This window comes from Mustela nivalis (genome assembly GCF_964662115.1).
Source record: "Mustela nivalis genome assembly, chromosome: 4".
Lineage (NCBI taxonomy): Eukaryota > Metazoa > Chordata > Mammalia > Carnivora > Mustelidae > Mustela > Mustela nivalis.
The window spans coordinates 136,730,526-137,014,111 of record NC_139023.1 but is presented as its reverse complement, the minus strand read 5'-3'; the positions used below and the strand labels follow the sequence as shown (position 1 = coordinate 137,014,111).

Below are 283,586 nucleotides of genomic sequence, written 5' to 3'. Positions count from 1 at the left end.
CTTTTGATGGCTGCATAGTATTCCATTGCGCATATATACCACATCTTCTTGATCCATTCATCTGTTGATGGACATCTAGGTTCTTTCCATAGTTTGGCTATTGTGGACATTGCTGCTATAAACATTCGGGTGCACGTGCCCCTTTGGATCACTACGTTTGTATCTTTAGGGTAAATACCCAATAGTGCAATTGCTGGGTCATAGGGCAGTTCTATTTTCAACATTCTGAGGAACCTCCATGCTGTTTTCCAGAGTGGCTGCACCAGCTTGCATTCCCACCAACAGTGTAGGAGGGTTCCCCTTTCTCCGCATCCTCACCAGCATCTGTCATTTCCTGACTTGTTGATTTTAGCCATTCTGACTGGTGTGAGGTGATATCTCATTGTGGTTTTGATTTGTATTTCCCTGATGCCAATATCCTTGATAAACACAGATGCGAAAATACTCAACAAAATACTAGCCAATAGGATTCAACAGTACATTAAAAGGATTATTCACCACAACCAAGTGGGATTTATTCCAGGGCTGCAAGGTTGGTTCAACATCCGCAAATCAATGTGATACAAGACATCAATAAAAGAAAGAACAAGAACCATATGATACTCTCAATAGATCCTGAAAAAGCATTTGACAAAGTACAGCATCCCTTCCTGATCAAAACTCTTCAAAGTGTAGGGATAGAGGGCACATACCTCAATATCATCAAAGTCATCTATGAAAAACCCACCGCAAATATCATTCTCAATGGAGAAAAACTGAAAGCTTTTCCGCTAAGGTCAGGAACACGGCAGGGATGTCCATTATCACCACTGCTATTCAACATAGTACTAGAGGTCCTAGCCTCAGCAATCAGACAACAAAAGGAAATTAAAGGCATCCAAATCGGCAAAGAAGAAGTCAAATTATCACTCTTCGCAGATGATATGATACTATACATGGAAAACCCAAAAGACTCCACTCCAAAACTGCTAGAACTTATACAGGAATTCAGTAAAGTGTCAGGATATAAAATCAATGCACAGAAATCAGTTGCATTTCTCTACACCAACAGCAAGACAGAAGAAAGAGACATTAAGGAGTCAATCCCATTTACAATTGCACCCAAAACCATAAGATACCTAGGAATAAACCTAACCAAAGAGGCACAGAATCTATACTCAGAAAACTATAAAGTACTCATGAAAGAAATTGAGGAAGACACAAAGAAATGGAAAAATGTTTCATGCTCCTGGATTGGAAGAATAAATATTGTGAAAATGTCTATGCTACCTAAAGCAATCTACACATTTAATGCAATTCCTATCAAAGTACCATCCATCTTTTTCAAAGAAATGGAACAAATAATTCTAAAATTTATATGGAACTAGAAAAGACCTTGAATAGCCAAAGGGATATTGAAAAAGAAAGCCAACGTTGGTGGCATCACAATTCCGGACTTCAAGCTCTATTACAAAGCTGTCATCATCAAGACAGCATGGTACTGGCACAAAAACAGACACAGAGATCAATGGAACAGAATAGAGAGCCCAGAAATAGACCCTCAACTCTACAGTCAACTAATCTTCGACAAAGCAGGAAAGAATGTCCAATGGAAAAAAGACAGCCTCTTCAATAAATGGTGTTGGGAAAATTGGACAGCCACATGCAGAAAAATGAAATTAGACCATTTCCTTACACCACACACAAAAATAGACTCAAAATGGATGAAGGACCTCAATATGTGAAAGGAATCCATCAAAATCCTTGAGGAGAACACAGGCAGCAACCTCTTCGACCTCAGCCGCAGCAACATCTTCCTAGGAACAACGCCAAAGGCAAGGGAAGCATTCATTTATTTTTTAACACATTCGTTTATTTACCCAAATAGTATTGAAAGCCCACCACATGGCAGGCACTAGGAATAAGCAGAAAGCAACAGACAAAAAACCCTGCCTTTATGGAATTTATGTTCTGCCAGGGGAGAGAGTCAAGAAACAAGATAAAAATAGGAAAACATGGAGATGTTGGTGGAAAGCAGGCAGAATGGATGGGAAAAAAATGAGTAGAGCATTCAAATATTAGACAGGGAAGCCAGCTAAGCCTACTGAGAAAGCATGAGTTGATTAAAGAAGTGGAGAAAGTGAGGAAGTAAGCTGTGTGAATAAATAGAGGAAGAGAATTCTAAAAATAGCAAGTACAAAGGTGCCAAAGTTGGACCATCTTTTTTTTTTTTAAAAGGTTGTGTAATTGTGAAGCATGGAGCTTCATTCTTATACTTTATTTTTGTTTTATTATTTATTTATTATTAATTATTTTTATTAACATATAATGTATTCTTTTCCCCAGGGGTACAGGTTTGTGAATTGTCAGACTTATACTTCACAGCACTCACCATAGCACATATCCTCCCCAGTGTCTATAACCCAACTACCCTCACTACACACCCCCTCTTCCCAGCAACCCTCAGTTTGTTTTGTGAGATAAGAGTCTTTTATGGTTTTTCTCCCTCCCGATCCCATCTTATTTCATTTTTTCCATCTCTACCTCCCAAAACCCCCATTCTGCCTCTCAAATTTCTTATATCAGGGAGATCATATGATAATTGTCTTTCTCTGGTTGACTTATTTTGCTCAGCATAATACCCTCTAGTTCCATCCACGTAATTGCAAATGGCAAGACTTCATTTCTTTTGGTGGCTGCATAGTATTCCATTGTGTAGATATACCACCTCTTCTTTATCCATTCATCTGTTTTTGGAGATCTAGATTCTTTCCATAGTTTGGCTATTGTGGACATTGCCGCTATACACATTCGGGTGCACATGCCCCTTTGGATCACTACATTTGTATTTTTATGGTAAATACCCCGTAGTGCAATTGCTGGGTCGTAGGGTAGCTCTGTTTTCAACTTTTGAGGAACCTGAATGCTGTTTTCCAGAGTAGCTGTACTAGCTCGCATTTCCACCAACAATGTAGGAGGGTTCCCCTTTCTCCACATCCTTGCCAACATCTGTTGGTTCCTGACTTGTTAATTTTAGCCATACTGACTGGCATGAGGTGGTATCTCATTGTGGTTTTGATTTGTATTTCCCTGATGCCGAGTGATGTTGGGCACTTTTTCATGTGTCTGTTGGCCATCAGGATATCTTCTTTGCAGAAATGTCTGTTCATGTCCTCTGCCCATTTCTTGATTGGATTATTTGTTCTTTGGGCATTGAGTTTGCTAAGTTCTTTATAGATTTTGGATACTAGCCCTTTATCTGATATGTCATTTGCAATTATCTTCTCCCATTCTGTCAGTTGTGTTTTGGTTCTATGGACTGTTTCCTTTGCTGTGCAAAAGCTTTTGATCTTGATGAAGTGCCAATAGTTCATTTTTGCCTTTGCTTCCCTTGCCTTTGGCAATGTTTCTAGGAAAATGTTGCTGCACCTGAGGCTGAAGAGGCTGCTGCCTGTGTTCTCCTCAAGGATTTCGGTAGATTCCTGTCTCACATTGAGGTCCTTCATCCATTTTGAGTCCATTTTTGTGTGTGGTGTAAGGAAATGGTCCAGTTTCATTTTACTGCATGTGCCTGTCCAATTTTCCCAATACCATTTGTTGAAGAGACTTTTTTCCATTGGACATTCTTTACTGCTTTGTCAAAGATTAGTTGACCATAGAGTTGAGGGTCTATTTCTGGGCTCTCTATTCTGTTCCACTGATCTCTGTGTCTGTTTTTGTGCCAGTACCATACTGTCTTGATGATAACAGCCTTGTAATAGAGCTTGAAGTCTGGAATTGTGATTTCACCAACTTTGACTTTCTTTTTCAACATTCTAAAATTTCAGGGTCTTTTCTGGTTCCATATAAATTTTAGGATTACTTGTTCCATTTATTTGAAAAAAGTGGATGGGATTTTGATAGGGATTGCATTCAATGTGTAGATTTTTTCAGGTAGCATATACATTTCACAATATTTGTTCTTCCAATCTGTGAGCATGGAACATTTTTCCTTTTCTTTGTGTCTTCCTCAATTTCTTTCATGTGTACTTTTTATAGTTTTCTGATTACATATTCTTTATCTCTTTGGTTAGGTATATTCCCAGGTATCTTGTGGTTTTGAGTGCAATTGTAAATGGGATTGATTCCTTAATTTCTCTTTCTTCTGTCTTGCTGTTGGGGTATAGAAATGTAACTGATTTCTGTGCATTGATTTTATATCCTGACACTTTACTGAATTCCTGTATGAGTTGTAGCAGTTTTGGAGTGGAGTCTTTGGGGTTTTCCACATAAAGTATCATATCATCTGCAAAGAGTGAGAGTTTGACTTCTTTGCTGGTGCAGCTGCCTTTTATTTCTTTTTGTTGTCTGATTGCTGAGGCTAGGACTTCTAGTACTATGTTGAATAGCAGTGGTGATAGTGGACAGCCCTGCCCTGTTCCTGACCTTGGGGTTAAAGCTTTTAGTTTTTCCTCATTGAGAATGATATTTGCTGTGGTATTTAATAGATGGTTTTGATGATATTGAGGTATGTATCCTCTATGCCTACACTGTGAAGAGTTTTGATCAAGAAAGGATGCTGTACTTTAGGAAATGCTTTTTCAGCATCTATTGAGAGTATCATATGGTTTTTGTTCTTTCTTTTTTAATGTTTTGTATCACACTGATTGATTTGTGGATGTTGAATCAACCTGGCAGCCCAGGAATAAATCCTACTTGGTAGTGATGAATAATCCTTTTAATGTACTGTTGGATCCTGTTGGCTAGTATTTTGGTGAGAATTTTCACATCTGTGTTCATCAAGGATATTGGTCTTTAATTTTCCTTTTTGGTGGGGTCTTTGTCTGGTTTGGGGATCAAGGTAATGCTGGTTGGTTTATGTGTCTCTAGGAATGCATCCATTTCCTCCAGATTGTCAAATTTGCTGGTGTATAGTTGCTCATAATATGTTCTTATAATTGTTTATATTTCTTTGATGTTGCTTATGATCTACCCTCTTTCATTCATGAGCTTATTTATTTTCTTTTTGATAAGTCTGGCTAGGGGTTCATCAATCTTATTAATTCTTTCAAAGAATCAGCTCCTAGTTTCATTGATCGACTATTCTTTTGGTTTCTATTTCATTGATTTCTGCTCTACTCTTTATTATGTCTCTTCTCCTGCTGGGTTTAGGCTTTCTTTGCTGTTCTTTCTCCAGCTTCTTTAGGTGTAGAGTTAGGTTGTGTACTTAAGACCTTTCTTGTTTCTTGAGAAAGGCTTGTGTCGCTATATACTTTCCTCTCAGGACTACCTTTGCTGTGTCCCACAGATTTTGGACAGTTGTGTTTTCATTTTCATTTGTTTCCATGAATTTTTAAAATTCTTCCTTAATTTCCTGGTTGACCCATTCATTCTTTAGTAGGATGATCCTTAGCCTCCATGTATTTGAGTTCTTTCCAACTTTTCTCTTGTGACTGATTTCTAGCTTCAGAGCATTGTGGTCTGAAAATATGCAGGGAAAAAAAAATGAAAATATGCAGGGAATGATCCCAATCTTTTGGTACTGGTTGAGACCTGAATTGTAACCCAGGATGTAATCTATTCTGGAGAATATTCCATGTGCACTAGAGAAGAATGTGTATTCTGTTGCTTTGGGATGGAATGTTCTGAATATATCTGTAATGTCCATCTGGTCCAGTGTATCATTTAAGGCCTTTATTTCTTTGTTGATCTTTTGCTTGGATGATCTGTCCATTTCAGTGAGGGGAATGTTAAAGTCCCCTAATATTATTGTTGATATGTTTCTTTGATTTTGTTATTAATTGGTTTATATAGTTGGCTGCTCCCATGTTGGGGGCATAGATATTTAATATTGTTAGTTCTTTTTGTTGGACAGATCCTTTGAGTATGATATAGTGTCCTTCCTCATCTCTTATTATAGTCTTTGGCTTAAAATCTAATTGATCTGATGTAAGGATTGCCATCCCAGCTTTCTTTTGATGTCCATTAGCATGGTAAATTGTTTTCCACCCCTTCACTTTAAATCTGGAAGTGTCTTAGGATCTAAAATGAGTTTCTTGTAGACAGTATATTGATGGGTTTTGGTTTTTTATCCATTCTGATACTCTGTATCTTTTGATTGGGCCATTTTGATTATCCTATTTACATTCAGGGTAACTATAGAAAATATGAATTGAGTGCCACTGTATTACCTTAAGGGGACTGTTACTGTATACTGTCTCTGTTCCTTTCTGGTCTATTACTTCTGGGCTCTGTCTTTACTTAGAGGACCCCTTTCAATATTTCCTATAGGGCTAGTTTGGTGTTTGCAAGTTCTTTTAATTTTTGTTTGTCCTGGAAGCTTTTTATCTCTCCTTCTATTTTCAGTGATAGCCTAGCTAGATATAGTATTCTTGGCTGTATATTTTTCTTATTTAGTGCTCTGAATATATCATGCCAGTTCCTTCTGGCCTGCGAGGTCTCTGTGGATAAGTCTGCTGCTAATCTAATATTTCTACCATTGCATGTTACAGATTCCTTGTCCCAAGCTGCTTTCAGGATTTTCTCTTTGTCACTAAGACTTGTAAGTTTTACTATTAGATGATGGGGTGTGGACCTATTTTTATTGATTTTGAGGGGGGGTCCTCTGTGCCTCCTGGATTTTGATGCTTGTTCCCTTTGCCATATTAGGGAAATTCTCTACTATAATTTGCTCCAGTAAACCCTCTGCCCCTACTATAATTTGCTCCCGTATACTTTCTGCCCCCCTCTCTTTTTCTTCTTCTTTTTCTGGAATCCCAATTATTCTAATACTGTTTCGTCTTATGGTATCACTTATCTCTCAAATTCTCCCTTCGTGGTCCAGTAGTTGTTTCTCTCTTTTGCTCAGCTTCTTTATTCTCTGTCATTTGCTCTTCTGTATCACTAATTCTCTCTTCTGCCTCATTTATCCTAGCAGTAAGAGCCTCCATTTTTTATTGCACCTCATTAATAGCTTTTTTATTCAACTTGGTTAGATTTTAGTTCTTTTATTTCTTCAGACAGGGTTTCTCTAATATCTTCCATGCCTTTCTCGAGCCCAGCTAGCACCTTGAGAATTATTGTTCTGAATTCTAGTTCTGACATATTTAATTTTTTTGTGGTGAATTTTTCTGCCTTGTCATTTTATCCAGAGAAGAATATATGAATGAGAGAATAACATACTAAAAGTGTGGCAAAGACCCAAGAAAAATATATGCTAACCAAATCAGAAGAGAGCCAAAACCAGGGGGAGAAGAAAGGGGGAAAAAAGAAATAAAAATTTAAAAAAATAACATATGCGTGTGTGTGTGTGTGTGTGTGTGTGTGTGTGTGTGTGTGTGTGTGTATTTATTTATTTATTCACCAGTCTAATATATATCAGACTGGTGAATAAAACAGAGCCACCCACTTGATATGGGGTATATTTTGGTCTCTTAGAAGAAACTATCTCCCAAAATTTTCAAGACAGAAAATTTATATACATACAAAACTAAGGGTAAACATGATGAAGGGATGGAATATGACTGTAAAGATGAACATTTAAAAAAAAAAATTCTAGGGCGCCTGGGTGGCTCAGTGATTTCTCTCTGTCAAATAAATAAATAAAATCTTTAAAAAAAAAAAATTCTAAAAAAGGAATTGGTAAGTTGGTTGGAAAGAGAAAAAAGAAACAAAAACAGAAGGGAATATGCTCAGGCTGGAGACTAAAACAAAGCCATGTGGTAGATTAGGATATATTTTGATCTATTAGAGGAAATTGTATCCCAAAATTTTTTAGAAAAAAAGAACTTATATGTATATAAAAAATAAGGTTAAATACAATGAGGGCATAAAATATGAGTATAACAATGAAGGTTTATAAAGATTTTTTTTTAGAAAGGTATTGTTAAGATAGACTAGTTAAAAATGTTAAAAGAGGAAAGAGGAAAAGTTAAAAAAATAGAATAAGAAAAAACATAAAATTAAAAAAATTTAACTTTGCAAGACTAAAGGATCATGGGGAAAAAGCCATGAATTCTATGTTTTGCTTTGCTCTAGCTCTGGAGTTCTGCTGTTCTCCTTGATCAGTGAGCTTGGTCTTGGCCAGATATTCTTGCTGATCTTCTGCAAGAGGGGCCTTTTGCAGTGATTCTCAAATGTCTTTGCCTGAGATGGAATTGCATCACCCTTGCCAGGGGCTGGACTAAGGAATCTGTTTGGGTTTGCTCTTGGAGCTTTTATTCCCTGAATGCTTTCCATACTGCTTTGAAGGATGGGGATGAAAATGGCTGCCTCCCAATCTCCAGCCCGAAGGAGCTGAGATCTTGGGGCCCCACTCCTCAGTGTGCCCTCAGAGATAAGTAGTCAATCACTCCTGTCTCCCTGGTCTCTGGCTGTACTCCAAGCTCACTCAGCCTGTGACCAAGTGTTTCTATCTCTGGTGCAGGGCCCTGTTTGGAGTCTCTAAACCCAGCAGATTCCTGCCATGCTGCTCCTCCCAGAGGAGGAATGTGAGTCTCCCCAGATCTGCTACTTATGCCATCCCTGCTCAAAGAGCAGTGGCCTGACTGTGCCTTGGATCACAGTTTAATGTAACCCTGATCTGAAAGCCCACCCTTCAACTCTGTCTCTATAGTCAGCTTCCCTGCTCTGATACCTGGCAGCTTTGCCATACTCAGACACCCCTGATCTTTCTGTGACCCTGCGGGACCTGAGACCACACTGTCCCTGCAAGGGCTTCAGCCCCACTTAGCCCCTGGAGCGAGGTACCTCAGTGGAGCAGACTTCCAAAAGTTCTGATTTTGTGTTCCACTGCTTGCTGGGAGCTGGCCCCTCCCCCCACAGTCTATCTTCTCGTCGCTTTGGATTCACTTCTCTGCACATCCTACCTTTCAGAAAGTGGTCGATTTTCTGTTCCTAGAATTGCTGCTCTTCTCTTCTATCTCCTGTTGAGTTTGTAGGTGTTTGAAATGGTTTCATACTTACCTAGCTGAAATCTTGGGGTCTATGTCATTTCAGTCTGCTACTCCTCTACCATCTTGCTTCTCAAAGTAGGACCATCTTAATATGAGTGAAAGGAGTGAGTGAGGAGGAGAGTAGGAAAACAGGTAGATAGGTAAGGGTGGTAAGGCAGATCAAGACCTTATGGGTTCTTTTTTTTTTTTTAAGATTTTATTTATTTGACAGCCAGATCACAAGTAGACAGAGAGGCAGGCAGAGAGAGAGGGAGGAAGCAGGCTCCCTGCTGAGCAGAGAGCCCAATGCAGGGCTCGATCCCAGGACCCTGAGATCATGACCTGAGCCAAAGGCAGAGGCTTAACCCACTGAGCCACCCAGGTGCCCTGAACTTGTGGGTTATTATGAGGACTTTGACTTTCATTAGTGTGACATGGAAAGCCAGATTGGAACAAAAAAGTGACTTTGTCAGACTTATATATATTTTTTAATTTATGTTTTTAAATTTTTTTTTATTAACATGTAATGTATTATTAGTCCCAGGGGTACAGGTCTGTGAATCGCCAGGTTTACACACTTCACAGCACTCACCATAGCACATACCTTCCCCAATGTCCTTAACCCCACCACCAGCTCCCTAACCCCCCTCCCCCTGGCAACCTTCAGTTTGTTTTGTGAGATTAAGTGTCTCCCTCCTGATCCCATCTTGTTTCATTTATTCTTTTCCTACCCCCCCCCCATGTTGCCTCTTAACTTTCTCATGTCAGGGAGATCATATGATAATTGTCTTTCTCTCATTGACTTATTTCGCTGAGCATAATAGCCTCTAGTTCCATCCACATCATCACAAATGGAAAGATTTCATTTCTTTTGATGGCTGCATAGTATTGTCAGACTTATATTTTAACAAGATCACTCTGACTTCTGTGCTAAGAATAGCATGAGGGAGGCTAGGAGAGAAGCTAGGAGAGCAGTTGGGAAGCTACTAGAAGAATTCAGCAAAGGATAACAGTGGTTTGGGTAAGAATGATGTGGGGAGAAGCAGTAAGCTTCTGGATATATTTTAAAGGCAGAACCAATAGCACTCATGATGGATTAGATATGCAGTATGGTAGAAGTAAACTGATTCCATTTTTGGGTGAGCTGCTGAAAGAATGGAATTGCTCTTTATTGAGGAGGAGAAGAGCCTGGGAGGAACGGGTTGGGGGAAATATTAGGACTTAAGCTTTCGATGGGTTGAGCTTGATTTAGAATGATATAAGAAGGAGGGTTCACTGAAAAGGAGTTAGTTCAATAAGGACTTGGAGGAAATGAGGAAAAGAAAACTTGGGAAGACTTAATAAGAGGATGTTTGCGAGAGTACCTGGCATAGTGCAGTATGAAGCAAGCTCAGGCCCCATTAGTTCCATTCTGTCATCTTGAAAGATATTCTTATGCTGCAGGGAGCATGACTGATGTTATTCATCATTACATTTTCTCTCTAGTGAGTAGACTGTACCTTGTCCACTGTAGTTGTTAAACAATATTCACTGAATGCATGAGAGAAGGAATAAACTGTAATCAGTAAAGGGACTATTCCAACTGTCTTCTCTTCCTCCTCCCCTTCCAAGGAAAAGATCCTGGCCAAGCTGTTTTGTGTTTGGGGGAGGGGAACTGGAGGTCCCTATTCTCTATGTTATGGTTAACACAGTGTGGTGGTTCTCCAAGTGTGGCGCCGCCTGCAGCAGAATCAGCAGAGACGGTGGTAAAATATGAATTTCTGGACTTTTTCCCAGACTTTCTCAATCTGAATTTCTAAGGGAGAAGCTGGGATCCCTCTGTTACAGACTCATCGAGTGTTTCTTCAGAAACTAAAATTTAAGAACTACTGACACTAAAGAAGATGACCGCTCATTGACATTTTTCCTTGGAGGCAGGTAATTTCTAGGCATGATGTGGTGAATTACAACCGCTCCGCAATTTTATGATAATGTGTGCTCATCACCTAATCAGACTGCTCCAGCTGAGTTAGAACCTGGCTGGCTCAGTTCCCCACTCGCATTGTCAGGTGATTGCTTCAGCAAAAGAGGCCTTTTGCCAAATAGTTCACAGTCGAACTTTGCAACTTAAGGAGACAAGTATGAGGGAACACATAAATGTCAAGTTTCTTATTATTCCAGGAGTTTTCAAACAATGAATATGATTCCATCCCACTTTCTCAAGAAATAGGGCAGCACATCTATTTCACTCTTAACTATAATGAAGTAGTTTCTTCATATAGCTCAGTGTGTCTCTGCCACATACTGACTTTTGGCATGTTTAGCAAGCTTTACGGGCCATCTTCTGCTGCTATTGAAATGAGGGCAAAGTCAGTATTGCTCATCGCTCCCTCTTCAGTGTTCCAAATAATGCCTGGCGCACAGTAGTCACTCAGTAAATATCTGTGGATGGATGAATAGATCTGTACCACTTCCTGAAGTGAAGAGGTAAATTTACATACATTTTTGTCTGTGGAGTATCCTTGTTTCCTATAGTTTACGTCCACAGACCTCCTCCCCCCAGTAAATATCCCCTATACAAATCTGTGCAGTTTGCACTTAAGATATAACTTTCTGGAGACTCCATAAAAAATTGGCAGAAATTCTCGGGAAGGATGATATTATAATTGGTCTTGTGAGGGATCCATGGAGGGATAAATTTCACATTATTCATGTTTCCAGATGGGCTTTAGTCCCCAGGGCAGTCATTCCAGAACCTTCTCTCAAACTTAAGTTTACTCCAAGAAACATAAATAGTGATTTACAGCTTGATTGCTCCCACAAAAGGCTCCCCTGTTTTTGGTACAGAGTGGGAAGTAGGCCAGAGGAGAAGGCAGCTGGGAAGCAGTATGAGGGACTGGTGCCCATAGTGAGGGCATTGTGTGTGAGTGAGATGTTGGTCTACAGTGTCTCTCTGGAGGACGAAGATTTGGGAGACAGGGAATGAGCAAGATATGGAATTGTCTGAAGTGCAAAGCAGTTGAGGAAGCTTTGAGCAGCAATAAGCCTTGGATGCTGGCATGCCAAGCTTAGTGTAGATGTAAATTCATTCTACCCTCCCCACAAAAACAATCTTCACTAGTTGGGGTGCTACACTACTAAGGTTTAATATGAGTGTTTCTTGGGGTTTTACTAAACTAATATATTAACTCTTTCAACAAATAGTTGTGTGTCAACCTCTGCTGGGTGCTAGGAATACAGCCATGAAAAAGAAGAGGAACTAAGGACCATTTTCATCAGTGAATTCCTGTTTCTTGGCCTCAGATTCAAGCCCGGGACAGATAGTTCTTGGATGTTTGTTATTTTTAACGGGATACATTCAGAGTATAGGTAGGTCAGAGTACATTCTTCAGAAGTTCTCAACTATGGGTTAGGGATCCCTAAAGTATAAGGATATGACCGTACAATGTACTATTGACACTGAGCATTTGATTCATGTAAGGCTCAACCAAAATTTCATATGAATGAGCCTGATAGGACAGATTGCCCATTTGTGAAGGACGATACCATAGCTTGCCTGGACTGCTGAAAAACCTCCTAACTGGAGTCCTTGCTTTCCCCTCTTGCTCTGTAGAGTCTATTTCCCACACAGCAGCCAAAGTATTTTATCATCACCTGGCTAAAAAACCTCAGTGGCTTCCTGTTGCAACTAGACTAAAATCTAGTCTCCTTATAAGGATCTCCTATCAAGGATCTGGCTCCTGCTTCGAGTCCTGCTCCATTCTGGCCTCAGACTTGACCTGAAACTCCTCATCTTACCTCTGCTTACCTGGTTCCTCATTATTCAGGTCTCTGTTCAAATATCTTCTAAGAGAGCTCCTTCCTGACCACACTGTCTTAAGTAGTTCCATCCCTCTTCCGCACATCACCCCTTTATTCCATTAGCGTATTTCTTATTCGTGGTAAGGACTTCAAGTGGTTAATCTTACTAACTTTTGGTTACATGTTATTACCCACTTCCCCCTACTAGAATGTAAGTTCCTTGAGAGTAGGAGAGTGGGTGGCACTCAATAAATGTTTAATGAATTAGTAGATATCCTATTTCCTAAACAACTGCAGGTTTTCTGGGGCTGTATCTGACTGTGACCAGACTGTGAGTGGTTTGACAGCATCTTTGAAATCATATTGGAAAACTTGATACGTAACTCAGAGCCCAGCCCTAGTATTAACCTAATGCTTAATGTTTTGTGTTAAATTGACTTGAACTAAATTAACAACAGGCCAGTGACTGGAAAAATGTATGTGACAAAAAAATCCCATTGATGGTACCAGACAGTGGCCCAAGAAGATGAGTTCATAATGGCTGATTGTTAAAAGAGTGGATGTCGGGTCACATTTTCTTTACTGAGAATGGGAGACAATGGCAGAGCCCAGGGAGCATGGTGCTACCCCAAAACAAATAGCCCATAACAGGGACAGGGCTGGTTGAAATCTGATGGAAGGATAATGGCGCAGAGGTGTGCCTGATGCCGAATTGAGACTGGATGTTGGTAGTATGGAGCCCTGCTGTAATAATGTTCAGTAGTTGCACGTGCTGAATTGACGGCCTCTCTGTTTAAAACTGACAAGGAGAAAATTAAAGTTTCCCTTGTATTTTGTGTCACACATGAATAACCAACTGCTTGACAACTAGTTAAAATTCATATTCCCCTTGTCACGTTTTTAGCAACTGTGAGAATTGGGTTAATGTTAGTCTCCCTACCTTTGCCCTCTTGGCTAACTAGCTAGCTATATTTGCATTTCTTTTTATATAAGTCTTTTTTTTCCCCTGTCCTTGCACAGTATCAGCAATTAATATTATCTTCACAGATGTTCCATGTTGGGAAGCATTTGCTCCTTATATAAATATAGAGACATGAAATGACATGTTGTATGTATCAAATCCCTTTAATGACTTAAGGTCAAAGACTGCTTTTTTCTCAGTGGGATGACCATCAACAAAAAAATACTTGTCAACTACTTGGAATTTGGGAGTTTTCTAATCCTTCTGGAATGGGAAATTCTAAACATTGTGAAATAGGCTTTTCCATCCAATGAGTTTCACTCGCAGATCCTACACCACACAGTTCTGTCACTGATTCGTGGAAAAGAAGCCTCACTTCAGCTTTCACAGGTTTTTTTACACCTGTGAAACACCTGGTCATGCTGTCCTTCTACTCCTTTCTTATCTCAGCTCAGTAGAATGATCAAATCTCAGAGCTATGGAAAATAGACAACCTTTGCTCTCACCCTCTCTTTGTTTCCATTCTTGATCCACAACTTACACAGAATTGTGGCTGAGAATTGCTTGCTGGCAGCTGTGGCCACAGATCTTCTCTCCACATCTCAGATAAATAACTGAATAGGGAATTGAGTTGCCTCTAGGTTTTACAAACAATGTCTCAGGAACACAGCTGGTCATCACCCTGCACGAGGGATGAGAACTGGAGAGAGGGGTATGAATTTTTCTCCCCCAAAGAAACCCAGGAGAGATACTCTCCTAAGGTTTGTAGGAAATTTGTTTCTGACCCAAGGGTCACAACACAGCTTACTATGAATTTTAATTGGCTGCCAAATCATTGCTAATTCATCTCTGACTTTGGCAGAAAAAAATTAAGTGTTAAAGAAATGAATTTAGAAGGGCGTTATGCTTTGTGTTTGTTTTGTGTTTGTTTTTTGTGTGTGTGTGTGTTTGTTTTTTTGTTTGTTTGTTTGTTTTTACACAAGCATGATACCACAGCTGCTGAAAGTCTTGCGGAGGAGATGGTAAATAAACATATGGAGTTAGGGTGTGTTCATTTTTGGAACTTCTGCCTGATGAGGGGTCTGGAAAACTGCAAGATTCATTTTGGATTATAAATCTTTTTTGCTGACAAGGGAGTTATCCTGCTACTGCCAAAACAGGCCAAACCAATTTTGTAATGCTGTGAGACAAGGCTGAAAGAACAAGACATAAAAGGGCCCATCATAAGGTACACATCAAATGATGGTAACACCAACTTGCCGTTGGCTTGAGAAGCTGAACTCCCAGGTCTCTGACCTAACTTCCTGTCCCTGTGGGTTTCAGAGGCTCTATCTTTTTTTGTCCCTGCTCCTTTTTCTCATTTTTCTCATTTCCCAGTTTTTTCCCCCTGACTTTATTCTCCTCAAACTCATAATTTTCCTCTATGACTTGATATCTATCACATACATACATTAAACTGTGTTTAAAGATACACAGTTGAATCCTCAAACATCCAAATATCTGTAATGAAATTGAGCTTTCTTCTGGCCATTTGTGCTCCTGGACAGATAATGTTGATCTGTTTATTCAGCGTGCATTTCCAGCCAGCCTTGCCCTTGTCTTTCCTTATTGTAGAGGCTAGAAAGAACAATTTTCAACTTTCCAGCTTCTCTTGCAGCTAGGTGGAACCAGAGATAGTACAGATCCTAGTTAAAAACCTATGTGTGATTTTCCAGGTCTGGCCATGGGAAGTTACAAAGGCTTTACCTGACATTCTTCCCAGGGGAGAACGGCCCTCCCGTCACCAGACTGGGCATGCAGCCAGTGCACTGCAGCCTCTAAGGGGAGCTATAGTCAAGGACCCAGTGGCTCAGTCAGTTAAGCATCAAGTCAAGAACTTGGCCAGCCATGTACCCATGTGTAGCTGCATTCCTAGCTCAGGTTCCTCTATTTGGAGGTCTTATTGGGGCACCTTGAAGATACTTTCTCTGCTCTGACTCAGTACTTTTCCACTCTTAACCCTTCTCTTTCGTGCTCCTTCCTCTACCTGGGGCCAGAAAAAGACAGGATCCTTTTTACCCAGTACTCGTTCAAAAGTAAAACAACCCTACTGGATCTGTGTTGATCCATCCTATCCTCCAGTGGTGGGGGCACATCATTTCATGGGGGGAAATGAAACAGGGGGGAGTAGGTGCTTTCTCAGTATAGCTTCTTGATTATACTATTTCATTAAGTGATCTTTTAACATGAGGCAGGAATCTGTCAAACTCCTAGAGGAGAACATAGGCAGTAACCTCTTCAACATCAGCCACAGCACCTTCTTTCAAGACATGTCCCCAAAGGCAAAGGACACAAAAGTGAAAATGAACTTTTGGGACTTCCTCAAGATCAAAAGCTTCTGTACAGCAAAGGAAACAGTCAACAAAACAAAGAGGCAACCCACAGAACAGGAGAAGATATTCGCAAATGACAATACAGACAAAGGGCTCATACCCAAGATCTATAAAGAACTCCTCAAACTCAACACAAACAAAACAGATAATCACGTAAAAAAAATAGGCAGAAGAAAAGAACAGACACTTCTCCAAAGAAGACATACAAATGGCTAACAGACACGTGAAAAAATGTTCATCATCATTAGCCATCAGGGAGATTCAAATCAAAACCACATTGAGATACCACCTTACACCGGTTAGAATGGCCAAAATTAACAAGATAGGAAACAAGTGTTGGAGAGGATGTGGAGAAAGGGGAAGCCTCTTATGCTGTTGGTGATTATACAAGTTGGTGCAGCCACTTTGGAAAACAGTGTGAAGATTCCTTAAGAAATTGTAAATAGAGCTACCCTATGACCCTGAAACTGCACTACTGGGTATTTACTTCAAAAATACAGATGTAGTGAAAAGAAGGGTCATCTGTATCCCAATGTTCATAGCAGCAGTGGCCACAGTCGCCAAACTGTGGAAGGAACCAAGATGCCCTTCAACAGATGAATGGATAAAGAATATATGGTCCATATATACAATGGAGTATTATGCCTCCATCAGAAAGGATGAATACCCAACTTCTGTATCAACATGGATGGGACTGGAGGAGATTATGCTGAGTGAAGTAAGTCAAGCAGAGAAAGCCAATTATCATATGGTTTCGCTTACTTGCGGAGCATAAGGAATAGTATGGAGGAAATGGAGAGATGGGGTGGAGAAATGAATTGGGGGAAATTGGAGGGGGAGACAAACCATGAGAGACCGTGGACGCTGAGAAACAAACTGAGTTTTGGAGGGGAGGATAATGGAGCATTGGGTGAATTCATGGAGCACTGGGTGTGGTGCATAAACAATGAATTCTGGAACACTGAAAAAATAAAATAAAATAAAGATTTTATTTATTTCATTTTTTAAAAGATTTTGTTTATTTATTTGAGAGAGAGAGATTGAGAGAACAAGTAGGAAAAGGGGCAGAGGGAGAAGCAGTCTCTCTGCAGAGCAAGGAGCCTGACACGGAACTTGATCCTAGGACCCTGGGATCATGACCTGAGCTGAAGGCAGATGCTCACCTGAGCCACCCAGGTGCCCTGCACTAAGTGATTAAAGACTTCACTCTTATTTTTATTTTGGCTCCTTATTGCTTTAATTGGCTACTCCAACACCAGACAGCTCAGGTCTCTCTTCCAGCTGAATGGAGTTCCTGACAGGCCCGTGTGACACAAGTCTGGGCAATGAAATCTAAGAGGAAGATGGCTGGCTTGTTTATGAGAAAGCTGTTACTTTCCTGCTTAGGCAGAAAAGGAGGAGGGGTGTGTGTGGAGGACAAATAACATTCTGCTTTCATCCTGTCTAGAATACAGATGTGATGTGGGGAGATGCAGCAGTCATTATATGGACAAAATATAAGCCAAGCCCTTAAAGGTGCTGAGAGGAAAGTTTGAAAGAGCCTGGAGTCTTGATAACAGTGTCACTATAATAGCCTTAGGATATCTATCTTTGTATTTCTTCTTGTGCAAAGAAAAGAAACTTCTTCTAGTGATTTAAAAATATATTCAGGGACGCCTGGGTGGCTCAGTTGGTTAAGCAGCTGCCTTCGGCTCAGGTCATGATCCCAGCGTCCTGGGATCGAGTCCCACATCGGGCTCCTTGCTCTGCAGGGAGCCTGCTTCTCCCTCTGACTCTGCCTGCCATTCTGTCTGCCTGTGCTCGCTCTCTGTCCCCCTCTCTCTCTGATAAATAAATAAAATCTTTAAAAATATATTCATAAATTTTTTGACCCTTTTCTTATCAGAAGGAAAAGTTGAATTCTCCTCCTCTTAATTATGGTCCAGCTTTAGTTTGTTGCTTCTAACAAATAGAATACAGCAAACATGAAGGTGAAGGTAAATCAAAAAAGGTGATTCAGCTCCTATTGCTCTTACCACAACACTTGGGAGCCTATAGCTAACACTAAGAAGTCCAGCTATACTGAAGTTGCCATTCTCCAGAGGCAACTTTTTTTTTTTTTTTTTTAAACATGAGAATGATCCTACAGTCTAACAAAGGGGTTGATACATAAACACAAGAGCTAGGGATAGATAGCTGGAATGTGAAGCATTAGGATTTGGATTACTGAGGAATTAGCATGAATCATTCTTGGGGGACTAAGGGGAAGAATAATGAACGCTACTAATTAGCCTGTTAAGTATTCTCTGTAACTGGAAGATATTTGGTTGCAACTAGAAAGCTGAGGTAATTATCTCTTCATTATGTATGAATCTATTTACATGAGCCACATGGGCATTCATGATTGGTTAGTTCAGATAAATGGATGTCCAGGTTCATGACAACACCATGAATTCATGCCCTGTAGCTTCTTTCTATTCCAGGACTATAGACTCCTTCCTTTGTAGTTCAAGGTGGCCACCATGTCTGGAAACACAAATAATACTATTTTATCATGTAATATTAATAAACCATTTATTATGTATTTTTCTCTGTTTCCAGAATTTAGTGGCCACCCTGGAGACACTTTTGGGAATATCTTTAACAAAACTCAACATTCCAGCTCTCAACCCATTCCTGAGAAGTGCCCCTGATCCACATAGGTGGTCTCCTAGAGACTGTAGCTTTTGTGTGGCTCAACCTGATGACCTCAGATGACTGAACAAGTGGTAGACACTTGATTCAAGAAGGGCCAATCAGATTCTCTCTTCCAGGAGTAAGAATGGAAAGACAGAGAGTTGGTCTCTTGTAATGACTGGAACAGTTACAGATAAAATCATTAGCTGTTTTACAGCCATATTTGGCCTTATGGAAAGGAAAGAAGGGAAATATGGACTCTGATGTTAGAGAATGACGCAGATGTGTAAGAAAAAGCAGAGTAGAGATGGTTTGAGAGTATATCTTGGGAGTATGGATGCTTTGCATTTCTTAATTACAACCCTTCCCAAGGCCTGACTGTACTCCTGCACTTATTTCTTTAGCACACTTCTGTATCCTTATGCCAAGTTCCATCTTTTTGCTTAAGGTGAATCCATTTAGTTTCTATTACTTGACCCCAGAATTCTACCTAACATAACTAACATAACTTTTTTTATTTTTCTATTTTTTAGAAGTTTTTACTTATTCACTTAGAGAAAGAGAGACAGAGTGCAAACAGGGGAAGTGGCAGAGAGAAAGGGAGAAGCAGACTCTCTACTGAGGTGGGAGCCTGACATGAGCTCGATCCCAGGGCTTGGTCCCAGGGCCTGGAAATTGTGATCTGAGCTCAAGGCAGATGCTCGACCATCTGAGCCACCCAGGTGCCCCAGTAACTAACATAACTTGAAACTGTAGGAGAGGAAAAAAATTTTCCTTCTATCCTTCCAAGTTCTTGGTTGAATCTCCTATAATAGAAGAGATTAACAAAAGAGAAACAGAACTTTATTCATATATTTGCCTCATGTACACATGGGAGATACCCAGAGAAAAATGAGTAGCTCCCCCAAGTGACTTGGAATTCAGGATTAAAATCCCATCTTAATAGGGAAAAGAGAGAGAAATATAGGCCTTTTAGGGAGGAGTAAATGATTTTTGTGAAAAATAAATGGGCCCTTAGAAGATAAGATGGAAGACATGATAGTTTGTGACAAAGTTTGTCTGGATGTGGTGTGAACTTCTGGTTTCCTCTCCTGCGACTAGAGTCAATTCTCCCTAGGTGATGAAAGTCCCATGGTGGGGATTTATGACAAATGGGTTCCTTTTAGAGGATCTGTTCTTTGGCAGGAAAGGGGAGTGCAGAGAAAGTCTCCCTGCATCTGCTGCTTTTCAAATGCCTGAAATTCAAAATAATCAAATATACCAAAGTGGCATGTTTGGGATGGCCTGTTCTGCTACCCTTTAAACCTTGACTGCCATCTTCCCAGAGACTACCATTGGTTATGAGGGTCAGGAAAGACTATGTGCATAAGTATGAATCTGTTGTCAATGAAGTGGAAATAATTGAAGAGCATCCTCTTCTAGAATGGCATCAACAGAATCAGCTTTGAGCACAAAGGGCAGTTGTGTCAGTCCTACAGAGCATGGAAACTCTCTTTCTGTTCTAAAATTGACTTTTTTTTTAATGGTGCCAATTTTAAGTACAGTTTGATTTAAGACATTGCATTTTTTGCTTAACAATACATTGCTTATAATTTGCTATGTTTATTTCCTTTCCCGGTGCACATATTCCATATTTAAGTAAAAAGAATGCCCAGTTTTTTGTTTTTTTTTTTTCTATAGCAGCTCACTGTTACAACTGCCATGGAATTTGCTACAAATTTGGGTACTTTGAATATTGTGTGTGGAACACTGCTAGACCTGTTTATTCTTAGGTTGCTTTAATCATCCTCTTCAGTGGTGGGCCCAGAGGAGGCACCACCAGAGGGAGGAGCTCCACCACCAGGGAAGTCTCCAGGCATTCTTCCTGGCATGCCCCCTGGACTCTGGTACAGCTTGGTGATGATGGGTTGCAGGCTTTCTCCAGCTCTTTCTGCTGGTGTTCAAATTGTTCCTTCTCTGCAGTCTGGTTCTTATCAAGCCAATTGATGATTTCATTGCACTTGGTCAAGAATCTTCTGTTTGTCTTCATCATTTATCTTGCCCTGAAGTTTTTCATCTTCAACAGTTGCTTTCATGTTGAATGCATAAGACTCAAGTGAATTCTTAGAAGACACCTTGTCCCGCTGTTGCTCATCTTCAGCTTTGTACTTCTTAGCTTCCTGGACCATGCACTCAATATCTTTCTTGTTCAAATGGTCCTTGTCATTAGTGATGGTAATCTTGTTCTCTTTTCCAGTGCCCTTATCCACGGCAGAGACATTGAGGATACCATTAGCATCAATACCAAAAGTGACCTCAATCTGAGGGACACCACAAGGGGCAGGAGGTATGCCTGTGAGTTCAAAATTTTCAAGTAGGTTGTTGTCCTTGTTCATGGCACACTCACCGTCATACACCTGAATAAGCACACTAAGCTGGTTGTTGGAGTAGGTAGTGAAGGTCTGTGTCTGTTTGGTGGGAATGGTAGTATTACGCTTGATGAGAACAGTCATGACTCCTCCAGCAGTTTCAATGCCAAGAGAAAGTGGAGTGACAACCAACAGCAGCAAATCTTGAACATTTTCAGATTTGTCTCCAGAAAGGATGGCTGCCTGGACAGCTACACCATAAGCAATAGCCTCATCAGGGGTGATGTTCTTATTCAGTTCTTTTCCATTGAAGAAATCTTGGAGAAGTTTCTGAATCTTGGGGATACGGGTAGAACCACCCACCAGGACAATATCATGGATCTGAGATCTAACTTGGCATCCCAAAGGGCTTTCTCTACAGGGTCCAGGGTGCCATGGAACAGGTCAGCATTTAATTCTTCAGACCGGACACAAGTGATAGTGGTATAGAAGTCAATTCCTTCATACAGAGAATCAGTCTCAGTACTGGCCTGCGTGCTGGAAGAAAGTGTACACTTAGCACATTCACAAGCAGTAGCAGTATGGTGACGACAAACTGCCTTCTTGTTTTCACTGATGTCTTTCTTATGTTTGCACTTGAACTCTGCAATAAAATGGTTGACCATTCGGTTGTCAAAGTCTTCTCCACTGAAGTGAGTGTCTCCAGCTGTGGACTTAAGCTCAAAGATCCCATCTTCAGTAGTAAGGATTGACATATCAAAAGTGCCACCTTGTAAGTCAAAGATCAGCACATTCCTTTCAGCTCCCATTTTTGTCTAACCCATAAGCAATAGCAGCAGCAGTTGGCTCATTGATGATTCAGAGTACATTGAGACCAGCAATAGCATCTTTGGTAGTCTGATGCTGAGAATCATTGAAGTACACAGGTACTGTGACAACTGCACTGGTAACTGTCTTCCCAAGATAAGCCTCTGTGATTTCTTTCATTTTCGTCAAAACCATAGAAGACACCTCCTCTAGATAGAAACTTTTTGTCTCTCCCTTGTATTCTATTTGGACCTTGGGCCTGCCAGCATCATTCACCACCATGAAAGGCCAATGCTTCATATCAGATTGGACAACAGTATCATCAAATCTCCATCCAATCAGGCACATGGTATCAAAAACTGTGTTGGTGGGGTTCATCGCAACTTGATTCTTTGCAGCATCACTGATCAATCGTTCAGTGTCTATGAAGGCGACATAACTTGGATGGTTCCATTTCTTTAATCATTGGCAATTATTTCCACTTTTCTGTGCTGGAAGACACCCACACAGGAGTAAGTGGTGCCAAGATCAACGCCAACTGCAGGCCCCTTAGACATGGTTGCTTCTGTGTGGGTCTGGCTTAGCTTGAGAAGAACACAGCAATCCAAAGATCTACCCCATGTTCAATGAGACCTAAAATTGATTTTTCTAACAGAAAAGAGTTTCCCTGAGCTACCAACAGAAGAATCTGCTCTTTGAAAAACAATTTCAAATCCTCAAACTCCAGTGGAATTTTGCTAAAATGAAAAGTTGTCGTCAGATATCATGGCTAAAATGTCCTCCTAAGTTTTTGCACCGTCCTTGGCTGAAATTATCTCTGGCAAGTAGGATAACCAAACAGAACTGCTTTCCCAGACTTGGTTCTATGTATAGTGTTCCCAGACTGCATTTTATCTGACCTCATTTCTGGGATTATGATATTGCCCATATGATCAGCAAATGGGCAAACGAGGTTTTTTATTCCAATATAATGCCTCTTCTCATTTATAGCTGGTAAATTTATAAGGCCGGGCAAAAAGAAAAAATATGGAGAAAAATGGCAAATGACTTTAAATATGAATGTGAAAGGCAAGAATGAAGGAAAGAAAAAAGCCAACTAAAATACCATAACAAAAAGGAGAGGTTCAGGAGTTCTGCAAGTGAGTTCCTTAAGGGCAGGGACTACTTGGTCCAGAGTCAAGTGCTTCACCTGGGGTAGAAGAGGAACTGAATGATGAGTGCAGGCTTAACTGATTGAATGAATGAATAAATGATTGAAAGGCTTGATAAAATGACGGCCAGAAAACTAGATTACCTTCTGCTAGTAGGACATGAGTTTGTTTCTGTTGAATTTCAAGTAGTAAATCTTCCTGAATTTGTCTACTGTAGTTAGAATCCGATGTGGCCTCCAGATACAAAAAGTAGAATTCTATAATCTTGTCAGGCTCCCACAGTCAATGCTGTTACACTCTTTCAAGTATAGATAGAAGTCACAACCCTGACCTCCTGCCATAGGTGTGAGTGGATGACATGAAGTCCTCTCTGCCTGACCAACTCAGTCTTCTTTTTTAACTTTTCTTTATTCTTTTTTTTTTTTTTTTTAGAGGTGGGGAGAGGCAGAGGGAGAGAGAATTCCAAGCAGGCTCCACACTCAACACAGAGCCTGACATGGGGCCTGATCCTACAACCCCAAGATCATGATATGAGCTAAAATCAAGAGTGTTGCTTAACCAACTGAGCCACACAGGTACCCCATGACCACCTCAGTATTCTAAGGTTTGGGCCAACTGATTCCACAGAGGACAAGAGTGGGAGGAAGTGTCTCTGACCTGGTGTCTCCAGTCTGGTGCCAGCCCTGTCATGGGGCCCTGGGAACCACTGCCACCCCTTTTAATTACAGTGTCTGAAAGAAGAGGCCGAACCCCCTCTGATTTGGAGAAAGGCTTGTTTCTTCATCTTATTAACAATAACATATCCCATTGCTCCAGTAATTACAGACCTATTGCTGAAGCAATCAAATTGCTTATTTGAAAGAAAGACTGTTTCCTTTCCCTAATGAATGTGAACAGTTCCCCAGAGCCCGAAGGTGATATGTATGAATGCCCCACTGTAACAATGAGAAGCGATTATAAATAAATGACACAGAGCTGCTCTGTTCTTAAAAATCACTGCATGATCAATTTTGAGAGACATGCATAGAGATGGGACTCAGGAGATTTCATTTTAATTATTCTGCCCAAAGGAAAAACGATACTTTCTTCTGTGTCAGCACCATCGTACATTGAAACTTGAAGAGACTTTGGAAACAAGATCCTGTTTGTCTTTCTCAAATCACTGGCAGATACAGTGGTGCAGTTACCATCATTTTATAGGAGGGGAAACTGAGGTCCAGATGTTTTTGTTCTTCACAGTATGTCTAAAGGTTCATATATTATCATCTCCAACAGATTTCTATGTCTTAATCAAAGCTTCTAATAATTGTTTGTATTTGAAAATCCATCAGAAAGGGAGAAATTAACAGAAGGGAATGACAAAAGGAGGTTGGGGCATGTGTGTGCATACACATACTGGGGCATGTTTTGATTTGGGGGTCAAGCAATAGTAAGAATGGAAAGATACCAGGAGTCAAGGCCATTCTATTTCAGCCCTTGACCCTGGAGCACCTGCCCTTCATAGAAAGCTGTAGCATGAGAGCTGAGGGTTGGGGCAGCGAGAGATTGGAGCTGGAAAGACACTGATGAAAAAGCATATAACTTACAGTTCTGTCGCATCAGGGAACACTTGGAATGAACTCTTTTTGAATTTATAGAGAAAACCTGGTTACTAGTTGTTACAGTCCAACTGCTGTCCAGAATGGTAGTTTATAGATAATTTTTCATTTAGGGATCATGCTGTAGGCCACCAAGGAGGCCCTCTGAGACCGTATTGAGAAATCAACTTGTCACCCTTGACAATTTCTAAAAAAATGAAAATTGGATCCATTTGGAATTCAGAGATGAGTCTGCAGAATTCCTAACAAGATAAACTAAAAATTCCTTAGGATCCAGGATATTTATATTTCTAGAGATTCTTGAGTGTGGAATTAAGTTATCAGAACTTCTTGGATGAGTTTCTTGATTCTGGGTGACATATATTATTGCATCACATTTTTGCACAACTCATAATCATATGACACTCATCAAGAGTTGGCAGAGATACCTCCTTCTCAAAAAGAATTAGAGGAGACTTAATTCTGCTTTTAAAGGAAGAGAATACAGAAATTACTTAGAAGAGTTTCTGGAATTTGGTTATCTACATGGTTTGATGGTTTTAAGGGAATCAACTAATAATATTGACCAATCACTAGCTATTTCGGTATTGTAATCAGCTTAACCAATTGTTCAGTTGATAAATCAATTAGGTGCATTTTAAAAAAAGGATTTTATTTATTTATTTATTTGACACAGAGAGACACAATGAGAAGGGGAACACAAGCAGGAGAAGAGGAGAAGGGAGAAGCAGACTCCCCACTGAGCAAGGAGCCTGATGCGGGGCTCGATCCCAGGACCCCAGGATCATGACCTGAGTTGAAGGCAGACGCTTAACTGACTGAGCCGTCCTGGCATCCCCTAATTAAGTACTTTTGTTTGATTGGATTTTTTTGTTTCTGTTTGTTTTGCCTTTTATATGCCTTTACGTGGCACAGCTTAAGCAAACCAGACAATCTTGTCAATGCTTATGGAATAGAAGTAGACAACATATTTAAAAATCTGAGAGTCCATATGGAAAACAGAGCCTCATTAAAGAATTAGATGGAATTAAATGGGTTAAACTCATCAGAAAAAAAAATAATAAAGGAAAAGGCTATTCTTGCCAGGGACTGAAGTGTCTGCAGAAATTGATTAGGTGGAGGGTCCCTCTGAGCCTTGGAACAATTAACTCTCAGAAAATTAGAGGACAGCCTTTGTGCTTCTGGGGATTCAGATTTGACAGGTGTCTCCTGTCCCTTAGGAAACCATTCAATCCTTCCAACCTCTCATTTTTTGGATGCCCCTGCAGGGTAAACCAAACCCTTGAGAGTTAAAGATTTTGAGACACAGAGAGTTGAATAATTGGATTCTTGCAAGACATTACTTTTGTGAGCCTCTGCCACAGATGTACTTCCTGGGGTGTTTTCTGTTAAAAAAAACAAAATAAAAAAGAATTCTTCTTTTGAAAAAATGTAAGAACTGAGATGCTATACTTCCTAAAGCGGGTGATGGAAAAGAGACTATTTTGTCCCTTGACTAACTTCGCTCTCAGTATCAAGAAAGCAATGGGAGAAGGTGACTAGGCCACAATCTTGCAGGTGTCTGAGAAGAGTGAACTGTGATCTTCGAGTGAGCCAAGGCAATGTTTTGAGGCGTTTGGATAAGTCAGGGGAGCTCACAGCGACGTGGCAAGGGAGAGCAATTTGCTCATTTTACCTGCTGAGAATGATTAGCTGTGTTTATGCCAGGGTGGGTGTTATTAACCTGCTGAGGACAATCTGACAGAAAGTTAATGAGGGATCTTGAGTGGAGGAGCCCAAGAAAGAGATATCTCCCTAACTGTGTGGGAGGAGGGCAGTGTGGGAAAGGTAAATCAGAGTGGGAGGGAAATACTTCTCCTGCACTGGGGAGTCAGCACATTCTTTCTTCAGGGTTAAAGACTTGACACATTTTGGAATGAGGTTTAGAATATTGTACATTTTTAGCAGCTGATATGAAAATTCCTCGTAGGAAGAAATGCACCCTTGGAAATATTACCCTTATAACCCCTCTGGGAGTCACTGAGTCTCCTGAGTTTGGCCAGGCCAAGACCCAGCTTTGAGAGGCCAGACAGCTTTGTCTAATAGAGAATGATGCCTGAGGGAGAGGACGGAGATGAAGGAAGGTCCCAGAAAGGCTTCAGAATAGGCTGCAACTGTCAAAGTGTGTGGTGGGAAGGGGTTTTTGTTTTGTTTTGTGTTGTTATGTTTTTGTTTTTGAAACCAATGAAGGTGGTCACTTAGCTGTGGAACAGATAAAAGATGTGTAGACGTGGGATCTGAAAGCAGAGGTGCCTTTAAAACTGGGAGTTTATGGTAGGGACCTTGATGTCTGAGTTCCCCCAGAGTAAAGCAGTTGGGCTTTCAGAGGATATATATTGTATTTTAATATGTGGCTGCAGACTCCTGGGTGTTTACCCCAAAGATACAAATGTCATGATCCAAAGAGGCACCTGCACCCCATTGTTTATAGCAGCAATGTCCACAATAGCCAAACATATGGAAAGAGCCCTGATGTTCATCCACAGATGAACAGATAAAGAAGATGTGGTGTATATATACAATGGAATATTACTCAGCCATCCAAAAACCCCCCTAAATCTTGCCATTTACATGTATGGAACTAAAGGGTATTATGCTAAGTGAAATAAGTCAATTGGAGAAAGACAATTATCATATGATCTTACTGATACGTGGAATTTAAGAAACAAAACAGAGGATCATAGGAGAAGGAAGGAAAAAAATAAAACAAGACAAATCAGAGAGGGAGACAAACCATAAGAGGGTCTTAATCATAGAAAACAAACTGAGGGTTGCTGGAGGGGTGATGGGTTGGGAGATGGGGTAAACTTAGTGTGATGGATATTAAGGAGGATGTGATATAATGAGTACTGGGTATTATATATATAAGACTGATGAATCACTGACCTTTATCTCTGGAATTAATACATTATATGTTAATTAATTGACTTTAATTGGCAATATATACATATATATATACATATATATACACATACATATATATAAATGAACATACAGCACATCCGACTTCCCCCAGAAGAAGAGAACCCCAGAACCACTTTGCAATATAGGAATCTACTCCCAGTGATGATTCTTACTGAAGTGTATACACCGACACACGTATTTTTGGAGGAAAATTGGATAGAATCTGTCAAAACTTAAAACAGGCATATCTTCTGCCTCAATAATTTCACTTCACAGAATCTGTCCTGTAGAAATTTACATGTACAAATAGGTAAGCTCTAGGAAGTTTTTTTTTTGGTGGGGGGGTGTTGCTTTTTAAAGATTTTATTTGTCAGAGAGAGAGAGAGGCACAAGCAGGGCTAGCAGCAGGCAGATTAGGGAGAGGGAGAAGCCAACTCCCTGCTGAGCAGGGAGCCCAATGTAGGACTCGATCCCGGACCCTGGGATCATGACCTGAGCTGAAGGCAGATTCTTAACCCACTGAGCCACCCAGGTATCCTTAGGAAGTTGTTTTGAAGCACAGCTTGTAATAACAAATCTAGGAAATAACCTGATTGTCTATAAATGGGGGGGCATGGTTATATTATTGTACAGTTACATGGAAAGATCCCAAGGTACTAAGAACCGATTCTTTTTTTGATTAATGTAAAATTCACACAACATAAAATTAATGATTAATCCTTTTAAACTGTACAATTCAGTGGCATTTATTACATACATAGTGTCAGACAACTATCACCTCTAATTCCAGAAATTTTCTTCTCTCCAAAAGGAGACCCCAGACCCATTAAGCAGTCACTCTCCATTACCGCAAGACATGATTTTTAAATGTCAGAATAGTATATACATTTTTATCTCATTTGTGTTTTTTAAAAACCTCCAAACTAGGTCCTGTGTACCCACATACAGATAGAAGCAGTGTAGAGTTCGTGGTTATACGTGGTGCCCTGGAGTCAGCCTGCCCATTTCAAATTCTGTCTTTAACACAGGTGGGCTGTGCACCACTGGGCAAGTACCTCAGCCTCTCTGTGCCTCCAGTTCCACAAAGGTAATTTGGGGATTGTAATAGCACACACAGAGCAGTTGTGAAGAGTGAACCAGTTAGGACAAGCCTGATACATCCACCATTTAGTCTAACTATTTTTGTGTTGTTTGAATTTTTTGTTGTTGTTAGTCAAAACCATGAGGATATAAACCTATTTCCAGCTTAGGGAGCAGGTGGGCTGAGTGTACATTCCCAGAATACCCCCCACTCGGGACACTCCAGAGGGCTGCTGCACCACACTGGTTGCCTCTTGCTTAAAGCAAAGGCTCCAGGGAGATGATGTGTGTTTTAGTGCAGGCAAAGAGCAGTCAGTCCTTTAAAGGTCCTCAAAAGCATAGCAAAGATGTGGGCTTGACACGTCAACAAATTTCCAACCAAACAGGCCCATCTGGAGTACCTAATCTGAATCACACCTAAATGAAGGGCCAGCAGGTAATTTGGAGGGCACGAGGTAAGAGATACCTAGAGGGGGAAGGCAGGTAAGCAGGGAGCGAAGAAAGAAAGAAAGAAGGAGGGAGGGAGAAAAGGACGATAAGAACAAAAGAAGAAACAAGAATAGGTTAGGATGAAGGAAAAGAAGGAAATGGTGAGGAGATTGCAGGCCTCAGCTGTAAGTGGTTCCGGTTAAAACAGAGAATGTGTCAAGCATTTCAACCAAAAAAGTAAAAAGGGAGAACTAAGAGAAGCATCTGTGATTTCTCTTTCTTTTCCTATGTAGTCATAATCTACATCAAGCTCAGAAATAATGGCAAAACAAAGCTGCTCTGCATAGAGAAACAAGCATGACCGTGGCCATATTTTAACACTACGTGGCTCTCTCTCTGCTTCCCCTCGGGGTGAAGACAATCACCCCAACCCCAGATCTGACCGTGGAAACCACCCCACCAACAATCTCTTGAGAAGCCTTTAGTTTTGTTTCTGAATCTGAACATAGCCCCATGAAACCTCTGGGGTGCTGGGCTGTTGTGGGCTTGAGATATTTAATGAGGCTTGGAGATGGTAAGCAGAAAGCTCAGGTCCAGTCAGTTTCGTTGTCAGGGCAAGGTAAAAATGCCAGTGGAATTGGCTGAGTCTTGCAGAATGAAGAAGGTGGTCCCCCTTAACCTCCGACAACCACTGACGGTCAGAAAGTCCATAGTAGCCTAAGGACAAGTCACAGTGCCTCTGTCATTCATCTCCCTTCGTCTCAAAATGTAGGCATTTTGTCATCACACATCACCACAAGAAGAACGGTGAGTGCAGTACGGTAAGATATTTTGAGAGAGGAACCACATTCACGTAACTTTTAGTACAGCGCACTTTTATGATTGTTCTACTTTATTATTAGTGTTAATCTCCTGTGCATACTTCAGAAACTAAACTTTATTATAGCTAAGTATGTATCAGGGAAATATAGTACAAGTAGGGGTCAGGTAATACCCGCAGTTTCAGGCACCACTGGGAGTCTTGGAATGTACCCCCCATGGATTGTGTGTGTGTGTGTTGGGGGGTAAAATGGTGTTAACAACTGTCTTTTTAAATAGAATATTTTAAATTTCAAATGCTTCAGAACCACCAAAAATGAGGTAGGTAGCATTTTGCTAGCGTTTCTTTTCAAATATTTAAAGAATGTTTTGTACACTTATATTGATTTAATAAAGTGATTCCAAAGGGTTAAGCGGGGGTTGGCATCTTCTATGGCGATTTTGCTTCTGATAACTTTCCAGAAAAATTTAATGTGTTGTGAAGGATAAATTACAGTTTGATGCAAGTTGTCTTGTTAAAATGTCATTCCTCTTCCCTAGCAACCTACTTCCCGTCTCATTAAGCCAGTCGACTGGATGTATCTAGACAATTATGATGGTGATTTACTACCTTAATGCTCAATTGTTACTGGGAGCTGAAGGGTGGGGGAAGGGAAATAACATTCTCATCTTCTGTGTCTCATGGAGAGACAATCAAGCCCTCAGCTGTAGCATTAAACACAGCAATAGAAAGCAGAGACACAATAAAGCATTTTCACTGCTGTTATGAGCTGAGATATAAAATGAGATTTATTTGCAACAATCTGATAGAGAAAATTGAGTCCTGGGAATTGATGTCCCAGGGAGCTCTTCAAGTCAGCCAGGAGTTACCATAGGACATGAATAACACAGCAAAATATGAGAGTGGGGGGAGGAAAAAAATGAGCTTTGACATTTTCTGCGGCCACTGTTAAAGATAAAGGAATTGACTAGTTTGTACAATGTGAATTATGGTCAGAATTACAGCCTTCTTCTGATCTAGTCTCTCATAACAGTTGAATATCTTGGACCCCTAAATTGGTGTTGTATCTCAGTCTTTTGCTTTTTTTTTAAAAAACATGGTTTTTTCACCTCTGTCATACCAATAAACAAAACCTTCAAATGGCGCTCTCCTTTTCCCAAAAGGTTTAATCCTAATAGATCATTTCAAATAATTGTGTTGGTTCTTCTAGGATTTCATTTCTTCTACCATTTTATTTCTTAAAATTTCTGAAAATTACCACTGAAATTTAAGTTGATGATATAGCAATCCCCAGTTGATACTTTTATTTTTATTTATTTTTTTAGGAATATTTATTTATGTATTTTGAGGGGGGGCAGAGAGACAGAGAGAGAGAGAATCTTCAAGTAGATTCCACACTGTTGAGGGAGCCCAGCTTGGGGCTGGATCCCATGACCCATGAGACAATGACCTGAGCCAAAACCAAGAGTTGGATGCCCAACAGACTGAACCACACAGATGCCCCCTCCCCCAGTTGATATTTTTGAATGAGAGTGGAAATTAGAAGTTTATTTTAAATTTCATTTGCTCAGGTATTCATTCTGCAGCCAATATTTGTCACATTTTTACTGTGTGTCTGACATTGCCAGACTGCGTTGAGAAAGATACATGTGATTTTTCAATTTATGTAATTTGGTTTCAGAGGGGGAAGTCCATACATGTTTGCAAGTCCATACAGGTTTGCAAACTACCAAAAGTCACAGGTAAAACTAAAAAAACGTGAAGTCTCATGAATATATACAGGGGCTTTGACAAAATCAGGGATGACCCCCTTCCCTGAAGGGCTAACTTCAGTTCTTTTTAATAAGCAAGGGATCTTTCGCTTCAGAACACCTGGCAATGGAAGCCGTTTTTCTGCTGGCTCCTCTGTGTTCTACCAAGATAATGCTACACAGCATTCACATGATACCCACACCTGTTTCAGCCCTTTGGGAGAGTAAGTTTTTCAAATGTTATAGCAATCTGGACTCCCCATTTTCCTTGATCTTGAGAGTTTTGTCCCTAATCTATAGCTACTACTTTTTTTTTTTTTAAGATGTATGTTTTTATTTGAGGAAGAGAGAGGGTGTGCACGCACATATGCACAGCAGTGAGAGGGTAAAGAGAGAGGGAAAAAGAGAATCCCAGGAAAACTCCACACTGAGCACAGAGCCTGACTGGAGGCTAGATGCAGGTCTTGATCCCTGGACTCTGAGATCATGACCGGCACCAAAACCAAGAGTTGGATGCTCAACTGACTGAGGCACCCAGCAGCTCCTATAGCTCCTTCTGTGAATGACCAGATAACTATTTCAAAAAGGGAAAAATTTTTGACACCTTTATTACCACCTCTAGACAGAAATAAGGATCACGGTAGCATTCAAGGATAACTAGTACATTCAATCACTTCCTCATTTGAGACAACAGGAGTTGGCCCAATGGGTGGTTTCTGTTTTCTCCTCAGAAAGTTGGTATAAGAACTTTCCAAGCATTTCTTATTTTACTAGTGAATATATGCAATTTGTTTTTCTGAGACAAGTACATAAAGCTTTTGTGTAACCTATTTAATGGTCACAGTTGGTTAATTTTACCTTTTTTCCCTAAGAGAGGTGGAAAAATAATTAGTTGTATGCTGAGTGACAGTGATTCTTTGGCCCATAAAAGATAACTGGATCAAAAGCTTCCCAGATCAGTATCATTGACTTAAACATTCACTCCTGCATTGTATTTGTATTTGTCTGATTTTTATTTATTTATTATTCATGCTTGACTAAGACTCTAAGTTCAATTTTCTAACTAAAAATGTTAAAGTATTTTATTTGATTACTATTCATCTCTAAGTTTAAAGGATATGTATTATTCCCTGCTTTCTTCCTCTCTACCCCAAACTTTTATCTCTCTTTCTATAGTTATGTCACATTCACTTTAATAAGGCAAAATATCTATCATGCTTAAAACTATATGCAAAATCTTAAAGAAAATGATTATAGATTCCATCCAGGAAAGATACTCTGGATAGCCAGTCTCTTTTACTATTGACTTTTCTTTTTTAAAGCTTTTTCTTTTGAAACAATCATAGACCTACAGAAAGTTGTGAGACTAATACCGAGACTAATACCGAGAGTTCTGTGTATTCTTTACTTATCTTCCCCTGAGGGTGACATCTTATATAACTGCAGTACAATATCAAAACCAGTAAACTATTAATTGGACTATAGACCATATTCCATTTTCACCAACTTCTATGTGCAGTCTTGAGCATGCACATATGTATATGCTTATAGTTCTGTATAGTTTGATCTCAGTTATGGGTCTGTGTAATGACCACCACAATTAAGGTACAGAGAATGGTTCCATCACCACAAAGGGACCTCTCTTGTTCTACCCCTTTATATTCACATCCTCCCTCCCTCTGCATCTTATCCCCACACTCCTGGGCAACCACTAACCTGTTCTCCATCTCTGTACTTTTGTCATTCCCAGGCTGTTATATAATGGGTATTACACAGTGTATTACCTTTAGAGATTGACTTTTTTCACTAAGCATCATGTCCTTGAGGTCCATCCAAATTGTTGCATGTATCAATAATTCATTCCCTTTTATTGCTGAGTAGTATTTCATTGTAGAGATGTTCCAGAGTCTGTTCAACAATTACTCTTTAAAAGGCATTGGGTTGTTTCTAGGTTTTTGCCTCTTCAAAGCTGCTATAAATATTCACATACAGTTGACCCTTGAACAACATGGTGGGTAGGGGAGCTGACCCTCCCACCCACAGTAGAAAATCCACATGTAACATTTGACTCCCCCAAAACTTAACTACTGATAGCCTACTGATTGCTAATAACATAGTCAATTGCCACATATTTATATATTATATGATGCATTCTTACAATAAATTAAGCTAGAGGGAAGAATGTTACTAAGAAAATCACAAGAAAGAGGGTGCCTGGGTGGCTCAGTTGGTTGGACGACTGCCTTCGGCTCAGGTCATGATCCTGGAGTCCCGGGATCGAGTCCCACATCGGGCTCCCAGCTCCACGGGGAGTCTGCTTCTCTTTCTGACCTTCTCATCCCTCATGATCTCTCTCACTGTCTCTCTCAAAAAAAAAAAAAAAATCTAAAAAAAAAAAATCACAAGGAAGAGAAAATACATTTCTAGTACTGTACTGTAAAAAATCCCTATGTAAGTGGACTGGTGCAGTTCAAACCCATGCTGTTCAAGGATCAACTGTACAAGTTTTTAGTTCTCTGGGATAAATACCCAAGGGTATGTAATTGCTATGTTATATGGAAAGTGCATGTTTAGTTTATAAAAAACTGTTGAACAGTTTTCCAGAGTGGCTATACCATTTTATATTTCCACCAGCAGTATAACAGGAGATCCATTTTTTTCCACATCCTTGCCAGCACAAATCTTTTTTAGATAGGTCAATGGGTATGAAAACATTGTAAGAAGTCACACAGAGGCCACATAGAGACTGAGCCAAGTGCATGGAAGGAGATACTTGGCTTGTATCTGAGCCTGAGGCCACTTTGTCAGGAGGGTTGCTAGCAACATTTGTTGTAATATAAATTCCACAGGCCTTATCAGCCTGTAGCCATGTATTAGTTAGCAATGGCTGCAAACCCGACTGTAGTCAGGTAAGCATATGGGGCTATTTTCCTCCCATAACAAGAAACCAGCAGTTGCAGAGATAATAATAATAATGGTAGCTCCTGCTTCAGTAATCATGACCACATTCCTTCGGGTGAAGAATGAAGGAGATAGGGCAGTATTTGTACCAGGAGGAAAGTATTTTCCCAAGAACATCGCTAAGGTTTTTTGTTTTGGTCACATGGCCTTGAACACTATCCTGAGCCCCACATGGCTGGAATGTAGCCGGAAGGGAGGTTGGAAAGGCTGGTAGGGTCAGGCATTTACCATTGCCTGCCACAGGGACAATCTACATTAATGGTCAACTTAGGCCAGCTGAGACTTTACCTGATAATGGATGGCCCATTCCCAAGTATTTCTGGGTGTTATTGCAGGAGTATCTCATTTATGCTTATAAGCAAAGTCCCATTCCCCACTCAGGATTACTGTGCTTTGGCAGGCCCCTCTGAGGTACAATGGTGTCTATAGGGCTCTGCCCTCCCCTAGACTCCTGCCATAGTTCTCTTGCTGTCACCGAAGAACGGAACCCTCAGAGAAGTTGTGAATGCTTTCTGTGCCAAAGTAGAGAAAGAACTCATTCTCCCTAGCATGACTAGAATTCATGCTCTCATGAAATGACCCCACCCAACTCTTTTGCACCTTCCACCATGTGAGGAACCTGGAAGAGGACATCATCCAACCTTACTATCACTTTGATTGTAAACTTCCAGCCTCCAGAACGGCAAGACATCAATTTATTTTCCTAGTAAGATATCCAGTGCATGGTATTTTGTTATAGCAGTATAAATAGACTGAGACCAAACTGTAAGACACCATTCATTCAGTTTGCCAGAGGTCATGTGAACAAAGGAATGAAACTTGTCCACCCTTGTGCATAGCTCACTAGCATCCACTAACCACCCATCTTTAGTCCTGAAGAGGAAGATTTACTTCTTTGGGTTTTCCCAGGCTATTTAATAATATATAATACACCACTAATCCAGAGGAAAGAAGGAAATCTATTCAATTAAAGACAAGTATAATTTTGCTCAATTAGTCATAGTCTTCTTAAGGGAAATAAAAATAATTTGTTTTTAGAAAGAAGGAACCTGGGCACCTGGGTGGCTCAGTGGGTTAAAGCCTCTGCTTTCAGCTCAGGTCATGATCCCAGGGTCCTGGGATTGAGCCCTGCATAGGGCTCTTTACTCAGCAGGGAACCTGCTTCCTCCTCTCTGCCTGCCTCTCTGCCTCCTTGTGATCTCTGCCTGTCAAATAAATAAATAAGGTCTTTAAAAAAAAAAAAAAGGAACCTAAAATTATTTGGTGAGAGAGGAAAAACCACTCATTAGTCTATCATGTTTACTTTGAATGTGGTGAAATAGAGTGCAGTTTTTGCTGTTAGTTTTAGGCATGAAAAATTATGTTAAGTTTTGTCATTTCTGGTTCTGATAATCCACTTTGATGACAGATTAGAAATGCAGTTTAGCTTTCCAGGACATAAATCTCAAATAACCAACGTGAGAGAACAGCACCAAACCCTCCAGAGAGGTTTCTAACACGAGATGATGACACTTGTTAATAAACTCAGGATTACTGATGTAACTTGTTACTGGTTCAGCCAGAAGACAGAGGGAAATATCCTGTTTGTTACAGTGACCACTCAGAAGTTGTGTTCTATAAATCTGGGAAATCAACCTCTGGAAATTCTCCCCTGGGATGATGATATATGATGTGTCAGCCATGCCTTATAGAAAACTTTTATTATGTTAGGTTGTTATTTAGGCATCAGACATTTTTTCTTGTGGGCAGAAGCAAGAATATTGTTCCTCATTTCTTGGTTCCCTAAATCTGAGGGACTGTCTAGGTCCTTCATTAGACTTTACAGACAGACACCTCTCTTAAAATACCCATTTCACGGTGATTCACAGACTACTTTCACATTTTTGTTCCATTTCCATCCACTATTTTACTTTTCACATCATTAATTGTTTTTCCAACTAGATAGTGTGTATCTTGAGAATTTCACTTCTCATACTTTGTTGCTCCTTTGACGTTCAGTAGATCTCCTTCCCTCTGTAGGATATGTTTATGAATTTTTGTGTCTTAGCTTTGCTTAAAACTGTGGTTATTAAGCATGTTCTTGGAGACATACTTATCACCATTATGAGATTGTGTGCAATTGTGCTTAATTATGGAATACAAAAGAATTTGGAACATAAAATAAAAGATCTGGATTTTATATCATTAGGAGATATTTTAACTAGGGGAATAAGTGCACATATATACAATAAAACAATATACAGAACTTTGGTTTATCTGCTGATATTTAGTAGAGTTCATTTAAAGCAGAATGTATCTGATAAAGGAAATAAAGCAATAAAGGAAAACTTGTTAATATCTCTGAATATTTGTTAAGTGGAAGAACATAGCATCAGGCATCCAAAACAAAGATTTGAGCCCCTAGTCAGCCTTCACCAATTGTTGGTTGAGTACCTGTAAGCAAGTTACTTTAACTACATTCAGCCTCATTTTCCCTATGCATAGAAAGAGCGTTAGATATCTTCCTCTTAAGAGTGTTGTGAGTATTTTTTTTAAAGATTTTATTTGTTTATTTGACAGAGATCACAAGTAGGCAGAGAGGCAGGCAGAGCGCGGGGCGGGGCGGGGGGTTGGTGGGGGTGGGGGGACAGGCTCCCTGCTGAGGAGAGAGCCCGACGTGGGGCTCCATCCCAGGACCCTGAGATCATGACCAGAGCCAAAGGCAGAGGCTTTAACCCACTGAGCCACCCAGGAGCCCAAGAGTGTTTTGAGTATTAAACAAATTCGCATATAAAGCACCCAGCACCCTACCCGGCAATGTCAGAGTTCTTGGGTTAGAAGCAACAGAAACCAACATTGCCAAATTGAACAGAGAAAAGCAGATCTATTAGAGTGATTCTGGATACCTCACAGAATCAAGGAAGAAATGAATGGCTCAGCTTCAGAACTGGGAGACTCTTGTCATCTCAGCAGCAGGAAGTTCTGACTATTTTCTGGGTACAGTCATTTTCAGGATGAATGGAATCATCTCCAACCAGTCTCAGTTCTGGTTAAGATTTAAATTCCCAGGAAAGAGATGTTTATTGTTCTAGATTAGGTCCCCTGATTTTTTGAAGTCTGAGGAGTTGAGTTAAGTCATTGCAGGCTCACCAGAACCATAAATAAACTGGGAATAACATTCTCTGTAGAAAATGGGAGATACTGTTACTGAAAGAAAAGATGGAAGGTATTTGGAGAAAACAAAACATAGATTTCCACTATATTAGCACATAGTACGTGTTCAGTTAATGTTCATTTCCTTTAGGTCATCCATTTTTTTTAAAAAAAACTTTTATCTATTTATTTATTTATTTATTTATTTGAGAGAGAGAGAGAGAGCTAGAGACAGAGGGCCCACCAAGGGTGGGGAAGAATAGGAGAGAGTGGAAAGAATCTCAAGCAGTTCTGCCCTGAGTGCGGAGCCCGATACAGGGCTCAATCTCCTGACCTGGAGATCATGACCTGAGCTGAAATCAAGAGTTGAATGCTTAACCCACTGAGCCACCCAGGTACCCTCATCATCCATTTAAATCCTTTCTGTTTATACTTTCATGTAAAACTTATAGAGAAGGTGTATGCATGTGTGTATTTTTAATATTACGGTTTCTAACAATTGGTATTTTTAATAGTGGGTAAGCTAAGACTATTGTATTCTTTTTTCCCTTTCCCATGATTGTCTTCTGTCTCATCCTTGACACTTGCCATTATTCAGTGAAGACTTTGGTAAGGGGCTCATGGTCTCCTTTTCTACTCCGAACCCTGTCATCAGCTTGGTTGAATTCCATATCCATATGGTCATACACTTCTCCAGTACTAGCCTCTTACTTTGTTAACTCTTCATTGTCAGTGACCTTATCCTCCATTTCAACCTCAGCCATTTATTTACAAAGTTGTCTAGAAAATCACCAATATATACATCATTTTTTTTTCTGATCACCAGCAACCTCCAAGCCTTCTAGCTTGTTTCTTAACTACTCTCAGTATACATGTTACTTTATATTAGCTCTTCCTATCATCTTCTTTATACAGCTTGCACATGGTGGTCCAATGTTCTAGTAATACTCCAGTCCATCACTGAATTGCTTGAATTGTTCATGTTTCACACTTGGCCTGAAATCAACATCTCTGGGTAAGCCTAGTAGCACCTGGCTACAGAGTACCTCAGGGGGAAATGACAGTCATCAGGCTCAAATGGTCCCTCAATATAGCCTAGTAATCCTACATGTCTCTCTCATCATTTCATATCTCCAGTCTCTATATTAAATTGTTCTGTTAAAATATTTTTTAAAAATCCATGTCATGTTGATTTGGTTCTGAATATCTCTTAAACCCACTGACTTTTCTCTATTCTCACTATAGTCACCCCAATCTAATCCACCATAATCTCATGCTTGGATTACTACAGTGGTGTCCTATTTGGTTCCCATACATCATCCTTTATTCCCTCTCAGTTCATCTTCCCTAGTGTATCCTATGTCATCTTCTAAGACTCTTCTCTGGCTTTCTCTTTTCTTTAAGATAAACTTCAAAATCTGCAATGTGTCCTATGAGGCCTAGTAAAATTTAGCCCACACTTTTTCTCTTTTCTTCCTTCATTCTTCCTCCCTCCCTCCCTGCCTTTCTTTCTTTCTTCTCTCTTTCCTTAAACACTTGTATTAATAGGTGCTTGCTCTTTGTTGAACTTTTTGTAAAAATCAAGTTGCAAACTTTGTTTCTGTAAAGATTTTATTTTTCAAGTAATCTCTACAGCCAATGTAGAGCCAACACACACAACCCTGAGATCAAGAGTCGCATGCTGAGCCAGCCAGGCACCCCCAAGTTATAAACGTTTATTACAAATAAAAACAAGATTTTTAAAAATCTGTTTTTTGTTTGTTTGCAGATTTCATTTATTTGAGAGAGTGAGAGAACATGAGCTAGATTAGGGGCCGAGGGAAAAGAGATTCTCCACTGAGAAGATGTGGGGCTCAATCATGGGACTCTGGGATCATGACCTGAGGTGAAGGCAAACAACCAACTGAGCCACCCAGGCATCTACAGTTCTTAAAAATCTTAAGGTGATCAGATATGAAATGATTTAAAAATCTTTTAGAGATGTATTGAGAAGAACCAGCCTTTTTTTTTTAAACCACATTTTTCATTACTAAGAAGAAATAACTTTAGGTAAAAATAATAAAAACTCCATGCTGCATAGGTAATGCAGATAGTTTTGTTTATCTGGTCAGTGGACAAAAAGCAAGCACTTAAAGTCTCCAGCTCCATCCTTTTGTGCATTTTTTACTGCTGGAATTTCATGTTCATTTCCTTTTTTTGGTTGAATAAACCAGATGGTAGTATAGAGATAGTATAGCTGGTGAGCCAGTAGTATTTACTCAGCTCTGCCCTGTTTAGCCTCAGGAGCAGATGGATTCTCAGCTGATAAATCAGCAGCTTTTGTCTCTTTGCCATCATGTGGCTTGGGGTTTTTTGGGTGTCCATGTGGGTAATTTAAGTTGGGATAGTACCGATGTTGAGATGGGTGTGACCCATCTCCCCTGTTTTCCTTACCTTCTTTTTTGCTGTCTTCTTTAGGCTGTCTTTGGCGAGGAGGACTGCTGTGGAATTGTGGTCGGTAATCCTGATATATTCTGTCTCACTGCACCTTGTTCTCCTGCACCCAGCTTGTCAGCTTCTTCTACATCTTGTTCTTGCACAAGAGGGTTGATGCCCATAGGGTCTCTGTGTGTACTAAGTTGGGAACCGATCCATGCATTCCTTCTTGCCCCACTCTCACTATTCTGGTACTTCTGTGGGTAATTGTGTGGAGGACCCCTGTGACGTGGATAACATGGTCCATTGTTACCATCTGCTGTGTATTTATAGCCTCACACTAGAGTTCCACCAGAGCCCTGTCACATTTCCCTTTCCTCTTTCAACAAGATCAAACTCCACAGTCTCTCCATCTCAAACACTGTGAAGGGACTTTCTGGGGTTGTTCTTGTTTATGGCAGTCTGGTGTACACATATATCTCCTTGGTGTCATTCATGTTGATGAAATCATACCAATTTCTTTTTTTTCCTCAAGCTTTTACTTAAATCCCAGTTAGTTAACATACAGTGTAATATTAGTTTCAGGTGTATCATACAGTGATTCAGCACTTCCATACTTCACCCTGTGCTCATCACAACAGGTGCCCTCCTTCATCCCCATCACCTGTTTCCCCCATTTCCCCACCCACATCCCCTCTGGGAACCATCAGTTTGTTCTCTGTAGTTGAGACTTTCTTTTTTTCCCTTTGCTTGATTCTTAAATTCTATGTATGATTGAAATCATATGGTGTTTGTACTTCTTTGACTTCCTTTGTTTAGCATTATCATCTCCAGGTCCATCCATGTCATTGCAAATAGCAAGACAGCATTCTTTTTAATGGCTGAATAATATTCCATTGTAGATATATTTCACCTCTTCTTTTCATTTTATTTATTTATTTTTTAAAATTTCTTTTCATCATAACAGTATTCATTGTTTTTGCACCACACCCAGTGCTCCATGCAATACGTGCCCTCTCTAATACCTACCACCTGGTTCCCCCAACCTCTCACCCCCCGCCCCTTCAAAACCCTCAGATTGCTTTTCAGAGTCCATAGTCTCTCATGGTTCACCTCCCCTTCCAATTTCCCTCAACTCCCTTCTCCTCTCCATCTCCCCTTGTCTTCCATGCTATTTGTTATACTCCACAATTAAGTGAAACCATGTGATAATTGACTCTCTCTGCTTGACTTATTTCATTCAGCATAATCTCTTCCAGTCCCGTCCATGTTGCTACAAAAATTGGGTATGGAGGCATAATACTCCATCGTGTATATAGACCACATCTTCCTTATCCATTCATCTGTTGAAGGGCATCTTGGTTCTTTCCACAGTTTGGCGACCGTGGCCATTGCTGCTATAAACATTGGGGCACAGATGGCCCTTCTTTTCACTACATCTGTATCTTTGGGGTAAATACCCAGGAGTGCAATGGCAGGGTCATAGGGAAGCTCTATTTTTAATTTCTCGAGGAATCTCCACACTGTTCTCCAAAGAGGTTGCACCAACTTGCATTCCCACCAACAGTCCAACAGTGGAAGAAGGTTCCCCTTTCTCCACATCCTCTCCAACACATGTTGTTTCCTGTCTTGCTAATTTTGGCCATTCTAACTGGTGTAAGGTGATATCTCAATGTGGTTTTAATTTGAATCTCCATGATGGCTAGTGATGATGAACATTTTTTCATGTGTCTGTTAGCCATTTGTATGTCTTCATTGGAGAAGGGTCTGTTCATATCTTCTGCCCTTTTTATATGATTGTCTGTTTTGTGTGTGTTGAGTTTGAGGAGTTCTTTATAGATCTGGATATCAACCTTTTGTCTGTGTTGTCATTTGCAAATATCTTCTCCCATTCCGTGGGCTGCTTCTTTGTTTTGTTGACTGTTTCCTTTGCTTTGTTTCCTTTCAAAAGAAGCTTTTGATTTTGATGAAGTCCCAAAAGTTCATTTTTGCTTTGTTTCCTTTGCCTTTGGAGACATATCTTGAAAGAAGTTGCTGTGGCTGATACTGAAGAGGTTACTGCCTAGGTTCTCCTCTAGGATTCTGATGGATTCTTGTCTCACGTTGAGGTCTTTTATCCATTTGGAGTTTATCTTTGTGTACGGTGTAAGAGAATGGTCGAGTTTCACTCTTCTACATATAGCTGTCCAGTTTCCCCAGCACCATTTATTGAAGAGACTTTCTTTTTTCCACTGTATATTTTTTCCTGTTTTGTCGAAGATTAATTGACCATAGAGTTGAGGGTCAATATCTGGACTCTCTACTCTGTTTCACTGGTCTATGTGTCTGCTTTTATGCCAGTACCATGCTGTCTTGGTGATCACAGCTTTGTAGTAAAGCTTGAAATCAGGTAACGTGATGCCCCCAGTTTTATTTTTGTTTTTTCAACATTTCCTTAGCAATTTGGGGTCTCTTCTTATTCCATACAAATTTTTGGATTATTTGCTCCAGCTCTTTGAAAAATACCGGTGGAATTTTGATCAGAATGGCATTAAAAGTATAGACTGCTCTAGGCAGTATAGACATTTTAACAATGCTTATTCTTCTGATCCAAGAGCATGGAATGGTCTTCCATCTTTTTGTGTCTTCTTCAATTTCTTTTATGAGTGTTCTGTAGTTCCTCGAGTACAGTTCCTTTACCTCTTTGGGTAGGTTTATTCCCAGGTATCTTATGGTTCTTGGTGCTATAGTAAATCGAATCGATTCTCTAATTTCCCTTTCTGTATTTTTGTTGTTAGTGTATAAGAAAGCCACTGATTTCTGTACATTGACTTTGTATTGTGCCACATTGTTGAATTGCTGTATGAGTTCTAGTAGTTTGGGGGTGGAGTCTTTTGGGTTTTCCATATAAAGAATGATGTCATCTGCGAAGAGAGAGAGTTTGACTTCTTCATTGCCAATTTGGTTACCTTTATTTCTCTTTGTTGTCTGATTGCTGTTGCTAGGACTTTTAATACTATGTTGAACAAGAGTGGTGAGATGGGCATCCTTGTCATGTTCCTGATCTCAGCGGGAAGGCTGCAAGCTTTTTCCCATTGAGGATGATATTTGCTGTGGGTCTTTCATAGATAGATTTTATGAAGTTCAGGAATGTTCCCTCTATCTCTATACTTTGAAGTGTTTTAATTGGGAACAGATGCTAGATTTTGCCAAATGTTTTTTCTGCATCAATTGAGAGGACCGTGTGGTTCTTCTCTCTTCTCTTATTAATTTGTTCTATCATATTGATTGATTTGTGAATGTTGAACCATCCTTGTAGCCCAGGGATGAATCCCACCTTGTCATGGTGGATAATCTTTTTACACCTCTTCTTTATCCATGTCTTACACCGAACTATTCCCCAAACATTTTGTTACAATGACCTTGTGCCCAAGAGCAGGCACCATGGATGTGAGGTCACTTGGGCCAACTCCCTGTGCCCCTGCCTCTTCTAGTGGTGCTGGTGGTGCCAGGCTTGGTGTTGATAGTGTTGAAGGTGGGTGGCTCCTGGGTCCTGGCCTTGCCTGTCATGGTTGCTGTCATGGTAACTGGGGCAGCTGGGGCAACTGGTGCTCCTTTCAGGGAATGATGATAATAGGCCTATGGTGGCTCATGCTTACTCTTTTTTGTCATTTTGTTTTACTGTTTCCCCCCCTCTCAAGCTTCTATATATTGGCCCAATGCTCAACCTCTAGAATAGTTTCCATCTCAGATGGTTACATAGGTGCTTAGACCTCTCTTCTCCACACTAAACCGAGCCCTACTGCCTTCACTTTATTGGCTCTTTCTCACTTTTTCCCACTTTCTCTCACCAAGACCTAGTTGAAATGTTACTTCCTTAAAGAATTTCTCTTGATTGCTCAGGCTAGGTTACCCTAACTGTCCATTTCTATGGCCCTTCCACTTGCACTTTTGTTTCATAACCTTTGTCACAACTGTAAACATTTGTTCCAGTGTCTATAAATTCTTCTGATCCAAGAGCATGGAACTATAAGTTTATAAGAGCAATAATTGTTGTTCACCACTATTTCCCGATGCCCTGACACAGTGAAAGGAATGCAATGATGGAATTTCTTCCACCTGTGTCTTTGTGGGCATGGGCCTCCAGAGGTCTTTCCCTAATGCTTAGAAAATATTATGTAAATAAATAGATTTTTCTCAATTTTACTTTTTCTGCAATTATTATTTTAAAACTTTAGCTCAAATCCTCAGAAATACCTAGGTCATCCCCCAAATTAACAAACAAGTACCACCCAAAGAGTAATAGAAAACGTGTAAGTAGCTAATCATACATAGTTTTAGAGTTAGCTTTCCCCTCACTTATGTGGACCTGTGTTTATGATATATTTTTTAAAATATTAATTTATATAACATGTGATATATATTTTCTGCTACTAAGAAAATTCTGAGATTATTTAATGCAATCAAATATATTGCTATTTTGTGATGCTCCACAAAAATTCCATGTCTTTCAGGTACTATTTATACTATTGCTGGGAGGCTGGTTTGTGTTAACACTTCTACTTTGCAGATGAGATGTGGATGAGACATCCCTGCGGTGATTCAGTATCTGATACAGACTGCTTTAAGCATCTATCTATTTCTGTTTGGTTTCCCCCACTTTATCAATAGCTTTACAACAGCTCCCAAAATTGTATGTTATGCCAAAAAAGGAAAAGGAGGAGATGATAGATGCTAACGGGGAAGCACACTTTATCACGTATTTCAGTAGCATTCTGAGGACTGGATTAGAAACGTATTTGAGGATAATCCTTTACAAATAAAATATTGTGTCTGAGTTGAACCCTCAGGTAACAAACATATTTTTTAATTCATTGGCTTGAAAGGAATGAAAAGGTTGGAATTTCAAAACCAGAAATGTAATTGATATTTTGGTAAAATACAAGAGATACTAGATATCAGAAGAAGAAAAAAAGCTGAAGAAAAGAATGCTTTTTAGACTGAGAAACCAGGAGGATAGTGTCAAATGAGACTCTGAGTGGTGAGGACTGAGTGATGGTTCTCAGTGCATATGCTCAGAGAGCCCACTGAAAGAAAGCACTAGTAATTATTAGTAATTATAAAGAGACAGCATTGTTCTATATGCTTTATGTAGGATGGGCTCTTCTCATGCTTTTGAATCACCTCATGTGTATGTTATCTCTCCCCTTTTTCTAATAAATTAACCTGGAGAGTTTAATAACTTACTCAAGATCACTCAGTTATTGGTACAGCCAGAATAGTCTAACTGTAGTTAAACATGATGCTAGATTGCCAAGCTCATACTTATTTTTAGAATCTTGCCTAAAATAGCAGACTAAGTCTTAACTTGGAAAAATATTCATGTTTTAGTTTGTCACCCCCAAGCAAATTTTTTTCAACTGATTTACTTTATCTCTGTTCTACAGAAGAAAAAAGATACTTTCTATAGTTTTGATTAAGGATCATCTACTTTATACTCATTTATTTTATTTTATTTGTAAATGAATATAGTCTAGGGGTTAGTCTAATACATTAACCAGATAAATTAATATGTCAGTCTTAAAAATAAGAAGATGAATTCTGGCCTACTTGTTTTCCACTCATAGGTTATGTTGGGACCTGTAAATATTTGTTCCTTAATGCCTTAACTTAAGCAAATTGTGAGTACTGCTTCCCCATGGGAACGGATTATTATTCCTTATACTGTTGGCATCTGTTTCACTTTTTAAAATAATTCATATATCTCACCTCAGATATTGTCACATCCTTTTCCATTTCTCTACGTATGATATGCTACATGCTGTTCTGAGATTCACCACTGCTTACTTGGAACAACATATTTATAGATTTCATGGCACATTGGGTTCAGCTACTTCAAAAAGAGAATAACAGTAGTCTGCGGTCTTTTTTTTTTTTTTTTTTTTTTTGCTTTTTTTGTTTTTTGGTTTTTGTCTGTGTTTTTTTAAGGAGACTAAATGATGTACATTTTGCATTTAAAACAAGTGATTATTTTTTCCCTAAGATCAGGAACAAGATAAAGATGCTCACTCTTGCCACTTTTATTCAACATAATATTGGAAGTCCTGGCCAGAGCAATTAAGGACAAAAAATAAATGAAAGGCATCCAGGTTGGAAAGAAGTATTTGTAGTTGGAAAGAAGTCACTATTTGTAGATGATGTGATATATATCTCTCTATCTATATATCTATATATCTCTCTAAAGATGGCACACACACACAAAAAAATCCCCATTAGAATGAATAAATGAATTCAGTAAAATTGCAGGATACAAAACCAATACATAAAAATATTGTATTTCTAAACATTAATGACAAATTGTAAGGAAGAGAAATATCTTTTGCGGTTCCTTTATGCTTTTTAAAATTTTTTAATTCAATTAATTAACATATATTATTAGTTTCAGAGATAGAGATCAGTGATTCATCAGTCTTACATAATATCCAGTGCTCATTACATCACGTGCTCTCCTTAATGCCCAACACCCAGTTCCCCATCCCCCACCCTCACCCCTCCAGCAGCCCTCAGTTTGTTTTCTATGATTAAGAGTCTCTTATAGTTTGTCTTCCTCTCTGATTTCATTTTATTTTCCCTCCCTTCCTCTATGATCTTCTGTTTTGTTTATTAAATTCCACATATGAGTGCGATCATATGATAATTATCTTTCTCTGACTTATTTCATTTGGGGTAATACCCTCTAGTTCCATCTGTGTTGTTGTAAATAGCAAGATTTTGGGTTTTTTGATGGCTGAGTAGTATTCTATTGTATATGCATACCACATAATCTTTATCCATTTGTCTGTCAATGGACATCTGGTCTCTATAAGAAAGAGAAATTAAGAAAACAGTCCTGTTTACCATTGCATTAGAAAGAATAACATTCCCAAGAGTAAATTAGACCAAGACCTGTATCCTGAAAACTATGACATTAATGAAAGAAATTGAGGAAGAAACAAATAAATGGAAAGATACTCCATGCTCACAGACTGCAAGAATTAATACTGTTAAAAAGTCCACACTACCCAAAGCAATCTACAAATTCACTGCAATCCATATTTTTAAAAAGATTTTATTTATTTATTTGAGAGAGATCACAAGCAGGCAGAGAGGCAGGCAGAGAGAGAGAAGAGAGGTAGGCAGAGGCAGGCAGAGAGAGAGAACGCGGGGCTTGATCCCAGGACCCTGAGATCATGACCCAAGCCGAAGGCAGAGGCTTTAACCCACTAAGACACCCAGGCGCCCCTGAAATCCATATTGAAATACCAATGACATTTTCAAAGAAATAGCACAAACATTTCTAAAATTTGTATGGGATTATGGAAGACTTAAACAGCCCAAGTAATCTTGAAGAAAAGGAACAAATGTGGAAGCAGCGTGCTCCCTGATTTCAAATTATATTTCAAAGCTGAGAAAATCAAAACAGTATGGTATCAGCAGAAAAACAGAGACATAGTTCAATGAAATAGAATCAAGACCCCAGAAATAAACCCATGCATATTTGGTTAATTAATTTATGACAAAGGACCCAGGAATACAAAATGAGCAAAGGACAGTCTTTTCAATAAGTGGTACTGGGAAAACTGGACAGCCAAATGCAAAAGAATGAACCTGGACCCCTAGCTTAAACTATACATATAACGAGCTCAGAATGGTTTAAGAACTTAAACATGAGACCTGAAACCATAAAACATTTAGAAGAAAACATATAAGCTCTTTGGCATTGGTCTCAGTGATGATTGTTCAGATTTGACACTAAAGGCAAAGGCAACCAAACTATGGAAAGAACCTAGATGTCCAACAACAGATGAATGGGAAAAGAAAATGTGATTATATTTTATACACACACACACACACACACACACACACATACATACATACAATGGAATACTATGCAGCCATCATACTGCCATTTGCAACAACATGGATGGAACTAGAGGGTATTATGCTGAGCAAAATAAGTCAATCAGAAAAAGACAACTATCATATGTTCTCTCTGATGTGAGGAATTTGAGAGTCAGGGCAGGGGGTTGTGGGGGTAGCGAAGGAAAAAATGAAACAAGATGGGATCAGGAGGGAGAAAAACCATAAAAGACTCTTAATCTCACAAAACGAACAGGGTTGCTGGGGGGCAGCGGGGGTGGGTAGGGATAGGGTGGTTGGGTTATGGACATTGGGGAGGGTACGTAATATGTTGAGTGCTATGAGAAGTGTAGGCCTGATGATTCACAGACCTATACCCCTAGGGCAAATTAAAAAAAAAAATTTTTTTTTTAAAAGCAAAGGCAACCAAAGGAAAAACACATGTGTGGGACCACATCAAACTAAAAAGCTTCTGCATAGCAAAGGAAACGATCAACAAAATGAAAAGGCAGCTTACTGCATGGGAGAAAATACTAGCAAATCATGGATGTGATACAGAGCTAATATCTAAAATATGTAAAGAACTCATACAACTCAATAGCAAGAAGAAAACACACATACACACAAAAATTCTGATTCAAACCTGGACAGAAGGGGCACGTGGGTGGCTCAGTGGGTTAAGCCTCTGCCTTTGGCTCAGGTCATGATCTCAGGGTCCTGGGATAGAGCCCTGCATTGGCCTATCTGTTCAGCAGGGAGCCTGCTTCCTTGCCACTCTACCTACTTTTGATCTCTCTCTCTGTCAAATAAATAAATAAAGTCTTAAAAAAAAACCTGGGCAGAAGACCTGAACAGAGATTTTTCCAAAGAAGTAATACAGATGGCCAATAGGTATATGAAAAGATGCTCTACCTTAGTAATCATCAGGGGATTATAAACCCAAACCACAATGAGGTATCACCTTACATCTGTTAAACTATCTATTATCAAAAAGACTTGACATAACAAGTGTTGGTGAGAATGTGGAGAAAAGGGAACTTTTGGACACTGCTGGTGGGAATGGAAATTGATGTAGCCACTATGGAAGAAAGTATCAAAAAAATAAAAAATAGAGCTGCCATATGATCCAGCAATCCCACTTCTTTGTATTTATCTGAAGAAAAAAAAAAAAACAGTAACTAAAAAAGATATGCACCCCCAAGAACATGAGGCAGCATTATTTATAATAGCCAAGATATGGAAGCAACCTACATGTCCACTGATAGATAAATGGATAAAGAAATTGTAGCATACACACACACATATGCATGCACTCATGTGCACACACAGTGGAATAATATTCAGCTCTAAAAAAGAATGAAATCTTGCCATTTGAAAACACAGATGGACCTTGAGGGTATTATGCTAAGTGAAATAAGACAGAGAAAGAGAAGCATTGTATGATCTCACTTATATGTGGAATCTAAAAGTATATACATACGTAAAACTAAGGCACAGAGAACAGATTGGTGGTTGCCAGGGTTGGGGTTAGGAGATATTGGTGAACTATTTTTGGTTTTGTTTTTAGTTAGTTTGTTTATTTATTTATTTTATTTGAGAGACAGACAGACAGCAAATGCATTCACGCACGTGGTTGGGGAAGGGACCCATTGAGAGGAAGAAGACTCCCCACTGAGTAGAGAGCACGACTTGACTAGGCTTGATCCCAGGACCTGGAGATCACAATCTGAGGCAAAGGCAGACAGTTGTATGAGTCACTCAGGTTCCCCTGTTTTTGTTTTTAGTTTAAGTAAGTTGAGTATTTTTAAAAAGTGCTTAATTTTAGTCAGGATCACCTAGGAGGAGGATGTTTGTATGCGTCTGTCTGGCCTGTAGTGGAGTACTGCCCATCCTGTCTGCTTTAATAACAGCCTTCCACTCTGAGCCCCTGTGGCAGGGGGTTTGGCTAAGGTTGTGCCTTAAGTCTCTGAGCACCCCACTCACATAGCACCACTTTTAATCTGTGACCTGGCTAATGACCAGTCAAATTTCCTGTCTTCAACAAAGTGAGACAGATTTTGGCCACTTGAACTGAAAAGTGCTATTGGGCTGAAACGGACCATTTCAATTCTGGGCATGGAGAAAGTTGGTCTGCAGGAAGAAGTGGAGATTTAGAACAGGGAGAGCTAAGAAGGGAGATCTTGTGACCACAGAGAGCAGGGAGGTGGCAGAGAGAAGAGGTGCGATGGTCCCTGAGGACTCCCGGTGACCAGGTCCTGTTCCCATGGGGCCCCACCTTGCTTCCTTCTGACAGAATGTCCCATACCAGGACGCCTGGGTGGCTCAGTTGGTTGGACGACTGCCTTTGGCTCAGGTCATGATCCTGGAGTCCCGGGATCGAGTCCCGCATCGGACTCCCAGCTCCATGGGGAGTCTGCTTCTCTCTCTGACCTTCTCGTTCATGTTCTTTCTCACTGTCTCTCTCTCAAGTAAATAAATAAAAAATCTTAAAAAAAAAAAAAAAAGAATGACCCATACTCCCTGGGTATTTGAATTGCTTTGGTAGGTTTCTCTTTCCTGCAACAAAAAATCTTGAATACAATTACGACTACCTAAAGACTTCCCAGATTTGGCATTATGTGCCTGTGGTAGATTTTCAGGGCTCCTGGGAGGATCAGGCAGAGACACTGAAACATAGCAGCTGGGAGGGCAGGCTCTCTAGCTATCTTGCTTGGGTAGAAATCCCAGTTCTGCGGCTTACTGGTTGTGTGATCTTGGACACTTTAACCTCTGCATGTTTCAGTTTCCTTGTTTGTTTGCAAACACAAGGATGATATTTTTCTACACCACAGTTTGTTGTGAGGATGAAACACATGAAGACAGTGTACTTGACACATAGTATTTAAGTATCCAATGAGCATTAGCTGTTCTTTTAGTGAGGCCTTGATTTTACACACGCATACTCATACATAGGCATGTATATGTACATATATACAAACACAATAATGTGTACATGCCTATAATATAAATAAACCTATAGTAAAATGCAGCTTATATGTACCTGTGTGTATATATGTACATATATAAAGAGATGTACACACACACATCCATTATCCAGCTCAAGTCTGAAGCTTTGTGCTCCTACAACACTTTGTCTATAGTTCTATTATGATCTTCAACACCCTGCATTATAGCCTACTTATGTATCATTTTTCTCAATACCTATGAGTCTCACAATTTAGGCAATTACCTTCTTTTTTAAAAATTATTTTTAATTTTATTTTTTCATTCATTTGATCATTTATGCATCACACCCAGTACTCCATCCAGTACCTGCCCTCCTTAATACACACCACCAGGCTCACCCAACCCCGCATCCTCCTCCCCTCCAAAACCCTCAGATTGTTTCTCAGAGTCCACAGTCTCTCATGGTTCGTCTCACCTCCGAATTCCCCCAACTCCCTTCTCTTCTTCACCCAGTGTCCTCTGTGCTATTCCTTATGCTCCACAATTAAGTGAAACCATATGATAACTGACTCTCTCTGCTTGACTTGAATTTCACTCAGCATAATCTCTTCCAGTCCCGTCCATGTTGATACAGAAGTTGAGTATTCATCCTTTCTGATGGAAGCATAATACTCCATTGTATATATGAACCATATTTTCTTTTTTTTTTTTTTTTAGATTTTATTTGTTTATTTGACAGACAGAGATTACAAGTAGACAGAGAGGCAGGCAGAGAGAGAGGGAAGCAGGTTCCCTGCCGAGCAGAGAGCCCCATGTGGGACTCAATCCCAGGACCCTGGGATCATGACCTGAGCCGAAGGCAGTGGCTTAACCCACTGAGCCACCCAGGCGCCCCTGAACCATATTTTCTTTATCCATTCGTCCGTTGAAGGGCATCTTGGTTCCTTCCACAGTTTGGCGACTGTGGCCATTGCTGCTATGAACATTGGGATACAGATGACCCTTCTTTTCACTACATCTGTATTTTTTTGTTTGTTTTTTTGTTTTTTTTTTTAATTTTTTTATTTTTTATAAACATATATTTTTATCCCCAGGGGTACAGGTCTGTGAATCACCAGGTTTACACACTTCACAGCACTACATCTGTATTTTTGAAGTAAATACCCAGTAGTGCAGTTGCAGGGTCATAGGGTAGCTCTATTTTCAATTTCTTAAGGAATCTTCACACTGTTTTCCAAAGTGGCTGCACCAACTTGTATACCCACCAAGAGTGCAAGAGGCTTCGCCTTTCTCCACATCCTCTCCAACACTTGTTTCCTGTCTTGTTAATTTTGGCCTTTCTAACCGGTATAAGGTGGTATCTCAATGTGGTTTTGATTTGAATCTCCCTGATGGCTAATGATGATGAACATTTTTTCATGTGTCTGTTAGCCATTTGTATGTCTTCTTTGGAGAAGAAGACATTTTTTTACGTGATTATCTGTTTTGTTTGTGTTGAGTTTGAGGAGTTCTTTATAGATCTTGGGTATGAGCTCTTTGTCTGTATTGTCATTGCGAATATCTTCTCCTGTTCTGTGGGTTGCCTCTTTGTTTTGTTTTGTTGACTGTTTCCTTTGCTGTACAGAAAGAAGCTTTTGATCTTGAGGAAGTCCCAAAAGTTCATTTTCACTTTTGTGTCCTTTGCCTTTGGGGACATGTCTTGAAAGAAGGCTGATGTTGAAGAGGTTACTGCCTATGTTCTCCTCTAGGAGTTTGATAGAGTCCTGCCTCACATTGAGGTCTTTTATCCATTTCAAGTTTATCTTTGTGTATGGTGTAAGAGAATGGTCAAATTTCATTCTTCTATACATAGCGGTCCAATTTTCCCAGCACCATTTATTGAAAAGACTGTTTTTTTTTCCCACTGGATATTTTCTCCTGCTTTGTTGAAGATTAATTGACCATAGAGTTGTGGGCCCATATCTGGACTCTCTACTCTATTCCACTGGTCTATGTGTCTGTTTCTGTGCCAGTACCATGCTGTCTTGGTGATGACAGCTTTGTAGTAAAGCTTAAAATCAGGTAACATAATGCCCCCAGTTTTTCTTTTTCAACATTTCCTTAACAATTTGGGGTCTCTTCTGGTTCCATACAAATTTTAGGATTGTTTGTTCCAGCACTTTGAAAAATTCCAGTAGAATTTTGGTTGGGATGGCATTAGAAGTATAGATTGCTCTGAGTAGTATAGACATTTTAACAATGTTTATTCTTCTGATCCATGAGCATGGAATGTTTTTCCATCTTTTTGTGTCTTCAGTTTCTTTCATGAGTGTTCTGTAGTTCCTCGAGTTCAGATACTTTACCTCTTTGGTTAGGTTTATTCCCAGGTATCTTAGGGTTCTTGGTGCTATGGTAAATGGGATCGATTCTCTAATTTCCCTTTCTGTATTTTCATTGTTCGTGTATAAGAAAGCCACTGATTTCTGCACATTGGCTTTGTATCTTGCCACATTGTTGAATTGCTGTATGAGTTCTAGTAGTTTGGGGGTGGAGTCTTTTGGGTTTTCCATATGAAGAAACATGTCATCTGTGAAGAGAGAGAGTTTGACGTTTTTGTTGCCAATTTGGATACCTTTTATTTCTCTTTGTTGTCTGATTGCTGTTGCTAGGACTTCTAATACTATGTTGAACAAGAGTGGTGAGAGTGGACATCCTTGTCATGTCCCTGATCTCAACAGGAAGACTGTGAGCTTTTTCCCATTGAGGATGATATTTGCTGTGGGTCTTTCATAGATCGATTTTATGAAGTTCAGGAATGTTCCCTCTATCCCTATACCTGAAGCGTTTTAATCAGGAACGGATGCTGGATTTTGTCAAATGCTTTTTCTGCATCAATTGAGAGGACCATGTGGTTCTTCTCTCTTCTCTTGTTTTTTTTTTTTAAATTAATTTATTTATTTTCAGAAAAACAGTATTCATTATTTTTTCACCACACCCAGTGCTCCATGCAATCCATGCCCTCTATAATACCCACCACCTGGTACCCCAACCTCCCACCCCCCTGCCACTTCAAACCCCTCAGATTCTTTTTCAGAGTCCATAGTCTTTCATGATTCACCTCCCCTTCCAATTTACCCCAACTCCCTTCTCCTAACACCCCTTGTCTTTCATGATATTTGTTATGCTCCACAAATAAGTGAAACCATATGATAATTGACTCTCTCTGCTTGACTTATTTCACTCAGCATAATCTCTTCCAGTCCTGTCCATGTTGCTACAGAAGTTGGGTATTCGTCCTTTCTGATGGAGGCATAATACTCCATAGTGTATATGGACCACATCTTCCTTATCCATTCATCCGTTGAAGGGCATCTTGGTTCTTTCCATAGTTTGGCGACCATGGCCATTGCTGCTATAAACATTGGGGTACAGATGGCCCTTCTTTTCACCCCATCTGTATCTTTGGGGTAAATAACCAGGAGTGCAATGGCAGGGTCATAGGGAAGTTCTATTTTTAATTTCTTTTTTTAAAAATTAATTCATTTATTTTCAGAAAAACAGTATTCATTATTTTTTCACCACACCCAGCAAATAATCCAAAAATTTGTATGGAATCAGAAGAGACCCCAAATTGCTAAGGAAATGTTGAAAAACAAAAATAAAGCTGGGGGCATCATGTTACCTGATTTCAAGCTTTATTACAAAGCTGTGATCACCAAGACAGCATGGTACTGGCATAAAAACAGACACATAGTCCAGTGGAACAGAGTAGAGAGTCCAGATATGGACCCTCAACTCCATGGTCAATTAATCTTCGACAAAACAGGAAAAAATATACAGTGGAAAAAAGACAGTCTCTTCAATAAATGGTGCTGGGAAAACTGGACAGCTATATGTAGAAGAGTGAAACTCGACCATTCTCTTACACTGTACACAAAGATAAACTCCAAATGGATAAAAGACCTCAACGTGAGACAGGAATCCATCAGAATCCTACAGGAGAACATAGGCAGTAATCTTTTCGATATCAGCCACAGCAACTTCTTTCAAGATATGTCTCCAAAGGCAAAGGAAACTAAAGTGAAAATAAACTTTTGGGACTTCATCAAAATCAAAAGCTTCTGCACAGCAAAGGAAACAGTCAAAAAAACAAAGAGGCAACCCACGGAATGGGAAAAGATATTTGCAAATGACAGTACAGACAAAAGATATCCAGGATCTATAATGAACTCCTCAAACTCAACACACAGGAAACAGGCAAACATATCAAACAGTGGGCAGTAGATATGAACAGACACTTCTCCAATCAAGACATACAAATGGCTATCAGACACATGAAAAAATGTTCATCATCACTAGCCATCAGGGAGATTCAAATTAAAACTACATTGAGATATCACCTTACACCAGTTAGAATGGCCAAAATTAGCAAGACAGGAAACAACATGTGTTGGAGAGGATGTGGAGAAAGGGGAACCTTCTTCCACTGTTGGTGGGAATGCAAGTTGGTGCAGCCTCTTTGGAGAACAGTGTGGAGATTCCTCAAGAAATTAAAAGTAGAACTTCCCTATGACCCTGCCATTGCACTCCTGGGTATTTACCCCAACAATACAAAGGTAGTGAAAAGAAGGGCCATCTGTGCCCCGATGTTTATAGCAGCAATGGCCACGGTCGCCAAACTATGGAAAGAACCAAGATGCACTTCAACGGATGAATGGATGTGGAAGATGTGGTTATTATGCCTCCATCAGAAAGGATGAATACCCAACTTTTGTAGCAACATGGACAGGACTGGAAGAGATTATGCTGAGTGAAATAAGTCAAGCAGAGAGAGTCAATTACCATATGGTTTCACTTATTTGTGGAGCATAACAAATATCATGGAGGACAAGGAGTGTTAGAGAGGAGAATGGAGTTGGGGTAAATTGAAAGGGGAGGTGAATCATGAAAGACTATGGACTCTGAAAAAGAATCTGAGGGGTTTGAAGTGGCGGGAGGAGTGGGAGGTTGGGGTACCAGGTGGTGGGTATTATAGAGGGCACGGATTGCATGGAGCACTGGGTGTGGTGAAAAAATAATGAATACTGTTTTTCTTCTTTTATTGATTTGTTCTATTACATTAATTGATTTGTGAATGTTGAGCCACCCTTGTAACCGAGAGATAAATCCCACCTGTTCATGGTAGATAATCTTTTTAATGTACCATAAGATCCTACTAGCTAGAATCTTGTTGAGAATCTTGGCATCCATATTCATTAGAGATATTGGTCTGAGATTCTCCTTTTTGATGGTGTCTTTGCCTGGTTTGGGGATTAGTGTAATGCTAGCTTCATAGAAAGAGTCTGAAGATTTTCCTTCTGTTCCTATTTTTTGAAATGGCTTCAGGAGAATAGGTATTATTTCTTCTTTGAATGTTTGATAGAATTTCCCAGGGAATCCGTCAGGTTCTGGGTTCTTGTTGGGAGGTTTTTGATCACTGCTTCAATCTCATTACTAGATATTGGTCTATTCAGGTTGTCAGTTTCTTCCTGATTCAGTGTTGGAAGTTTACAGGTTTCCAGGAATGCATCCATTTCTTCTAGGTTGCTTAACTTATTGGCATATAACTGTTGATAATAATTTATGATGATTGTTTCTTTTTTTTTTAATTTTTTATTTTTTATAAACATATATTTTTATCCCCAGGGGTACAGGTCTGTGAATCACCAGGTTTACACACTTCACAGCACTCACCAAATCACATACCCTCCCCAATGTCCATAATCCCACCCCCTTCTCCCAAATCCCCTCCCCCCAGCAACCCTCAGTTTGTTTTGTGAGATTAAGAGTCACTTATGGTTTGTTTCCCTCCCAATCCCATCTTGTTTCATTGATTCTTCTCGTACCCACTTAAGCCCCCATGTTGCATCACCACTTCCTCATATCAGGGAGATCATAGGATAGTTGTCTTTTTCTGCTTGACTTATTTCACTAAGCATGATACGCTCTAGTTCCATCCATGTTGTCGCAAATGGCAAGATTTCATTTCTTTTGAGGGCTGCATAGTATTCCATTGTGTATATATACCACATCTTCTTGATCCATTCATCTGTTGATGGACATCTAGGTTCTTTCCATAGTTTGGCTATTGTGGACATTGCTGCTATAAACATTCGGGTGCACGTGCCCCTTTGGATCACTACGTTTGTATCTTTAGGGTAAATACCCAATAGTGCAATTGCTGGGTCATAGGGCAGTTCTATTTTCAACATTTTGAGGAAACTCCATGCTGTTTTCCAGAGTGGCTGCACCAGCTTGCATTCCCACCAACAGTGTAGGAGGGTTCCCCTTTCTCCGCATCCTCGCCAGCATATGATGATTGTTTCTATTTCCTTGGTGTTAGTTGTGATCTCTCCCCTTTCATTCATAATTTTATTAATTTGGGTTCTCTCTCTTTTCTTTTGGATTAGTTTGGGCAGTGGTTTATAGATCTCATTCATTCTTTCAAAGAATCAGCTTCTAGTTTGTGTTCTACTATATCTCTAGTTTCTATCTCGCTGATCTCTGCTCTAATCCTGATTATTTCCCTCCTTGTGCATAGGTTTGGCTTAATTTGTTGTTGGTTTTCCAGTTCTTTAAGGTGTAAAGAGAGCTGGTATATTTGGGATTTTTTGATTTTTTTGAGTGAGGCTTGGATGGCTATGTATTTCCCCCTTAAGACCACCTTTGCTGTATCCCATAGGTTTTGGACTGATGTGTCTTCATTCTCATTGGTTTCAATGAATTGTTTAAGTTCTTTTGTGATTTCCTGGTTGATCCAAACATTCTTGAGCAGCTTGGTCTTTAGCTTCCAAGTGTTTGAATTCCTTCCAAACTCTTTCCTGTGGTTGAGTTCCAGTTTTAAAGTATTGTTGTCTGAGAATATGCAGGGAGTAATCTTAATCTTTTGGTATTGGTTGATCCCTGATTTGTGACCCAATATGTCGTCTACTCTGGAGAAAGTTCCATGTGCACTTGAGAAGAATGAGTATTCTGTTGTTTTTGGGTAGAATGTTCTTTGTTTATCTATGAGTTCCATCTGGTCCAATGTGTCATTCAAAGCTCTTGTTTCTTTATTGATTTTCTGCTTGGATGATCTGTCTATTACTAAGAGTGGCGTGTTAAGATCCCTACAATTAACGTATTCATATTAATATGACTCTTTATTTTTATTAACAGTTGGCTTATGTAATTGGCTGCTCCCATATTGGGGGCATAAATATTTACTGTTGTTAGATCTTCTTGGTGGATAGACTCTTTAAGAATGATATGGTATCCTTCTTTATCTCTGACTATAGTCTTCAGTTTAACATCTAATTTATCTGATATGAGAATTGCTACCCCAGCTTTCTTTTGAGGCCTGTTGGCATGAAAGATGTTTCTCCATCCCTTCACTTTCAGTCTGTATGTTTCTTTAGGTTCCAAATGTGTCTCTTGTAGATAGCCTATGGACAGGTCCTGTCATTTTATCTAATCTGCAACCCTGTGATGTTTTATGGGAGCATTTAGGCCTTTCACATTGAGAGTGATTATTGAAAGATATGTTTTTATTGACATCATGTTGCCTGTGAAGTCCTTGTTTCTATGGATTGCCTCTGTACATTTCTCTTTCTTTTTTTTTAATTTTTAATTTCTTATAAGCATATAATGTATTTTTATCCCCAGGGGTACAGGTCTGTGAATCGCCAGGTTTACACATTTTACAGCACTCACCATAGCACATACCCTTCGCAATGTCTACCACCCCACCCCCCTTTCCCGACCCCTCTCCCCCCTGCAACCCTCAGTTTGTTTTGTGAGATTAAGAGTCTCTTATGGTTTTTCTCCCTCCTGCTCCCATCTTGTTTCATTTATTCTTTTCCTACCCCCCAAACCCCAGATATTACATCTCTACCTCCTCGTATCAGGGAGATCATATGATAGTTGTCTTTCTCCAATTGACTTATTTCACTAAGCATGGTACCCTCTAGTTCCATCCATGTCATCGCAAATGGCAAGATTTCATTTCTTTTGATGGCTGCATAGTATTCCATTGTGTATATATGCCACATCTTCTTTATCCGTTCATCTGTTGATAGGCATCTAGGTTCTTTCCATAGTTTGGCTATTGTAGACATAGCTGCTATAAACATTCGGGTGCACGTGCCCCTCCAGATCACTACGTTTGTATCTTTAGGGAAAATACCCAGTAGTGCAATCTCTGGGTCATAGAGTAGTTCTATTTTCAACTTTTTGAAGAACCTCCATGCTGTTTTCCAGAGTGGTTGCACTAGCTTGCATTCCCACCAACAGTGTAGGAGGGTTCCCCTTTTTCCACATCCTTGCCAGCATCTGTCATTTCTGGACTTGTTAATTTTAGCCATTCTGACTGGTGTGAGGTGTTAGCTCATTGTGGTTTTGACTTGTATTTCCCTGATGCCGTGTCTCTGTAAATTTCTGATCTATGTCACTCTTTGGTTCTTTCTTCTTTTATAGAACCCCTTGTAATATTTCTTGTAGTGCTGGCTTGGTGGTCATATACTCTTTTAAACCTTGCCAGTCTTGGAAGCTCTTTATCTCTCCATCCATTTTGAATGTCAGCCTTGCTGGATAAGGTATTCTTGAGTGCATGTTCTCATTTAGTGCCCTGAATATGTCTTGCCAGCTCTTTCTTGCTTGCCAGGTTTCTTTGCCAGGTCTGACGTTATTCTGATGGACCTGCCCCTATTTGTAAGGAATCTCTTACCCCTAGCTGTCCTCAGAAGCTCTTGTCTAAAATTATGATTCATGAGTTTCATAATTAAATGCCTCGTGGACTTTCTAGATTTGTTGATGTCAGTGGATGTTCTTTCTGCCTCTAGGATACAAATGCTTGATCCATTCCCCAGATTGGGAAAATTTTCATCCAGAATTTGTCAAGTATATATTCTGGTCTTCTCTCTTTCTCCACCCCTTCAGGGATCCCAATAACTCTGATGTTGGAACCTTTCATGGCATCATTTATTTCCCTAATTCTGTTTTCATGACTTCTAAGCTGTTTGTTCTGTGCCTCCTCCTGATCCTTTTTCTCTATCAGTTTGTCCTCTAGATCACTAATTCTATCTTCTGCTTCAGTTACCCTAGCTGTTAGAGTATTTAGATTAGACTGGATCTCATTGATAGCATTTTTAACTTCTGCCAGGTTGGCTCTCACTTCCGCTCTTAGATATTCTATGTTGTCATGAATGGTTTTCTCCCACTAGCCATCACCTAGATAATTGTTACTCTGAATTTCCTTTCTGAAATACTGTTCATGTCCATATCCAATAGTTCTGATGGAGAGAGCACAGTCTCTGAATTTTTCTTCTGTTGAGTGTTCCTCCTTTTAGTTATTTTGGTGAGAGGCAGTTGAGGGGATGTATAGCTGAATATATCAACCATGATCCAGGCAAGGGGAACCCTGCAACATTTCAGAGAAATTGGAAATCACCACCAAAAAGGAAAAAAGAAAAGGAGAGAAAGAGAGAGAGAAAGAGGAAAAAGAAACCCAAAAGTATGATTTATACAGTATATAAGCAAAAACAGACAAACAAAAAACCGACAAAATTAAATGACAAGAACAAAAAAATAACCCAGTCAAATGAACCCCGAGGATAATATTTATGTAATACCAGAAAGAAAGCAAATACACAAACACTGACAGAAGAAAAAGATGGGAGGGTCGTTATAAATCCTCAGTGTGGGCAAAGAAGGTTATTTTGATTCTTCCTGGGTATATCTTGATATCTTTGTTAAAGGACTCAACTTTCCAGAGATAAAAAGAGAGATTAAAACTGGTTTATACATAGGGATAGTATAGCTTAGGGAAAGAAGATTACCTTGAAGCTTATATCTATATGTATATTTAAAAAATAGAAAAGATAAAGCACAGGTATATGTATTAAAAAAGTTCAAATTAAAACGTTATTATGGAATATGTTGTATTAAGCCTCTAGTTATAATGGTAGGTAGGTTAAAAATATTAAAGACAGCAGGAGTCATGAGAACGAACTTTAAAAAAAAAAGTTGTATCTATGAAACATACAGGTTTTAGGGCAATACCGGCAGCTTAATATATTTTTTCCCTTGATGTTGGGGTTTTCCAGTTTTATGGGGACCCTATGGTGGTTGTCCTCTCATTCTTTTGGCTAGCTTTCTGGGGGAGGGGCCTGCTGCATTGTTTTTCAGTCATTCTTTCTTGGGTTGAGTCCTCCTGCCACCTATCAAGGGGCTGGGCTCTGTGAAAACCAGTGTTTCAAGGCCTTTGTTCTCTGGAGGTTTTTGTTCTTTGGCAGCTTTTTTCAGCTTTTTGGAGGTTTAGTGGAAAGCAGATTACACCCAGACCTCTGTCTCAGAGAGAAGCCTCAGTCTGCTCCCCTCTGGATGATCCAGAACACAGAGACTTCCCCTCTGCAAACTCTGCTGAGCTGTGCAACCTCCCACAGGCAGTGTGTGCCCCCAGCCACCATCTCAGTGGTTGCCTGAGGCACCTGTTTGTCTCTGCACCCCTGTGTCACTAAAACCAAGAGTGATATTGTTCCTGGGAGCCCACTTCCAGTGGCTGCCTTTGGCAGGACTGCTGTCGGGTCCAGACTTCACCATTGCACAGGTTGCAGAAGGCTGTCTCCACCGAGGGATCCCGACCAGAGATCGTACTAGGTTCTCTCAGGCAAGGGCTAGAGCATCCAGACCCTTAGCCAGTGGCAGGAGGCTGGAGTCCTAAGGAGCGCCAGGTGGCACCCACCCCAGATTTTCCCATGCGCAGGTGGGAGTGTGCCTAGCCCAGTGGTGGTGCAAGCAGCCAAAAGCTATGTGCTCAGGGACCACAGAGGTTCTGCCACACTCTCTTTGGCATGGGTGATCACTGGTGGTGGTTGTCCTGGGTCCATGGGCTTGGGCCTGTGCCCGTGACTGCCCAATTATACCAGTTACCCCTTAAGCTCTTTTGCTCTTTATGAGTGCCTTCAACCAGACTCCAAGTTAATGCTGGTCCCCAACCACAGGGTGCTCTCATACTGGGTATTCCTTTCCAATGGGTCACTTCTGGTGGCTCCCTCCCCTTTCTGTTTATCCTCCGATATCAGTCTGAGCATTCCCACTCTGCTTTACTTCTTCACTGGTGTCTTCTGCCCCCACAGAGATCCAGAAGTGTATAATCCTACATCTCAGGCTGATTTCATGGGTGTTCAGAGTATTCTGGTAGATATTTAGCTCACTATAGGGGACTGGTTGAAACAGGGTTGCCTACATCTCTGCCATCTTGCCCCTCCTCCCCGGCAAATTACCTTCTTTGTTCTCTTATCCCCTAGAGCTTTATGCTTGGTACTGAGAATGTTCCTGGGCTCACAACAGATTTATGCTGTTGGATAGGTAGATGCTAGATGATACTTCACTATTAGATTATCATCCCTTTAGCTCAACACTTAGCTATCTGTTAAATTCACATGTCCCTGTGTGATTTAACACTTCATGCTGTTGTATTATTTACCACTTAGAGGAAATGAATTTCAAAGTCCTTGCCGAAAGTGGGCTTTGGCAAAAGTGTAGGAGAGAGATTTAAAGAGTCTAGATGTCTGTGAGTGATGGGCAAGTGAAGCATGTGAGATTTGTGTTCTTCATTCTTTTGTTCTGGAACAGTTCTCATAGTAATGCTTCTCTTTCCAGCTCAACTTATGTGATCAGCAGTGGCTGTGTGGTATTATCCATCAGTGCTTTCAGCTTGGTTGTAGCAAAGAAGGAAGTGAACGATCACATTTCATTAGTTTGTGGGGCTACGATAACAAAATTCCCCAGTCTTAGTGGCTTACACAACATCATGGTATTTTCTCATGGTACTGGAGGCTAGAAGCTTAAGATCAAGATGCCTCTCTTGGTGAGGCCTCTTTCTGGGTTGCAGTGTTGCCTTCCTGCTGTGCCCTTACATGACTTTTCCTTTGTGCACACACAGAGGGAGAGAGAAAAAGGAAAAGAGAAGTCTCTTGTGTCTCTTCCTCTTCTTAAAAGGATACCAGTGCTATCGGAATAGGGTCTCACCTTTGCTACAGACTGAATGTCTGTGGCTTCCAAATTTCATGTGTTGAAATCATAACCCCCAGTGTGATGGTATTAGGAGGTAGGGTCTTTGAGAGGTGATCAGGTTTTGAGGACAGAGCTCTTATGGATGTGATTTGTGTTCTTATAAAAAAGACTGCAGAGAGCTCCCTTGCCTCTACTGATGTGTGAAGTTATGGAGAGACCACCTATGAAATGGGAGGAGGGTTGTCACTGTTGGGTCCATGGTCAAAGGAGCGAGACTGATACAAAGCAAAGGTCAAGCAAAGCTTTATTTCGCGCCAAGCATCGAGAATCAAACTGATGGCCAGGGCCGTCTCTTGCAAAGAGGAGACCTCTCTCTGCCTTACAGACTAGCTTTTAAGGGCAAAGGCCATGTGGTTGGTCCTGGCCATGCACAGGAGGCCAATGAGACTGTAACACACAGAGAAAGCTACACAGTCATGCTAGGTCACACATAAGTGACCACTTGAATCAATTGAATTACAATTTACCCTATAGTAGATATTTGAACTAGCCTATCACCTTGGTCAGAATTGGTGCCCAAATGATGCCCAAAGGGTGGGGCCCATACTCCTTGGTAGCTAGGAAGACAGTATGTGCCCCCACTGATTGGATACCTCCACCTGGCCTGACCCACCCTTGTATTTGGGCTTTGTTACCTGGGACTGATTTCAGGGACTTGTTTTTAAGTAAGTCCCCTGCGGGGGAGAGGGGGCAGGGACAGTTTAAGTTTTACTACATAAACAACAAAACCACTGTTTAACTGGATGGCATCACTCTGGCTAAATAGGCTCTTACAGTCACAAGACACTGAATCTGCCACTGCCTTGATCTTGGACTTCCCAGTCCCCAGAACTGTGAGAAATAAATTTTGTTGTTTATAAGCTACTCAGTCTGTGAAATATTGTTATAGCAGTTTTCCTGACCTTGTCTAACCTTAATTACCTCTTTAAAAACCTATTCCATTGGGAGTTAGAGCTTCAACATATGAACCTTGGTGGGGGGAAAATGCATTTCAATCCCTAACACATGTTAATCCCAACCGGAAACCCATTTTAATTAAGAGTTTGAGTGTGTGTTTCTGAGAGGCCCACATTTTATATTCTGCATCCCTCTATAATCAAAATCAAAGCTGAGGGTGGGTCTCTCTAGCCTATAGGTGAGTAACAGAAAGAAGTGATCATTAAAATGAGATCCTTGCAGTCTCATAGGTATAGTTTGGAAATGCAGAAGCCAATACACTGTAGGTCAGCCTCAAGTGGGAAAACCACACAATGTAGATTCATGTTTTCCCATGTGAACTTGGACAAGTCTGAATGTGCTGAGTCCAACTCCAGGGAGGGCTGCTAGACGGAGTCCGTGGAGGAGGTGGGATGTCCCAGAGTTGTGCCAGGGCCTCTGATACAGATCTATGAGCCTGAGCAGCAGCAGGGCTCACTTCGGCCTGGGAAACAACAGGGGAGCTGAGAGGCAAGTGAGACTCTCCAGCGGGAAAGGCTGAGCAGGGAATGTGCTAAAGAAGCAGAGATGGAAATGGCATGATAGGACGATGGGGTCCGGGGGCTGAGGTCAGCCTCAGAACTAGTTTTGTGAACACTGAGTTCTCCTCTTATGTGCGGCTTGGCAGACAGGCTGCATTGGGGGCTTGGTCCTAAGTATCTAGAGCTGGCCTTACACCATTAGAAAAATTTTGGCAGATAAAGAAAAGCAGTTTCATTATGTTTCAGGCATTATACCCTTCCATGGTACTTTCTGGTCAAATGTCCAAGCTAAGTGATATCATCCAGGAGTATTACTAACCCTATTCTGACTAACAATCTCTTTCATTATGAAAAGTGAATTTTTTAATTAGGATTTTTATTTATGTGTAAATTATGCTACCTTGTAATATACTAGTGGATAGTAACTCTAGTTATCATTCTTTGTAATATTTCTTCATTATTCCTTTAATTTATGAACACTATATCCTCAAAGCAGCCTTCTCTGACCTCGGACCCCCATATGGGATCAAAGCCCTCAGTTAAGCCCTTTCTCAGCAGCCAGTACTTCTCCTTTATAGACCTTCACACTATTGCAATTAAATCGTAATTGCATGATTATTTAATGTCTATCTTCCTTGCTAGATTATTTTCCCAATGAAAGCAGGAACCAGGTCTATTTTAATCATGGCTATATCCAACACTGGTTCTTGCCCATAACAATAAATTCTTTTAAAGTGAGTTATTTCATTCACTCATTTATTCATCCATTAGCTTATGTATTGAGTTTTCACAAGCCCAAGGATCTGTGCTACAAAACAGGGAGGGAAACAGAAGTTCATGTGATAGTGTCTACATGCAAAGAGTTCATAATTTGGTACAGAAAGGTCTAAACCATTGTAGGGAAAACTTCTTCTTGAGAACCTGATGAAAAAAGTTGTCCCTCTGCCCAGAAACTACACGTTTAAAATGTACTTTGTATTTATCTTGCTGTATTCACAGATTCCTGGGAGTCTCTTCGCTGTCCTCCTAAAATTCCCTGAATTCCAAAGTCAGGATCTCTCCAACAAACAGACTTAAAGACACAGACAAGGTAAGGAGAAGAATTAAAGAGGATACCAGCTTGTCCTTCTATGGATCAGGAAAGGTTTTCATTGGAAGAGATGCTGAAGCCATGTCTCGCATGATAATATGATTTTACTGGGAAAAGTGAGAGTGTTAGAGGTTGCAAAGATGGAAAATCGTGGAAGTGGGAAGGAAGGCACCATTTCAGGGAATTGCAAGTACCTTGCATAGATGAGAATGTGTGACTGGGAAGAAGTTTGGTGGGTGAGGGGCGAGGAGGGTGGGAGAAGAGGGCACTGAATCTGAGGACATTGGATCTGAGAGGACTTTGCTCTATCTTGTGCTTGATGGGGAGGGATTGCAAGGTTTATTCAGGGAGTGATAGGAGCAAATTTGTAGTTTAGAAGGAGCCCTCTGGTGGTGATGTTGAGGGCAGATCAAAGTCTGAGGTCCTTGAGGCTGGTGGATAAACTATGCTTGTCATTCGGGCAATGGGGTTGGTGAGAGGGGTGCAGGTGGAGTGATACTTAGGAATGAGAATCAGCAGGATTTTGTGACTGATTAGATGGGACTGTGGGAGAGAAGGTAGGAATAAACTCTTAAGTTTTTGCCTTAATTGAGTGCATGATAGGCAACCTTGGCAGTCATGAATGCCACTTCAACAAAATAAAAGTGCTCACAGAACACTTTTTTTTCCCCATTCAAAATGAAATAGGCCTTTGTAAATGATAAAAAGTACATTCCTTACAACTTAGATTACCTAAATAGATTGGATAGAAGAATGTCAGGAGAAAACTAACCCCGCTTTTTAATCACAAAAGTTCTATCTGTGGAGCCACACTAAGGCAGCTTTCTTATCTTTCTTCTTGAGAGAAGAGCAAGAGCTGTGTGAAGCCAGGTTGGCCCCAGGCAAGTTAGGCTGCCTGAAAACTTCTGGGAGGAAAGGTGACTGTTCATTCATGGACCCACTAAATGGGAGGCACTTTGCCCAGTGTGTGGTATAAAAAGGATTCCTATAAAATTGAAATTTTACTAAAAAAAAAAAAAGGATTACTGCAAATATTAAATCATAACTCTGAATTATAAATTTTTTTTATGAATTTGGAATCTCGAGTATTATAAATCTTGACCTATAGTAAAAATACCTGTGAAAGTTATAATCCACTTGCAATTAGCTGCAGTTTCAAACTTTGTATGTGGTTGACCTTTGAACAACACGGGTTTGAACTGCATGGGCCCGTTGATATGCAGGTTTTTTTCCACTAAATACAGTATAGTACTGTACATGTATTTTCTTTACGAGTTTTTAAATAACATTTTCTTTTCTCTAGTTTATTATGAGAAGAGAGTATATAATGCATACAACATACAAAATATGTGTTGATTGACCATTTATGTTTTTGGAAATGCTTACTGGCCAAGCTACTAGTAAAGTTGTGGGTGAACAAAAGTTATATGTGGATTTTTGACTGCATGGGTCAGTGTCCCTAACCCCTGCATTGCTCAAGGAGCCACTGTAGTAGGACAATGAGCTTTCAATTAACTTTTTTAAAAAAGATTTTTATTTATTTATATGATAGAGACAGAAAGAGAAAGGGAGAGAGCACATGCAGGATGAGTGATAGGCAGAGGGAGAAGTAGGCTCCCTGCTCAGCAGAAAGCATGGCATGGGGTTTGAACACAGATCCTGGGATCATGAACTGAGCCAGAGGCAGACACTTAACCAACTGAGCCACCCAGGCGTCCCCAATGAGCTTTTTTTTTTTTTTTTAAAGATTTTATTTTTATTTACTTATTTGAGAGTGTGTGCCCAAGTCAGGGAGGGGCAGAGGGAGAGGAAGGGAGAATCTGAAGCAGACTCAGAACTAAGTCCTAAGCCCCATGCAGGGCTCCATCTCATGCCTACAATATCATGACCTGAGTGAAAACCAAGACTTGGGCACTTACTCAATTTGGACACCCAAGTGCCTCTCAATTAACTTTTTAAAATATGGCTCTGTTGAGATATACCATATAAATCTCCCATTAAATGTGAACAATACTTCCAATTACTTTCAAAAATACTGTTTTTTAGAAATTATTTTTGCAATGGAGTGGTATTCCTTTCATAACAAGAAGAAAGAATACAAAGTATGTGTACTTAAAATTTGTGTAACAGTCTTTACACATAAGGAATTTTCTCAGCTGCTTCCAATATTGGAGTCAAGAGAAAATATATTCTCATGGGGGTTTAAGTGAAAGAAAGGTGTAAGATGTGGTCAATATATTATTGTAAAAGTGACACATGTAGTGAGAAGAAAAGACTAAAGGCAGACTGTCCTAGTGGCTTTCTTTAGTGTCCTGCTTGGAAGAGGAGACCGTTAATTTACAGACTCTCAGTTCACTATCAAGGGATTAGGGAGAGACTTTTGCCAATAACCAACCTGATAATGGCTATGTTGTAAGAAGTGTTTTCTCACCCAGGATAGTAGTGGTATTTACATTAAGAGAGGAGAAAGCTAATGATAGTTTTGGGGTTTAAACAGAAGTAAATGCAAAAGAAAAACTCCACCTATTACCATATATGCTCAGTGGAGAAAAATTGGAAGGTTTTGAGAACTTGGAATGTCAATTCCCATTGTGTGTTAACAATCTTTGACAATGATGGAATAGATCTAAAAACATGCTTTTTGCTGAAATAACAATGTGTAGAAAAAATATAAGCCTTTTCCTGCGAAATTGACAGGACTCTCCACAAACGCTGAACCTCTGTAGACTGCTCTACGATGCTGAATGCCAAGAATACAGCTGGCATTTGGGCTGATCCACATATTGATAATTTGCCTTAAGAAATTTGTCCTTTCCAAGATTGCATATGATGAGTGTGTAATGAAAGAGGGGCTTAGTCAGATCAAACAACCCATCCTGGTATCATTGCTAGAGTATTTGTTTTTTAAGTGCAGCTTTTATTTTGTGACTTCTGCTTAAAGTGATTATTTAATGCCCGCACCTGGCTTTAAATCCTGCTATAATCCAGCATCATCCCAATTTTCTGGTAATCAGGATTATTTCCTTATTGTTTCAGATACACAAAGACTTATTCTTGTGTCTTTGAATGTTTGCTTATGTCATTTAACTTCCGGTAGTATTCACTTTCTTAAAATTCTGCTTGGTGTTTTGTCCTCTGTTTACAACAGTAGATACTATAAAAATGGCCTTACTGTATACATATACACACACACATATACGAACTTATCATATACTATATTTACCATATGCTTAATACACACACATACACACACACACACCATAATCCCCATAATGGTGGACTATACAGCTGTGAAAAGGAACAAGGAGGATCTCAGTACACAGCAATGGAATGATCTCCAAGATGTACTATTCTTCTTCTTCTTTTTTTAAAGATTGTATTTATTTATTTGACAGACAGAGATTACAGGTAGGCGGAGAGGCAGGCAGAGAGAGAGGAAGGGAAGCAGGCTCCCCACTGAGCAGATAGTCTGATGCGGGGCTCGATCCAGGACCCTGGGATCATGACCTAATCAGAAGGCAGAGGCTTTAACCCACTGAGCCACCCAGCTGCTCCGATGTGCTATTATTCTGAAACAAAACCAAAAACAAACCAAGGTGTAGAATAGTATTTGAAATAGGAAAGATATGTGTGTTTTCGAGAGAGAGAGAGAGAGAGAGAGAGTGTGTGTATACACACACACACACACACACATATATGTATATTTATATATAGTGACAAAGTCCACTATAATGCTTAAGGTGCCCTTTATGTGGATCTATGAGGAGGAAATTTCACTTTGGAAAATTACTACTTGTAACTAATCATGTTTCCTTAGTTGCTTTAACCACTAGGAAACTCAGAATCACATATACAACTTTTCTTTAGTACTGAATAGATTCTTAGTTCTGAATACAAATGACTTTATTTGTATAGCTTTTCAACTGACTTCATGTTACTGTTCCGGCATTGGGGGGATGAGGGTGGTCCTCTATCTTTTAAAATTATTTACTCTCCAAAATATAAAATTAAAAACAATAAAATCATTTACTCATGTATTGCTTTTTAAAAAGACAACACATATTAATCCGACATTTTCCATGAGTCAGGAGTCTGAGTACCATGTAGCTAGAGCGTCTGCTCAGACTTGATGTCAAGGCTTGGGCCGCAGTACTCAGCTAGGGCTTGGGGTTCTTCCAGCTCACTGATTGTTGGCAGAATTCACTTCGTTGCACCTCTGGGACTGAGGTCCTTTTATTCTACCGGTTCTTAACTGTGGATTGCTCTCAGGCTCTAGAAGCTCTCCTTCCCCACCAGCAGTTCTCAGTGTGGCTATTTGCCTTCTATCTGAGGCCAGCAGCAAGGCCTCTCATGCCCTGAATCCCCCTCACATTTCAGGTGTTTTGGATTTTCTTCTGCCATCAGCAGGAAAAAAATGCTGTGCTTTTAATGGTTTCACCTGATGAGATCAGGCTCACCTGGATAATTTACGTATTTAAAGGCTAATTGAATTGGGATTTAATTACATTTTCAAATTCCTTTCTCAGTGGTTTCTAGATTAGTGGGTGGGAGGGGGAGGACCTTAGGAGAGATCAATCAATCACAATTACTATAATGGTGGACTATGCAGCTGTGAAAAGGAACTAGGAGGATCTCATACACAACTCTGGAATAACCACCAAGATATACCATTATTCCAAAAAAACCCCCAACAAACCCAAAACCCAAGGTATGGAACAATATTTATAGTGTATAACCTTTTGTTAAGAAAGAGAGTGAAATAGGAAAGATATAGGCATTTTCTAATATTTTTGAAAATAAAGAATGGGAGGATACATAAAAAGTTAACCAAAAAATGTCAGTTTACAGGGGTGCTTGGTGGCTCAGTTGGGCTCAGTTGGTTAAGCATCTGCCTTTGGCTCAAATTATGATCTCAGGGCCCTAGGATTGAGCCCCACGTTAGGCTCCCTGCTCAGCTAAGAGTCTGCTTCTCCCTCTTCCTCTGCTCTCCAACCCACCCCCCATGTACTCTCTCTCTCCCAGATGAATAAATAAAATCTTCTACAAAAATATCAGTTTATAGGGGTAGGAAGGAAACAGGGACAAGGATGAAAGTTAGACTTCTCTAAAGTACCTGTTTTGTGGTTTACACTTAAGACCCATGTAAATGTTTTATATAATTAAAAGACAAAGTTATATAAAAATGATAAAAATAAAACCATTTCTAAAAATTGTAAACAATTTGGTATAACTCTTCAGAGAAGAACTGTTTAAAGAGCTCTTAAATCACAGTATTTTGACAATATTGCTGTAGACTTTAGGGACGAACTCCATTAAGAAATCTTAAATTGCATTCAGTTTTCTTGTTGTCAGTGTTAATATTTGTATTGCTGAGGTTTTTTTGAAATTGCAGTAAAATACACACAACATATCTTAACCATTTTAACTGTATAGCTCACTACTATTAAGCACAGCGGTATTGTGCAACCATCACCACCATTCCCCTCAGGGACTTTTCATTTTACAAAACTGAAACATTCTACCCTTTAAATAATAATTCTCAGACTCAGCTCCCCCAGCTTCTGGCAGTCACCATTTGGCTTTTGTCTCTATGATTCTAACTTCCTCATATAAGTGAAATTATACAATATTTGTTTTTTGTAGCTTATTTCATTTAGCATAACATCCTCAAGTTTCATCTATGTTATAGCATATTGCAGAATTTCTGTCCTTATTGAGGCTTATCTACCATTTGTTGAAGGTCCTTTGGGTTGCTTCACCTTTTAGCTATTGTTAATAACGCTGCTATGAACCTGGGTATACAAATATCACTTGATATCCTGCTTCTGCCTTCAGTCTTTTGAGTATATGCCCTGAAAAGGAATTACTGTATTATACAGTCATTCTATTTTTAATTTTTTTGAGGAAGCACCATTCTGTTTTGCGAAGCTACTATACCATTTTACATTCCCACCAACAGTGCAGAAGGGTGCCAATTTTTCCATGTTCTCATTGATACTTGTTATTGTCTTTCTTTTTGTTGTTGTTGTTGATAGGACCCATCCTAAAGAGCGTGAGGTTTTACTGTGTATCTTTGCCAGCCATTTCAAATCCCTTCTGGATCTAGGTGAAATAAAAATAATATTTAGGGGCACCTGGGTGGCTCAGTGGGTTAAAGCCTCTGCCTTTGGCTCAGGTCATGATCCCAGGGTCCTGGGATCGAGCCCCACATCGGGCTCTCTGCTCAGCCGGGAGCCTGCTTCCCTCTCTCTCTCTGCCTGCCTCTCTGTCTGCTTGTGATCTCCGTCTGTCAAATAAAAAAATAAAAAAAAATATTTAAAAAATAATAGCCAACTTGCTTAGATTTCCTTTTCCCTCCCTCCCCCTTTCTTTCTTTGGTCTTTTCCATTTATTTAAACTGCATTCAGTCCTCCAATCCAGCTTTTTCATGCACTCCTGTATTTGTTTTGTTGGCCTCCCTCTCTTATTTCTGAGCTCTTATGTTAATATCATTTTTCACTTTAGGGTTTCCAACTATTTGCTGGTGATTGTGTGTGTTGGTCCTGTTGTCCCAGGTTGTCTATTTTTTATTAGCAAGACCCATGAAACTTGTACTTTTTTGAATCCTCTAATGCAATGATACTCTATCAAGAAATGCTTCCTTTTGGGGCACCTGGATAGCTCAGTGGGCTGAGCCTCTTCCTTCTGCTCAGGTCATGATCTCAGGGTCCTGGTAATTGGGTTCAGCATCGGGCTCTCTACTCCGTGGGGAGCCTGCTTCCCTGCCTCTCTTTGCCTGCCTTTCTGCCTACTTGTGATCTCTATCAAAGTGAATAAATAAAATCTTACAAAAAAAAAAAAAGGAATGCTTCCTTTTAATAGTATCCTTGTTAACAAATGCTCAAGTTTTAGCTTATTAACTCTAAACACTCAGCACGTCCTCTTTCGAATTGTAGGAACCTGTTTTTCTTTGCAGCAGACATGCTTGTTTCATCAGTCTGCAAGACTATTCAGCCACTTAGCGTTTCTTGAGTTCCTGCTATATATGGTGTTCTTGATAGGCATCTGCCTTTGCAACACCCTTTGAGATGAATGGTAATATTCAGGTGGGGTTAGATCTATTTCCGTTGCAACTTGGATTAGGTACAGGTAGGATAGGTTTTGCGTGAGTCTGATACTTGGGGGTCACTTCTTCAATAGGCAGAGCATTTAGTCTCTAGCAAAAAACAATTCCTGAATGAAAAGCAAGACAGTGGAACTCTGAATAATATATATCCTGGGTTTTAACTAACATCAATTTATCTGAGTTGACGGGACTGTTACGATTTTAAAACGTTAAGTCCAGCGTTTTAACCCCATTAGTACCAGGCAAACTGGAATGGTAGTTCATCTGAACTCTAATTCTGACTCTCATGTCCCAACAGGTATGGAGGTCAGCCGGACTCCCCTTCACTGCCTTGAGTACATTTCCCACTGAGCAGTGAACCCATGCCTCTTCCGCTCCTTCGTGAAGACTACAAGTCCCAGCATGCAGCGCAGCCCTTCCCGGCCTGTCCCAGGCCCCCCCTGGGCTCTTCCACGCTTGCGTCTCCCATAGGGCTCCGGGACTGGTAGCCTGTGCGCGCTGACGTCGATGCGTATGCGGCGTACTCTCCGCGCCTCTTGCCCCGCCTACTGGGTTACCGAAGTCCAGCGGCGGGAGGTGGAAAGTGATGTTAACTTTTATTTTTCTTTGGCGGCAGTTTGGCCTTTTAAGAATCATCTGTGGTTTAAAAAGCCAGGAGAATCTGGAAAGGGGCCGTCACTCCTAGCCCTCTTTTCCTCCGAGTTTGCGACTCTGTGGGCCAAGATGGACAAAGTTTGTGCTGTCTTCGGAGGCTCTAGAGGCATTGGGAGGGCAGTGGCCCAGTTAATGGCCCAAAAAGGCTACCGACTGGCCATCATCGCCAGAAATCTGGAAGTGGCCAAAGCCGCCGCCGGTGAGCTCGGCGGTAGGTACCGAAATGGTGTTGCCCAGGTTGTGTGGCTGCAGTCCGAGAGCCTAAAGTTCCCTTGTTTGTAAAACGAGAGGGTCTGGCGTTTACGGCTCTGCGGGTTAGCAGTTTAGTTGCCCACGTCTAGGAGCACTCCGTCTTGAGTGTGGACACCTGTTTGGGCAGAGAACCCTCAACACCCGGTTTCCCGCAGTGTTTCCTCCCACACCGCCTGTCGCCAGGGGCTGAACACTTAGCTGTCCTTTGAGGCCCTACTAATTAAGCACCCACCCCCCTGAGGCTAGGGCTAACCGTGCTGCGTTGTGGTGTCTGGAAGGAGGGGGACGCACAATAGTTAATTTTTTATGGAGGGTAAAGGGTACCTTAGTGCCACGAAGTCCCGGGCGCCGCCGGAGACAAGGCTGGACGGAAAGTAGTTGAGACAGGAAGGGTAGGCATGACAAGCCTGAAAGCCTCGCTGTAGTTCTTGCAGCGCTGTAGTCTTGCTGCGGGCTGTGGTTTTGTTTTGTTCGGTTCGGTTTTGTTTTGTTCTGTTTTTCTTTTAGGCTGCGGGCTGTATTTTATAGACAAACTCTTTTGAGTAAGTAGCCGGTTTTTTTTTTTTTTTTAAAGATTTTGTTTATTTATTTGACAGACACAGAGATTACAAGCAGGAAGAGAGGAAGGCAGAGAGAGAGGGTGGGGGGAAGAAGCAGGCTTCTGGCTGAGCAGAGAGCCCGATGCGGGACTCGATCCCAGGACACTGGGATCATGACCTGAGCCGAAGGCAGCGGCTTAACGGACTGAGCCACCCAGGCGCCCCAAGTACTAGCGGGTTTTGAGATATACTTTTTTTTGGCTCTCCTGCATCCATAGCCACTTAATAGGTTATTACATTGTTTTGGTGGCTTTTACAAATGGAAAATTGATTCAGATTCCTTTTTATTGCATTTAAAATCCAATCTTTTGTTTATTAATAATGGATTAGTAATTGTTTTGCATTATTTTGCAACTATAAGGGAGAATTAGGATGAAGGAAAGAGGCCAGGATGCTGTAATTTAGTAGGAGGCACGAATGCACTTCGTTCACTATCTGGGAGGCACTGGGAAGAGGCCTGGGGATGAATCTGGAGGCTGTTACTTTAACGTTACTATTGGTTACTATTGGTTTACTCTAATTGTGCACTTGGGTTGGGAAAATATTAGATTCTTTTTAGAGAGGGGGAAAACCCCGCAAGTTACAGAACAGGGAGAATTTCAGTGAATGCTTCTTGCTACTCATATTTACTGTGTCACAAAGGAGTGAGAAAGTGATTTTCCTGATGGTGTCATCCCAAGCCATTAGTGTTTGCTGGAATAGATTGAAACTGTTGGTTGAGCTTCCAATGGTTATTGTGAACCCAACAAGTTTTCAGATGAAAGCCAACTGTGGGTTACAGAGGATGCCTTTGGGCGTTTTACTTTGAATTTGTGTTCCATAAGTGATTGGTTTTCACCTACAAGGTGTGACTTCCCAGAAAACTTACTGCTTCCAAAGACCTGAGGGTGTAATTTTAGTGTTGACCACTACTAGGCGAGGTCAGCCAGAAAATAAGCAATTGTTTAGTTTTTTAAAAACTCCATTTTAGAGTATTACAATTATGTATTATTGAATGGAAAATGCTTTCTTTGATATGTATTCTTTTGGTATTTAAACATCTTCAAAATGTGGGCATTTAAAAAAGGGGAAGTAACAGTTGTTTTTGGTAAAAAGTTTGTGTGTTTGTGTGTGTTTTAGTTTTGACATTTTTTTATAGCTTCCTCCTTTGTAGTGATCAGACTTGAATAATAGTTACTGTAATATATGTGCCATAGTTAAAAAAAAAAAAAAAGTGGAAGACCCCTAGGTTTTATTCTCAGGACCAGGGAACCCATTTAACAAAAATGTAACGGAATTAGACACAAGTTTCAAAAAAGAAATACAAAAACCAAACACTGTTGAATTGGATAGCATGGGGTTGCCATCAAAGCCAGAAATATTATATGAATTTTACAAAGCCTTATGAATACAAAAAGGCCCTCCTTCCATTTTTTTCCTGATTAAAAAAACATTTTTAGGATTTAATTCTTTACTTCCCCTTGTTTCCCATCCACCCCCATCCCAGTTTTATTGGAATGAACTCCTTGAGAGGAGGAATCCATGACATAATCATCTTTTATCTCTAGATTCTAATCATAGGCTTAGGTCATAGTGGATACTTAACAAATGTGTATTGAATAATTTTTAAATTGAAATTATAATCTATAAGTAATGCTAATTTAACTTTGTTCTAGGAGATCATTTAGCATTTAGCTGTGATGTTGCCAAAGAACGTGATGTTCAAAATACATTTGAAGAAATGGAAAAAAATTTAGGTCGAGTTAATTTCTTGGTAAACGCAGCTGGAATTAACAGGTTGGTCCCAAATTTAAGTACATTTCCTGTATGGTTTTTTATTTTTTTTTCCTAGTATGTGTTTGGTTGGTATGAGTAAATATATTAACTTGCTTTACTTGTAACTGGAAGAAAATATGTATTTTTTATACATTCTTTTCTTTTATGTTGAGAGACCAATAAGGGTATAGTTTGATCAATTTTAACATTACAGTCACACCCATATTGAACTATAGAACTTTTCCAGCACTCTAGAAGGCTCCCTTCAGTTTCTTCCCAGCTAATACTATGTTACAGGTAACCACAATTATGACTTCTGTCACCATTGTATAAGTTCATGAACTTAATGGTATTAGAGTAGATATTTTCTTTTTAAAGGTGAATTTAGGATAGTATTTAGAATAGTATATTTTCTTGCTAAACAGAGCTTACTATAAAGGCAGTTGCTTAGTTCATTCAAGCTATTTTGGTTATATGGCATTACTTTTAGTAGTTAGAAATATTTGCTTCTGAACCCTACTGCTAGCTCTATCTTTTCTCATTTATCAGTTGTTACGTTAATTCCCTTCAAATATAGATTAAAATGGGACTCTGTAGATATTCTAGCTCACATATATTCCTAATACTCTACTTTCAGTTAAAATGTTATACAATTTTTACTTTTTAAATTGGTTTTATCCCATTTTAAATTTATATGCTACTGTTTTTTAAATTTTATTTATTTGTTTTTTGTAGGGATAGCCTTTTAGTAAGAACAAAAACTGAAGATATGATATCTCAGCTTCATACTAACCTCTTGGGTTCCATGCTGACGTGTAAAGTTGCCTTGAAGACTATGATTCAACAGCAGAGAGGGTCTATTGTTAATGTAGGTGAGTCTTAACCTGTGAAATTAGACTTATCTCATAGTACCATAAAAATATTTAATTGACTAATTTGGAGTTTCTTCATGTGTGAAACTTGGATGAAATGGGTCTTTTTACCATTTATGGAAAGAAGGACTTGATTAACCAATTAGTGGGTAAATTAGGAACCACAAGTTCATTCTTGTAGTGCTGAAGCAGATGTGAATTGAGTGTCACCACCAGGTATTTGAAAATATGATATATGACAAAAGATGCCCAGCTTCATTGTCCAGAAGCCATGTCAAGTGGCAGCCACTGTTTAGATCCAGTTGATTATTCCTACACACAGATCTGGTCTCAGTTTTGCCAGCCATTTGACTTTTTAAGAGAAAGTGATTTTCATGTAAAACCTGATTTTTAAAATATGGATAAAGAATTGAAAAATTTTGGGTAGTGGGGACTAAAAAAATGATCTCTACAGCAGTTGCATGTGTCACTAATAAATCTAGTACAGAGGTTTAGGAGGAAGTTTTCTTAAGGGAATAAGCTTTTCGGTTTTTTAGAATGAATGTAAGTAACCCCTAGTCTTCAGTTCATCTGACCCATGGGGCAGGCAGACCATGTAGTATGTGCTGGTAGACCTTAAAATGCAAAATGACTTACAGTTCTATTCCAGTTTGGTAATTTGAAAATAGCGGCATATCATCTGCCTTTTAATTTTAAGTGGTAATATCTTAAAAAGCTGCATAAGGGGAATCCTGCTCTGTTAAAGTAAATGACCCTATTTTTAATATAGTAAATGGCTTTCCAAGCCAAAATATATGATTTTTCTCTTTTGAAAATGAGAAAAGAATACTGTGCTAACGAGAATTAGAACATTTTTGACATTTACCCTTAAAAGTGTAAGGAATGAATTTTCTTAAAAAAGATCAGTAAATGATTAAAAAGTAAAAGATGAGTCGACCTTTGCCTCCTAACACAACCAGGTAATGGTTTTGGGTTCTCAGACGCTGGTGTACTGGCCTCTATACACCACCTGATGTAGGTGTATTTAACTCTAAAATATCCCTTTTTGGATACATTTAAATAATCTAGATCAGTCCTTTGGGTACTTATATAACTTTTAGAATTGTGCTAAAAGTAAATAAAAATAATTAAAAATCAGAGAATCTTTTTACTGAAAGGACTACTTTAAACTGCTAGTAAGTTCATTGATTAGTTCAGAAGTTTAACAGTTATTGACTAGATGGACAATAGTGTGCGGTATAAAACAAAGCTTCCTATTTGGCCTTTCTCCCATGCCAATATTTTTCTTTCTTTTTTGTTTCTCTGGATTTCTCTCTCTCCTGGATACCCCTTTTTCTCTCTATCTGTGTTTCCTCTGTCTGATGTTTCTCTCTCTGTGCTTCACAATTCTCTTTCTTTGTCATTCCCTGGCATTGAATATATAAGGCAGATGTTTTAATTTTGAGCTTGTTGATTATAATATATATAAAAGTGTTTGGGGTGTTTTTTTTCCTAAAATAAAATTACTTTTTCAAAGATTTTGTGAAGGTCTTGATTAATTTTTATATCATAAGTACAGGTCACTGGTGCAGAAAATCACTTCCCCATTTCTGTTTTGCAAGAATAAATATTTGCATTCAGTTGATAGTTGAATTATAAATTATTTCATATTCATATAAATGAGACCACCCAAGAATCTTTAGTAGTCAGTACAAGTTACTATTACATCATTGAAGGTAACTAAATTACAGTTTTACAAAAAGTTTGTAATTGAACCTTTGTTATTTTAGATTGATGGTAGTTCAGATTTAGTGAGATTTATCTTCAGATGAATTATTTTTTAGGTGGAAATGAATACCTCCTCATCTTTGTGTTGTAGAACCATAAAATTAATCAGCCTTTATCTGATTTTTTGTGGTTCTAACCTTTTCCTACTGGCAGCTTTTATAAATACTATAGGACTTCACCATGTCTGATCTACTCACAGATGAGAGTGGGTTTCTTTCACTTGATGGATCAGTTCTCAAGCCCCTTCCTGACATTTGAGGTTTTACATAAGCTTCTTTCAGAACCGGTTTTCTGTTTGTATCTGGAGAAGACTTAAACCCTGAGTTTTACTACTCAAATGACAGTAGTTCCTAATTTTCTCAAAGGGCAAGGTAAACTGGTTTGTACCTTTTTTGTTTACTCTATATTATCTAAATATTGAAATAACCCATTAATTGGTTTGAATTTGCTTTTATTTTTTTCTAGGAAGTATTATTGGTTTAAAAGGCAATTCTGGCCAGTCTGTGTACAGTGCAGGTAAAGGAGGACTAGTTGGATTTTCACGCGCTCTTGCTAAAGAAGTAGCAAGAAAGAAAATTAGAGTGAATGTAGTTGCACCAGGTCAGTGAAAACGTTTTTCTTTTTTTAAAATTTGAAGTATAGTTGACATACAGTATTATGTTGTTTCAGGTATATAATATAGTGATTCAAAAAGTTACATATATTATAAAATGTTTACCATGAGAGAGGTAACTACCATCTGTCACTATACAAAGTTATTATAATATTACTATGTCCCCTGTGCTGTACTTTCCGTCCCTGTGACTTATTTATTTTATAATTGGAAACTTGTACCTTTTAATTCTCTTCTCCTATTTTGCTTGTCCCTCCAAGCGTCTCCCCTCTGGCAAACACCAATTCTCTGTATTTATGAGTCTATTTCTGTTTTTTTTTGGGGGGGGGGTTCGTTTTGTTTTTAAGATTCCACGTATAAGTCGTATCATGTTATTTGTCTTTTTCTCCCTCTTACTCACTTAGCATAATATCCTCTAGATTCATCTCTGTTATTGTCAATGGCAAGATTTCATTCTCTTTTATGGTTGAGTAATATTCCATTGTGTGTATATATCACATCTCTTCATCCATTCATGTATCATGGATGTTCATTTAGCTTGTTTCCATTTCTTGGCTATTATAAATAATACTGTATTAAACATGGGGGGCATATATACAATGAATTAGTATTTTTCTCTGTAGATACCTAGAAGAATTACTGGGTTGTATGATATTTCTATTTTTAATTTATGGAGGATCCTCTGTACTGTTTTCTGTAGTGGCTGTGCCAGGTTGTCCCACCAGTGATGCCCAAGGGTTTCCTTTTCTTCAGATTCATGCCAACCCTTGTTATATTTTGTCTTTTTGATACTGGTCCTTCTGACAGGTGTAAGGGGCTATTTCATTGTTGTTTTAATTTGCACTTCCTTGATGATTATTGATGTTGAGTATCTTTTTACGTGTCTGTTGGCTATCTCTATGTCTTTGTTGGAAAAATGATGATTCAGGTCTTCTGCCCATTTTTTAATGGAATTATTTGGGTTTTTTTGGTGTTGAGTTATATACGTTCTTTTATACTTTGGATATGAACTCCTTATTGGAGTTCATTTGTAAATATCTTCTCCCATTCAATAAATTGCCTTTGGTTTTGTTGATCCCCCCCCCCCAACCTCCCTGCTGGGCAAAAGCTTTTTTTTTTTTTTTTTAAGATTTTTATTTATTTATTTGACAGAGAGAGATCACAAGCAGGCAGAGAGAGAGAGAAGGAAGCAGGCTCCCTGCTGAGCAGAGAGCCCGATGCGGGGCTTGATCCCAGGACCCTGAGATCATGACCTGAGCCGAAGGCAGCGGCTTAACCCACTGAGCCACCCAGGTGCCCCAGGGACAAAGCTTTTTAATTTGATGTAATCCGAATAGTTTATTTTTGCTTTTGTTTTCCTTGCCTGAGGAAATAGATCCAGAAAAATATTTCTAAGACTAATGTCCAGGGTATTGCTGCCTATGTTTTCTTTTAGGAGTTTTATGGTTTCAGATATCACATGTACATCTTTAATCTATTTTTAGTTTATTTTTATGTATGATGTAAGAAAATGGACCAGTTTCATTCTTTGGCTGCTCGGTTTCTTTAAACACCACTTATTGAAGAGACTGTCTTTTCTTCATTGTATATTCTTGTCACCTTTGTCATAGATTAATTGACCATGTAAGAGTGGGTTTATTTCCGGGCTCTTCATTCTGTTCCATTGATATGTGTGTCTGTTTTTGTGCCAGTACCATACTGCTTTGATTACTGTAGCTTTATAATGTGACATCTAGGATTTTGATGCTTCCAGCTTTGTTGTTGTTCTTCAAGATTTTCTTGGCTAGGGGTGCCTGGCTGGCTCAGTTGGTAGAGTATGTGACTCTTGATCATGGGGTCATGAGTTCAGGCTCCACACTGGGTGCGGAGATTACTTAAATAATAAATAAATAAATAGATTGTTTTGGCTATTGGGGTCTTTTGTGAGTCCATATAAATTTTAGGATTCTTTGTTCTAGTTCTGTGAAAAATTACTATGAATATTTTTATAGGGATTACTGAGGTAGTGTAGGTATTTTAACAATTCTTCTAATCCACAAGCATGGAGTATCTTTCCATTTTTTTGTGTCATTTTCAGTTTCCTCATCAGTGTCTTACAGGGTTCAGAGTATATGTCTTTCATCTCCTTGGTGAAGTTTATTCCTTAGGATTTTATCCTTTTTGGTGTAAGTTTAAATGAGATTTAAAAAAAAAAAAGATTTTGTTTATTTAACAGAGAGAGGCATCGAGAGAGGGAACATAAGCAGGGGGAATGGGAGAGGGAAGAAGCAGGCTTCCCACTGAGCAGGGAGCCCAGTACAGGGCTTGATCCCAGGATCCTGGGACCATGACCTGAGCCAAAAGCAGACATTAACAACTGAGCCACCCAGGAACTCCTAGGATTGTTTTTTTTTTAATTTCTCTTTTCTTCTAGTTCTTTATTAGTGTATAGAAATGCAACAGGTTTCTGTATTGCTTTTGTATCCTACAATATTACTGAATTCATTTATTACTTCTAGTAGGGTTTTGGTGGACTTTTTAGGGTGGTGTGTCTGTGTAGGGGTAATGTCATTTGCAAATAGTGATAGTTTTACTTTTTTCTTCTTAAATAGAATTTATGTACACTGTGGCTTTGTACAATAATAGCAGAGATTATTCCTGTGTTTGTAAGTACATCAGCATCATCAGGTACGTCTGAGTATCAGAGTAGGAACATGGAATCTTCATGGTTACTAAATTCTTGAGTAGTGAAATGTGTGATGGCATGACTATGTCTTGACAGGGCTTAAGTGGCTACACTTGCCTGTATTGCCAGTCTCTGCACTACCCTCAAGGAGGAGGCCAAGGCTGTTTTGTTTGTGTAAACCACATTGCCTTTTTTTTTTTTTTTTTTTAATTTTACAGAGAGGGGGAGTGAGGGAGAGAGAGAATCTTAAGTAGGCTTCATGCCCAATGGAGCCTGATGTGGGGCTTGATCTCATGACCCTGAGATCATGACCTGTGCCGAAATCAAGTTAACCAACTAAGCCACCCAGGGGCCCCCAGTCCCCACATTGCATTTTCTAGTAAATGACTACCCTTAAACTGAAACCACAAGAGAAACTTCTCATTTAAAAATTCGTTATAGGGCGCCTGGGTGGCTCAGTGGGTTAAGCCGCTGCCTTCGGCTCAGGTCATGATCTCAGGGTCCTGGGATCGAGTCCCGCATCGGGCTCTCTGCTCCGTGGGAGCCTGCTTCCTCCTCTCTCTCTGCCTGCCTCTCTGCCTACTTGTGATCTCCGTCTGTCAAATAAATAAAATCTTAAAAAAAAAAAAATTCGTTATAAATTAAGAACTCTTAAGGGTTGAACGTGAGAATTTTAAGTTGGGACGGTGGGTATTGGTAATGTATCCACTAGTAGAATTCCAAATTGTATACTTTGGAGAACTATTTCCATTTTAAGTGTTCTTCTCTCCTCTTGGAATGTTCCACTGACTTATTGCTGACTGGGATAAATTTGCTAATTAATTTAGACTTTGTCAGTGTCAAAGCAGAGCTTTCCAAGTATTAATGTGTATATTACCTAAATATATTTCTTCAGTTTATCTTATAGAAATAATACTTCTCTATATTTAAAATATTTGAATAGGTCTATAATCCAGTATGCTATTAATAACAGAATAGACCAGAGGGAATTATCAAATTATCATATGTGATGTCATTTGCAAATTTCACCAAGCAGTCATGTACAATAACTGACATACTGATTTTTCCAGGAATTTGGTATTTAGGGGTCACGAAGTGTTTGTTTTCAAAGTAATGTCTTTCACTGGACCTTATTGTACCCTAGAGAGCTATCCAGGATTCGTGTTAGAATTTCAGTACAGAAAAATTTGAAGGATAAAAAGATATTTACATACACTCAGGAGGAAGAAACACTGTTTTAGAAATCAGCCTATGAAGTAGCAAGATTATTATTTTCTTTTAAAGATTTTATTTATTTATTTGACAGAGAGAGATCACAAGTAGATGGAGAGGCAGGCAGAGAGAGAGAGAGAGAGAGAGAGAGAGAGAGAAGCAGGCTCCCTGCTGAGCAGAGAGCCCGATGCGGGACTCGATCCCAGGACCCTGAGATACTGACCTGAGCTGAAGGCAGCAGCTTAACCCACTGAGCCACCAGGAGCCCTGAAGTAGCAAGATTTTAACAGTGATTTTATCTGTAGTTTTCTCTTTAACAAATGGATAAGGGCTCTGAGGCTCATTGTTGATGGCATGGGAGGAACAAAGTGGTAGGACATGATAACAAGAGATGAGACTGAATACTCTGACATCAAAAAATACTATTACATATGACCAAGGCACTGCTTAGAGAAACAAAGGTTTCTAAAACCAGACATATGTTGGAGTGGCCAAGAATGAAGATGACTGTTTAATAGATGTGGCTGTTTAATAATTTTCAAAATAGAAGTTACAATGGGAAGCTTATAGTAGAGCTAGTCTCCTAGAGGAAATCTATGAGGAACGCTTATCTTCTTGTTAATGATGTAGGAAGAACCAAGCCAGCAGAGATGCAATTCACTTGTAATACAAAGCAAGTTTGATTTGGGCTAAGAGCACAGAAATCAGAGACTTCTCAAGAAGACAAGTAGAGGGGTGCTTGGGTGGCTCAGTGGGTTGGGCTTCTGCCTTCGGCTCACGTCATGATCCCAGGGTCCTGGGATCGAGCCCTGCAGAGGGAAGCCTCCTTCCCTCTCTCTCTGCTTGCCTCTCTGCCTACTTGTAAACTATGTCTTTCAAATGAATAAATAAAATCTTAAAAAAAAAAAAAAAGACAAGTAGAACATTATTTTGTACCTGTGGCTTTTATTGTGCTTACTTTGGGCATTTCTCATGGCTTGAAAATACTGATGGATTAAATGGGATGCAAAGCCAGTTAACTCGATCTGTCAGTTACAGGTAATTGGAAAATACTAAAACAATGATTGGAATTATAGTGTAGCTTGCCAAAGTCTAAAGAAATTTTTTATTTCTGGGTGCCTCTGTGGCTCAGTTGGTTAAGCATCTGCCTTCTGCTCAGATCATGATCCCAGGGTCCTGAGATCAAGTCCCATATCGGGCTCCCTGTTCAGTGAGGAGTCTGCTACTGCCTCTCCGCACCACCTCCCCTCCCCGGCTCATGCTCTCTCTCTCATAGTCTCTTTCTCTGTCTCTCAAATGAAATGCTTCAGAAAAATTTTCCAATTCTTACGCTAAGTCTTTTATGTTTTTTTTTTTAAAGATTTTATTTATTTATTTGATAGAGATGACAAGTAGGCAGAGAGGCAGGCAGAGAGACAGGAGGAAGCAGGCTCTCCAAGGAGCAGAGAGCCCGATGCGGGGCTTGATCCCAGGACCCTGGGATCATGACCTGAGCCGAAGGCAGAGGCTTTAACCCTCTGAGCCACCCAGGCGCCCCTACGCTAAGTCTTTTAAAATAAATTCAGATATGCAGCTTACAGCTGGTTTGTTGGGCTTCAAATTAATTGTCTTAAATTTTAAACAAGTTCTGTTCCACTCAGTAGCCTTCTGTACTCATGAACACAGAGCATTCTACAAGTCACTTAAATCCCATTTTAGAATTTCCACCTTCACCTTAAATTTTCACAGTGTTGTAAGTAATCTGAAAGACAGAAAGAGGGATGAAGTGTGAGCGTGTTGATATAATCTTCAAGACAGAGTTATAAAACCAATTTCCACTTAAACCGAAATAAGAACTCAGAATTATAAGGAAAGACTTTTGCCAAAGCTCATCTTGAAAAGGTTAAGTTGCTCAGTTTGAGAAAGGGGCCATATTTCATTTTTTATTTTAAAAAATTTTTTGAGATTTATTTGTTTATATGGAGAGAGTGAGCATGTGCAGAGGGAGAAGGAGTGGGAGAGGGAGAGAATCGACTCCCTGCTGAGCGTGGAGTCCAGCACAGGGCTCAATCCCATGACCCTGAGATGACGACCTGAGCCAAAAATCAGGAGTTGGATGCTTGACCGACTGAGCCCCCTGGGTGAGAAAGGGACCATGTTTTAGATGGTGATCTCTGTTATGATCTACATACATTATGGGACCTTCCAGAAGTGACTGAAACAATGTAGCATATAGACATCTATCAGAAGACTCAGTGCTATGCAGTTTGTTTAGTTCACAGAATAATAGAAGCAGTTGAAATTTCCTTAAAATGCCTATATAAAAACTATTAAGTTTTCCAAAACATGAAATGCAAAATGTTTGCAACTGTACATCATTCTTCAGCCAAAATAGGTCCAGAAATGTTGAATATGCAAGTATTAATTGTGATGACTTTAAGATTAGTCAGAAACCTTAACTAAGTGACATTCCAAAGTATACAGATCAGTTAAACATGTATAAAGTTAGTATTAAGCCAGTTAGAAATACAAAATGAAAATTATGGATGTTGCCTCAAGTATCTGGGATTTCACAGATTATAAGCAGACCATGTAACAAAGTAACTCTAGTTTTGAGAATACCTTATATTTCAGTATTTCAAAGATTTCAAGAAGTCCCACAATAACATCAAAAATCATTTATCTGGAAATTAGAGTTCTTTGTGATTCATCAGCTCAGCAGAATGCAGGTAATATAAACAAAAGTTTAACTTACCAAAGACATTAGACCATGCCATTATAAAAAGAATAAACTGTCCTTGGACCAAATGGATATTTTAAAAAACCCAAAACATATACACAAATTACCTGGATTAGTGAAGAGGGTGATAAAAAGGTGCTAAAACTCCAATCTATACTATGATTTTTTGGTGTGATAAAAATTTGGGTTAGGTATTAACGCAACTTCTGAATGAAATGATTGTTTTCGTATACCTCAGCCAGTTTGCCATGGAATGTTTTTGCTAGTTTACTGTAGGTATTGAAGAATTGATTATCTATACAGAAAAGACCTTTTGGTTCATTGCTTGGTTGTAAGAGAGTAGGCTGATATAGACCTTTGACACCTTTCCATTTTGGGTCACTAATGGTTCCAGCTTGTGTGCTGGATTGGTTTGTTTGTTTGTTTGCTTATTTATTTATTTGAAAGAGAGTGCAAGAGAGAGGACAAGCAGGGGGAGAGGCAAATGGATAGGGAGAGGAGATTCTCCCCTGAGCAAGGAGCCTGATGCCAGACTGGATCACGGGACCTTGGGATCATGACCTGAGCTGCAGGCAGATGCTTAATCATCTGAGCCAACCAGGAACCCCTGGGATTGGTGTTTTATTTGGCAGTGATGCTAAACTAGCAGGGTTTAGGGAAGTGTCAAATTGTCCTGATAATCTTTGTGCTTTGTTATGTGCCTTCAGCTCAGTTCATTGTTCAGTCACAGAGACTACCTAAATTCAAGCATTCCAAATCCATGAACATTTGATAAATGACTCTAGTTTATATACAACCATTTTAGAGGAAAAAAAAACAAAGAAAAAAATAATCCAAAACTTGTACTGTCATTTTGACACTGCTTTCTGTTTGTGTATGCTTATGCAACCTGATTGATTTTAGTGTTAGCCTAGGTTAGTCATATATGGAATAGATTATTTGTGATTTGGGGCCGCATGTATTTGGTTTACTCTGTTAAGGGATTGCCATAGTGTGGGTGAGGAAGAATTAATTCTAGTTCATGATCATTTAAAAACTGGATGATTTAAGGATGATGCACGTGTTTATAATTCATAATAACTCAGTAAACTTTCTCGAGTTTTTTCTATATGCAAGGGTTCCAAAATTATAAAAAATGAATAAGGTATTTCTGCTATGAGGAGCTAAGTACTGTGAGAAAGACAGACATATAAACAAATAATTAAAAAGCTGAATGACAGATGTAAAGTAGAGGAACATATATGATGCTATGGAAACATTGAAGAAGGAATGCTTAATTTTGTTAAAGTGAATCAGTTGTCAAGGCAACAGGCTAAATAATGGGGAATCCAGTTTGTATACAAAGAGAAGTTTTAGGAGTGTTGTAGAAGTGTGTTTGTATAGCCTTTCTGAAAGATCTTATTTTCCAGTATAATTTGTAGTACAGGAAAATACCTGTCAATAAAATTGTTACCATTTCATAGGGTGACCTTTATTATTGGCCATATATACTTAGCAGGATTCATAGTATGAATATGCTTTATTGATTAGAGGCAAAGTGCAGGTCGAAATAGAAGAATTAAATTGGTTGTATGGATTATTTATTTATTTTAGGTAGTAATTTCAGACAGATTCATCACCAGATCTTCTAATAGAACTGACAGGCCTCAGAATTAACAAATATGTTTCTTCTTATGTCAGTTTTCCTGGTTACCTACCTTCAAATGGAGTTTCCAGTTAAGGAAAACAGTTAAGAAGCAAATCAAAACAGGAAAACCAAGAAGCAGGGAAAGTAATAAATTAGGCCCTTATTCACGGCCTAATGTTATTGACTTCTTAAAGATCAGTTAGTTACTAAGATTTGGTATTCAAATATAAAGTAGATCTGATTAGAAAATATTCAATATTTTCTAATATTGAATATTTTCTGGATAATTCTAACCGATTAGAAAATATTGAATATGAGCAACAGAATATTTGATAAATTGAAACTATACGGGTGCCTCAGTGACTCAGTTGGTTAAGCATCTGCCTTCAGGTTGGGTCTGATCCCAGAGTCCTGGGATTGAGCCTCTTTCAGGCTCTCTGCTTAGCAGAGTGTCTGCTTTTCTCTCTTCCTCAGCCTCTACCCTGCTTTTTCTCTCTCTCACTCTCACTTACTCAAATAAATAAATAAAAATTAAAAATTAACCTTAAAAAATTGAAATTATAATGGATATATTATTTTTAAAAAATGTGTTCTCAATAGATACTACAAACATGGTACAAAATTCAGGACTACAAAAAGGCATAGATTAAAAAGTGAGTCTTCTTTCCCCTAATCATTTAGTTTCCTTCTTCAAAAGTAATTCCTGTTAACTAGTGTCTTTGGTATTTCATATACAAGTCAATAAAATATATGTGTGTGTATATACCAATAATATATAGGTATATGTCTGTATTTATTTATATGAATATATAACTATATATGTAAAAAGAAAACAAATTGTATCATACTCTCCAGTATTCTGTATCTTGCTTTATTCATAGCACAATATATCTTGGAATTGATTCCATAATATTCCATATAGAACTGCTTTACTTTTTAAAATAACAGCTTTATGGCAATACTTCACAGATCATATAATTCACTCATTTATACTGTACAACTCATTGGTTTTAGTATAGTTTCAGAATTTTAGAATACATTTTAGAACATTTTCATCATCCCCCCAAAAACCTATAGCCTTTAGCATTCACTCCTCATTTGCCTCCAGTCTCCCCAGCTTCTGGCAACCACTAATCCACTTTGTGTCTCTGTAGATTTCCCTATTCTGGGACAGTTAATGTAAACCAAATCATAAAATATGCAGTCTTATGTGACTGTTTAATGGCTGAATTAAAAGACGGTAATGTCTGTCTTATGGGTGTATCATAATGGATTTATCCTATTGCCTCTTAATGGACAGTTAGATTGCTTCTGATCTTTTGTCATTACAATTAATAATGCAGTGACAATACTTGTATGTAATTTATATGTGTATGAGTATAATGAGAATAATTCTGGGAACAAAACTGCCAGGACTCAAAGGGTATATGCATTTTAAAATCTGACAAATAGTACAGCATTGCATTTATTTCTGTAGGATACCTTAAATGTCCAGCCCTCCCTTTAAGTTGAAGAGCATTTTTTTTAAAAGATTTTATTTATTTATTTGATAGAGATCACAAGTAGGCAGAGAGAGAGGGGGAAGCAGGCTCCCCCGCTGAGCAGAGAGCCTGATGTGGGGCTTGATCCCAGGACCCTGAGATCATGACCCGAGCCGAAGGCAGAGGGCCTGAGCTACCAGGCGCCCCAGTTGAAGGGCTTTTATGTTTACTGCTTGGAGAAAATCTTGTTGACAGATGTTTGCGTAAGCTTGGCAGCTGCCCAAAACAGGTATTATTCTAGGTTTTCTTATGTGCTGTTTGGTTATGGAATTGATTTTTCACACTGTTTCCCTGTACATTTCTGCTAACATAGTATTAAGATACCTGAATTTGGTCAGGTTAAAATTTTGGTCTAGTTTTTGGCGACAGCCTTGTTTGTTTTCCTTTGAGAAAAAAAGTGTCTGGGGTTATTTTAATTCTTTCTATATACCAGAGAATCAAAACCTGAGCCAGTAGATGTATATATCAAATAGTATATATCCTATGATTATTAATATTGGTGATAGCCTAAAATTCTGGCATCTTATTTAAATATATGGTCTGTGTTGTATATAAAAGCTTTCTAAACTAACATAGTGATCAACTAATATGGAAATGAGATGCTACTTATTTATATAACTAACCAAAAAAAAATGGATAAAAGAAACACATTTTCTTTATAACTTACCAAATATAAATTCTCACTGGACAAGAACCGTGTACTTGCTTTTATATGGAAGAGTATATCGGTACCTTTTAATTTATTTTTATTATTATTATTTTTTTTTAAGAGGGGGAAAGTAGGGGATGGGGCAGCAGGAAAGGGAGAGAGAGAGAGAATCTTAAGCAGGCTCCACACCCAGCACGGAGCCCAAATAGGGCTTGATCTCACAACACTGAGATCATGACCTGAGCCAAAATCAAGAGTCTAAAGCTTAACTGACTATGCCACCCAGGTGCTCCTATCTGTACCTTTTTAAAAAAGATACACTGAGTGTGTTGTCATGTATGTGGAACTAAAGTGGAAGTATCCTTATTCTAAGTGGAGGGTGTGTCATTTCAGTTATTTATTTGTGGGCTTAAGGAGTGATAACTTTGTTTCCAGCTGGAAACCTCTAATTGTCCAAGTGATCAATAATAACATCATTTGTTGGACAGTGGCACCTATGGGTAATTTAATATTCTCATAACCCAGCTTGAAAGGCATTGTAAATACATACATAGTAAAGTGAGTAGGAGAACAAAATTTCCAGAACTTTATAAATAAAGTGACAGAATGTTATGGACGAGAGTCCTATCGGGTCAAGGAGAAAGCACAAACTGGAGAGCAGTACAAGCACAAAAATGAGTATATGAAATGTTTAAAGACTGCTGATATCTCTGCTGAGGTCCTGTGATATATGATAGAGAAGCCAATAGGCTGTTTATATGCAGTGACCTGGGTTGTCAATATATTTATAAGTGAGGATCACATGGTTTATGAGCTATAGCATAAAATGACATCGAAATTTAGTTGAGCCTGGAATCTTTCGAAATGAGCTTCACATTTTTTTAATCTGATTTCTAATAAGTTTGGTAAAGATTTAAATTTTTTTTTAAAGCTGCAGATTTTTAGGGCAGTAAATTTATTCTGTATGATACTATAATGGTGGATATGTTATGTTACATGTTTGTAAAAACATAGAACTATATGCCATCCAAAGGGTGAATGCTAATGTAAACTATGGACTTTACTTAATAATGTATCAATATTGGACCATCAAATGTACCACCCTAAGGCATGCTATAAATAATTGGGGAAAATAGGACTAATGTGATAAGGAAATATATGGGAACCCCTTCTACTTTATGTTCAGTTTTTCTGTAAACCTAAAACTGCTCTAAAAAAAGTCTATTAATTTAAAAAAAAAGCTGCTGATAATGATGAGAGAAAGGCTCTTGGGTCTTTGGATATTCTTGGTCTCCATATCAGACATCAGAATCAAAGAGGAAAAGCCAATATTGGTGAATTAATCCCTTTCTTTCAGCTTGGCCTCTGATGCCCACTTTATTTTAGTCTTTGTCTAGCATTCAGGGTTGGCTAGCAGCTGTCCCACAAGGATTGTCATTATAACTATCCATTCATAGACCTGGGGAGAATCTGTGGCAGACTTTCCCTTGTGAAATAACACCCTTATGTTCCAGGCTTGAGCAGTGGAGGGATAATATTCATGTGAGGTGGGTGTTTGAACATCATGATTCCATTTCTGGACTTCTTGCAATCATTGTTGGACTCAGATGATACCTCTCCTTCTCAAATTTGACCAAACGTGGACACAGACTCTGGTAGGGTTGAATCTAGGCTGTAATGTTGAACAAGAACTTATCAAAAACTTCAAGATATTAGCCTTTATCTATTTCATGTATCTGGCTTATTTGATTGTTTTTTGGAATATAATCTGTTGTCATGGCCTGTATGTATGAGGCATAAGACTTCTTTCTATCTCACTGAAATTCTTAAACTTATCTCACTGTCTGGATCTCTCTTCCTATCCAAGGTTTGCCTTTCTGTACTAAATGCTCTGTTCTATATCTGCCTTTTTTTCCAAGATGGAAATGCCTTCAGATGGCCTCTCACAGATTGTGTGGCCTTACTTTTTGTTTCAAAAGGGACAAGCATATAAGGCCTGACGTTGACCCAAATCTGTTTCTTTCTGCCCAGCATGAATAAAAACCTAGATTAGCATCAGTGCTTCCTGATTTAGAGCTATTCTAATTATCCACCCAGCTACCAACGTAGGAACCGAGGGTTCTTTTAGGGGAGCTCACTTTCCTAATCTTCCAGTACAGTTGTCATTAATGAGGCATACTTTTCATCCTCGAATCATAGTTTTGTAGAGCTAAAAGATATCTCAAGCATCCATCATTTTCAATCTACTTCACTTATTTTATGATGCAGAAACAGTCATACAGTTTTAGGTACCACATGACTTTGCTTGGGTCCTAGCTTTGATAGTAGTAGCAGAGCAGGGAACCAGAATCTAATTTAATATGTCCTAATCAAGTGGTCTTTTTAATCACAAAGTGCTGCTTTTGAGAAAAAGTCCCCAGAACCAGAAAAAGCTCACTAGACGTTGAGCCTGGAATTTGCTAACTCATCATTACAGGGTCTTCCTTGCAAAAACATTTTTACTATAGTTTTTATGAATTTAAAAAAAAAAGATTTATTTACTCTTGAGAGAGATAGAGAGAAAGAGCTGGGGGAAGGGCAGAGGGAGAGAGAATCTCAAGAAGACTCCCTGCTGAGTGAGGAGCCTAATGCAGGGCTCGACCCCATGACTCCAAGATCATGACCTGAACTGAAATGAAGTCAGACACTCAACTGACTGAGCCATACTGGCACCCCAAGTTTTTTCTTTTATTTAAGATTAAAATACATTATTGATTTTCTGCTGAGGGTGTTGAGAGTTAGTGGGGAAATATTTTATGCCAGTTTTGCTAGAATTCAAAACAACCTTTGAATAAAGTAGGTAAATCATGAACTCCTTGTGAAGATAATGTAATCTTTAAATGTTACATTCATAATTTTAATTCATTCAGCATTTTGAATGTGTGAGGTGAGGGTTTTTTTTTTTCCTAATACACTCTGAGGTGTTTTTGGAAATAAATGTGTTCAAAGATGTAAAACTTTGGATAACAGGAAGTCCCATGATAGTGCTTTTTAAGGTAATTGGATTGCCTATTAATTATTATGACTCTTCACTGTAGATGAAGTTTCATTTACTGTTCACTTGAAATTCTGCTTGTCCAGTGTTCTTATTATCTCTGTCAGCTACTTCTCTTTATTCTTGCATTCCATCTGGCCATCTCATTGTTCTTTCTTTCTTTCTTTTTTTTTTTTTTTCATCTCATTGTCCTTAAAGAAGAAAGGGATTGAAGTAAATGGGGTGGACTTTTTAAAAAATGTGGTAAGATTTGGGCGCCTGGGTGACTTAGTGGGTTAAAGCCTCTGCCTTCAGCTCAGGTCATGATCTCAGGGTTCTGGGATCAAGTCCTGCATCGGGCTCTCTGCTCAGCAGAGAGCCTGCCTCCCTCCCTCCCTCTGCCTGCCTCTGCCTGCTTGTGATTTCTGTCTGTCAAATAAATAAATAAAATCTTTTTTTTTTTTTAATAAAATCTTAAAAAAGAATAAAAATAAAAAATGTAGTAAGATTTAATGGCAGATAAGGTTGTATTTCACAATGTAGTCTCACAATGAAACACATAAATAGTATAACATTTTTTTATTCCAGGTCCTCATTTCAGAGAATCTGAAGTTAATACTGTGCATCTTTTTCAATAACTTTTTATTTGAATACAAAGATAGTATACATTGTAGACAATTTGGAAAGTATAGACAAATCCAGAGAAGAAAGTAAAAATCATCACTTGTAATTCTAGTATTTAGTGATAATCACTGTTAATATTTGGTGGTTGTTTTAGTCATTAGTATATACATATTTTGTTTTCTTTTTAATGGGGTTATAATGCATTTGTAACCTCATTTTTAATAGGCAAATACTATTTTCCTCTTTAAAAGTCCTTCGTAGATTCATTTTTAATAGATGCATATTATTCTACAGTATGGCTGTACCAGGATTTCTTTAAACCGCTTCTTTTTGAAAGATACTCAGCTTGTTTCTAGTTCTTCCATAAGAAAGCTGTCACTGTTGCAGGCTTCATGTTAGGAAAATCTGTGATTGTTTCTTATTAGACTTTTAAGGAAATTTTAAAAATTTGTAAGTGAAACCTAAGGCAAAGAAAAATTAAATAAGAACATAGTATTACATAATAAACCAGTGACCTTATGTTAATTCTTAGTACAGTGTTTAGTTCACATTTATCCTCATACTTCAAATGGCAGCGTATTTAGATTAATTTACAGTTTGAATTAAAATGATTTAATTTTAACACAAGCCAGTCTGAAAACTGTTTTTTTTTCTTTTGAAAACTTTTTGAGGTTGCACATTGAACTACACTTCACATGTCTGACTTTTAGTCGATGTATTTTTCGTGACCTTAAAATTAAAAAAATATCTTTTTTTATTAATTTCATGAGGATTAATTATTTGTTCTCTTCTTTAAAAGTTTTAAATGAGTTGTGTACAGTATACTGATTTTTTTAAGTTGAGTATTGGTAATATGTGTTCATCTCAGACTGATCTCACAAGATTTTCTTAATAAATTTATAGTTCTGGCATAGATCTATGATATGAATCATTTAGAATTGGTTGTCTAATATATTATGTGGTACTTTATACCACAGAACCATATACTTTAGAAAACCAATGCCATGTAAAAGTTTGAATTTTCAGTATATACTTGCATCACAATAGGATCATGCCATAAGATTTTTTTCTTATATGAATATTGGAAATACTGGTCTTTCTCATCATCAGCTATCTTAGCTATAGCAAACAAAACTAATTTTTGTCAGAAGTGCCTCATCAGTTTATGTGACCGCTTTTTTCCCTCTAACCCTATTACCCCTCTACTCCCAATCAAGTGAAAATTCCTTCTTTGTGGTACTTTATGTATAAGGGTATTCACCAGATGACCTTTTATTATATTTAGGGATACAGGTGTGTGTTTCTTCATAAACTACAGGTTCCCCAAGGAATGAATTTTCATGTTTGTATCTACCCACTTATATTGTGCTAGGAGTTGGGCCAGTTATTTGGGAGTCACATGTGTTGGTGTTCAGTAAATTTTCATTGAGTTAAATTGAATAAAAATGTAGACTTGGTTGCTTGATTGCTAGCAGAACTCTGTATTTCCAAAACAAGTTTGTTAATAATCTCAAAATTATCAGGAGCAAATTTATTTTTGTTTAAAATTGAGCAGACGGCTTGGTGCCTACTCTTTTCAACTAAATAAACATTTCTCTTTTAGGATTTGTTCACACAGATATGACGAAAGACTTGAAAGAAGAACATTTAAAGAAAAGTATCCCTCTTGGGAGGTTTGGAGAACCTATTGATGTGGCACATGCGGTTGTGTTTCTTTTAGAATCACCATATATTACAGGGCATGTTCTGGTAGTGGATGGGGGATTACAACTCATGATATGATTTACAGATTATTCAGTTACAATAGTGATTATAATCAAGGGTACAGTTTGGCTATTGACAGTCATACCTGTGCGGGTGACATTTGCTAATTAGAGCTATTGATGATACAAGTATTGATTTTCATCTTTATATGAATGTATCTGAAAAGAGCACTGTCTAACCATTTGTGTTTTCTAAGTGTTATGTACCTTATATAGGCTCTAGCAATTTTAGTATATAGACATTTGCAAATGATATAAATGGACACTAATTTGTATTTTTGGTCTCAAAAGTGCAAAAATTATATAATCTAATTGGGCATGAATTATTTTATTGTATCAGTCAAAATTCTCTAGAAGTTAACATTTGGGCCATTGCTAAGATAGGAGTATTTATAGGATATTATTTAGTTGTCAGTACTTTAGCAGTCCTGCCAGTTACACATTATATTCCTTTTCCATATACCTTAGAAGAACAGTATTTATACGGGTTGAAAAAAAATGATCAGTTTGGCATGAATTTAGAGCCTGGTTTCTTTGAGTGCATTATTCCTGATGAAGCGGCTAGACAAAATAATTCACAAATACAAATTCACAAATACAGATGCGGTATAGTTGACTGATTCTTTAGAAATTCTCAAAGATGATAAAGATTAACCCTTAAGGTTTTAAGATCTGGTATAGGAATGAGCTGAGTTCTTATCAACTTAGGAAATAGAAGTAGTTTTTTTGTGTAACACTCAGTTTAGCAAACTACTTAAAAATAGTATAACAAATAATGACATTTAAAAAATCAAGAGTATTTTGGGGTGCCTGGGTGGCTCAGTGGGTTAAAGCCTCTGCCTTCGGCTCAGGTCATGATCCCAGGGTTCTGGGATCGAGCCCTGAGTCGGGCTTTCTGCTCAGCAGGGAGCCTGCTTCCCCTTCTCTCTCTGCCTGCCTCTCTGCCTACTTGTGACCTCTATCTGTCAAATAAATAAATAAAATCTTAAAAAAAAAAATCAAGAGTATTTTGTATGATTGAATATAATACGATTTTTTTACCCTTAAACTTCAGAAATGCTTAATTACAGAAATATGTAATTAATTACAGTAATAATTAATTACTACTGAGTCATCAAAAAATGATAAATAAATATGCAGTAGCAATGAATAAGATGTATTCATAAGGAACAGTTAAAGCATTACTTTTAAGAGAAAATATCTGCCTGAGAATAGAAGTAAAGACACAAACTGAATGTAAAATATCAGGCAATATTTGTTTTGCATTGAACTCTCATATTGAATTCTTTTGTGGGGAATAATATGATATTTTAAATAATGTGGAGGATAATGTCACTGTTTTCATGTTGATTTTTATTATTTATCATTTCAAAATATGTTTTAAATATTTACTGCATTTTAAAAAGTAATCTTTTAGAGTTTTATTAGCACGGAACATTATTTTATTTAAACAGATTTAATTTTATATTGCAAGTCAGTGCAAAGGTGTGAGGAGGTTGTACTAAATAAATGCAATGTGATAAAGATAATAAAAATAAATAAAGTAAAAGGTAATAAAAGATCTAAATTCTACATCAAGCTTCCTGACTCAAAAATTATTTTAAATTTATCTTCAAAATAATTTTTACTTAGAGAGTAAAAAGAGTGAGGAAGTTATTAATTTATTAAGTGTGAGTAAAATGAGTATTATTAATCAAACTGTTTACTAAATGCAAGCATGGTAATATGTAGGATTTATCAAGCATTAACGGTTCTAGGCACATAAAAGAAATGGAGCAGTGAGGATGGTTTCAAACGCTGTAGCTGATGCTTTTAAGGTAGGAGAGTCTGTGGAGACAAAGTAGGCCATTTTTCTAATGCTGCCTCACTGGCACACCTTTAGCTACCTGCATTTCTTCACATAACATCCTCCTCAGGTTAGAATTTCCTTCTCCGGATACTTCATCTTTGAAATCATCAGTGAGGGTGATCTGACTGGTGATGAGGAAGAAACCAATATATTTCATTCAATTAGTGACATTAAGCTACAGATAGGTTTAACCTTTAAGAGTGTATATTTAAACCTTTTTAACTGATACATCTCCCTCACACAGGCCATATCAAAGTAGTATAATATGGGAAGAGATTTTGAAATAGGCAAAATAAGCCTTCACTTTTTCACTCCAGGTGAATTCACTTACTTTCATGGACCTGGTAGAACTTGTAATTTAATACTTGTGTCCTGTTGCTCAAATCAGTTGGCAGCTGTTGTGTATGTTCAGCCATTCAAGAACTTCTGTGATTTCTTAACAACTTGATATACATACAGTTGACCTTTGAACAACATGGTTTTGCGCTGTGTGGGTCCACTTAAATGGGCATATTTTATAGTACACTATTGTAAATGTATTTTATGATTTTAATATTTTCTCTAGCTTTATTATGAGAATCAGAATATATACATCTTACAAAAAATGTGTTCACTATTTACGTTATTGGGAAGGCTTCCAGTCAACAGTAGGCTATTAATGATTATGTTCTTGGGCATCAGTTATAGGTGAATTTTAGATTGTGCGGGTGATCAGTGCCCCAACCTTCTGCATTGTTCAAGGGTAAACTGTATACAAATTATTTAATAATTAAAGTTCTTTTATATTTGTTTTATCTTTCTACTACATTGTAAGCTCCTGAGGGTAGAGACCATACTGTGTTTTCATTTATTTAGCTACTGAACTCAAATATTGGTTGAATACCTGCTAAATATCTGGAACTTCTTTTGATACCCCCACTTTGCCTAGTCATCCCTGAGTACACTGGATATGCTCCATAAATAACTGATAAACCACTATGATTTTTTGATTCAAGATCCATTCAGGAGTCCATTACTCTGTGCTATAGTTGGTGATAGTCACTGAGATACATTTGTTCTCTCAGTATGCATCCTGGAATACTATTTTTTTTTTTTTTATCAAATCCCTGTGACTTAATCTTTTTTGATAATTTATCTTTTTTGGTAATTTATCTCTGATTTTGATGTGTACTTTCCATTTAAAATTGAATTTGCGATCTTAAGTCAATCAATTGTTTTGTGTTAGGCAGGATACCTTAGTTCAAGTAATTACCAGGAATTTGGCTTAGAATTCTTGGGCTAATAACCCAAACGGGGGTGGTTATCCGTATTACCTGTAGAACTTTTTTTTAATTGAAAAAAAATAGTTCTTTTAGTTGAAGTGTGGTTAACACACAGTATTGGATTAGTTTCAGTAATTCAATAACTTTATATGTTATGTTCTGCTCACCAAAACTGCAGCTACCGTCTGTTACCATATAACACTATTATAATACCATTGACTGTATTCCCTTATATTGTACCTTTCATTCCTGTGATTTATTCATTTGGTTATTGAAAGCCGGTACCTCCCATTCCTCTTCACTCATTTTGCCTACCTCCCCCCATTGATATGACCTCTGTATTTAGGGCATGTTTTTTGCTTTGTGTGTGTGTGTGTGTGTGTGTGTGTGTTTTGATTCCACATATAAGTGAACTCCTATATTATTTGTCTTTCTCTGACTTATCTCACTTAGGATAATACCCTCTAGATCCATTCATGGTGTCACCAGTGGCAAGATACCATTCTTTTTGTGGCTGAATAATATTCCATTGTGTATATATACACCACATTTTATTTTTCTATTCCTCTTTGATGGGCATTTGGGTTGCTTTCATATTTTGGCTGTTGCAAATAATGCTGCAGTAAGCATAGGGCACATATATCTTTTTCAATTAATGTTCTCATTTTCTCTGGGTAAATACCTAGTAGTGGAATTACTGGATAATACGGTATTTCAGTTTTTAGTTTTTTGAGGAACCTCCATACTGTTATTAGCAGTGGCTGCACCAATTTACAACCCACCAACAGTGTACAAGGGTTTCTTTTTCTCTACATCCTTGTCAGCTCTTGTTTTTTCTTGTCATTTTGATTTTAGCCATTCTGACAGGTGTAAGTTGCTATCTCATTGTAGCTTTGATTTACATTTTCCTGATAATTAGTGATGTTGAGCATCTTTTCATATGTCTCTTGACCATCTGTATGTCTTCTTTGAAAAAATGTTCATTCAGGTCATCTGCCCATTTTTAAAGGGATTATTTGGGGGTATTTTTGGTGTTGAGTTATGTAAGTTCCTTATACATATTGGATATTAATCCTGTATTGGATATATCATTTGCATATATTTTATCCCACTCAGTAAGTTGCCTTTGGTTTTGTTGATTTTTAAATTTTTCCTGTGCAAAAGCTTTTTAGTTTGATGTCCTAATAGTTTATTTTTGCTTTTGTTTTCTTTGCCTGAGAAGACTTATCTAGAAAAATATTGCTAAGACTGATGTCCAGGGTATTAATTACTGCCTGTGTTTTCTTTTTTTTTTTTTTTTAAGATTTTATTTATTTATTTGACAGATGGAGATTATGAGTAGGCAGAGAGGCAGGCAGAGAGAGAGGGGGAAGCAGACTCCCTACCTAGCAGAGAGCCCGATGCGGGGCTGGATCCCAGGACCCTGAGATCATGACCTGAGCTGAAGGCAGAGACTTTAACCTACTGAGCCATCCAGGCGCCCACTGCCTGTGTTTTCTTTTAGGAGTTTTATGGTTTCAGATCTCCCATGTAGGCCTTTATGTCATTTTGAGTTTATGTATTGTGTAAGAAAGTGGTTGAGCCCCATGTTGAGTTCTGCTCAGGAGGGAGTCTGCTTGAGGTTTCTCTCACTCTACCCTTTCCCTCCCCCTATTCACGTGCTCACTTTCTCTCTCTGAGATAATAAATTTTTAGAAGGTGGTCCAGTTTTATTCTTTTCAGTGTAGCTGTTGAGTTTTCCCAACATCTTTTATTGAGGACTGTCTTTTCTTCATTGTATACTTTTATCATCTTTGCCATAGATTAATTGATCGAATAAGTGCGGGTTTTTTCCTGAGTTCTCTATTCTGTTCTCTTGATCTGTGCGTCTTTTGCTAGTGCCATTCTGTTTTGATTACCGTAGCTTTGTAATATAGTGTGAAATCTGGGATTGTGATACCTCCAACTTTTTTCTTTCTTAAGATTATTTTGGCTGTTTGGCATCTTCTGTGGTTCCATCCAAATTTTAGTATTTTTTTTTTCTAGTTCTGTGAAAAACACTCTTGGTATTTTGATAGGTTGCACTGAATCAGTAACATGGACAATTTTAACAATATTAGTTTTGCCAGCCCATTAACATGGACTCGCTTTCCATTTATTTGGCATCTTTAGTTTCTTTCATGAGTGTTTTATAGTTGTCACAGAATAGGTCTTTCGCATCCGTGTTAAGTTTATTCTTATGTATTTTCTTTTTGGTGCAAATGGAAATGTTTTCTTATTTCCTCTTTCTGCGACTTCAGTGTTAGTGTATAGAAATGTGACAGATTTCTTTATATTAATTTTGTTGCCTACAACTTTACTGAATTCATTTATCAGTTCTGTAGTTTTTTAGTGGATCTTCAGGATTTTCCATATATTACATTTGCAGATATTGACAGCTTAACTCTTTCCTTTCAGTGTGGATTTTTTGTTTCTTGTCTGATTGCTGTTGCTGGGACTTTAAGTATTGTGTAGAATAAATGGGGTGAGAAAGGATATCCTTGTCTTACTCTCAATCTTAGAACTTTTTCATCCTTAATTTTTCACCATTGAATATATTAGCTGTGGGTTTTTCATACATGGCCTTTCTTATGTTCTCTCTAAACCCACTTTGTTCAGGGTGGATTATGAATGAGGATTGAATTTTGTCAGGTACTTTTTCTGCACCCGTTGAGATGATATGATTTTTTAAAAAGTTTTAATTTTAATAATCTGGTGCTCATCACAAGTGTATTCCTTAATCCCCATCACCTATTTCACCCATTCTTTCATCCAACTCCCCTCTGATAATCATTAGTTTTTCTCTGTAGTTAAGAGTGTGTTTCTTGGTTTGCTTCTCTTTTTTTCACCTTTGCTCGTTTGTTTTGTTTCTTAAATTCCACATACGAGTGAAATCATATGGTATTTGTCTTTCTTTGACTAACTTATTTCACTTAGTAGTATACTCTCTAGCTCTATCCATGTCATTGCAAATGGCAAGATTTCTTTATTTTTTATGGCTATATAATATTCCATTGTAGATATATTTATATCTGTATACCTATATTTACATGTATTTATCTGTCTATCTCATCTTCTTTATCCATTCATCAGTGGACTTGTGGGCTGCTTCCATATCCAGGCAATTTGAAATAATGCTGCTTTAAACATAGAGGTGCATGTCCCTTTGAATTAGTGTTTTGTATTTTGGGGTAAATAGCTGGAGTGCAGTTGCTGGATCTTAGGTTAATTCTGTTTTTAACTTTTTGAGGAACTTCCATACTGTTTTTCAGAGTGGCCGCACCAATTTGTGCCACCCAAGCGTCTTTTTGAGTTTATTTTTATATGGTGTAAGAAAGTGGTCCAGTTTCATTCCTCTGCATGCGGCTGTCCAATTTTCCCAATACTGATTGTTGAAGGGACTGTCTTTTTTCCACTGGATATTCTTTCCTTGTTTGTCTAAGATTAGTTGACAGTAGAGTTGAGGATCCATTTTTAGGTTCTATTCTGTTCCATTGGTCGATGTGTCTGTTTTTGTGCCAGTACCATACTGTCCTAATAATTACAGCTTTGTAATACAGCCTAAAGTCTGAAATTGTGAAGCCTCCAGCTTTGTTTTTCTTCTTCAACATTCCTTTGGCTACTCGAGGTCTTTTTTGGTTCCATATAATTTTTAGGATTATTTATTCCAGCTGTGTAAAAAATCCTGGTTGTATTTTGATAGGGATTGCATTGAATGTATAGATTGCTCTAAGTAGCCTAGCCACTTTACCAGTATTTTTTCTTCAGTGCATGAGCATGGAACATTTTCCATTTCTTTTTGTCTTCCTCAGCTTCTTACATAAATGCTCTCTAGTTTTCAGAGTACAGATCCTTTATCTCTTTGTTTGAGTTTATTCCTAGATATCTTATGGTTTTTGATGCAGTTGTAAATGGGATCGATTCCTTGATTTCTCTCTCTTCTGCTTCATTATTAGTGCATAGAAATGCAGCTAATTTCTGGACATTGATTTTATATCCTGCTACTTTACTGAATTTATTAGTTCTTTCAGTTTTTTGGTATAATCTTTCGAGTTTTCTATGTATAGCTTCATAGTTGCAAAGAGTGAAAACTTTACTTTTTCCTTACTAATTTGGATGTCTTTTATTTCTTTTTGTTGTCTGATTGCTGTGGCTAGGACTTCCAGTACTATGTTGAATAAAAGTGGCGAGAGTAGACATCTTTGTCGTGTTTCTGACCTTAGGGGAAAATCTTTCAGTTTTCCCCTCCCAATAGTTTATTTTTTACTTTTGTTTCCCTTGCCTCAGGGAACATATCTAGAAAATAGTTTTTATGGCCAGGGTCAGAGAAATTACTGCTTGTACTCTCCTCTAGGAGTTTTTATGGTTTTAGGTCTTGCATTTAGGTTTTTAATCCATTTTGAATTTATTTTTGTGTGTGGTGTAAAAAAGTGTTTCAGTTTCATTCTTTTGCATGTAGCTGTCCAGTTTTCCCAACACCATTTGTTGAAGAGACTCTCTTTCCCATTGAATATTCTTTCCTGCTTTGTCAAAGATTAATTTATCATATAATTTTGTGTTTACTTCTGTATTTTTTGTTTTGTTCTGTTGACCTACGTGTCTGTTTTTTGTGCCGGTACCATACTGTTTTGATTACTACCGCTTTGTAATACAGCCTGAAATCCAGAACCGTGATGCCTCCAGCTTCGCTTTTCTTTTTCAAGATTGTTTTGGCTATTCAGGTTCTTTAGTGGTTCCATACAAATTTTAGGATTGTTCTAGTTCTGTGAAAAATGCTGGTCGTATTTTGATAGGGATTGCATTAAATGTGTAGATTGCTTGTGTAGTATAAACATTTTAACAGTATTTGTTCTTTTAATCCATGAGTATGGAATGTCTTTGCATTTCTCTCTATTGTTTTCAATTTCTTTCATCTCTGTTTTGTAGTTTTCAGAAGATGGGTCTTTCACCTCTTTGGTTAGGTTTATTCCTAAGGTATCTTATTATTTTTGGTATAGTTGTACATGGGATTATTTTCTTAATTTGTTTTTCTGTTGTTTCATTACTGGTATATAGAAATGCAACAGATTTCTGTTATACTAATTTTGTAATCTGCTACTTTACTGAATTTGTTCTTGTGGTTTACTGAATTTAGTTCTCGTGGTTTGTGGTAGACTCTTTAAGGTCATCTGCAAAAAGTGAGAATTTTACTTTTTCCTTACCAATTTGGATGCCTTTTATTCTTTTTGTTTTCTGATTGCTGTGGTTAGGACTTCCAGTACTATGTTGAGTAAAAATGGTGAGAGTTCCCAGATGTCCATCAACAGATGAATGGGTTAAGTTATGGTATATAACTACAATGGAATATTATGCAGCCATAAAAATTTGAAATCTTGCCATTTGCAATGACGTGAATGGAACTAGAGGGTTCTTAAGCTAAGCAAAGTAAGTTAGTCAGAGAAAGACAATTATCATATGATCTCACTGTTATGTGGGATTTAAGAAACAAGGCAGAAGATCATAGGGAAAGATAGGAAAAAATGAAACAAGATGAAACCAGAGAGGGAGACAAACTATAAGAGACTCTTAATCTTAGGAAATAAACTGAGGGCTGCTGGAGGGGAGGAGGGTGCGGGGTTAGGGTAACTGGTGATGGACATTGAGGAGAGTGTATGTCATAATGAGCACTAGGTATTATATAAGACTGATTAATCACAGACCTGTACCCCCTGAAACAAATAATACATTATATGTTAATTGATTAAATTAAGAAAAGTGATGAGAGTGAACATCTTTGTCTTGTTCCTGACCTTAGGGGAAAGACTTTCAGTTTTTCCCCATTGAGGATGATATCATTTGTGGGTTTATCATATATGGCCTTTATTATTTTGAGGTGTGTTCCCTTTAAACCTACTTTGTTGTGGGTTTTTATTATGTATGGATGTTGTACTTTGTGAAATGCTTTTTAATGCATATAGGGAAATGATCATATGGTTCTTATCCTTTCTCTTATTCATGTGATTTGTCAGATTGATTGATTTGCAAATAGTGAACCCTTGCAGCCCAGGAGTAAATCCCACTTGGTTGTGGTAAATGATTTTTTAATATATTGTTGGACTTGGTTTGCTAGTGTTTTATTGAGGATTTTTATGTTCATGTTCGTTGGAGATACTGGCCTGTAGTTCTCTTTTTTGTGTGTGGTTTCTTTATCTGGTTTTGGTATCAGGGTAATTGCTGGCCTCATAGAATGAATTTGGAAGTTTTCCTTCCTTTTCTATTTTTTGGAATTATTTGAGAATAATGGAATAAGTATTAAATTTTCTTTAAATTTTGGTAGAATTCATCTGCTATTGGACTTTTGTTTGTTGGGAGTTTTTTGATTACTGACTCAATTCTTTTTCTGGTAACCAGTCTGTTCAAATTTTCTATTTCGTCCTGTTTCAGTTTCGGTAGGTTTTATTTCTAGGAATTTATGCATTTCTTCTAGGCATATAATATTTCACAGTATTTTCTTGTAATTGTATTAGTGTGGTATTATTTCCCTTCTCTCATTTGTGATTTTATTTATTTGGGTCTTTTCTCCTTTTTTCTTAATGACTCTGGCTACAATTTATCAGTTTTATTTTATGTTTTTTCCCCCCACAGAACCCAAATCCTGGTTTCATAAATCTTTTTTAAGCTTTTGTATCATTTATTTCTGCTCTAATCTTAATTATTTTCTTCTTTCTGCTGGTTTTATATTTTTTTTTTCCTAGCTCCTTTAGATGAAAGGTTAGGTTGTTCAAGATTTTTCTTGCTTCTCGAGGTAGACCTGTATTGGTATAAACTTCCCTCTTAGGATTGCTTCTGCTGCATCCCAAAGGTTTTTAACCTTTGAGTTTTCTAAAGATTTTATTTACTTACTTATTTATCAGAGAGAGAGAAAGAGCAAGTGAGTGAGCATGAAAGCAGGGGGAGTGACAGGCAGGGGCAGAGGGAGAAGCAGGCTCCCCACTGAGCAAGGAGCCCAATGCAGGACTAGATCCCAGAACCCTGAGATCATGCATGACCTGAGTCAAAGGCAGACACTTAACCAACTGAGCTACCTGGGCGTCTGAACCTTTGTGTTTTAATTTTTATTTGTACTTTTTTATTTCTTATTTCTGTTTGATCCATTCGTTGTTTAGTAGCATGTTACTTAACCTTCATGTATTTGTGTTCTTTTTTTTTTTTAAGATTTTTATTTATTTATTTGACAGAGAGAGATCACAAGTAGGCAGAGAGGCAGGCAGAGAGAGAGAGAGGAGGAAGCAGGCTCCCTGCTGAGCAGAGAGCCGGATGCGGGACTCGATCCCAGGACCCTGAGATTATGACCTGAGCCGAAGGCAGCGGCTTAACCCACTGAGCCACCCAGGCGCCCCATGTATTTGTGTTCTTTTCAGGTTTTTTCTTGTGATCGACTTCTAGTTTCATTGTGGTCAGAAAAAATGCATGGTATGACTTTGATCTTCTTTAATTTGTTGAGGCTTGTTTTGTTGCCTAATATGTGATCTATTCTGAAAAATGTTCCATGTGCACTTGAAAAAGAATGTGTTTTCTGCTGTTTTAGGATGGAATGTTCTGTATATGTCTGTTAAATCCGTATGTTCCAGTGTGTTCTTCAAAACCATTTTTTCAATGTTGATTTTCTGTTTAGATGATCTGTCCATCAATGTAAGTGGGGTGTTAATGTCCCTTACTATTTTATTATTGCCCGTTAGTTCCTTTATATTTGTTGTTAACTGTTTTATTTTTTTTGGGTTCTCCCACATTGGGTGGACAAATATTTATAGTTGTTATATCTTCTTGTTAGATTATTCTCTTTATTATTATATAGTGTCCTTTGTCTCTTGTTAAAGTCTTTGTTTTAAGGTTTCCTTTTGTCTCATATAAGTATTCCTACTTTGTCTTTCTTTTGATATCCATTTGCATGATAGATGTTTCTCCATCCCCTCACTTTTAATCAACAAGTGTCTTTAGGTCTGAAACAGATCACTGTTTTTTTTAATGCTGTACATTCACAGGCTGTTTGCCCTGCTTTTCTCCAGGAGCAGCCCCAGTGCCTGTAAGTTCTCCCATAGCCAAGCATGGTGACGTTTAAAACTCTTGGCTTTTGGGACGCCTGGGTGGCTCAGTGGTTAAGCAGCTGCCTTCGGCTCAGGTCATGATCCCAGCGTCCTGGGATCGAGTCCCGCATCGGGCTCCTTGCTCCGCAGGGAGCCTGCTTCTCCCTCTGACTCTGCCTTCCACTCTGTCTGCCTGCGCTCGCTCTCGCTCGCTCTCTCTCTCTGACAAATAAATAAATAAAATCTTTAAAAAAAAAAAAAAAAAACTCTTGGCTTTAAGCCCTGTTGGTTGCAAGAACTCATGGAATTTGGGCTCTCTCAAGTTCTAAGCCAATTGCTCTTGGGATTTGTCTTCCCTTTGCACTCTGTCTTCTGCCTTCCTCTGTGTATGTAGTAGTCTGTCTCTTGCCTTCCTCTGTGACCACAATTCCCTCCCCACCTCTGTGGCTGCTATCTTTATCTCTCCCATTCAGCATCACTGCACTCCTGGCCTCTTTGATGTGGCTTCTCTGTCTTTAGTTGTGGGGTTTGTTCTTCTGGTCTTCAGGTCAATTTCTGGGGAATTTTGGATGATTTGATAACATCTACTTGTATTCATGGTATGAGGTGAGCCTAGGGTCCTCATACTCAGCCACCCACCATCTTCTACTTCATGGAGCTACTTGAGATGGTCATGATTTTTATCCTTCATTTGGTTAATGCAGTATATTACATTAATTGATATATGAATATTGAACCAGCCTTGCATCCCTGGAGTAAATCCCACTTGATCATGGTGATTGATCCTATAATGTATTTTTGAATGCAATTTGCTAATATTTTGTTGAGGATGTTTGCATGTATGTTCATCAGCGATATTGGCCTGTAGTTTTCTTTTTTGCAGTGTTCTTGTCTGGTTTTGGCATCAGGAGAATGCTGGCCTCATAGAATACATTTGGAAACCTCCTTTTCTGCTTTTTAGAATAGTTTAAGAATAGGTATTAACTGTATTTTCTTTTAAAGGTTTGTTTTATTTATTTGTTTTAGGGAAGGAGAGCTCAAGCAAGGGGAGGGGCAAGGGAGAGGGAGAGAGAGAATCCTCAGACAGACTCCCTGCTGAGCACACAGGATCCCAATCCCCAATCCTCAATCTCAGGATCCCAAGATAATGACCTGAGCCAAAATGAAGAGTTGACCACTTAACTGACTCAGCCACCCAGGTCCCCTTCCCCCCAACTCTTTTTTAATTGTTTAATAATATTAACCTGTGAATCCATCTTGCCATGGACTCTTGTTTTTTGGGAGTTTTTGGCTTACTGGTTCATTTTTGTTCCTAGTAATTTGAATGTTCAGATTTTCTATCTCTTTCTGATTTTGTTTTAGAATATTCTAGGAATTTATCCATTTCTTCTCCATTATCCACTTTGTTGGCATATAATTTTTTATAGTAGTCTCTTATAATTCCTGTATTTCTGTGGTGTTGGTAGTTATTTCTTTTCTTTCCTTTTTAATTATATGTATTCAGGTTCTCTCTTTTTTCCCTTTATTGGCTTAAGGTTTATCAATTTTCTTTATCTTTTCAAAGCAGCAGCTCTTGGTTTCATTGATATTTTTTGGGTTTTTATTTGTTTTTGTCTCTGTTTCATTCATTTCTTCTCTGAGCTTTATTTTTCTTTCCTTCTACTAAATTTGAGCTTTGTTTCTCTTTTTCTAATTCATTTGGTGTAAGGCTAGATTGTTTAAGATTTTTCTTATTTCTTGAGGTAGGCCTCTATCACTATAAATTTACTGTTGGAACTGCTTTTGCTGCATCCCAAAGATTTTAGACCATAATATTTCTATTTTAATTTGTCTATGTGTATTTTTTTATTTCATCTTTGATTTGTTGTCTGATTCATTCATTGTTTTGTAGCATGTTATTTAGCTTCTGCATGTTAGTGCTTTTCTATTTTTTTTTTTTCCTTGTGATTGATTTCTAGTTTCATACCATTGTGGTTAGAAAAGATGCATGATATGACTTTAGTCTTTTTAAATTTATTAAGCTTTGTTACTTAACATGTGATTCTGGAGAATTCCATGTGCATTTGAAGAGAACGTGTTTTCTATTGTTTTTGAATTGAAGGTTGGTTATATTAAGTTCATGTGGTCTAATGTGTTGTTCAAAGACACTTTTTCTATATTGATTTTCTGCCTGGATGATCTGTTCACTTATGTAAATGGAATGTTAAAGTCCTCTACTATTACTGTATTTCTTTTAGTTTTTCTCTTTATAGTCTGTTAATATTTGCTTTATGTATTTAGGTACTCCGATGTTGGTTTCATAGATATTTTCAATCGTAATATTCTCCTGTTGGACTGATTCCTTTATCATTTTAGGGGCATGGGACATTTCTTTGTCTCATGTTATAGTCTTTGGTTTAAATTCTATTTTGTTGGTAACAAGTCCTGCTACCCTGGCTTTTTTTTTTCTTCTTCCCTTTGAATGCACTATCTTTTCTGTCCTCTTAACTTTCAATTTGTGTCTTTAGACCTGATGTCTCTTGTAGGCAGCATATATGTGGTTCCTATTTTTCCCCCCTTCAATCTGCCTTCCTTTGTCTTTTGATTGGACTGTTTAGACCATACACATATAAAGAAATTATCTGTAGGTATGTACTTATTAAGTTTTGTTAATTTTTTTATTTTTGTGGTTCTCTGTTTGTTCTTTTCTTACCCTCTTTCCATGTGATTGATGGTTTTCTTTAGTGCTATGCTTTCTTTTTTGTGTGTGTATCTATTACAGACTTTGCATTTGTGGTTACCATGAGGTTTGTATTATAACATCCTAAATATATATAGTAGTCTATAGTAAGTTGATAGTCACTTACTATTGTAAGTTGATACTATAGTAGTCTATAGTAAGTTTGATAGTTCAAACACATTCTAAAAGAAATTTTTTTTATTTCCTCTGTATTTTATGTATGTGTTATCATATTTGACATTAACAATTTTCTTACTTTGAATTATGGCCTTCTCTTTTTCACTTAAAGAAGTGCCTTTAACATTTCTTATAAGGCTGGGTTGGTGGTGATGAATTCCTTTAACTTCTGTTTTTCTGGGAAACCCTGTATCTGTCCTTCAGTTCTGAATGATAATCTTGCTGGATAGAATATTCTTGGTTGTAGGTTTTTTCTTTTTATCACTTTGTGTATATCATGGCACTCCCTTCTGGCTGCAGGGTTTTTGGTGAAACATCAGCTTAAAGCCTTATTTGATTTCCATTGTTCATAACTATATGTTTCTCTCTTGCTGCTTTTAAAATTCCCTCTTTTAAAAAATAAATAAATAAATAAAATTCCCTCTTTAATCTCGGACATTTTAATTATGATGTGTCATGGTGTGGCTCTCCTTGGGTTCAGCTTGTTTGAAACTCTGTGCTTCCTGAATCTGGGTGTGTGTTTCCTTCCAGGTTAGGGAAGTTTTCAGCTATTATTTCTTCAAATAATTTTTCTGCTCCTTTGTCTCTCTCTCTTTCTCTCCTTATTCTGGCACCCCTATAATATGAAGGTTTTTTTTTGCTTGATGTTATCTAAGAGATCTCTTATTCTCTTTGCTTTGTTTTGCTTTTCTTTGCTTTGTTTTGCTGTTTAGTTTGGGTGCTTTACATTACCCAGTCTGCCAGATAGCTGATCTGTTCTTCTGCATATTTTAGTGTTGATTCCCCCTAGTATATTTTTTATTTTACTTACATTCTTCAATTCTGATTGTAAAAAATATTTTCTTTGTCTGTGTTGATATTATAAGTGAGTTCATCCACTCTTCTGTCTAGTCTGGTGAGGATCTTTATGATCATTTCTTTAAAGTCTTTATTAGGTGTATTTCTTAACTTTTTTTTATTTAGTTTTTTTTTTTTTTTTTTTTTTACTTTTTTGTCTTGTTCTGTCATTTGGAACATATTCCTCTGTCTCCTTATATTGCTTGACTTTCTGTGTTTGTTTCTGTGAATTAGGCAGAATAGCTATTTTTCCTAATGTTTAAGGAATGGTCTTATGTATATCATCCTTTATGTAGACTGTGTATACTTGGTGACTTAGGTTGGTTGGCATGGCATGGACTGGGTCTGCCCTGCTGAGATGGCAGGAGCTGAAGTTGATGTGAGCCAGGGTGGTCCCAGTGCTCTCTGTGCAGAGGATGCTGTAGCAGAAAAGCTGAAACCGAAGTTAGTATTAAGCCAGGGAGTCCTGGGGCACTTTGATAGGTGAAGCTGAAGTGGGTGTCCTGGAGTCCTCTGTGCAGGGGCACCCAGACAAGGTGTCTAGAACCAAGACAAAGTGCACGTTGGTTCCAGGGCACTTGTTTTATATGACACCCTGGTGAGGCAGCTGGAGCTGAATTGGGCATGGGTTGGGGAGTTCTGGGGCACTCTGGATAGGGCATGATCTGGCAGGGTGGCTGGTTATGAGGCGGGGCATGGATGGGTAAGGTCCTAAGGTGCTCTGCATAAGGGTGTCCCTGTAGGACATCTGTAGCTGAAATGGTTGTGGGCCATGATGCTCTGGGACAGCTGGAGCCAATGCAGGTAGTGCTGTGTGCCACGGTTGCCTGTGCAGGTTGTCTGGAGCCAAAGTGGTGCAGGCCTGGAATGTTCTAGGGTGCTTTGGCCTGTGTCTTCTAGGTGAGATGGCTGGAGCTGTGGTGTGTGCTGGCCAGTAGTGTCCTGATGTGCACGTTGCTGAGGCCACCTTAGTGGGATGGCCAGAGGCTCAGAGCTTGCTGAGGTAGTAGGCTGCCTAAGGTGCGTAGACTCTTGTTCATGTCCATGTTATTGAGGTGGAGGGGAAAGTAAACTGTAGTGCTTGCTAGGCCTTCTGTCCTGGAGAGAGATGCAGTAGTTCTGCTGCCACTTGGCAGGGTTCCAGGGAAGTTCTTCCATACTCTAGTTGTCCTTTTAAACCACAGCTTCCCCACCCCTCCTCCTCCCCACCCCCTCTGCCTCTGTGCCCCAGGTTATCTTGGACTGGTATGGTTTTTGTGCCTAGGGCTTGCTCAGGCAGCAGGCCACCTGTGACATCTGGACCTTGTGCTATAAGGTGGGTGGGTGGGGAGGAATGTAAACTGGGGCACCTGCCAGCCCCTTCTGTCCAGAGAGAGTTCCAGCAACTCCCCTGCCATTTGGCAGGGTTCTAGGCCTAGTTTTTTATATTCTACTTGCCCTTTTAAACTGTGGCCTTTTTTCTATGACCTAGGGCAGATGAGTCTGTTCACAGTTCCTTAATATTATAACCCTGGCCCAAACTGGAGTTTGCAGTGTTGGAGGGGGTGATTACTTTATTAGTTAATTACTGTGTCCTGTGTCTCCTCTTGCCATTCTGTGTGGTCTCTATCTTTTGTTATGCAGAAGTTGTTCAGTCAGCCCTCAGTTCTTCAGGAGGAATTGCTCTGTATATTGGTATAGATTTGTTGTACCCATGGAGGAGGTGAGTTCTGGTGAGTTCCTGCATTGCCATCTTGGACCAGAAAAAGCCCCCTCCCCCGCAAATTTTAAACATATGTCAGGAAACCCATTTCTGGAAATTCTGCTATGTGTATAATAGAGTCAAGAAAATGTGGAAATACTTTAGAAAGAAAAGTTTTCAGTGATTCAGTGTTCATTACTTCATTAAGTAATGAAGTATTACTTCCTTGAGTATGTACCAGATCCTATTAGTCATGGGAGGTACAATGGTGAGAAAAACAGAAATAAATGAATCCTGGTTTCTTGGAGCTCACAGACTAATGGGGTTAGGGTGGAGGGCAAGCACACCTTAAACAATCACACACATACAATATTGCAACCGAGAGGAGCACTGCAAGAACGAGAAGTTCTTATTACTCCTGTACCGCCGTCCAGCAGCGATAATAACAACCCTCAGTCTGGTTGGGTTTCAAAAAAGCGGGCTCCCTTTATTTCATATGGCCATCGCTTATATAGGGGAGCTAAGCCAATCAGCATAGACAGTGATATGCATCCACCAATCTTAAGCTTGTTACCAAGTACCCACAGCATAGCAATAGTTCAACAGCCAATAGGTAGTACTTCCTGTTTACAACCAGTCACTCTAGACACACCTTCTGGCAAATCGCCAGGCGCCATTTTGCAAAGCTCTGCGGTTGACGGATCTCCGGGCCCCTGGAGCATCCGCCCTCAACACTCCTGAACCATCCTACTGGGGAATTTGACCTATTGTGGAAGTTTAGGAATTGCTTCTCTGAGGCAGAGATGGTTGAACTAAAATTAAACCTTCCATTCAGAAGGAACAGCATATGTAAAAATCTTTTTGGTGAGAGGGAGCATGGTGAGTCAGGGATTGAAAGGCTATGATTTCTGGAATGCAGAGCAAAGGGGAGGGGTTGGTGAGAGAAGAGGCTGTAAATCTAGTCAGATCTTTGAACCCATGTTAAATGTTTTGCACTTTATCCTAAGAGCCACTGAAGGATTATAAATAGAAACGTGAAGCATTTTGAAAAGCTGAAGCTGGCTTTAGTATGGAGGAAAGAAAAAGAAAATAGTGCAAGAAGACCTATATTTGGGGTAGTCCAAGTGAGAGATAATAGAAGGTTGAATTTAGAGGTAGTGGGAATCAAAATGGAGGTAAGTGGTCAGTGTTGAAAATCATCAGTACTTGGCAGTGGATTGAATATAGGAAACAGATGCATTTCTGATTTATAAACCTGCATGAGTGATGGTGTTCACAGAAACTACTGAGTAAGACCAAGTTTTGTGGAGGGAGGGAAGGGAGAATCATGAGTTTAATTTTAAACATGCTGAAGGAGACATCAAGTATACATAAATCAGGAGCTCCAAGGGGAAATGTGGACAAAAGATACACTATAGATCATCTCTGTATAAATGGTAATTAAAGGAATGGAAGAGATTGCCCATGTAGAGAGTTTAGGGTGAGAATGTGATGATGATATTTCCAGATACTTGGATACTACTTACCACGTGCTAGGCACTGTTCTAAGTGTGAACGTAGGATCAAGACTTGAGTAACATTGGCATTTCCTCACCTGTTTGAGATAGATGAGCTTGCAAGAGAATAGTGAGAAGAACTAGTCAGAGTGGTAGGTAGGAAATGAGGAGAAGATTGTGGAAAGCCACTGAAGCCACTGAAAACATTTTCTTGAAGGAGGGAGTCCTGAGTATCAGTGTGCTAAACATGTTAAGTAAGGGGCAAAAAGATGGATTAATTATATGGAAATGATTGGTTACTTAGAATTATTTTTGTGGATCAATGGGTGGAGAATCCAAAAACAAGTGGGGAAGGAAATTGAAATTTTGTGTTTACTTCACATTAAATGCAGAGATTACTTCCAGAACAGTCAGTATCCAGAATATAAAGTGAATAATAAATCAGAAAGAATAACCCAGTAAGAAAAGGTGCAAAAGGCACAGAACAGGCATTTTATGGAAGAGGAAACACATAGTCAATGTATGTTGAATGTATGCTGAAACGAATAAAGGATGTACAACTCAAGACCAAAGTGAGACTTCGTTTGACAGTTGAGTAGCAAAAATTAATGAGTCAGAAAACACTAAGTGATAGAGCAGGACTTCTCAAACTTTAATTTGAATTACTTAAAGATCTTTGAAAATGTATATTCTGGGTTGGCAGATCTGGAGTGGGGCTTGATATACTGGCTTTCTAACAAAGGTCTAAGTGAAGCCTATGCTGATGCACTGTGGACCATAATTTCAGTTGCAAAGTTGTAAAGGATAGAAGTCAAAAGCCCCTCTTAAATATGATGTGCTGAAATTGGTACACAGTTTGAGAACTAGATAGACATTACTAGTAAAGTTGAACACACACACACATACCGTATAGCCCTATTGTTGATCCAAAAGGAACTGTTGCATATGTACACATATATGTAGCAGAAGCTGTCAGACCTCCATCCATATCACTTTGGAATCCTTTACCCTATTTGTGCATATTGGTCCTGCTATATGCTCTCATTCCCAGTAGTCACCACCTTTTTCTTTTCGTTGACAGGCTGTCCTAGCACTGCCAGAATATTCTTTGCCTGCCTGCCCAAAACGTTATAAGTGCCTGGGAATTTATGTTCCTAGGGTAATGCCCACTAGGGAGTTAGTGTTTCCATTTTGTTCAGACAAATACCCAAAGGTGGAATTGCTGAATCATGTTATAGTGCTATTTTAAGTTTTTTGTTGAAGATCCTCCTCTTGTTTACTGTAGTGGTGCACCAATTTATATTCCCACCAGCAGTGCACAGGCTTTCCTTTTCTCCATATCTTCACCAACACTTGTTATTTCTTGGGTTTTTTGTTTGTTTGTTTTGTTTTGTTTTGTTTTTGATAATAGCCATTTGGACAGGTATGAGATGGTATCTCCTTTAGTTTTGATTTGCATTTCCCTCATGATTAGTCATATTGAGCACCTTTTTAGGTATATGTTGATCATCTGTATTTTTTTTTTGGAAAAGTATCCGTTCAGGTTCTCTGCCCATTTTTTAAAAAATATTTTTATTTTATTATTTATTTGACAGAGTCACAAGTAGGCAGAGAGGCAGTCAGAGAGAGAGGAGGAAGCAGGCTTCCCGAGGAGCAGAGAGCCTGATGTGGGACTGAATCCCAGGATCCTGGGATCATGACCTGAGTTGAAGGCAGAGGCTTTAACCCACTGATCCACCCAGGTGTCCCTCTGCCCACTTTTAAATCAGAATGTTTGGTTTTTCTAACTATTGAGTTGCATTGGGTTTCTTTAATGTAAGCTTTTTATTATATATATATATGTATATATTACATATATATACATATATATATATAATCAGATACATGACTTGCAAGTATTTCCTTCTCTTTGGTAGGTTGCCTTATCATTTTGCTGATGGCTTCCTTCACTGTGCAGAAGATTTTTAGTAGTCCTACTTGCTTAGTTTTGCTTTTATTGCCTTCGATTTTGGTGTGAGATCCAAAGAATCATCAAGGACAAACGTCAAGGATCTTACCACCTGTGCTTTTTTCTAGCAGTTTTATGATTTCAGGTCTTACATTCAGGTCTCCAATCCTGAGTTAATTTTCGTATATGGTGTAAGATAGTGATCCAGTTTCTTTCTTTTTGCATGTGGCTATCTGATTTTCTGAACTCCGTTTATTGAAGATATTGTCCTTTCCCTGTTGTATTTATTGGCTCCTTTGTCATAAATTAATTGACCATATTTGTGTGTTTTCATTTCTGGGTTTCTTTCTGGGTTCTCAGTAATGTTCCATTGAACTTTGTGTCTGTTTTTGCACTGATACAATACTGTGGCTTACTGTACCTTTGTAGTCAGGGAGCATGATCCCTTTAGGTTTGTTCTTCTTTTTCAAGATTGCTTTGGCTACTTGGGGTCTATTATGGTTCTGTACTAATTTTAAGATTGTTCTGTTTCTGGGGAGAAATGCCACTGGAATTTTAATAGGGATGCATTGAATTTGCAGATTGCTTTGGGTAGTGTGGACATTTTAACAGTCCACTGGAGAGAGAGATCTTTCCAGATCTTTAAAGAATTATTGGAAACTAGGTCAAGCTAATATTGCTACCAGGGGATCTGAGACTCCATAATGATTCTCATCTGAATATGGGGGGCATGTGGAAGCCAGGTGATAAATGGAGTCCTGGCTCAAGTCTGTCTCGCAGCTGTGCTCACTATATCTCTAGACTCACTGTGTGGTCATTTTCCCTGCTCCTGAATGTGTAATCAGCATGGATATATTTAGTAATTGGCAACACCATCATGTTTAACCTATGGAATAAGAGCCCTTGTAGTAGGAAAGGACAGGTGGAAACTACTGGAACTGTTGCACAAAAATGTAAATCAGAAGCAATAACGTATACCCACTGAATTGTAGAGATTAATGTTAGTCCTAAAGACTTAATGGTTGAGGGTGGTGATTCCTGTCATACTCCCATTTAATTAATGAGATTTCTCCCACAGACGACTGATGGTAGGTGATGGTGAACTGTTACACATTTAACCAAGCAATTTCCTGACCACAGTTGCTACATCAGATAAGATGTTCTTACTACAGTAGAGCAACATGGTCTGTGGCACTTCATATACAGGTATTGATGATGGAGAATGAACACCTCCTCTATCAGGAAGGGGGATCAGAAGCAGTTCACACACACTTAGAATGGACAAAGTACACATTTTTTATCATGCCCTAGATCCACTTCCCTCTGTTACAATGTAGTCCAAAGGGACCTTGATTGTCTGGAAATCTAGCAGAACTTCATGATCCACTATATTAAGGACAACATGTTCGTTGACAATGCCCTACGTTCCTTTGCCCCTTTGTAGTTTTATTGCATCTGTCTGGCAAATCATAAATTTACATGAACAGCTCTTGGCTTTCTCTGTGCTAATAGTGGAAGAGCTAAAGGCTGTATTAGGAAATCAAGTAAAACGAAAAATTGGCTTTATGCGAAATTCATGACTGTCAGCCTCAGATGGTGTTTTTATTTTTTCTGTAGAGATTGTGAGACCCTCTACCCTCACCTCCAAGAGGGGCATTGGAGTTTGAGGAGAGTAGAGGTTTGAATCTGTCATCATGGAGAATGAGAAAGTGAGATGTTTAGAGGACAGTAGTATAATTGCCAGATAGTGTTGAGGGCCATGTGAGAATATTATCTTCTACAAAGTTGAGGCATGGAGTATTCTATAATTATGTTTTTTCCCATTCTCATTTTTGGAGGATTTTCTGGAGTTAATAATTGATTTGTTTTATATTTGTTTACTTTGATATATATCCATTAAGATTCTATCCCTTAAACTTTTTATTTGATAGACCGCAAGAGAAGGAACACATGCAGGGGGGAGTGGGAGAGGGATAAGCAGGCGCCCTGCTAAGCAGGGAGCCTGATGGGGAGTTGATCCCAGGATTCTGGGATCCAGGACCCAGGACCCTGGGATCATGACCTGAGCTGAAGGCAGACACTTAACCACTGAGCCACCCAGACACCCCTCTATCCCCTAAACTTTTTAACAGAACTCGAAAACTCCTCTCTATAGCATGATCTTTAGTTGTTTGTTTGAGGTACCTTCCTAGTGCCTCCCTGTCTTGTCCCACTCTCAATAAAATTTCCAACAGTTTCTTTTTTTTACAAACATAGAAACTGATAAGCTGATTTTAAAATTTATAAGGAAATGTAAACACCCTAGATTAGTCAAAGCAGTTTTATATAAGGTGAGCAAATTTGAAGAAATTACTACCTCATTTCAAGATTAATTACAATGCAACCGTAATCAAGACAGTGTGGTATTACTGAAAAGATGGATATATAATATAAATCAGTGGAACTGAAAAAAGAACCCAGGAGTGAATCCACTCAAGAATGGTCAGTTGATTTTTTTTTTTTTTTTTTTTTTAGGATTTTATTTGACAGAGAGACAGTGAGAGAGGTGATGCAAGTAGTGGGAGAGGGAGAAGCAGGCCTCACACTGAACAGGGAGCTTGATGCGGGGCTTGATCCCAGAACCCTGGAATCATGACCTGAGCCAAAGGCAGATGCTTGATGACTGAGCTACCTAGACACCCCTGGTCAGTTGATTTTTGACAAAGTTGCCTAATCTTTTGAATGAAGAAGGGAAAGTCTTCCAGCAAATGGTGTTGTAACATCTTATAGTCATACAGAAAAATGAACCTTGACCCCGACTTCACCCCATACATAAAAGTTAATTTGAAATGCACAAGATGTAAATATAAAAACTAGAATTATAAAACTTCTAGAAGAAAATACAGGAATAAAACTGTGTGACCTTGAGGTAGTCAGAGATTAGTTAGGACACAAAAGGCAAAAATTCACAGAAAAAAATGGTAAATTGGATTTTATCAAAATGAAGAATTTTGTGCCTTGGAAGATACTATTAGGAAAATGAAAGGTAGATCAGAGACTAGGAGAAACTATTTGCAATATATATATGAAAAAGGACTTATTTTCAGAATATCTAATAAGCTGTTACAACTAAAAAGAAGACAACCAAATAAAAAATGGCCAAAAGATTTGATCAGACATTTCATAAAAGAAGTTATATGAATGACTGTAAGTACCTGAAAAGTTGCTCAGTAGCTTAAGTGATCCAGGAAATCCGAATTAAAACCATATTGAGGGGCGCCTGGGTGGCTCAGGTGGTTAAGCCTCTGGCTTCAGCTCAGGTCATGGTTCCAGTGCCTGGGATCGAGCCCTGCATCAGGCTCCCTGCTTGGTGGGAAGCCTGCTTCTCCCACTCCCCCTGCTTCTGTTCCCTCTTGCTGTGTCTCTCTCTGTCAAATAAATAAAATCTTGAAAAACCCATTTTGAAGCACAATGAGGTATCATTATATATGTATTAGAACAGTAAAATGAAAAAGACTGATAATACCTATTGTTGAGTATACAGAGCAGTCTCAACTTTCATATGTGGCTAATGGGAATGTTAAATGTTAAAAACCCTTTGAAAAGCTGTTAGTATTACCTAATTTTTAAAAAAGATTTATTTATTTTAGGGAGAGAGAGAGTGCACATGCATGAGTGGGGGAGAAGATGGAGATAGAAGGGAGAGAGGGAGAGAGAGAGTCTCCATGGGGGCTGGATCCCATGACCACGAGACCATGACCTGAGCCGAAACCAACAGTTGGACACTTAACCGACTGAGCCACCCAGGTGTCCCATGAAAAGCTATTAGTAGAATCTTAAAAAGTTAAACGTACACATACTTTACAACTCAGCCATTTTACTCGCAGATACTTTCCCAATATAATTAAAATATATGTCCACACAAAGATTTGTACATTATTGTTCATAGCAGCCTTATTTATAGTACCCAAATTGTAAGCACTATATATACATTAATAAGAGAATGGATAAACAATAAGTGGTATACTTAGAATACTGCTCAGCAGCTCAAAGAACCAACTACTGATACTCATGGGTGAATTGCAAAATAAGCTGAGTGAAATAAACAGACCCTAAAGAGGACATCTAGTTATATAAAATTCTAGAAAATCTAGTTAGATAAAATCCTAGATAATATAAACTCATCTCAAATGACAGATAGCATCGGAGTAATTGCCTGGGCCTGAAGGTAGATGGAGGGATGGACCACAGAGAGGCACCAGAATATTTCTAAGGGTGGTGGAAATATTTTGTGTCTTGATCGTGGTGACAGTTTTATGGGTATATATATTTTCAGAATTAATTAAATTATATACTTTAATTGAATCACTTATACTTCAATAAAGTTGATAAAAGAGAAAGGGAGGATGGTAGTTGGGGGAGTAAATGTATGAATTTTGGGGGAGAGGGCAACTTGGGGCACTCTTTGGAGAACAGAATTCTGTTTGCATGAGTGGCACGATGCCTTCTTAATAGTCCTGCAGTAGCATGTCATGTACGTCTTCTAGAATGACATTTGCCAGAACAACCAAAGTAGTTAGTTTTTAGTTAGAAGCCTCTAAATTGTCTTCAACAGTAAAGTCTCTTTTATTTTAGTTTGAAGAGAAGTGTTTCATATTAATTTCTTCCTCAGAAGGCTGGGCTGTCAAGGCTTCAAATAAATGGTACTGATGTGGTGTTCAGAATATATCCTGAAGAGGCTGTTTCTTCCTTCCTGAGAGTGATGGGAATCTATGCTCTATCTTTAAATTATTTTAGCTAACATATTTATCTAAGTATCTGTGGGAAATTAATACCTACAGTGCTCACCAGGAGTGCAATAGGAATCATTTGTGTTTTGAGTGATATCTTATACTAACTTCTCACCTGCTAAAAGGGTATCATGTCTCTAATTTGTTGTCCCTTTTCATAAGCGTTACGCCGTGGCACCAGCAGAGGGTTTCATATCTTTACACTGAGATTATTGGAAAAATAAAGCTTTTGAGTCCAGGAAGGCCCTGGGTTCACTTTCTAACGGAAAATAGTCGACCAATTTTGGCAAATGACACTCTTCCTTTCGGCCTGTTTCCTCACCTGTAAAAGATATTAACAGTTCCTAGAATTGCTATAAGGATTAGCAGCATTAAATGTACCAGTGCAGTGCCTGACACATAGTAGGTGCTTACTAAGTGTTATTTCCATTCCTCCTGATAGGATTTCTGTGCTTCTGGTGCAACTAGTGTATTGTATCTGGAGTTCTTCTGGTTCCAAAGCATTATGTTTTTGTACTTCAGTATTTTCCACTATTATTGATGTACCTTCTCAGCCTTATTTTTCAAGTCCCGTTTTTCAAATTTATCTATTCATCTTGATCTGAAACATATGGGTTATGAGCAATATGATTTTTGTTTATTTACAAAATGTAAACCTTGACCTCTATCCCTGAGCGTAACTCAGTGAAGCTTATTCTGAAATCAGTGTCTACTGTACCTTTTGCATTCTTTACATCACTTTATTCCCTTTGGTTAAGGGGTCAGTTAGAAATAAATATTTATGCCTTTAGGTCATCAGGGAACTGGCAAGCCATCATGCAACTTTCCCATGGTTTCTCAGAGTCTGATTCATTTAAATCCTACCTTTCCTTGTGGTTCTGTTGTACTGAGCTCAGATTAATCCCTGTGGACATGCTGTTCCACAGCTGGCCACTCTTATGCTGTTGGCCCAGGCTCCATGGCCTGTCTCCAGCAGTGTTCATCTGCACATGAAGTCAGTTCCAAAATTGGGTGTCCCAGGGCCTTAACTTCATAGTGAGAGTGGGCTGGGGCTAGGACTGAGACTATCTTCCTACAGAATACTTCCACAGTGGCCCCGCTTTGCTTTCCAGGTTTTCACAACTAGGAACACAGTGTATTAGTCTTGTGACTGAGAAATATGACCTAAGCTCCAAACTGAAAGCAATCAAAGAGAAAACCAAAATAGTATAAAATACAATCTGTCATCTTTGAAAGAGTATCTACCATCCAAAGTTCCAGCAATAGCATTCTTATAGTTCATTATTTAAATTTAGTTTTTATATGTATCACACATTGAGAATCATTTTCTGTTCCTCAGAGGGAATCACTTTAATTTCTGGTTCATTTGATATTAACCTCCTTATTGGTAATTAATGTTTATTGTTTTTTTACAGAGTAAGGCATTATGTATTAACTTCCCACTAAAAAGATGGGGATTTCCTCTCTTTGAGCAGCAAGCACCCTACCACTGCTGTAGGCAAGTGCATTTCCCATTCCACCATTTCCCAATATAAGTACATCATAATCAGCAGTTACCTTATTATAATTACATAAACAATATTCTTAGCTGAGCCATGTTAGTATTTGGTGGTTACTTTTCTTTCCTTGCACAATATTTTGTTTTCCCTTGAATGGATAACCTTTTTTGTTTGGTTTTCTGTGTTCTCAACCATCACTAATCCCAAACCTTTCCCAACTGTATAAATATCCTGTTAGTAGAGTTGACCCTTGAACAACATGGGGTTTAGGGGCACTGGCCTCCCCCCACCACCCATCCTGTCAAAAATGCATGTAAAACTTTTGACTTCCGCCAAACTCAACTCCTAATAGTCTACAGTTGACCAGAAGCCTTACTGATAGCAAGCAGTTGATTAACACATATTTCATATATGTATTATATACTGTATTCTTACAATAAAGTAAGCTAGAAATGAAAATGTTATTAAGAAAATCATAAAAAGAGAAATACATTTATAGTTCCATATTGTATTTATCAGAAAAAAAATCTGCGTGTAAGTGAACCCACACAGTTGAAACCTGTGTTGTTCAAGGGTCAACTGTATATGCTGAAACACTGGTAATTGATCAGTTTTATGCCATCAGTAAATCTTTCTACTCTCCTGATCTGCTGCAGTCTTCACTGGTTGTTCTCTAGATTTCCTGCTTAGCTGTTTCTCAGGATCTTCCCTCAGTGTCATCTTATAAATTCCCTTTGCTTCCCCTATCCATTGGATCCCCTATGGATCTCATGTCTTCCTTTTTTGGATTTATAACGTCTTTGGTAGAACATGTCTTCAGGTAACTTCCTGAGAAAAGTTGCATAGGAGATAACATTTTTGAGACCTTCACTGTTTGTCTTTAATTTTTCCTAATCGTTAAATTGACTGAGTGTAGTATACTAGGTTAGAAATCATTTTTCCTCAGAATTTTGAAGGAATTGCTCCAGTGTCCTAAGTGTTACAGTGTTGATATTAAGAAGTTTTAAATAAAACCTGTTTCTTTGGTGTATATATTTCCCTCTGAAAGTCAAGACCTCTTTGCCTGTAGTGTTGCAAGATTTTATTATGGTGTGCTTTGGTATGGGTCTTTCTTTATACATTTGTGGACCCTTTCAATCTCTCTTTCTCTTTTTTGCCTTACTTTCTGGGTGCGTTCCCCCAGTTTTATCTAGAAACCACATTTTAATTTTACCAGCTTATTTTTGGTTCCTAAGATTTTCTTTTCATTTTCTGAATATTCCTTATTAATAGCATCTTGTGCTTATTTCCTGGATTCATTGTTTTCCCTTCTTCCCCTGAGCTTATTAACCGTAGAAATTTTCTGCTCTAGATACTCTTTCTCCAGGTTGCTTTACTTTTTGGATCCTTATATTAGATACTGTCCTCAAATCTTTTGTGATTTTTGGCAGTTTTCTTATACTGAATAGTGGGATATTAAAAAGCAGAATAGATTGAACTCACATCTGATCTACCTCCAGATCCATTTGATAATTTGCAGGAAATACCAAGGACAGAAGAAAACACTGAATTGCACCATGAGTAGCGTTTGGCAAAATGCAGTCTATTCCTGATTTCCTCAAGTAAGGAAAACGGTAGCTTAAGAGAGACTTTAAAAGCATATTAAATTTAAAAGTAGGGCAAACTGAACTTTGCATTTAAAAATGGTTAAAACAGTAAATTTTATGCTGTGTCTGTTCTACCACAAACAATAACAATAGGGGCAAGACTAAATTATAATATCTATAGGACATGTGGAGGGCTTTTGGGGCATGTGGCAAAATTCCATTTTTTTACCTAAATGGTGGTTTTAAGAGTGTTAACCTTAAAATAAATCACTAAGCCATGTATTTGTTTTATGTGGGATTTTTTGTATCTGTGTTTTATTTTAAAATAAAGTGTTTAAAAAAATTTTTTTAAATAAATAGTTTATGTACATTGGTGGGCACTGTTGGCTCTGGTCTTCACTGTGGGGTGATGTGGACATTTTCACTGGCAGAATCCCCAAGTCAGTTTTTTTAACTCATGTGTTCTCATATGATTTGGTCTAGGGACCCCTTTACATGCTAAAGAGATTAAGGACCTCAAAGTACTAGTTTATGTGGCTTACAACTATTAGTATTTACCATGATAGAAATTAAAACTGAATTTTAAAAATGTTTATCCATCAAAAATAACAGTAAACACATTTCATGTTAATATAAATATTTTTATGAGAAATGTTATTTTCAAAACCAAAAAAATTGGAAGTGACACTATTTTATATTTTTGTAAATCTTTTCAATATCTAGCTTAATAGAAGACATCTGGACTCACATTCATTTCTGCTTTTAATACCTTGCAGTATCACACTTAGCATAGCCTTTGAAAACTTGACACTTTTGAGAGAATGAGAGTGAAAATGGCAAATAACATTGAAAATGTTACCTTGCTTACTCTCTTAGAGGATCTAGAGATTCTCAGGCTTTCTTGGACCCTACCTTGAAAACCAGAATATCTGCTGGTTTTCTCTTGATTCTCCAGGAAGAGTTTACTTGTCTGGCCTACTGGCTGTCAGCATTCTGGAACTGAAAAAGGGGAAGAAAGCTTGTTTCCTCATTAAGTGGTGTCCTATCATTATGGGTGCCTGATGGTCTCTCAGACCAGTCCAGAGAGCTTGTGTTTTGCCATCTAGTCTTGTGTGCAAAGGATAGGATCAGAGAGTCCAGTTGCTTCTAAAACATATTTTCAACCAGTCTTGCTCTTTTAAACTTGCCATCATATTGACTTCCAAAAGTACCATATAGAGTCTTTTTTGGGCATCTGCCGTGGAAATTGGGTTGTTTAGTTTTTCTCATTCTAGCCAGAATTTAGTTTTGAATCTGCTGTAAGTTAGGACCCAGATTCCATCTATTTTCTACTGTCACAGTGTTCTTGCATTGGTCTTGTCTCCCTTCTCTTTATCTTATTTCACATAAATCCGAAGATTTATGCTGAAACAGACAAGCATACTCTTGAGGGTTGTGTTTTTGTTGCTTTAGGACATAGTGGAGCTAAAAATGTGTGTTTAAGGTACCGTCTGGAATTGGAAATCCTAGCAGTTCCACTTAAATGGATGTTTCTCTATAACTTATTCACATTTTGTGATAGTATGTTATTTTCATGAGGTGAATGGACATTCATGGGGAGAATTTACCTCCTTCATCAGAGAGTCCTCTCTCCTACATTGGGGAGGATTCTGGTGCTTGCTATCTAGCATCCTGAAGAATCTGAACATGTATAATATGTTAGGGTTACTTACAGATAATGTAAGTCTGCCTCTGCTGAAGGTACTTAAGTAGTACTTAAGCAAATTAAGATAAAGTTCCTGAATTCTCTTCAAGATATCTCATTGGTGGAGAACAGATAGGAATCTTACTAGTCTGCTGTTCTCATTAGGTGCTCTGAAGAACCACATGAAAATACCACTGTCTTTTCCAAAGGAAATGATTTATTTACTAACCTCACAGATTCTTTGAGAATGCAACAAAGAACAGCTCTTAGAATCTACTGAGCAGGGAGAGAACTAGGATTTCTGATTTTCCTGAGACCGTGGTTCTTAAGAATAGCTTCTGTGCCAGGATCATCGGGAGACTTTGCTCTGTCTCAGATTGCTAGATACACACCCCCACCCCCACCCCGGCCCAGAGTCCAATTCAGTGGGTGTGCTTCAGGGTTCAAGCATTTACATTTCCAGTAAGTTTCTGATGGTCTGTGGATCACACTTGAAGAACTACTGCTCTGAGAAAAACTTACCAAAAGATAGAATTTAGTGAAAGCATGTTAATTTAAATATTTAAACTCCAGTTATAAAATTGGAGTTGTTTTTTGTGAAGTAGGCACAGTAAATTTTTAGATAAAAATTTAACATCAAGAACAGATCAGTATAGGGGCATCTGGGTGGCTCAGACTTCAAGTGTCTGCCTTCGGCTCAGGTCATGATCCCGGGGTCCTGGTATCAAGCCCTGCATCAGGCTCCCTGCTCAGTGGGAAGCCTGCTTCTCCTTCTTCCTTTGCCTCTCCCAGCTTGTGCTCTCTTTCTCACTGTCTCTCCCTCTGTCAAATAAATAAATAAAATCTTTAAAAAAAATCAGTATGAATAAAGACAGTATCTCATACTGTAGGTAAAATCTTCGTTTTGCATGCTCTGAACAGCACAGGTATTTATAATGAATTTTCTGGTTTTGTATGCTTGACAGGCTCTACTTATGAGAATCAATAAGCAAACATTTGAGACTACACCATATAGGAATGTAAATGAATACACATAAATTCCATTGCATGTTAGCAGCACAGTGGCATTAAATAATACCCTGCCCAATTCTTTATTTTATAAACACCAAAAGAATGATCGTCAACATTTTTTCCTATTAAATTCTTCAGTGTACTTTTTCTTTTGCATAATTAACAATTTGTGAAAAATATATATAGTCCAAATTCATAATTAAACTATCTCTTGTGGTTGATGGACTTAAAATATTATGCGAACTTAAAATGTAAGGTTGAGAGACTAAAATTGAGAGTGAACCCATGAAGGTCCTATAAATACTTTTAAATTTACTAAGAAAAAGGGAGTATGAAAATTTTAATAGTGTTGCATTCTCAGAGGCCTGGTTTAGTTCCCCATTTACATGTTCACCTTGCCTGTGATGTTACAACTCAAAGTTCTTGACTCCAAGCATACTGTGATGCTTTTTTGATAACGAAAGGTTGTAAGTGACCTCTTAAAACCTTGCTCTGTATGTCTTGTATGGTCAGCCTCCATTGGCCACGCTGGGTTTTCTCAAGCCACATTTGAGTGTACTGAATTGTGTGGCTTTAGCCAGCTGGACTAGGAGAGCAGCATGCAGAGCCCACAAGAGTGGAGGCCTGACACCTGGTGGCAGCCATTTTCCAACTTCTTCCCTCTTGTGGCTCTAAGGTTTAGCTCTCTTCTGTTTCTTTTATTTTTCACAAGGCTCTATCGCCAAATTCTCTGTTTTTTTTTTTTTTAAAGATTTTATTTATTTATTTGACAGAGAGAAATCACAAGTAGGCAGAGAAGTAGGCAGAGAGAGAGAGAGAGAGAGAGGAGGAAGCAGGCTCCCTGCTGAGCAGAGAGCTCGATGCGGGACTCAGTCCCAGGACCCTGAGATCATGACCTGAGCTGAAGGCATCAGCTTAACCCACTGAGCCACTCAGGCGCCCCAAATTCTCTGTTTTTACTCAGGCTTTTATTTTAAACCCCCTTTTCTAATTATCCTTTACAAGAGTGATTTAACATCTTTCTAATGAAAGCTAAAATCTTTATGATTTAGGAAAGGATAATGGGTGTTCTTTGGGTAGAGTAAGAATTTCATGGGTAGGGAGGTTTTACTGCATCTAAAGAACACATTCCTCCTGACACATTTTTTTCTTATTTTATACATTTAAGGGAGGAATGTGCAGTCAGCCAAATAGTAACAACTTATATTCATTTCAATCAAGGAAGGGAGTTTGTTCTGAATTATAGTCAGTTTATTTGTGTGACTCCTTTGAGTGTTTTTATTCCCCTTTCCCCATAAATTGTTTTTATATACAACATGTGTGGAGTTCTGTTGTCATAATTTTAGTTACATATTTACTTTAATGAGCCACTTTGCCATAGTCAGAAACTGAAGAATTAGGCCACATAAAATTTTTTCTGAAGATCTCAAAATCTTTGGCCCTAGTTATACCTCCTTCTACAAATAATTGTTATCCTACTTTTGATTGAGCTGAAGAGATTGAGAAATTACCTGAAGTCCTTCTAAAGCTTAGAGATCAGTCAGTAGCTGTGCTTCCTCTCACCTAGGACAATGCTTAGCCTTCACATTTCTGTAACAACAAGCCATTCCCCAGGCTTCAGGCCTTAGAGCTCTCTTTCTTTCTTCTTAAGATTTTATTTTTATTTATTTGACGCAGAGAGAGACAGAGAGAGAGGGCGTGCGCACAAGCAGGGGGAGGGGAGAGAGAGAAGCAGACTCCCCGATGAGCAGAGAGCCCAGTGCGGAGCTCTGTTCCAGGATGCTGGGATCATGCCCTGTGACCAAGGCAGATGTTTGACTGACAGCCACCAAACCACCCCTGGAGCTCTATTTCTAAGTACTTTCTTTCTCAGAAGAGCTTATTACACTTTGAATTGTCACCTTTATGACATGTAGTGATTTGCACTTTTGGCAGAGCACCAACTTGAGTCATTGAATGTCTCAGGCTGATGTGATAGCTTCTTAAGAGATAGTGATAGCAGCAGTCTGCCTGGTGCCCACACAGCCCCACAACTTCTTTATTCTTTGCTTGTCATGTAGATAGGAACTTTCCTGCATTGATAGACACATTTTTTCCTAGGGAAATGTCAGTTGATGGTGCTTATAATGGATTGAAGAAGTCTAAGAGGATGAGCATTCCTAGCCTGAGAATCAGAAGCTTTATTGTAAGAAAAATTGGCCTATGTGCTCTCACTTCAGGCATTTTGCCCAGGTTGTTAATGGTCTTATGGGGACTGAAGAAAAAGAAGACTTTTATGACAGACTTCTTGAAAAACATCCTGTGGCAATTTCTTTGGGATACCACTAGATTGAAAAATTTCTTCATTGCAGGATTATAATGATTAATATATTGATGTATGTATTTAGTTTCTTTTTATATCTTTTGTTACTGTGGCATAATTGATACGTGTCATACTGGTTTCTGGTGTACAACTTAATGATTCTTTGTATATTACAAAATGCTCACAGTAAGATCTAGTTAACATCTATCAACACACAAATTTTTTTTCCTGTGATGAGAGCTTTTAAGACCTGCTTCTCTCAGCAACTTTCATTTTTTTATTATGTTCAGTTAGCCACTTTATAGTACATCATCAGTTTTTGATACAGTGTTCAACAATTAATTAGTTGTATATGACACCCAGTGCTCATCACCACATGTGCTCTCCTTAACACCCATCATGTGGTTGTCGCATCCGCCCATCCCCACTCCCTTCTGTAACCCTCAGTTTGTTTCCTGGCGTCAATAGTCTCTCATGCTTTGTCTCCCTCAGATTTCTTCATGTTCAGTTTTCCTTCCCTTCCCCTGTGGTCCTCCGTGCTGTTCCTTACGTTCCATGCATGAGTGAAACCATATGATAATTGTCTTTCTCTGCTTGACTTATTTCTCTTAGCGTAATCCCCTCCATTTCTATCCATGTTGATGCAAATGGTGGGTAGTCATCGTTTCTGACACCTGAGTAGTATTCCCTTGTATATATGGACCACATCTTTATCCGTTCATCTGTTGAAGGGCATCTCAGTTCCTTCTATAGTTTGGCTCTTGTGGACATTGCTGCTATGAACATTAGGATGCAGGTGCCCCTTCTTTTCACTACATCTGTATCTTTAGGGTAAATACCCAGTAGTGCAATTGCTGGGTTATAGGGTGGTTAGTTCTGTTCTTAACATCTTGAGGAACCTCCATACTGTTTTCCAGAGTGGCTGCACCAGCTTGCATTCCCACCAACAGTCTAAGAGAGTTTCTTAGCAACTTTCAAATAGGCATCACCATGCTGTATACTACATTCCAGGACTTATTTATTTGATAACTGGAAGTGTGTACCTTTTGACCACCTTCACTATTTTGCTCACTCCCAGCCCCTGCTACTAATTTTGGTTTTATTTTTTGAATTCCATAAAATCATATAGTATTTGCCTTTCTCAGTCTGCTTATTTCGCTTAGCATAATGCCCTAAAGATCTGTCTGTATTGTTACAGATGGCAAAATTTCCTTTTTTATGACTGGATAATATTCCATTACCATATATACCACATTTTCTTTATCCATTCATTCATTAGTGCACACGTAGGTTGCTTCCATGTCTTGACTACTATAATGCTGCAAGAAACGTAGGGTTGCATATATCTTTTTGAGTTAGTGTTTTCATTTCCTTTGGTTAAGTACCCAGAAGTGGAATTGCTGGATCATATGATAGTTCTGTTTTTATTTTTTTGAGGAACCTCCATACTGTTTTCCGTAGCATCTGCATCAATTTACATTCCCACCAGCTGCACAAATGTTCCCTTTTCTCCACATCCTCATCAGCACTCGTTATTTCTACTCTTTTTGATGATAGTCATTCTGACTGGTATGAGGTAATATTTCATTGTCATTTTCATTTTAATTTCATTAATGATTAATAATGTCTAGCACCTTTTTATGTATTTTTGGCCATGTGTGTCTTCTTTGGAAAAATGTCTATTTCAGACCCTCTGCCTATTTCTTAAGATTTTTTTTTTTCTGCTGAGTTGTAGAAGTTCCTTCCTTATATGTTTTAGATGTTAATCCTTTATCAGATACAACATTTGCAAGTATTTAATACCATTCAGTGGGTTTGCTTTTTGTTTTATTGATGGTTTCCTTTGCTATGCAGAAACTTTGTAATTTGACCTAGTCCCATTTGTTTATTTCTGCTTTTGTTGCCTTTGTTTTTTTGTGTTAGATCCAAAAAATCATCACTAAGATTGATGTCAAGAAGCTTTCTGCCGGGTGCCTGGGTGGCTCAGTGGGTTAAGCCGCTGCCTTCGGCTCAGGTCATGATCCCAGGGTCCTGGGATCGAGCCCCGCATCGGACTCTCTGCTCAGCAGGGAGCTGCTTCCTCCTCTCTCTCTGCCTGCCTCTCTGCCTTCTTGTGATCTCTCTCTCTGTCAAATAAATAAATAAAATCTTAAAAAAAAAAAAAAAGAAGCTTTCTGCCATTGTTTTCTTCTAGGAGTCTTATGGTTTTTATGTCTTATATGTAAGTCTTATTCCATCTCAAATTACTTATTTTTTTAATGTATGATATAAGATAGTGGTCCAATTTCATTCTTTTGCATGTGCTGGTCCAGTTTTCCCAGCACTGAATTTCTCTCTTAGAACTGCTTTTGCTGCGTTCCATAAGTTTTGATATATTTCCATTTTCATTCGTCACATTATTTTTTGATTTCCCTTTTAAGATTTCCTTTTTGACCTATTGACTGTTTGGTATCCTGTTGTTTAATCTCCACATACTTGTGAATTTTCCAGTTTCCTTTTCGTGATTGGTTTCTAGTTTCTTACCATTGTGGTCAGAAAAGATACTTGATATTATTTTAATCTTCTTAAGTTTATTAAGACTTGTTTTGTGGCCTAAACTGTGATCCACTCTGGAAAATGTTCCCTGAGGAGAATGTGTTCTGTTACTTTTGGATAGAATGTTCTGTATATATGTTAAGTCCATCTGGCCTAATGTATTGTTTAAGGCCACTGTTTCCTCATTAATTTTCCATCTGGATGGTCTATCCATTGATGAAAGTGGGGTGTTAGAGTCCTTTGCTATTATATTGCTATATATTTCTCCTTTTTGATCAAATGTGTTTTCTATTTGCTTTTATGTTTGCATTAATATTTACTTTATATCTTTAGGTGCTCTATGTTGGATGCATAAATATTTGCAAATATTGTATCCCCTTGTTGGCTTGACCCCCCCCTTTTTAAAAAGATTTAATTTATTTATTTATTTGCCAGAGAGAGTGTGAGAGTACACAAGCAGGCAGAGTGGTAGGCAGAGGCGGAGAGAGAAGAAGGCTCCCTGCAGAGCAAGGAACTGGATGTGGGAGTAGATCCCAAGACCCTGGGATCATGACCTGAGCTAAAGGCAGTGGCTTAACTGACTGAGGCACCCAGGTGTCCCTGACCCCTTTATTATTTATAATGACCTTCTTTATCTCATTACTATCTTAACGGCTATCAGAGAAAACAGACTTTATCTACCCCACCTTTACTTTGGTTTCCATTTTCATGGAGTATCTTTTTCTATCCCTTCACTTTCAGTGTGTGTGTGTTCTTACATCTGAAGTGAGTCTCTTGTAGGAAGCGTAAGATACAATAGGTCTTGGTTGGGGCGCCTGGGTGGCTCAGTGGGTTAAAGCCTCTGCCTTCAGCTCAGGTCGTGATCCCAGTGTCCTGGAATCGAGCCCAGCATCAGGCTTTCTGCTCAGTGGGGAACCTGCTTCCTCCTCTCTCTCTGCCTGCCTCTCTGCCTACTTGTGATCTCTGTCTGTCAAATAAATGAATAAAAAAATCTTAAAAAAAAAAAAAAGATAGGTCTTGGTTTTTATCTCTTCAGCCACTCTGTGTCTTTTTATTGGATAATTTAGTCTCTTGCATTTAAAGTATTTATTGATAGACCTGTGCTAATTGTCATTTTGTTAATTTGTTCTCATTGTTTAGAAATGCTTTTTCCCTTCTCTTGCCCCTTTTCTTTGTGATCTGATTATTTTTTATAGCAGTATGTTTAGATTCCTTTAGCTTTCATGTGTCTACTATTGGTTTCTGCTTTGTGGGTACCATCAGGCTTATAGCTTACATAATACAAGTTATGTTGGTAAGTCTACTTTAAGTTGATAAGGACTTAAATTTGCACACATACTTTTTTACTCTACCCACCCATTTTGTTTTTCATGTTAGCTTTTTATTTTGTGTGTCCCTTAACTAATTATTGTTGTTACAGTTATTTTATTCCTTTTGTCTTTTAACCCATTCTAGCTTTATAGGTGATTAATCTACTGCCTTTACTATTTACCTCTAACAGTGAAATTCGTACTTTCATATGTTTTCCTGCCACTAATTAGTGTCATTTCCTTTCACCTTAAGAAAGACCCTTTAACCTTTCTTGTAAGGTTGGTTTAATGGTGACAGACTTTAACTTTTGTCTGGAAAACTCTTTTATCCTCCTTCAGTTCTGAATGGTAACTGGGTAGTATAGTTTTGATCAGACTTTTTTTTCCTTTCAACGCTTTTAATATATCATGCCAGTTCTCTGGCCTGCCAAGTTTTCGCTGAAAAATCTGATAGTCTTATGGGACTTCCCTTGTATGTAACAAGTTTTTTTTTTCTCTTGCTGCTTTTAAGATTTTTTTTTTGTCTTTAACTTTTGACAGTTCAGTTATATTTTGGTGTGGTCTCTTTGAGTTCATCTTTTTTGGAACGCTATGGTCTTCTTGGATCTGAATGTCTATTTCCCTTTCCAAGTTAGGGAAGTTTTCAGCTCTTAGTTCTTGAAGTAAATTTTCTGACTCCTCTCTTTTATTCCCCCTGAGATGCCTATACTGCAGATGTTGATCAGCTTGATGTTGTCTCATGAGTCCCATAAGCTATCTTAACTCTTCATTTTTCTTTTTGCTGCCATAATTGAACATGTTCCTGTGCTTTAGCCTCAAGTTCACTGATCCTTTTTTCTTCATCTACTCTTTTTCCCCATCATCTTCTCCAATTTTTTCTCTCTAGTCTGCTGTTAAGCCTCTCTATTATATTTTTTAGCTCAGTTATTGTATTCTTCAGCTCTGTGACTTCTCTTTGCTGTACTGACTCATATTTTCTTTCTCTTTATGGAAGTTTACACTTTTTTCATTCATTCTTTTCCTGAGCTTGGTGAGCATCTTTATGAATGTTATTTTGAACTCTTAATAGGTAAGTCACTTAATCCCATTATATTAAGGTCTTTTTTCTGATGTTTTATCTTGTTCTTTCCTTTAGAATGTATTTCTGTGTTTGTTCATTTTCCTTGACACTCCTGGTTTTTATGCATTGGATAAAATAGCCACCTCTCCCAGTCTTGAAGGAGTAGCCTTGTGTAGGAGATGAATTTTATTGTCCAACCCAGTCTTAGCTCAAACCTTTGTTACTGTCCAAGCAGCCTACTTCATCCTTAGTGGCTCCTGGTAGTTGAGGCTGTGCCAAGACCTGTCATTGTGCTAACTGGAGAAGCTCAGTCAGCACCTAGATTCAGGCTGTTTGAAAGCCATATTCTTAGCAACATTTAAAGTATGCAGATATATCTCTTTTGGGGGAAGACTGGGACTAGAGCATATCTGCTGCTTCTGCGCTGAATACTGAACTGAATAGCCAGTTAAGAGCTGTTTCTTTGTTTGCCACCATTCTGTTGAGCCCATGAACACAAACCCTGTTGGCCAGTAGGGCCAGGCTGTCAAGGGATAGGCTCTCTGGAAAGAAGCTGGGAAAGCAGGAGTACCAGGAGTACCAGATGTAGATACAAGCTCCTTTCTTGAAAATAACTGGTGAACTGAGGTAGGGCAGAGGGAGAGCTTGAAGATGTGCAATGGTGGCCTTTCTGGTCTCTGGAGGGGACTGTAGTCAGCCTCTGGTAGTGTCTTTAATTACAAGCCTCCCCTCGGGGCACAGCTATGAAGACAAGCTAATTGTCCCTTTCACAGAGACTGGCAGTGCTTTTCAGTGTGCTCTCTTTTGTGTCTTGGCTGGGGAATCTTAGGGGTTATATATTGGGAATAGCTGGTTAAGAACTGTTTCTCACTAATCTTATGGGACTCATGAACATAAATCCTCTGGCCCCAGAGCCAGGCTGTCAAGGGGTATCGGCTGGGCAGCATGCACAAACCAGGGCCTCAGACATGTGCACAGGTTCCTCTTGGGGAGAGGCCAGCAACCCGGAGTGAGGCAGAGGGAGAGTGTCAAGATAGTGCCTGGCCTTAGAGGTCTCTGGAGAGGATTAAAGTTGGCCCTTAGATGTGTGTTTCATTAGAAACCTGCCGCTCAGGCTGCATCTGTACGGGTAAGCAAATAGTCCTCTCTCCCAGGAAGACTGTGTTTCATTCTGCCCCTGTTCCGCTCTTGGGCTGTAGGTGGTTAAGAACTGTTTTTCTCTTACAGTCTCTTACACTTTTACAGGGATCTGCCTCCACTAGCCACCATAGCCAGTCAATCAAGAGGTATCTCCTGGGCAGCAGCTGCAAAAACCAGGGTGCCAGACATTTGCACAAGCTTCTTTCTGAAAATACTAGTGACCCGGAGCGAGGCAGAGGGTAAGCGTAGAGATGGTTGGTACTCAGCAGCCTTAGTCTTCAGATTATTTCAGTATACCCGTGGATGTTTATTAAATTAGGTGTCTACCACTCAGGCTGATGCTTTAAGATAAGCAAATAGGCTTCTTTCATAGAAAGACTGGTCCCTAGGGTGTGTGACCCTGTTGGAGCCTTTCAGGACTATTTGTCAGATTGTTATAGCCTTGTGGTCTTGTGGCTATAGGCCCCACTAGCTTGTGAAGCTAGATATTCTTGGGGCTTGTCTCTCGGGTGCAGGTCTTAAAAGTTGGGGGTACTAATAAAATCTTTAAAAAAAGTTGGGGTACTCATGTGTTCAAATCCTTTGATCCTGAGACTGAAGTCTGGGATTTTGAGTTCCCTCTTGATTGTAGGTTACTGTGCCAGGGGTGGCATTTAGGGCAAGATTGTGTTACAGCCTCTTACATGTGTTTGATGTGGGTTGTCTCATTTGCCTAATGTGTAGCAATCAGTTGGTTAGTTTGGGGGTTTCTTTTAGAAGAAATTGTTATGTATGTTGTTGATTTGGTGTGTCTGTGGGAGGAGGTGGATTCAGGATCCTGTCATCCATCTTGAACTAGAGCTCTATTTAATTTCATAGATGTCAAGAGAGGGCATATGGTTTGGGGTCATAGTATACTTTCCCCATAGGGCATCACAGGAACCAACATTATATACATGCATATAGGCAGAATTCTAAGATGGCTCCCAGTATTCCCGCCTCCTGGTGGACACACACCTTCTCTCAGTTATCCAATCAAACACAAATTTAGGTGTTGCTTTGGAGAGATTTTAATTATATTAAAAAAAATTAAGGTCATTTTAAGAAAGAGGGGTATTCACTTGGGCTTGACCTAATCATGTGATCCCTTAGAAGGGGCTGGGCCTCTGACAAGATCAAGGCATGAGAAGGATCCATTCTGAGGGAGATTCTCTTTGCTGGTCTTGAAGATGGAGGGGATGACGTGGCAAGGAATGCAGACGGCCTGTAGGAGTTGAGAGTGCCCCCCTAGCCAACAGATTACATTGAGGCCTCTAGCCTACAACTGCAAGGAGATAAATTTTGTCACAACTCCTTGAACTTGGAAGAGCTCCAGATGAGAATGTAGTTCAGTGGATGTGCTGATGTTAGCCTAGTAAGACTCAGAGTGCAGAACCTAGCCCTTCTGACCTATAGACCTGTGAGCTAAGTTTATACTAATTTATGACATAAGCAACAGAAAACTAAAACAATGGAGTGTTTTGCTTCACAAAATTGCAACTATTATTTGTTAAATATTTATTGATGTTAAATCCACATTACACCAGCACAACAATCCAAATAGTAGTATGATAGTACTTTTTTATAAATACAACATAAAAGGTGGCAAATAATGCTACTCAATCCCAAACCCAGCAAATTAGCAAACAGTCACATTCAGAAAAATTTGGCAAGTAAGATAGGATGTTAAGTCATAATTCTACGATATAGCTAGGTCCATGAAAGACTTTGTATGGTATCTTAAATTCCATATTAGCAACGCATACAAGTGTGGTCAAAGAAACTTGCACTACTCTGCAAAGAACATCTGCCACCCAGTGATCAAGCCTATTAGTCATTTAAAGCTTGGCTGGTTGGTGTTCTTACAAAGAAGTAGAAAGCTGTACATGTGAAGCAGTAATATGAAATATATGGGGTGGTACACAGATATAAAATTATTTTAAAAAATACTATATATTGCATTAACTGAGCTAAGACAGTTCAACATTTTTATTATAAATAATGAAAGATATATGTGTTTTGCATAAGGAATACAGTGTTTTCTTTTCATAGCAAAGTACCATTAAAACCTCATGTTTTATAATATAATATCTGGCCAAATTGGTTTTTTTCCTCCTTTTTAAAGTTTATTGGTTCCGACTTAAAACCATCAAGTCTGGTCAGAATCATGTCAGTCTAGCTGTTGCAGGATCATATGCATTCAAAAATCAGTCTCTGCAGAGATGCATTTACCAACTACCCGGAACCTAGCACCTTCTTAAGGCAAGGTTGCATGGCAGCATGGAAGTGAACTCATATTTTCCATTCACCATATCATGGTGCCATTGGAAAAAAATTGATTGTGGCACAAACCTGTTTTGTCTTTCCCAAGTCTCCATTTTCCTCCAGTAGACTAGCTCTTATTGGCAGTTTCCTCACTGATGCCAGTCTTGCAGTCTCGGTCCATTTTCCACTTGCTCAACACACCTAACCTCTTCAGCAACTACACAGACTTCAGACACTGGAACTTCCATAGCACATGTGCTCCAATCTCCCAGCTGACCCTAGATCCCCTGACATTTGAATGGCAGTGTTTTTTTACCTATACTTTAGGTTACTTTTTGAAAACCAAAGAAGAGCCTGGCCTTCACCATGTCTCCTGCCTCTTCTACTTTTATCTAAATGAGTACAAGTGTGCTGGTAGCGTTTTCCTTCATTCTTCCTACTCCTTCAAGACCCCTCTTTCCGCTGAATACTATATGCCTTGGTCATTTGGGTGATTTGGATGTCTTTTGTGGAATGGACTGTAATACAGTTCTGCTTTATTTGGAATACTTTATATTATTTATAATTAAGTTAGCCTTTTAATATGGTTTGTAAGTAAGCTTCCTACCAAGGTAGCATGAAAAGAAAATACTACACATAAAGAAGGTGGTTAAGAACTAACGTATTAACCTTGTTAGAAAGCTCTCGATATTAATAAAATTTAAGGCCAGTAATTCCTTCCTTATGATTTAATATAAAACAATTTTGCAAAAACAAGGCATTTACTTGGATTTGTCATTTCCTCTTCCTTTCATCCCTATATATTGCACTTGGTTCACTGTAGCTGTCTGAACACACTGCCCACTTAGAAACATTTTAGTATTATTTGCGGTACATTTGCCTCCTGTTAAGCATTCCACACTGTCATGCTGTGTAGCACCTACAGCTAGTGTTTAAGGCACTATGGAGAATACAAATTCTGGTTACCTTTGAACAGCTGATTTCCATGAGCATTTTGGCATTTCAGATCACTTTCATCACAGAGATTCCACAAGTTTTAAGTTGGATGATGAATGAAGATTTTCTGTGCAATGTGTACATTTCTATGAGCATCACCTACTGAAACTCTAAGTTTGGTATATCAAGTAGGAAAAGTATTATTTTGGTGTTTATTTCTTATAGTCAAAGGTATGTTTTGCCCTTTACATAATGTGACAAAGGAATATATTGTTCAAGGCAATGGCGGCTGTTTCAGTGTTTCAGCGTTAACAAGAATGTTGGATTACAGGTCCTCACTTTCTACCAAGCCGGTATTCAGTGTCAGGTGAGATGGGCTGGCTTCGGGTTGGAACGCTGCTTTGATGTCTAGTCCCTGGTCTGAAAGTGCTGCATAGCGACTGGCTGAGGGCCGTACTTTTTTTGGCTTGGTGCTCTGTGGCTGCTGATGCCACTGGGCTACAATAGAAAAGGAAAAAAAAAAAAAGATTTAAAAAAAAAAAACCCTCAAGATGTCCTGGAAAGCACTTAAATGTTTCAAGTAAATACAGAATGTTTTTTCATATATACCAGGCACATGTTCTTTTTTTTTTTTTTTTTTTTTTTTTTTTTTTTTTTTTCAGGCACATGTTCTTTAGCATGGTAGAAATCCTAAAATGCAATGCAAGCACAGTTTTGCAAATTTTCCTCATATATTGCAGATTTACTTTCTGTCCAGGGTAGTGGGACTGTACAGCTAGGTAGTAAAGAAGTGTAGTTTCTTTTAAAGTTAATACTTATTGCAGCACAGTCCTTCAAAAACAGTCGCTCAGCTTCCTAATTCTCAACTCTCTCCCTCTTTAAAAAACATCTTCAAAGCACAAAATGTACAAATGTCATAATAATTACAGTGGTTAGGTACTCAGGATGGATGGTTTAGCACTAGTCAATTGGAAAGAAGTGGGCAGGAGGGAAGGTTGAGGTCACTCAATACCTGAAGAACCTCACAAAATTATTTCCTATTCAACAAGAGGTAAAATTTGCCATCAGTTCTTAATTTTTTTCTAGTGGGTTTCTTTATGCCAATAGATCACAAAATGCTACTGTACTAGTCTGTGAATTCAGAAATAAGCTTCTTTAAAATGCATGTACACAAATACACATACACAGTCACAAAACTACTGCTGAGCTGCTTAAGGTATATTAAAGAGAAAAGCGCTAAGCCACAGAAAAGATGCATTCCGGGATCAATGGTACACACATTTAGAGTGCAGTAAGACGCTGTGGTAGGATATAACAAGAAATGTTAAAGGGCAGTCATTTGCAGAACACAGTAATAAGAAAATGTGAAAGACGTGGTTATGCCTTCGCCTACTGTTAACTCCTATGGATGCTTGCATAAGGAAGCCACAACTGACTAGCCAACGTAAGAGAAATCAACATGCATATTTTGCTAGTAATGCAAAGTTCCTGAATGATACTTGGGTATTTGTTCTCCTGGTGTAGTTCACTATTAATGTTGAGAAACTATAAATAGAAAGAGAAAGAGCAATATGAAATTTCAGGCCAATAAAACTCTGCAGTTGTTTATAAGCTTATATAAAAAGTAGTATGATTGGCTGTCCAGATGTCTGCTTTTTCATGATTTAATGAGTAACTGCAGTGAGAGGAGACGAAGTGGCACTCACTATAAACATCCAGCCTGGCGGTACAGGACACAATCCCAGCTTCATTCTTGGCTGATACCGTGTACCACCCAGCGTCTTCTTTTGTAGCTCCCTGAATGAGCAGGCAGATGTAGCCATGATTATCCTGGTGCATGCTGGAGAAATGGATAAAGACATTAGGGTTCTAAATTTTTAAAAAGTGGCTTTGGACATGAAGCATCATTTTTAATTAGATCATTAGAAACAGAATTGGGCACGTAGCAGATAATAGGGTCATACTTATTCTGGAAAGGCTGCTAGCCCCATTAAAGTTAATGGGAAAGAAGAGCAGACATCAAGAGGTTGAATAAATGTGCGCACTTAATTTCTAGTGGAGGATTGGCCTTTACAAAACCCACTGAATAGTTTCTGTATCACCACGGACACAAATGAATTCATTTTTTCTTCTAGGTGTAAACACTCAAAAAAATCCCCCTGAGATTTAAGTTAGAATGTTTATCACATACAATGAGAGCTTCCTTCCAGAAGCTTAATTATACATGAGGGTAAAGAGTGATTTTTGTCTTTGATACTATCAATAGCGTGACTCTCACAGAGATTTATGTGCTACATAAAGTGCATCTCTTTATGTTTCCTCAGGACCTATTGAACAGATGTGGATTAAGTCATTGTGTATTCTCACCTCACTCGGTCAGTGCTGTGAGTGAGTGATTCATTTTCTTTCTTCCAAAATATCTGAGGCGGTGGCACTCCTGAGACACGGCATTCCAGTCGCACTGGGTATCCATCAGCAACTCCTGTGTTTTGCAGCTTCTCGATAAACACAGGGGGTTTGTGTGCTTCTTTAGCTATGGAAATGGGAGATGAATTATCGATCAGTGGTACACAAAGGTAGCCCTATAAAGAATTCAGAAGATTTCAGAAACATTGTTTAAATGTATCTTTTATTTTATGATACCATTTTTCACTTCAGGCAGTAGGATGCTAGTCCTCTCTCCAAATTACTTTTACCAAGAATTGCTTCATTTCACTCATTTATTTCATCAATTAATTCAAGTCTGACAGGCCCACACAGTCTACTGGCCATCTGCTCCACAGAATGCCTGTCTGACAGGCTGCGTGACACTCCGAAGTCTTTGCTAGCAGCTGGGATGGCTTCACTCCTAATGATGTCACCGAGCACTCACAACCTTTACCAACCACTGCCACCTAGTGACTCTGAGGAGAATAAGTATTTCTAGGAATTTGATCCACTTGGATTCCCTCCTTGTGGTCAGAAATGTTTGCTATGGAGATACTGAAGATTTGTAAGTCTTGGCTTATGTGAGACATAGTATAGGATTTAAAGGAGGAAAAGAGTGGGGAGACATCTTTATCTAAATTTGGCAGCTTTCAGTTGTTACTTATAAACTAGGAATGTACATCTTATAAATTACGAATTCCAATTTGTATTCTTTGAAGGAAGCTATAAAAAGATGTTTTTATTACCCTGAAGGAAGGAAGCCATAAAAGACAACTTTATTACTCAGTCTGAAAAAAATCAGAACTATTTGTTAATAACCCTCTGAATGTTACTATCTGATGGGAAACTGTTTTCATACATCTGTGGTGGAAACAACTTCAGAGAAAGAATAAAGTTTAATTACTTTCTCCTGAGCTATCAATAATGCATTTGAGGATGTCTTTATCCATCACCCTCTTCTTTGGAGTGTCAGATATATCAAAGCAAAACAACCAGGGGAGAAGCAGGTGAAGAGGATAAAAACTACTCCTGAAAATTTCAGACACCTAAGACTCTCTATGAGTTTGCATGAGGTAGAGGATTACATTTTTATTGTATTTCACATGGTTTCCTGACCCAGCCTATTTTGGAGGAAGTGGGAACAGACCTCAATATTCTTTCTGGGTCCCAGTTTTGAGGAGAGCATAAATGTTATAAAGTGAACCTTAATGTCAAAGCAATCTCCAGTTGAATCACACCACCATTCTGGAGCACTGCTGTGCTGGTGGTGATGCAGAGCTTCCTACAATTTAAACCTTACAAAATGACACAGTCCTTACAAACACTCTGTGACACCTTATGGCCCCTATCTTACATATGGGGGAACCGAGCTGCAGAGATGTTCTCTATTTGCCAAAAGACAGCTAATACAGGAGAGCTGGGCTTGGAACTGAGAGTTGATGCTAAAGACGCGAGGCTTCTAATTACTGTGCCCTCTGCCCCCTTTCCAGTGCAAGTGCTGACTGAGCACAGACCAAGATGCCTGTGTCTCTCAGACCTTCACGTCTCAGTCCTGAAGGGAAGACAGGATTGAAGGGAACAGTCGACAGCAGAATGTTGAACAGTTTTAGCTGAAAGAAGGATGTTTAGTGGGTTGGATGAAATTGATCCTAGTTGTGTAGGAATATCTAATACCTGATGTAAAATTTGAAAGCATGGTTAACACACAACACAACAGCCTGGGTATCTGACAGTACTGTGTAAAAATGTCCTGGTACTTTTATTAGAATCGTTATCTAGGATTTTAGCCAGGCCCTCCTGCACTTTATTCTTACGGCTACTCTATTTCCTGAGAGAGCAGTGGCTCAGTGTGGGAAGGAATACTGGGAGTACTGGCCTCTGGCCCTCACTTTACAGAATAGGGCCCAGGGAAAGTCACTTACTCTAGCTTCCACACCTGTAAAATGAGGGAAATTTGCTCCAGTTATCTTTGAGGGCTTTTGTGAGGACCAGCTGAGATAATATAAATGAAGCACTCTGCAAACAAAGGTATAAGTAATAAATATTCTTTTTAAAAAGAGAACAGTTAATAGACTCTTACTTATGCTCAGCTTCTAAGGGTGTTATAAACCTTCCTTATCTAAGGGTAAGATTTTATACATTATATATAATTTTATGAAATTTACCTAAAATTATAATTCATTAAAAAGCAAATCTGAATTTGACCATGACACTTGGGGTAGATGATAACATTTCAAATCTAAATTTTGACACCACTGCACATTACTTTAAAAAGTAGGCAGAACTTTATGCATGAGTAAATTTTTTTTTTTTAAGGATTATTTATTTATTTATGACAGAGATCACAAGTAGGCAGAGAGGCAGGCAGAGAGAGACAGAGGAGGAAGCAGGCTCCGCTGAGTAGGGAGCATGATGCAGGGCTCAATCCTAGGACCCTGGAATCATGACCTGAGCCGAAGACAGAGGCTTTAACCCGCTGAACCATCCAGCCACCCCATGAGCAAATTCTTGTATATATCAAGTTTGGTTCTGGAATCCATGATACCATTGCTCTTTCTCTATGTAACTTAGGAGGCCAACACACATGAGAATAGAATGACTCAGAACAGCTGCTAAACTCCTCTCTCGGCCAGGCTAATGGGAGATAGGAAAGATAATGATGGCTACACTGAAAAAAAAAACAAAACCCTAATGTTTCTGATTTGCTAATAAGCCTTATGTCCTTAATTGGCTGTTTTGATCATACAATCTGTTTTTTCAGCAGTTCGATTTATTTTCCATATTGGTTAATAATGTAGGATTAATTTACATTTTTGAATCTGATAATTCATTCTGAGAGAAAAAAATTCACAGACTTGCTTACCAGCAACCACAAGCTCCAGGCTGAATGAGTTTTGTCCTGCTCGATTGGTGGCTATACACGTGTAGATGCCGGCATCTCGTGAGGTCACTGGCTCTATGATCAGGGAGTGCACCCCATTCTCACGCACGAGCATCTTGTGAGCACTGTCGGGGCGTATAGGTTTTCCATCTAGTTGCCAGCTTAGATCTGGGGTTGGTAACCCACTGACCTAAACCAGAAAGGAACATACAAATTTCTGTAATACTGAAACAAAATGAAATCACTAATAGCTAAGAAACCACCATAAATTCCTCCTTTGGTAATACAAGAGATGGCTTTTAGTGTCAGCTTGTGTTGTTCTTTTGCTTAAACCTTTCAATGGCTTCTTAAGCAATCATGGCGTTACTTCTAAACATCCCTTGTAGAGCAACCCAGAGAAAAGTAAAATGCGGATTTTAAAGATTTCTGTTCTTGTCTTACCTCACCAGGGTCATAAAGATTCCGGGGATGATGTCAGCACAAGGCTCTGAGCTCTCTGGGAAAAGGTGTCCAACCACAATAACAACAATGCTTACTCAACTGGCAGGTACACGCTATAAAGCTGTTATCAGAGGGTTGCCATAGCTATGGAGACATCAGTTAATGCATCCATCAGCACACAGAGCTATTATTACTATTTTATAATCCTTGAAACTAAGTAACAAGAGCAATATGAAATTACCCAGAAAGCCATCTCAACAAATTAGCATCACAATGGAAACATAAAATCCTGAGACCACGACAGTTGTGTTGACCAGAGATCAGATTAAAAAGCACATTTAATTGCTAATAACACATTGTGCTGTGAAGGGTAGGGATGGTTGCCATCTGTCAGCTCTTTATAGTTTTGCCTTTGATTGTGAAAGGGAAGAAAAACACCATTAAGGAAAGCACCCCCCCACCCCCGCCATCCCAAATTTACTAGTAGGAAATCTCATACAAAAAGATGTCAGTTGGACTGTAATTCTTTAGAAAACCCAGCTCTGCCAGATTCCATTCTTGTTGTGTGATTCTCATTTATATTACTTACAAGATGCCTCTCTCCATACATGTAACAAAGGTCTTAAGAATTTAAGGGAGAAAAAAATAAGTAAAATTACTGGTTAAAAGGATGAAGACATGTTGGAAACAAAGACAGCAATAGTTAGCTTGGCTGTTGGGAAGGTCTGCCTCTCTGTCCTCCTCTCTGTGTACGGGTTCTCCCCCAGCTCTCCACGTTCACTGCTTCACCTGTTTGGAGATCCCTAGAGGTGGTAAGGAGGAAGAGGGAATGCACACCTCTCTCTGGTCAGGCTCTAGGCCTTTCCCGGGTTTAAAGAAATGAAGTGGCACTGTTTGTTCCCACCTTGCTAGATTAGATCCTGGCCAAGGCCAAGGGTATATGCAGGAGGAGAATTGCTCAAGGCGCTGTGCACTCAGCCCACCTAATTCACAGTGCACATATGCCAGTGGACAGACTTAATCACATTCAAGCAAAGGGAAAAGGGTGGGTTTTTCTACCCTGATTTGAATTCCAGCCCTTCTGATTATGTAAAGAAAGCAAGCCTGGTTTCAGGAATCTAAGGTTATTGTAAGCAGGTCATACTTTGAACAGAAACATGTTCTTAGCTGATACGGAATTGGGAGGAGGCAGATGAGCAGATTTGTTACTATCAGAGTTGGATTAGTTATTTGAGCTTAGTACCAAGTCAAGGGTAGTCAGTATCTAGGAAAGTACCTAACAGGTTAAAAGGCAAGGGAATGCTTTTTGGGGGGGAGGGGGAATCTATCTGTTGCTTTAGTGAAAGGCTTATTTTCATGATTTTCTTTTCTTCTTCTTTTTTTTTTTTTTTAAAGATTTTATTTATTTATTTGACAGAGATCACAAGTAGGCAGAGAAGCAGGCAGAGAGAGAGAGGAGGAAGCAGGCTCCCTGCTGAGCAGAGAGCCCGATGTGGGGCTCGATCCCAGGACCCTGAGATCATGACCTGAGCCGAAGGCAGCGGCTTAACCCACAGAGCCACCCAGGCGCCCCGATTTTCTTTTCTTCTTAAAGCTTATACTGATAATTTTTTCCTAAAAAATGTAATTAAAAAAAAAAAGATTTATTTATTTATTTGACAGAGATCACAAGTAGGCAGGGAGAGAGAGAGGGAGAGGAGGAAGCAGGCTCCCTGTAAAACAGAGAGCCCGATGTGGGGCTCAATCCAGGACCCTGGGATCATGACCTGAGCCGAAGGCAGAGGCTTTAACCCACTGAGCCACCCAGGTGCCCCTAAAAAATGTAATTTTTAAGATGCTTTTTGTACATAGCATAATATCCCTTGGTATCATCTAATAATCTAAAAATTTCCCCTGTTGACTCCAATGTTATTTTATAGGTGGTTTATATGGATTCTTAATTATAGACCAAAAATAAATACATATATGCTGAAACTCAATATTTGTGCTTATACTATAAAAAGAATTATGTTGGAAAATAAAATACTTTTGTTAAGAATACTTTTTTTTTTCTTTAAGATTAATTTATTAGAGTGCACAAGCAAGGGGAATGGCAGGCAGAGCAGGAGGGAGAAGCAGGCTCGTCGCTGAGTAAGCAGAATGACCCTGGGCTCGATTCCAGGACCCTGGGATCATGACCCAAGCCAAAGGCAGACACTTAACCAACTGAGCCACCCAGGTGCCCCAAGAGTACTGTTTTTAAAATATAAATTTCTGTAAACCCAGATTTAATCCTGCAAGCATCATGTATTTGTGTTCTGCAATCCCAGTGAAAACCAGCAGAGGGAGCCCAAATTTTAAAAACCTTATCCATATTTAAGAACTAAAATTTAGGATCACTAGATAATGGGGCAAAAAAACCAAAACCAAATTCACAGCAGTGGTTATTTAACATCAGTCTTGAGCTCCTTTGAGAAACTGATGAAAGCTATATCATACACGTAATTTTGTATGCAGTTGCAGAACTCAACACCTAGTGAAACCTGCCTACCCAAAGGCCCTGGGTTAAGCAGCCCTGCTGTGAAATGAGGAAGAGAGGATGTCTCTCTAACTGCTCTTTGAATGGGAGGAATAAGAGAGTAGATACATGGCTACAAAATTTATATGAAAAAAGAACGAAAATAAATGAATTAATTATTAGGACATGACAGATTGAACACTTTTATCACTTCAACAAAATGGTAAACTTAAAGGGGAAAAAACCTCTCAGTGACTGTGTACGGTATGGTATGTGCAGTTCTAAATAAGGAATACATTTAATAAAAATTTCAATGTAAAGGAAAAGAATGACAAAACAGTATATAAACATCCAGTATATGTCACTCCTTTTTTTTCCTTGTAAGCTGAAAACATTTTTTTATTTTTATTTTTTTAAAGATTTTATTTATTTATCTGACAGAGATCACAGGTAGGCAGAGAGGCAAGCAGAGAGAGAGGGGGAAGCAGGCTCCCTGCTGAGCAGAGAGCCCGACTCAGGGCTCCATCCCAGGACCCTGGGATCATTAGCCAAGCCAAAGGCAGAGGCTTTAACCCACTGACCCACCCAGGCACCCCTGGAAACATTTTAAAGATGTACACCTTACGTAATTTCCTTAAAAGGAACTCAAGAGAAATGGCAGTTAGGGGGAAAGAGAGAGAAGAGATTTGCAGGCATTAACACACTCTTACCTTACAATCCATTCTGCAGAGCTTTCCTTCTTGAACTGTTAGATCTCCAGGAGCTTGCAAGAAGTGAGGTCTGAAGAATCGTTCTTGAATTGGTTCATTTTCATCTCCACTGTCCCTTGATCTAGAACGAGGCCTTAGGACAAGACAGAAAATAAACAGAAAGATGGAAGGAAAAGAACGCACAATGGGGCAGGGGGAGAGAGGGAGATAGAAGTTATCATTATCAGGTTCTTGATATTTTTAATAATACATAGAGTAATAATACAATTTCTTTATCTGATTTCTACTCCTAAAGTTCACACATAAAGTCAGAAAAGCCAGCAAAATCTTGTTTTATTTGAAAGTTTAATTATGAAATTAATAGTCTGCTATTTGGAGAACTTAAATAATTCTATATCCTAATCCTTAAAACTAATATAAATCATAAAAGAGATGGGAAAAAATGAAATACTCTATATTTACCTATTTTTTTCTTAAATAAGTATTTTTGAAAGCTGCACGAGAAATAGCAGCAGCTGTTGCTCATTTATTACCAAATCTTTTCCAACAAAAAGTATAACTTTCCACCGTGACTTGAAATTTTTAGGAAATTAAAATTTATTATTTTGTAAAAATTTCATCTTTCTAATAAAAATTCCTTTCATATAAACCAAGAAAACAAATTATAGTTTTTATCTTTAAAATAAAATTGTGCAGATCTCCCAGATTTTGTGCATCTCTCTTGCTTTTGAATATGTTGCTAGATGCACCTTTCAGAGCAACACCATTTTAAAGTAATTGCAGGGAAGATGTAAGGAAGGAACAAGATATTGAAGATAAATTCTGTCACTAATCACTAGAAGAGAAGTGTAAAAACATTTAACTAGAAAAAGAGTAAAACAAATGAAAGATCAGTATAACAGGCTAATAATTACCAACTATATACCAATTATATACCAACTATAATACCAATTATATAGGTTACTGTTCAAGTACAGATCTAATTTCTGAGCAGAATGCTTTTCTAGGAGACACTGACACATGGAAAAGCTTAAAAGTACTAAAGACACAAGAAAAGCAGAAACAATGCAAGAGAATGGATCTGCTACTAAACACGTTATGTTTATAGCCATACACACAATCCTTGGTTCTTGTGAACAAACAAGTTAGAGTATTAAGCCCCCATGTGTTTAGGTATCAGAACTATCTTCCAAAGTGCTGCACAAAGGGCTGTGTGTCCAGTCATGTGAGGTGCAGACAGAGCACTGGCTTGGTGCTTCCTCAGTGTTTCTGGCTGACCTTCTGTGAGCCTAACTTAGCATCTGTGGCCTGCAGTTTACAGTCAGGGCTACTGAAACAGGCTCTGTAAAATACCTAAACAGGGCCCAAGACGACAGACAAGGTGACTTACTATAGTTTCTTAAGTGCAAATATGTTACTAGGAAGCAATACCCTTTTCTCGTCCCTGCCTAGTATTATTCCGTCAGCATCCTTGCATAAGCTCAGGACAATTCGGAATAGAAAGCACACTCTATTGTTAGCAAGTACTTACTGGGCATTTAAAATAGGGAACTTCTTAGCTACAAAATTATCATCTAAACTGTTTTGAACTAAGTGACTGAACATTAGCAAATTAGCGGATTTTAAGAAATCTAGTGGCAGTAATTTGTCATGGCTAGACAGCTGCTGGCTGGAGAAGTTTGGTTTTGAATGTTTGTGTACCATTTACTAGTATTTTCATGTTCAGGTGCCTGCCATTTAAAGGTGCTGAGCTTTGATTTCTTCATATACAAACTGGGTCCTATGTAACACATTAGTGATAGTATATCTACCTGGGCCCAGTGACCTTACCAACTCTTTGTTTCTTTCCCTTTTCTGAATCAGAACGGAGCAGAATAATCAAGGACCCAGGCAAGTGTGTACACCTTAAGACCATATTCGCATTCTTCTGTCTTCTGTGTTCACTGTTTTGTGGTCATACACCATGATTCTAATAGTGTTGAATCTGTAGTAATAACAAAAAATAGCAGGGACACCTACAGGAAGGAATGTGTGACATACCTTCTGACATGAGGATGGCCTGAGGGAGAGCGGGGGCTGCGACCTCTTTGGTTGACGGCCTGTACCATTAGGCGTCCAGTACAACTGATGCGGCCCTGGCAGAGAGACAGCAGGAAAAGACATGACTTGCCATGCAAAACAGCTAACCACTACGCACCATGTTTACTGTCCTGTTCTCTACAAGACATCAGTCCTTAACAAACCGATGTGCCATATTAGTAATGACACCAGTCCCTCTCAGAAATGTACTTTCCCTGAATTAAACTCATCAGTAAACTCCATACTCACCAGTAAACTCCATTTAAAGAACTGGGTGACTAGGTCTTTCTTTGAACCATTAAAAAAAAACTTTCCTATTCTATCTAGAATGGTATTTAAAATGACAGTCCTTACTGAATTAGTTATAATCTGCTGCGGTCTCCCTAACACATGAAGTTGAATTATAAAACATAGCAGAAGGACATTAATTGTCTTGCAGTAATTCCATTATCATGGTCAAATACCTATTGGTTGTAGCTAATTCTGAAATCAAACGAGATGATTTTAGTTTTCTGACATATCTTTTGTAATACATATACATTAAATATACTAACATACATTGTTAGTATATTAAATGTTAGTAGTATTCCTTCTAAAAACCATGTATTAAAAGAGATGCAAGCATGATGAAATGAACATTACATGAGATGTACGCATGGGGACAACAAGGAGAGTAAATGACTACAGGTTACCATGTTCCTATGACATGAGCGTCGTCATGATTTAAAAACCAGAAGTAATGAGGTATTTAAAATATGTGGGTCATATGATGTGGGCCTTTCTAATGAAAAGCTATATTTTATCTCTCAGGTTTTATCTCTTAAATTGAAAACATATAAATGCTGTCCTAGACGAAAGTAATAGAGGACTCAGATGATATGAATAAATCACCATTGTTACTCTGGCATTTTGTTTTAGCCCCTTCTTTTATTTTTTCCCCCAATTACTAGGAAAGCAGCAAAATAGATGATTTTCTCCTCTTCTATCCCAGGAGGATGTGAGCAGTTGTATGTCTAAATTCTGATGATGGCCAGAGGGAACAGCAAGAGAGGAAAACTGAGAAGCAGTTTATTAATGGTTAGACGTAGGGATTTCTAGCTCACAGTAGATGAGCTGCCCTCAGGTGCACTTATAGTCTAAATTTACCAATAACTCTCATTTTGCCAAGTTTCCAGTATAGACAAGTAGCAGAAGCACAACTGTTCTGTATGTTTTGAGGAACTGCTGAGTTCCACCTGAGCGTGAACTGGGGTAAGGGAGCACGGTGGTAGAGGGGACACAGAGAAACCCCATAGCAGCATTTGGTGGAGGACAGGAATCCAGTTGGGAGGGCTGTACAGTCTCCCCCTGGCCTGGACTTCTTTGGGGCCTTAACCACTCCAAAAAGGCAAAGACACATAGTGCTGTAACACAGACAGGAGAATTGGGAACTGTCGAATAGAAAGAGGAGGTCGTAAAGAAACAAAACTGAAGTCTTATCCCATTAAATATGTAACCTCCTCTAGCATTCACAGTATTTGCTATTGAGGTCATATTTAAACACTGCCTCTCCTGAAATTTCCAAGGACACACAAAGTATACCATTATGAGGGGGAATATTTCTAATTTAGATTTGTTCTATCTAAAGTTCAGACCACATGATGTATATTCTCTCATGCTAAGCTCTTGGCAACACTTGGAAGTCCCCCTAAGCTAGCCTGAAATCTGGAAATTAATTTCATCTAGCCTGTCTAAATGCCTGCTACAAAAAAAAATCTAGACATGACTTGCTTGGGAGACCCCTGTTAAATTACCCAACTGATGCATCATAGCAGCTGCTTTAACAAGTGACCATGTAAGATCCATGAGTCTTTTGGGGGCTAAAGACAAGGGAATCTTCTGTTTTGTTTCACACAAATAGCTTCAAAATTCTAGTGATATGGGATATGGCTCCCTTACTATTTGCTTTGCCACTTAAGAAAATCATTTTAATCTAGATAGATTAAAATAGATTTATATAATTTGGAAGATTTTTTCTTGTGGTTTAAAACCCAGAAGATCCACGAGGGAAGTTAACATCAACTAATCATTTCTGTGGTTAGAAAAAGATGGAAGTTAAACTCCGCCTTTAACCTTGAATTTGGGGAAGCAGATAAAAAAATTGTTCTCTAATCTGGACTTGAGTTTTGACTTCCCTAAGACTTTGGGGGCAAACAACCAAATTTGTTGAAGCCTTTGTTTCTTCTTCTGTAAAAACCAGGGCACTGTATCTGAGTCTCACACAGATGTTGTCCAGTTTCAATGATACAACCTAAGATGGTCTTTATCTTCCAAATATCAAATAGATCTTGATGATATAAATTATCACTACTCATTATGGGTATGGTTTTACTGGACATGTGTGCACAGATATGCACAAGATAATTTTTAGGGGTCCTGACACCTTGGTTGGTGTCAGATTTACTCCAGTAAATTTCACCCAAGTAGTTAACCTTGCCTGAGTATGCTCTTACCTCCTTTTTTGATTCCTTCAAATGCCTCTTTTTTTTTTAGATTTTATTTATTTATTTGACAGGGATCACAAGTAGGCAGAGAGGCAGGCAGAGAGAGAGAAGGAAGCAGGCTCCCTGCTGAGCAGAGAGCCCGATGCGGGACTCGATCCCAGGACGCTGAGATCATGACCTGAGCCGAAAGCAGCGGCTTAACCCACTGAGCCACCCAGGCGCCCTCAAATGCCTCTTTTAATGACTGTCTCCCCTGCCTCTCAATGGTCTTAACGCTGGGATGAGCCCTAATTACCTTTGATGACCCTCCTTAGCTCTAGAGTCAGTCTAGGTGTTTAAACCAGGTCCGTCGCTTTTAACTGAGTGACATTAGGCAGGTAATTTAACCTCGTAAGTGAGTTTCCTTATCTATAAAATAGAACCATATAGTTAATCAATCTTGCATGGGTTCTTATGAAGATTAAATGAGTTAATAGGTATAAAATATTTAGTCTTGTGTTTTGCACATAGTAAACATTCAAAATGTTATAATAGCTCTGAATATCGACATAATTATAGTAACAACCAGATGCACATGAAGCATCCCTTAGACTTGTTTTAAAAACAATTTTTTTTTTTCACATGCAGTGGGGTTTTCTTTCTTTCTCTCTTTTGGTATTAGGATATCATTTACTCCAAAGGAAAAATGTATGCTATTGCTTGAAAGATGTCAGGCACACTGGTATATTCACTATGTTCATTATGTAGTAGCTGCAATTGACCCGTAGGAGAAAAGGTCCTCCTCGACTCTAACCATTAGACTCTGTTTAGTTTAGATAAATCTGACTCCTCTTCCCTCCAAAAAATAGGGTCAAAGGGATTGGCATACTGCTCTTCAAAGATTACACATTTCTACAATGTTTTCATTTTTACTGCTGCTGCCTAGAACCACATACACAAATATTGCCACAGAATATCTTTACGCAAATTTAAGAAAAAGGAATATGTCACTGTTTGTTACCTTTTTAACTCCTAAACCTTTCACTTCTAAGCATAAAAGGGAAAGGCATGATCTTCGGGAGGCAGAACTATTTGTTTGATAATATAGTGATATTGGCTAAATATACATTACTAACCAGTAAATGACCAGGAGCATTTAGAAAGCTTTCTAAACTAGCAAGTTGTATAATTTTGATTTTTTATTGGGGGGGACCCCCAGAATTCAATGAAACACTTTTGAAAAGATATACACAACTTAAAGTTCAGATTTTTAAGTCTGGACGTCCTATGACGGTCATACAAAGTTTTAATCATGCTAATGTGCCAATTAATCCTAGTAATCGTTGTGACTAGGCTCTGATGCACATTAGTGCTGTTGCCTTTGCTTTTAACTTTCTCATTTCAATCTACTTTATTATTAACACGTGAAGGAAGAATGGAAGTGAATGTTTGAAGTTTGAAATGAGCCAGGAAACCTCCTAATGCTACAACAAAACACAAGCAAACCCACTTCTTAAATTTAATTCAGCTGTGTGTTACTTTTCTATTCCAAACAAATCCACAGAGTTTAAAGCCATAGAACAAGTAATAAGTTTGAATTCTTAAAGTGAAGAATTATGTTTAAACATCCAGCTTGTAAAGATTATTTATGCTTCATGCAAGGCCAATTATTTATATAATATGGAAATAACATTTATATTTCCTAGCTTATGAAATTTAACTGTGGCACACAGGTCTTTATAAAAGTTTGCCACTTGTATACATAATGCAACTTGAGGAAACATCAAGTTGCAAAACTGCCCTTCCAAACTCCAAGTGCAGCACAGAGTAACTTAGCAACACAACAAAACAAAGTAAAACATTCATGTTTAGATTTAGTTGTGTCTTCAAGATAGGATCAGAGTCTAAACCTACATTTGTGATCCTCATTTTGGCATTCTGTGTGGTGGAGTACTGCATAATCACTCATTATTTCACTCAGCTATGTGACTGCTTTGGTCCCTCAGGAACTGCCCGCACAGCACACACTGAGTGTGACACACGGTGGCCAGTGCATGTTTAGAGCTGTGTGTTCCATCCCAAGTCGAATTTGGATGCAGTCAGCAATATCTAATGTGTTTCTTATTCCCAAAAGATGAACCCAGGTGGAAAAATATTCTATAAAATATTCTGCTGAACTTTGGTATTCTCTCTTTCCTTGGTTCTCACCCTTTCTCTTGGCTGCTCTCTGTAATTACTTTCCACTGCTCAGGAAAGCTCTGCCGTCTGTGTTTCATTACTGAACTCATTTTTCCACTCCAGCCTTTTCCTCTCTCCCTTGGTCATTTCACATCATGTACATTACAGTGTACCAGAAAAAATAGATGGAGTTGTCTCCCTTTCAAACCAAATACATTTAAAATGTGAAAAAAGTTTAAGGTAACCAAAGGGCATCAAGGACCAGGGACTCAAGGTTTTTTTTTTTTTTTTTTTTTTTTTACTGTATGTTACACTTTTAGGATTAATGGATCCTAAAAATTCAGCTTTGACTTTTACATCATGCTTCTTTAAATCATTTTTTTTTTTAAGATTTATTTATGAGTGTGAGAAAGAGAGGGTCACTGGGCATGAGTGAGCATGAGTGGGGAGGGAGGGACAGAGGGACAAGCAGATTCCCCGCTGAGCGGGAAGCCAGATGCAGAGCCCCCATCCCAGGACCCTGAGATCATGACCTGAGCCATCCAGGTGCCCCTCAAATCATGTTTTAATTCACAAATTACAAGAATTGTTTAATATCCAGTAGCACAGAGTTTAAAACTGTTAAACATTTCTATTATGGTATTCCTGGAAGCCACAAATGATAACTTACATCAAGTACTAGGTTAAAAAAAAAAAAGGTCAGTCTGTCATGGTTTAAATGGGCAGTGTAGTCTGTTCCAGTTTTTAGGTGACAGCCCACAAAACCTCCGTCTGGCATATCTGCATATACCTGCTACTGAAGATGCCAGGAGAGAGCAGGAGTTCTGTTCGTGAAACTAAGATCAACCAGGCAACATGCTGAAACTTGGAATAGTGATTAATACCAAGTACCGTAAATATAAAAATTCTTTTGCAGCAATTTCCATCTGAGGTCTGCATGCCCACTTTTAGGACTTCCTCAGATTCTCTTCACAAGTTTCCCCTCCAATGCCTGCCTTTGCTCATTTAGGTAGAAAAGGAGACATGATGTAGTTTTACCCTCTTCAATTAAAATACTGGCTGGATCAGCTAACCTTGAGAGACAGTTGGGATTCTAGGTTTTGGCATTGCTTTGGTTTCTGTGACCTCTGACAGACCCAAAGCAGTCATATTACTGTTTGCTGAAATCACATAGGATATTCTGTGAGAAGGGCCTGGCTACCTGATATAAACTGGTCCACTTTTCATTTCTTTGTCTTCTCTTCCAAGGGTAGAGGCCAAGAATGAGAAAGGGTTAACTTTGGGACATATCCTGGGATTTGGTAAAGCAGCAGAACTCCAGGGACTGGAGTGAGGGCACTGACAGCTCTCTTTTGGGCCTTCCTTGGCCCTGGCTGTGCTGGGAGCAAAGCAACTTCCCAGCTTCCTGTGTGGCTCCTGTCAGCTGTGCTTTGGGTGTGGCCTCTCTCCAGCTCACCCTCCACCTAAGCCCACAGCTGGGGCAGTTGTGGCACAGCCACGTCTGCTGCCTAACTAACTCCTTTCCCGTGGGGGTGATAAGAAGGAAAAGCCAGGAGGTCAGAAGACCACACACCAGCAACATGTTGGGTAGAAGCTCCATCCTGAACTGACTTGCTTACTCTAACAGTAGGACTGGAATATCTAGAAATAGAACCATCCTTTGCATCCTGATTCCACAGGCTTCTGCCCACCATTAGGGCTGCTGCTTTAAGACAGGGTTATTAGAGTCTCTGAATTAAATGACAATAATGAGCTTTTACTGAAAGCATATTACATGTCAGGTAAACCAAATGCATTATTTGATTCCATATGATTATTCTCATTTCATAGAAGGGGAAAGAGGCACAGAGAGGTTAGGTGACTTGCTAAAGGTCATGTGGGTGGTGAGTGGCAGAGGTAGAAATTCAACTCAGATCTGTCTGATGCCGAAGTTCATTTTCTTAACCCCTGAACTACACGTGTACACTTAGGCTTTTCATTAGGACCAGTACTGTTCTGCATTTCTGGCCTTTGTTGTGTCATTTCATTCTTTTTCTTTCTTTCCCTTCCCCATCTTCTGTTTTCCAAAACGGGAACTTCATCTAATGACTTCATCATACATAACCTGTCAATAGTTTCAATGCTCAGGGGCTGGCAAGCAGTCGCCAACTCTGCTCATGGCCAGTGGAGTCCCTCCCTGTTTAGAACTTTCCCACATGTACAACTACATTAGTATAATTTGAAGAAGACTAGAAGCAGACTTAAAACTGTAATCTTACATTTATGTTCTTTGTTCTAGAAAACCACTGACTCCATAACAGTTTAAAACATTCACAAGGAAAAATGCCTCAAAATTAACATCAGGACCAGGATTGGCAAGTGCTTAAGGAATACAGTTAATTTGATCTCTTGTAATATATTACAAACTTTCTAGGGGAAAGGGGGATAAAGGACCTAGCATGAAGAAAAAATTTGAAAAAAAATTTTGAATGTTGTTGAGTTCTCCACTTTATTTTAGTAGGCAGAAAACTGAAAATTGAAATTTTGTTAGTAATATTCAAGGATATATACTGAAAATACAATAAGAAAGAAAAAAGCAAGTTCCACTTCTTTTCCCTCAAATCCTCCAACCATGAACACAAGTATTACAATGTAACTTTTAGTAAAAGTTATGCTTTTGACTATTTTTCAAGGTGACGGTCATATATTCAGTGATTGAAAAGTTAGAACCTCAAGAAAGTGCACATTTAATATGGGAACTGTTGACAGTGAAGAGATTGGTGTGCTCTATGACAACCTGATTTGTGGATAATTAGAATTTCATTCGGATCTCAGTATTATTGCAGAAATAGATGTTTATGTGACAATGTAATATTAGGATAAATATTGCACAGCCTTTTAATGTAAGCTTTGCTGAAATTATCTGTATCATTTTCTAACACTTCCTGTTTCCTTCAAAAGAAATAATGAAATATGGAGTGATATATATAGGTCAGAGATTTTAAAAGCATGACTGGACAATCTTCATTATATAATAAAATTGTTAATTTTAGCTTTTTTTTTTTTAGTGTGCTATTTACTTGACTTCTGCTGACTTTGTAAAATTATCCTGTCATACACTGAGCTCTGAAGGTACAAAATCCCTTCTTCATCATCTTTGCATCCCTACCCAGCACAGTGCCTAAAACATACCTGACATTCAAAAAAGAACTTGTAGGCTTGACTTGGAAACCTGCTACCTGAGTAGCTGCCTATTAAATTCTAGGTAGTCAGCTGCTTTTTTGGTGCTAAATCAAAGGGCAAATAAAGAGAAAACATTTGGATGGAAACTTAATCCTGAATGCCATACATAGATGCTATCAAAATTATAATTTGTCTACACTTATATACTTAAATTCCATTGAATTAAGTAACTGTATATATATATTTTTAAATATTTTACCTTTTAAGGATTTTTTTTTACTATGGCCTATTTATGTATGCCACTCACTGTCCTTTTCTCCTCCCCCTTTTTTTTCTATGGAACTTAATCCTATCTGAAATGATATTTTTTATATATGTGTTTTCTGGCTTATTTTCTATCTCAGGACTTCGTTACGTCCACCACTGTAACCCCACCACCAGTGTAAGAAGTGTACCTTTTAGGCCCTGAGTAAGATTAGGAAGAAAACACATCTGTACTGCAAGTAGTCAGGTGAAAAACACCTGATGTTATAAATACTAATGAAAGAAATTTCTATCCTCCAAAACCAAAATGGATATAGAATTTGGCGAGATAGTTTCAAGTCAAAGAAATATGATTCTACCTTTGAATTAAACAGCTCCTTTCTCCAAATATATGCCTGTAGTGGCTATGCATAGAACTGAAGCCAGACCTATACCCCCAATCCTTACCTGAGGGTTTGCAGCCATTATTGTGTAATTCCCATCGTCATCTAGGGTGGAGGCTGTGGTGTGGAGAGAGCAGGTCCCATCAAGATCTCTTTGAATGGTGTAGTGATCATTCTTTGGAGAGATCTGCTTTCCATCTTTAAACCAATAGATCTGTGAAAGGAAACAGTGACGAAAAATTAAGAATGTGTGTAGTACCACTGTAGCGGGGGGACTGGTAAATACTGTGTGGCCTGCAGAGCTGATCAGCATTTTCATGTTAAAATGTTAAACAGAACATCTGAATAGGAAATTGATTTTTGAGTGAAAAAAGTAGGCAACATACAGGTTTAATTCTATTTTAAGTTAATAAAAAACTATATATTTATTTTAAAAATATGCATATAAGTAGGTATTCATGTATTAGTCCATATTTTTTAAATATTATTTTTATGAAGGGATCTATGTTGAACGTGGACAGTAGTTAGTTCTGGAGTGGCTCTATAGGCATTTTTCTTTTTGGTTCTATTTTCACATGTACTGAATGAAATGCACTGAAGTAAAATGCATTACTTGTAAAGCAAAGTTAAGAAGACCCCAGCCCAACCATTCCCCTGAATTGTGTTAGACAAAATGGCAGTGAGGAAGGAGCAACAGTTAGGGGTTGGTGGTGGCTGGAGCTCTACTGCTTTAATGCTGGACCAAGGAGCACATGGTCAGAGACTGAAAGTTTGTCCTCTCTCCCCACTATGTTAAAGAAAACATAGCAGTATTTACACTTAGAATAATTTTCAATAATATTTTAACTTGGTTTGATAGAAAATTAAATGTGAAGAATAAAGTAAAAATAAATCTGGACTAAGTAACACATTTTAAAATGGTCAAATAACCTCTTTCATAGGTCCTCCTACCTTCCCTCATCTTTAAATAAAACCACTGGCCCACGGATCCCTCATGATTTAGTGATTATTTTTGACAGCGGAGACATGGGGCCGTAATGATGAATCACAGTGCCAGGGGCCCTCACATGACTGAGGTGCTGAACCAATGCCTGCATCAACCCCCCTCCAGACTTTTCGGTTTGGGAACTAAACAAATCCCCTTTTCTAAAGCCAGCAACAAGTTCTTTGTTGTCAGCTGTTGTTCCTGGCAACCTAAAGCATTCCTAATGCATTCCTAAGAGAAGAAACCTACTTTAGAACCTTCAGTTTTTAAAATGAACTTCTTTGGGTGCCTCAGTGGGCAAGCGTCTGCCTTCCGCTCAGGTTATGATCTCAGAGTCCTGGGATTGAGCCCCCACATAAGACTCCCTGCTCAGCCTGGAGGCTCTCTCCCACTCCCCCTGCTGCGTTCCCTCTCAGCCCCTCTGTCAAATAAACAAATAAAATCTTTAAAAAAATAAAATGAACTTCTTCCTTAATGTAAATCCATATGCAAATTGAGACCACAACCGGCATTCAAATTCCACTCTATATGAAAGCCTCTGAATCTGAAAAACCTCTTTGAAACTTGTATTTCTAAGAAGGGAATGGCTAGAAATAAACGCATGAATAATTGGGATCTGACTGCTGAAAATCTTCAACTCCTATTCTTCTATTAGCTCTAAATTTATAGATTGTATTATTAATCTCCAGAACCTAAGAATGGATCATCAACTAGACTCATAATCCTCAGTTCTAAAAATTAAATTAGAGTAAGCATGATATTTCATAATTATCATTCTCTTCTTGGTGGTTTTATGTTTTCTGATGGAACAAAGAAGCTGTGATTAGTATAGTTTCTTCCTTTTGCATTCTTGCCACCACGCCAGTTCTTCAGACTTGTTTCTTCCCTTTAATCATACTTCTCACCTCCATTATATTGGAATACAACTTTCCAATGAGAATTAACTAATAGTCCCAATAATTTTATCAAGCCTGCTAATGGAGAGGGAAGAGGAGGGTACAAGAGAAGAAAAGAGGGTGAATTAGAAATTCCTTTCAATCTTCTCATGTCCCCATTTGAAACAAGCATGTCAGAAGCAGAATACATTTTTTTTAAACATAAGCCAAAAAAATTAAAAAAGGATGTATTTTTTTTTTAAAGATTTTATTTATTTATTTGACAGATAGAGATCACAAGTAGGCTGAGAGGCAGGCAGTGAGAGAGAGAAGGAAGCAGGCTCCCCGCTGAGCAGAGAGCCCGATGTGGGGCTGGATCCCAGGACCTTGGGATCATGACCGGAGCCGAAGGCAGAGGCCTTAACCCACTGAGCCACCCCAGTGCCCCGGATGTATTTTTTTTAAAACTATGATGACTATCCCACACCTTAATAGGCCTAATGTAATTTATATACCATGTGCAGAAGAAATGGTTCTCAATAAAGCAGGGAGGGAAGAAAAAGAACCACAGTGAGGACAAAAGGGAGGACAAAAGGGAGGAAGGAGAAGAAGGAAGAAGTGAAAGAAGACAATCTAACAATAAAAATCCTTAAAAAATTAAGCCTTGTAAAGCTGTGAAACATTTAAATTCCTACTAGAAAAAGCAAAGTTATGTTAAACACAACAGCTCATCTTTCAGGTGAACACAGTGTTCTTTAAAACAAGAATTAGTGATCTTAGAACTTAATTAATGACCTTAAGCCTTGAGTAAGACTTAAAAAGAACAAGGGATCTTTGTGAAGATTTTGGAAGCTTAATGTGCAATTTCTTGTTGAGTTTCATTCATAAGCTGCACACTTATTTTTAGTACATGAATTTGATATGTTTGTGAATACACAGCAGTTATCCAAATAATGCCAAGAATAAAGGTTTTTTTTAATAACATCTTATTATAAAAGTCTCATCTTAGAAGGTAGATATGCATTTGAAAATTTAAGGCTATTTTCTTTACTCTTTGTCTCTGACACCACTGTTAAGCTTCTTAATTTCACTGAGTGTATTTTTCATTTCTATATGCTTATTTTATAAATTGGCCTGGTCTTTGGTACTGTCCTGGTTTTTTCTTCATTAAAGTTTCTATTTCTTTCATTGATTTTTTATTTTTTAAAAACTTTTTATTTGAGAGAGAGAGAGAAAGAGAAAAAGAGAGAGAGAGAGCACGAACGGGATGAGAGAGAAGCAGACACCCTGCTGAACAGGGAGCCCAATGCCAGACTTGATTCCAGGACTCTGGGATCATGACCTGAGCTGAAGGCAGACGCTTGACGACGGAGCCACCCAGGTGCCCCTTTGTTTCTTTTGCTACTGATTCTTTTTATCATTGTTTTTTAATATGGTTTATAAGTTTTTACTATGAATTTCTTCTTCCTCTTACCCTACAAAAGTTTGATATGCCCCCAATTGTGATTGTTCTCTGAGGCAGTTTTTGCTTGCTTCTGCCAGAAACAAGGATTTTAAACATCCTGGACTAAATTTCACATTAATTTTGCAGCTTTTGGCTTCCTATCATGTGAAAGTGTGAATGTGGAGTTTCTCTTTCTCACGGGCACCTTTTTTCTTCTTTTCTCCCAAGTTATAGGGAAAAATATAATTCTGCTTATTGCTTTCTGGACTAGTGAGCAGTTACTCTCGCCTCCCTTTAAAGACTGGGCAACTCTTTATCCAGCCGTTTCCATGTGTCTGTAGGAAGAGGGCTCCCATCTAGGTCAGTCTAGTCCTCCTGAATTTTCAAAAGTTCCTTTGAATATCATTTCTCAACAGTATTCTGGCCTCTAGCCCTTTGTAAATATAGGAAGCTTTGGTTTCCTAGCTTAAAGATCTGAAGTTTTTATAATCCATGGTAAGGACTGCTTCTCTGTATGGTACACAGCATGGGGTTCGTGTTCAAGCCTGGCAGCTCACCAGCTCCCTGACCTTGGACAAGTTAATTAAACCTCACTGAGCTCAGTTCAGTCACCTGCAATTGGGAGAGACATTGATAACATCACATGAGTAAATGATGTAGGTGTATGAAAAGCTCCTTGTCGATTATTTAATTGTTATTCTCCTATTCTAGTCTTCAAAACCAAACTCTACCCTTCTACTCTTTTTGTTTTCTAATGCCTCCCGAGGAAGGCCCTGAACTTAACAGTACTTCACACATTTTACATCACGGGTACTGAGAAAGGTAGTCTTTATCTCTTCCTTCTGTTATCCACTCTGTATTTTGGAAGCTAAACTTCCACAGAAAACAGGACTCTTAAAAAGCCATGTTTTCAGCTTACCTTTGGCTTTGGATTCCCAGTCACCCTGCATGTGAAAGTTACAGGCATTCCCTCAAAGATCTTGTAATGTTTCAGCTTCATTTCAAAGAATGGTGCCACTGCATTTTCCACAGGTACGTCCCCATATTGAATGTCATCACCTGATTCATCCACAGGAGACCTTTCTAGCCTGTACTCGATCTCACTGATGAGTCTCTGTTCACAGCTGGAGACTTTGTATTCCTATATCAGGCAAAAAAGGTCATGTTAGCAACCTCAGTCCCTTGTGGCCCCACGTGTCTCAGGAGTCTTATTCTCCTCTCCAATGAGGCACACATAAGACAGTGATCTTTTTACCAGAGACTTAAAAACAAGTCTGAGTCCAACTCAATTCCATATAAAACAAAAACATCTGGAAGTAAGTATATATGATATTTCAAATTGTCTTCAGGTCTTATCCTCCTCCCCCAAAAAACTATGAAGATGAATTTTTCTCTTTTTTCTTGTGGGGTTGTGGAGAAAGAAAAAGGCAACAGCTCCGTGTTCCTAAACTGTTCATAGAAATAAAAACATGGTGGAACACTGATTTCTTTCTGTACGTGAAAGCTGTGCAGGGTGACAGTGCATGTGGCTAGTGGCTGCAGGGTTACAGAGCATTTTATCAAGCAGATAATGGAAAAATGGCATTTTTTTTTCTTCACTCCTAACAATTTTCAGTCACATAGCCTCTGAACTCCTCCTTCGGCTTTGCAGCTAGTAGGAACTACTCTCCACCCTCTTTGAAAGAAAGAATTGAGGTTCAGTCAAAATTTTGATTAAAAAGGCAAAAGCAGAGTAGCCATCAACATCCCTTGGCAATTAAGGGGGATCTTACAGTTCTCTTGCTTACAAAGCACAATGAAAACAAGGCAGCTCATTACAAAATACTCTCTTTAGCTAGGTTTTCTCATAAAAAAGCTGCCCACCTTTAAAAAACTATTGTCTTGAGGGAAGAAATAAAATAGTATGAATAAAACTGCAAAAAAATATAGGAGTTTTTTGTTTTAATTACTATCAGTCAGTTTAAGAATTAGCATATTTTCCCCCAGAAAGGTATAACAAATGAGAAACTTTTAATGATTTACAGTTCAGAGCATTCACTAGTGACAGAATCAAATTCAAGTTTGTAATATATGATAAAAAGCACAGTGGTGTGGTAATTCTGTTCATTTGATATTAAATAAAAATAGATACTGGTCATGCTATTTGTAATTAATATATGACAGTAAAGACAGATACACAGGTAAGGAAGAACACAAGAAAACAGATACAGTGAAAGGCCGGAAGGGGAAGAAAGGTGAAAAGCTTAACCTTTTGACCATCCAGAGGACTCCCTACAGAAGCATGAGGAGACCCAATGTCCTGTAATGGTAGAAAAAAAGAAGTGAAGACTAATAACAGAAATAAGAATCTAGCAAGATTTCTAGTTTTCTTTAAGAGATTTTTGTGGTAGCAATATTTAATGCAGAAAAGTCTTCAGATATTGAAGGCAGATCTATTTTTCAACATCTATGAGAGTTTACTTGATCCTTTAAACTTGTTTTAAAATGCTTTCTTTAATCTTGAGACTACATCTGGAAACTCCAAGCAGAAGCAGTGGAGATTATAAAACAGGTTACATCAAAATGATGATGGGACTTTTTCTTGAGCATAGCCGGGGAACAAAAATAGTGATTCAGGTTTTCTGCTGATTAGTGATGTCTAACTGTATATGTAAGGGAAAATAAAGACATCATTTTTTCTATACACATATTTTATTTTGACTAGATGTTAAGAATATAATTGGAAATAATTCACTACCTATTTCACACAGTTTCAATAAAAATATGTTTCTCCCCAGCAACTGTTTTGCATTAAAACACAGGATGGGAAAAATAGAAAGGTACTTGAAAGGAGAAAAAACTTGACCAATAAAGAAGATAAAAGGACAGGTATCACTGACTGAAATAACTCTTACCAGTCACTTCACACACCTGTCTGGCACATGCTATGTATTCAATAAATATCAGCTCTGAGAGTGATTGGTGATATTAATACTGCTTTTCTTTGACTTGCCGTCTAATTCTCACAGAATTGATCCTAAGAATAGTGTCCATAAAGAGGATGGGGAGAGGGGTGAGAATAATTATTATTTTTCTAATTAGTCCAGAGGAACTCAGTACCTGATTAGCCGCTTCCTCTTCTGGCTCCTGAATATTAAAAACAGTTGCACTGTCAGCACCTAGTAATCGACGAGCCATTCTCTCTTCATATGTTAACCTCTAAACAAAGCAAGTCACAGAAAATACAAAATTAGAAAATTCACAATTACATACTGCCTTATAAGGAATTTAAAAAAATGAGTGTTGATGTTTTCTGTAACTATTTTCTCTCAACCTTCAGATACCTGTATATAAAAGGAGTGTTTCATTCAGTTGTTCAGTTGTTCTCTCACCTCCCCTTCCGGTCTTAGTGGCTTAATCCTGTGTTGGGAGGTGGGGTAACTACTCTTGAGAGCCACCAACTGATACAGCACAAATTTAAGGTGCATATAATAACCAAACAAAGCAGAAACCACAAAGAAAATACCTGTCATATGCTAATCCTTAAGGATGCATATAGAGAAAAAAGATACTCAAATAGCAAAATATTTTTTAAAGGAAATGTTATTTTTATTGCCATCCCAATAGTCTTCGAGATGGCATATCTGCTCCAAGCCTCTGATAAGGGAAGTTTTAGACTAGCTGGCAGTGAGGGTCCCCTCTGTTTGGGATTCTCACCTCCTCGGCTGCTGTGTAGCAGGTGAATGTAGGCAAATATAATAGTCCCCAAAGAATGACTGCACATGGCTGAATCAGCAAAAGGACTGTGAAAGATACTTGCCAAAGCTGGTATCCATAATTCAATTCTGCTCGGAGGAAGACTGCTTGCCCATCAGGCAAACAAAGTGGTAATGTTTTTGCATCTAGCAGCCAGTACTCTAGATTTGGCCAAAATATATTTGCTGGGCCATTCTTACACAAAAGAAATGCCAACGTTTTTGTTCTGTTGGGCTGTTTCCTGCCTTTGAGTTTTGGTTCTAAAATGCCTTAGAATTACAGGTCTGAGAAGAACTTTCAGAGACCTTCTGTCCCATAAACAAGTGTTTGATTCAAAATAGAGAATAATTAGTAAGGCAGGATCTTAAAAAAATACAGAAGTTATTTCAGTAAAGTTCCAAACTTCTGAACATAGATGCAAATTCTATTGGAAACTCTTTAATCAGGAAAATATGTTGAATAAATTTACAATTTCCAGTAATTGCTGGTTCTAGTCCCAGCTGAAACCGGGAAGTGAAACAAGTCCATGCCAAATGACAAATAGTCCTGAAGTTCATATAATTTCATTTACTAAAGAAGGGGTGGAGGATAAGACGGAGTAGAGGTATGTGTTTTGGTGCATGGACTGTCTCAGTCCAAGTATGTTACTATTTAAATTAATTTTCTCACATCGGTTAAAGAATCACTGAATTCAATTTTCAAAAAGAGTTTTAAATACCTGCTCTCTTAAAAAGCCTTCTCCATGTTTTCATGGAGAACTGTATGAACATCAGAGGTAGGACTGGAGTAATTTCCTCTCTTTCCCTCATAAGCAGAAATACCAGTTTGATACCTAGTCCTCTGCCAGAATGCACCTGCTAAAAGCCAAATTTACTTCAATTTTGTTTCTAAACCACTAGGCCATGTCGATATCCAAGCCCTGTCTATGAAAGCCAAAAATAAGAATAGACTAATATGCAGCACTAGGAAAAAGTTGTCCTTTTAAACTCTCAATGTGGTAATCTATGGAACTCATTGTGAACATCATTCACTCCTAAACAGATAGATATACATATAATATACATAGTATAATATAACAGCTTATAGATGTCTTAAGTCTCTTTGAGCAAGAGATTCTTAGTCCATAAGGAATATTTAAACAGAGACCCAAAAAACTGGAGAAATGCCTTTACCTGGCTTGAGTAAGTTCCCATAAGTATTTGTTTTAATCTTTCAAAGGCTTTAGTTGACAGAGCCAGGGAAAACTTCCAGAGTATGCACATTTACACATGCAATTACTTGTTTCAGAGAGAAAATAGTTTCCCTTTGTGAAAATCTTCTATTCTCAATGAAATGAATGATCAACACAAGATCTCATTAGAATTTTAATCTTCCTGAACTCAGATTAGGATGCCCTAATAATTAAAAGCAGCATTCAGCACCCTTCCTCTCCCCTTCACCTTTCCAATCAAACAAGTTTTGTTCTCACATTTTTATTTATCAATGTGTGAGAATTAAAATTCCTAAAAAATATACTTAACACAGAGAGCTTTCGACTCTGCAAAAGGTATCTGAGAGAGAGCTTTTTCACAAAGAGGCCCTTTTCTTCTTCTGCTTAAGAGCCAGACAAATTTTTCTGGTGATAATTCCAAAATAAAGCCACACAAGGCTCCTTTCCTTCACCTGGAAAACCTTATTTACGAGACTTGTTCTTCCTGTCCCCTTAAAAATACTCAGATGTGATAAGAGGATGGGTCAGTAAAAAACAAGAAACAACTGATGAGGAAATATTGAAGTCCAATGGCAAAAGCATCTTATATACATATATTGTTTACCAGATCTACTGTACAGATAGCAGAACAATACTCTGAAACAAACGTTACTCTTTCAGATTACCAAATCAGTATCTAGTAATGGTCTACTAGAACAGTACTGGACTTCAGGGGTCATTTCCTCAGTAAAGACAGCCTTTGTGTAGAAGGCGTACATGTCATAGAATCCACATTCTCCTTTTGGTAGATAGAGATCATTCCAGAGCACACCTTCCCCCTCCTACCAGCCCAGATTTGTTCCTGTTTCTTTGTAATGCTGCAGTTCCTCATTTGTTTTAGTCCCCACCTTAAAATCAGCCCTTCCTCTTTATCTGCAACTTGCCAACTTCACTCCAAGAATGGTTTTTGTGAATGGCAGGAAAAGAGTGGGAGCCAAGTCGAGGGAAGCCTTTCCCCTTTCTCCTTTTCCCCAGACTCAGGCCACAACGCTAAGAAGAACATTGAGATTTAGGGTAAATGAAATCAATTTTGCGGCCAAACTGCAAGAACCAAAGTGAAGGAAGAGCTCTCTGGTGTGGGTAGCTACTGTTCCAAGTTCAGGCCCCAAATCCATCTCTGCGTACCGGCTGGCCATTGTTCAGGAGGTCCTCCTTGAAGCGAAGTTTTCGTTCCAGGTCTTGAATGACAGCATCCTTTGTGCCTTGAATCTCCTCATCAGAAGCTATTCTAGCAGTTCTGTTGGCCTTCTTTGGAAATCCCCTGCAGGACAAAAGCACAAGGCACTAGGGTCACTTGTCAGGCACATGGGCGTCCTGTGACCAAGGAGCACTTTGCTCTCATTAGTAATACCGGAGAGTCCTGAGGCCTGCGCTGTTCCTGTCCATTCCCCCGGTTCTTTGCTGAACTTCCCCTGATTTTGTGGGGGTTCATCCTCCAGTGTGCTTAGAGAAGGTGACCGCCTCCCCAAATTCGGGCGTGACTGACCTATGTCAAATGGTCACAGTTCTGTGGACAGTGGTTGGTGTGGCCAGAGGCAGGTGATGGAGCCTGCCCACTGAGCCTGGGGAAATGGAAGTTGGAAAGGGTGAGGTGCTCTAGTGAAAAATGCCTCATCTCTAAAAAGCAACACACAGGAAGAAGTGCCCCTCTTCTTTCACTGGCTCCCACAGTGTTAAAATGTGATGCCCCACACTGCTACATCCACACTGAGATCAAGGGGAGAACCTGCAACATGCTGATGATGACAGCTTGGAAAGACAAGAGACCCTGGAGTCCTGATTATGTTTTTGGGACACAGGTGACCTACTGGTGGAGCCACCTGACCCCACACTTGTTATGTAAATCAATAAACCAGGTGCATTTGATCTCCTGGTAGTTGAGCCTTCTGTTATGAACTGCAGAAAATATCCTGATAGTGTTTCCAGGTTCCTCCTCTTCTAGTCATTTGCTTTGAAGTTCAAATGGAGGGTGTTAAACACTGGTATTAAAGAAAATATTGTGATATCCTGTGTTTGAATATGAAAAACCAGGTCAGACTTGGTTGTATTGTACTGCCTGGAAGTTGATCTTGATTTTTAAGAATTGGGTGGTGAAGCTGTGACACATGTCCACTAAAAGCCATAGGAATCATGACTTACAACCTCAATTTTTGGAACCATACAATCCTTCAACAAAAATGTGCATTCTGTGAGCCTGGCACTTCTGGCTCTTACTTTCTCAGGACAATGTCCTCAGCCTGCAGGTTTCAGTGTATTGTCCCCTTGGAAAGGAGGACCCTGGCCAAGTCTACCCATTAGTTATTGTACCGTGTTTGTTTTCTTCATAGCACTTATCAAACTTTATTAATATATGCTCTTTTTAATTGTTTCTTCGCACCCTGCCTCTGGTTAATCAAAATGCTTGTCAAATAGCAGACCTGAAAATAACGTTAATGGAGTAAGTGAATGGATGTACTAGCCATCTTCACTTCTTGTTCCCTCCCTCGCCAAAGATTTTATTTACTGGGGCACCTAGGTGGCTCAGTTGGTTGAACATCTGCCTCCAGCTCAGGTCATGATCCCAGAGACCCGGGACTGAGCCCGGCGCTGGGCTCCCTGCTCCGCGGGGAGTCTACTTCTCCCTCTGACCTCTCCCCTCTCATGCTCTCTCTCTCAAATAAATAAATAAAATATTTAGAGATTTTGGAGAAAGAGAGAGAGACAGCAAAGGAGGGGGAAAGGGGCAGAGGAGAGGGAGAAGCAGACTCCCCGCTAAGCAGGAAGCCCGAAGTAGGACTTGATCCCGGGACTCCACAATCATGACCTGAGCTGAAGGCAGTTGCTTAGCTGACTGAGCCACCCAGGCACACCTAAATAAAATCTTTAAGAAAAATATTTTATTTATTTATTTGAGGGTGGAAGAGGAGGGGTGGGAAGGGTGGAGGGGAGGGGCAAAGGCAGAGGGAGAAGCAGACTCCCTGCTGAGCAGGGAGCCCAACTCAGGGTGATTCTAGGACCCCGGCTGGGATCATGATCTGAGCCGAAGGCAGATGCTCAATGGACTAAGCCACCTAGGCACCCCTCTATTTTCACTTCTGACCTCTCTCTGCCTTCCCCTCTTAGGCAAGGAAAATTGCCCTAAAGCCATCTATAATCAAACCACATGTGAAAAAGTCAGGCTCAGAACACATACAAATTACACAGTTTTGGAAATAAATTTCTGTGCTGCTTTTGACTAAAGCCTTAACCTCTGTGGACTTAGAAGAGGTGTATTCTGAAGTCACCTGAAAGATAAAATGAAAGCCAGCTCTGTGTTATATATATTGGGAACACACGGGTTCCTATTACTACTTTAAGCTTGACAACACAGACGAGTTGCACAGCTGTGTGATAACGAGCAGCCATTGAGACAGAAGCTTCAGTGTATCTCCGCAGGCAGGATACACTGAGAGCCGTGTTCTCTGCACAAATAAGAAAGGGCAAAGGGCGGCTCTCAAGGCCAGAACAGATCATCTAAACAATAGAAAGAGAGAGCCGTTTTTTTTAAAAGATAGCCACAAGTCCTCTTGAACAAGTAAACACCTGTCTATTCATGACAGAATAAGTCCCGTGGTTTAAAAAGCATTTCTCAGTATACTTGACTCTTTAAGGAACTTAAGAATGACTGCTCTGGGACAATTCATAGAGAAGCCACTCACCTTGGTTTGGGTTCCTGCCACCCAACATTTTATTGTTACAAAGAGTACAATTAAAATTATTCTTTGACCTTCAAAAAAACCCTGGTCATTCTATATTTCTTTTAACAAGGGGATTCCCCAAACACAGAAAGATCACAAGCATTAGAGGAGCATTTACTTCATCTCTATTTCCTGCTATTTTAAAGACCTGATTTTCTCTTACTCACAGAATTTAAGGTGTACATATTTTCTTCGTTCTGAACAATTAACATGGAAATCAAATCAATCAGTTGAAAGATTTTTAAATGTCTAACAGTCACTGCACAACTACTTACTGAGTATATACTAAGGTACAATGCTAGGCAAATACATCAATACAAATTCTGTTAAGCCTGTAACTGCATAGTTGGTTTGTAAGATAAGTGACTGTGTCACCTGATGACATCTTGGAATTCTGTGCAGTAGAAATTCTCTGCATAAAAGTGAAAAACAGTAATACAACAAAAGTGTTATCACTATAGTCTAAAAAGCATTCTATATAACAAGGAGAAGATAAATCCTACAAGGTGGTCTTTGATCTCAGAGGGGTTGAGAATCAAGTTGGAGAATAAACGAAGGAACAAACTATGTCTTAGTAATTCTAGGTGCAATGGGAGTTTAAAAAGTTGAAGAGAGGGCGCCTGGGTGGCTCAGTGGGTTAAGCCGCTGCCTTCGGCTCAGGTCATGGTCTCAGGGTCCTGGGATCTCTGCTCGGCGGGGAGCCTGCTTCCTCCTCTCTCTCTGTCTGCCTCTCTGCCTACTTGTGGTCTCTCTCTGTCAAATAAATAAATAAAATCTTTAAAAAAAAAAAAGTTGAAGAGAGTTCTGGCTAGCGTGACTGCTGAAGACTCTATGAAAGAGGGAATCCTGAAAGATGATAAGGATGCAGATAAGTAGAGATAGGGAGAGAAGGAATTCAGACTCAGCAGGAATAAAGGGGTAGAAGGGAGACCGTCTTGTTTTTTAATGCCTCAAACACTGTGGTTTGGCTATTTACTAATGGCTACATGCCTCAGTTTCCTCCTCTGTAAAGTGTAAAACATAGGTATTAAGAACATATTATCTCAAAGGATTAGTAGGAAAATGACACTAGCTAATTACATATTAGGCACGTGGATCAGTGCCTGGCAGACAAACTAAGGGTGGCTCTGGAGAGGCCAACGGAAACTGCCCAGTATGGAAGTCAGTCAGGGAGACGAAACTGGCTGAGGGGAACAGAATGAAAAAGGGAAAGGAGTTTAAAAAGATACCAAGAACTCTTGACTGGTTTCCAAAAAGGTGCCAATAACCTTTATTGATTGGCTTCTCATGTTCAACTCTGTTTTAGGTGCTCAGAATACAATGTTGAACAAAACTAAGTGACTCTATTTAGAAAAATTATATTCTAAGGTGGGGCTGGCTGAGTCAGGAAGTAAAAGGGTGGGAGGAAGGACCCAGCAGGAAGGTGTCAAGTGCTAGGAAGGGACAGAGTGTGAGTGGGTGACTGGATTCCACAATGCAGTCAGTCACGGGTCTGAGGAGGTGATGTTACTGCTGAGGCCCAAGTGACAGTGTGAAGACCTAGAGGGACAGTGAGGCGATGCAAAGGTCACAGGTCTGAATGGGCCTGGCAGGGTCGCCGGGGCATTGTGAACCCTGAGAAAAGAGGTACCGGATACAGTACTTCTTAGCCTTATTTTAATATGGAACCTTTTCTTTTTTTCAGAGAGTATCTCATTTGGATTAACATAATTCAGAAAACACTTCAACTGTGTTAAAACTGAGCACAGAGCTAAGAGTTAGTATATAATGTTCTAGTAGAAACCAAAGTGGAGTATTCTTTTGTGGTAGAGGCAATAGAAAAGAAAAATAGTTGTGAGTTTTTGAGGCAAAGTTTTAGCAACTGAGTTTGTTCTGCTCTAAAATGAATTCTTTGTTAAAGTAAAATCGCTGTGGCTAGTTCTCCCAAATGGGACCACTTTTGATAAATGAAGAGCAACAACTCATTAGGAAATTTTAAAAATACTTGATGACAAAGAGATGATCTCCTTTCATGATGGTTTGTACAATTAAAAATAAAAATGCTTAAATGCTTACTCAAAGTAAACTGTGACTAAAACCAGAACTCTTCACAAAAACCCATACTCAGAAGCAGATCTTAACCAGTAAACAATTCATACAAGCCTACCACACTGAATATAAATACTTCAGTATATATACAGTTCAGCCCAACTCTGCAAAAAAAAAAAAAAAATTACTGATCTGTTTACTCTAGTTTCAACAGTAAGTCACTTACCATTTTAAAATAATATTTATGTGGTTGGTGGGTAAAAACATCTTAAACATATACACACACATATGGAAGGTAAAATCTTCCAGATGCAACCACCACCAAATCCTAAGAGGTTTTCTTTCTTTCTTTCTTTCTTTTTTGCTTAGCTACTGAATAATCTTGAAAGCATCCTGCCATTGATATATATTCTAGGTTAGTTCTGTCAGTGTATTCCAGAAACTTAGATCTCCAGAGTACAACACTGACTTAAGAGGTAATGTACCTATCTAGCAGCCAAAGAACTTTTCTAATTACTGAAAGTCCTCTTACTCTCTTCTCATATTCACTGATTTCTAACAGTGACTAAAGTCCACAAAATTTCATAGTAAGCAGAATCATTAACATGCTGGCATTTAGGAATCCCTCATATTCAAGAATGTAATGTGTGAATTAATATATAAAAGAGCCCAAGATACACAAACTGAGTTTTTGTATATCAATTCTATTTTTTCTAACTGAATTTTATTATGAAACCAAAGCTGTTGGAGTATAAGTGGGTAACCTGAGCTTATACCTTAAGGAAAATAGATGCCTTTGTAAATATATTGAGTTCTCCTCACATTATCTTTTGGCTTCTCTAAAGAATAAACTTACACACATGTGTGTACTCTACCACTACTTGGTACAGAGCCATCCAAGATGAGGATGTCTGATTCTGATCTGTTCCAGGGGCAGACATTTCAACAGAATCATCATCAGTCACAGCCACCCATGAGATCTCATTTGCTAATTTGCCAGGAAATACTTGCCTGGGATTGGATGCAACGTTCTGGGTGATCTTCTAAGATACTAGTGAACCCAGTAACAAGACCCTAGGGAAGCCCCAACCCCTTCAGGCCTCTGCCTCTGATAGGAAATGACAAAGCCCCCCCCCCCCCCCCGCCTACTTATTTCCTGCAAGATGGGAGAAAGACAGGAATAATGAGATAATGTCTGCAGAGTCCAATGCTGCTTTTGTCTTTCCTGTTAGTTACTATCTAACTACTGTCTTGACTTGAGAAACTGCCTAAAGTACAAATAAATCTTTATAAACTTTTCCTTAAGACTTAGGGGTTTCTCTTTTGTTGGTTTGCAGCTGTTTTCTTTGATCAAGAAATAGCAGACATCAGATTTATCTGCGATCAACCTGGGCAATACACCCAGGCTAAGTCACAGGACTCTGTCTTTGCTCAGGCTTATTCCAGAACCCTGGGAAATCCCTTCACTTCTTGGCACTCTCACCTTGAATGCGCAGTGATGACAGTGGCCCCACCTACCTGTTTCTTATAAATCGGGGAGAAAGAGTGGGACAATGAGATCATGTAAAGAGCCGAATGCCTACAGAGTACAAGCTCTCACGAAAACATCCATATAAAAGCTCTTATTGACACATGCTTTTCCTTTTGACAAACATGGGATAACATTTCAAACCAAAGGCCTACTTATACAAGAGAGACAATTAAGAGTATGAAACATTGTAGCGCTGTGGCTTCCTGGCACTCCCTTATGAGAACAGATTCTAAGAATGTGAAGGTGGACAAAAACTACAGTGCCAGCCAGTGCCAGTCTGGTTTTCAGAGATAGCTCTGATCTGATTCACCTGGAGACTTGGTACAGCTGCTCAGAGACCATCAGAGACACAACTGCTGTGCTCTTCCTAGGGGGCATTCCCAAATCCTCTGGATTCCCACCACCTCATAGGAGATCTACCATGTAGAGGAATGGGGTGACAGCAGTGGAAGCCGTAAACCTAACTATCAGCCATTGTGAGGCGAGCAGGATACATGAATTTTATCAACTTGCAAACAGGCTTCTTTCTAAGGCATGTTCTCTCCTCACTGCCCCCATCTGAAAGATTTAGTCAAGTTCACATTTGTGACTGTCAAAAGCTTTAAGAAGCTGCTAGTGACCCCGGTCACCTTGGGGAAGAATGCAGCTATCTGAAGAAAGGCACTGGAGGAACTGGATGGGCAGAAGTTCCCCAAACTGCCATCAACCAACAACCAAATAGTGTTGCTGTGAGTCTGAGTATAGCTCACTATCAGTGGCCTTCTTGACCTTGTGGTGGATCCCTGGCATTCATGGCCTTTGTTCCCTGTCTGACTTCTGCTACGCAGACACAGGAGAAATAGAACCTTATCTTCGTGGACTATTTAAAACCTTAGTGCATGACCAACCTTTTTCCGGATTAAAATGAGGACAATGCTAAACATACAAACAGAATAAACAACTAGTATGCCACTGATTAAGAAAACTGAGGTAACTGACATTTAGAGTTAAGATTTTGATAAAACAAGGCAGGCAAAAACACTATTTCTACTTATAAGTCATATGTAATCAATCTGTTTACTGGCACTTAACAAATATGACAAAACAACCAGAGAAATTATATATATAAGTGGCACTGAATTTGCTATCATAATCACAAATTCACAGTGAAATATAAATGAAAGTAAAAGATTCATTTGACAACAGTTTGCCAGTTCCTACAAGTTCAAGGATGCCATAATTTGTAGTCATGGCGTCCCTAACAGGGACATTCAATCTTTGGCAAATCATATGGATTATTATGATGGAAAAAATAGCTGTCCTTTTATTTTTAATTCAGAATGCAAATGAGGGATCCCATAATATACCAGAGGAGAAACGTGTTCCAAAAGTTCCATGTATCAAACCGGAAGAGTGAATTCTTCAAGTGTGTGTGATTTAGCAAAAGGAAAATTCTTGGAGACAAAAGGGAAACCATACAATAGTGGCTTATTGGACTGGCATAGAGATAAAAATCTGCAGTCTGTATTGCCATTTATCTCTGGTGCCACAGTGTCTAACTTTGGGTACAGTTTTCCATAGATATCCACAAAGCTAGCATGACTTCTCCATTACTTTTTTAAGAAATGGCAGGAGGTGCCAGATTCTTTAGTAGTAACACTCATAAAATGTTTTACTCCATTAAATTAATAACTATAATAGATAAGAGAAAATATTTCTTTTACTTGAGTTAAGCTCTTAAAACTGCATATATTAAGAGAATTTCAAAGATCAGAAAATACTACTGTTTCTACTTAAGATGATAAAACGTAGGACAACCCAATACCTTTGACAGTCTAGTCTTTGTTCAGTAGGAGAGATATTACACAGACAAGTGTTTTTCTTCCTGGTAAGCAAGATTTGGTACCATTTCCTAGTAAGAGGGACAAAACAGTATCGAGCAACAAACTCCTACTTTTTCAATCTAACCGTTAGCTTCTTTGTGGCAAGAGAATACTTCATTTCCTAGCAGCCAAATAAAAGAAAACCTTTTAGAGGGGAGAAGAACATTTTCTCCCAAGAAGAGGGGAGAAAAACATTTTCTCAGACAGGTTGACTCACTCAACTTTCAGCAGAAGCCCATTATCGCAACATTACTATACAAACTCTTCTCCTTTATTCTACTTATATATTCATTTGAGCTTTTTCCAATAAAGATTTGAGAAGAAGCCAGATTCAAATATAGAATTCATGCAATCAACATTTAGAAAGTAGCTAATGAAACAAGAGCTTGCTAACAGAAGCTCCTCCATACATCTTGCAAAAAGCAAACATGGCAATGCTCATGTCTAATGTATTAGTACATCCCCAAATGGGCAATTTTTCATAGAATGAAAAGTACCTAAATTCTAAGGTCTTCTCATTTTTTTCTCCAGGAGAATTTCCTTCTTTTCTCCCTGAGCAATATTTGGATTCTAGGAGACTCTGAAGTAGGATTTCAGAGTTTATTTCAGAGATGCAGGAATTGGCTTGACCTTTGCTGAATGGTACTTGCTTTTGAGCTCTTCATAAAATGCGTATGTGCTAGTCATCAATAATATGGGCCAAACACCTATCTGATAGATTTCTTTTGAAGGCTTTCATGTACTTTTGTAGAGGTCATCTTATTTATCCTTGTAGATTTTCTATTTAAAGACTTCCAATGGCTGCCACATCATCACTGTGACATAAGGAAAGACAAGTCCTTATTATCTGCAAACAGAAAAACTGAGACGGAGGATCCATGTAGTCTACCTAGAGATTAAGGTTAGTCAGGGGACAGAACTGGCACATCATTTCTTCACTAGATCTCGCATGTCCTCACCCGTATGGATGACACAAAGACATTTACGTGTCTCTCTCCCTTCCCCTCCATTTACATATATGTAAAGACTTACTTTTTAATTGTTAATGTAGAGATTTCAAAAAACATAAGGTGTATACTTAATACCCAAGCCCCTCCACAGTTACTACAGTCCTGATCTGAGGTACTGGGATACGTGGTTCGTTGGTAAGAGCATGGATCTGGAGTCGGGCATTCGGATCTCCGTGGAGGGGCTAGAGGGACCCTGAGCCGATTCCTTCCGGGAACCCTCAGCTGTCAGTGAGCCAGCGATAGCTCTCGGGAGTGGATCAAATGAGGTAAGGCGCGTGCGTGATTGCTTAGCACGACCCTACGTGGTAGCTAACGCCCCAGCCATCAAAATTATCAAGAGCCCGGCGTGGATTTGGGGGAGTGTCTGACGAAGAGTCTTCAACTGTTTAACGCAGAAGAGAAAGTACTGATCTTGGTAACGGTAAAATAGCTAAGGGAGAATCGCTGGTAAAGCTGCCGCGATGAGACTCTGAACCCTGACGGAAGGAAACACGAGAAGACGGAGGAACCTACCCTGGGTTGTGGATTAGTGGGCGCACTAGGGTAGGGGTGTGTGGGGCGGGCAAGCGGGTGGGGAGGCGAGGGGGTGCGGCTGTCACTCACGCGGGGGTGACGCCCTTGGGCAGGCCTAGGGCGTTGACCGCCACCGGCGGCGGCTGCGAGGGCAGCAGGGCGCTGAGGAAGGCCGCGGGCGTCTGGCTGTGGCCGAAGCGGGCGGTGGGCGAGGTGCACAGGGCGGCCGGGGCCGCGCTGGGGAGCGGTGGTGGCGGCGGCGGCAGCGGGAACACGTCGGGCACCGGGAAGGCCGTCGTGGGGCTGAAGACCGGGGGCGGCGGCGGCGGGGGCGACGGCGAGGACTGGCACCACGGAGCCTCCGCCTCAGCGGCGCCGAAGGACTGCGCGAAGGACGGCGCCGGCGCGCGGCCGAACTGCTTCAGCGTCGGGGACATGGGCGACGGGAGGCTGGAGGAGCTGGGGCTGGAGGCCGGCGTGGCGTGGCCCGACGCGGGACCGAGGTTCTGGGCTGCGATGAACTGCTTCGGGCGCGCGTAGTTGAAGGAGCCGGACGACTGCATGGCGGGCGCGGAGCGGGGGGCGAGCGCGCTCATGGGCTCCGGGCAGGCGGGCGACGCGCAGGCCACGAGCTCGGGGAAGGCGGGCGGCGGCGGGAAGGGCGGCGAGGGGGGCGCGCTGCGCGGGGCGCCGGCGGGCGGGGGGTGCCGCGTGCCGGCCTCCTGCTCCAGGCGGATCTGGTTCTGGAGTTGCTGGATTTTCAGAGGGTCCCTGCGGGGGGAGAGAGAGAGAGAGAAAAGCGACACCTTCAGAGAGGGAGGTAGAAGGACTGCTCTCAGCGGGCCGTGAGGGGAACCTATGGACGGACTCTGGGACGTTCGCCAGCTCCAGACCATTCCCCGCTCCGAATAACGCACAAGTCATTTAGCCTGAAGTGTGAAGTGTGTCCCCGTTAGGAATTCCGGACAAAGCGCTAAGCACATTAAGTATAATCGGTTATCTCAAGGTCTAATTTGAGTCCTACCTAAGATGATCCAAAATCAGTTTACAAAATCCGCTGATGGAAATTTTGTCTGACTTCCAGGAGCCATATTTCATTTTAACAGAACCAGAAATATGAAGAGAAAAACTTTTGACATGAGTTCTCAGTCCTTTCATTTGTGGTCAAATTTTTGGAAGAGAATTCTATCATAAGGAGAAAGTTAAAAGAAAAGACAAGTTATCTTTGGAACATTTGGGTTAGTGCAATTTGCCTACCTTAGTGCTGTCAACTGTGCAATCAGTAAATACCACAGAGTGATTTAGGGGAGAATAATTTCTGCATTTGTTGCCTATAAAAACGTATATAGAATTTACTGTCACCAAAATTTTAGCAGTAAATCCTGAAGTGCCATTTATACAAATCTTAATACACACTGATATTTTGCACCATGACTAAAATACACAAATGACAGCTTTAGGGGCGCCTGGGTGGCTCCGTGGGTTAAAGCCTCTGCCTTCGGCTCAGGTCATGATCCCAGGGTCCTGGGATGGAGCCCCACATCGGGCTCTCTGCTCAGCAGGGAGCCTGCTTCTTCCTCTCTCACTCTCTGCCTGCCTCTCTGCCTACTTGTGATCTGTCAAAAAAATAAATAAAATCTTTAAAAAAAAAAAACAATGCAGCTTTAATTCCCCAATTATTTTCCACCGAGAAGAGATAGTTTGAATTTTAATTTTTACAAAAGTTTGTAAGCAACTAGCAATTAGCTAAAGTCCAACTCTGTTTTACTCTGTCAAGCTTTCCAGGTTAGCTGAATTTTACATCCAAGATGATTTTCCTTTATTCAGTGACCAATGGCTGTCAAAAGAAACTTCAACAGAAGGTGGCACTATAGCAAGCAGCTAGAACAGCCATGAATAGGCAAAGCCATATTCCTAACTTTAAGCCTTTTAAAACTAAAAAACAACCCCCCCAAATCTCCTTATCCACAGTATTTAATTTTTAAAATCAAGCTTTTAGAAACAAAGCAACAAAAGGAATTGAAAATGCTGATCAAAGTAAAAAAATAAAAAATAAAGACATAGTTCTCTTAGCAAAGTATCATTAGATATAGGAACATCTTGTCTTCCACCTCCTTCTATAATTATCCAGTGAGCTAATTAGACTTAAATCCACAAAAAGAACAAGAAATGCTTTCATGGGAACTGAAAAGTATAAATTAGATGGTTCTGTTATGTATATAAAGTATATAGATGGCTCTGTATGCTTCATCTGTGCAGAGCATCAAAGATTTCAACAACAAAGAACTTTGTGGGGTCAATCCTATGGAACTCAATTGGAGCCTTCTAAAAGCAGCCGTGCCACTGCTAGAATTCACCAGATGCTGATGTACCAGATGTCAGTGCGGTTTGGGTACACTGTCCAGCACATGTGCTCCTGCATGCATGTATTTAGAACTGGCCCAGGAATAGAACTCATAAAAACCACCCAATAGCTCTAAAACCCATCATCTAGCACTCTCACCCTGCATCCCCGAATGCTCCTTTCTGATCTTCCTGCCTGTTCTATCACCTTATTTCCTACCTATACATCCTAGTCCTCGAATGTTCCTCATGAACATCAGGGAACCTGTGTACCTGGGTTGGGAGTGGTCTAGGTAGCCCTCCTCAGAGACACTACTCCTGTGGTCTGGCCAGCTGGGCTCACCATGGCCTCAGCTGTGTTGTAAGGTATTTTGAACTTGGCCTGGTGTCTGCAAAGAGCTGTGTTTAGTGGCTCTGGCAAGGCTGCTTCAGACTTACATCATTCCCTATATGTGGTGTGAGGACTCCTCTCCACCAAGATTAGGGAGTGGCTCCTGAGAAGACAGTCTTCAAAGAAGCCAGGGCAGGCAAGCCCAGACCACCACTATATTCTAACTCTCCGGGGGTCAAGCCTACTCATCTGGCCATTAAGAACCACGACCAAGTTTGTTAACTTCTGAGGGCTTAAAGCTGCTGAGATGCTACTTTTCATAATAAGTGATAGTTCAAGAAAGTCTTAAGTAGCATTTCATAAGAAATGAACAGGTATTCTAGTGATTTAGTTACTAGTAGATATTGCAGTGAAGAACTTTGCTAGGATTTTACGCCCCCATTTTGCACTGGGTGAAGAATGAAATATGCAGAGAACTGGAGAGTGAGAAGGGAGAGTAAAACGGTTATTCCAAATCACAAAGTATCTGGCTTGGCTTCTGGCAAATCATAGTATTTTAAAGAATACTTGAGTTAAATGGATCTGACACCTGGATTCTGAGATGATGAAATGCACAATTCTAAGTCATTTTCTCTGTCCTCATTAAGTTATTTTTATAAACTTTGATTTTCACAGAGATAAAGAGGGAAGGAAAGGTACCAGAAAAAGCCTTTGGAAATTACTTAAATGTTATAAAAATTCATCACTTTTCTGGTGTCCCCATTTTTTCCTGCTGTCTTTTTTCTGAAAATGAAACTGCATTGAACCTCTTGGAAGTACTGTGTCAAGGCTGAAAAGTTAAGAGGTCTGGACAGCTCTAGTCACAAGGAGAACTTGACCGGTGTACTAAAAGTCTCTCATTCTGCACAACTACTCCATCAACCACCCGCCTCCCCCCAGCCTTTTTCCCTCCTACCACAACCCCAATTCAAAAGTCTAAGAAATTTCCTACTCCTATCCCTCCTTCAATTCAAAAATCTTTGATATTTAAGGAAATGAGATGTCTGGACTTCTGTTATGCACCCATCACAGCCCATTAACAAATGGGGAAACTTCAGGTAACATACTCAAGGTCACAGAGCATGTTACCTGTGGAGCCAGGTTAGATCTTTAACCACACCAGGCATGTCAACATTGAAGAACCCCCACCTCCAATGTGATAAAAAAAAAAAAAAAATTCTGTGGTTATCTTTCCCTTCTAAGAACTTTCTCCACTCATGCCTCCAAACAGCCACAGCATGAGGGCCTTAAGGATCGGAATCATCAAAGTTTTAAATTTTTACACATGTAAGAATATGTTTAAGAAAATCTGACTTCAAACTTGATTCTTCTTAGGGTAAAACAGTGCAAAGATGAGCAAATCTTCGCAGCTCAGAAAGTGAATATGTAAATACTAACTCAGTGGATTCCCCCTCTTGCGTTCCAGAAAATCAAGAACTTCCCTCTCCCACCCCAAGGGTTTGGAAGCAGATTTTATCTAGAAGAGTTTTACAGACATTTGGATGGGGCAGAGATTTAGATCTGACAGGGATAAATAGAGAGAGATGCAGAACCCAGTTCACTTTCCAACTCAGTAATCTCTCTTGCTACTAGATTAAAGCAGCCTTGGGAAAATGTAACCAGCCAAGTAACTGTGTGGTACAGAAGAAAAAGGCTGGAGTCAAGTCTGATGGCACTGACTGGGAACCCAACTCCACCAGCTACTAACTGCAGGGTCACTGTGAGGATTCAGGGGGCACCGTGCCTGGTGCACAGCATGAGCTCAAGAAACATTACATGGCAGGAGAGAACCACCACATCAGTTTGTGTTACTGTACAAAACGGACTCTAAGAAAAAATGGAGATAATGTTCTACTTACTGCAAGGGGATTTTCCTTTTTATCTGTTCCCACCGCAAGTGGTGGTCCTTCTTGTACTCATAAAGCCACAGCAGGGGCAGGAGATAAAAGACAGCACGAGTCATGCACCTGGCACTGGACTGACTTATTTTCAGCAATCCTGGGAGGTTGGTATTTTCATCCTCATTTAAAAAATTCTCCACAGATTAGTGAAGTCAAGTAATTTGTCTAAGGGAAGAACCTGGATGTGAAGGGCTGGTTGGCTCGAAAGCCTTGCACTACATCATTCTCTCCAAAGTGCTCAATAACAAGAAAAAAAAGGTTTATTAAAATGTTAGCTTATTATTACTACATATCACTTTTTCTCTGGGGAACTGTAGCCCAAGCTCAAAATAAATCATGTGAAAGTAAACTTCTGGAAAACAACTTTTATGTAAATTGGAAATCCCCAGTTTGTCTCTCTGGAACAATGTCTGGATTGTAAGAAGCAATTTATCCTCTGCTCGTATTAATAAAGATCGAGTATTTATAATTGTCTGGAGAAACTCTTGGGATCTTGAAGCTGGAAAACATTTGTGCTTTCAGAATAAATATGCTGTTGATTTATGTTTTCTTTCATTTTTTTATTGTGTGATACAGAAGCCATTGTTTTAGGGGTATAGCTCAGTGGTAGAGCATTTGACTGCAGAAGCCATTGTTTGATGAAGAGGTGAAGGACCGCGCCCCCTGAACCAAGAGCTCTGCTGGTCCTGCTGTTTATAGGCACTTTGAAGGCAAAGGCAATGACCTCTAGCATCCTCATAACACTAACCCGACGCCCTCAGAACACACAATTGAACGGCACGTTGTCAGACGTACACTGTCAGTGACAGAGACCCAGTTCATTTCTGGCTGCGATTTCTATACCTCAGTCCATCAGGTGCATTCGGGAGGGAGGCCTACGATAGAGGGCCCCATATTGGACTGGGGAATTGTAAGCATTTTCAAATGAAGGTAGGTAAGTGAGTTAGGGAATAAACTGGGTGTTCCCACAACACTGGCTAGGATTAGCTCAGTATCAGATGTATGAGAAAACTCAATATATTAACTCGGAACATATAAAATAGAATATAAAACTACTCCAAGGCCTTCAGTTCAGGGAGTACTGCAGTTCCAGCTACTTTATTACATTCGCACTTCAACTTCTTGTTTTTGCTTCTATTACTCAGACTTTATGTCTTCGTATCATATAAACTAGGTACGCTTGGTGAGGGTAATATCTAACAACTTGCTTTGTTTAGCACTAACTTATTCCTGCCCCCTTGGTGAAAGGTACATAAATCACAATCTTGAGAACAATCATTTACACAATAAAAATGAGTTAATATAAGCCAAATGAGGATGTACTACACTGGGTTCTGGGGAGGTGGTAAGTCCAAAAATAGCTAAGAACTTAAATACATTCCCCCCCAAGGTTGGGGGAGAGGGCTGGGATAAAAGATTTGGATTTTTTACAAAGTACCATCAACAAGAGAATGTGAAAATCAAATTAAAATTGACACTGCTTGGGGATGTGTGTTTAACATTCATTGCAAAATGACATAGGTTTCTTTAGAAAAACCACATTCTTTGATCTTTAATTTATTCTGAGCCTTTTGTAAATCATCCCGACTCTCTAGATAGGGCCAAGATGGAACATGATTAATTACATAGGAGGGTTCAGGGAAGAAGTGACCTGAGTGAAATCAGCACACGACTTGAGTCTCTCTTAGAAAAGACTTGTCCTTTCCACTTAGAATAAGAACTGCCTTTGGCTCTGCTACAGAAAAACAGGAGCTCTTTATGTCTTCATATATAAAGCTGATGTCTATTTGAAGTCATTCTATGTACCATGAGAAAGAGAGGGAGCGACAGCTGACCAAATCATAATCCTCCTGGGAACGTCTCCAGAATATCAAAGGATGGCTGCATCTCTCACATAGCTCAGGAAATACGGACTGAGAGGCTGGGCTGGTGTGCTCCTGAGGGCCAACATTGACCTGAGCTGTGCCTCAGACCAGGAATCCTGCAGCTGGCTTCCTGGACGCAGAGGATTCTCCTTTAGGAGGTTTGTGGGGGTGCGACTCTCTGTGGGGTACATAAATGGTCGTCTGGCTCTGTGAAGGCTGTAGAATGAGTCCAAAGCGTTTCCAGTCCTACCAAAAGGATTGTACCCTTTGATGCTGATGGTGTTTCTCAGTCCTAAGGAATAAGCCTGATGAATCCGAATGAGGTGGAATTTGGCGTCCCAGCCTCAGCCTTTTTTAAGGGAGGAATGTGAGGTCAGGCTCTAAAAGCATCAATTCCACATCACAGTTAAATGCCTTAAATAATTTTCATTTCTGTTACTGCATAGCCTAGTGGAAACAGCAGGAAGATATTAATTGCCGAATCTTAGAAAAACTGTGTGAATACAGCAGACTGAACAGAAATTAATGTGGACTGTTCCCAATGGAAAATGTTTGGAATTACTTCTTCACCTAGACAAAATACACTTTTGAAGAGAAATCTGCTTTCTAGCCTTTTCTGTCAATACCTGAGGCAACACCCATGATCTCATTTCTAATTGAAACATCAAAAAAAGCTCCCTGTGAGACAGATGCTGAGGAACTTCCAGGTCTTAAGCATTTAAATTTCTCCGAGATTTTAAAAAATTGGGGGAATAAAAGGTGGACAAATACTTAACTTTAGGTCTTATAATGAGATGAAGAATTCTTGGCATATTTTAGGGTTTCACGATAAACATTTCCTCAAATTTCCACTTTATCATTGGGAGGCTTGTGCCCTCCCTTCTGTGTCATTTCCATTTTAGTTTATGTTTGCTGAGCCGAATGCATCTAAAACAACGGTGTGCATTTTGTACTTGCAAGAATGTGTTACCACTAGAGGCAAAGTGCCTTATCTTTCCAAAGAGCTAACCATCATCTGCTCACCAAGTGGCTGTATTCTATGCCTATTCACCAACGGCCTTGATATACTCGGAGAACAAAACAGCAATTCTGCCACTTCTCTACCCCTTCCATGTTTTGTCTTCAGTGTCTCCTTGTGCTCACATGTAAGAAGCTCAGTAAGTGCTTGCTGGATTTAATTAAAATCCTGAGACTTCTCTACCGTACAAAACTAGCTGTTCCATCAGGCGATGCGGCACTCAGACACACACACGGCTGTGTTGTTCTGAGGGAGCAGAGAAAGCGTCCGGATAAAGCCTCTATCACACAGGCTGTTTACACGTAAGAGCACAGAGTCAACCGGAGAAATGTTCAAATAGTTCAACTCCAATTCAGCTGTTTATGACTTTGGATAATTGGCTTATTCTATCAGGGGCCCAGTTTCTCAGCTTGAAAGTGGGAATTTATAATGTAGTATCTGTAAGGTCCTAATCAACTTTCAGATTTTATTATCCTTCCTCTTTGGTCCAGTAACACTCAAACATGGAAAAACTGACAGTAAAAGGAACTCATAAACAACTAACCAAGTCCAAGCCTCATCTTTATTCATATATATCTATCGTTCCTATGCATAAGCTGTTTTCACATCCATGAAACTGTTTTTGAAAAACAAATATGTTATTTCCTGGTAAACAGAAATAGATTTTGAAGGCATTAGAGAAGGAAACGAAAATCATTCCACAAATGACTCTTATCTCATCAAAGGAAGGATACTCTTACTCTGTAAACAATCATCACTTCACCAGTTAACATTAATGGCATTTTTTTTCTTAATGCAGATATATTCTACAGATCAATCCTGTCCATATGTTAACAAAAATAGCTTTGGGGTTTTGTGTGTCTCAGAACAGCTCCCGTAGGAATTGGGTTGGATGCGGTTCTGCTAGAAGGTTCTCCCTTACAGAAACGTGAACTGGTTCGTTCAGGGGCTCAGGAGCCACTCACCATTCTGTTAATAGACCTTTACCCTCTTTCCACCAGAACACCTTTTTGTCCCTTGGCCAGGTTTTGTAAACCTCCTAAAAATTAAGGTGTTTCCTTGACCATAAATCCGGTTACCTCTTGCTCTGGATCTGTAAGCTGGGAGTGTCAGTCCAGTCTCTGTCCTCACTCTCCCTCCCTCTGCACAGACTACATAAGCACTCACCCTCTCCTTCTCGAAGCACTCTTCTCCCTGCCATCATCCTCACTGCCACCACTGTCCTTATTCTCCTGCCTTTGATACTGTACCCTTTCCTCAAAGCTTCTTCTCTCACCTCCTGTGGGTGTCCCCCCAACTTGAGAACTTCCTGATCACCCCCTAATCTGTCTCTGACCCAGAGCCCAATCCCAAATTCAGTTCTGCTGCCCAGTTCATGGAACATAAACCCATCACACCTAACACAGGGTGCCCCTCTCCGCTAATTTCCTCCCCCTAATAACACATGATAATTCAAAGAGTCCCGCAATTTGGCCCCAAGCAGTCCTAACTTCTCCTAGCTCGATCTCCAGATTTTCATCCTCCCAAATTAGTCTCATTGCCCCCCAAACTCATGTTGGGTTTTCCTTCTTAGGCTTCTTGCATGTCCTACCCTCTTTGGGAAGGCCCACCCCTACCGATTCCTCTTCATCCACCGAGACGGTCTTCAGCCTTTTGTGCCCCTTTCAACAGCTATCTTTCCTTGAAGTCCTGGTAATATCTAGCAGTTCTTCCTCCCTCCTGCAAGCCGCACCGGTCCTCCTCAAGGCTGGGACAGTGCTATCAGGGCTTGGCAGTGACATCCTCCACCCATACCCATGAACCAGATCTTCTAGAACCAGGTGTGGGTTCTCTGTGCTCTCCTGGTGATTACTGCAATGTTCGGCTGGCCATCGTTTTAGGCGAAATATGGGAAAGGTGACACCACCAGAGCTCTTATAAGGATGACGGGACTTAGTTCTGGTTTTTAGTATCCAAAATATGAAACTCCCATCCCCCAAAAGGGAGTGTTTGTGAAGCTGGTAGCACAGTTCCCAATTTGGCATCTGTGCCGCACTCCCACCGGGTTCCAGGCAGCGGAAGCCTGTACCAGTGCCCATTTTCCATTTTATTTGGTTATCGGTCAGAAGCGCCTCGAGTTTATGTTTACCTTGAGGAAAAGTGTCTCAGGATATTTTCAGAACTTGGTGAGAACTTTAGTCATCTCTAGGCATTTTTCTTTAGAAGGGCCTGTTCTGCCCATTGCTGTCATGTTCTTTTTCAAAGCATAGATTGTATCCTGAGATAATGAAGCCGGTCCCCATACAGAAAGAGGAAATGGCTCTCTGTGTGTCCACTGTGTAGCAGGTCACAAAGACCTAACAGCGGGGTGTGAACAAAACTGCACAACTGTGTGGGGCAGCTGTGCTAGGGCTGGAATCGGAGGCACTGATGATGTCTGCCCGCAATTTCGCGCTGATATCCAGACTTATTTTTCAAATGTTGTGGAAGCACTGCCAGGAGTTGCAACTGGCTGATACTAAGTTAAAGAATGTGTAGGTGGAGGTCATGCTTTTTTCCTGGAAGGAGAATGAGGCCATTGGTTGGTGACACCATGGTAAGCATTCATAAAAGCAAGTGATGACTCACTAGCTGGTGGAGAACTGGATGAGTTCCTTCTTCTTCTTCTTCTTCTTTTTTAAGATTTATTTATTTTAGAGAGAGAGCAAGAATGGGAGGGGCAGAAGGAGAGGGCGAAAGAATCTCAAGCCGACTTTACACGGATCACAGAGCCCTATGTGGGGCTTGATCTCATGACTCTGAGGTCATGACCTGAGCCAAAATGAAGAGGTGAATGCTTCACTGACTGAGCCACCCAGGCGCCCTGGGGTGAGTTCTTCTTAAAATCAGTTTCCTGAAACTGCAACAGGCGTGGACATCTGCTTTTATTATCTACCATTCTTCCCTTCGTGTTGTACAAAGCAGTTAGTTCATCCCTTCTGTTACAGACCAGCTTCTACTCTATTCCTTGTGGGTCAGCCCAACGCTTTCACTCCCGTCCCTTTGTTTCTTTGTTACCGGGGGATATCAACATTGTAATGGAGTTCGAAACAGCTACACAGAGAGACAACTTGGCTATGTCCTGGAGACGGTCCACAGGTACAGTTTTAGGTGGGGAATGCTTTATGTTTCACATGCTGTACTTTGCAAATTTTTTATTTCTTGGGAAAACTGCCACCAGGCTATTCTCTGGCAGAAGCGATCATGCCACTACTGGGTATTTATTCCAAAGATACAGACGTAGGGAAAAGAAGGGCCATGTGTACCCCAAGGTTCATAGCAGCAATGGCCAGTCACCAAACTGTGGAAAGAACCAAGATGCCCTTCAATGGATGAATGGATAAAGAAGATATGGTCCATATATACAATGGAGTATTATGCCTCCATCAGAAAAGATGAATATCCAACTTCTGTATCAACATGGATGGGACTGGAGGAGATTATGCTGAGTGAAGAAAGTCAAGCAGAGAGAGTCAAGTATCATATGGTTTCGCTTACTTGTGGAGCATAAGGAATCACATGGAGGACATGGGGAGATGGAGAGGACAATTGAGTTGGGGGAAATTGGAGGGGGAGATGAACCATGAGAGACTGTGGACTCTGAGAAACAAACTGAGGGTTTTGGAGGGGAGAGGGGTGGGAGGTTGGGTGAGCCTGGTGGTGGGTATTAAGGAGGGCACGTATTGCATAGAGCACTGGGTGTGGTGCAAAAACAATTCTGAAACACTGAAAATAAATTAAAAAAAAAAAAAAAAAGAAGAAGAATAAGAAGTGACCACACCACAAATTGTTAGTTTTGACTAAGACAGGTCTGAGTTTCTTCTTCTGTGAAATAGAAAATCAGACTATTTTTCAATAGTTCCTTAAAATATGTTATAAAGTTCTTCCAAGCTATAAAATCCACAATCTAGTCTCTCAAGATTGGACATGTGAATATTAATTTGTTGTGCTATTGCATCTTTTGAGAGATTGTACCACTTAAATATGCTGGAATTTTAAAAAATGGTTATCTTCCAAACAACACTAATTTTATAAAGATGACTTTTTTTAGATTTCTATTAACACAGGCCTATCGCTGAAGAGGTCAACATTTCTGAATAAATGATAAAGTGCCAATAACATTTTCTATATATTTCAGTCTCACAAGGGTAAATAAGTGAGAGGAATGCACAGCTGGACCTGAGTACTCAAAGAGTAACAGGTTTTCTCTTAAAGGCTGCCCACTGCTAGTTTATGTGTTAATGACCAAGATATAAGGCATTGCCTGATCACCAGGCACCAATTCCAACCACTCATCCAGAGGTTCTTAAAAAAACTCAAAAATGCATGTTGGCAAGCTCAAGAGATATAGCTTAGCAGTGTGCACCAAGAAACTTGTGACCAGGGGAAAGGACTGTTAAGTTTTAAATGGCTTTGACCTTTCTTAGCTTATGACCAACTGACCTTGACATTCCTCAGAAGCCAAAGGATGAGCTGCGGTAATAGCAGCGCTTGCTGACTGACCTTCCCACTCTCGAGGCAGAGCCAGTCCTTCCAGCAGTAAATGAAGTTGATCAAAACGTGTCTCGGGAAGAACCATGAGGCTCCCTCCCTGAGAAATGACTAAAACCACTAAATAATTCTTAGATAAAATGGCCTAGTTACTTAATGTAATTACTCTTTAAAAAGATTAAAGAAATGTATCATAGCTACATGAAGGTTCCACATGGTTATATTTGCCCATATATGGTCAAGAGGCATTTTTCCACCGTTCTGTTGAATGGAGTGTTCTATAATATGGTATTTATGACCTCTCGATATGATAAAAACCCTGCAACATCTTGAAATACTTTTCGAAAGAAGAAAACTTTATAGTAGAGTCACCCATAGTATTGAGCTTGTTTTACTGCACTTCATTAATCTTTTCCAAAACATGTAAATAATGAAGTTTGCTGCATACAGTGCTGGGTTTTACAATTACAAAATTTTATATTAGGTGGCCCTCCCTTTAGGGAAGTCGTATATATACCTGGATGTGATTATTCTTTTTAAAATTCAAAACAAATAATGAAAAAGCTACTTGAGTATAAATATCTGTAAAATGATGTTAACAGGAGATTCATAGAATGATAGATGGAAGGAAACAGGATCATCTTGTACAACAGAATGAAAGGTCAATCTATTGAGGTAACCCAGAGGAGACCACTGACAGAGCTTGAATTAGTAACTAGGTATTTTGCTTTTCGCTTCTCAAGTGAAGACACCACGTTACAAACTTTTTTCACAAAGGCTTTCACTAACGATTAAACCAAAAAGTCATTTCTAACAAGAGGACAGATAAATAGTCCAAAGAACAAAGGAAAAGATGTGCTGTAAATCAGTCAGGTTCCAACACGGACTCCTTCTTCTCAGAAAGGGATGGAGTGAGCCCTTGCTTAGAAATAACGCAGAGCTGTCTGTACAACAGTTTTATGTCCTGACAATTCTAACACACGTGTGTGTGTATGTGTGCATATAACCCTATATCTGACTAGATATTGTCAGCACGATGCTCATTTTCAAGTTTAAATATGATAGTTATTGTCTAAGGACAATAGTCCTATGTAAAAATTACACTTTCACTCCTAACTTGACCTTCCATGTATGATCTTCTGTCCTGATGGTGGCGACCAGTAAACAAAAGCATTATCTGTAATCTCAGAAGCACATAGAGTTCATATCAGAGAACCAAAATTAGTGTGAATATTTGTTGTTAATTCCTTTTAAATAAGTTGGGATTAATGTAATAAGTATAGAACATCAGAATTATGAATTTACTAGTGATTTTTTTTTTCTGGCTGTGGACATTTCTTGGTCTCTAAAATATGAGTAAATGAGGGGTGCCTGGGTGGCTGAGTCCAGTTGCTGTCTGCCTGTGGCTCAGGTCATGATCCCAGGGTCCTGGGATGGAGTCCCACATTGGGCTCCCTGCTCAGTGGGGAGTCTGCTTCTCCCTGTCTCTCTGCCCTTCTCCCTGTTTGTGTGTTCCCTTTCTTACTATCTCAAATAAGTAGATAATTAAAAAAAAAAAAAGATCCACAGAATTTACAAAGATATCAAAATGAGCCAGAGGATATTAATCCTTTATGGTATCTTTGTCTCTCTCACATACACACATACACACAAACACATACACAAATATTCCTTTAAAGAGCATTATGCTATCATCTTTTAAAAATCATTACTCTGGGGCCCCTGGGTGGCTTGGTGGGCTGGGCCTCTGCCTTCAGCTCAGGCCATGATCCCAGGGTCCTGGGATCCAGCCCACCAGAGTCAGGGGCTCTCTGCTCAGCAGGGAGCCTGCTTCCTCCTCTCTCTCTTTCTCTCTCTGTGTGTGTGTCTGCCTCTCTGCCTACTCGTGATCTCTATCTGTCAAATAAATAAATAAATAAATAAATCTTAAAAAACAATTATTACTCTGTTGCCATATGATAGTCTTTTGGAAGAGGAGAAGCCTTGTCTGTATCCTCCCCTTTTGGTGGGTAAAGGAGGTGATTCTGGGCAGGCTTGGATCAGCCCTTCCTTTTCTCCTCTCCTTAGGACATGCTGCTTGCAAGAAGAGTGCTTTCTCCTCCCTCTTGGGAGATGGGGGTCTGCCCCTGTGAACTATGGAAGCTAGCTACCTGTGAATGGGCAAGTACCCCGGCTTAACCACGGGGTCAAGTATAAGCACCCTCACCTGGCTCAGCCACCCATCTCTTTTCTCCTCTGGTTCTCCCCAGTACAAATCTGAGGCTTGGATCTCTCTTTCTGACTCATTATTCCTCAAATGGTCCCAAACTTGAAAAGAGAGAAGGGATGGCAACCCTCTAATATAAATCATTTATGCACTTCAATAGTCTGAAAGAACCTTAGACATATGGGCTCCCCTGTTGCTTAGTGTATTTTCAAACCATGAGTCATCACTGCTTCAGCACTTACCTAGAGAGGCTGGCCCCAGCTCTGGTACAGGACAGAGAAGGTGTGGTGACCTCAGACTGACTCAGTGTAACGAAATAAAAGCATTCGATGGATGCCTCCCTCTCAGCAATCCCTCCTTTCCGAGGGATGTGGATGAGCTCCTGTGCATCATGCTTCCCTAAGGAACTGTGGTAATTGCAAATTCATCCATAACCTTTCATTTCCAGTGAAGTTTTAGTACCCGCACCTTCTCCTGAAGATAGAAAGCTTGTCTTTATAGCCCCTTTTCATTCAGCTGATGTAATACTCAGTTTAAATTTACCCTAACAAATGGCCTGTGACATTTTCAGTTTCTTACCCATAACAAAATACTGCCATTAAGTTTTGATTACGAAATTGGTTGGAAAAACAAGACACAGGCATAATCTTTTTGACCAACAGAATTTAACTTTTTTGGCTTAGAGATAAAGCATAAGAATAATGATGGCTTCTGGAAATCAGTAGAGTAGTCTTAACAAAACCTTTTCTTTTCAAAAGTGAGCTTGTAATTATAACCAGTAACTGCAGACCTTTCTATAAAATATTCCTTTTTACTTCTTTTGGAATTAAATTCTTTATATTAAAGTGCATATGATAAAAATGCAAAAACAAATCCTACTTGATTTCCATGTGCCAAGAAAAAAACATTTGATCCACAACCCATACCTTATGTGAAAAGTAACTTATATCAATCTTCAAGTTGATTATGAACCTAAACTATAAAATTACAAGAAGAAAATGGGAAAATCTCTGTGACCATATGTAAGGCAAAGATTTCTTAGGTGTGACACCAAAAGTATGTTCCATAAAAGAAAAAAAAAAAAAAAACCCTGCTAAATTGGGCTTCATTCAAATTAAAAACTCATGCCCTTCAAAAAGCAAAAGATACAAAAAGGACACCAGGAAAAGTATGTCTTTATTCCATACTTGCTTCCTCCCAATCCAATTTCTGGTTCCAGCATCAACTGAATACGATTAACCATTCTTTGTGTTCCCTCCCAAGGCAGGCCATAGATAGAAAGCATATCAGTATATACTATATGGTAGTTATGTCGTTTTTTATAACAAGATTTTTTTTTAAACACAAAACTTTAATATTCAGCACATTTACTAGATTATTCAGTTAGTCCCATACTGTTGACAGCATTTGTGGGTCACGCACAAATAGTTGAGACCAAATTCTTTGGAAGTAATTAGTTTTGAAGTTTACTTGAGCAAATGTGGAAAGAGAACAGATTAAAAAAAAATTTAATTTGTTTGCCTCAGTTAAAACAAACACAAAAATCTTTCCTAAATTATCAGTCTCTCTGTGTATTATTTAGCCATACTTCATATTTTAGCTATGTCAGCTGTTGTATCCTGGGGGAGAAATGTTGTCATCTGGGGCCTGATCCTAAACTATTATTTGAAGTACATAGAAACCAGTTTCTTCAGTTGTTTCCATTTCTTTGGGTACTGGTGTTTTCAGTAACGAAATTCTCTTCTAAAGAAAAATGAGCATCTCTTGAGTCACTTTGATAATTAGAGGAAGTATTTGCTTAGGCTGAACTAAAAACATTTTTCACACTACACAGCCCAATTCACTTCCTAAATGACTCATGTAATACCCAAGTGAACAAGAAGAGGACTCCTACCTCGTTCAAATTCCTTTTCCTGTTTTATTTCTTCACGGCATTTACCATCAAATTACTACAGTTATGTATCTTTTTTTATACTTAACCGCCTAAATGCCCAGCCCTTCAGCCCACCCCTACTCCAGCCCTGGGAGGTCAGTGCCTTAAGGGAGGGGACTTTTTCTGTCCAGTTGTACATGGCTGTGCTTCAGGGTCTGAAGTGGGCCCTGACTCATGTTACGTCCTCAGCAGATACTTCCCCACTGAAGGAACTGCATTTCCACAACTGGGATTAGCTTATTCCTGTCCTATGGTTTGTAAATTCATCTCCATCTGTGAAAAGATGGAGAGGACCCTTAGAATATTTAACACAGTTTCTGCTACCTTGATTTAGAGTGTAGAGGTTTGTGTATACCTAATTTATATCTGCTAAACCTGCGCTGTCCAAATAGGGTAGCGAGTAGTCACATGCGGCTATCGAGCACTTGAAATATGGCTGGTCCAAACTGGGATGAGCTATATGTCTAAAAAACACAACAGATTCTCAAGATTAGTTCAAAAAGAGTGTAAAAATGATCTCATTAACATGTTTATATTACTTGCATGTTGAAACAGTATTATTCATATATTGGGTTTAATAAAATATATTAAAATTAACTTCACTAATTTCCTTTTTCTTTTAATGACTACCAATAAACTAAAGCTGTGTATTTGGCTTATATATTAGTTCACACTGTATTGCTACTAGACAGCGCTGGTTCTAAAAGTTCCCTCACTACTTCTTACAAGAAAATTCTGAACAGGAATCCTAGTACAGAGCCTTAGAACCTGAGGCCTTGGTCTCTACAGGACCAGCCATGGGAGAATAGTGATGGGTTTGTTCACAATAGTGACAAAAAGTCATCCTCCAAACTCTTTTTTTTTTTTTTTAATTTTATTTATTCATTTGAAAGACGGAGATCACAAGTAGGCAGAGAGGCAGGCAGAGAGAGAGAGAGAGGGAAGCAGGCTTCCTGCGGAGCAGGGAGCCCGACGCGGGGCTCGATCCCAGGACCCTGAGATCATGACCCGAGCCAAAGGCAGCAGCCCAAACCACTGAGCCACCCAGGCGCCCCATCCTCCAAACTCTTAATCATTTTCTAATGCATTTACTGATTTCTTAGCAAGTGACATCAGAAATTTTCAAAGATGTGTTTCTCAAACCATTCCAGTCTTCTAAGACATTCACACAGGTAGGCCCGTTTGGGGCACCCTCAGTGCTACTCGTCTTGATGGATGAAAGCACCCAAGCATCTCGGACAGCGTTCTCCTTCAGGCAGTAAGAGGAGACTCCAGTCCCACAGAGAGCCTTATCCTGGTACCGTTCACATTCTAGGGCCATGGTTATGGGCCACAGGCAGCCTGGACCGCCGCAGTGAGCACAGATATTGACCGATCACAGTGAAAGGCAGAGACAGCGGGCTTTGGGGTGGAGAGGAATTTGAATTTTTTCTCTCATGAAATACAATGTAAGCCTTGGATCGTGTAACAGAGCAAAAGCGAAAATGATTGAACCTGTCAACAAAAGAGGGGAATGACCAAGTTACAGAGCCAAGGTTTTAGGTTTAAACAAGGCTGCAGATTTTTCCTCCATTTTATAAAAATGTTTAAATCAAAGTCTTACTGCCCAAGTACAAAAACAATAGGCTACTGTCTTAAAATGCACAGACAATGATCATATTTAGAGTAGGTCTGCTAGATGGGAGGGAGTCCAGATTGAAACTGGCCAGGCAGTGGGCAGGAAACAGCTCTCCATCATGTATTATGTTACTTCTGAAAGACTATAGTCACCTGCTCTTGCCTCCTTGTTAAAGTCCATTCTCCCAAGTTAACAGTCTTCTCAACCATGGTATTATCATTAAGTTTCTATCTTTTGACCCAAAAAACAGCATCTCATAGAAGACCTGCCAAGTTAAAGAGAGACTGCAACAGATACTGTCTTCATCCTCAAAGAAGATGAAATGTCAATCAAAGTATTATTTATGCTTGATCAAACTTTATAAAAACAAGATGCCTGGAAAAACAGCTTATGGCACAAGTGATGAGTATAGAACTTAAAAAAAAAAAAAGCCTTCTGGTTTGACTTCCTAAGTTTGGCTAAATATAGTTAGCAGCCCTCATGCGTTGTAGCACATTTTCCCCTGGAATTCAGCTAATGTAAATAAAACAAACGGAGGGAACCTGGCCCCCCTCCATGAACATTACATCATTCTTCCTTATTAGGAAAACTTCTTCAAACCTGACATTTTGTTCGAAACAATCAGTGTTTAATTCTCAATGAGCAACTCTAGATGGAGAACAGCTCTAATCAGAAGGCTGTTATATGTGGGAGAAATGTGGGTGACATATAGGCTCATTTTAACATTGGTATTTTAATTCTCTAAACAGTAGCACCATTAATAGAAAGCATTAAAGAGAAATATTTAATGTTCCCAGAAGAAGGTGCATTTAAGAAAGCACATTTAATGTTCCTCAAATTTTTGCTTTCCATATATTTTCTGATCTATGCATATGTTGTGGTGAACAGAGAGAGACGTCAGAAATCTGAGATTCTGGAAAGCCCCACAAGAGACAAGCATTGGCCAGGATGTGGAGGAAAGGGAATGCTGGTGCCCTCTTGGCAGGAATGTAAATTGGTGCAGCCGATGGTGCAATGGGAAACAGTATGGAGGTTCCTCAAAATATTAAAAATAGCACTACCACATGATCCAGCAATTCCACTTCTGGATATTTCCCCATACAAAATGAAACTGCTATCTCAAACAAATACCCTCATGTTCACTGCAGCATTACTTATAGTAGCCAAGACATGGAAACAACCTAAATGCCCATCAGTGGAGGAATGGATAAAGAAGGGGTGATGTATATAGACGCTATACGATGAATATTAGCCCCCAAAAAGGGAAATGGTGTTATTTGTGACAATACAGATGGACCTTGAGGGCCTTATGCTAGGCAAAATGAGCCAGACAGAAAAGACAAAAACTATATGATCTCATTTACATGTGGAATCTAAAAAAACTGAACTCACAGAAAGAGCAGACTGGTGGTTGCTAAGGGTAGGAGGCGGGGCTGAGTCGGGGGGAAGCAAACTTTCAGTCAGGAGTAAGTTCTAGGGGTATAATGTGCAGCATGGTGCCTTTGGTTAACAGTACTGTATTGTATATTTAAAAGTTGCTAAGAGAATAGATCTTAAAAGTTTTCATCACAAGAAGACGTAACCATGTGAGGTGATAGATGTTAACACACTGCAGTGATCATTTTGCAGTACAACGCATATCAACCACTATGCTGTCTACCTTAAATTAATACAATGCTATATGTCAATTGCATCTCAATAAAACTGGAAAAGAAATTGTATTTTAATATTACATAATAATAACCTGTTTGCAAAAACAAAGATCACGTCAAAGGATCTAGACATCTTGGTATGAAAGATAAGATTTACTAAGGTACGTAAAATAAAAACTGATCAGAGCAAACTCTTCCTTAAACAGCTACCTTTCCATGAATATAAACAGGATAGCTTATCAGTTTGCTGATTCTACCTGATAGTTGACCTTTCTTCCATCTTGATGTGAAGGATTATTTTTATGAGAAATAAGAGAGAGTTGAAAAAAAAAAGTTCTAAATCTAACGTTCATAAGGGTACAATGGGGCTGACAAAGCGAATATCACAGTATAAAATGATCAATTTGTATATAAACCACCCAGAGATGCAACAGATCTTGAGGGTAACATGCTAACGTGAACCCGAAGCCTTCTTTTACAGTGTGCTCCGTTCAGCAGGCCGTAAATCACAAACTGCTCACTAATTTTTCATTTTCACCTTGGTTCACTAACAGAATCCCAATTCCTCACATATTCATGGCAATGCGAAGGGCTAGGACTAGCTTTCGGAGGAGGGCAGGCAGGAGAGAAGGCAGGCTGGCCTGGGACAGAGGGAGGATGGTTCGAACACTTCCAAGTGTGCACTCCTAAATCTAGCCCTATTATAGGACTTTTCTCTTTGATTTTTTTCAATGGAAAGCAAAACAAGTACACCTGAATCTGTTGTGCTCCATAACATGTAAATTGGACTGGGGACTGTCCTTCTTGTCTCTCAGCACTGGCAAACTGGAAAACTCATTCCATTTAGGAACTCAAAGAACTTTCCAGTCTAAATCTTCTGGGTGTTTTATCTACACACTTCTTGCTGATTTGGGAATTAATGGTAGTGGCTTACTGCTCAGGAGTGTAGACTCTGGAGTTATATCACCTGTATTTAAGTTAGTGGCTGAGTGTCCCTAATCACTTAGCCTTTCTGAATCTGTTTCTTCTTCCTTCCATGGGGTTTATGAGAGCACTTACTGCCTAGCCTGTAAAGATGAAATGACTTATTATACACAAAATGTTTAGAGCAAAGAATGAGCAAACCTTCAGTAACTCTTAGTAATGACTATTCAGTATAACCTAATATGGACCCTTGACTTTCAGACAACAGGGCAATTGATAGTCTTGGGAGAAATGGAACTTGTAGTTATCCCACTAATGTTATATCATGTTAAGGTCACATAATCCAGAGAAAGACTAATTTGTAAATGTAACAAGAATCTGTGCATCAGTGGGTACTAGAGTTTTTGTGCTATCTTTCTCAAGCAGGCTTTCGAGTAAGCCAAACTCATTTTGACCCCATGGGTCAAAGAAGGAATAAGAATGCCTTAATATGGGTCTGGGTGGTGCAGTTGGTTAAGTGTCAGACTCTTGGTTTTGGCTCAGGTCATGATGATCTAGGGGTTGTGAGATCAAGCCCGATGGCCTTCTTGAGCCCCATGTTGGGCTCTGGGCTCAGTGCAGAGTCTCCTTAAGACTCCCTTTCTTTCTCTCTCCATGCCCTCTAATTAAAAAAAAAAAAAAAAACCCTTAATAAATTTTTTAAAAGATTGCATTTAGTGATTTTTATTAAGGCATTCTCTTTTTCTGCCAAGGATTTATTTATTTTAGAGACACAGCTAGGGTGGGGGGAGGGTAGAGAGAGAGAGAGAGAAAATGTGTCTAGTAAGGAGATGGGTAGAGGGAGAGAGAGAATCTCAAGCAGACTCCCAGCTGAGTGTGGAGCCTGATGCAGGGCTCGATCCCAAGACCCTGGAATCAGTCATGACCTGAGCCGAAATCACGAGCTGGATGTTCGATGGACTGAGCCACACAGGTGCCCCCTATTCCAAATATATTGTAAAGCTGAATTTAGATCACTTCAGCCGTGTGTTCATTCTTCCTCACAGCCCCTTTTCCATAGACATCAGGGAATCTGGGAGCAGGGGAAGAGAGTAACATGAAGTAAAAAGGTAAACAACCAGGTCGTCATCTTCACCATGGATCCAGTCTGTGCTCAGTACACAGACAGACCCAACTGCAGTTCCACAAGTAAGTGGCCTGCCTCCCTCCTGACCTGGGGAGCTGTACCCCCAGTCCACTGTCATCACAAGGACAGAGAAAGCACATCTGTTAAATATGAGCTTTAGTGGAAAAAATTCAGCTGGCATTCTCTTTTCCTCTCTGTCGTCTTGTTTTAATAGCACTCTTATGTAAGTTCTTTACTATATATAGTTGAGAATGGGGAGCTGTGATTTGACCTGTGTAGAGGCAGTCAGACTTGGGCCATTTCCTTCCCCCTTGTGCCAAAGGGCAGCTGGTCCTAAAGTCCATCTGGAGCAGCCGGGGCACAGAAACCCAGGATCCTGGAGACTCTGCTCTTGTCCCACTGCTGTCCCTTCTTGGAGCGTTGGCCTCCCCACCTATACAATTGGCACAACGTCTATTTCTGACCTAACTCGCTGGGGTTGCCTGTGGAACCTCAGAGAACATCTGGGAAACATTTTTTTGGCTTAGTCAACAATGTGTATTTTTTTCCCCTGTATGTCCCTCCAATATTTATGCCAGAGCTAGAATTCTAACTTCTCAGTCTATGGGTCCTGGACCATTCTACCATCCCTACCAGGCTGTCTCAGCAAGACAACTGTTGGTTGATTTATTGTCTGTTTCTTCCACTAGGCTGCAATCTCTGTAAGGGCAGGATCCCTATCTATTACATTCCCCGCTGTATTTTCTAAAGTCTAGCACACAGTCCATGAACGAACCTATGAATCAATGAACAGGAAGAGGCAGTTGTATCTAATGCTTAGTGAATACTGAAAAACGCCAGACACTGTCCGCTTTATCTGTATGCTTCCTCTGTCTCTCATGTACATTTATTTTCTCTCCAGTACCTAAAAGATGTATGACCTGGGACCACTTTATCAACCTCTCTGTACCTCAGTTTTCTCATCTGTGTAATAGGATCATAACAGGACCTGTGTCATAAGGCTACTATAAATATTACATAAGACCAGCACTTGGCACAGAGTGTGCTCTGTCAGTTGTGATAATCTTCTCTTCCTCCTGAGTGAATGGCCCCATCTCTGAGCCAGTGTCACAAGTCAGAACCCCAGGAGCCATCCCTACCTGATTCTCACCTACCATGTCTAAACCACCACCAGGTCCCTGCCTTTCCCTCTCCTGACATCTCCCACACAGCATTCTCATCATGCAGCCCAGAGATTTTTTTCAAGTTGTGCATCTAGTCTCATGACTTTCTTACTTACTGGGCCCCCAGTCAGTAGCTCCATTTGTTCTTGGGATGAATTCTAAATTCTCTAGCTGGACCCACCGGGTCTGGTGGCCTGGCTCTAGCCTCTTCTCACTGCCCCCATTCTTGGAGTTTCAGCCCTACCCTAACAGGTGCCATTCCTCCCACCTTAATGCCTATCCCGTCCCCCACTCATCCTTCAGACATCAGTTCCAACATCACTTCCCAGGGAAACGCCCCTTCCTCAGGCCTCCAAAGTGGACCAAGTGCTTCGGCCTCCTGCCCTCAGAGGTCTGGGCACATTTTCTCCCTGCACGTCTGTGATCTAGTCTGTGTTGTCCATCCGCCCAGACCCCTGGGGCCTCCCTCAGCTTCAGTAAAATGAGGCCCAGGAGGCAGCATGCTAACAGAAAGAAATGACAGCTGGGTCTAGAAAACACCTGGGATCTGGTGTGGCCTTCTCCCAGTGTGGTCCTTTCTGGACTTCATTCTGGTCATCTGTAAAATGACCTAGAATAGACTTTTAAGGCCAAAATTTCTATTACAAAAAAAAAAAAAAAATCTGTACATGGGAAAAGCTAGCAATGGTTCTCCATAAAAGCAAAACTACTCTGTCGTTCCCCAGATGCCATTATCTCAGCTCTCATTTTTCTACCATTAGTTAGCTGGCTGTGACGGTCCTCCCTCCACAAAACACTGTGGTCTTTTCTTTTTTTTCTCAAAAGACTGGAATGATGAAAACAGATTTTATTAATCCTAAAAAGTAAACTTGTGATTTTCTGCAGAGTGTAACACTGAGTGAACAGTTCATATTACCAAAAACAACTGAGGCAAAAGATAAGGCAACTCATTCCAAGCCTTACTTTGAGAACCGCTGTCAGTGCATCAAACATACATATTCCACATGCAATACAGAACATCCAGACTAGGCGGACTCGGAGAAAATAGTGCCCACTTATTTCACCTAAAAGTCCACAACACACAGTAAATCGAATTATTGGGGACCAAGGCAAAATTGAATGCCCCTGGGAAATAACACTAACCTCAAGCTTAAAGAGCAACTACAAACTCTGCATACCTACTATTAATTTTGGGGATGGCCCTTTAATTTTTCATTCTGCCTTCTTGCCCATGAGCTTTTGCCTCACGCTGGCACTAGGCTCAGTGCTGACCAACTAATAATGGACAAAATGCTTCCACTGAAGCAGCAGGAAGCCAGCAAGCACAGCTTGGCCTAATACAGTGGTCAGCTGCATTAAAGCAGTGTGACTCATATTGCTGGGCATAGTGTGTATTTCCTCACAACACAACATATTTAGCTTTAAATTTGTGCAGTACTGTCTGATGTAAGTGCCCTAGACAATCCCAGTCAGACAGGAGGGGGGGAGGTGCTACATTTTTGGCCCCTGCATCTTACCAGTCTTGCCAGGGAGCTTTTGTGTACCTGACTCAGGGGAGTAGGTGATTTCCGAATCAACTCCCATGTCAGCAGGAGCTAGATTCTGGCCATAACGCTGCTATCGGCTTTGCAAGATCTGGCTTACTGCACCCCCTTTCTCCGTTCTGAACAGCAACTTGCTGCCCCCATCTTCCAGGAGACCCGAGCACATTTCCGGGGGTTATGAAATGTGGCGGAAGGGCTCAATGCTGATTATTTTGCTAGACAAGGCTACCATTCAGGTTTCCATCACTGTCACCTATGTATTTATCCAATGGGCATAAAGGAGTCATGGTTGGCTTTTTCTTTTTTTCTTTTTTTTTAAACATCTAGCATTAATGGCTTTTGATTTTTGACATACCTTAGCACTTATTGCCGTGCTAAGGTATAAGCCTTTCAATAGAAATGGGTTCTGGAGGAAAACGAAAAACTCAGAGATCTTTGAATTCAATTCACGAGACTGCAAAATTGTTCTGTTAACAGTTCTACCCTGCTACATCCTTCTGTTTTCCTTCTGTTTTGTTTTGTTTCAAGTAGGTTCCATGCCCAACGTGGGACCTGAACTCAGGACCCGAGATCAAGAGTCTCCTGCTCTACGGATGGAGCCAGCCAGGCGCCCCCACAGGCAGGCTACTTCTAATTTAGGGGAGTATGAGGGAAAGACATACTCCGGAGATGGAGAAAGGTCTCCCAAGGAGAGAAGAAATGCTGGCGTGACTGGCAATCCGGCTTGAAACCACAGAGCGAAATGGAAGAGGGTGTGACCGCGCAGACAAGGAAGGAATGAGACCACACGCAGCGGGAAGTGGCGCATGCGCCGCTGGCCTGGCCTCTGGCGGGCCGCCGGGCCTCTCAGGGCCCAGGCCACGCCCCCTCAGAAAGCACATGCGTCCTGCCAGCCCCCGGGGGGCCGGGGCAGAGATCATGCCTCGGGCATGCTAAGTTACAAGTGCTGATTTTGTACAACAAACACCTGGCTACTTTTGAGCTAGAGCCAGGACAGTGTACTACAAACGACAGAATTTGAAATTAAACAGAAGTCACCTCAGTGACAAAAGAGATGGTCTTTCCTCAGTGGGGGACTGGATTTCCTAGGCTTTTCCAATAGCTTTGGAATGTGAAGAACTGTCATCATTTAGAGGACTTTTATAAGGAGATTAATACTGTAGGCCTAAATACACTACATTAAAAACAAACCATTTTATGATCTGGGGAACGTTTTCCTCTGTTGAATTTTTGGTGGCGGGATGGGGTGGGGCAGGCGCGAAGGGACAGGGTCCCTTCCCTCCAGGAGCCAGGGGACAGCAGGAAGGGCTCTCAGCCCAGAGGCCTCACAAGGTACCCTACACTCAGCTTCCAGAAAACACTTCCATGTCAGGAACTAGGCAAATTGTTTCCCAGCTCTGTGGTCAGTCATAACTTTGTCTGCTTGTTATCACATCCTCATTTCTTAGTATTCTTCAAGGATGATGGAGGACTAAGGAGGCTTATTGCTTTTTAAAAAATTAAGCAAATAGGGATGCCTGGGTGGCTCAGTCGGTTAGGCATCTGCCTTCAGCTGAGGTCATGATCCAGGGTCCTGGGATCAAGTCCTGAGTCAGGCGCCCCGCTCAGCAGGAATCTGCTTCTCCCTCTCCCGCCACCCCTGCCCTTGTTCTCTCTCTCTCGCTCTCTAATAAATAAAATCTTCCAAAAAATTTAAATTAAACAAATACATTGAACAACTGGTCAGAAGTTTACTCGTATTTTATGATACCAAATTTTAGCAAGTTAATTCATAAGTGTACCTAATAAAAGAGAATGAATATGCCCCAGGATTTCTTTTTTAGTTGGGTGGGGTCAGGGGTGAGAAGAGGGAAGGGCACTGGGGGCTTGGTTCATACTACATGCTTCTTACTATGTGCAGCGTGATCAGTCAGCCACATGTGCTCTAAACCTCACTACTGCCAGTTATTGAACCTCTCCATGCTTCGTATTCCCTTTTTCAAGAATGGGGATGATAATACTTACTCCTGAGATTTCTTATAAAGTTTAAGTGAGGGGTGCCTGGGTGGCTCTGTCCGTTAAGCATCTGACTCTTTTTTATTTATTTATTTATTTATTTATTTATTTATTTATTTATTTGACAGAGAGAGAAATCACAAGTAGGCAGAGAGGCAGGCAAAGAGGGAGAGAGGAGGAAGCAGGCTCCCTGCTGAGCAGAGAGCCTGATGCGGGGCTCGATCCCAGGACCCTTAGATCATGACCTGAGCTGAAGGCAGAGGCTTTAACTCACTGAGCCACCCAGGCGCCCCTTAAGCATCTGACTCTTGATTTCAGCGCAGGTCATGATCTTGGGGTTGTGAGACCGAGCGCTGTATTGGGCTCCACACTAGGCGTGGAGTTTGCTTGGGATTCTTTTTCTTCCTCTCCCCCTTCCCTTCAACCTTCCCAAACTCCCCACATGTATGCACTCTTTCTAAAAAAATACAGAAAGAAAGAAAAGAAAAGAGTAATGTAAAAGTGTAATGCCGAACCTGGCTTTCATAGAATTTTAGTTTCTTTTTGCTTTCCTTCAATATTGATAAACATATAAATATGAATTTTGGTTTGTACTGAAATCCCTTCTGAGGTCTCAGAATCTAGTAGAGAATTTAATTCAGACTTTTAAGAGCAGACATCAGGTTGTTGGGACGTCTGTCGATGAATTTGTCACTAAAGAAACTGTCACCTGCCAAAATACACTGTCTCTTCCTCTTTCCTTTTCCTTCCACAGCTACGTGTGCCCATGTGGCAGAGATCACCTTAACAATCTACACCTGTTCTCCGGCTGGAATTTCTACAGTAAAGAAAATCTTGATATGGCTGTTTGAAAAGCAAACCACCACACATCCCAAACACTTAACATAACCTTGAGTCTTCAAAAGAAATGCTTGCACAGGGGGCATGTGGAGGTCTGGAACCCATTACAGCTCAGTTCTCTAGGGGCTGCTTATCTCCTTCTGTGACACTATCAGTTACCAAGGAAAGATAAAGACAAAAGTCAACTGCCATACCCAGTCCTAATGAGAATGTGTTCAGGAATATTGCAATAGGGGCTGGGCTGGCTCGGGGGCTGGGCCCAGAGAGTGCTGCAATAGACTAGGACTAATTCACATTCAGATATTTGCGGCTCTCACTCTGAGGACTGAATCAGATACTCTGCTTTAAGGAAAATGCTTCTTATACCCCGCAGGAAGAGTTGCAAAATAACCTATCCTCTCTCTACTGAGAGCAATTAGTACTTTCATGTTGCATTTTTTTTTTAACTTTTTTTTTTTTTTTAAAGATTTTATTTATTTATTTGACAGAGAGATCACAAGCAGGCAGAGAGGCAAGCAGAGAGAGAGGGGGAAGCAGGCTCCCCACTGAGCAGAGAGCCAGATGCGGGGCCCTGAGATCCGGACCTGAGCCAAAGGCAGAGGCTTAACCCCCTGAGCCACCCAGGCGCCCCTCTCATGTTGCATTTTAAGGGAAACTTCATTTGTGTCTGCAGTGACCTCAGAAGTTAATCACAGTACAGAACAGTGTGGAGAACAAATATCTTGAAATTATTTATTCCTTTCCTGAAATAAGAGCTGGATCCAAGAGGCTTTGTCATTGATAAAGTTCAGAAATGAAACACAGTCATGGAGTTGAATCTTCTCATTACTTTGCTAAAGACTATGATTCAGGATGATGATTCCATGCAAAACACATTTTGTGAACCTGAGTCTCTCCTGTCTACTACTGAAGGCATAGAATAAAAGCATATTCCACACTAAAGGTTTGAATTCTACCAGTCCTTAGAGCTTGGAACTCAAATGAGCATAATTCTAACTGTGACCCGGACTTTTTGCTTTCCGTATCATCTCTTTCATTCACTGAGTATGCTTGCATTTTCTTCATATTACTTTATCTTCTGTAGTGATATAAGAAGCCTTCTTTTGAGATGAGAGGGAAAGGGAGAGAGAGAGAAGTTGCAAGTGCGGTCCTTCTGTATGCATACTTGTTGGGTTGAAAGGCAGTGAATAATGGTTCTTGCTCAGCAGCCCTGGTTTCCAGTTACTGTCCACCAAGATAGTAAGTACAGTTCAATCTCTGAATTACACAAATTTAGTTTTATGTTATTAGTCTTGGAACCCATCAATGCTAAGAGGAGACAAAATGGCAGGCTTATGTTCACAAAAGTGACCATGAATTTCAAGCATGGAGCTTGATTTCACTTCAGTTTGCTTTCCCATCTCCAGGGCCTCTATTGCTTCTCCTTCAGCCACAATCTCAGGGCCCTCTCTCCATCACTTAGCCCCTCTGGGCTCAGTTTCCTCACTAGTCAAATTAGTAGATTAGGCTATATTTTTGCTCTAACATTTTGAGCAATTCTGTCATTGGGAAGTAAAAAAATAATCCCAAATAACACTGATTGGGAAATAGGACATCAAGGTACCAGAGTTAGTTCTATGGCTAATAAGCTGCCTCTAACTATTCTGGAGTCTTCGTTTCTCCCTAATTATTTCCCCAGAAAGAATATATATTCACTGTGGGAAATTCAAGTATAAGAAAGTAAAAGTACTTAGATAATAAGATAAAAGTGAAAATTCTTCCCCATCATATAATCTTACTCCTTAGGGAAAACCACTGTTAATACAAAACTCTCTTTCCAGAACCTTTACTAAGCAAATGTAAATACATATCTAACATATATATGTTTATAGTCCGGATTTTTGTTTGTTTGCTCACAAAAATTGGATCACACACATGCATTTTCCCCCAGGTATCTTTTATCTTTCAACAACCTATCATGCATCTCTTTCCATGTCCACACACACAGTTTGACTTCATGCTTTTTAATGGCCTCACAGTACTCTGCAGTACAGATATGTCATTCTTTATTAATGACAGACATGTTCTCAAGTACTCAGTTAGTACAAATAGCGTAGCAATGAAGATCCTTGAACTTGCATATTTGTTTTGAGTTTTCTGTGGGAAAAACTTCTAGAAATTATCAGCTCAAAGGGCATGTGAATTTTACATTTTAATGATTACAGCCAAATTGCCCGCAAAAAGATCTTATGACTATACCTTTATCTGAAAAAGGAGGAAAGAATATGTGATCCTTTCCCAGTCTTTTCCCAATTGAACTTTCAACTCAATTCAATGAAGAAACTTTTAAAACCAGGATAGAAGATGGTGATGGTGCAGCCCTGAGATCCAGTCTGCTTTTAGCTAGGCCGCTAATTTCAAGCTTTTTCTTCATTAGCAAGTATGAAAACTTGGTTTTGCTTTGGACTTAGTTGCCAAACTGACAGTTTTCCCCCCTGGTACTATTGCTAGCCATAAATGAAGGTCCTGCTGTAGATAAGAAATGGCTGTCCTGGCATTTGATATATCACCACTTTCAAATCATACTTATTTAAGGGACAACATACTCCTTTAGAGGACTGGTTCTCAAACTTTGGTAGGCATCAGAATTATCTAGAAAGCTTGAAAACCCAGATTACTGGGCTCTACCCTCTGAGTTCCTAATTCAGCAGGTCTGGGATGGGGCCCAAGAATTCACATTTCTAACAGTTTCTCAGGCAATGCTGATACTCTCAGTGTGTAGACAACTCTAGCAGATTCACTTCTTTTCAGAGCGCTCTTTGGGTATAGGACATAAACTTGCAATGAGAGGACCATACCTTACTCTGGGTAGACTGTGATTTACAGGGGTTTGAATCACAATCAGTCACCTCAATCACTACAATAAATCTTCTTTCTATCTTGGAACGCTGAGAAAATAAACAAAAAATTAAAACAAAAATCTTCTTTCTGTTCCACCTGACTACCATGACCTACAGTCTCTTTAACACGGCAAATTCAAGGACCAAGCTGCAAATTCCACACAGATTGCTCCCCAGAGTCACCTCTTCTGCCCCAGACCTACTCCCCTCACAGAACTGGTACTTAAAATTAATATAAGACAACCACAAAATAATCGCATCTCCTTCTCCCTCTTACAAAGGAAACTCTTTGTTGACCAGATGTTACTGGTAAGGACACTGAGGCCTTATGTGTTATTTAAGGCCTTCAGTTTAAGATAATCACCAGGTGATTGCTACCACCTACATCACACACATCAAACACACAAATTTAGCTCTCGAGTGACCTGAGTTTTAAAGGTAAACATGAGAAAACCAATGGCACGTGAACTTGAACTTTCACTTTGACTGGATATGGTGGCTCTACAGAGTACTTCCAGTGGAGATTCTGTTCTAGAACTTACATCTAAGAATGAAAACAGTCAAGTGTGTAGAGGTGGAGAATGAAACAAATGTACAAGCGAAGATTTACATATTCCTGACAGGAGAGTGAATGTGAATTTTGTGGGAGAGGGGAAGGAGAGAAATTATAGGCACTACTGTTTACAGAAGAGATATAGCCAAATTTGTCAGAATGCAGTGTCAAACTAGAGGCTTTTTCACCAGTCAGTTGTGACAGACCTGGTTCATGGAGTGTTTGAAGAGTGAAGTCATAGCATTAATAGTTGAATTCATATTAGAGAGGATAAGTTAGCAATCAACTGGCCAAAGGGCCCTTTGGGCAGGGAAAGAAGAAAGGTGAGCATGAACCATGATCCTGGAACAACTAGGTGCTATCTCAAACTACAGGAAGAGGAAGACTTACTCATTCAGACAACATTCATTTGGACTTTGTGATACCTCTGAGAGTTTTTCACTGACACCCCTGTACAAGGCTTGTTAAATAAATCAGGGGTATAAAGACTGGCAGAAGGGCTGTTTAGGGCAGGCTCCTCTCAAGTCCTTCGGAAGAACATGTCACGTTACCATTTCAAACCATGCCTCCACTTCCAACATTTATTGAACCCTTTATATGAAAAAAACTTTAATTTTTTAAGAAAATTTATGATTTTGGAGTCCCTTAAACTCATAACTGCCTGTCTTATGGGTAAGCAAAATCAGATAACGTTTTCGAAAAAGAACAAAGGGGTTAGGAACAAGTGATAAACAGGTTCTAAAATTCCTTTATAAAGTATCTAGGAAGACTTCTCCAGTTTATAGACACACAAGATCTATTCCAACCAATCTGTGAACGTACTCCTTCATAAAGAAAGTGACTGCCACATTTTCCATAACACTTCAGTGTATCAAGCACAGCCCAGCCAAGCCTTCCTCAGCTCTGTCCCTGCGGGATCCTCTTCTGATACACAAGCACCCACCACCCTCCAGACACACCACCTTCTCTCCACCTCTGAGCCTTTGGACGTGAACCAAGCTCCTTTTCCACGCCACTTCAACCTCTATCACACGTGACTGCAGTCAAGTCTCAGCTGTCTCCAGAATCTTCTCCCCGGTACCCTCCCTGGGCAGAACGTAGACCCCTTCCCCCAAGGCTCTGCATCTACTGATGCACTTCAGCGGCAGGCCTCAACAATCCACCCTGTTGCTGGGCTCGTCTCTCCCCTTATCTAAAAGGGGGCCTGGCCAACATGCCCCTGCTCACTCTGGGAACTACCGAGCACAAGACACACCGAGTCGGTGTTTGCTGAGTGAAGGAGTAACACTGGATTTGTTTGCTAGCTTTTTAAAGCATATGGAAAGATTTTACAGCCTGTCCTACTCCAACAGTAACTTTCTAGTGTTTGGAATGCATCCTGTGTTCATTAGGAGGTTGGCAGGGAGGATTTGCTGTAGGAGCTTTTAATTCAATTTCCTGTTGCACAACTTTTTTCACTTCATATATTCTAACAAATCTTAGATAAAATTAGACTCCTATGGGTTAAAGGATACCACAGCAATCCCAGGGTCTTGCCTACTAGGGGCATGTGGTTTTGAGTGGAGACTAGGACAGAGACAGAGAAGCCCAGAGTGAGTGAGCTCTGTGCTACCTGACCACTCTGAGACACGCTTCACCTTCTCAAGGCTTGCTTTTTCCTTCTCTAAAACAGATAGATTCTATATGTGAAAACAGATATCTATATCTATATTATATATATATATATATAATTAACATATAGTCTATATAATCGCTCTATACATTTCATATATATATATAGGAAATTTTAAAGAATATAAATGATTTCACAGGATTGCTTTAAGATTATAGAATGTATATAAAACACTTGGAAAACAGTATCATTAAATATTTTTAGAATAAATGAATAAAGCTATTCATTTGGATTTGGGCAGAAGAGAAAGATCAATCGAAAGCAATCTTTCTTTCCTTCTGGGCACATTCGATCACGACTGTTAATTTTTAGAGGTGATCTACTCATTGTTTCCTGGAGCACTGTGGCCTGAAACAAAACAAAGAACAAAGCTTTTTGTCAAAGCTTTTTGATTCACACAGCCAGATACATTACTTTCCTCTTGGACGGTAATTCACAGTAAACGCACACTAGAAAAGCCTCAGTTTTAATGGGCAGAGGAAGCACACCTACACTGTCCCTCTCTAGTCTGCTAAAATACAAGCATTCCTGATGCCTTCTTCACTTTCACGGAAGCGCTTGGCAGAGGTGCTATAAAGTGGTAATTATTCTTGAGGCAATATGAGTGGTACCCAGGATTTGGCAAGGTGTGGTAAATTTGGCAAGGAAGTTCAATTTCCGTAACATTGTTTCCAGCCCAGGAAATGTCTCAGGTGGCTTGGTATGGGTAAGCTGCTGCCAGTTTTTCGGGCATGGGCTTGCTTCTCTTGGATGACATCATTTGACTGAATTCCTTACTCTGCTTGCCCCATAGAAGCCTCTGCATTCACTTGGTCTCCATTTTTCTCCAAGACTTCATACGTTCTCCAGGATGGCTGTCTCCAAAGCCTAATATGGAAGACCTCTAATTCATGTGATGCACCTACTTGACTATTAAAATAGCAAAAGCATTTACTAATGTACACTTCAAAACCATTCTACAACGGAAAGACCTTATGATTACAGCATGATTATCACCTAGAATAATGGGCCATGACCGCTGCCTTAGGTCAGCATAACTCACACAGTACAGAAGTACTACATTAAATTTGTTTATACTGAGGTCTAAGAACTGAGATCGCTGAAAAATCAAATGCTTTTTGATTTTCTTTAAAAATGCTCTTTTTAAACTATGTAAACTCTTCCTTCACTTGAGCTAAACAGAAGAGAAAGTGACCAGGTGGAACCTGTGATTTTTCCAAATTAAACTTTCTGATACCCTACCTCAGGGGTCGAACTCATTAATTCTCCTCTCTTTCCCAAATTAGAGTATATCCAAAGGATATTATGTCCTGAAATATAAATTAGCATAGAAAATTCCAAAATGTTTGCAAAGAAGTCTTTTATTTATGCTACATGGCCCACTCATGGGCAACCTACTGCCTTTAGAATTCCTTTCTGGCAAAAGTGAGGTCACATGATGTTACAGATGTCCCCTGTCTTTGAATACTATGATATATACACAGACACACATTTGCTTCAACACCTCTATCATTATTTTTTGGGTAATTGGCACTTGTGATTTTTGTGAAGCTCTGACATCTAATATAGTTTTACTGATCACGCTCAGGCTTATGATTTGAACTAGAATGTGGCATTTACTGACATCTGAGGTACATCTTTCTCCTTCTCCACGACTTGGGAATTGTTATCGCCTAAAGCCATCAACTTCTTAAGTATTTTAACCAAACACTCTATGAGATCATGAACAGAAAAACAAAGAGGAAAGAGGCAGAGTTGGATGGGAATGCCTTTAGTTTCTCTCCTCACCCCACATGTTGATGGTAAAGCTGAGAAGGATACTGAAGCTCGTCTCATCTAGTCTCTAGATGACCAGAGGCAACAGGGGAAAGACAGCTGGCTGTGAAGAGCTTGAGTGAGAACTACCAGCACATCAGAAGACAGACCTGGGATGACAGCCATTTCCTCAGCTAGTTCAGAAAATAAAAGAAGGCAGCATGAAAGCAATAGGCCTGCAACTCATGGACAAATTTCTAAATCTCACTATGCCATTAATATAAGACGCAGATCTCTGGGTGTCAAGGAGAACACCAGGTGTATGTGACCCTTGCCAGAATATAACCCACAGCTTCAGTCAGATCCTGTGGTTTCATAATACTTTAACCTTTAATCCGATAGCCGAGAGCTAGAATGCCATATTTTTCTTTTCTTTTTTTTTTTTAAAGATTTTATTTATATATTTGACAGAGAGACACAGTGAGAGAGAGAAAGAACATAAGCAGGGGGAGTGGGAGAGAGAGAAGCAGGCTTCCTCCTGAGCAGGCAGCCCAATTCGGGGCTTGATCCCAAGACCCTAGCATCATGACCCGAGTTGAAGGTAGCCGCTTAATGACTGAGTCACCCAGGCGCCCCAAGAATGCCATATTTTTCTGATTCATAATTTTAGTTGAATGCTTCTGGCCAAAAAAAGTGATTTTTTTCCTTAAGTGAAAGTTTCAGAAGGGATATGGTATTTGAAGCCAGACCTAAAGCAGGGATGAAAGGACGAGCTGATTAGCTCAAAGTCAGAAGAGAATCCATAAAAGCCATTACACAAAAGAGAGAATTATACTCAAGTTTCAGAGCAGAGCCAACTATCTCAGCAAAATTTATTTCAAGATATTCAGTCTTCATCATAATTCTTTGCTAATTATTCTAAATAACTAATGTCCGGTGTTGCTCTGTGAATGCTAATTATTACGGTACCTTAAAACACAGTAAACCAATCACTGTTGTGCTAGACTGTGAAATCATTATCAATATAATTCTAAAATATGACCTAATTGTAGATGTGAGTAGAGCATTACAGCAAAATGAAACAACTGGAGCCACAGTAACACTGAGCAAATATTTCAAAGTCCAAACTGATCAAATTTGCATTTGGCTTAGTATGTAGACAAAATCAAAGTGATAAGCTAGAGAGCATAAACATGAGGTAGGTCGAGCTATAAGCAGAGGTGTGGAGGTCACAGAGCCTGCCTGGGACACAAGAGAGCTACAGAGAGGGGACAGACACCTGGTGGCCCAGGTGCCCAGTATATGCTGACTGCCAGTTGATGCTGAGCTGTCTACTCAACACCACCATGACTTTTTCTCCTCAGCTGCTGGCCAGGGCAGGTGGCCAGAAAGTGTCACTGGGAGGTTCCCTTGGTGACCAACCAGATTCCTCTACTGGGATTCCTTGCCCAAGTAAACTGGGCTTCAGCATTTTTTTTTTTAAGATTTTATTTATTTATCAGAGAGAGAGAGGAAGCGCGAGCGAGCACAGGCAGACAGAGTGGCAGGCAGAGGCAGAGGGAGAAGCAGGCTCCCTGCCAAGCAAGGAGCCCGATGTGGGACTCGATCTCAGGACGCTGGGATCATGACCTGAGCCAAAGGCAGCTGCTTAACCAACTGAGCCACCCAGGCGTCCCGGGCTTCAGCATTTTAAACATTTTGCATTTCCCCTTAAAAACTGTCCTCCTGAACTTACAATCGGTGTTCTTAATTTGACTTTGCCAGATCTGCCATCTGTACTTAAGCTTTTGGAAAACTCTGCAGTTGCCCATAGCACACATTTTCTAGTGGTAATATCACCCGCCTCTCGGGGTGTTTGGTGTGCTGACAAGAAAAATAGAGCTGGGGGGGCCAGGAGTTGCAAGTCCTGCTACAGTTGCAAATTCGGAAAGTCAACCAATGATACCATTTCTAATCTGTTGAGTGGAAGCAAGGACACCTGCTCTACCTAGTTTTGCTACTGGGATAGAGCAAAAGTCATGGTATTTTTAAATGAATGAGAACTTGGACTTTAAGAGATGGCAATGGATTTCAGAAGTCTCAACCCATCACAAGCATATCAACCTTGATATGCTTGTGATGAGCCTGGATTTAGGCTTTTCTAAATCTCTCAATATAAAAGAATTCCAAGGAACTTCTGCAAGCGCACGTGCCAGATTTTAGCGTTCATTTGTCCCCTGCAGCAAGGAAATCAACTTGAGAAAAGGTCTGTCAGCTTCGCCCACCTGGTGGCTTCACAGAGCATCTCCCACCTTACCAAAGAGTTCTGGAAAAGTAGAAGAGGCACTGACATTAAGGAGTATGATTCTGTGTGTTTGCAAACTGACAACCCCTGTTGGTTGTCCACGAAGAAGAGTCAAGGAATGCCTAGATTTGGACAATGGTCGAATTATCCACAGATCATTTCTCTGCCTTTCAAAGAGATCTGCCAAGTTCTTATGGGCCACTATCTCTTGCAAATAAAAGCTTCCCCTTAGAGAGGTGAGGTCCATCTCCTTATCTACCGTCCCTGGGGAGCCACAGTCACTTGACTGGTTGGATCTGTGGTTGCTGATGTGGACACTATGCGCTCCAACATACTGTGACACAGAACAATGAAGTCATATGTAAGATAAGTATGGAGCACATGTGGGTTCACTTTATTAATAAATGCCTAAAATAGATTCAAAAAAAAATCTACATATCACCTTCCATATAAATGCATCCATTTATAGTTATGAAGGCTAATAGGAAATGAGACTTTACCAAGAAAAACTACAACTTTTTCCAACTCCAGTGTTGAATTAGTTCATTTGTGGTTTTACCAGGAGAAGCTTTATTTCAATATTCTGTTACTGGGCAGATTGTGCAGACTACAGCTTCGTCAAACAGTGGGATCTTTATTCCACCTTCAAATAATGAGAGTCCAATTTTCTCACTTTCCACTCTCTTTTATAGCAATCATCTTCTTCCAAGGCTTTAATTAATCACTGTGCCCACTGTGATCTCTCAGAATGTCACATGTGGGTATCTCATTGCCTCCTGGACAACTCCGCGTCGTGATATGTTCAAAACCAAATTTGCCCTTCCTTCAGAGCTTTCCCCCCTCTTGTCCCTTCCTCTCTAAATGGCAGTCCTATCCACCCACCTGGCAGGAACCTGGGAGTAATCCTGGGTGTATGCCACTCCCTTACCTTTCACCTGCCATCAATACCAAGTATAGTCCATTCTGTCTTCTAACCATGTCCGGATCCAATTACTTCAATCGCTTGCTTTACCACCAACTTAGCTTAGACCACCAATATCTAGTTCCTGTGTTATCCTAACCATTTTAGTTGGTTTTCCTTTCCAGTCACTTTCCCAGCTGACTACCTGTAGAGTGCCCTAGCTGTGTGCTAACCATTCACCAGTGATAAAGCAGAACTGTCCTCAAGAAAGGCAGAATCTGATAGGAATGAGGTTTGATTTAGGCAGCCATTGGAGAGTAACATAAAAAAAGAAAGAAAAAAAAAAAGCATACCCTTAAGAGTTCTTTCAGAGTCTAAAACTCTGTCTTAATGTTAGATGAGATTAACTCAGTGAAATAATTAGGAATGAACCAGTGTACAAGTGCTGTTTCAGGAACTGTGAGTGTTCGAGCACTTCGGAGTGAAGTGAAATTAACCTGATGATTAGGAGAGGAAATTTTAAAGGAAATTTCTGGACACGTGCATAGGAGGTTTATTATAACAGCCACTCAACAACACTAACCAATCATCTACTAAGTGTAGGGCACTGGTCTGTGAGAATGAAACATAAAGAAAAGACAGTCCTTCTCCTTATGATTGCGGAATTCTGAGGTCCAGCACACTGGGGATAGAATTCGACCTTGGGCAGATGCTGTGTGTCCATTTCTCCAGCCAAATTCAGGCTCCTCCTCTCCTGCGTTTCCGTTTCACACCTTCCTCCATGCTCACAATTCCTCTAAAAGCTCCCTCGTCTGGCCCTCTGCCGATGACTGCCTTTATTTCACTGAGAGAACAGAAACACACGGTAAAGGGTGACCACAAGCTCCCACTGCCACTTCCGTTCACTCCTGCTGTCCAGACCTGCAGATTCTGCCTCCTCCCCAGCGCGGCTGCGGTGCCCTCTCTGCATGCTCTGCTGGGGCCAAGGGCTCTGCCTGTGACCAGATCCCACTGGCCTTTAGATACACAAGGTCAAGGCCTCCCTCTATTGTTCCTGGATGGCTCCCCAGTCACTTGCTGGGGTATTTACAGTGACTGAGAAAGATGGCACATACTCAAACATTCACTGTTGCAAAATAAAATGGTCTGCTGTGAGAAACGGTAGCATAAGTACTCCTGGACTCGTTTTGTCGACTCTGAGCCACTCTTCTGCTTTATTGGTCTGTCCGAACTGCAACTCCCACCCAGCATTCCTTGTCCTCCTCCCTTGCTTTATTTCCCCCCATAACACATAACTCCACTGGAAGCCCTGGCTGTTCAATTTATTTTGTTCATGTTTTGTCTCCTAACCCCTGGAAGATAAGCTTCACAATGGCAGGAATTTTTGCATATTTGTCCATCGCTTTATTCCCAGAGTCTAGCCAGTACGCAGGGCACTTGCTCGATGGTATCTGTATTAACAAGGTTCCAGCCCTGTCTTTTTGATCTGTGTAACTACAGGAAAATGAACCTCTTGAAGTCTTCCTTTCATCATTTCTAATGTGGTGGTGCTGACAGTACTTAGTATGTGGGATTGTGGTGGGGATTAAGTGACAATGTGTGTTAAACACTTAAGGGGTGTCTGGGTGGCTCAGTCGGTTAAATGTCTGCATCTGGCTCACGTCATGATCCCAAAGTCCTGGGACCAAGCCCCTGTGGAGTCTGCTTGCCCTTCTCCCACTGCCTCTCCCCCTGCTTTTGCTTGCATGCATGTGCTCTCTCACTCTCAAATAAATGTCTTTAAAAAATATATATCATTTTAACACACTATCTGTATGAAGTGCATTTATTATATGATTATTTAGAATAATAATAATTATAAATTAGCATTCAAGTTTACCCTAAGTTTATCTAGTCTCCAACAGGTACTTATTTGGGAATTTAGTAAACTGGTATCAAGAAGAAAAATAAAAGGTCTCTAAATATGCTTTCCTCCTATTATTAAAGATTCCATTCAAAACACTGTCCTGACTTTAATGATAATAAACATCCAAGCAGGCAGTGCTAATGTCTACATTTAGGTTCTGTGGTAAAAATTATGTTTAGTAAGGAATATCAAGCAACAGGTAGTTTGCACTGACTGGCCACTGAGAACAGATCTCAGTTCTGCCCTATTACCAGTTCTGTCCTTTTTGCTTTTTTCTCTTCTCCCTGTGCTGTTACAAAGCCAGCTACTCCTGGGATCCCCTCTTCCCACAGCTCTGTAGTTCCAGTGTGGGGTCTCTGACGGCATAAGGGGAGTAGAAAAGGAAATGTACCTCTCTGTACCTTTACTTTCCCTTCAGGGTTTAAATGGAAAAAAGAGAATGTGTGGTCCTTGTAGCCATTGTTGCTGGGATTAAAAACCTTAAAAAAAAAATCAAGTTGGAGCTTTGAGTGCATTTTCCCACAAAAATCATGTTATATATAGTGGCTGGGTTCTATGGTACTATTAATAAAGCAGAATATTTCAGCTATGATTTCTGGGCTGTCCTGGGAACCTAACCACAAAGTGGAGCCTAATTTCAATGAAAATGTTCAGCGTTCCCAGCAACCAATTTACACACCCACAGTCAGAATCCAAGCCATCTGAAAGGTGAAGGAGGCTCATTCTCAGTAAGGCTGACACTTTCACAAAGATGCCACAAATGTCATGAGAAGTTGAAGCAAGCCAAAGAGGACAGTGGTTGAGCGGTACTTCATTTGTTTCGATGTCTTCCTGATCCCAGTTCTAGAATATCAGGAAATGTGTTGGGTCTAGCTCAGAGGATTTTGTGAGAACGCCTGGATAGTGATAGCTACTTAACAAAAGTTAGTTCTCTCCCCTCCCATTGGTGAAACTTCGGTGTCTTATTCTTTTTCTTTGGTTTTATGTCTCTTCCTATGAATCTATTTTTAACACTTACATAGGGAAAAAATGCAACATTTTGCCAACAGAAACCAGAAAATGGTTATTTGCTCATTTCTTCTGGCTGACACACCTTGTCTGCGAATGGCTTCTCCCTCAGGAGGAAATCTTTTCCATCAAATAAGCCTTTACACCGTCCAAAAGTCCATGCCAAACTGCAAAAATCACCATCTTCGCTTACCATAGTGGTGAAGGTTTGGCAGTTGGGCCAACACACATTCAGTGGGAGACTGAGGACGGATGTTAACTAACCAGCCCATATTTTTAGTTTGTTTCCTTGTAGTCGTTATCCCAAATATACACGTGAGAGAGGCTCGCCTCTCTGGCTTACGTAACATATCTTAGTTAACCCTAACACAGTTGACCAGGAAGACAGCTAAGACTTATTGCTCAGGAAGACGACTGTGCCTTTGGTAGTCAATAAGATTGGGCAGAGGCTGTCGAGGCCTCTTGTTTCAGAATGATTCTCCCTCCCTGACACTTCAGGCCCTCCTTACTTCCATCTTCTCTCCATGCCTTTCCTGCGATAATGGGCTACTGCTCTCTAGTCATCAAATCTTCAATGAAACCTTTCTCGTCTACCACCTCCAATTCTTTATCCTTGACAAAATCTAAAACAAAACTTTCCTGTTAAAAAAAAAAAAAAAAAAAAAAAAAAAAAAAAAAAAAAAAAACCTCTTGGTGGGCGCCTGGGTGGCTCAGTGGGTTAAAGCCTCTGCCTTCGGCTCAGGTCATGATCCCAGGGTCCTGGGATCGAGTTCCGAATCAGGCTCTCTGCTCAGCAGGGAGCCTGCTTCCTACTCTCTCTCGCCTGCTTCTCTGCCTACTTGTGATCTCTGCCTGTCAAAAAAATAAAGAGAATCTTTAAAAAAAAAAAATACAAAAAAACCCCACAACTCTTGAATTAGTGCAATCCTGCAGGGACTTTCTAAAGCCAAAAACCTGGTACACAGTACTAGTTAGAACTGACAGCCTCAATTTTACGTTTGTTTGATCCTGGTCAAAATTCCTATCTTTCCTATACCTTGTTTTAAAATCTTGTAGAGTTCCATTTCTTGTTCTGTGTTTCAGAGAGTATTATTTGGATACATTTAATGCGTCGGGAACACTTTCAAAGAATTCAGTGCTTTTTTAACATATCTTTAATTTTTTAAGTGTATATTTAGTGTCTGTCTACTCCCTTACCCATCTCCTTGAAGAGAATTATTTTGCAAGATACTGCATAGTAGACAATTTTAGAAGCATAGTGAACTTTCCTTACCCAATGTTTACCTGGATCTTCTGCCATAAATACTGAAAATTACAATATCTTTTGATGCAAAATTGTTTGTGTTGAAATATACACAGAAGGGAAGACAATATCTAATACACATTTGTGCAGCTCCCAATGATTATGAAAAAACTGGAAAGTGGGAGTAACAATCAAACAATTGTTCAAACAAATTAATAACTTCCTCTTGATATAATGTCTTTAGCACCTTGAACAGTGTGGACTCCTTGATAATTTCCAGGAAATACTTTGTATTTCAGTAATACATACTTATTTCAAATATAGTAAAGTATAAGAATTACTATAGTCTAGGGAAAATAGTATTTGGGGGGATAAAAAGAAGCAACTATTGTCAAAGTAGTACAAACCCAACAGCTCCTCTATAGAAATGGCAATACTGTAAAGTATTTGGGATCAACCATGGTGCAATGTGGTAAGTGGCATTCAATTTTTAGTACATTATCTGAAAAAGTTTAGAAGTTAACTAGACTAGAGTAGAGCCTACGAGGACATACTGAAACATACCAGGGATACACTAATTAGGATATTTATCTATCTGTTGTTTACTCAATGTCCTCACCCAGGACAGACTGGACAAGCAGTTATTATGCCATTTAAAGCAGGCAAGCTACTTTACCATACCAGTTGTCAAAACTATGATTCATGGATTCCAGCAGTCCCCCCAAAATAAAGCTACGCTATTATCAACCAACTACCCACGTTCCTCACTCAGGTCATCAGGTTTTCACACAGCTGAAGAGAGGTTAGAATGTTGGCATGTTCTGTTATTTGCTGTTACTTGCTGAACTTGCCTAGCTTCTTATGAAGGGATGTGGTGTGGGCAGTGGGCAACCCACCTCACTCCTTATTCTAAAGACAAAAAAAGAAAAGTATCTAATAAATCTTATTTTATATGAAATAGAATAAAAAACAAAGCTTAGGAATTAGCTGAAATATGTGTTGGTTATGTAACTCTTGCCTACTCATCATACGTTTATTGCTCAGGATACAAAAAAGCAATCACTCAAAGGCATAAGGGTGCATATGCTTCATGGTGTCTCGTATCAACCAATAGAAACAAACTCCTTATCGATAATTCAGTCTGCCAGATCTTAAAAATAATATCCTCTGTCCCTGAGGATGTAAAAAAGTTCGTGCCTTTGGACTGTGAGGTCCAGAAGCAAACCAAACCAAAATCCCTGGACAATTAGCTGGACCATTTTTCCTCAGTGGCAGTTGTTGATATAGTTCTGGCAGGAGCCTTCATAACACCACTAGGAACGTGTCCTCAAAGGCAAAACTTGGCAGTTTCCAAAGTTGGTAAGGCCAATGCTGACCCTGGAGGATGGGGGGAAGGGCGGGAGAGGTGGTGACAGTAGCTTCTCAAATGCTGGTTAACTGAAATGTGTTTTATTTCATGCCTCCAAATCTTGGGTCTGTCCATTCCTGCCTTCCTCACAGTAGTCCTCTGTGACTGCCAGTCACAACGTAGATCCAACTAGTGCAGGGCTCTAGCGACCCCCGCCCCCGCCCAAGAATACACACCCATCCTGGTGTTTCTCGCCTGCACACCAGCAGCCGGGGTGGGCTCGTCCAGGCCTGCTACCAGAGCAAGAGCCAGCTCAGCTGGGTGGAAAGATGCCTGTGCGCCCCCTTCAGTCCTCAACAAGTGCAGTAGTCCCAAGACTCATTCCAGACTCAAGTGCCCAAACTCTCCATTCTGGACTCGGAACAACTTACCATTCGGGACAGAACCTCCCCGAATGTTAATAAGGCACACGGGGGAGAAGCCCCCAGTCCCAGGATGGGCTCCGTTTCTTCCAAGATCCAGCCGCCAGCTCTGCGCCCGGGATTTCTGAACACACAGCACACCAACGAGGGCCAGCCTGACGGTTCACACAATCTTCTGCCGTGGCGGGCGCACGCCGCTAACTCTGCAGCTACATCCAGGGGCCCGCGCCCGGCGCTCTGGCTAACAAAGCAGCTACCGCAGGGGACCGCGGGGGCGGAGCTGCGGACCCCCACTACAGCCACAAACCTTGCAAGAGGAAGGAGCCTAGCGACTGCTTACCAGAGCACCCTGGTGGGGAAAAGTCCCCAAGTGACAAGCAAGTTTTCTTTGAGTGGCGCCAAGGTGGGGTAAATAACTCCCAGGGAAAGGAGTATGGGGCTGGAGAGAGGCATGGGCGCAGCGCCCTGGTTTGGCTCCAGATGGATGGACCCTGTGGGCCCTTCCTCCCTAGCCCCCTGCCAGTGCCAGGGAATGAGGTCATCCCCTCATCCCTTAAATCTCTGTCTGCCACGTTTTTTCTGCCCTTCCACAACGGGTGTGATCCCCGTGTAAGTGGGGCCACGAATAAGTGAGGGATGGGGTCAGAAAAGTTTGTAAGAGAGGGAGGGATCATCCAGGGCAGCAAAGCATCCCCAGTCCCGACTCTGTGAAGATGAAACAAAATGCCCATCTGGAACCGTTTTCAGTGGTTCCTGCTCGGATCCGACGGGGGGGGGGGGGGGCGCTCTGCGAAAGGACCATCCACTGCGAGAAACTGCGTTTACAAGTTGCTCGGCGCCGCTACCCACCCCCTCACGCTCTGGTAAAACCCTCCCACCCCAGCTCGCCCACCGCCCCACAACCTCCGCTCCCTTTAATTCATACATTTCTACCAGCCAAGGCGCCTACCTCGGATCTCGGGGCTGCGCCCCACCGCTCTCTAGCCCCCGGTCCCGGGCTCTGTGGGCTGGGGCCCCAGGCAGGTACCGGCGCTATATACCCGGCAGCCTGCTCCGCTCCGTGACTCAGTGAGTCCCTGAAACGCTTCGGTCTGTGGTCCTTCAAAATAAGAGTCCGCAAAGGAGGCGTGGCTACAGCCGCAAGCCGCGGCCCCCAGGTTCGTGAGGCCTCCCGCCCCCTCCTCCGGGCCGCGCTCCGCCCTTGGCATCTTTCTGCGGCCCCTTCCTGGAGCAGCCAGCGATGAATCGATGAATCGGGCTTTCTCGGAACTTTTAGGAAAAACTGATAATGGGAAAGAATTTAATTTTTTTTCTAGGCCAGTAGAGATGTTGGCTGCAAGGCAGGATGATTTCCCCCCAGTTTTTGATTGTCTTTTTCCTTTATACACTAAAAAGAAATGTCCAATGACTCTGACTCCGGGGCAACATTCTTGGGGCGGTGGAATGGAAGCAGCCCTGAAGGCCTGAAACTGCGGGGCTGAGGCTTGGGTGGGGGAGGGTCCAGTTCCTGCTGGCTACTCTCCTTTAACTGGGGTGCTACGGGCTCGCAGGTTCAGACAGTGTGTGCAGCATTTAAACAAGAAAGTGCAGATCACCCTGCAGAACACTCCTTTTTTAAGTAAGAGGATGATTTCTAGTTTTCCGTTAATTAGCTTACTCTGTCCTATCAATGAGTAACTAAACTTAGGAGCCCTAGGGTAAGAAGTGTAACTCATTCTGATTTAGCAATATTTTAGGAACGTGGTCCCTATCTTGTCTTCTTCTGTCATAAACTATGATGCTCTGAGTCACTTGTTTTAACCTACTACCTGGGGATGTCTGTAGAGTGTTTTAAAGTAGGAAATGGACGTCTTAATTCCGGAATTAACTTCCTATGCAAAATTTGTGATTTACTGTGGGCCTAATCTTAAAGCCAGACCAGCAGTTAGTTTTTCCTTGCACCAACTCAAGTAAGGACAACTTCACTCTGTGCACAATCCTCGAATGGTTAGGTTAGCACACTAACACAGTTATTTCTGTCCAGTTACTAGTGAGGTGTATGTTCCTAGACCACTGAGACCAAATTTCTTTTACATACAATAAACTGTCAATAAAATCAGTGAATGAATGTTACCTAACATTTGCTGAACATCTGTTGTGCCAAGGCCCTTTCAAGTAAATGCCAATAATGACAACTAGAATTTGAAGAGCCGTGAACCACAGGTTTAAATTATCTAGTAATTTTATCCCTATCTTCATTAATACTGAACAATAGGGTTTCTAGATTCACAGCCCTGAGCCAGATACCCTCTCTCTGAAATACCTTTATTTGTAAATTTAAAGTCTGTAAAATATTCCAATCAACCCCAAACGGATGCTTTCCTGTAACTCTACCAGAGATAAACATTGTTAACAGCCTACAGTCTTTGCTTCCAGACTTTTGTGTGTGTATTTAAACACATAATAAAACAGAGATTAGAACATCCTTTACATATGATTCTGTAACCTCCTTTTTTAAAACCTATAATACACCGTAGTCATCTTTCTAGGCATTACAAAAGGCACTACCCTCTTTTCAATTTTTGAGAGGACAAACACCTTAAAAAACCTCAGTATTTCACTATTAAACTTTGCCTTTCTGCGACTTTTTAGTTTGCTCATCCCCATGTCAAATGGCCATTAGGGTGGCAGCAATGACATCACTTGGCGTGTCGCGGGATTTTCTTGCAGGCTGAAGTGTGACCGTGAAGAGAGTTAGGATTTAGGAATCTGTGCCCTGAACTATGGAACTCTGAGATTTTCTTATTTCCACAATAATGGGATTAATTTGATGATTTTTAAAGTTTCGGTTCTTAAATTTTGTAATTTTATGATTTTGGAGTCCATTCTCAACGTGAACACAGAAGGAATAAATTAGATAAGCATGGGTTCCTACCTTGGTTCATGTTTACCCACTGTGGGAGGGTGCGTAGGGTGGAAGAGACAGGTTGATTATCTGCAAGGAAACATCCAATTCCTTAACTCTCAAGGGGCAACAAAAGAAGGATGACCCCCTTAGATCTGCCATCTCTGCCTTATTCCTTTATAGGAACCCTGAAAGCAGCATTCATGCGGACCAGGTTTCCTTTCTCCAAGATCAAATCCAGAAGGATTTAAGGAACTGGTACAGAACACTGAATGTTAATGCTTTCAACTTTGCAAGTTTTATGCATGAAGTGTGGGAGGTGTGGATACATCATAGCTATTGCTTTGGCAATTTCCAGAATTATGAAAACTATTATCAGTAGAAGCACTGATAGGAATTTCTGTCAAGCCTGAAAAAGAACACTTCATCCCCTCGTGCTCACTGAGGATTCCGATCAACAACCTTCTCTTTAAAAATTTTTTTCTTCATTCTCTCTTAGCTGAAACTTAAGGGTTCTATGGTTTTAAGGGGAGACAAAAGAGGTAGAGAACATGCAATCCACTTTTACTAGACCAGGGGCTACACTCTTAGGATTCCCTCTGGCCTCCCTGAGAGTGTTTTGGCATTTAGGATGTAAAGTGTCCTGCTTTAAGGGTGCCTGAGTGGCTCAGTTGGTTAAGCAAGTGCTTTCGGCTCAGGTCATGATCCCAGACTCTTGGACTCCAGTCCCGCATCAGGCTCCCTGCTCAGCACAGATTCTGCTTCTCCCTCCGACCTTACCCCCTCATTCCCTCTCTCTCAAATAAATAAAATTTTTTTAAAAAGTGTTTTAAGACTTTTGACTCTAGCTTCACTTTGAGCACTCTTTGGCTGATAGACCTACTGCTTCCAATGTGGAAATTTAATTGAGATGAAATACTTTGCTCAAGGGTCTGGTTGTTTGGGAAGACACATGGACTGGGTGAAGGTAATCCTTAAAGCCATTCCTTTACACAGTCTTTTCATATTCTCTCCAGTGAAAAAGATGAGACACAGGTGGTTAAAAAGTAAAAAGAACAACAAAGACAACTAAAAACAAATGGTGTTCACTGAACAAACAAGATCTTGACAGTGCAGCCAAATCATACATACATATAGAGATCTACAGAGAGAACTGCTGATACACAGCTCTTATCTCAGATATCCTCATGAGACAGACCCATGCTTTATAAATGAATAGTATTAGCAAAGCAAAATCCTCTCAGCAAATGTCCATTCAAAACACTACTGCCACAACTCTACATGGTTCGATCATGCTTGTCTAACCTATACATTAAGGCAAAATTCTATATTTTTATTCCTTTTATTTACATGTAGCAATAAAAAAAATGTTAGTGTATATTTGGGCATTTTACTTAAAATAGTATTTTAATGAAAATTACCAAAAACTTGAGATTTTCTTAACTCTTGGCTTTGGGGTTGGCACATTTTCTTAAGATATTTATATATATATATATATGTACATATACATATATATATATATAATATATATGTACATATATATATACATATATAAAAAATATTTATTTATTTATTTGACAGACAGGTATCACAAGTAGGCAGAGAGGCAGGCAGAGAGAGGAGGAAGCAGGCTCCCCACCAAGGAGAAAGCCCGATGGGGGGCTCCATCCCAGGATATTGGGACCATGACCCAAGCCAAAGACAGAGGCTTTAACCCAATTAGCCACCGAGGCACTCCAAGGCACATTTTCTATAGGGCAGCTTTTGTTACACATTTTCCCGGAGTGATTGATGATATGTACAATATGTTCTGGTATCAATTCGGCATAAGGGAATATTTCCATTCATTTCTGGTGCTTTGATAGGATTTAAAAAATTTTTTTGACATAACTCTTGCTATATTTTTAAAAGGTACAAAATCTTGGCTAAATGGACCATTTCTTCTCTTATAGATACTACTTTTGCAAGGGTTCCCAACCACATTCAGCCAGGAAGAACAAGACTAGGAAAACAGTAGAGCAATTATAGACTTTATCTGATATTGGTTCAATTAATATTATTGGAAAAACGTTCCCGAGAGTAGAATACTTAAGATCAACTTTCTATTCTCTTCATTTTAAAAATGAGCCCCTTTAAAAAAAATCTTAGACCATTTTGATTGTGGACCCTTTCTAATTAATTGCAGCATTTTCTAGGAAATGCATTTGTTTCCATGTTAACAACTACCAAATTATTTTAAGAAAAGTAAGAAATCTTTAAAAATGAAAACCTGTGTCTTCTCAAGAGGCTAAACACTGCGCATTATGTGATCAGGAACACAGACTATTAGGGGAGGAGGTACAGGGCAAACCTCCAAAGACAATTCATAGTTTCAACATAAAAACAAATTAATGTATTCCACAGGCCAAGATAACTTTCTGGCTCTTCGGTTTGTACATAACTTTTTATGAAGAGCAGGGAAAAAGGATAAGGGGGAGAGAAATGGGACTGTTTGTTCTTGTGTTAAATGTGACTAGAACCCAATGGACATAAAATAGTACATGAGAGGGAACATGACAAACAGAAGGTCTGCAGTTGTGGAATGTAAAAACAGATCACAAACTTGCAAACAACTGAACAGATCGCATTTGTGAAAGCAAAGTAAGCCTTGAGCCTCCACGCAACTCCAGAGGAATCAAGGAATCGGTCATCAGAGCTACCAGGGGCCTGAGGAGATCAGCTAGTAGAAAGGTGTCCTAAAAAAGGCATGAGCTTTGGAGCCACACAGACTGGGGTCAATAAAGGCTGTTGCCATGACCTTAAACTCAAAGAGCTTCTGTTTTCTCCTCTGTAAATGGAGGTCAAGGAATTTACCTGGGATTACTGTAGAGAAGATGAAGCGAGAGGCTGCCTATGTAGTGCCTCATATGGTGCTGGATATGGAGAAGGTGGAGGCTGGTTTTCTTCCTATTTTAACGTGTACATTTATAACCTTATAGTATCTCAGGAAGGTATTTTATACAATACAGCAGTTAGGAACAAAGTAAAAAAATGACAATCTGAGTTTAATTTGTGCTGACACTATGCCAATTACTTCACACACATTCTCACATTTTATCTTCCTCGACAATTCATGGGGAAGTATAGTTGTTACTGCCATGCCCCCCCCCCCCCCCCCCCGCTTCAAAGAAGAGGAAGATGGGCACAGAAGTTAGGTAACTTATCCAAAGACATGGAACGGGTGAGTGGAAGAACGATGACATAAATTGTTAATTCCAGAACCCAAACTCTAGAGAATATAAATTTGGACTGAAAAGTGTATATTTATGGTTAAGTCTATTGACAATCTCTGGACACTAAGAGATCCATCAATAAATTAGTAATTTATTATTGTGAAGTTTCATTCTATACGTGTTTGTTTGACCTGCAATAGTTAAGGCAGTTTCTAAACATGTCCCGCTTTGTCCACAGAAGAATCTGACTCATTATTGAGTATCCTTTTCCAATCAAATGAGTTATGCCGGCTCTGATGGAATCATCCACAGATTCTATGTGGATTACTGAAAAGGCATAGTTAAAAGGAGGAATTTGCCTTTTATGCAACTCTCCTGAGTAAATGGGGAAATACTGTTATCAGTTGACTGGTTCCTTCAACTTTATTCTGCAGAAGAAAAACCTTAAGCTATGTCTTAAATACAGAGACTGACAATAGATAAATATGACATCATCAGTTTAGGATTACACATTTTCAGTATTTTAGATGAATCCCAATGGCAATTCATGAGGCTACAGGTGAGGTGACAGAACTTTGTCAGTGGGTTCTCTTAGTACCATTGCTTCTAGGGACACCAAAATAAGGAATCTTGTGTTGCACATCATATAGACGGTTCTGGATGCTTCCAAAACACACTGATCAGCCATCATCCCATTGTTATGCCCAGAAATACAGGATATGAAACCACCTCGGTAATGGAGCGGCTATGGGTTTGCAATGCCTTTCTCAGAATGAGGATTTAAATGCAGAGGAAACGGTGGGCTCCAACAGGATACAGACAGGAGACTAGTCGCCTTTACTAGGAGGAGGGATTTGGGCCTATTTTCCCTAACTCTGAAATCTTCCCTCTACCAAATCCTTTACATCCTAAACTTGAGCATCCATTTCCTTGAATTAATAAACTAATCCTCTGGTTCAGATTAATAGGATTATGTTCTCTAAAGTACTTAATTTTCCTAATTAGGGAAATACACAGGGATTTGCTTGGGTGCAGCAATGAAAAGTTTGCTAGCGGAGATCTCCACCTAAGAGAATTGTGGAGATTATTTTATAGTATGCTTTTGATACAATAAAATGTGCAAACTGAGACTCTAGTATGGAAAGGGAAGGAGACAACATTCTAATTAAATTTTCTTTTAAAACAGAAACTTAATAGATGGCATTTCACAATGGAAAATTCCCTGAATGTGGATCCTAAAACTCATACGAGGAAATATTTGGTAACAGTAATTAAAAGAATTAATTTATCTGATATATAGTTTATATGACTGACAGTTAAAACAACTGACTTAGTAATATTGATACTCCTGTGATGGGCTCATTAAATAAGTTATACTATGTCACCACTGGCACAATGAAGTACTAGATTTCAAGAGATAAAAATCAAGATTTTTATGCATGAGCTCATTAGATGTGAATAAGAATCCTATTGTCCCAAAGAATTGAGATCATTATTCTTCTATCAGCATTATCGTATTTGTCTATTTGTTTTTAGTAACCTGAGACAAAATTAGGTGATCTAGATGCAATTTGACCACTTGATTGGGTTGATAAATGAAGTGACTTTTCCAATTAAAATCTGGTTCAATCTGTTACATTCAGAGAAGCCAGTAGCCTACAAATGTTTTCAAATGGCTATGTCTTTCATTATGTGTAAAAAAATTTAATGAAATATGGCACCGGAGTACAGCTCAAAGAGAGATGACTACACTGAGGGAAACCGGAGCTTAGAGTCCTCGTTTAAAAAGTTTAATTTCTATGCAAAGCTGACAAAGTTAAGATTCAGAAAGGAACGTTTTTAATTCAAGAAATACAGTCATCATAGAGACTAAATTCAGTCTTGCTTCCCGAAAACCTTCTGCAAATCATTATCTCCATTTTTAAAAAGCTTCGTTAGAGATTAATTCATTAGCAGCAGGCATGTACACGTTTTAGCTCCACGGTTGCATTTAGTTCCTCAGCTTATGGGTGGGAACATTATTCTGTCCTCACTTGTGGGTGGCTCAAGGAGAAGCCTGACATAACTCTGGTGTCATTGTTCCCTTGTTTGTTTGCCCAGCGTATGACACTTAACGAAACCTTGTGTCCCGGCCACGGATAAACTGGTCTGACAAAAATTATCCTCTCAGGTTGACTCCATTTTGGAGAACAAAGACCGGTCTTTCAGCATCACAGAGAAATTAATTTTGGATTCAGTTGCCTGCCCTGAGTCATCACAATATGGCCAAAAGACCCTCCCTGAACAGCCCTAGCAGAGCATGCTGGGGGGGGCGGGTGCACACCCCACCGGCATTTTGAGACCCTGTGGTGTTACTTAAGGAGAAGGGAATTGTCAATCCTTGAACCACCTGTTTCTCAGAGAGAAGCATCAAGAGAAACAGCAGTTAAAAGGGGCTAGCAACATTCTTTATTACAATGAGGGTAAAAACAGATAAGGCCATTTGTGATTTGCAGTATCCGTGTCCATAATCTTCGGAGGGGCCAATGTATCCACTAGGCACTGGAGGTACAGTGGCTCATGCCCACAACACTTTTGACAGGCCAGAAAAACACTTCTTTATTTTAAATATTTTTATACTCAGAAGGAAAAAAATGAATGTAAATATTATAATGATGACTGTATAATAATGAACCTAATCTGGCTTATATTTATCTCTGTACCAATGCAGTTATAAAATAGAATTACAACTTTTTTTTGCAATGGAGAAAGGGACACACAAAGGCAAAAATTCCTAGGGCCCACGAAGGTCATAACGTAGTTCTAATCTTAGGTAGCTGATGTTTGTCTGAACCCTGGACTCTTTCCTTTCATGAGCTATAAAGACAAACTCTATCACTTAGTCTCTATTCACCGTGTCTTCTGTGTGAATCTAAATCAGTAGGTATCACAAGGTTTTAAAAGAAGAAAACACAATCTCACATTCTCAAGCTCTTTATAATCTAAGCGAGGAGACAAAATCAGCTGTTAACAACAGGTGCTTCACAGTTGTTCATTCACTTGGACATTTCTTTTACGAGTTAATTACTCATAACTCCCCTGTGAACAAACTGCACATCTGGGAAAATAAAGCTGCCCACTGAACATGAATTACTGGAGCGTAGGTGAAGCACAATAGTTAATTCATTTGGATACCCTTAAAAGGCTTAACAAAAATCCCACAAGCACTTAGAAGTTGGACTTGAGTCTGAAGAATGAGTTAGCATCAGGTTGAAGGCTACGGCTGCAGCATGACTGATTCCAAGATCCCAAGCAGCTGCTAACACTTCCCTGGGTCACCTGCGCCCCCATTTCCACAGCCACTTTGCCCACAGCGTCTGCTGATCTGGGCTCACTCAGTCTCCTCTGCAAAATGCTCTACCTTTTTCCTAAGGTGTTCTTTTTCAATTTCAACTTGTTCATGGTGAGAAAAGAGTTCTTTTGCTACCCCAAATCTCTGCTATTTGGTAAAACAATGGCTAAACTCAGTTCATTGTTATCACATATGTACTCACGCTTACTTTTTCAAAACTGATTTTTTCCTCCCAGCTTCATTGACCTATGACTGATAAATAATTGTATATATTGAAAGTATGCCACATGGTGACTTAAAAAAAGTTTTAAATTTGAGTTGTATGGTTGACACACAATGTTACATTAGTTCCAGGTGTACAGCATAGTGATTCAACTCCTTTATAAATAATGCTATACTCACTACAAGTGTAGCTACCATGTGTCATCATACAATGCTATTACAATATCACGGACTGTATTCTCTATGCTGTGCCTGTTACTCCTGACTTATTCATTCCATAACTGGAAGCCTGTGTCTCATTCTCCCCTTCACCCATTTTGCCCATCCCCCATCCCCTTTCCCTCTGGCAACCATTAGTTTATTCATTGTATTTATGAGCCTCTTTCTGCTTTTTATTTGTTTTGCTTTTTAGATTCCACATATAAGTGAAATCATATGGAATATGTCTTTCTTTGTCGGACTTAGTTCACTTAACACAATACCCTCTAGGCCCATTCATGTTGTCACCAATGGCACAATCTCATCTTTATTATGGTACCATAATATTCCATCGTGTGTGTGTGTGTGTGTGTGTGTACACAAATTCATCCTTCCTATCTAGTCCTTATCCATTTGTCTATTGGTGAACATTTGGGTTTGCTTCCTTATCCTGGCTACTATAATAATATTGTAATAAACATATAGGGGTACACATATCTTTTTGAATTAGTGTTTTTGTTTTCTCTGGGTAAATACCCAGTATTGGAATTATTGGAACATAAGGTATTTCTATTTTTACTTTTTGAGGAACCTGCATACTGTTTTTCACAGTGGCTTTACCAGTTTGCATTCCCACCAACAGAGTACGAGGGATCCTTTTTCTCCACATCCTCAATGTTTGTTATTTCTTGCTTTTTTGATTTTGGCCATTCTGACAAGTGTAGACAAAATCTCACTGTGGTTTTGATTTGCATTTCTCTGATGTTTGGTGATGTTGAGCATCTTTTCATGTGTCTGTGGGCCCTCTGTATGTCTTCCCTGAAAAAATATCTATTCAGGTCTTCTACCTACTTTTTTAATTGGATTTTCTTTTCTTTTCTTTTCTTTTTTTAGTGCTGAGTTTTATACGCTTTTTATATATTTTGGATATTAGCCCCTTATTGGATTATAATACAGTGTTTTGATGTAAGTATACATCATGTACTCATGTAATGATGACCACACTCAAACTAATGAACATATCCATCACCTCACACAGTTACTACTTGTGTGTGTAGATGAGACCACTAAGCTCTATCATTTTAACAAATTTCAAGTATACCAGACTTTCAATAGAATAAACTATCTCATCAGGTCCTGTGTCCTCAGAAATGAGACATTTGGGCAATAATCCTTAGTCTTATGGTCTTTTCACCTGTTCAGTGAAGAGGCTGAACTACATGATCACTGATGTTCTCTTCAGCTGGACAGTTTTAAGACCAGGCCCAAGGTCAACCTACCCCAACCTGGAGGTGTAAGACTTTTGTGGCAAATCTTCTGGGGTATCTGTCCTACAGAGTAATGGTTTTCAATGACAATCCACTGAGAAATAAGAAAAAGTGCTAAAACTTCTCTTTATATTTATCTTAATCTTTGAACTTTTCTCTTTGTTTAAATTTTATAATGTCATAATGCATGCATATTTCATGTTAGGGTATGTGAAATACACATATGTATATGCATCTGTATATATACAACACAAACACTCAAACACACACATGCATACAAAATATCTTTCTAACAAGGATAAATAACCAAAAAACTTCATATCCCATGGTTTTTAGCTAAGATGGAAAGGGGTCGAGAACAAATGAGGTAATCGACTCAGTTCACCAGATCACGTCTGGCTGAAGGCCTGCGTTAGGACTTTCCTCTCCAGCTTTACCTGTAGCACTATATAGTTCTAGATATATTGCTTCAAGCATGCAAATTTAATTTAAGATGAAGCTTTCTAGTCCATTTTACACAAATTTGTGGAGGACTACAGAATGAGTCAAAGTAATTCCTTCAAATTATTCCTTCTATAACAGATTCAACTAAATATTCCAGACAGTTGAAGACTTGAGAAAGCTACAGCAGAGGGCTAGAGCTCGCCCCACCTAGACCCCCAACTCTCATCCTGTAAGTTACAGAATAGATTATTCTGGGTGTAGCTTTATGTCTGCTATACTTGGGAGTTCGAATGTTGTACACAAGCAGAGTTTCTGCCCTGCCCAGTCTTTTTTCCTATTGATGTGGCAGGACCCATAACCCAAGAAAATGCAGAGACATTCAGTTCTGTTTAATAATTTAAACTGAGATCCTAACTTAATATATAAGAACAGTATCATTAGATTCCTTCATTGATTTATATTTCAAATTTTATATATCTACTTCCAAAGTTTTATTCATGCGGGTAATTTTTGGAGCTCTGTGATTATCATATTGAAACTGACAAATTGCCACTTGAATACGTGGCTTTTGGAAGCGCAAAGTTTTATTTTCTGAATTAAAGTGGAAGTTTTAGCTCATACCTTTGGATGTTTAAAATTTTATTTTATTTTTATTTTATATTTATTAATCTTAAAAATTTTATTTATTTGAGAGAGAGAGAGAGAGAGCAGGAGCAGGAGTGGGGGAGTAGGGGAGAGGCAGAGAGAGAAGGAGCCTCCCTGCCGAACAGGGAGCCAGATGTGGGGCTCGTGCTTAACCAACTGGGCCACCCAGGTGCCTCTTATCTTTGGATATTCTGAAGAGAACTGTCCCCTGATTATGGTACTTTTAAGTGTATCCTCAAAAGCTTTCATTGAAGTCATATGATTTCACATTTAAGTGCCCATGCTTTGGGTCTAAACTCCAACTTTGTCACTTGCTAGGTGGATGTTTCTGGATAACTTATTCAAGTTTCCTCTTCTGTAAAATGGAAATACTGCTACACACCTCATGGAGTTGCTGTGAGGGTTCATTGAGCTGTTGTAAATTATGTGGCCCAGTGCACGTGGTATTGTTGCCAACACTTTAGCAATTTCTGTTGTCATTACTGAGCAACAGGGCCACAGGGAGCCCTCAAGGAGCTTATATCCCAAATAAGTAGCTAGATGGAGCAAACCATTAAGGTACCACCTTGACTAAGTCAGGAACAGAGGTTAAAGCTCCTTTAAACTCTTAGTCTATCAAAACAAGACTGATGGAAGTGCCACTTAAGTTCACCACAGGAAAAGAGCAAGAAGGGAAGGGCAATAAATAGAGACCTGATAGAAAAACAGCCATTAGGGACTTAAATACTATATTCCACAAACAAGCTGGCTCCACCATTCTCTCGCTCAGATCTCGCAGAATTCACTTTGAATTCTGTGTCTTAGTGTTCAAATCTGCACTATAGGGAGTTGGATGAGATTACAGCTAACATCTGTAATTATTATACAGTTATTATAAATCATCACAGGATTTTCTATAAAGACAGATTTCTTTGCTTCTCTACTTTTTGACACCTGGGTATGTAAGTAATTTGTGCATTGTTCTAAGTCTCAATTAACTTTTTCCTGTCAATAATTCAAATAGCTGCTTTATAAAAAGTGCTTCCTAAACACTTGGGAGACTTTATAATTATTTTCAGGAGCAGAGGGATAAAAAGTGAAGCACTGAAAGATGAAAGGAACTGCTCTGTGGGGAGAGATGAGAATTCTGAGTTCTCAATGCCAAGGGCTGCTACCAGGTGCCATCCGGCACTTTGAAAACGAGATCCCTACGTGGGTGGAGCCAGTGTCTTTGCCTCTTTCAAATGGAGCCGCGGCTGGTGACACTTTTGGATCCTGGACTAACTTTGCCAGCTTTTGGTTACTTTACATTAATCAGAGCTATGCTAGAAAGATTGGAGAGAAATGGTCCAGGAGCCTCTGTAGTTACATTGTATCTGCTTCTCTCTCAGGGAACTACAGCTGGCTTTGCTCCTTTGCAAATAACTGACACATCAAGTCAGTAAATGAAGCAGTTCTCCAAATCACCAACTTTGGTACAATATCATTATGCAAACTGAACTCTGTGATTTGTACCTGCTGTATAGATAACTCTGAAGCCTCAGCTCCTTCTTACCCTGAAAGCTGCCTCTGAGGTTTTTTGTTTTTTTTTTTTTTTTAAATCATGGTTTTTTTTAAGTGTTTCTTATGAAAACATACAACTGATAAAGGCAATAAAAAATGTATCCATAATCACAATACACTAGCATTATTATTTTCTCCAAGGTCTCTTCCAGTCTCCAAAGCACAGGTACACCAGAGTGTACAATTTTATAAGCTAAATTTTCAGCATCATTATATTATCATTAATGTTTTTGTCTTCACAGTTTTATCATTACTATTTTTAGAGGCTGCATAATATTTCATTAATTAGGACAAGAGGACCAACATTTTGTGTTCTTTGGCTCTTCAGTTTCTTTATTTTGAAATTGTAAGAAAATGCTATAGTGGGGGCGCTAGGGTGGCTCAGGTGAGTGTCCAACTCTTGGTTTCAGCTCAGGTCATGATCTCAGGGTTGAGAGATCCAGCTCCAAGTAGGGCTCTGTGTTCAGAGAGGATCTGCTTGAGATTCTCTCTCTCTCCCTCCCTCTCCCTACCCCTCTGTAGCTCCTCACCATCCTCGCTCTCTAAAATAAATGAATACACCTTTTAAAAAATGCTATAGTGGACATTTTCAGGCTTTTTTTCTCTTTTGAATTATTTCCTCAGGGCAAATACTGGAAAATATAACTTTGGGGTCAAATGCTGTTTGTAAAACTCTTGACATTTGTTGCTAAATTGCCTTTTTTTTTTTTTTTAAGAATTCAGTTCTTTGTTAGTGATGATAAACATTTTCTCCTGACGACCATATCTTCCTGAAGAAGGTGATAATAACAGCTTATTAAATAGGGTTTACATCTAAATTTAAAAGGAGTGACTCTTTTTGGAACCAGGTTGAACTGTGTTCTAAGATCACCTTGATACAGTGATCAGTCTATGTGCTGTGTTGTTCCCCATTTCTGCCCTCTGGTCAGCTCTATAAGCAAATTCTATTTCCTATTAAGAAGTGTTCTGATATGTTCTGATTCAACTGAGGGCTGGCCAATTGTATATTTAGGGAGCAGAAGGGTAGTTTCACTCACCTGTCTCCCTTAAAGTTGCCAACAATTCAAAGTTAATGAAGATTTAAACAAATTCTGATGCAAGATTAATGCCTTATATCTATTTCTGGCTAGGAACATAAATAAATTTCTTAGTTAATAGGAACAATTTCACTCTGTTGGTTTTGTGGCATACAAAGGTGCCTCTAACTATGTTTAGCAATGTCCTGGAATAATTCTTCCAAATCTCGGTTCTTCTCCACCCACACTACAAAAGTGTCAAAATAAAATCAATGTCAATTCATATTATTGGTAACAAATACTTTTTGCCACTATGGAGAGTTTGGGAGATGAGACTGAGAAGATTAAAATAGGCACTGACAATTTCTCTGCATAATTGCCTCCTCTGATATCTTTAGTAACTGTCAACATATTTAATTAGACAATATGTCTACTGCATATTTAACTAACTTATTAAGAGGTAAGCTTCTTCTCAATGGATACAATTGTAACTCAGTGTTCAGGGCATGTCTGAAAATGGGATACAAGATATTTTTGTGGCTTCTTGGAAACTTTCATCATCTTGGGCTACAGGTTTCATCAATCATACATAAAAGGAATACTACAGTGCTCCTAATGTACAACTTGCCTTTTTTTTTTTCATGTTTAACAAGAAAATGCTTATTATTTCAGCTGCTCAGAGTTTCTAAACATCTCTTCAGAAACAGGTCAACCAAAAGCCACCAGAAGGGGAAAGACACACTTGTGTTTTGCTCCCTGGTTAAAGACAAGGTACTACTTTCCCTCTCTATCTTGTGTAAGTGAAGCAAAAATCCTTTGACATTTTTCTTTGCTTATTTTTACTCTCCCAGATTGCCTGAGTCTCTGACACACTTCTATTCTGAAATCCTTCAGCGCTGACTTCCTTATTTGGTTGCTGGAACTGCTCTTTGTCTTGTTCAAACATTCTGCTAAGCTTGCAGCCTCCCTTCACTCCCGCCCCTTGCCCACTGCTCCCCCTTTCCTACACACACACACACACACACACACACACACACACACACACTGGAGGCTGGCTTCAGCAGGTCACTGTGACTCAGCCTTCTCTGTTGTTCACTCGCCAATCACCCATCAGTTATGCCCATTTAAGGAGTACCTTTTGGAAATCATGGAGAGACAGAGAACTTTCAGCTGTTTGGAAAGACTGCTCTGTTGCATACACTCGAAGTCACCGCAAAGCATGTATTTCACACAACTGCCCTCCTCATATGGCAGGGTATGTATTTAAAAAGATATAACCACTCCCTCCCCACCAGAAAAGCCTCCAGGCTGCCTAATTTGTGATTATTTTATTCCTCTGCATTCTGGCTTTTAAATTTGGCTGATAGAGTGGTTCTGTTTTGTTTTCAACTTTCTCGAATCTCTATATAGTACATGCCAAATACTCCAATCTAATATTTTTAAAAATATAGAACATAGGCTCAAATGGATATGCCAAGTACACATAGAAAAGCTCTGGTTTCCTAAGTGAAGAGCATACCCCTTTTCAGTCACTGTTAATTCACTTTGCTCTCTGGAGTTGAAAACAGCCAGGCATTTGGAGTGTGGAAGGGTATTTTCTGGTTTCTCTGCTCAGATGTGGGGGAAAGTACAGCTCTCTGCATTCCCTATTTAAGAAAGAAGTTGCAATGGCCCCATCCAATAAAACAGAGCAGTGTTTCCTTACATATAAACAACCGAGAAATTCCTTGGGCAAGCACATAGCCTTTTGGTTCCTGGAACAAAGCGGATGGTGGTATTTATTATGTCAAATAAACACATCATCCACACTCCAAAGGGAAACCTGAAACAATAAGCTGAACAAAGCAGTTTTCAAGGTTTTAATCCTTTTGCAATTAGCTCTTGTCTGACTCGACTGAGAAATTAAGAATGAGCTATTTTCCCAGAAGTACCCTTAAGTGATTCAATAGCAGTCTGTTCCCAATACTTGCCCTGAAAAAGAATCAGAGCTTGGTTCCAAAGGTAAGTAATATAAACATACAGGATATCCTATCGCTGAATATTATTTCTCATTTAGCCACTGAAAATGGTACTTTTCCCTCATCCATTGTGCTAATTACTAAAGCCCTGTTATTTATCAGGCATTGGACTAGATGCTGCAACCAGCTTTTATAGTCACCACTGATCATTACAAGGAACAGATCACGTTCTATAGAAAGCACATTTGCTCCCTGCCTTGTTGCCATTCCATCAATTTTGCTTATTTCTGTTCACCATGGTGACCAGTGTGGAAATAACATTCGGCTTACCAAATTCCCAAAGTGTATTACCCTCTTCTTTAGAACAGTTTCAGACTGACTTGGATGAATTCCTGTCGATAGAAGTCCTAAATCCTTCTTGGATACTGGCAGGGTATAAGTTAGAAACCTACTTTCAGACGTTCCCATTGGTTGTGACCTTCAGGAATCTGCATGTGCCTGACAACAGGGCTTGTGAATTCAGACTGGCTCAGGTCCGACAGCACATGGAAGCTGTGACATTCTGCACACTCTTACATTTAATAGGAACACCTGGCGATTGTGCAAAAAAGCAAAAGGACTCTGCATGCCTGCCCTACTGAAGCACGGTCACAGTACATGTCCATGGAAAAGAAATCTATGAAAGTCTGTTTCTGAGTTTTTTAAATTACTGTTTACATTGTACATTCATCTTGTTGTCGTTAAGAAGAAAAGTAGTAGCAGTCCCTAAAACATCAAAAAATTCATTGTTTTATGGGAGAAAAATTTTAAATTGAGAACATTCTGCCACAATTTGGAAAAAAACCATCATTGCTCTCTTTCAGGCCCATCCATGTTCTGCGAAGCATCTTGGAGAACCACTGGCATCCAGAAACTAGCCCAAGACTGTGCTTGGAGGCCTGCGTTCTCTTGCCAGTTTTGTTGCAAAGCAGCTGTATTACTTTTGAGTAAGTCATTTCACCCCTATGAATCTTGCTTTCCACATCTTTAAAATGCATACAACTTTTTTTTTTTTTTTTTACTTTTTATTTTTTAAAGTAGGCTCCTTGCCCAGCACAGAGCACAGCACAGGGCTTGAACTCACGACACTGAAATCCAGACGTAAGCTATCAAGAGTCGGACACTTAACAGACTGAGCCCCTAGGCACCCCCTAAAATGCAGACATCATTTTAAATCAGAATTCCCAATGTGGAGAGAGTTCAACCCTCCCCGAAAGATTAGCAGAAATTGCATATTTGCTCAAGACGGACCATTTAAGATATTACTTAATGAATTTCCACCTGTATTGTTCCTGTTTTGCTGGGAGACATATTTGGTACATAGTTGAGAGATTTGAAATGTGAGTTCCTAAGTAAAACAAAAAACAAAAAACAAAAAACAAAAAACCCACGAAATACCAGATAAAAATAATTTTAAATAATTTCTAAACTCTGAACTCCTAGAAGGAGAAAGCTTATTGGTTCTTACATTTTTGGTTTGTGGTCTGCACATTAGGGATTCCCAAATTCAGCCATAAATTTGGGATGACTTAGACTGATCTTTCTTTTCATGTTCTGGGATCATGTATTTTCTGAGATCAGTTTGGAACATCTAAAAAATGCTGGCAAAACCTATTATTGACAGGCTGTAAATACATTTTTTTTGGTGTTGCTTCATCCCATACATTCCCTACTGGATTCAGAGTTCACTTTAGCATGGTTCTTTCTGTATTACTCCTCTCATCTTACTGCTGGGCTCAGGGGACACCATGAGAGGAAACTCAGAGGTGGGAGAGAAGGTTTCAGATCCATTCATTATTTGATCATAACAATAGCTTTTAAAAAGCCGAAAGTGTGTTTTTGGTTTTTTGTTTTGTTTTGTTTGTATAGGGAAGTCAAAATATTATATATATCAAGTTTACCATTTAAAATATATCTCACTGGGGCCCCCCAGAGTGGCCTAGTCAGTTTAGTGGCTGCCTCTAGGTTTCAGCCCAGGTTATGATCTCAGGGTCATGAGGTCGAGCCCCACACCAGGCTCTGCATTGAGTGCAGTCTGCTTGGGATTAGCTCTTCCCCTCTCCCTCTGCCCCTGCCCCTCTCACTCTCTCTCTCAAATAATAATCTTTTAAAAATATACATATATATGATTAAGCTTTTAATTTTTCTTTTTTTTTTTTTTTTAAAGATTTTATTTATTTATTTGAGAGAGAACAAGCAGAGGGAGAAGCAGGTTCCCAGCTGAGCAGGGAGCCCAATGTGGGGCTTGATCCCAAGGTCCTGACATGAGCTGAAGGCAGACACTTAGTGAGCTGAGCCATCCACGCGCCCCCTGCTTTTAAGTTTTCATCCTAAATTGACTGTACACTTTGCTCTAAAGCAGGGGAGGATTCTCAAAACCTGTCCTTCTTTTATGTTCCCTGTGCATTATGGTAGCATGTTGTAGCAAGAAGAGCACTAATCTGGAAGGGAGAAATCAATTCTAGAATTCCAATAAAGTCAATAATATCTGCATCATATCATCCCCTCTGTAACTCCCACAGCCCTGAATCTTTTCTTGGAGTTGTTGTTTTGAAGGGAAAAAAAAAAAAGCATTGTTCAGACCTTCAACCATGAGGCAGGAAATAAGATTACCATTTAGGTTTCTTCAAAATGATTACCTTGGGGAGCCTGGGTGGCTTAGTGGGTTAAAGCCTCTGCCTTTGGCTCAGGTCGTGATCTCGGGGTGCTGGGATCCTGTCCCGCATCAGGCTTCTTGCTTAGTGGGGAGCCTGCTTCCTCTCCCCACTCCCCGCCTGCCTCTCTGCCTACTTGTGATCTCTGTCTGTCAAATAAATAAATTAAAACAAAACAAAACAAAAACAACAACAACAACAAAAAGATTACTTTTCACAAAAGAAAAGAAATCCACACTGAAAGAGCTCCAGAGACAAGGAGCCTTTCCACACTAGCATTCTAACCATCTATTTGTCTTTAGGGAGGTCCCAGAGAGCCTGGCATTCAAGCCCAAGTGGATGTGGGGGTTGGGAGTCAGTGCAGTTTTTAGGCCTGCTCTAATTTCCACACCCATATTTATATTCCAGGTTTTGATGGGGGAAAAAGGAAAATGGTTGCCATATGCTTCCCCACATTCATCTTAAATGCAAAAAGAAACACATGCCTAACTCTTCATTATACAACTTCAAGCAAATGAGTATAATTGGAAGCGGATTCCTCAGATTTGACTCTGAACCTAAATACTCATCAAGGAGGCCTAATTGTGTATTTAACATGCTCATAACATAGGGTCTTTGCATTAAACTACTACTAGGAAGAGCTACAGAGATCTCCCCTGAGTTGGAAAATCTTTGCAAACTAGCAGGCAGGACACAGAGTGAAACTTAAATTGTTACCAGCAGTGTGTTGGGAATGTAGTCTCCTCTTACATCTGGCCATGACTCACACTGCCATCCTGGAAGCTTCCTTGTTGAAGTTTCTGACAAACTCTGGTCCACAGACCCTGCCCTTGTCTATCCAGCCGATCATCTCTCTATCTGACACTTTCTGTGATCTGCAAGAGGCCCGAGAGAGAGATTCTTATGGATACGGTGTCCTGACAAACGAACTTAAACTAACCACGTTTGTGAAATGGCTGAGAGCAGAGACCCTCAGCACAAGCTGGATACGCTGTCCTAATGGTCTGCGTGGATGTATCTCGAAGGAGGTGAGATTTGGACAGAGAGGGTCAAAGGTACTCCCTGCTTGGCTCTTAACTGGTTTCAAGCCACATTCTGAGGTTAGTGTTCTGTGAACCTAAGTCTGGTCTTTCTCTCACCCAACTCAGAAGGAGGAGAGTTTCAGGAAGTCCTTCAGAGACATGTGTCTCATCTGTCATCATAGCCATGTTTGCCTCATGCTCTTCCCTTCCGTTTACTAAAATACACTTTTCCACTCTTTGATGTCCTACTTCATGCCTTTGGCCTTTTTCATGTTGTCTAACAAATTTCCTGAAACCGCACTCTAGCAACCACCTTTCTTATCTCATTCAACAGATCTTTAGTGAGTAGATTAGGGTACTATCACCTTCATCCCCTCTTTCTATTTGGTTTTTCATACTTCAGCTCCAAACCACTAACACCCAAAGGTGAAATACCCCTTTCCCTTTAAAATCTTTAAAAAGAGGGGCGCCTGGGTGGCTCAGTGGGTTAAGCCGCTGCCTTCGGCTCAGGTCATGATCTCAGGGTCCTGGGATCAAGTCCCGCATCGGGCTGGCTCTCTGCTCAGCAGGGAGCCTGCTTCCTCCTCTCTCTCTTTCTGCCTGCCTCTCTGCCTACTTGTGATCTCTCTCTGTCAAATAAATAAATAAAATCTTTAAAAAAAAATCTTTAAAAAGAAATTCTATCAATAAAATCTTAAAAAAAAATGATATTCTGAATTCTAATTCTAAATTCTAACATTCTAAATTCTGTTTCTCTTCAATAAGCATTTTTTGAATACCTATCAGTTAAAAAATACTTCCCTATCTACTGATGACAAGAGTGGATCAAGATATTTATCTTCTCTGCGGGTAGACACGCTTACAATTCCACTTAGATGAATGCTAACCTAGAAGAGAAGGGATGAGAATGTGTTGAACCCAACACGGCTGTTACGGGAAGAGAGGGGAAAGACCATACAGGACAAACTGAAAGGCAGCCCAGAGAACACATGCAGGAAGTCACATTATATTTGTCAGCTGAAACACGAATCCAATCTGTCTTTTTGGGTTGTTCACAATCTTTTATTTATCTTGGACAAAGTTGGTTCCTTTAAAGATTCACTGTAATATACATTGTTCTCCTTGAGTCACCGAATCTCCCTCAGTCTCTCAACACCTATTCCAGCTAGGAGGTCACTTAATTACCCCCTCCTCAACCTTTAACTTTGGAGGGGAAGTGCCTCGGTTCCCTTGAAATGCCCCAATTGGTTTTCAAGGTCCCATTCCTTCTAGTCTCTGGGGCCTACATCCAGCTACCATACTTATTGAAACTTTCAATCTTCAAATCTCTTCCTCTTGTCAGTGGGCTCCTTATTAAACTTTTCTTATCCTCAGACCAACTTCCAATGACCTTTGGAAATCACTGAGATACCATTTCTTTCTCTTTCAGTCCATCACAAATGTTTTAAAAGCACAATCTCTATACTTGCTGCCTTCACATACCGTTTTCATTTTCTTCTTAACCTTCACAATCTTGCTTCTACCCTTTGCATTGTACTCAAAATGGCCTTTGAAGGAGGTTCTCAGAAGTCACCGAAGCACAAATCCAATAGCCCCTGCCTAGGGCTCTCCTGCTTAATCTTTAGCCACTTTAGGAATGAGCCCCACCTGCCTCAGGGGCAGATTCTGACCACAGCTGTTTACTACAACATCCTGTTTTCCCAGTGCTCTTTTTCTACTTCTCTGACCACTCCTTAGTTTTGTTCACCCACTTCACTTTTTCCTGTGTCTGATCCTTAAGCATAGGCATTTCTCAAGCCTTCCTCTTTTCTACTTCAGACTCTTACAAGGGTTTTTGCCCAGTTCCATAACTATTAATCACGCTGTCTAGGTGGATGACTAAAATATGTCTTTAGTCTCAACCTCTCTTCTGAGTTCCAGAAACATCTTTCCAGCCACATAGTAGCTATGTCCACCAGGATGCCCACCAGCACCTCAAACTCAAATCCAAAACTGAACTTATCATTCCTTGATTCTATTCCAAGATCCCATTATTTGTCATTTATACTATTATGGTCATCTCCTAATTCCCCCCTCATATATCCTCTATATAGCTGATTTACTCAAATGCAAATCTTATTTTAGAATTTGTTTCATATAATAGGGCTGGCTAGTTATTCACTGCAAACAATAACAAAATACATGATAAATTACAAAAATCATTTCCTTAAAATACTGAAACACTATCAAGAAGTAAGAATTTTTAAGGGGAAATTTAAATAAAGGTGGGAACACAGAGTGTTAAAGTACTTAAAGCTGCTTTGCCCTGGGGGAATTTTCCAGAAGATAGAAAGAGTTTCAGTTTTCACTACCTCAGGAAAACAAGAGACAAAAGGAAAAAACCCCAAATCCATCCTAATAATCATAGATTCTTTCACATAAAGTTGAAACCCTTCACCAAAAGGCCCTCAGTTGAAGGGTATACCAGAAGTTAAAATGACCTATTCACACACAGAAGGCCTGGGCATTACAAAGGAAGCTGCCTTGGTATTCAGAAGCACAGGGGAGAAAAAAAATCCTAAGAAAGTGAAATTACAAGTGGCCACTTTTTTTTTTTCTTGACGATTTACAACCCAGATTGCCATCATTAGGATGATTTAAAAAAAAAAAAAAACCCTCCCAAAACAAAAAACATCCCCAGGCCTTGGATTTCGCGTAAAACATTCCCAGATTGGTGATTTCTTTAGGCACCTGGCAGAACAAATTCTTTCTGGAAGAAGACACCTTCATCACAGGCCTTCAGGAATTCTCACAATATCCTAAGGGACACCAGTGGCTTACAGTAAAAACACAATCATATTATTTATATATATAAATAATAATAATAATAATAATAATATATTATCATATAATAATATACTATATAATAATATATAATAAAATAAAATAATATAATATATTATTTATATATAAATAATATGTATGTGTGTATGTATGTATACATATGTGTGTGTGTATGTATGTGTATATATATATATATATATATATATATATATATATAATCACTAAGGACACACAGAAATACAGTACCATGTGCAAGAACCAGCAGAAATAATAGAAATAACAGACCTACAAACACTTTCAGTTTTGGACTCATTAGATATAGGGTATATAAAAATAATATGTGTAAAGGAATGAAACAAATCTTCTTTTATTTCCTCACACAAAAGTCCTTTAGGTTGGCTGACTGGACATTTAAAAAAAAAAAAAGAGCCCTTTAGTTGCTCCCCACTGCAAACACTTAAAATACTCAGCCTGCTTAAATGCTCTATGTTAAACTGGTCTGGTCTGGATGTACTTCCTTCTAGGCATCTACTCAAATTTCAACCCCCAGCTCAGAATCCCACCTGCACTTCCATGCAGTCTTCTCAGATTTTCTCTGAAGAAATTCCCCTGATATTCTCATGGGCTTACTGAAGTACACTGTAGTCTTACTACAGATATGTTCTGCCTTTCTTAATGGGCTATAAGCTCTTGAAAATATACTCAAGAAGTTCTCTTAAGAAAGACTTTATTTTGAGAGAGAGAGAGAAAGAGAGAGAAAACAAGTGGCAGAGGCAGAGGGGGAGAGAGAATTTCAACCAGACTCCATGCTGAGCACAGAGTCAATGTGGGGCTTGATCTCATGATCCTGAGGTCATGACCTGAGCTGAAATCAAGAGACCAAAGCTGAACCGACTGAGCCACCCAGGCTCTCCCAATTTTTTTCTCAATGTGTCACAGAACATATGTGCACAGTACTCTCTACATAGTCAGAAATCGACACGTGCTTGATGAATTATGTTCAGTTAAGTATCACTCGCCTTGCTAAACAGTCCCTTATGGCTCTCAAGTTCTTGCAGCACAAAGTAAAATTTTGCTATTTACAGCTTTTTATTGGCCCTCAAGTATCTCTACAAAACCTTTGATCTTATCAGATGCCTCAATACTCTTTGTAAATTCCATGCTCATTTTTTAACTTACAAGGTTTATGTTGTTTTCCCCTCTTGTTAAGCTCCTCCCCTCTATCAGAATGTTCTTATTTATTTTATTTCTGGATCGCATCATGCACAGCACTGTGTGTAACTGCTGAGGTCAGGCACTGGGGCACGGGCACCCGGATCTCCTGGGCCACACACGGCTCCAGGCTCAGGGTTAGCACTCAACACGCCATTGTTGAAAAAGTAAACTGTGTATATATATGTGTGTATCTGTATGCCTGCACACACCACATACATACATACCCATCCTGTCAACTTATTTCTTTTTGAAAAGACTTTATTTATTTGAGAGAGAGAGAGCGTAAGTTGGGGGGTGGGGGTGAGGGAGAAGCTGACTCCCCGCTGAACAGGGAGGCCTGACTTGAGGCTCGATCCTGACCTGAGCTGAAGGCAGACCCTTAACCAACGGAGCCAACCAGGTACCCCTCATCTTGTCAACTTAAATAAGTTGTAAGCTCCAGGAAAATGAGGACTATTTTATTTTTTTATTCCTCAACTCTAACTGCTTACTTCTTGATAAAAATTATCCATGTTCAATGACCAGTTCTCCCAGCTGGAAGAAGACATTTACATTGTATTTTTACTGCGTTAGGAGCAAGTGATAATCAAGTGAATAGCAGTCTGATCCTGTATTCAAAAACGATAGGTGATTGGATCTCAAAGCACTACACAATTAACATTTATTGAGTATCTATTATGTTGTGTTAAGACCCTGGGCCAGATACAAGAGGTACAAACATGATAAAGGAGATAAAATCCTGCCTTCAAATATCTCACATTCTAATAGGGAAACAGAGATAAACTATGACCTGTAATTATAACGTGCTAACCTCTGGAACTCACCAGGAGGTGAAACAGATAAGGTCAAAGCAATCGCCTCTGTAGGGGGAAGGAGAGGGGGGCTCCCAGTTTCCAAGTGTCTCTTTTGCGCTACCCCAAAAAGATGAGTAAGGAGGAGTTAAGGGGGTGGATGGGAGAAATGGCATTCCAACTTGTGGAAGAATTACGTACAGAGGCACGATGTTGTGCAAGAGCCCTGCGTGCTTAGAACTGTGAAAATCAGTTTGAACATAACCCCAAAGGAAATGTGGGCAAGTTTAAGTGTTGGATCGGTCCGAGGAAAGGAAAGAGTGCTCCAGGCCTAAAATAATATTTTTATTAATATTTTTCTTTTTCTTACTCTCATCTTTGTGTTTCCTTCCAAACAGTGCCTATTCTCAAGCCCTGCCTCCCCTCATGCTTCCCTTCATGCAAAGCTTTCCTCCGACCTCATGTTCTTTAGGAGAACGGTACTTGCTACCCATTCTCTCAGACTCTCCCTACAGTGACCTCCAGAACACTAACCCTTAAAATGCACAGCGGACCTAGCCTCCCACTTCAAACTGTCAGCTCATGTTCTCGTTTTTGGAACGGAGCAACTCCTGATCCTTTTTCTTCATGGAGAAAAACGTATATTTACTTACATTTATTCTGACTATGTGACTCTTGCAATGAAAACACAACTCAATTCAAGACGTCGACAAAGATGTGATGTTGTGGACCATCAAATAGAATATTTACCTAATTACAACCAACAGAAAAACTAACTTACATGCTTATTTAATAGTAGGGCAGGTGTGGGTATATGTCTCTAAAAACAGGTATTTGTGACCATTTATCCATGGCTGCCTGGGAATGCCGCCCCGATTTAAGTCCAGATGGGGATACCTGGAGATGTGGCTGTCCACCCACCTTTGTCATCAGCATAAACCAGAAAGATCACATGCTCCCAGAGCCATAGAATCTTACACTGAGAAGGGACTCTAATGACTACTGTAGAGATTTTGTAAGCCACTACGTACTCAAAGATAGTGGTTTTGTAATTCTGAAGACTGTCCTGAAACACATCTCTTTGTTGACCTTCAGCTTGGTTCTCGATATTACCAGATCTGTGATAAAGCAACAGGTTTCTGCAACTTCTGGGCAAATATGTGGGGAACTATCCTAGGAACCTCTCTACTGAGCTGTCAAGTACAGCATGTTAGTCTCTTAGTTAATACATTTCCAACCGGCTTCACTAAGAAGTAACACGCTTCCTTCTTTTACATCTGTCAGAAAAAGACAATCTTCAAGTATACATTTTCTCCCTGGTGCTGTTTTCAGCAATCCTCACCAGAGCAATATATATGTCACTAACGTGCACTGTTCCCACACACAGTGAGTAATAATTGAAAAAGCCAAGGCTGTTTACAATTGTAAGAGCTACATACTGTAAATGGACAAGAAAAAGATGACAGTACATCACAGGCAGAGGCATGCCTGAACAGCATTCCCAGGAATCCTTTAAGCACAGGAAAAACAACTCCAAACAAGCAGACTTCAGTCCTGCGCCGGGTGTAAGTTAGCTTCTACTGACAGCGCACGCCGTACACTTTTCTGTGCCAAAGTCCTCACGGAGCCAAGGTCAGCAGAGTGCTTGCTCGTGCCCTCTCTCCTAACACGGGCCTTGAAGCTGTTCTTTAAAGCCTCATGGTGACAACCCATGAGGGATCCAAAAAGAAAAATTTAAAAATTCCCAAGACAGTTCTTGACTGGTGTAAAGAAATCCATGTGACCCGGTGTGCCAGAAAGCAGTTTCACAGGTCAGGGAGCTAAATTCTTTTTATAGATCCCAACTGTTGAGTCGTGTTTTTTGGTTTGTGTTGCTGGAACAATGAACATTTGAGAGGTGAGACTCTAGAATTCAGACACTCTCCAGAGAAGTGAAGCAGTTTTCCGTTCCTGGAGGATTCCTCGCAGGGGACTCCCCACGGCTGCAGGCTGCAGGCGACCCACCACTTCCCGGATGGGGGACGGCCAGAGGGGACTGAGGGGATTGCACTGAGGTTGCAGGCTGGGAGCCAAATCCACCTTCCCTCCTCCTTCACAGGCACAGAGCTGGATGACTCTCCCCAGCCTCTCCTACAGTTACAGCTCCCACAGATCAATAAAGTCTGTGCCAGGCATTCTCTAGATGTTGGCCACGCTGCTCCTGCGTGCTGTCTCATTGCCCGAGAAAGTCTTCATTTGCGCGACTGGACCCATTCACAGCTGGTGTTATTGGCGTAGTGATGGGAGCAGCAACAGAGGGTTCACCTGAGAACCAGCCTCTGCGAGCATAACCGGGACTTACTAGTAACGAGGAGAGGGATTCTAACTCCTCTGATGATTTTCCTTGGGGTGCAGAGACTTAGCGTAGCCTAATCTACCTGGGGCATTTCAGGGTAGTGCGCGCTCGCTCACTCTCTCTCTCTCTTGCCATCTTTTAAGTATTAAAAAAAATTCTTTTTTTCTATCTACATGTCTTTTAAAAAAATCATTTACAGCTTAAAGATTTATAAGGCAAACACTCACGTAACCTTTGCCCAAGTCAAAAAACAGAACTAGACAGACACTCAGACACTGGAGAAATGTCCTGTGTGCGCGATCCCGTCAGATCCTTGGCCTCCCAGAGTACCTGCAGTCCTGACTTGCAAGATTTCCCTTGTACTTGATTTTTATAGTTTCACTATTCCACGCACGCATCTCTAAACAATATACTTTGTCCCTCCCCCTTTTGAGTTTTTTTAAAGTACAGTCACACTGTATGCATTGTCTTGCTTCTTTTGTTCTACATTAGTCGGACAGATGGATCCGTGCTGTTTTGTTAGCTATCGTGCATTTATTTGAATCACTGAATTGAACTGAACGACTCTACCACAATTACCTTACTTGTTCTGCTGCTGACGGACATCTGGGACACTGCCAGCTTCTGACTATTATGCACAGGGCTGCTCTGAGCATTTTGACAAGTCCCTGGGTACACACATGCAAGCATTTCTTGGAGGATATACTTAACAGCCTAACTTCTAGGTCATAGGGTTTGTATAACATTGGGTTAATCAAATGATGCCAAACTCTTTTCCGATGTGGTTTTTACCAATTTATACTCCCACCGGCAGTGTATGAAATATCCTGTTACTTCACATCCTTGCCAGAACTTGGTATTGTCAGACTTCTGAATTTTTTGCCAATCAGGTGGGAGTGTAATGATATATCACTGTTGTTTTAGTTCATATTTTCCTTATTATGCATGAGGTTGAACATCTTTTCATGTTTATTGGTGATTTGAATTCCCATTCCCTCTTTGGGGAAGTGGGTGTTCACATCTTTTGCCTTTTGTTTTTTTGTTTGCTTGCTTGCTTGTTTAATTGACTGGCTGCCTCTTCCTTTTGTAGGAGTTCTTTATTTTGTTATCTACACATTGTGGGGGAGGTCCAGTATTGTCTACAGGAGTTGGAGTTGGAAATATTTTCCACTCTGTGGCTTGTCTTTATACTCCCTTTAGGATATCTTTGATGTTCACAAGTTTTTTATTTTCATATATTTGAATTTATCAAACTTTTCCTTTTAGGTCTTGTTTAATCAATCTGGAATTAATTTCTGTATATGATACAAGGAAGAAATTAATCTTAAAAATAGAAGCACAAAAGTCAGTAGCTAATATTTATAAAAAGAGGAACTTTTAAAGCAAAAGCTTTATATTTTCTTCCTTTATCACACACATGCAACCTGACTCTGTTAAGAGGCAAAGAGATCATATATCTTGTTTAGGGACAACAAAGGGTCAATTTGCTAATTCCCTTAAGAAGGAGTATATATGTATCCTAGGCTCCATGTAGGGAATATACCCAAGGGTACTCTACAGAAATGCATTAATACACACACGTACACACTACACAAATGCTTGTAAATTCACAAATTTTCAAAAGATGCACAGGAAGCAATAACAGCAGCTACCTATGGGGGGTTTATTTTTAAATCTTGTGCTTAGGAGAAAAGAATATGATGTTTAAGATAAATTGCCTGGGTAATTTAATAGGAAAATTGCATCAGATATGGCAAAGTTTATTTACATATGCTCTTTCAGGAATTCATTTATCAAACAGATTTCCAATTATTTCTTTTGTGCCTTTTCCACCACACAAAGTATTGCTTACTTAACAAGTACAGAACTACACTGAGTCCCTTAAGAGACAGAACCTGAATTCCAAACACTATTCCCAAATTCATTATCTACATAAAAGATAGGCCAGTGCACTGGGTATTTACCCCAAAGATACAGATGTAGTGAAAAGAAGGGCCATCTGTACCCCAATGTTTATAGCAGCAATGGCCACGGTCACCAAACCGTGGAAAGAACCAAGATGCCCTTCAACGGACAAATAGATAAAGAAGATGTGGTCCATATACACTAGGGAGTATTATGCCTCCATCAGAAAGGATGAATACCCAACTTTTTTATCAACATGGATGGGACTGGAAGAGATTATGCTGAGTGAAATAAGTCAAGCAGAGAGAGTCATTTATCATATGGTTTCACTTATTTGCGGAGCATATGGAATAACACAGAGGACATGGGGAGATGGAGAGGAGAAGGGAGTTGAGGAAAATTGGAGGGGGAGATGAACCATGAGAAACTATGGACTCTAAAAAACAACCTGAGGGTTTTTTTTTTTTTTAAATATATATATATATTTTTTTTAAATATATTTTTTTAAGATTTTATTTATTTATTTGACAGAGAGAGATCACAAGTAGGCAGAGAGGCAGGCAGAGAGAGAGGAGGAAGCAGGCTCCCTGCCGAGCAGAGAGCCCGATGTGGGACTCGATCCCAGGACCTGAGATCATGACCTGAGCCGAAGGCAGCAGCTTAACCCACTGAGCCACCTAGGCGCCCAACCTGAGGGTTTTGATGGGGTGGGGGGTGGGAGGTTGGGGGAACCAGGTGGTGGGTATTAGGGAGGGCACGGATTGCATGGAGCACTGGATGTGGTGCAAAAACAATGAATACTGTTATGCTGAAAAGAAAAAAAAAAAAACCCAGTGTAAGTGACAAGGACTTTGCTTGTATGTTCACGGTGAGAAGGAATACTATGATTTAAAGGATTTGTTAGAAACGTTTTAAGGTTAAGGGACTATGATTATTTTTCAATCAACTAACTATTCTGGCTAAACCAAAGAAAAGGGGTTTATTCTTTTTCTTCTGTCTACATTTTCTGAACTAATATTTAGCTGTACCAGAAACTATGATTTTTTCATCCTTTAAGAAATGAGCCCTTTTACTTCAAGTTTGGTAAACCATAGAAAGCACTGAGTTACTTTAAGTATTTTATAACTGTAGTAATAGTCAGAATATATACACTTTTTAAAAGCTTTAAACATTTCAGCAAATATTTACTACAAGATTTAGTAGGAAAACATCAGTATATATAATTTGGTCCCATTAAAATATGTAAAATTATGCATTTAAAAAGTTAACAGCAATTACCTCTATAGAGGTAGGTTACAGGAAATTTACAATTTTCTGGCTTTTTTTTTAGTACTCTTCAGTTTGTGCAAACTTATACCTTTATCTATTGATAGATATTATGGTAGAAGTAAAATGAAAATTTGAAGAAATACCTTATAGTCAAAAGCTCTTGTTTCTAATATTTTTATAAGATATGGGCGAATTTTATTGTATTTTGGTAATTTAGAAGATTGGAAATTTGTAAGTTCTAAACCAACTTAAAACCACTTCATTTTTAATCTTTCACTCCTTTATTTTGTTTTTTTTTTAAATAGTTTATTTATTTGACAGACAGAGATCACAAGTAGGTATAGAGGCAGGAAGAGAGAGAGAGGGAAGCAGTCTACCTCCTGAGCAGAGAGCCCGATGCTGGGCTCAGCTGGATCCCAGGACCCCAGGACCATGACCTGAGCCGAAGGCAGAGGCTTTAACCCACTGAACCACCCAGGTGCCCAATCTTTCACCCCTTTAAATATGTTACATTTCTTCTAATGGCATTTATACTCAGAGAAGTTTACCAAATAGTATCCTTATCTTTAAATGGGGGAACTATTTAGATATCAACAAAAGGTTCCCTGCCTGAGGAAGGACAGATTTCATATTCTAGAATGTACCCCACATTGCCTTAAACTTCAAAATCATTCACCTTTGACCCTATTTAGGGTAGTGACAGAGTAGGTAACTGAGTAGCCCTTTCATAAAAATAAGGTAGAGTTTTTTGTGTAAATTTTTTTGTCTAAGTGTGACACTTTTTAAAAAATTTTTATTTTTTTAAATTTTTTTATTAACATATAATGTATTATTAGCTCCAGGGGTACAGGTCTATGTAAATGTGACATTCTTTTTTTTTTTTTTTAAAGATTTTATTTATTTATTTGACAGAGATCACAAGCAGGCAGAGAGGCAGACAGAGAGAGAGGAGGAGGAAGCAGGCTCCCTGCTGAGCAGAAAGCCCGATGCGGGGTTCGATCCCAGGACCCTGGGATCATGACCCAGAGCCGAAGGCAGAGGCTTTAACCCACTGAGCCACCCAGGCGCCCCTAAATGTGATATTTTTAATCAAAGTCCTCAGATCTGATATTAGATACTGAACTAAAGAAAAATAGGCACATTGGGATCAGAAGATAAGTTCCCTAACTCGTTATGTTGTAAAATCCCATGAGAGTTACCGAATGTGTGATGAACAAACAGGGGGAATATGCTCTGTAATTAACAAGGGTGCAGCTGTGGGGGGGGGGGGTGGAGAAGAGTGCTAAATACAGTTCTCAGTAAAACAACAAGAGAAATCTGATTGCAGCCAAACCTGCAATTTAATTGTGCATTCAATTGTTAATATGGTCTATGGTTTTCTTTTAAATTAACCTTTTTTTTTTTTAACAGATTTTATTTATTTATTTGACAGAAAGATCACAAGTAGGCAGAGAGGCAGGCAGAGAGAGAGAGGAAGCAGGCCCCCGTGGAGCAGAGACCCTGATGCGGGACTCGATCCCAGGACCCAGGGATCATGACCTGAGCCGAAGGCAGAGGCTTAACCCACTGAGCCACCCAGGCGCCCCTAAATTAACCTTTTTTGGGTGAGCTAACATGAGGAGTCATTTTACCAGACCACAGAAACTGGCAATTCTATCTGTATTACTGCAGTTTCTTCCACCTCCTCAGTGTGAAGCTGGGAGCATAAATTTGAAGCGTCAACCCAATTCTCACAAATATTCTTTCTCTCCTTAAGGCACCCATTCTATCCCAAGGTAAAAATGCCCCACATTTCCTTGGGTTGGGAAGTTATTGCAAGGAAACAGAATTCAGGGTGGATCTGATCAACTCCTTTATAAGGAATCACACAATTTCCTGGAAAGGATGGCAATGAGCAGGCAGATGAGCAGTTCTGTTTATCCTGCTGGATTGGCCAGCAGTCTAAATATACTCGATTTGGGGGTGAGTCACAAAAATCTTGCTACACAGCATTTGGTAAAGAAGATTATAACCCAGAGACAGGATCGGTATGGTACACACACAGGGATTTTAAAACAAACATTTGCTTATTCAGAAGTATGTATGCGAGGGTCACCTGGGTGGCTCAGTGGGTTAAGCCTCTGCGTTTGGGTCAGGTCATGATCTCAGGGTCCTGGGATCAAGTCCCGCATCGGGCTCTCTGCTCAGCGAGAAGCCTGCTTCCTCCTCTCTCTCTGCCTACTTGCGATCTCTGTCAAGTAAATAAATAAAATCTTAAAAAAAAAGTATGTATGTAAAAGTCATCAAATTATTTCTTTTTTCTTGGCTCATTCGCCACTGTCTTTTTCAATACATGTGATTTTTTTTTTTTAGAGAGATAAAAATGCTGAAAATAGCTCCAGATTTGAATAAGTCAAAATCCCAAGCAAACTGACATTACTACTGTACTTAGTTATATTTTGGTAAGAAATGTGAAGACAACCCAAACTTGTTCTAGTGAGTTTCTTGGGATGTAAAGTTTTTTCTCTTAAAGTGATATCCTTTGATTTTATAGAACAGGCCAAGTATTTGTAATTAGGTCCAGGTTAACTATACTTATTCACTACAGACCCCTCAAGTAGAACAAAATATACTTTGTTGCCTATGGCTCAGCTTCACATAACTGTGAATTATAAGATAGAGAAAGCAAAATGGATTTTCTACAGTAAATATACTATTTTTAAAAAATATTTTATTTATTTATTTGACAGACAGAGGTCACAAGTAGGCAGAGAGGCAGGCAGAGAGAGAGGGGGAAGCAGGCTCCATGCTGAGCAGAGAGCCTGATGCGGAACTCGATCCCTGGACCCTGGGAACATGACCTAAGCTGAAGGCAGAGGCTTAACCTACTGAGAGACCCAGGTGCCCCAGTAAATATACTATTACTATCAAAAGGTGAATGGGTGTCCCCTCAACTTGGTTAAATTGCATTTTTATGAGAAATTCTGTGATCTCATTTCCTGGCCTATGAATATTTTGAAACTTCAAGTACGAAACTGTATTGAAATTATTTAAAATTTACAGAAGATATGCCATTTGAAAACGTATCAGCCACCAGTGATTTTTATCTCAAAGATGAAAACCGTACCCATTCTACAGATATTTAGTGAGCAGAGGCTATGGTTCAGGCCCTGGAGTCCCTTCTAACCTGATGTATCTTAGTAACTATTAATAGCACAAATCACATATGCCAAAGTAGCAAAATTAGTTAACTCCTTCAAAAACTACCAGAGGACAGGTAAAATAGCCAAAGTGAATGTCAGACATTAGTCAACACTGACTGATGTTCTCCTTTGCTGGGCCCTGTGAGGAATCCATCAGAAATATAGAATATGGACGTTGCTCCTCCCGTTTTGTGGGATACAACACTTGGTCTTAAAGAAGCAATTAGAACAATAAAGCAATTCAATATTATCCACAGAGTAATTAACTATATTCACTAGAGACCTGTGAGGAACAAAATGCTCTATATTCTTAATGTTCATCAACACACAAACTTGTCTGAGTAAGACCACATCGATTCTTTTCTTGTTAATTATTGTGGAGGAAAACTTCAGATGCTGTCCTACAGCCTGATGGATCCAAACATTTCTGATGGATACCTACAAGAATACCTTTTTAAATTACAATGCATATATACATGAGCATGTATATACATACATACATATGATAAAACACATTTGTTTTTATAAAAACAAAAATTTCACAAAATTATGCCTGTTTGGACAACTGTAGTCTTGACTTTTCTATTCTTTTTCCTACACTTTCATTTAAAAATGTCATTGAAGGGGCGTCTGGGTGGCTCGGTGGGTTGGGCCCCTGCCTTCGGCTCGGGTTGTGATCTCAGGGTCCTGGGATCGAGTCCTGCATCGGGCTCTCTGCTCAGCGGGGAGCCTGCTTCCTCCTCTCTCTCTCTGCCTGCCTCTCTGCCTACTTGTGATCTATTTCTGTCAAATAAATAAATAAAATCTTTAAAAAAATAAAAATAAAAATGCCATTGAAGAACATTTAAATTGATTTCAGAATACTGGTTATATAAAACACTGCCACAGATCTTACTTCTCAAACTATGGTAAACCATATATATATATATATATATATATTAGAGATTTCACAAGACCAAAAGAAAAACATTCTTCTACTGCTAATAATAATGACAGCTAACATTTATTGAGTATTTACTATTTACTACATACCAAACCCTGAAGGTTAAGTGCCTTCACATTGATTACAGGATGTTAGATGGCAAATCTGTGAGCCTCACTTTTGATAGAGGCCTCACAGTTTCTAAACAACAGATGCCAGATAGATCCCCACACCCTGAAGGAAAGTGCTAAATCACCAGCTAAGAAAGTGTAGGAGACACCACCAAAGGCCAAGTGTAGGAGATGTCTGGAGACTGAAAAACCAGTTCTGCCACCCTTAGCCATTCATTGACTGCCCCTCCAGCCAATGAAAGACTGGGATCAAGGCTTTGAAAGAACAGTGTGTGTGTGTGTGTGTGTGTGTGTGTGTGTGTGTGTGTGTGTATGGTGTCTTCAGACTGCAGCCCTGAGAGAGGGGAGGATCCCATTCCCCTCACCTTCAGGTAAATGAGAGGGGCCTCAAGAGGTTCTCTAAAGGGGCTTGAGTTAAGTCTCCTGGAATTTCAGACTGTGGTGGAAGAGGGTGGCACTCCCACTGACCACTGGACGCTCATGTCTGAGTCCCCCCTTGGTTCAAGTGAGCCTGGGAGGGAGCCTGCCTAAATCATTATAAAAAGAACCCCCTTCGGGGCGCCTGGGTGGCTCAGTAGGTTAAAGCCTCTGCCTTCGGCTCGGGTCATGATCCCGGTGTCCTGGGATCGAGCCCCGCATCGGGCTCTCTGCTCAGCGGGGAGCCTGCTTCCTTCTCCCTGCTTGCCTCTCTGCCTACTTGTAATCTCTGTCTGTCAAATAAATAAATAAAATCTTTTAAAAAAAAAAAACAACCCTTCAAGAGGACTGTTGGGCAGAGTGAAAGAACCTGAGATGGCAGCTGGGTGGAATGGGCCACTAGAGGCCTAGAGGATAGGGCCTGAGGAGTGGAGCCTCCAGTGTCTGGAGGAGCAACAGCATCTAGAAAGTTAGGGAGCAGGTAAGGGAGGGAGACCCAGAGAAGGGAGACCAACCCTGCGCCTCCCTGACTGCCGGTGTCCCAGGTGGAGCTGGGCCATTCTTGGGATAGGGTGGGGGTAGAAGACATTTATGGAAGCCTCAACCCAGCCTTGGGTTATTGTAACAGATAAGAATTAATAATTAATTACTGTAATGAGAACATTCTAGTTCATGATGAGAAAACTTGCATCGAAAAGCTACAGGATCTTCTGGGATTCCATCCAGTGGAGGTAAAGAACAGAAAAACAACTTACAGTTGAGGAGGGAAAGGTTAGTTAAGTCCTTAGTGAACAGACCCTCCTTGTGTTTGACACATGCAATGTTTATCAAACACATTCTACTTTTAATCTTTCCGACAACTCTCTGATAGAAGTACTCTGCCACCCACTTTCTGTGAGGAGGGAAACGGATGCTCACAGAAGGGTGAAGTAATCTAGCCATAGTTTCTAATGAGTAGTGGGTTCATTGCTCTGCCAGGATTCAAACCCAGGCAGTGGCACTTAAATATTCCCTGACCCTTCTTTCTGCAGCAATATGGGTGGGGTGGGGTGGGAAGGAGCAGGAAGGGAAAGTTAAAAATTTTAATCAGTATTCAGTGAAAGTACCAGTGCCCATTCTATATACTTATTTTTTTTACTTATAATATGTATAAATTATAAATGTATATAAATATATAAATTATATATATATATATACTGTACTATTTTGTACATTAAAAATATGCCCTCCCCCATTATACAGTTTAGAATAATAAGATCAAATCTGTATTTTTTTCCGTTGGATACACTCAATGTACTCGGATAGATCTTGGAGTAGAATTCCTTGACTGTGGCAGACCCCTTTAAACTCTGTCCCCTGTCCTGGGGTATAAGGGCTTACCCCTCCTCTCTGTTTGGGTTACTTTTCTGGGAAAACATGATAACCAAGAAGTTTAAATTAAAAGAAGAAGGAAAGTTTCTTGGAGTAGAGACAGTCTACGGCCATACCACCCTGAATGCGCCTGATCTCGTCTGGAGTAGAGACAACATAGGTGTACCTTAAGAATACCAGAATTTGGGGCAGGAGGGGTGAGGAAGAAGGACCACAAGAAAGACTCAGAAACTGGTAGGGGCAGGGGAGGGAGCTGTTAATGAAAATAAATTTCTTTCACTTGGAAATAGTCCTTATTCTAATAGTTTCCCTTAACTCATTAACTATCATGTAAGATTATTCTTACCATTTTTTTTTAGCAACCCTGTTCTGAAGATATTTCTCTCTTTTTTTTTAAGATTGTATTTGTTTTTGAGAGAGAGAGAGAAAGAGAGAGCAGGCATAAAATGGAGAGCAGCAGGCCGAGGCAGAAGCAGACCCCGCACTGAATAAGGAGCCCGATGTGGGACTCGATCCCAGGACCCTGGGATCATGACAGGAGCTGATGGCAGACACTTAACCCACTGAGCCACCCAGGCGCCCCAGAGGGAGTTAGAATTAATGGAGAGAGTCATCTTTGTGGATGGTAAGATTCAGTGACCTAAAGACGTCGGTTCTCCTCAAAAGTCAGTTTTAAAATTTTAAGCCAGTGCCTCAGAATCGTAATGAAATTCTCTCCTGAAAGTGACATGTGTGTGCGAAAGTTGATCTGGAATAAAGGGGAGAGAGAGGAGTACTCAGTGGATGTGTGTGTGTGTGCATGTTGATATATCCATACTAACAGATACAAACAGATTTTAAAGGCACAGTAATGAAAACAGTGTGATACTGGCTCAAGGGTAGACACAGGTCAATGGAATGGAAGAGAAAACCAGAAACATCCACAAACATGCAGAATTGAGAGAATGATAAAGCTGCCGTTTCAAATCAGTGAGAAAGTATGGATTATTCAATAAACCACAGGAAATAATAAATTTCAATCTGTACCTCACACTATATGACAACATAAATTCCAGATGGTTTAAATTCTTAACATTAAAAAAAAATTAAACCACAAAATCTCGATTTAGAGCAGTAGCATAATTTTGAGGCTTTCACATTCCTGGTCCTCCCAAAACTGGAGAGAGCCAGGCTCTGGGTTATTTTCCAAAAATCTTTTTATATCCTTAGCCAGGAGCTACCCATCAATAATATGATATTTAAATATTTAAATTTATCACCCAAGTTTACCTATTTCAAGAATCACACCTCTTCAAGGACAGATAACATTTACTTATGAGAAGGCAGTGCCTTTTACATAACAATTTAAAAATTATGCAGCTTAATTATTTGAACCCTCAAAAAGAAAGGAAAAAACACCAGAGGAAGAAAGTTCCTGCTAATCCATATTCTCTCCAGCATTTGGTGGTGTTGGTGTTCCGGATGTGGGTCATTCTCATAGGTGTGCAGTCTGTGTGTCCTTATTGCACAATTTGGAAGTCCTCGTGACCCATGATGTTGAGCTTCTTTTCCTATGCTTATCTGTCATCTGCATCTCTTTTTTGGTAAGGTAATCATGCCTTTTTAATTTCTGTATTCCTAAAGCTTTGATATCTGGATCTTGGTGACCCTGGAGAGACTGCCCCTGCCCCCCAGGGCTAGCCAGTTTCTAGAGATATTAGATGACTCTCCTTCCGACACACCTTTCATACAAGGTCCAGCCTCCTTCTGGACTGGGCTTTCATACTCAGGGCACTATTCTGAGCTCCAGCCACCCCAGAGCCAGACAGCAGACAGCAACACAGGCCCCGGAGAGCCTGCTGAAATTATTCAGACTGGACAACCCTAAATCATCTGACCCTGCTTCGTCCGTTCCTTAACGTGGAAACCATGATAAAGACTCCTGCCCACGCTTCCCCCTGGCTCCCTCTGCCCCCCAACCAACGCTGGTGCTGCCCGCTGTGGCCCTGCATGGAGTAGCAAGTCCCTCCCCTCAGGAATAGTGTGTAACAAACTCCCTTCCCAACAGTGGTCATCTTCTGATCTCCTGGTCCGTTGGCCTGACTACACCTGGATAATAACAACACCTGCATTTATTTATTTATTTTAAATTTTAATTTATTTTTTAAATTTCTTTTCAGGGTTCCAGAATTCATTGTTTATGCACCACACCCAGTGCCCCATGCAATAATACATGCCCTCCATAATACCCACCACCAGGCTCACCCAACCTCTCACCCCCCAACCCTCCAAAACCCTCAATTGTTTTTCACAGTTCACAATCTCTCATGGTTTGTCTCCCCCTCCAATTTCCCCCAACTCCCTTCTCCTCTCCATCTCCCCATGTCCTCCGATACCTACATTTAAAAAAACACATGGGTCTTCACTTTGTAATGACTCATTAAATTGAACATTTATATTTCACTCACTGCAGATATAATTTTTTTCACATTAAAAAAAGTAAACAGATTTTTTACTCAAAAAAATCATGCTCTGGTTAAGCAGAAAGTAATAACTGTCATATATTCTGCCTTTCTAGGCATTTTCTTAAGAAAGATCCATTTCGATGTAATCATACTGAACTTGTGAAAATTCCTGGACTGCGATTTCATCTTTAAGCTACTACTCAAAGAAAAAGTAGGAATTAGGTCATTTCGTCTTCTGTCTATGGGAGTGAGCAATATTTCCTGCAAGTCAGTGAAATTTTGAAAACTGTTTGCTATACAGCAAAACCCAGCGAAAGCTAGCTACTTAACAAAGATGCCAGATTACAGCTGAACAGTTTTAACATTACTGAACATGTTTTTAATTAAAGTTATACAGATTTTTTTGTTGTTCTTTCAAACCTCAAATGTCATTTGCAATCATTTCAAGTTACTATTTAATCCAAAGTATATCTACACACGTATGTGTGTAAATGACTGATTTGGCTTTTGAGGCTTGCTCTCGGGAACAAGTGCTAACAAACGCTGAAATGCTCAAAAGCTTATTGCTTAGAGCGCTTAGACCAAGAGCATAAAGAAAAAAGGAATAAACAAAAGTAGCTAACTACAAATAAACATCTAAATTCTTAATCAATGAAGAGGAAAATGGTGAAAAATGCCTCCCTATACACAAGGGTCCCACCAACTAAATTTAAACCAGCGCTGTCCACAAGCAGTGGGACTGGGGAGAGGGAGAAGCAGGCTTCCCGCAGAGCAGGGAGCCCGATGCGGGGCTCGATCTCAGGACCCATCCCCCAGATCATGACCTGAGCTGAAGGCAGATACTTAACAACTGAGCCACCCAGGTGCCCCGATTAATTTAGATTTAAATAAACTCATGTAGTTAGTAGTTCCTGTGTTAGACAGTATAGGTGTGCCCTTCCTCTACTGAAAAAAATACTACATTTTAAAATGACTTGTATAATACTTCTGAAGAAATCACGAGTATCATAAATCAAGATTGTAGGTAGTCTCTCTTGACATCTTGTACTCTAGAGGAACACAAATAAGATAATCCCAAACAGAAAACTTGAACAAGGAAATGTATTCTGGCTGTTTTGTTTTAGGATTATTATCATGCAGTATAAGAGTAAGTTCTTGATGAATCTTTGTGGGAAAATGAATAACTAAGTTCATGAATGAATCGGCAGGCAACTTACTTCCCCCCTTGACTGGAGAATGGGGAAGCTTATGGCAAAGGGTAAGCATTTCTTTGAAATTTAGGGTCATTATCTCTCATTTTTTTAAAAAAATGAGTTCAATGGTAATAGAGTTGGATGGATGGAAAGTTAGCTAGATAGAATGACAGTTAATTAGTTTGATAGATGGACCTTAGTAAATGATTTTTAAATGTTGAAACTCCCACTGGGATGTCTCTGTCTTGCTTTCGGACCCGATTAAAGACTGCAAGCCAAGCTTTTTCATGTTCTTTCAACCCCTAAGTTATTTTTTCTGCTTCAGGAGAAAGGAGTCCATTTTATATAACAATTTTAAAATGATACAAGTTAATTTTAAAACCCTCAAAAGGAAAATAAAACCACCCACACTACTAAGACCCAGAAATAACTGTAGTGATAATTTGTGGCCTATCCATTGTTTTTTTTTTTTTTTTCTTTGCTGACTATACATACATGCGCATGTAATATTCTAAAGTAAAAACTGGACTGTACTTAACGGTATATTTAACTTGTTTTTCAAATGTTCCAATACTGGTGAACATATTTCTATGCCAGTCAGTATAGTATTTTAGTCAATTTTATTGTCTGTATAGTATTCCTTTGCCAAAATCTATTTTATTTTGTTATGTTAGTTACCATATAGTACATCATTAGTTTTTGATGTTCCAAGATTCATTGTTTATGTATAACACTGCAATCCATACCCTCCTTAATATCCATCAGCCTGTGAGCCCATCCCCTGCCCCCCCTCCCTTCTTAAAGCCTCAGTTTGTTTCTCAGAGTCCACAGTCTCTCATGGTTCATCTCCCCCTCCAATTCCCTCCTTCATTTTCCCCTTCCTTCTCCTAATGTCCTCCATGTTATTCCTTATGCTCCACAAATAAGTGAAACCATACAATAATTGACTTTCTCTTCTTGGCTTATTTCACTCAGCATAATCTCCTCCAGTCCCATCAATGTTGATGCAAAAACTGGGTATTCATCCTTTCTCATGGCTGTCCACTGCCCAAAACCTTAACATGAATCACAATCCTATCTTTTCCCTCTGTGCGTTTTTCTATGTGTTTTTTTCTGATGCTACTTCAACAACTTTGTCTATCCCAACTGGTTTTAAAACTTTACATTATTCTCTACAATTTATTGGAATTGGTCTACCTTTTTCCCCATGATTTCTCAGTTAGGTTACCGTGTTCCTGTGAGATTACAGGATTACAGACCTGAGACTGCAATTGCTTACAGGGTTATCTCCCAACCAGTAGGGGTCTGGTAAGCAAGATCTAGAACATCAGAGGTCAGATTTCCCAACCTAGAGGCAGGATTTGGGAAGGGAGAGGAAAATAGTTTCATCCCTGGAACATACAGGGGAACTCTGGTAAGACTCCTATAGCATTTCCAAGGGGTTACTGCTTCCCAGGGTATGAGGAATCTCTGCATCAAAGAGTCAATGTTCAAAGTGCTCACTATCATTCATGGTGAATTTTTTTGATCTGACTCTGAAAGTCTTTTGAGTTCATCGGCATGAAAAAATGAGTTTCTACTAGGTTTATTCAGCAACCCACCCATACTTGCATAGAAGATAAGGGTTTGGTGAGGCAGTTTGTTCCAGCCAAGTCACCAACTTGGAACCAGAAGGCAGGAGCAAGGACTGGGATTCACTTTCATCTTTTGGACAAAGAACAAAGTTCCTTGTCCTGCACATTCACACACAGAGCAATCATTTGAAAACATACAGTACTCCCCTTGTTAAAATGGAATCCCACTGGCTAGCTAATTGATTCACAAGTCTGCTAACTAACTCCATACTAACTGCTTAAATTAAAAGTTAATGAAACACAGTCAGGACTCCATTATATTTCACTTGTAACAACCTTTCTTTAAAAAAAATGAAAATGAAAACAAAAAAAAAAAAAAAAAAGAGGGAGAAAAGTGCTGGTGCTTCATTAAAAGGAAAATGTCTGAGACATCATCCTGAGCTGGAATGCACCCACAGCCAGAAGCATTCCTCAGCCCGGTCTCCCTGCCAAGTCGTGGGGAAGCCATTTCTCTGAGGCAGGAAAGAAATCCCCGCAGGTATCCCATGACCAGACTGACCAGAGCTTATAAGGCAGCATTGTTTGCGGCTCTGCAGGGTCCGCTCGAGATGGGAAAAATCTGTTCACACAGACTACTGCGCACTTTACAACTTCACACCCCAGCCTACTATGAAACTCACATTTGACTCACACTTACAAAGTCCAGGGGAGGCGGGGAGAGCTGTATATTCTCTACCTCCCCCACAAATCTGAGTTAACAGTAGCCGTTTATTTCTCCCAAATAAATGAAGGTGTGTGTCAGCTCAAGAGTCAGTGCCCTGGTGTTTCCCTTGATCTGGTTTCCTTTTCTCAAGACCTCAGTGGTCGCCCCAGGCTGATGGCTCGCAGTTGTCTCCAGCCCCAGCTTAAGCAACCCGCTGCTGCCAGGCTGTCTCCACTTGGGTGTTTTCACCAGCACTTCTAAGACAACGTGTGCAAAATCATTCCCCATTTTCTCCCATGAAACAACTCTCCTGCTCGGCTTCCTTTCAGCTTTAGTGGCACGGAAGGCACGGAGGCTGGAAACTGTGAGTTATCCTGTTCATCCCTCCCTTACTCTTAGTCATTTGGGATCAGAGAACAATTACAGATGCCCAGCCGAACAGCTTGGGCATGTCCAGAAAGTAGTGGACACCGAAGATGCTTGCCTGTGTGACTGCATGATAAATGTCTTTTGGAAAATTATTCTGTTTTCGAGCCTATGGTGTCCTATCGTATCTTGTCAACCAGTCATTCCCTCTAGTACTAATTTATTGGACAAATACTATAACATTTGCCCCTCATGTCTGAAATCCTCCTGGCAGCCCTCTTAGGCACCTACGACTGTTACTCCCGTTAGAAAGCACGGGAAGCACAATCACCTTGCCTTGGCTAGCCTGGCTACCTTGCTTTACTTTAAATATTTATTTTCTGAACCCGTAGACTTTGTTCATTCTCCTCCTGGTCTCCTTACCTCTTCCCCAAAATGCTCTTCTCTTCCCACTTTGTGCAAATGAATGCTGGCCTCCAGGACTCAGAACCACGCCTCCTCCAGGAGACCCAGGTGTTCCAGTTCACGTTCGTCCTGTCCCCTCTGAAGGTCTCCCCCCTTCCCCGTACGATGTCTGTGTTGCTTAGCAAAATTACCTGTCTCATTTCCCAAGTACACTAAAAGCTCCGGGAGGTCGGAGGTCATCATGATATTCTTTTATGTTCCTCTAGTACTGAGTAAAAATACAACTGGTACTCAGTATTTATTATTTAACTGAATCAAAATGATAAATATTACCTCTATGAAAAATACAAATTACCTAAAGGTGTCTTTTGCTTTTCATAGTTACTATAAAATATACATTCTTCACTGTTCAATGAGAGTAGGATATCACACATCTGTGTGGCTAGAAATGCTGTTTTCTTGTTTTTATTAGAACAGGAGTCAACAAATTATGGCCCAGTGTCCAAATCTGTCGTGCTGCCTATTTTTGTAGACAACGTGTTGATGGCATAATGCCATGCTCTTAATGGGCTGTCTGTTGCTACTTGTACAGCTCAAGGACATAACTGAATATTTTTCTATAGAGATCAAATGGCCTATGAAATCCCAAATATTTATTATTTGGCTCCTTACCAAAAAAGTTTGCTGATCCTTGTTTTAGACAAAAACTAAACAAAGCATCTGAATAGGAAATACTTCTGCTGTTTTTAATTTGAATTTATTTTCCCCTATTTTTTTGACACTCTCAGTATAGTTTTCAAATTAGCATCTACTTATGGTTTGGGATAAAAATCGGAGTAAGCATAATTTGCTCTGCATCACAACACAGTTGTAAGTACATTTAAAAAAGAGTTGGCTAGGGGTAGTGTGCCCTGAAAAGTTTCTTCCCCTTCTCCTGGGTTTCTCTTGACCCTCAGCATTCTGCTGTAATCCACGCCTTTCAGTGTTTCACACGGTTGTAGGAAAACATGAAATCCCAGTGATTGTTAGCAGTCTGGTCAAATTTGCCTGTTGTTGCCTAGATTTTCCATGCCAGTAGAGGCAAAATGAGACATGGGTAATAAAATTTGACAATCCCCAAGCCAACTTTATTTGGTTTCAGAAGGTTGGGAGAGACAGACAGAATCTAGCTCTAATGGATGCCAGGATTTTTGTTTTGTCTGCTTTTATTTTTATTTGTTTTGTTATTTTTAAATTTTGTAAATCAATGATAGCAAGAGTGGGCCTTCCCACTATTCATAAACAATAATGCAAAGCAGTGAGTTGATGAATTAAAATCATATATTTTCCATCTAGTGATGAAATGACTTCAACTTTTTACTTGAATTTCTTTTAGTCTAGCCTCATTCTTGGCTTCCAGGAACCCTGCCTGTGTGCCTCATTTTTATTTTATTTTATTTTTTTTGGGGGGGGGGGTAAAGATTTATTTATTTATTTATTTATTTGACAGAGATCACAAGTAGGCAGAGACACAGGCAGAGAGGAGGCAGAGAGGAGGAAGCAGGCCCCCTGCCAAGCAGAGAGCCCAATGTGGGGCTCCATCCCAGGACCCTGAGATCATGACCTGAGCCGAAGGCAGAGGATTAACCCACTGAGCCACCCAGGTGCCCCATGCCTCATTTTTTAATCTCTCTCCTAGGAACTTGCCTAGTTACCACTGTTCCTTTGACTGTGTGATTCTTATAGTCCTTGGGAGTTCTGACTCTGACCAGCAACCCAGTGGCTGGGTCTCTACTGCCTGCTGACAGGTTTCTTCAATGTTGACAGCCTGCTCAACTCCCTCAAACCTCGAAGCAGCATCTGCTCCCACACTTCCTGTCTTCATGTCACCACAGTGCGCTGTGATGGCCCACCTGGCCTCTGCCTTTGGCCCTGCACCATGCTGTGCTTATCCTGCCTGCTGCACCAGCCACACTCAGCACCTGCAGCATATCTGCCCAGTGCACAGCAGGGTTCTCCCCACCCCTCCCACTGTGCTCGGCTGGGGTCCACCCAGTGTTGACTGGAGATTGGACGAGACAAAGGCAAGGAAGATAGTTCCAAACCCTCCTAAGACTTCTCAAACTGTACAACAGTCATAAGCCTGCTGCATATATAGCCAGAGTCCAGTAATTTCCCTCCATTTTATTCCACACTGGAGTTATTAAAGGCCCTAAGGACAAACTTATTACTCAGAAATGACATCCAACAATTTTCTCAGCAGAAAAGCTAGAAACAAGCCAATAAATACGTGTGGCTCTTTTTTTTTTTTTTTTTTTTTGAGTAAATATTATGTTGGCATCTTTAAGCACTTAAAAGAAAAGATTTTATGTATTTGAGAGTGAGTACATGCACAGGGAGAGGAACAAGCGCACTCCCCACTAAGTAGAGAGCCCAACGTGGGGCTCAATCCCAGGACCCTGAGATCACAACCTGAGCCAAAGGCAGACACTTAACGGACTGAGCCATCCAAGTGCCTCTACGTTGGCATCTTTAAAATAGTTCATTTTGGATGTTTTCATGTACAGGCTGTTGTCTATGGCTCTTTTTAAAAACAGTATATACATTTGTGTGTACAGCACATAATACACATAATCTTTGGCATTCGCCTGGGGGTGATTCTTACAGCTAACCCTTGGGTTTATCCATGGCCCATCCTTGCTTAAGAACTGGCTACGGGGGAGCCTGGGTGGCTCAGAGGGTTAAAGCGTCTGCCTTTGGCTCAGGTCATGATCCCGGAGTCCTGGGATCAAGTCCTGAATCAGGCTCTCTGCTCCAGGGGAGCCTGCTTTCTCCTCTCTCTGCCTGCTTCTCTGCCTACTTGTGACCTCTGTCAAATAAATAAATAAAATCTTAAAAAAAAAAAAAAAAAAAAAAGAACTGGCTACAGAAAAGGATGAGGTAGGGAAGGAGAGAATGCTGTACAATTTTGTGTGAAAGGGAAAAATCCCAGAGTACTAAAACAGGTTAACTATGAGTAATATAAACCATAACAAGAGAAAGCATGTATTTATCTAGTTTCTAATAGTCCTTAAAGGTCCATATGGAAATGAAAGTTGGAGCAAGAGCTTTAGTCAGGAACTACAGCTTTTCAGTGACAACTTGTTGGGTCGGGGAGACAGTTAGTATGAAAAGGTTCTACTCTGACAGATCAACTAACAAAACCATATTGAGAATTTATAGTACATTAGAAATGACGAAAAGGAGGCACAGCAAAATGTATAGCAAAATAATTACAGAAGAAATGTGAAGATAAAGTGATAAGGGTATTTTTTTCAAAGAATTTATTTATTTATTTATTTGACAGAGATCACAAGTAGGCAGAGAGGCAGGCAGAGAGAGAGGGGGAAGCAGGTCCCCTGTTGAACAGAGAGCCCGATGTGGGGCCTGATCCAAGGACCCTAGGATCATGACCTGAGCCGAAGGCAGAGGCTTAACCCACTGAGCCAGCCAGGTGCTCATAAAGTGATAAGGGTATTAAAAGAGAAACAAATTAACTCGTAGTCAAGTCATTACCACTGGAAAAACTACTGGAGTATTAAGGGAAACTACTGGAATCGAATTGAATGTTGTAGTGGCTCCGTTAAGTGGATAGGAACTAGAAAAACATGACAGATTAGCAAAAGTTTGCCTGCGTGGTGCATGAGAATCCAAATAAAGCACACAACCTAATAATGTGTGTTCACGGCTATCCCAGAATCCGTAAGTTCGATGCAATGAAGTGTGTGTATGAGGTATTCAAACTGAATTTGCACCTGCAAACTGTAAAACTAGACAATAATCCACCATGAAAATAAAAGAATGTCTTCTCCAGTATTCTTTTCATAGAATTCAAAATTAACAGTTTCTGAAGAAAAATGAGGGATTTCAGATTTGTAATGAAATACACAAAATGTATATTGACAAATGTGTATAGGATTCTTTCACTTCCATATAGCAAGAAAAGCAATGATGCTCGTTTAACTCCAAAAGTAATCTGGGGTAAGGGTTACACCGCAATAACACAACTACTATGGATCAACCCAAATGGAGCCAATAGTCAGCAGGTTATTTTGGAAGAGAAGACATATTCTGACATCTGGTGTTTAATTCTTTTAGATCAATGAAAAAACTTCATATGATCTTCATTTTTCATGCTGAATCATATCACAATCTCATAAGCATCAAAAATACCAAATACTTAAAAATTCAGTATTAATATATTCTTAGCAAATGTTAAGAGCCTCAGTCTGCTTGGGACCAAATAAATGCTAGCTCCTCCCTTTACTAGTTGGGTGACCTCAAATTGTCCTTTCTTTCTGGATGCTGTTTTCTCATCTGTAAAATGAAGGTAATAAGGGGAATCTTTCTTATAATGAATGAGGAATAAATGAACTCATATTTTTGAGGTATTGAGAGCAATGTTTAGCATATAATCAGTACTATGTGAAGGCTTAATATGTAAACACTAATCGAGTATCTATGCCCTAAAAGGATTCAACAACAGCTCAATCATAGTTACAAGCCACACAAAGACAAGTTTAAGTGTCTATTTTGATTTTTAAAATTTATATTCTAGTTCCCATAAATGTGCCATATATGTTGAATACTTTATCTATCTTTATCTATCATATACTTACTTAAACAGTAAGTATATGAAATGTTATGTAAGATACTTTATCTATCTTAAATAATAATTATATTAAAAATTTGGATCACTTTCTTAGAGACTGGGATGTTCTTTAGGAGATGGCTCAGTAATGAACATCTGCTAAAATGTGTCCAGCCTCCCTTTGTCTTCCAATGTTAAGATTCTGTGAGTTAGAAACAAAGTGATCCTACTAATCATTCTCTTAAAAAGCAGAGACCAGAGCATTTATAGACTTCTCTAGAGAAAAAAAAAATACAAAGGAGGCAAGAGTTCTCTTGACTATGGCTTTCCTAGTCATTTCCTTTTCCTTCTTCATCCCTCCTGGTGCCCTTCCTCAAACACACCAAGTTCATCCACAGGGAGAAAAATGGATACAAAAGGATGATGGTCTCAGGTTGAGGTGAATCTGGTACCTGCCCTGTGTTCTTTGGGGCTGATTATAAAATCGTCTGAGATTATTATGAGCTGTTGGCAGAGGTATCTTCTTTTCCTCAAACCAGCTGGTGATTCAAAGGACAGGTGAGGGCGAAATTAGACAGTGTTGAATGAACAACGTGGTGGAAATCCCAGGAAGTACGAAGTCCCGCTGAATACATGTTATGAGGCATTGTTTCCCTAGGAAATAAGTTTTTGCTAAACTTGGGTGGGAGGGAGTATATTCTGATCACATCAAGAGGAAAAAAGAAAAGGATGTTCTGGGATTAACAATCTCTTCTGTGAACTAAGTGGGTAGCCTTGAAGATCTCCATTGTCCTTGTTCCCAGGGATACTCTCTGAAACTATGCATAAAACCTATTGGGACCTACTGAGTTTGTGTCCTCCTAGTCTTCTTATTTTCTCCCTCTAACTTCTACTGTCACACAGATATCTTGCTATCACTCACCACACCCTACTGAAATCTATAAACCTTGAGTCTAGTTCTCCTACATTTAGAGCCTAAGTCATACTAAAATACACTGGTGTTTGTTGATATGCTAAAGGAGGCGGCCAGAGGGCACCCCTCTAGTCCAAGGTAGCATTTTTACATTTTTCCAAAGCCTGGTCTCCCCCATCACATTTATCTTGGAACAGGGACTCTATTTCAGTCCACAGCAGCAGGAAGCTTTGTGTCAAGGCTGACATAGAGAGCAATAAATGGGATAGCATAGTATTTACAGTGCTCCCCCAAATACGCTTCTCTTCCATATCCATCTTCTATAGGCCACACTGAGAGTTACTCAATAAGCTTAGTCTTATGTTAACTTTACTCAGGAAGGTTGAAAAGACCCTTGGCCCGTCTCCTTTCTCTTCTACTATTTTCTTGGTGAAACTCAAATCAGACCCTCTACATGAGGTTGCAGAAACAATGTGTGTGTATTGTGTGTGTTGCAGAAACAATGTGGGTGTGTGTGGGGGGGTGTCCTCTTTGATTTTCAATGGTCCTCAGTCAGAAGCACATAAATATTTAAAGTGGAGGAAAAAACTGTTACTTATGTCAGTAAATAAGCTCTGGCTGGCTTAGGTGGTATTTAGTGCCCAGAGACTAAATCTAATAAGCCAGGTAGAGGCCCCAAATTACCAGTATATGGGAATATTTAAAACATAAAGAAACTGAGCAAAATTTTTAGCAAATCCAATCCATTCATACATATAAAGGATTATATATCATGATGAAGTGGGGTGGTTCAACATATGAAAATCAAGCAATGTACTGTATTTTAGAAAACCATATGATCATCTCAGGAGAAGCAGATATAGTAATTTACAAAATCCAACATCCCGATAAAAATTCTCAGTAAACTAGGAAAGGAGGAAACTTCTTCAACCTGATAAAGGATATCTATGAAAAACCACAGCTAACATCATACTCAACAGTGAAAGACTGAATGCCTTCTCCTTAACATCAAGAACAAGGCAAAAATGTCCATTCTCACCACTTCTACTCAACATTTTATTAAAAGTTCTACCACTGGAATGTGGCAAGAAAAAAAAATAGTGGGCATATAGTTTGTAAGTACAAATAAAACTGTCTTTTTTTAAAAACATGAGAGTACATGTAATAAATCTTATGAAATTTACAAAAAAGCTACTAGAATAATTTTAGCGAGGTTGCAGCTTATTTGATCAATTTACAAAAGTCAATTTTATTTCTGTAGATCAAAAGGAACAATCAGAAATTAAAATTTAAAAGCAATTTGTAGGGGCACCTGGGTGGCTCAGTGGGTTAAAGCCTTGGCCTTCAGCTCAGGTCATGATCCCAGGGTCCTGGAATCAAGCCCCACATCAGGCTCTCTGCTCAGCAGGGGGCCTGCTTCCTCCTCTCTCTCTGCCTGCCTCTCTGCCTACTTGTAATCTCTGTCTGTCAAATAAATAAATAAAATCCTTTAAAAAAAAATAAAAACAATTTGTAGTAAAAATATAAACCACTTAAGAATAAATCTAACCAAATTTACTGAAAACTACAAACGCAGCTCAGAGAAATTAAACAAGACCTAGTAAATGGACAGATCTACTTTCCTCATCAGTCAGAAGACTCAAGGTTTCTTAAAGAAGTTGATTCTCTGAATTTAATCTATTGATTCAACACAATCTCAATTCAAATCCCAGCAGGCTTTTTGATAGAAATGACAAGCTGATTCTAAAATTCAGATAGAAATCTAAAGATTGGCTATACAATCGCCAAACAATGGTGAAACAACAAAAGTAAAGGACCCAAATGATGTGGTTTCAGATGTACTATAAAGCTACAGTAGTCAAAACAGTGTAGTTCAGGCATTAAGGCAGGAAAATAGACTAAAAGAAGAGAATAATGAGTTCAGAAAGAGATCTATTCATCTACAGGCAACCAGTTTTTGACAAAGTTACTTAGGCAATTTAGTGGAAAAAGGACAATCTTCTTAACGAATGCTGTTGAAACACCTGGATAGCCATAAGTCGCCACCACCCCCCAAAAAAAAGAAAAAGAAAAAGAAAGAAACTCAATGTATACCTTACACCATATATAAAAATTAATTCAAGGGCACCTGGGTGGCTCAGTGGGTTAAAGCCTCTGCCTTCAGCTCAGGTCATGATTCCAGGGTCCTAGGATGGAGCCCCGCATCGGGCTCTCTGCTCAGCAGGGAACCTGCTTCCTCCTCTCTCTCTCTCTCTCTCTCTGCCTGCCTCTCTGCCTACTTGTGATCTCTGTCAAATAAATAAATAAAGTCTTTTTAAAAAATTAATTCAAAATAGATTATAGGGAGCACCAGGCTTTCTCAGCTGATAGATCATGTGACTTTTCTTTTCTTTCTTTTTTTTTTTTTTTAAAGAGAGCACATACCCATGCACAAGTAGAGGGGAAGAAAGAAGTAGAAGCAGATTCCCTACAGAGCACAGAGTCAGACAAGGGGCTCAACCCCAAGACCCCAAAATCATAACCTAAACCGACCCTTAACAGACTGAGTCATCCAGGTGCTCCAGAGCATGCAATTCTTGATTTGAGGGTCATGGGTTCAAGCCCCATGTTAGGCATAGAGCTTACTTAATTAAAAAATAAATAAATAAAATAAACTCTTTTAAAAAAAACAAAATAGATCATAGATCTGAACCCATAACATTAAAGTATAATGTGTATGCCTGGAAGAAAATAGGAGAAAATCTTTGTGAGCTTGAATTAGTCAAGAATTCCTTACATATAACATCAAAAGTATGATCCATTAAAGAAGCCAATAAATTTGACTTCATGAAAATTGAAAACTTCAGCTGTCGCTATTGAGAGAATTAAAAGACAATCCATAGATAAGGAGAAAATGTTTGCAAAGCATATATCTGATAAGGGTCTTTAGCTAGAATATATAAATAATATAATAAACCCAATAGTAAGAAAATAATAAAAGAAAAACCTAATTTTAAAAATGGGCCAAAGATTTTAATAGAGAGTTAATTAAGGAAGATATACAGATGGCAAATAAGCTCATGAAAAGATGCTCTACTCATTAGTAATTAGGTTAAATTAAAATTATAATAAATACTACCACACACCTATTAAAATGATTAAAATATAGAAAAACTGGTGATACCAAATACTGGCTAGGATGTAGAAGTACTGGAACACTTGTACATCGATGGTGGGAAAGTAAAATGATACACCACCTTGGAAGGCAATTTGTTAGTTTCTTTAAAAGCTAAACATTCATCTATCATATAATCTAGTGTTTTATTTAAGAGAAAAGTACAAGTCCATCCAAAGACTTGGACACAAGCAGCTTTGTAATGATAAAAAACTAGAAACAATTTAAATATTGACTGAATACACAAATTGTGATCTATATCACATGTATAGATATGCCATATATAGTGCACATATCTATAGATACGTGTCATATATATGTGTATATGGGTGCACATATACACATACATATGTAATGGAATCCTATTCATCAATAAAAAGAAATAAACTATTATTCATGCAATGCAACATGGATATGTTTTTAATAATGCTGAGTGAAAGAAGCCAGGTCAAAAAAAAAAAAAAGAGTGCATACTGTATGATTCCATTTACATAAATCCCAAGAAAATGCAAATAAATGCATAGTGACAGGAAGATCAGTGGCTACCTAAAAGGAGTGAGGAGCAGGGAGGGTAGCTCCAAGGGGGTAACAAGAAAATTTTGAGACTGATGGACATATTCCTTATCTTTGTTATGGGTATATAGACATATGTCAAAATTTATCAAAATTTGCCCATTAATTATGTGTAGTTAACCCTACAAAATGTTAAAAATTATATGGGATGAAAAAATCACCTGGAATATGAATACCGTAGTTAGACTAGAGCAAAAATCTTTGTGGAGCGGTAGTAAATTGGGTAGATCACATGGAAGGGGGTTCCTGAGCAAGTGGCAAAATTCGATTTCTTGACCTGGGTGGTGATATCAGGGTGCTTGCTTTATAGACACTACAAAAGAATTCATTACATATATAAGTAATTTAATAAGCTATTTTTCTAAATAATTATTAAGCCACATATCCGTTTTGTGTGCCATATATTCTATACCTGTTATATTTTACAATAAAAATGTTTTAATCCAAAAAAAAAATGTTAAGGAAATAGTGACTTGAGAGGAAGAGACCCATAAAATATGACTCAGTTGATGATAGGCACATTTCCAACTTTTATTCCCAGGGCTATACAATACTGAGGAAAAGGAAATTGAAATGATACGTGGTTAAATTGAAAATGAAGTTAAATAGACTTGTTAAATGGCTGGAGCATTTAACGAACATTTCCTAAATGTTAGAGGGGAAGCCAGCTAAATGCTATCTGGAGTTGGGTGTGTACCTGTGACCTTTCAGACCTGAGTGGGAGAACAGGCAGGGAGGTGGGCAGGGGGGCAGGGTGGGGTCCAGCACATGGCGTGGAAGCTAAGGAACAGGCGTTGGTAAGAAAGAAAGGCAAGGGCCAAGAGATCAGCAGGTCTTGGCATGTTCTAGATGAAACTCATCATGGGGTAGCAGAGGACCATGGTCCATAGGGCGGGCTCTGGAGTTAGGCTGGTTGGATTCCTATTTTCATCCTGCTGCTGAGACTGGTAACCTGCCTGCTGTCTGCCTTCCTTTCCTCATTTGTAAAGTAGTGACAAGGATGTGCAATGTGGTGAAATTTAAAGGAGATAATGCCTGCACAGCACTTAAAAATCGTGTCCGACATTCAGTAAGCACGTTACCTATTGTTACAACTGAATTTTTAAACTTATACATATCAAATCTTAGTAGTCAACTAAAGGAACTTGATTTTAAAAATAGCTTTTCTAGGGCTATTTCCAGGGCTTGCCATGATAAAAACCTATGAGAAGCTCCTGCCAGGAAGCCATTTAAAGTATGTTTCATTTTGGGATTCCTCAGACCCCAGGACTTTGAGAGACAGTAGGCAGGCTGAGGTGTTCCAAATCATATATGGCTTCATAAACGGCTCTTCATCTCAAAGCGATAATTTCCAGTACTTGGATTTTGGAAATTAAACATACTAATTTCATTTGTTACTGTCATATTTCCAAATAATACTCATACTCTAAAATTCTTAGGAGAATGTCAGCCAAACCAGCGTGAAGCCCTCAGAGACAGGATGCCTCATTTTGAAACAATCACCGCTAAGGAATAAGGCAAGCCCATCCCATGTGCGCTCTCCAGCTACGGAGATTCGCCCTCCATTCTGCCTTCCCTCCTCCCCCTGCTTTTTTTTTCTCTTCTCTTTTTGTTGGGGGTATGACACCTATCGGTCTTCCCTTAGTTCTTTGAGTCATTCATTCAGCATGTTTAGTGAACACCTTCTAGTGCTAAGCCCAGGAAAGACAAAGAAGAATGGCATGCACACTTCCTGCTTTTAAGCAGCCTGCCACCACTGGGGTGTCAAGCCTATTTATACAATGAGGGTGCAGACGGGCTGCGGAGAATACAATCTGAACCGTGTGCGTGTATCACTCTCAGAATACAGGAACTCTCTATTTATATACTTGCAACTTAAAAGCTTCTAGAGAGAAGATCAAATCCCAGTCCCCGAACTCTTTGCGTGTGCTCCTTTTGGTCTTGGGCATCATCAGTTTACTACTGTTCATGTTTTGAGGATGTTTCATAATGATCAGGTCCATTTGGCAAAATGAAAGACTTGAAAAAGACCCGTGAGAGGAGGTGTACAATAAAGATGAAAATAAGAACAGAGGGGCGCCTGGGTGGCTCAGTGGGTTAAAACCTCTGCCTTCAGCTCAGGTCATGATCTCAGGGTCCTGGGATCGAGCCCCACATTGGGCTCCCTGCTCAGCGGGGAGCCTGCTTCCTCCTCTCTCTCTCTCTCTGCCTGCCTCTCTGCCTACTTGTAATCTCTGTCTGTCAAATAAATAAATATAATCTTTAGAAGTAAATAAAAATATGTGTGTGTGCATGTGTGTGTGTGTGTGTATGTATTGGCCCCCCAACATATCCTAAACACCACTTTCCAGAGGGTTGCTCTTGATCAGCAAGTGACAATGATGTGCTGCTACCTTTCCTAGCCTCCCAAGGATGCTGAGTGGATGCCAGAGATTGGATGACAGATGAAACTTCAAAGTGTCCAGGGATGTGCTTCTGGGTAGAGGTCACTGAACCAACAACAAGGGGAATCAGCAGAGGGAAAGACGGTAGCCTCTGGCACCGGATGGTAAAGAACCCCAGCTGAGGTCTTTGGTCAGGGGGGGCAGGTGACAGCTGAGAACAAGTGCATCCAGAGTTAGGAACAACGCCATTGCAAAGAACCGGACTGCACCGTATTGACTCACAGGAGGCCAGTGCTAGGCCTCATGATCTTTGGAGAACAGGCAAGTAAATGTTGGATGTGAACATATGTGGGTGTGTGCCATTTACCTGTCCTGGGAACAGATACTGTTGAACAAAAATCAGGTAAACAGGACCACACAACAGCAAGGAGTTGAGCCCAGCTCCTGAAGGTCTCTTCCAGACTCTGGGCAAATGTAAGTTTTCAAAGTTCAGGCAAGAGACTCTATGTGTCTTCATGTTCTTATTCTGCCTCTAAAATATGTCATAACATTGAATCTGTCACGCTTTGAATGTTAGGCTTAACTACCTCTGCAGGAGGCGGGTACAAAGATGTGTTTCTGTTTATCGTATTTTACAAACTTTTGTCTAGAGACTCATGAAAATGTTTGCCAAAGGGATGTGCAAATAATGTGCTTGAAATAAAATGTGTATTTTTGAGCTAAGAATTCTGAGACCTTTGGAAGAATACTGATCTGCACTATTGGTTTCAGAGACTAAGTTTTGAATCTTAGGTGCTTTTTAATTGGTTGCTGATGCCCTGGCTGGGTCCGAGTTTATAAAAAATGGAGCTTCTGTAGCACTTGGAGATGTTTGTCTAAACCACCTGATTTAGGAAACAGTAGAAAGATCTGTTTCTATGGGCAGAGAAGGCATGAAAGTACACAGAAGTCTTAGTGCTCCATGAAAACCGGAGATCCTTTCTCACAGGCCAAGCTGAACCTTTGGTCTTAAGTGGATTAGCTCTGGGGATCCACACAGTGCATTGGTCCTGGCCCATTTCTGTAAGGTCCTGTCAAGTCGATAGGCCACGTAGGAAAGCTGCCGGGGTGTGCGGCTCAATGATTACTGATCTCGAACCCACTACCGCTCAGCCATGAGCACTGAGGAGTGCTCACAGGAAGCGCAGGGCATGGCCCCACCTGAAGGGATATAGACTTTCCTGTTCTAACCAGCAATTAAACGTTTGAAATCATACCAAATCCTTGAACTAAGCTTGTGGGTAACCCAAGTCTGAATATTGCCAGAAAGGGCCTAACTTTAAACAACCCGTCCAGGATTCTACGCTCTTAGTGATAGAAAGGAAACACTGTGATTGGTTTGGCAAAGTATTAATGTCTCCCTCTCCCTGGACTCATCCTTGACCTTCTTCTAGGACCCCTCCTCCCTGACCACCACCCTCTCCCACAGAGATAGTGCCGTTTAACTTCAAATAAAGCAAGAGTAGATTTTGGATGCCTGCCTGGGCTTTGTATGGATGTTGCTGAAAGCTTTGCACATAGAAGGAAGTTTGTGCAGGGCCTCATTTGGGAGAGATGAAATATTTTAATAGCAGTGTTTATGTTCTCAGTCTGTAGATAACCAAAAACCAGCAAGATTTTACATCAGGCTTTGAGATGAAAAATATCACCCACTCAATGGAAACACAAATTTCATCCCGTTTGCCCTCTGGCCCTCTTAACGCTATTAGTGTTCCTCTAGATTTCCCTGCTCTCCTTGAGATTTCTGAGTCACCACAGAGGGAGACCCAATGCGGTGTCTGGCCAAGTTTTGCAGATCTCGCCTTCTCAAGAAAAGCAGACTTGAAAGGTTTCCTCTCAGCGTTCCCCAGGCTCCTCAGACAGTCTGGAGCAGAAACTGTCTTGGGACCCATGATAGAGTAGACACCAGAATTGCAGCAGGCAGGGGGAGTTCAAAAGGGCAACGCCGGCCTACAGTTAAATCCGAGGCAGCAGCTTTGAGACCAGTCTGCCTCTCACAGACGGAGGGAGAGTTCCCAGACTCCACACTTCATCTTCACCTTACAAGTTTTGCCCTTTGAGGGATTCAAGCCTGTGATTCCCAATCATTTTTCTTCTCCCTAAAGATGGGAACTTACACAGACAAAGCCAATTTTTTAATGTCACTGTGAGGACAGTTTTAACAAATATCTTTGGATTCCTGCTCGTGGGCAGACGTGTGCACATACACACTCTTCTAAGATTAAGTGTGCTTGAAAATCTGATTTATATAAGCAAGGAGAATAGCTCGTTTTTAATAACTGACTTCATTAAAATAGATGTTAAAATAGATGTTCCTCACTGGAAAAGTCACCAATGCACACTCAAACAAAACACATACCATTCAAATTAGCTGCCTCGGCTAAACTTATTTTTATATTAATTTAGTCTGTGCTCTCCAAAAATAAATTGAGTCTATGTTACACATTCCTAATGAAAACAATTTCAATAAACAGACTGTATGCATGTGAATCATGAACATACAAGAGTATAAACATTTGTAAGAAGGAATTTTTTGAAACCCATTGTCTCGAGTCTATTACATAGAACATATCTTTCTTTCTTTCCTCTAATTTTAACCTTGATCTCGACTCCAATATCAAACCTGCCACGTTTGAGAACAAAGTGTCCCAGGGAATAGGGTCCTTAAAGTGAACACGAAAAGAACAGCCATAACAGGCTGAGGAGTTGTCTTAGTCCTTCCTCTTCTGACAGAGTTTTCTGACACGAAGGTGTGGACAGTTTATACATGCTCCCAGGGTAGGACATGATCTTAGTCAGGGATCTCCAACTATACATCCTCACGTATTATGAAAGAGTTGTGTCAAAGATGAACAGAGATACAGATAAGAGAACAGGGAGTTCTCATGGAATGGAGATGGGAGAAGAAGTCAGGTAAACTTTACGGAGGAAGTAATATTTGAGTTGTATCTTAAATGATGAATAGGCATTTCCCAAAAGGACAAATGGGGACCAGGCTGGTGGGGGGGGGGAGATTCTAGGAGATTCCAGTGCACCTGCAAGTCTGAACCATGGTGGAGATGGGTGACAGCTGGACAATGGCTGGAGAACAAGGCTAGAGATATGCAGCAGTAGGCTAAAGACCAGCTTCAGATTGAGGTCACTTCTTCATTGGGATACAGGAATATTCAGAAGCAGAATGATATGACAAAATCAGACACAGGAGTGATAGAAACATCAGCATGTAAGGAAAACCGTAAGTGCTAATATTTTTGTAAAAAGTAATTTATATATATCAGCATAAGAAAAGTTAACAATGTTATCTGAGTATCACAATTTCAGAGATTATTTCTCAATCTTTTTTTTAACACTGCTAGGAGTACGTATTACTCGTATAATAAAAGGAGGAGAATCATTCAGTGTGCATGTGTACAAGACGAGAAAAGAACTGGCCGAAGAGTAGTTCCTGTGGAAAGAACCCGGTGGCATTCTTTAGCTGACCACACACACAGTCTGTGCTCGGGAATGGCTCTGGTGGCTCAAACACCTGTGTTAAATGCAAACTTAACTAAAAGCAGCACAGGGCCTAGATTAAGGACACAGATGAGCTGGTTGTTATAGTCTTAATACTTCCTGTGTTTATTAGAACAGTTCTGAAACATTACATCCAGTTCTGGGGACCAAATTTAAAGAGCTAAAATTGAGTTCATCCGGAAGAGGGCTGTCAGAATGAGAGGGATGTCTGAAAGCCAAGTCATAAAAGAAAGATTTATGATTCCTTGAGATGTTTATACTGAAGAAGAGATAACTTAGGAGGGTCACTGCCGCCATCTTCAAACACTTGATGAGCTGCTATGGCAATGAGAGATAAAACATCCCCTAGAGTTCTCAAAGCCAGAACTAATACCAATAGCTGGAAGCTACAGGGAGGCCAGTTTTGACTGGACATAGAAAAAAAACCATTTCAGTTGCAGTGTTCTGGCTAGAAGTGACCGAGTTCTATGCAACAGCTTCATAATTGACACAAGTGACTCACTTTGAGGCACAGTGACTTACTCCCAAGACCCTTCAGCTGGTCAGTGGAAGAACAAGGGCCAGACTCAACTCTCATGCCTCCAAGTTCAATACTCTCCCCTCCAACCCCACCCCCAAACACCATGCTGTCTCCCAGTGACAGCAGATGCCAAGCAATGGTTTGGCTTTTCCAGGAAGTGGGCTCCCAGTCGCTACGTGTATCTGAGCACAGGCTGGATGACCACCTATCTAGGCTGCTTCCAGGGAATGCATGTGATAGGCAGGCTGTTGGAATGGATAATCTGTAAGACTGCTCCCCAGTTTAAGCTGCTATCATTTCAATTTGGGGAAAGAGCCTGAAGATTAGGGTTGTGTGAAAAGGAGCTCTAATATTCAGTAAAAAGAAGTCTAAAACTTTGGAACAACAGCTAGAAAACAGAGGAGGAAGAAACTTCTTAGTAGTTTTCCAGTTTCTTAGCAGGGCCCACCAAGGTTATTATTCTCATTATATTGGTACATCATTCCCACACCCCACGTTTGGCAGGAGCCAGAGGTGTGTGAGTGGGGAGAAAATGATCTTTTTGCTTTGGTCCCTACCCTGCCAACTAGAAAGCGTGATATCCCTACAGAAAGGGATTGAGTCCATATGGGTGTGCCCTGAGTGATGGCAGAATGCCACCTGGAAATCGTCACAGAACAGACTATAAAAACACTCAAAGCATTTTCATTCATTTTGACCTATGCCAAGAAAAGACTCACCCTCTTCTGCTCCCCACCTCCGCCCACCACACTTAAAACAAATCCACATACCCATTAGTAACTCAGCCATTTATTTGGCTCACAATCATAGGAAAAGGGCTGAATTGCTTACCTCACTAGTTGCATATCCAGATCCTGAATCTATACTTAAAAGAATGTTCAGTACAGGATTTCCCTCATTACCAGTGAACTGTAGACGACAAATTCATTAATTAAAAGCAATTTGCTGGCTCCTGGTATGTCTGTTCTTTGGGAAAGAGATTAAGATCTGTGGCGCACAGTAAGCTGGCCTACAAAACCGGAACCGACTTCTGCAATGCAAGCTGGCTCCAAATGTAATGCCCATAAGCATGTGCCTAAATTAATCTAAGACAAAATTATTAATCGATGCTCCTGTGATAAGATATCCTCTTTGCGAGGCACCTGGGTGGCTCAGTGGGTTAAGCCTCTGCCTTTGGCTCAGGTCATGATCTCAAGGTCCTGGGATTGAAACCCACATCGAGCTCTCGGCTCAGCGGGGAGCCTGCTTCCCACCCCCCACCCCCGCCTGCCTCTCTGCCTACTTGTAATCTCTTTCTCTCTCTCTGTCAAATAAATAAATAAATAAAATCTTAAAAAAAAAAAAAAAAAGATATCCTCTTCACTCTGAGTTCACTGTGTGCCCAGAGCAACCATTCACATTTGCATCCCTTTGAACCTTTTTTGGAGATGACTTTCAGTACGTTCCCTTTCTCTACTAAGATGGAGCCATTCCTAATGTCACATCATAAAGACCATGCCCTTGGCCTCTCACGATGGCTACCAGTGGCTGAAATCAATGTTCTCCTCTATCTTCATCACAACCATCATCAACTGCTTCTATGTACTGAACACCCTCTAGTTGTCAAATACTGTGCTATGTATTTCTACAGGTCTCATCTCATTAATTCACTACTTTTTTAAAATCCTCATCTTTGGGGCACCTGGGCAGCTCAGTGGGTTAAAGCCTCTGCCTTAGGCTCGGGTCATGATCTCAGGGTCCTGGGATGGAGCCCCGCATCGGGCTCTCTGCTCAGCAGGGAGCCTGCTTCCTCCTCTCTCTCTACCTGCTTCTCTGCCTACTTGTGATCTCTGTCAAATAAATAAATAAAATCTTAAAAAAAAAAAATCCTTGTCGTTTGGATCACTGAAATTACTCACCCAAGTCAGAACTATTAAGAGCTGGAGGTGGGATTCAAGCAAGCTTTTTCAGACTCCCAGGTCTGTTAACCCCCACCCCACACAAGAGGACTTGGAGAGAAATAAATAAATATGATTTCTGTATATTAGACATTGTATAAACCCCTGTTCCAATGAGGAACAGTGAGGATTGATGCAAAAATGAGGCTTGATAGGAAGTAAAGTTGGAGCCTGCTCTGACCAGGAGGCGTGCAAGTGGAAGACATGACAGAAGGTGCTGTTTATAGATGGCCAACAGACACATGAAAAAGTGCTCCATATCACTCGGCATCAGGGAAATACAAATCAAAAGCACAATGAGATATCACCTCACACCAGTCAGAATGGCTAAAATCAACAATTCAGGAAATGACAGATGCTGGTGAGGATTTGGAGAAAGGGGAACCCTCCTACACTGTTGGTGGGAATGCAAGCTGGTGCAACCACTCTGGAAAACAGCATGGAGGTTCCTCAAAATGTTGAAAATAGAACTGCCCTATGACCCAGCAATTGCACTACTGGGTATTTACCCTAAAGATACAAACGTAGTGATCCGAAGGGGCATGTGCACCCGAATGTTCATAGCAGCAATGTCCACAATAGCCAAACTATGGAAAGAACCTAGATGTCCATCAACAGATGAACGGATAAAGAAGATGTGGTATATATACACAATGGAATACTATGCAGCCATGAAATCTTGCCATTTGTGACAACGTGGATGGAACTAGAGCATATCATGCTTAGCAAAATAAGTCAAGCGGAGAAATACAACTATCATATGATTTCCCTGATATGAGGAAGAGGTGATACAGCATGGGGGCTTAAGTGGGTAGGAGAAGAATCAATGAAACAAGATGGGATTGGGAGGGAGACAAACCATAAGTGACTCTTAATCTCACAAAATAAACTGAGGGTTGCTGGGGGGAGGGGGGGTGGGAGAAGGGGGGTGGGGTTATGGACATCGGGGAGGGTATGAGCTTTGGTGAGTGCTGTGAAGTGTGTAAACCTGGCGATTCACAGACCTGTACCCCTGGGGATAAAAATATATGTTTATAAAAAATTAAAAATTAAAAAAAAAAGAGTGGAGGACAGGAGAGACATGGGGACCCCAGAAGCAGTTAGAGTAAAAGGGGAACTTGTTTACAGATGGTATGGTTTGATTCAGGCCACATGGGATTGTCTGGAAGGAGTCTTTTTGCCTGACACATGGAGGTCAGTTAGAAAGGGTTTGAGGTAGCATTCTGAGGGGGAATTTTTTGATCCAGAAAAAAAAAAAGCACAGGGGCACCTGGGTGGCTCAGTGGGTTAAAGCCTCTGCCTTCGGCTCGGGTCATGATCCCAGGGTTCTGGGATAGAGCCCCGCATCGGGCTCTGTGCTCAGCAATGAGCCTGCTTCCTCCTCCCTCTCTCTCTCTCTGCCTGCCTCTCTGCCTACTTGTGATTTCTCTCTCTCTGTAAAATAAATAAAATCTTAAAAAAAAAAAAAAAGCACAAAATGTTCCTAAGGGTCAATGTATAGAAAGAGGTTTCTAGCCTAGAGATAATCTATTTATAAAATATATTTTATATTAACTGTCATATATACTGTAGAAATAAATTACCTATGGGAAAATGGCACAGAAAAAATTGGTCCTATTATAAATCATGTTGTTTTGGGTCAAGTAACAAGAATTAGTCACTCACTCCTCTATTAATTTATTCCCAGATATTTATTGAATGCTATCTAACTATTTATAAAGTGCCTTATCTATAAAGCAGATATATTATTTACTACATATCTTCTTATCTATAAGCAGATACATAGTAAATATATTTCTTAAGTGGAAAATTGGCAGCATCTCCTTCCTCCCTTCCCCCAGTAGGACAGCTGTCACCTGAGGATATCAAAGCATAACAGAGACGTGTATCTGATAAGGGCTCTGAGGCTCCGGGCTAGTCTTCAGGGAAAGGGGAAAGGCAAAGAGCTTTGAGAACGTGACGGTGCCCTGACGTGAAGAACTTGAGCTGAGTTGATTTCTCTTTGGTTCTGCATTTCTGTAACTGGTACTGACCTAGAACAAAAACTCTGCACATAGAAAGACTCCCTGTGCCAGCAATCATTCTAATCTGAGTAGCCCTCAGGTCTTGACTCCCTGGAGAAAATGGCCAGTTCCAAGGCTTACTAATGGGGTACCAATAGAGCTCCCCGAGGGATACAAGATCTTCAGCTCATCTACTAGTGTTTTTTTCTGAAAGAATGTGATTGTTGAAAGAAAAAATAAGGTCCATCATCTACTGCTTGTGTACTCAAATATTTTATATGTAGTGAGACTTAAGTGAGCCCCCATCCTAAGTGTGTGACCTGGGATCATGTGATAGCTCTGACCCCAGTCTCCTCAGATGTGGAAAGGAGAGAATGTGTGCAGTTTGCAAGGTTCTAGGGAGAATCTGACTGATGAAGGAAACCACTTAGAGTATCTGGCACATGTAACAGGAATCCATAGTGTCTGGGGATTGGGTTTAAATTCCCAGGAAAAACAATGAAATAATTAACTTTATATATTAAAACAACATAGCTACGGATTTCAAGCTCCGAGACGAAAAGTAGATCAAAGTCTACCTGCAAAGAATTGCATTTTTAATGTGTTTTATGTTTAAATTCTCAATAAATATTAGGGACTATTGTATTAAGAAGCAGTTTTAAACCATCAAAATTTGTAAGTGTATGTATTTGAGTCTTATCTCCATGCTTGCAATTAGTATAAAATGAAAATTTTATTGAATCCTTAAAATAGACTTTTCTATCTCTCTTTCTCTCACACACACTCTCTCTCCTTCTCTCTAAATAAAAATCATGGGGAAAATAAGACTTTTCGTTTAGAGAATGGATTAAGAGAGCATTACAAAGTAATAAACCCTAAACATGGTTCATTAAGAAAGAATGACTAGAATTCTAATCCTTTGCAGGTTCAGCATGATGAGAGAAACAAAAAGAATACCATATTCTTCTCCCGACACTAGGGCAGACTATTTCCTTAGGCTGTTTACTAAGCTATCTTACAAAGAAAGGTGCCTCATATGAAACTGTAATTCTCGTAAATCAAGTAAATATGATTTTAACTGAAGAGAAAGAATCTCACAGTCTTATATGAGGATAAAGCAGAGACTCCAGAGTGTCCCTACAGAGAAGCATCAGAACCCGGGGGACTCGTTGGTAAGACTTCCAGTTGGAGAAATGCTGTGGCTTGAAAGCCAAAGACAAAGTCTTTGGAAAACACTGTGGGAAAAACATATTCCATGGAAATATGTGTCCTAAAACTTTTCTGTATGAAAAAGGAAAAGTATTCCTTCTTACCCAGCAAGGATCTAACATATAAATATCTTAAGAATGAGAGGGAAGAACTTCTGAGAGACTTTATATTTATGTCCAAGCTTGACTTTTGTGAATCCTTGGACTTCTAATTTGTTCTTTGGTTGAAAGAATGTCTGACCATTAAAAATGCACCAGATATTATTCTGAAGATCATTGGCATATTTCCCCTACTTGGTAATTCCTCTTACCCTACTGAGGTTGAACCATGCACACTTCTCAAGAAAGACGGAATTCAGTGGATGATAAAAAATGCTCAGCTCTGACTTTCAAGATTTTTAAAGTTACAAGAAAAACAATAGGCATGAGTGTTCTGGATTTCAGGTTCAAGAGATGGGAGAGAAGAGAAGTCTTTGATTCATCTCCTGTAGGTAGGCAATGAATATCCAGACTCAATCTTGGGACACCAAGGACTGAGAACTTTCAAGTGTGCTTATGACCGAGGCAGATGTTAGACCTGGTGTAGGGAGTAGCTCCTCTCCTTAGAGGAGGTGGTAAAAGTCCTCCTGGGCAGGGAGAATATTTTTCTGAAGAAATTTTGAGGGGATCAGACTAAGGTTAATTTGCTACTTGGGTCCCTTTTCACAATC

At 39.7% G+C, this 283,586-nt stretch overlaps 2 protein-coding genes and 1 pseudogene across 9 annotated transcripts; 1 reads left to right on the top strand and 2 right to left on the bottom strand.

The window, feature by feature from the left end:
• Window positions 1–20,392: 20,392 nt before the first annotated feature.
• Window positions 20,393–22,371, bottom strand: LOC309862878 (heat shock cognate 71 kDa protein pseudogene; annotated as a pseudogene). The gene has a single exon. The product of its transcript is annotated as a heat shock cognate 71 kDa protein pseudogene (transcript).
• Window positions 22,372–73,149: 50,778 nt separating this feature from the next.
• Window positions 73,150–201,820, top strand: CBR4 (carbonyl reductase 4; the record flags this gene model as incomplete). Of its 5 annotated transcripts, XR_014310770.1 has the most annotated exons (6): window positions 73,156–73,507; window positions 75,803–75,923; window positions 76,638–76,774; window positions 79,007–79,141; window positions 94,808–95,763; window positions 95,971–96,539. XR_014310770.1 is itself a non-coding variant. In XM_082727293.1 (5 exons), 5 exons carry the CDS (start codon window positions 73,150–73,152, stop codon window positions 200,462–200,464), a joined length of 948 nt encoding a protein of 315 aa, XP_082583419.1. In that variant the 3' UTR covers window positions 200,465–201,820. The 5 variants fall into 5 exon arrangements, 4 of the variants coding, with proteins under 4 accessions (XP_082583419.1, XP_082583421.1, XP_082583422.1 ...); XM_082727293.1 differs by lacking the exons at window positions 94,808–95,763; window positions 95,971–96,539 and adding an exon at window positions 200,268–201,820 and having other exon boundaries at window positions 73,150–73,507; XM_082727295.1 differs by lacking the exons at window positions 94,808–95,763; window positions 95,971–96,539 and adding an exon at window positions 139,457–139,588 and having other exon boundaries at window positions 73,154–73,507.
• Window positions 135,435–219,662, bottom strand: LOC309862876 (palladin). Of its 3 annotated transcripts, XM_082727288.1 has the most exons (14): window positions 219,492–219,637; window positions 175,655–176,335; window positions 166,030–166,165; window positions 163,020–163,118; window positions 162,169–162,219; window positions 160,840–161,061; window positions 156,681–156,830; window positions 148,129–148,223; window positions 146,089–146,221; window positions 142,423–142,630; window positions 139,500–139,665; window positions 138,839–138,972; window positions 138,632–138,677; window positions 137,541–137,630 (listed from the first exon to the last, which is right to left on the bottom strand). In XM_082727288.1, the coding sequence occupies exons 2-13, from the start codon at window positions 176,158–176,160 to the stop codon at window positions 138,664–138,666; spliced, it is 1,914 nt and encodes a 637-aa protein (XP_082583414.1). In that variant the 5' UTR covers window positions 176,161–176,335; window positions 219,492–219,637; the 3' UTR covers window positions 137,541–137,630; window positions 138,632–138,663. The 3 variants fall into 3 exon arrangements, with proteins under 3 accessions (XP_082583412.1, XP_082583413.1, XP_082583414.1); XM_082727286.1 differs by lacking the exon at window positions 138,632–138,677 and having other exon boundaries at window positions 135,435–137,630; XM_082727287.1 differs by lacking the exons at window positions 138,632–138,677; window positions 162,169–162,219 and having other exon boundaries at window positions 135,435–137,630; window positions 219,492–219,662.
• Between the last annotated feature and the right edge of the window lie 63,924 nt (window positions 219,663–283,586).

What these genes read in the sequence shown, in the direction of transcription:
- LOC309862876 (XM_082727286.1), bottom strand. Translation starts at nt 176,160, where the DNA reads ATGAGCGCGCTCGCCCCCCGCTCCGCGCCCGCCATGCAGTCGTCCGGC. An exon ending in AAGAGGAAGCGGCTAATCAG is followed by an intron (nt 162,220 to 163,019) that starts GTACTGAGTTCC and finishes CTACCATTACAG; the next exon opens with GACATTGGGTCTCCTCATGC. An exon ending in CGCCAGGCTGGATGTTTATA is followed by an intron (nt 137,631 to 138,838) that starts GTGAGTGCCACT and finishes TTTCTATTGTAG; the next exon opens with CCCAGTGGCATCAGCAGCCA.